Genomic DNA, 277,903 nt, shown 5'->3' on the forward strand with positions numbered 1-277,903 from the left:
TTAAACACATCCAAATCGTAGTCTCTTAAAGTTCTTGTTAATTTGTCCATCTCGCTCCACGATAAAACTTTCACAATCCAATCCCATTTCTCTGGTATTTTTTCTTGCTTCCACAACTGCACATACAATGTCCTAGCAGCTGAGAGCAAATACCTGTCAGCGCAGGGTTCATTGAGTCTTCAACAATGAGAGAACTCTTTTCTTTTGAAAATAAGTTTCACTTATTGATTACAACAATGTTACTCTTGCAGAAGGTCTTTGAGAGTGATAACGTATAGGGAATAAGCACTAGCATTTATGGGGATACATCAAAGCCTGGGGGATTTAAATCATTCTCATAATAGAGTTACATTCTGCCTTCAGAGGTGCTTGATTCACACGCCTGCTATCTCTTCCGTTGGGCCACCCCCACTCCCCCTCCCGGCTGGTGTCCTTGCCGGCGCCTGGGAAGCGGCCACGCTTCTCTGCACTTCAAAACCGTTTATGGCCTCTGGCGCCCAATTCCCTCCCGCCTTCCTCTTCCCCCTCAGGCATGCCTAAAATTCTACGGGGGGATCATCGGGGTTAGTTGCAAGCAAATAAACATTATAGGCAACATGGAACACAAGCTGACAATGGAACACAATGCAACATGGAACACAAGCTGACAATGGAACACAATGGAACACAAGCTGACAATACCAAATTAGAGTTCTATCTTCTTTTGGAATTTTTTCCATTTGTAATCCCAACAGAAAGGTCTCTGCAACTTTCTTAAAGTCGTATCCCAAAATTTTAGACATTTCTTGTTGTATCATCTGCCAAAACTTTTTCGCTTGAAAAAAAGAATCTTCATGATTTTTACATTTCCAACATCTATCCGACATCTTTTTACTCATCTTTGCCAGTTTTTTCGGAGTCATATACCACCTGTACATCATCTTAAAACAGTTCTCTTTAATACTCTGACATGTTGATATTTTCATCGAGTTCTTCCAAAGATACTCCCATGTATCCATTTGAATTTCTCTGTTCACATTAATTGCCCATTTAATCATTTGAGATTTTACTACTTCTTCTTCTGAAGACCATTTCAATAGTAGAGGAAATCGGTATCAAGGGGTTCCTCCAGTGACCAACTCATTGGTTCTTATTTTGTCCATGCAGATCACCAGATCCCAATGGCACATTAACCCTCAGGGGAAGATGGAAGAAAAGCCGACAACCCCACCCTTAGGTTCAGTGTTACTGATCTTCCTCCAGAGTTGGGCCATTTGGAGTAAGCAGTGCATGCACTGTCCGTGGGATAGTCTCGGTCCGTGGTGCTCGTGGACACCCACCAACCCCTCTCCTAGCGCCCGCCAACGGCCTTTAGAAATGGGGAGGAGGGGGGGCTTTCACCCAGCAAGGCTTCTGATTGGCCCTTGAAGATTAGCTTGGCTGTGCAGATTTTTAAAAACGTTCCATTCTGTACTTTCCATAAAACAAAATTAGTTGCAAGATGTTTGCTTTTAACAACGTTTTAAAAAAAGGATGTCAGTCGGGTTGCCAGCTCTGGGTTGGGAAATACCTGGAAATTTGGGGGTGGAGCCTGAGGAAGGGAGGGGCTTCTGTGGAGCGTAATGCCATAGACTCCACCTTGCAAAGCAGCCGTTTTCTCCAGGAGATCACAACAAATTACACCACGAGTAAGGTAAAAAAATCACCTAATACTATGTTGCAAGTTAAGTGTGTAACAAATTGCAAACATGTATTCATATATAGTAGAGTAGGCAATATAGATAGTGTCAAGCACACAAAGTTGCAATACAAGTTCAGCTGGACAGACTATGGAAGGTCCATCCTGCCTCCCCTTTTCCAAAACTCTTCTTCAGATCCAGAGCTGATTTAGATCACTAAATAACACCAAAATATATAAGTGAAATATACTGTCAGCTTGTATGCATTGAAGTTTGCCTTACTATTTGAAATGTTTATTTACTGTTAACTAACCCTACAACTCTACTAACTGCTTCACTAACACCAGTGCCTCAAGAGAATGTGAAGTATGGGCGGCGGGGGGGAGTCAGGTGCCAAAGGTCTTTGAAGTGCAATACATCTAGCTAGTTCTCAGGCGCCTGTCGGAGCCGAGCAAGGCCACAGCAGGGGAGGAGAGACAGACTGTGCATGTGGGAGATAACAGATATGTGAAATGGTTATTTTCAACGGAAAGGCCCCAGCTTTATTATGAGAAGTGATTTAAAACCCCTATGCTTTGATGTGCGTCCATAAATGCCTATGCTTGTACCCATTTCGTTATTAGTATCAATGAACCTGCTTAGAGAGTAGCATTGCTGTAATCAATAAATGGAAACTTAGTTTTTAAACAAAGACGAGTCTGTTCCTTGTTGAAACTTCAATGCCCCTTCGCTGACATATCCCAAAACTCACTACCATTTAAACAATATCAATCAGCTCTGGACCTGAAGAAGAGCGTCAGAATTAAAGTTCCAGAACAGCGGTGATGTCTTGTGGTGAAATGGATCACCCCTTGCAGTTTATTCCGACTTTGCTTCAGAGACTGGAATGTTCAAATCTGGAAATTAATGACCCAAATAATTACTTCCATTAGGGTTGTAACAACACCGACTGTCGGTGGGGGACTTTTTATCTGTCATACGCAATGTGAGCGTTGTGATGACATCACCCAGAAATGACATATTGCGCCAGGCATGTTGCATGGGGGTGATCTAGCAATTTGGGGAAACTCTATGGTTTTGTGCAAAGATGTTCTAACAATTTGGGGGGGAAACTCTATGGCATCATAGAGTTCAAAGCTTCTGCCAGTGGGTCCTCCTTAGCAGACTGGGTTGGTTCTAGAAACTAGTGTGCATTTCTAATGTTTGGGCTGGCACCAGCAGCAGAGTTATTTGAATGCCAATTTTGTCAAAGGAAAGCAGTAGAAATAATGTCTGGGCAGTCTGTATATCTGGGCAGTCCACCCTGCACATAATCTAGGCAAGTTTCTCTCGAACAACATGAATCTGCCTTCTACTGAGGCAAACTCTTGGTCTGTCAAGATCAGCATTGTCTGCTCAGACTGGCAGCATCTCCGCAGGCTTTAGGGAGAAGTCCTACAGGTCACTCAACCGGGAGCCAGTTTGGTGTGGTGGTTAAGTGTGCGGACTCTTATCTGGGAGAACCGGGTTTGATTCCCCACTCCTTCACTTGCAGCTGCTGGAATGGCCTTGGGTCAGCCATAGTGGTTAAGTGTGCGGACTCTTATCTGGAAGGACTGGGTTTGATTCCCCACTCCTCCACTTGCAGCTGCTGGAATGGCCTTGGGTCAGCCATAGCTCTCACTGGAATTGTCCTTGAAAGGGCAGAACTCTCTCAGCCCCACCCACCTCACACAAGGTGACTGTTGTGGGAGTGGGGAGGTAGAGGAGATTGCGACTGCTCTGAGACTCTGAGATTCAGCGTATAGGGCGGGATATAAATCCAAATTATTATTGTTCTTCCTCACTGTCTGATTCTTGTACCTAGAGGTGCCAGGGGCTGAACCTGGATCCTTTTGTGGGCAAAGCGAATGCTCTGTCACTAAGCCATGGCACCTTCTCACAAGCACTCTTTCAGCTTTGGCAAACTTCTGCAAGGTGTCTGTTGATACGGTGTTCTAGAACTGGACCATGATGTGCGGCAGTAGAACTTAGTCAGAGAACCGCCGCTAGCACTAAGCAGCCAATTGGACTCACTCGATGCACAGCAGCCAAGAAGGTCAGAGCGCCTGCTCCGGCTGCAACGCCACTGAGGATGTTCTCTGCAGCTGAGAACGAAACGTCTGGAAGAAAAACTTTCTCCAGTAGAACACGGCACTTGAGCCCGAAAGATTCTACAAACCCTAATTGGATTCCTGTTTGCCAAGCTGACTGCAAAGCGGTGATATCTGTGGACTTCTAGATATCCTCCCAAGCTATTCCATGTTCCAGCTGGGATCCAAAAAGCTAGTCTGGGAATGCTTAACACCCAGCACGGCCACACCCAGTGGGTTTTTTTTAACTTGCTCCCTTTGATGGGTAGGTCCTTCACTCCCACATCACATCACAATCTGCTTTTGGATTTCAGTCCATTTGCAACAGAAAATGGCCTGGCTAAGAGGGAGCACACACACACATATAGAATGAGTTCTGTGGTTCTTTGGATTCAGCTGCTCACGCAGTGTAGCCAGGAGGACTCTTCCCATGGAGGGTGCAAAGGGGATTACTGGGGAAGGTTGCAAATCCAGAGAAAGGACAAAGCAAGCAAGGGAAGCAGGGGTGCTCAGCCAGCCCTGTGAGATCCCAGGGAGTCTGTCAGGGTTTAGGCATACTGAGAATGGAAATAGAATTCCTCATTTCATCAGAAACAAAACAAACAAAAAACTGAGGACTTAGATGTGGAATTCCCTGTACCCCAAAATACCATGCCACCATAGTGTGTCATTCCTTGGGTTTGGTACAGAGGGACATAAATACATCCTTCAGCATCCTTTGTTTTTGTGTTGTGTTTTTGTACATATTGTAATCCTCCTTGAGCTCAGTGTGAAGAAAGGCAGCTAGTGAATGTTCTCAGTAAGTTGAATAAAATGGATTTATGTCAATATTTCATTTATACAAAGACATGACCTCACTTTCAGAGGAATGAGCAGATGGCCCCGTCACTGGCAGAAACCTCCAAAGAAGGTTAAAAGTTCTAGGAAGGGGGCAACAGTTAAAAACAGCAATAGCTGAAGACAGAACTACACGTGTTTATTACAAATTATTTTTTTTAAAAAAAAACCTCGTCGGCTCAAATGAAGCCTCATAAAATCATCAAATGACAAATGCACATGAAAGAACCATCTATGACGTGACGCGTTTCAGCCTGCAGAGGCCTTCTTCAGAGGTCAAATAGTACAAATTACAACCTACAACAGTCCCTGATACACTTGTAAGGTAATAAGTAATTAATATAGGACCCAAAATATACAACAAGAAATCTCCAAAATTTTGGGTTATGACTTCAAGAAAATTGCAGAGACTTTTTTGCTTGGATTACAATTAGAAAAATTTCCAAAGGAAGACAGGACTTTAATTTGGTACTTGCTCTCAGCTGCTAGGACATTGTATGCGCAGCTTTGGAAACAAGGAAAAATACCAGAGAAATGGGATTGGATTGTGAAAGTTCTATCATGGAGTGAAATGGACAAATTAACTAAAACTTTAAAAGACTATGACTTAGATTTGTTTAAAAAGGAATGGAAGAAATTCAAAGGATATATGGAGAAAGAGTGGAACATAAAAAGACATTGGACAATTTTTTAGTATTAATTAAAAGTATTATATTTTGATAGATTAGTGGTACCTTTAGAATTGAATTCAAATTTGTAACTTCGGGGAAGTCAAGATTGGAGGGAGGGGGGGTGAAATATCATATGGTTTAGTGTAGGAAAAAGATAATTAAATATTGTAACCATGTGTTATTAATAAATTGTTAAAACACAATATAGGACCCAAAATGGAATGTTCCAATCTGGAAATTAATGACCCAAACATATTTTTTGGGAGCCCAAAACATACCTGGCCTTATGTCCGCAGCAATTATATATACAGGGAATAGTAATATTGCCAATATGTAGCTTCCAGTTTAGGTCCTAAGAGTACAAGTAAAATTCCCTCGTCAGGGCCAGTGTAACATCAGCACGTATCTGTCATTTGCAGGCGACAATCCCAGCCAGCACCAGTGCCCCAGGCACAGCGCTCCCCCCCCTTGCCCCCAGCGGCAGCACAGCTCCTTCTATGTCTAGCTGCCACAGCTCCACCTCCTGTGCCATGTCTGTGGAAGCACAAATGCGGTGCAGGAGGCGGAGCTACGACAGCCAGGTGGTGGGGCATGTGCCACTGCTGGCCAAGCTCATATATTTCCCTTGCCTGGGGCAAGGGTGGTGGGGAGGGCCAAAACCAGCATCCTCTCTCCTGGGTCGCGCTCCAGGCAGCTGCCGAAGTGCAGAGTGTTCAGACGGTCTCTTCGATTTCTGTTCGCTTGCTGGAGAAGAGGTTTAGAGGAGAGCTGCCAGCTCCAGGCTGGGAAATAGCTGGAAATGTTGAGGGTGCAGCCTGAGGAGGGCAGGGTTCAGGGAGGGAAGGGACCTCAATGCCACAGAGTCCATTTTCCAAAGCAGCCTTTTTAGGGTTGCCAAGTCCAATTCAAGAAATATCTGGAGACTTTGGGGGTGGAGCCAGGAGACATTGGGGGCGGAGCCAGGAACAAGGGTGTGACAAGCATAATTGAACTCCAAGGGAGTTCTGGCCATCACATTTAAAGGGACAGCACGCCTTTTTAAATGCCTTTCTTCCATAGGAAATAATGAAGGATAGGGGCACCTTCTTTTGGGGCTCATAGAATTGGACCCCCTGGACCAATCGTTTTGAAACTTGGGGGTATTTTGGGGAGAGGCACTAGATGCTATACTAAAAATTTGGTGCCTCTACCTCAAAACATAGGGCCCCCCCCAGAACCCCCAATACCCACGGTTCGATTCCCCATTATTCCCTATGGGAATCGTTCTCCATAGGGAATAATAGAGCGCCCAGTAGACATTTCCCTCCCCCCCAACGCTTTCTAAAGGGGGGGGAGGGCCTCCATACCAGGGAATCCCCTGCCCCCTCCCTCTCTCTCACACACAAATACTTACTGGGTCTTGTTCCTGCAAAACTTTACTTGATCTGAAAACGAAAGCAAAGCAAAGGGAGGGGCCTTTCTCCGAAGCCCTTCCTGTTTCCTGCTTCCTGCTCAGCCTTAAAGGCACATATTTTAAAAACGGGCCTGCAGGAGCTCTAAAACTACATGGTGATTGTGGGGGGCGGGGCTTCCTCCGCCGGCCAGCTGGCTGGGGACCGGGAGAAGCCTGTGAAAATGGGGGATCCCCCGCTGGGACCTGGGAATTGGGAAGCCTAAGCCTTTTGCTCCTCTGTTACCTGGAGATCAGTTGTAATAGTGGGAGAGGCTGGCAACCATCGTTTAGGGTAGGGTTGCCAGGTCTATGTTGGAAAATACCTGGAGACTGTGGGGGTGGAGCTGGGAGAAGGCGGGGCTTGGGGAGAGGAGGGGCCTCAGCATGTTACAATGCCATTGAGTCCACCCTCCCAAGTAGCCATTTTCTCCAGAGGAGCTGATCTCTGCCAGCTGGAGGTGACCCATAAAAGCAGGAGATCTCCAGGCTCCACCTGGAAGCTGGCTTAGTAGCTTCCATCAATGGATGTGACTTTGCAATGGTGCTTTCGGGAGTGTTTGCAACCAAAGAGAACGTCCTCCCCCTCTCCCAAAATATTAGAACTCAAAAGCATCTAACAAAGCTGATGGGCGCTGGATTCAGGATGGACATAAAGGAAATACTTCTTTACATGATGGATGATTAAGAAGTGGGATTTGCTGCCAGAGGATGTTGTGAATTGGCTGCTGGCCCTGAGGGCCTTGTTTGTGCAGACGCAGATGTTACCAGTTACAGGGAGGGTCAACTCCCATATCTGTGTCTATATGGAGCCCAGATGTTGGAACCCAGGGTGAGTTCGAGGTCTAGGGCTTCTTTTCTTAAGCCCCCTCCCTCTACCCACACATCTTAGCTGAGGCAAACAACTGTATTTATTGTGACAGGGAAATACAGTCTGCCGCACTGGACAAATACAGATTGCCCCACCCCTTCTCAGACCAAAGTTCCAGAGCCTGGAAAAGAGTGAGGCCCTCTCAAGTCAGAACCTGGCTCACTGCTCAGTCAGAGTGCTGCTCTCAGCTAATGTTCTGGGTTTTGGTTTGGTATATGGTCAGTTCTTTCATTAGGGCTGCCAACCTCCAGGGGGAGTCTGGAGACCTGAAATTATGACGATCTCCAAGCAACAGAGATCAGTTCACCTGGAAGTAGGGTTGCCAAGTCCAATTTAAGAAATATCTGGGGACTTTGGGGGTGGAGCCAGGAGACATTAGGGGTGGAGCCAAGATCAAGGCTGTGACAAGCATAATTGAACTCCAAAGGGAGTTCTGGCCATCACATTTAAAGGGACGGCACACCTTTTCAATGCCTTCCTTCCATAGGAAATAATGGATAGGGGCACCTTCTATCGGGGCTCATAGAATTGGACCCCTTGGTCCAATCTTTTCAAAACTTTAGAGGTATTTTGAGGAGAGGCACTAAATGCTACACTGAAAATTTGGTGACTCCACCTCAAAACACAGCCCCCCCCCCAGAACCCCACGGATCAATTCTCCATTATTTTCTATGGGAATAAATCTCCCTATGGAATAAAAGAGTTCCCAGCAGACATTTCCCTCCCCCCCGCTTTCTGACAACCCTGAAGCGGGGGATCCCCTGCCCCCACCTGGGGATTGGCAACCCTACCTGGAAGAAAGGCTCCATCCCCAAATATCCAGGAGTTTCCCAACCTGGAGCTGGCAATTCTACCTCTGCACCACCCACTGATGGCCGGGGAAGATGTGGCAACTCTAGAGTATCCCCATCCCTTTCCTGACACTTTTCTGGGAAGCCAAGGCCTGCCCCTTTGCCGGGACCACATCTGCCCCATCCCAACTGGTTTTCAGAATGCCTGTTCCCTGCGCTGTGACGGTGGGGGGGGGGGAACAGCTTTAAATGTTTCTGCCACCCCTTCTTTATGGCATTTTTAAGCACAAGGTAGAAGGACTGCTTTATGAAACTATTCTCCTGGCATACACCATGTTCATTTGAGTAGATGACAAGAGAGCCAGTTTGCTGTAGTGGTTAAGAGCACAGACACTTACCTGGGAGAACCGAGTTAAGAGTCCCCAGTGTTCCCTCTAAGCTGAGTTAGTGTGAGCTAGCGCACAGCCTTTTAGCCTCCAGCTCACACATTTTTGTCTTAGCTCAGGAAGGATGACCCCAGAGCACGCTAATTCGTGCAGGAGCTCCCAACTGTAATGCCAGCAGTTCACAAAGCAGAATTTTCGCTCACAAGATTCTGCAGCTTAGAGGGAACATTGAGATTCTCCACTCCTCCACATGCACCTGCTGGTATGACCTTGGGTCAGTCAAAGTCCTTGAAAAAGCCATTCTCTCAAGAATGGCTCTCAAAAGAGTTCTCTCAGCCCCACCTACCTCACAGGTGTCCGTTGTGGGGAAAGGAGAGGAAGGAGATTGTAAGCCGCTCTGAGTGAAGGGCAGAATATAAAACCAGTCTCCTCCTTCTCCTCTTCCTTCTTCTTCTTCCACATGTGGTGTTTTAGGTGTAGACCTGTCAGCCTTTTTTCCTTATGCAGGTTAAAGCAAAACAACTGCACTAGGGAGAACTGCCCATGTAAAACACTGCTTTGATTTTTGATTTTAGGCATCAGGGATATGGAACAGATTTAGCTGGTTTCTGTCTGGGCAGTCCACTGGACCATCTTGCTAAGACTTCTCTCCTCTGGCCGGCAGGGCCTCTCAAGCAGAGAAAGGGCTTCACTGCACCAGTGCCCAGGATCCTTTGACTGGAGATGCCAGAGACTGAACCTGCGGCTATCAGCTTGCGAGGTGTGGGCTCGAAACCTGATCCCCAAGTGACTTCACAGCCAGCGTCATTAGGTATGTCTTCTGCAACTGTACAGAAATTGCTCTTTAAACTATTCACATGTGCTGGCTACATGTGCTGATTTCCAGCTGGGAAAAAGCTGGACATTTTGGAGGTGTCGCTTGGGGAAGGGCAGGGTTGGGGGTTGGGAGGGACTTCGGGAGGGTATCATTCCGTAGACTCCCCCCTGCCCCCCACAAGCAGTCATTTGCTCCAGGGGAACTGACCTTGGTTGCCTGGAGATCAACACTAAAAGCCAGAGATCTCCGGGTGCCACCTGGAGGTTGGCAAGCATGTGTGAACAATCTATACTGAAGCTTTTTCTTTCTGAGTAAAAAATGGGAATTTATTTCCCAGGAACTGAGATTCTTCACCACAATTTAATTCTGGTTAAGAATCCCAGTTACCAGCAAAGAAATTAACCCTCCTTTGTTAAGGTGCCGACAATCTGACATCATGGCTGCTTGGAGTTAATGGAAGTTTCACATCTTCAGCCTCTGCTCCCCATGGGATAGAAGAGTGGGGAGAAAGCACATGGGGCTGCCCGCTCACCAGGTTCAGCCCTGAGTTGGGAAATACCTGGAGATTTGGGGGGGGTGAAGCCTGAGAAGGGTGGGCTTTGGGGAGGGGAGGGGCCTCAGCAGCATATGATGCCATGCAGCCCCCCCTCAGGGCTGGCCCCTAGACCCTTTGGCAACCTAGGCGAACTCCTTGCGCCCCCTGCCTTCTCTGGGGTTGCTGCAGCCAGATGGGCCCATAGGATAGAATGGAGAGTTCCGGCTGCTGCTGTGGTGTGACCTCAGAGGAGGGGTTAAAGTTTAAAACCCCTTCTGTAGCAGAGGGCAGCCTAATCCCTCCATTCTATCCTACGGGCCCATAGGATAGAATGGAGGGGGCCACAGCGACCCCAGAGAAGGGGTTGCCCAGCAGTGGCTGCCTCTCAGAGTCTCCCAAGAGGCATGGGGGGGGGGAATCCTCTCCCTGCATCTGCACCGCAGGGATGCCAAAGCAGAGAGAAAGCCTTCACCATCTGTGCCTCTCAGGAGACTCCCAAGAGGAGTGCAGGGGGGAAGATACTCTCCCTGCTTTTGAATTCCAGGAGAGCAAAAGCAGGGAGAAAGCCCCCACCGCCACAGAGAGCCGCAGGGGGACTCGGAGAGGCAGACACTGGGCAGCTACTTCTCTGAGTCAGCCATTTCCTGCAAGTGAAATGATCTGGAGATCCGTTGTAATAGCAGGAGATCTCCAGGTGCTGCCTGGCAGCTGGCAACCCTAAGACCCCAAGCAGACTCCAGATCATTCACGACATCTGAATAGAGCCAAAACGGTTGCAAGAAACTGCAAAGAGTCCTGATCCACCTGGAGCTTTGATGCTTATCACACAAGGGGTTGTTTGGTAGGGAGGGACAGTGGCTCAGTGGTAGAGCATCTGCTTGGTAAGCAGAAGGTCCCGGGTTCAATCCCCGGCATCTCCAAAAAAGGGTCCAGGCAAATAGGTGTGAAAAACCTCCGCTTGAGACCCTGGAGAGCCGCTGCCAGTCTGAGAAGACAATACTGACTTTGATGGACCCAGGGTCTGATTCAGTAGAAGGCAGCTTCATATGTTCATAGGGTCACACACAGCTCACAGCAACCAAAGAGTAAAGAACAGCAAGAGTAAAAGACATGAAAGCATTTTCCCAGCAGCAACTACAAAGCAAGCCAGCTTCGAGCTTCTGGTTTGTGCAGAATCTTGCTTTGTGTTTTAAGCCAGAGAATGACTTTGGGGGTAGTTCAGCCAAACAATACATCAGAGAGGTGTGATTCTGGGGCATCGATCCCTGAAGCGTCTCTCTGGCTTGAATTAACAATGAACTACAAAGAGTTCTACTCTAGGGTAAAAGGCTGCCACGCCATCCGGTTCAAACCTACCTTGACACTTGCCTCAACTCGTATTACTTCTGAGTAAGCATGCATCATATTGTGCTGTGTAAGTGTTAGGATTCTGATCTAAGTCTAAAGCTATCAATACAATGTACCATGTGTCCTCATAAAACTAATGTACAAAACTTTGTTAGGGTTTGTAGAATCTTTTGGGATCAAGTGCCGTGTTCTACTGGAGAAAGTTTTCCTTCCAGATGTTTCGTTCTCAGCTGCGGAGAACATCCTCAGTGGCGTTGCAGCCGGAGCAGGCGCTCAGACCTTCTTGGCTGCTGTGCTTCTTGGCTCAATGCACAGCAGCCAAGAAGGTCTGACTGCCTGCTCCGGCTGCAACGCCACTGAGGATGTTCTCCGCAGCTGAGAACGAAACATCTGGAAGGAAAACTTTCTCCAGTAGAACACGGCACTTGATCCCAAAAGATTCTACAAACCCTAATGATGTTACCAGCCGTGAAAACCTGAAATCTTTGATACAAAACTTTGGTTAAACAATGTGCACAGATTTGGTATAATGTCTATAATGTACATGTGGATTACAATCTGATCGTAAAGCTTGAATGAAACACACTGGAATACCTTGTTTGCACATCTCTGTTGTTCTTTTTCCCCAGTGCCCAGGATGTTTCTGCTGTTGTATGTCACCACCTTTGCTTTCTATACCAGTGGCCAAGCTCTTCACAGCCAGGTTAAAGGGGAAACCTATTCTTCAAGATACATTTGTAGCATTCCAGGATCGCCGGGCCCTGCCGGCCCCGTTGGTGTCAATGGAGCACCTGGGCCCCATGGCCGGATTGGGATTCCTGGACGGGATGGCAGAGACGGCCGGAAGGGAGAAAAGGGTGAGAAGGGAAATGCAGGTACTGAATATTCTTTCCTTTAAAAAGAAAAAAAAAAAAGCAAACCACAACATCTGTTTCCAAATTCTACCTTCCACCTCTCTCATCCGTGGCTGGCAGAGAGCTGTACCTGAGTTCTGCAGTTACAGTGATGTAGCAGGTCACAGATGGAGCTACAGGTGAGGAAAGGGCTGTTTCAAGTCTTGCTAGGTAGGCTGAGAAAACCTACGTAATCTTTATCTCAAACCTCATTGGCAACACTGGCGTAATATCAGCCTTCCTTAAAGGATCGTTGTAACACTGATGCAACAGTACTGTCTATGAACACTTTAAAATGTGCTAAGTACTAATATATATTACAGATTATAATTGTGACACCCCCTAGAGAGTTTGAGCCAACTGCGGGACCAGACAGGTATAGAATGAGACATTAAAAGTACAAGGAAGGAAAGGAGTTCATAGTAAACTGGAATTCAGAGAGTCATAGAGTTGGAAAGGACCTCCAGGGTCATCTAGTCCAATCCCCTGCACAATGCAGGAAATTCACAAATACCTCCGCCCCCACACACATACATCCCCAGTGACCCCTGCAGGCTCCATGCCCAGAAGATGGCAAAACCCCTCCAGGGGTGCAGTCACACGTACCATTAAAAGCGTATGTGTAGCGCTCAAATCTGAACTGCTGAATATTGAATCGATGCAGGGCAGTTCAGACAAGCATCCAAGAATGCGATTCATTCTGTTGTGTGCGATCAGACATCCTATACTATCACGCTCCTTTCTTGGAGCATGCGTAATCAGATGGTGATTTCTGGGAGGGGACGGGGTCCATTGAACATGCGCCCAACTGTTTGGAGCTGGGAAATCAAAACTTTCTTCAGAGGCAGGGGGGAAGGGCAAAAGTTTCCAGAATTAACGTTGCCGATCCAAACCACGGAACTGCCAGGAATTATTTTCCTAGAAATTGGCAGTGACAATGATATCTTGAAATCCTCCACATTGAAAAAAAGGAATTTTTTCCTGTTCTGAATACTGGGATAACGTCCCCCCCCCCTCCGATCCTGTGTTGATTGGAGAAGCAGAAGCGTCACCTCAGATTCCCGGATGATCTGGCAATGCACATGTCTGCTGGGTCTTTCTTTAAAAAAAAAGGTGAGAGGCAGTATCGCGCTTGAGCTGTCCAAACAACAAAAAGCCGATCTTGTGCCGCTGTTTTGAAAAAGGGCCGGACTTTATGTACTGTCAAATTAATGTGCCATTCATGTGTAGCAAGCCTGGATGAGCCCGGATGACGATCGATTGCCAGATGTGCATGTCTGAACGAACACATTTAATCCGTCAGCCAGACAGAGCTGTGTCATCACTAATGGTACGTGTGACCGCACCCCAGGATCCCAGGCCAAACTGGCCTGGAGAAAAATTGCGTCCTGTCCCCAAAGCGGCGAGCAGCATTTCCCTGGCCATGTAAGAAAAAGCCAAAAGAACTCAGCACTGATACAACCCTTCCTGCCCTCCTTCTCATCATATGCCTAATTCACAGAATCTGCATTGCTGTCAGATGGCCATCTTGCCTCTGCTTGAAAACCTCCAAAGAAGGAGAGCCCACCACCTCCCAAGAAAGCCTGTTCCACTTAGGAATTGCTCTATCAGTCAGGAAGTTCTTGCTAATGTTTAGCCAGAAACTCTTTTGATTTAATTTCAACCCACTGGTTCTGGTCCTACCTTCCAGGGCCACAGAAGGCAATTCTGCACCATCCTCTATATGACAGTCCTTCAAATACTTGAAGATGGTGATCATATCACCTCTCAGCCGCCTCCTCTCCAGGCTAAACATCCCCAGCTCCTTCAACTTTTCCTCATAGGACTTGGTCTCCAGACCCCTCACCATCTTCGTCTCCCTCCTCTGGACCCGTTCCAGCTTGTCTATATCCTTCTTAAACTGTGGAGCCCAAAAGTGAACACAATATTCTAGGTGAGGTCTAACCAGAGCAGAGTAAAGCAATACCATTGCTTCACGCAATATGGGTCAGAAGATGAGGGAACTAGGAGCACAGGTTGTGTTCAATTCATTACATAGAAAATCTAGGATGGTTTGTTTAGCTAACAGATGGAGTATGATTCTATATCATTTAACAAGATGTCTCCCCAAAACATTCAAGTTCTTGTGTTAAAAATAATGGGAAGAAAACAAAAAAAGCAAACCCATTTTCTTAGAGAAAGAAAGCAAACACATCTATATTCATTTCCCAAGAGTGGAATTCAGTTTTTTGCTCTGTACATCTGAGATGAAATAATGTTTTGTTCAAATCACTAATCAAATCTGAGTATTCCGCTTCCTTGACAAATATCCAGCATGGAAGGCCCACCCATTGAGAATAAGCCACAAATGTTTTTAACTACATTTCACTCAATTTCACTTTATTGTGCTTAATTTTGTTAGAGTATTATTGGGAGGTTGTAATGGACTTGGCTCAACTTTGTCGCATGGAACTCCGTCACTCAGCAAATAATGTATTAAAATTACCAGCTTGCAGGACAAAATTAATATAATGCATATGAATATAATGGTTGGCCCCTGTCCCAAAATGCTGGGGAAAGAGCTCAGGGACTCTCAGATGTTTCTCTGTCCCTCCACCACTTTCACCATCCTGTACTCTCTCAAGACTGTTTCTCATTAGGAGCCTCCCAAGAGACCCCCTCCCCATATGATCTGATGTGTGTAGCTGGCTCTTCTCCTGCCATCTCATTATCTCCACATTTCTGTCACATGTTCACCCCACCCTTTCTCCTGGGAACTGAGGGCTCCATGCGTGGTTCTTTGCTCCTCCATTTTATCCTCTCAGCAACCTATGAAGGAAGTCAGGTTAAGTGCCACCAGTCCAAAGTCTCCCAGCCAGCTTCATTGATTGGAACCTGGATCACTCTGTTTCTAACACCGCACACTTGTGCCTCTTTCCCATGCTTTCTTTTCCACCTCATCGGGATAAAAGCAGTAGACAAGAGCACCTTTAAGACCAACTAAGTTTCATTCAGAATGTAAGCTTTCGTATGCTCTAATCAGACAAAAATGGAATGGCAAGCAGTTCTTAATATAAAGTGCTGCTTGCCATTCCATTTTTGTCTGATTAGGGCCGCGGTCACACTCACCATTAAATCCATCCCTAACCCGTCGCTATTATACCCCGCAGCTTTTTTACATCGAATTTCCTGATCAGACATCCCTCCATCCTTCAGTTCTAAGCAGCGTTGTTCCCGTCGCGGGTTGATCAGAGGTCTCAACCGGACCTCATTTTTTGAGATGGCATTCCACACTCGCGCAAGCGCAGTACGTGGGATATTGTGCTTGGCTTTTTTTTTTTAAGGTGCCAGAAAAGGTGGGCAATCTGCCCCCCCCCCCATTTAAACACCCAGAAAGGAAGGGGAAGCCCAGGAGCTCTCTTTGCTGTCTCTCCGCCTGGTGGGGAGACAGCAAAGGTGGGTGATCTTCCTCCCCCCCCCATTTAAACACCCCAACGTGTTGTTTAAATGGGGGGGGGGGAGCACGGCACCTCTCTTTGCTGTCTCTCCGCTTGGCGGGGAGACAGCAAAGGTGAGGGATCTTCCTCCCCCCCATTTAAACACCCCACCGTGGTGTTTAAATGGGGGGGGCACAGCAACTCTCTTTGCTGTCTCTCCACCTGGCGGGGAGATGGCAAAGGTGGGTCATCTTCCTCCCATCCCCATTTAAACACCCCGCCATGGTGTTTAAATGGGGGGGAGCACAGTAACTCTTTTTGCTGTCTCTCTGCCTGGCGGGGATCTGCCTCCCCCCCCCCCCATTTAGGAAAGGTCCCTTGTGCAAGCACCAGTCGTTTTCAACTCTGGGGTGACGTTGCTTTCACAAAGTTTTCATGGCAGACCTTTTACGGGGTGGTTTGCCATTGCCTTCCCCAGTCATCTATACTCCCCCCCCCCCAGCAAGCTGGGTGCATATTTTACCGACCTCGGAAGGTTGGAAGGCTGAGTCAACAATTGCTGGCGGAATGATATCATTTGGAGTGGGCTCTCGCAGGGATGCGGATGTGCGCTTGCGACGTGTCGGCTACAATGGAGCGTTCAAACATAGAAAGTACGCGCGGGAGTCGTCAGAAGCATTCTTATTCCAGATTTAATGTACTATCAAAAAAGTCCGCATCTCAGTCGTGGCAGTTCGGGACACGAATGAGCCAACGACCATTGCCAGATGCTGATGTTTGGACAACCGCATAAAATCCGACATGCATCTGGCTTTCATCCATGCCCATCTCATCAGTTTATGTGCGTCTGACCTCGGCCTAGAGCATACAAAAGCTTCCATTCTGAATAAAACTTAGTTGGTCTTAAAGGTGCTCCTGTCTACTGCTTTTTTCCTATTGCTTCAGAACAACACAGCTGCCCACTTGGATCTTCCTCATTGGGATGTTGCATTGAGGCTCCTTAAAATGAAGGTTTGGCACCGAAACTTTGTCTCCATGACCTTTCCCCCTCAACCCTTCAAGACCCTGCTCTGTCCAGCAAGCCTCTTCTCACACAGCAGACCTCTGCAAGGGTGAAAAGGTGGCAAGGAAGCTGCTGTAGGGTTGCCAGGTCTGGGTTGGGAAATACCTCGAGATTTGGGGTTTGGAGCCTGGGGTGGGTGGGGAAGGGAGAGGAGGGAACTCAGCAAGGACCCATGCCCTGGACTCCAGCCTCCAAGCAGCCCTTCTCACCAGAAGAATGATCTGACTCATCTGAAGATAAATTGTAATAGTGGGGAATCTCTAAATGCCACCTATCAATCAATCCATCAATCAATCACCTTTTATTTGTATCCCGCCCTCCCCGCCGAAGCAGGCTCAGGGCGGCTAACAACAAGAATTCAATATACATTATACAATGGAACATTTTAACTACAATTAATTGAAATCAATTAAAATTCTAAAAACAGTAAAATTAATATTTTTGTGCTATTACCTAGATGGCAAACTTTACTTAGCCGTTCTAATCAGCGAAGGCCATTCGAAACAAGATGGTCTTGCAGGCCCTGCGGAACTGTTCAAAGTCCCGCAGGGCCCGCATTTCTTCTGGAAGTTGATTCCATAATTGTGGAGCCATAACAAAGAAAGCCCGAGTGCGGGTACTTTGGAGTTTTACCTCTTTTGGCCCGGGGATAGTCAGCAGGTTCTTCCCTGCTGACCTCAGTGCTCTCTGGGGTTCGTGCAGGGAGAGACGGTCCCTAAGGTAGGCAGGTCCTCGGCCATATAGGGCTTTAAAGGTAATGACCAGCATTTTGTAACGAATCCGGTAAGTGACTGGTAGCCAGTGCAGTTCACGCAGCCCCGGCTGTATGTGCTCCCGCTTTGGGAGCCCCAGCAGCAATCTTGCAGCCGCCTAGAGGTTGGCAACCCTAAACTGGTTGCAAGTAGTATATATTCCCTGACAGGGTCTCCAGAATTCTTTTTGCTTCTCCGACCTACACCCATAAACCAATTGCCAGGTAGTTTCAAACATTTGTTTTCTTAATGACCACATTTATAGACCACCTTTGTGCCAAGACACTCCAAGACTTTCAGTCTTTTCCTGAAGAGGGGGGAAAGTGGGGAGAGGAAAATATGTAAATTCAGTTGCCAGCTCTTTAAAGCTGATCAGGTAGGGGGGATGATGCTGTAAGCTGGAAATGTAGGTTTGCCTACATGCAAGCGATATCACAAGCAACACAATGTTAGTTGTGTTTCTGGATTTATTACCATAGATACCTGATAGCATCTTCCAGATCATTAAAGTGTCAGACTCTGTTCATTGATACTATTGCTGAATGCTGACTACTAACCAGATTGATTAACTCACATATATGCTCACTAACCTGTGCTAGTAGAATAGGAGAGGGGGGGCCAAGTAGGGAATAGCCAAAGAGTAGCTTCCCAGGGACATCAAAGGTTGTTAGGCATTCTTTGAAGTGGAGAATGCCCAGCAGATTCTCACCTCCTCCCTAGAGGCGGCAAGGACATTGCCGCCGGGAAATGTAACCACCAACTGTAGAAGATAAGGGGGAGCCGTGTGAAAAGTCTCACATGCAAAAGCAGCCTTTGTTTTGGGAATTGGGGGGTAGTTGTAATTGCTTTGATGTAGAATGTTAAATACCAATGACCCGAACTGCTCGCCATCAGTTCCAATGCCTATCATGCTGAAGTAACTTTGGAGTATACAATAAATGCAACTTTGTTTCAAATAATCAAGCTTGCTTATTTTGGGAGCTTCAATGAACCTTCGCTGACATAAAGGACCTTCTGGAACCTCCTGGGGGGTAGAACTGCCAGCCCGCATGAGGGGCCTGAGGAAGTCCCAGAATGGCAACTGGTCTCCAGATGGCAGAGATCAGTCCCCCTGGAGAATGGCTGCCTTGGGGGGGGGGGCTCTCTGGCATTATAATCCGCTGAGGCAACTTCTCCTCCCCAAATCCCACCCTCCCCAGGTTCCACCCCCAAATCGCCAGGAATTTCTCAACCCAGAACTGTCAACTCTAAGGCAAATACCAGGGAGCCCCAGCAAGGACTTGTTATCACTACCTCGTAAGCCAGGTTAAGAACATAAGAGAAGCCATGTTAGATCAGATGCTGTAAGCTGGAAATGTAGGCCAATGGCCCATCCAGTCCAACACTCTGTGTCACATAAGAACATAAGAGAAGCCTTGTTGGATCAGGCCAGTGGCCCATCCAGTCCAACACTCTGCATCACATAAGAGAAGCCATGTTGGATCAGGCCAATGGCCCATGCAGTGCAACACTCTGTGTCGCATAAGAACATAGGAGAAGCCATGTTGGATCAGGCCAATGGCCCATCCAGTCCAACACTGTGTGTCACATAAGAACATAAGAGAAGCCATGTTGGATCAGGCCAATGGCCCATCCAATCCAACACTCTGTGTCACATAAGAACATAAGAGAAGCCATGTTGGATCAGGCCAGTGGCCCATCCAGTCCAACACTGTGTGTCACATAAGAGAAGCCCTGTTGGATCAGGCCAATGGCCCATCCAGTCCAACACGCTGTGTCACATAAGAACATAAGAGAAGCCATGTTGGATCAGGCCAGTGGCCCATCCAGTCCAACACTCTGTGTCACATAAGAACATAAGAGAAGCCATGTTGGATCAGGCCAGTGGCCCATCCAGTCCAACACTGTGTCACATAAGAACATAAGAGAAGCCCTGTTGCATCAGGCCAACGGCCCATCCAGTCCAACACTCTGTGTCACATAAGAACATAAGAGAAGCCCTGTTGGATCAGGCCAATGGCCCCTCCAGTCCAACTCTCTGAGTCACACATAAGAGAAGCCATGTTTGATCAGGCCAGTGGCCCATCCAGTCCAACACTCTGTGTCACATAAGAACATAAGAGAAGCCCTGTTGCATCAGGCCAGTGGCCCATCCAGTCCAACACTCTGTGTCACACAGTGGCAAATTTTTTATATATATACACACACACTGTGGCTAATAGCCACTGATGGACCTCTGCTCCATATTTTTGTCTAAACCCCTCTTGAAGCTGGCTATGCTTGTGGCCGCCACCACCTCTTGTGGCAGTGAATTCCACATGTTAATCACCCTTTGGGTGAAGAAGGACTTCCTTTTATCCGTTTTAACCTGTCTGCTCAGCAATGTCATCGAATGCCCACGAGTTCTTGTATTGTGAGAAAGGGAGAAAAGGACTTCTTCCTCTACTTTCTCCATCCCATGCACAGGTGGGTTGGCCATCTCTACATATTTTTGGTTTGCACATGCCAGAGACCCCCCATTTGGGTTTCAACATTTTCATGGATCCACGAGCACTTACCACCTCCCTCTCCAGTACCTCCCAGTCCCCTTTTGAAGTGGGTGTTAAGCTGTGCTCCTTGCCCCATGAAGGTCTCTGACCTTATCGATCAATCAACATTTTTTACCTGCCCTGCCACTAGGACAACTAGGCACTTGCCCAGGGCACTGGCCTTCTGGGGGGCACCAGATTGGGTGCCCCCATGTGACTCAGTAACATTATCAGTGTGGTGGGGGGGGGGGTGTGCCAAAAGTTAGCCTTACCTAGAGTGCCGGACAGTCTAGGGCTGGCTCTGCTTATTACAATCAACACATCAGTCAACAGCACAGCACAGTTTACATAGAAATGTAAAATTAATATACGGGGATTAAAATTCATCACCTTATTGTGCTGTAATTAATTATACATAAAAATTATTTAAAAGTTTGGAATATCAGCTTTCTTATGGACAGAATCTGGGCATAGAATGGTCTCGTTGGACAATCTACAAGGATAGGTAGAATTTTTCAGACCTTTCTGGACACTTGGATGGAATAGGGTGAGATAAGTGGAACAGATGTCCTTATAAAATGGACAAAATAACAACACATGATCCACTGTTTGGACTGCATTCAGTTGGCAGGATCACAGATGTTAAGAATATGGACTAAGTAACTCCCTTCCAGTAGCTCTGAGGGCAAGCAGTTAAAACAGGGTAGGGTGGAAGCTCTGTAGTATTTGGGGGGGGGATTCTAAAGCATAAAGATAGTTCTCTGGCACAGAGTTTTGGCTGTGATTCCCTACCACTGGATAGAGATGTGTCCAAGGTCTATCATCTTGGAGAGCTGCATCTAAGATTCGTCGAGTATTTCTTTAGTTCCTGAGAACCTGAGATGGCAGATTGCTAAGGGGGAGAAGCTGAGCAGTTGCATTTTATTCTCAGCTGCATCCACCCTACGTGAGTGGTGGCTGTCCGCAAGAATGAAGGGGGTTAATCCAGATGTGTTAAGGCTTTGCTTAAGCCAGGAACATAGAGGTTGATCCCAATTATGAGCTTCAAGGGACATCAGCCCCAATTCTATTCTGAGAATTGCATTTGGTGCTCAACAAGGAACATCAAATATATATCTAGGGGATTTAGACTGAACTACTTCCAAGGGATGAAAGTCTTTGTACCAAAGATTTGTAAACCATAAAGGTCATGAAGTGTCACTTTACCTTTAATTATGTAGAGGATATGTGAGCCTCATTTTGAGTAGAAAAATGTCAGCTGATGCCAGTCTTCAGGCACTGTCAGAAATCTGGGTCATTCTCTTCACAAACCTGTTGACTGAAATGCTACATCTAGAAATTTGAAGATCTTCACCTGTTCTATGCCATGTCCATCAACTTTTATCTATGTTTAAGATATCTTCTGGAGAAGACTAGAATATTCGTTAGGAATGGGCACGAACCAGGAAAATTGTGGTTTGTGTTAGTTCATGGTTAATTTGATTACCCAAACTGCTGGTTCGTGGTCACTTGTGGTTTGTTTGATTTCCCTAACTGGCTCATGGTTCATTTGGTTCAAGAGCTGGTAGAACAGCCCCATTGTGAGTTTGAGATGTCAAACTCACAGAAAATCTTCAGACGGCTCTCCTCCATCAGCCCTCCAAGTTTGGCAAAGATTCGATATGGGATGTCTGTGTCAAGTCTGTCTATAACTCTGGCTCAAGCAAAGAGCATGCTGGGTAGAACCAAAGTATAACCAAATGCTGCTAGCTCATCCTCTCCTATTCCCCCCTCCCATTAGAAAACTGTTCCTGTTTTGAAATGGTAATGTGTGAAACGCCTTATCTGTGCCTTCTCAGCTCAGGCTTGGGGGAGAGGAAGGAGCCTGGGAGTATCAAGGCCAAACGGGCCTCTAATCAACATGATAATGTATTTGTAACATCTATGTGTGAATGTCCTCTGCATAATCCTCCCTCCGTAGGAATCCCTTTGAAGTATACCTTATATGCAATGTATCTACTGTATGTACTTTAGTCTTTTCAAGACCTGGCTTAGGCCACAAGTATCAGTATCAATAAAATAGAGTCTTTGTATCCACACCGACTCATCATTGAATCTGCAGACTTGACATTTTGAAATGTCCCTGTTATAGCCCCTCCCAAACAGGTGCCCCCAGGAAAGCTCAGCTCTAGCCTCCAGTCCAGTTCAGTCCCTGAAACCACAGCAAGGGACACCTTCCCAGCTAAGAAAGGTGTTTAAAAAATTGTAAAAAAAAGGAGTCATTTAACGCCTCCCCTAAATCAGCCACCTAGCAAACAACTACTGAAGTCTTTTTTCTGCAAAGTGAAAACAGCTGAGTCAGGGTATGATATTATACTAGGTATATAATCTGCTCCCGTAGAACAGAATGGGAGCCCATGGTTGGCTCCCAGAGCTGCCAGTCAAGCTATGGACAACTGTGTTGGGTGTCTCTAGGTCTCTCTACAAGTCCACCCCCATAGTTGGAATGGATTCTACAATTGAATCTTCAAGTCCACCCCCATAGTTAGGAATTGATTGAATCAGCACCAGGCTATTTGGAGAATGAGCCACAAAAAGGAAGTAAATGAACCACCATGGAAAAAATGTGGTTCGTTTTCTGGTACAGGAATGGTGCAACAAAATGAAGCAGTTTGAAACAAACCATCAACTAGCCCAGTTCGTGCTTGAACCATAGTTCATTTCTCAATTTGTGCCCATCCCTAGTCTTGGTCTTATGGAACTGTATCATTAGTTCTTCCCTCTTTGTATGGGGGTATATGTCGTATAGGGGTGTGCATTCAGTATTTACGAAGCCAAATAAATACCCCCAAAATACTGATATTTCCTAAGCCAGATTGGATACTCTGATCTGTAATATAGAGAATCCAGAAAAAAAGACGATATTATTCGGCTTGGCATGGCAATACCGAATCATTGCTTCTCCTGGCCTGTGGTTTAAATTGCAGGGCAGGAGAAGCCTAATGCATTTAAAGGGACCATCCCTTTAAATGTGTTTTGCAAGTCATGGCACAAGTGAACCGAGAAGGTTCACCCTTTAAATGCCAAGCTGACAAATTTGGCAATCCCGATTATTTTCTGAATCCCAGTATCATACTGATATTTGGGCCTTTCCGTGTGTTTGGCATATACCTGAACCAGAAAATACAGATTTATTTATTTTTTTGTGCACACCCCTAATGCTGCAGGAGCTCATAGGGTTCTTCTAAGTCCTACTTCAACATAGGACAAAATGACTATGTCATCTGTGTATAATAAGGCAGGTATTGGTCCCTTGGCTGGTAGGTGAAAATCTGGATTTGACAGAGTTTGAGCTATTGGATTGATATAAAAATTAAATAGCAGAGGGGCCAGAATATAGCCTCAATTCACTTTCCTCTTAACAGGGGCCCTGCAAGATAGATGTCACAGTCAAGATATTATTTCCATGCAACACAGAATAAGAGCAAGTAGTCTGCGATCTACTGAGAATGTCTCTAATTTAGCCCATAATCTATCCCAGATGATAAAATCAAAAGCCATTTTGTAATCTACAAAGACCACATAGAGGACAGACTTTAATCTTTGTATCATCGGTACATAGCCTATAAAGGCCAGGCCTCACAGCGTTGCCAATCATGCAGGGCCACAAGTTCTAACCAATCTTACCCTTTGATGGAAAGAAAGTCACTTGGTGTAGGCAGCAATAATAACCTACTTTCATTTTTTTAAAGGTTTAAGAGGAAAGACGGGACCAGTAGGAGCACCTGGAGATAAAGGAGACCAAGGGGAGTCTGGTAAAAAAGGGCCTCCAGGACTGGGAGGCGCGAAAGGTGATGTGGGTTCTGTGGGTCCAGCAGGCCCAAAAGGAGATAAAGGAGAACAAGGAAAACTTGGTGAGCCAGGAGTGTGTAAGTGTGGGAAAATAGTCCTGAAATCTGCCTTTTCTGTTGGGATCACCACAAGTTACCCACAGGAACAACTACCGATTATCTTCAATAAAGTCCTCTTCAACGAAGGGGGCCATTACAACCCTTCAACCGGGAAGTTCATATGTGCCATCCCTGGGATCTATTACTTCTCTTATGACATCACTTTGGCCAATAAACACCTTGCAATTGGCTTGGTTCATAATGGGAAGTTCCGGATAAAGACGTTCGATGCTAACACAGGAAATCATGATGTGGCTTCTGGGTCAACAGTGATGCACCTTCAGCCGGAGGATGAAGTGTGGCTTGAGATTTTCTACACGGATCAAAATGGCCTGTTTGCTGATCCCACATGGGCAGATAGTTTGTTCTCAGGATTCCTCTTGTATGTCGATACCGACTATCACGATGCCCTTTCAGATGACGATGAGCTGTGATAGTTGAGATGTCTTGGGAGCATCTCTAAGCGAACACAAGACAGTGAATGGGATCGGGTCTACAATGTCACCAAGACAAATCAATAAATGACTTGCTTGGGGATTTTGTTTGGGCTGCCGAGGCACCCACAGCTGAAGAGTAATTTTCAAGCATACAGTATGTTGCATTTCCGGGTCTTTTTACCAAACAGGAGATTCAGCCAACTGAAATGTATATAATTGTCCTGTAGAAAATTATAATAATATTTAAACAAAGTTATAATAATAGCATGTAGTTGTATATAAATATACTGAATGAGAATATTGTGCCATGAATAGTGTAGACTTAGTGATATTGCTAGAAGAAGTGCAGATTTATGTTAATACATTTGTACCCAGGGCTTTTTTGTAGAAAAGCCCAGCAGGAATTCATTTGCATATTAGGCCACACCCCTGATGCCAAGTCAGCCGGAATTGCGTTCCTGTGCATTCCTGCTCAAAAAAAGCCCTGTTTGGATCACAGAGTTCTCTTTTAAATAATTGTCCTCAGCTGCAATGCAGAAATGTGTGCAGGAGTTCCCCCCCGCACCACATATAGGCCTGAAACTCACGATGGTTCGCACATTACAAAGAGCTCATCTCCATTCTAAGTCCTGTTGGCTGGACAGACCTCTTGGAGTGCTGTACTTGGCACTGAACTGCCAGGCCCCATTTTGTTTGCCACCGTGGTGTTATGGGGCTTGATACCTCTTGGGTCACCAGTAGGGTGGATACTTGCAACAGGTGGGGCAGGGGCTATGACTCCACTCCCAAGGAAGCAACACACAACTGGGGGTCACAGTTCAGCCTGCACCTTTCCTAGCAACACATGGCTGCAGTTATCTCCACCCAGCCTTTGCTACAGCAATCCCTGCTTCTTCTGCCAGCCATCTTCACGAATGCTGCACTACGGCCTTTAATGCCCACCCCAGTAGTTGCCCCCTCCCCATGAGTCTCATTCCCATGTCCACTTGGGCCAGGCCAGTCCCCTGATTCCTAGGGTCATGCCCTCTCCATTGAGGGCTGCCAATGCCATTATCCATCCTCGCCCTATCATGTGCATGCAGTGCTGGCCCTAGGGGGCATGGCACCCCAGGTAGGCTTCCTGCCCAGTGCCCCCCCCACCTCATGTCCTCCCTCTGCAGTGCCGCACTCTGTCACCTGCCCCCCTGCCCTCCGAAGCGCAATGAGGCTGGGCCCTACTGGCTTCGAGGCAGCCGGCATCTGCACGTTTTTTGAAGCTTCGGGAGGTGGGCAGAGCACGGCGGAAGGGAAGGAAAGGGAGGGGGCTGGTGGTGGCTGGCAGCGGCAAGCTTCAGGGGGTGGGGGCGGGCAGAGTGCGGCAGAAGGGAAGGGCAGAGGCTGTCTGTGGCTGGCAGCGGCAGGGAAGGGGAGAGACAAACTAGGCAGTTGTCTTGGGCATCGGGAGGGGGAGAGCCCAGTTCAGTGCCCCCCTCCCGGTGCCCTAGGTAACCGCTTAGTTTGCCTAGTGGGCGAGCCAGCCCCATCTGGGATGTCCTGTTAACTCTAGTAGGGTCCCCCACTCTCCACATACTAAGGAGGAAATCTGTCCAAAGTCCCCAAGGGCTCTGCCTCAAGTGGTCCCACCCAGTCTTTCTGCCACACGTACCATGTGGAAAGTGGGTGTCAGGACCCCCCTGGTATGCAGTAAATAGGCTTCAAGTTCTTGTAAAGTTTCATTTATTTTAGAATCCAGGTAAGTACACTCAGACAGGCATTCTGGGCCAAATCTGAAGGTATGGAGAGGGACCCAGGGTAATATAGCGTTAGGAATCGCTAAGCACAACCCCACCCCCTTTTCCTAGACATATTTACTTTCCCAGCAATTCTTCCCAAGCACTCTCGGGCTCGGCCCAAGGTTGCCAACTGAGATACATTCTGTTACTGAAAGTGCGCTAGACATAATATAAGCAGGTATGCATGGAAACATACTATGGGAATGAGGGAAGAAGGGAGGGAGGGAGGGAGAACGGCACAGCAGAATGTGAAACAGTTCAGCAGCACTTGGCAAGGCTCATGCAGAAAAATTAACTCGTTCATGGCTAGGTATTTGACATTCTGCCCCCCTTAAGACCACCCCTGGGGCAGTCTGAATTTTTACAGTGTGAACTGGGCTGTTGTGTGCCTGGGAATTAAGTTCTGGCTTGGATCTCCCAGAACACGTCTGAAGAAGAAGAAGCTATTGGATTTATATCCCGCCCTCCACTCCGAAGAGTCTCAGAGCGGCTCACCATCTCCTTTCCCTTCCTCCCCCACAACAGACACCCTGTGAGGTAGATGAAGATAGTGGATTTATATCCCACCCTCCACTCCGAAGAGTCTCAGAGCGGCTCACCATCTCCTTTCCCTTCCTCCCCCACAACAGACACCCTGTGAGGTAGATGAAGATATTGGATTTATATCCCGCCCTCCACTCCGAAGAGTCTCAGAGGGGCTCACAATCTCATTTACCTTCCTCCCCCACAACAGACACCCTGTGAGGAAGATGAAGATATTGGATTTATATCCCGCCCTCCACTCCGAAGAGTCTCAGAGTGGCTCACCATCTCCTTTCCCTTCCTCCCCCACAACAGACACCCTGTGAGGTAGATGAAGATATTGGATTTATATCCCGCCCTCCACTCTGAAGAGTCTCAGAGCGGCTCACAATCTCCTTTACCTTCCTCCCCCACAACAGACACCCTGTGAGGTAGATGAAGATATTGGATTTATATCCCGCCCTCCACTCTGAAGAGTCTCAGAGCGGCTCACAATCTCCTTTCCCTTCCTCCCCCACAACAGACACCCTGCGAGGTGGGTGGGGCTGGAGAGGGCTCTCACAGCAGCTGCCCTTTCAAGAACAGAGTCTCAGAGCGGCCTACAATCTCCTTTCCCTTTCTCCCCCACAACAGACACCCTGTGAGGTAGATGAAGATATTGGATTTATATCCTGCCCTCCACTCCGAAGAGTCTCAGAGCGGCTCACAATCTCCTTTACCTTCCTCCCCCACAACAGACACCCTGTGAGGTGGGAGGGGCTGAGAGGGCTCTCACAGCAGCTGCCCTTTCAAGGACAACCTCTGCCAGAGCTATGGCTGACCCAAGGCCATTCCAGCAGGTGCAAGTGGAGGAGTGGGGAATCAAACCCGGTTCTCCCAGATAAGAGTCCGCACACTTAACCACTACACCAAACTGGCTCTGGTCTGTTGGTCGCGGTGCGGAGTGGAATTGGGACACACACAGAGACTTTGTGATGTGCAACTTCAGTGATGTGCCAGAAGGTGTCAAAAGCAGCTCTTGAGAGCCAATTCGGTGCAGTGGTTAAGTGTGTTGACCAGGGGTCATTTTGTAGGGGAAAAAAGGTGCAGGAGCTCAGTAGCAGAACTCATTTGCTTATGCCACACCCCCTTATATCAGGGGGTGTGGCATAGGCAAACGAGTTATGCTAATGAGAGAATCAGCCCCCATGATGCCCAGTGTCCAGAAAACAACTGTCTCAGCCACCTTGAGCGGGGTGGGGCATGAAACTGGTCCATGATATCAGCAGCGGATGCCAGGGAGAAGGGTCTGGGTGGTGAAGAATGGAAGCGACTGAGTCATCAGGCCCTGCAATACTAGGTGGCCTCATGATGATGGCTTGCTCCCACAGCCCCCGACCCATGACCTTCCTTTCCCACTGCCTGGTGGGCAGGTGGCTGGCTGGGGGCAGACAAGGCACACTGCTGCAGCATGGGGTGGGGTGCAGAGCTGGGGGTGTCTGGAGCACAGCAGCCAGGCTCCCTCTTGCCTCTGGGACTTGGAACTGTCAGACGATGGAGGTTCAAAGTAAACGGACTTCCATTTGTTGCAATGTTAAGACGTTTATTTTATATCTCAAGGTTCTGGACACAGGAGCATTGGAACTGATATCATTTGGCGGGAAAGGCACAGCTTTAAGCCGTTTACATCAAAGGGTTTCTAAACAATACTGCATTCTCACACTCCTGAACTACAAGTAACACCTTCCCTGCCCCTTATCGCTTGTGGTTCCTCTTCTCACGGAGGAGCCCTGCTGGCTCTCTTTGAGGCCTGCTATCTTCAAAGAACTGTTGCTTTTGTTAGTACTATGCAAAGGAATTCACAGCAGGGATTAGTGACATCTCTAGAGCTACTTTGATATGCAAGGTCTCTGTTTCATGGTTAGTAGTAAATGTTCAAAATGGAGTTAGTCAGGTCAAGCTATACATGACATTTCAGTAAATTTTATTCTCACACAATATCAAAATTCTCCAGTATCTGACAGGAACGACCCAAAGCTTTGCAAGCCCCAGACTTGGCAGCAAGGCTCGCCTGGCTGCCCGCGTGCCTTGTCTGCAAGTGAGCCAGGTCTCAGTTTGCCCAGTTTGCCCAGAAGGCAGTGAGGGTGGAGGAGGAGGAGGCAGGATGGGCTGCAGGTGGCGGAAGAGGCACACCCGGCCTGGGCTGCACCAGATGGGCAGGCGGAAGGGCACCAGCCAGAGCAGCTGTGGGGGGTGGGTCTGGGGGGGGGGTCTGCAGCCATCCGTCTCAGCCTCTTCTCCTAGTAGAGTTGCCAATCCCCAGGTGGGGGCAGGGGATCCCCCAGTTTGGAGGCCCTCCCCCCGTTTCAGGCAGAAAGCGGGGGTTGGGGGATGTCCACTGGGCGCTCATTACTCCCTATGGTGACCGATTTTGATAGAGAATAATAGAGTTGATCCACGGGTATCTGGGGCTCGGGGGGGGGCTGTTTTTTGAGTTAGAAGCACCACATTTTCAGCATAGCCTCTCCAGTGCCTCTCCTCAAAAGACCCTCCAAGGCTCAAAAAGATTGGACTGCGAGGTCCAATTCTATGAGCCCCAAAAGAAGGTGCCCCTATTCTTCATTATTTCCAAAGGAGGGAAGGCATTTAAAAGGTGTGAGGTCCCTTTAAATGTGATGGCCAGAACTCTAAAGGCCTGCCCTCACCTCTCTTGCCCCTTGGCTCCACATCTGGGTGCTGCTGAGGTCTGCTGACCTCTGACTCTTCTTGGCATGGCATGATGGGATGGCCAGTGGGGCTCTGGCCACTGTGGCCTTGGTGGACGGTCCCTCCAGAGTGATGATGCTGGCACTAACTTTCTCCTCCCTTGAGTCTGTGGCTGGTTCTTGAATGCCCAGGGCACTGACTGGGCAGCCACCCCCTCGGGCCTGGCAGCTGGCAACCTGGCGAAGCCATCCCCTCCAAGTGAGCAGGTGTGAGCGAGCAACAAGGAGGGAGTTCTTGGATCCCGCCCAGGGGCAAATCCCGGCCAGGACTCCTCACTCCCATTGGACAAAACCTCGATGCTGCAGTCACCCACCACTATGGGCCAATCATCGTGTGCCTGATGTGTCCTCCCATGGCAGGTATGGCAAGATACATGGATGCTGGAGGGAAGAGACCCATCCCCTCTTTATAGTCTGCTTTTGAAATGGCATGAGAGGCTTTTGAACGTTCAAAATAAACAAAATGTTTCATGTAACTTGGAGAAGAAGAAGTCAGGCGGAATCAGAGGCAGGATGTATGAGGTGAACTGAGAATAAAACAGGCAAGGGAAGTGACTGGTTTCACTGTGGTCAGCCTCCCGTGCTCCACCAGGCCTTGTGGGTGGGGCTGCCCCAGTAGGGGGGCCGTTGGCTTTTCACTTTGCCTGGGCACCTACGGGCTACACCCCTTTTTGACAGAGTAACTTTTCGCCCCTGTTCTCACACACACACACACCCACTTAGGACTGCACTGTAAAAATGTAACATTACAAGAAAGGCAATTTAGACTATTTAGCCCATGACCTTTTGACCATGCTCCTTTTGCAGTGAAACAAGAATGAGAAAATATAGAACATTACAGAACAATTGCAATCTCCTCTTATACACTTAAATCATGGAAGAGGGTTTATGGTCAGGATGGAAAGAGTTTTGCTGTGCTCTTCTTACAGCATCCGTCAATTGCACTCTGACAATCCAATTTTTTTAAAAATACCACAATGTTGTGCCCACAGGTGTCATGGCACCCATCAACATCTTCACTGGCACCTGCCAGGGAAATAGGTGGGGCCAGGCGGGGCTTTTGCCCAGCAAGGCTTATGATTGGCCACTGGAGTTTTAATTGGCTGTGCAGGTCTTTTTTAAGTGTTGCTTTTGTCAACTCTGCTGCCGTCTTCAATGAAAACCACTCTCATGTAAGCATTTATTTTGAATGATAGATGACAGACACTTCCAGGGAATTGTCTAAACCAGGGGTAGAATTCTAGCAGGAACTCCTCTGCATATTAGGCCACACCCCCTGATGTAGCTAATCCTCCAAGAGCTTAGAGGGCTCTTAGTACAGGGCCTACTGTAAGCTCCAGAAGGATTGGCTACATCAGGGGTGTATGGTAGGCTTCCCAACCCTCCCACCCTGGCGGGGGACCCCAGGATTTCCAGCCTCTTCCCCCGCTCCCCAAAAAACGGAAGCGGGGGGGGAAACGGCGCCAAGGAGCGTGGCAGCTGCCGCCTCTTCTCCGCTTCACCGTAGCTGCTCCTCCGAGATGGGCTCAGGTTGAGCCCATCTCGGAGGAGCAGCTAAGATGAAGCGGAGAAGAGGCGGCAGCAGCACAGCGGCATCGCCCGCTCCGCTCCGCCTCTGAGGTAAAATCAGAGAAGGGGGGGTGGAGGCAGGCCAGGAGCATGGCGAGCCGTGAATCTGGGTCCTTCTAGGACCCGGACTCGCGGCTCTCCACGCTCCTGGCCTGCCTCCACCCTTCCCTTCTCTGATTTCACCTCAGAGGTGGAGCGGGCAACGCCGCTGCGCTGCCGCCTTTTCTCCGCTTCACCGTAGCTGCTCCTCCGAGATGGGCTCAGGCTGAGCCCATCTCGGAGAAGCAGCTACGGTGAAGCGGAGAAGAGGCGGCAGCTGTGCAGTGGCGTTGCCCGCTCCGCTCCGCCTCTGAGGTGAAATCAGAGAAGGGGAGGGTGGAGGGAAGGAAGGCATTTAAAAAGTTGTGAGGTCCATTTAATTGTGATGGACAGAACTCCCTTTGGAGTTCAAGTGTGCTTGTCACACCCTTGCTCCTAGCTCCACCCCAGTGTCTCCTGGCTCCACCCCCAAAGTCCCCAGATATTTCTGGAATTGGACTTGGCAACCCTAGTGTGTGGCCTAATATGCAAAGGAGTTCCTGCTAGAATTCCACCCCTGGTCTAAACTGAAGAGGGGTAGGGTGCATACAGATTATATCAGAAACTTATCAGAAACTGTTACTATCCCACCAGAATTCAAGCTGCAAAGCGCGCCTCAGTAAGACAATTAGTTCTCACAAGAAAATCAAAGAGAAACAGTTGCACACATCACAAGATATCTATAACCTTGAGAGCCAGCTTGTGCTGACCTAACCATAGGGCCATTTTATCTTAGTTTCAATACAAGGTAGACACAATATCGGCATAGCAAGCAAGTAGCCTAAAATAACATGAATAAAACAACATGGCAAGGGATCTTGACAGCTTTGGCCGCAGCTGCCCCCACAGCACAAAGATCTTAGACAAGCTGCAGTGGTCGTTTTGCAGCAGCCATGTTGCAGCAGCCATTTTGTAGCTGTGCTCACCGCACTTGGCCAGAACTCCAAAGATGCCCACAGGCTCAAAAACATTGGGGAGCCCTGACTTATAGCTTATAGGTGCTCCTACTAAACCTCATGCTAGACCTTTTAAAAGCCCGATTCTTCTAATCTCACACTACCATATGTAACGGTTTCCCTAGTGTCTATTTCTAAACTAACAATCCACGTAATTATATTGTAATAGATTAAAATATTTTTAAGTAACTCTGATTGCAGGCCTGACTTTAAGAGCAGGTGTCCGCTCCCTATATAACACTCACATAAAACTAAATGAAGTGTAAAACAGCACAGTATTTTAACCACACCTATGATTAAAAATACAATCTTGGGCTATATGTAGCTGGAAAGACTTGCCTCTCTCTTTAATTTTTATGTTCTGGGTCATTACAGTAATGGAAAAGTGAGTTCAGCTTCCTTGGATTTCCCCTCATGGGTTATGTATTTATTTCGACTGCTGAATGATCTTGACGCACGTGGCTGAAAACATGGAATATTGTAATCGCTCTTCTTGTAGGTTTTGGCAAGAGCTGGGCAGGACTACATCTCTGGGGCATCAGCCATGCCATTCCAGGCTCAGATCCAGTGGGAAGAAAGAGGACAAAAGAAGGAGAGTGGCGGGCAGCTATTCTGGGGTGGAGGTGGAATAGGGTGCGGACATTCCCCAAAATTGCTGCTGAAGGGGGGGCAGGATAATGTGTTGCTGGGATACAGCAGGAAAAATGAAGAAGAAGAAGGAAGACAGACAGCGTGGGGACAACAATCTGGCACAAGGAAAATGCTAGGATAAAGGGCAACAGCTAAGACCTCCATGTTAAGAGGCAGTAAACCTTTGAATCCCAGTGCCAGGAGGCCTTGTCCTCTTGTTGGCCCTCTGGAGTAACTAGCTGACATAAGAATATAAGAGAAGCCATGTTGGATTGGCCCATCCAATCCAACACTCAGTGTCACACACTGGCCACAACCCAGGCGCCATCAGGAAGTCCACCAATGGGGCCAGAACTCCTCCCACTGTTGCCCCCCAAACATCAAGAATATAGAGCATCACTGCCTCAGACAGAGTGTTCTATCTACACCTTGTGGCGGATAAACACTGACGGACCTCTACTCCATAGGTTTATCCAATCCCCTCATGAAGTTGTTTATACTTATAGCCACTTCCTGCAGCAGTGAATTCCACACGTTAATTACTCTTTGGCTTTGGGGGAAGTACTTTCTTTCATCTGTTTGAAGCCTACTGCTTGTCAATTTCATTGAGTGCCCACAAGTTCTTGTATTGGGAGAAAGGAAGAAAAGTTCTTATTATTAGGGTTTGTAGAATCTTTCGGGATCAAGTACCGTGTTGTACTGGAGAAAGTTTTCCTTCCAGACGTTTCGTTCTCAGCTGCGGAGAACATCCTCAGTGGCGTTGCAGCCGGAGCAGGCGCTCTGACCTTCTTGGCTGCCGGCTGCAACGCCACTGAGGATGTTCTCCGCAGCTGAGAACGAAACGTCTGGAAGGAAAACTTTCTCCAGTAGAACACGGCACTTGATCCCAAAAGATTCTACAAACCCTAATGATGTTACCAGCCGTGAAAACCTGAAATCTTTGATAAAGTACTTATTTCTCTGTGTTCTCTATCCCATGCATAATTTTGTAAACCTCTCTCAAGTCACCCCTCAACTGCTGTTTCTCCAAGCAAAAGAGCCCTAACCTCTTTAAACCTTTCTTCATAGGGAAGGTGTTCTATCTATGTTGGATGGATAGCTGGATGTTGGGACTAGATGGGCCACTGGTCTTATGTTCTTAAGGACAGGACAGGAGACTTCACAGTCATGGGAACATGGCTGACCCATGGGCAAGAGAGAAGGCATTTCTAGCCTTAAGGGCAAGGAAGTCACTGGGAGTGGGACAGCCTCCTGAAGCAGTAGAAGGAGAGACCCTTCCTGTCCTAATGCTGATGTCAGGGTGGCTCAGGCCAAGGTGGCCTCAGGAGTCCTGCAAGACAGTTCCACAGATGCTGAGCTGGAAGGACCAAGTGTGGACAGTACAGAGAAAGAGGGAAAAAGCCTCTCTCGTCTCGCTTTGTTCAGGACAATAGGGCCAGGAGCTCTGTTAAAGATGACCTGTTCCACAGACAATAAAAAGAATCCACCTCAGGCTTTCCTTGAGTGATATTGCCTTGGATGCAAGAAGATGGATGCAACAACCTCCAACCACAGGTAATTATCTTCATAGCAACATGGTTCTTGGAGCCCCACCCTGGCTGGCTAGCCTGAGTGAGGGAACGCCATGGTATCCTTCGCATCAGAGTGCCCTGCACTCACAGCTGCTGAGAGCCAGACGAGATCCCTTTGGAGGCCCTTTCACCTCTCTGAGACTGGACCCAGACATCAGATCACATGACTTGGCCCACTCAGATTCCCCTCCTGTTCTTCCAATCACTCAGAAAGAGAAGAAACTACCAGTGCACTCCTACATGGAGTCACACCCTACTAAGTTGGGAGGTGGTGGTAGGGTTGCCAAGTCCAATTCAAGAAATATCTGGAGACTTTGGGGGTGGAGCCAGGAGACTTTGGGGGTGGAGCCAGGAGACATTAGGGGTGGAGCCAAGATCAAGGCTGTGACAAGCATAATTGAACTCCAAAGGGAGTTCTGGACATCACATTTAAAGGGACTACACACCTTTTTAAATGCCTTCCTTCCATAGGAAATAATGAAGGCTAGGGGCACCTTCTTTTGGGGCTCATAGAATTGGACCCCCCACTCCAATCTTTTTGAAACTTGCAAGGGATTTTGGGGGGAGGCACTAGATGCTATACTGAAAATTTGGTGCCTCTACCCAAAAAAACAGCCCCCCCCCAGGGCCCCAGATACCAGCGGATCAATTCTCCATGATTTTTATGGGAATAAATCTCCATAGGGAATAACAGAGTTCCCAGCAGACATTTCCCTCCCCTCCCCCCGCTTTCTGATGACCCTGAAGCGGGGGGAGGGCCTCCAAACCGGGGGATCCCCTGCCCCCACCTGGGGATTGACAACCCTAGGTGGTGGGCTCTCCTTTTTTGGAGGTATTTAAGCAGAGGCTGGATGGCCATCTGACAGCAATGCTGATTCTGTGAATTAGGCAGATCATGAGGAGGAGGGCAGGATGGGTTGCATCAGTTGCATCTTATGGCCCTTTCTTACATGCCCAGGGAAATATTGATTGCCACTTGGAGGTCAGGAAGCAATTTTTGTCCAGGCCAATTTGGCCAGGGATCCCGGAGGGTTGGGGGTTTTTTTGGCCATCTTTTGGGCATGGTGCAGGTGTCACTGGGGGTGGAGAGGAGGCATTTGTGAATTTCCTGCATTGTGCAGGGGGCTGGACTAGACCACGGAGGTCCTTCCTGCTCCATGATTCTATGCTTCTAAGTCTATCAAAGTCAATGAATATAGAAAGGCCTAATTCTGCTCAGGATTGCACTGGAAGTCCAGAGAATCCATGACCACAATGGACACAAAGCTCCACTAGGAAACTCTACATGGAAAACCACAGCAAGGCTGCTTTTGTGCCATGACAACTAAACAGTAGCCACTGCAGGAAACCATTCTGGGAGGTCATGGAGCCGAATGGCACCCAGTTCAGTAGCAGGCCGATGGAGGGCTCATCACAGTCCCTCCTAGGGTTGCTGGCTCGGTGTGGAGAATTACCAGGAGATCTGGGAGTAAAGCCTGGCAGGGGGAGGTTTGGAGAGGGACTTCAGCTTGGCACAAGGCCACAGAGTCCACCCTCCAAAGCAACCATTTTCTCCAGGAGAATGGTTCTCTGTTGCCTGGGGCTAGGGGGCCTAGGTAGGGTTGCCAATCCCCAGGTGAGGGCAGGGGATCCACCAGTTTAGAGGCCCTCCCCTCACTTCAGGGTCATCAGAAAGCGGGGGAAGGGGAGAGAAATGTCTGCTGGGAACTCTATTATTCCCTATGGAGATTTATTTCCATAGAAAATCATGGAGAATTGATCTGCGGTTATCTGGGGCTCTGGGGGGGCTGTGTTTTGGGGTAGAGGCATCAAATTTTCAGTATAGCATCTAGTACCTCTCCCCAAAATACCCCCTAAGTTTCAAAAAGATTGGACCAGGGGGTCCAATTCTATGAGCCCCAAAAGAAGGTGCCCCTATCCTTCATTATTTCCTATGGAAGGAAGGCATTGAAAAGGTGTGCCGTCCCTTTAAATGTGATGGCCAGAACTCCCTTTGGAGTTCAATTATGCTTGTCACAGCCTTGATCTTGGCTCCACCCCAATGTCTCCTGGCTCCACCCCCAAAGTCTCCTGGCTCCGCCCCCAAAGTATCCAGATATTTCTTGAATTGGCCTAGGTGGTAACACCTAGAGGTTATCAACCACATGGGATGAACACAGTGAGAGACTGGTAATTAGGAGATCCCTGTGCTCCAAAATTTTACTCATGAGGAGTTATTAAAACACTCTTAAAGAATATTCTGAAGGGACTACGACACAATCCTTATACAAACGTAGTGTATCAAATGCACAACAATATTATAAACATAAAGAGAACACTAAAAAGTCCACCAAGCCAAAAAGCCTGTAACAAAGTTCTTGCTTGCTACCTAGAACTCTTGTTCCATCTGTTAATGCTGCTATATAGATAGTTCCCTCAGCAACAGAGTTGCGATGCAGTATTCACAGCTGAAGCAAAATTCAAATGTTCAGCTGAAGCAAAATTCTTTTCACACTGTGTAAGTGCATGAGATAATCCATAAAGTAATATCGACTGAACAAATATTAAGTTTGAAAATAATTTGTTGTGGTGAAGAGTGTTTTAATAACTCCTCGTGAGTAAAATTTGGGAGCACAGGGATCTCCTAATTACCAAACACCTAAAGGCTGGCACCCTCCCTGTGAATGAAGCAGCCAGTTTAGGCCTGTATGTTATGGAACAGGCTCCGGTTCTTTGGATCCAGCCTGCCATTTTGTGTCTTGGCTGTGCAAGCTCTCGGTAAGTAACATGAACCTCAGTCCTTCATTCCCTTCATACCATCCAGTGCTCAAAAGATTTCTGGACAGCAGCAACACCATAACAGGCTGCTCTGAGCTCTACAGACAGACTTTCTCCTTAGTGGAGACAAAGCATTCTGTGGTGGGAGAGGGGAACCGTCTCTTGGAGGTGTTGGCCTTATGATATTGCTTGCTGCTCTCTGCAAAATAAAGCAGACTCATTAATTTGGTCCTAATAGATTTATTGCTTGATACATGTTTAATATGCAGCATGAGTTTATCAATGTTTTACAGAGAAATGTGTGTGAATCCATAGGTGGCGACTGCTGCTTAATGTAGAAGCATCAATTTCATTTTTATAAATCTCTCCCAGATGGTGATAAATCTAGCTCAATAAACCATTTATCTGAGCCCCTGGGTGATAAATATGGCTTGAAAAGCCATCAATCTGAGTCACTGGGTTATATATCACCCACTGAACCACAGCTGCCCTGTCTCCCCTAATAGTTATATCTTTCCATTTGAGTAATTTATATTTCTCAAGTAACAATTTATGGCTTGTGGTTTAGAACGTAGCATGTTGGGACAGTGACTCAAGGAAGCTCACACTTCTCAGTGGCACATACATCACACCTGGCTTTTAGAGGTAACTCAAGGAAGCCCCAGACATTTGTGAGATGCTCTGCACTGTGTCATTATTTCTCCTTGAGACACTCTTAATTTCTGACATTCAATTACAGGAAGGGGAGAGACTCTGCTTGCCTCAGTATTAGGAGTTTTTTTTACAGTCGGAGTCATTCAGCAGCGGAATGGCCGCTGTGTGACACAGAATGTTGGACTGGATGGGCCATTGGCCTGATCTAACATGGCTTCTCTTATGTTCTTATGAGGGAGGTGGTGAGCCCTCGCCCCCCCTCACGGGCAGTCTTCAAGCAGCGGCTGGACGAACACTTGTCAGGGATGCTCCAGGCTGATTCAGTTGGAGGACAGCTCTATCCCAGCTCTATGATTCTAGGACTTCTCATGGTCAAACACAGAAGTAAAGTGGAGCTTAGCTATTCAGTTAAAATCATGGCCTAACCACAAATATAATTTGATATATTTATTACTTTCATTATTAGACTGCTTGACAGTAAGTGTTTCTTCTGCTACAGAGTGCAATCCAGTGCACTATATTAAAGGTGCTTATAAATCTTGGGTTGCCAGCCTCCAGGTGGTGTCAGACTCTGTTCATTGATACTATTGCTGAATGCTGATTACTAACCAGATATATGCTCACTAACATGTGCTAGTAGAATAGGAGAGGGGGGCCAAGTAGGCGATAGCCAGAGAGTAGCTTCCCAGGGACATCAAAGGTTGTTAAGCATTCTTTGAAGTGGAGAATGCCTGGCAGATTCTCACCTCCTCCCTAGAAGCAGCAAGGACATTGCCGCCGGGAAATGTAACCACCAACTGTAGAAGATAAGGGGGAGCCGTGTGAAAAGTCTCACATGCAAAAGCAGCCTTTGTTTTGGGAATTGGGGGGGTAGTTGTAATTGCTTTGATGTAGAATGTTAAATACCGATGACTCGAACTGCTCACCATCAGTTCCAATGCCTATCATGCTGAAGTAACTTTGGAGTATACAATAAATGCAACTTTGTTTTAAATAATCAAGCTTGCTTATTTTGGGAGCTTCAATGAACCTTCGCTGACAGGTGGGGCCTGGAGATCTCCCACTTTTACAGCTGTTCTCCAGCTGGCAGCGACCAGATGCCATGGAGAAAAGGGCTGCTTTGGAGGGTGGATTGTATGGTATTATAGCCTGCTGAGGTCCCTCCACCTCCCAAACCCCGCCCTCTCCTGAATTCACCCCCAAAGTCTCCAGGTATTTTCCAACACAGACCTGGCAACCCTATATCAATCCCACTACCGGATCGGTCCCATTTTTCTGCCCGAATGACTGCAATTAGTGGTGCCTTTGCTTATGGCAGAGGCCACGATTCAGTGCCTTATGCTGATCTATCAAGGTGATTAGAAACAAAATCCCCCTTAAAAAAACCTATTTGAATCGATTTCACTCTTTCTTATTATGCAGTTCTTACCTTATCCTTAAAAATGCACACAGTGGAGCACATTGCCTAAAAGGAGGGAGAAGCCACTTCCCGCAGGGGAATTCTTATACAAGCTGAAGAGCTGCCATCCACACACAGTGGCAAAAATTTAAGCTGGGCAAAACCCGTTCTCTATTTTGGCGGTGGGTGGCTCAGACCCCTGGGGCGTTGGTGAGTAGGCATGGAGTGTGTTCAGAATACCAGAAGATACACTGGAGAAAGTTTGCTCCATGTCTGTCTTGCCCATTGTAATGAATACCATTTAGGGCTGCCAGCCTCTAGGTGGGACTTGGGGATCCCCTGGAATTACATCTCCTCTGCAGACTACAGAGATCCATCCCTCTGGAGAAGATGAAGTCCCTCCCCTCTGCAAACCGCACCCGGCCCAGGCCCTCCCATAGCTCCAGATATTTCCCTACCCAGAGCTGGCAACTGTATTGTCTACACTTCCATCGTTCTGAAACAATGCAGGGTTATGAAGGATTATCTGTTTTAGATGTATTTAATGGTTTAAATGGTTTTAATGGTTTTATGAATGTTTAATGGTTTTATGAATGTTTATTTAATGGTTTAAATGGTTTAAATGGTTTTATGAATGTTTATCCATTTTAGATGTATTTAAATGGTTTTAATGGTTTAAATGGTTTAATGGTTTTAGATGTATTTAAATGGTTTATGAATATGTGTGTTTGATGTGTTGGTATGTTTGTGGAAGAGCACCTCATTTCGTTGCTCTCTTTTTGTTGAGAACAATAACAATAAATTCATCTATCTATCTATCTATCTATCTATCTATCTATCTATCTATCTATCTATCTATCTATCTATCTATCTATCTATCTATCTATCTATCTATCTATCTATCTATCTATCTATCTATCAATGGTGCACACTCCATGGCCCACAAGCAGCCACACTGCAGTTTGCATCAACTGGAAGAACTGGCCGACTACCATGTGCCCTACTCCACACAATAATACAGAACCATTTTAATCCCCAGAGTACTCCTGAGCATGTAGGCTTCCCCCCACTATTGGAAGGTTTGTCTCATGGGCTAGAATTCGATAATGCTCTGCCCTGTTCCGCCACCTCAGTCTGCCCCATGAGTTGACCCAGCCGCATATACAGAATCCCCAGAGCCGGATTAACAATTAGGCAAATTGGTCACTTGCCTAGGGGCCCCGTGTCTCTGGGGGGACCCGGGCCACCTTCCCTCCCCCGCCTCGTTTTCATGGCCAGCATGTTCCTCAAGCATCCCTCTGCTGTCCTCCGTGGCATGACTCTGAGACTTGCTTTCCCAGTAGGCAGCGCTCTTTCCCAGAGTCCCACTGACATCCTGTGCAGACTGGCTGGTGATTGGCGTTGGCACAGGAGGGGGCAGAGCAAGCATGCACAGCGGGCAGCAGCTTTTTTCAAACTGAAGCTGAGAAAGGCCGGCACCGAAAGGACCTCCATGCAACCGGGAGCAGCCATTTCCTTGGCTGGCTCAGTCTGACTGGCTTAGCTGGGAGTCTGTGAGGCTCCGCTCCCCCTCCCTCCCACCCTCCTTCCCTCCCTTTGGTCTTGGGTCTCACTCGCTCTTTCACCCCAGCCCCCACCCATGGAATCCTGTGCAGGAGGGGCGGCTCTGCTGTGCTGAGCGACTTAGCAGTGGAGCAACAGAGAGCATCCTAGGTATTTCATCTGTAAGAATATAAGTAACCATGAGGCTGATCTATGGATAAATGTGCTGTTAATTAACTGTTGGTTCTCCTAGTCTATTGACTGCAGCTCAGCCTCGTAGCCAGAAATATCTGTGTGTGGGGGAGGGGGGTGTCCAGGGCATAAAATTTTGGGTGGGGGCGGCCGTAGAGGTTTGGCTGCTTTTTCCAGTGGCCAGCTGCCCGGCCCCAGCTCGCTTGCTCTCACACTCTTGGGGTGGGAAGAGCCTAGAGGGAGCAGCAGCAGCGAAAATGGGGCTGCGTGGAGAGTGGGGGAGGCAGGGAAGAGTCTAGGGGGAGCGGCAGCAGGGAAAATGGGGCCGCGGAAAGAGCGGGGGAGGCAGGGAAGAGCCCAGGGAGAGCAGCAGCAGGGAAAATGGGGCCAGGGGGAGAGCGGGGGAGGCAGGGAAGAGTCCGGGGAGAGCAGCAGCGGGGAAAATGGGACCACGGGGAGAGCGGGGAGAGCGGGGGAGGCAGGGAAGAGCCCAGGGAGAGCGGCAGCGGGGGAAATGGGGCCGTAAGGAGAGCGGGGGAGGCAGGGAAGAGCCCAGGGAGAGCAGCAGCAGGGAAACGGGGCCGTGGGGAGACCGGGGGAGGCAGGAATGGGGTGGGGAGAGCCTGGGGAGAGAGGTGGCGTGAAAATGGGGGAATGCCTTTTTAGCCACCAGTGTCTGCAGGCTGCAGCAGGGGGTACGGGCAGTGGGGTGGGTGCTCCAACTCAGATAATTTGGGAGAGGGGCCTCAAGATTTCGACAGCCTAGGTGCCTCCACGGGGCTTAATCCGGCCCTGAGAATCCCTGCTTCTGCACAAACATCACGGACAAGTTGTGCTACATTTTAACAAATTAAACAGAGTCATGATTAAATTATTCCAGGCTCTAAAGAAATTGACCACTTTAGTATCACTGGGAGAGATGGTCAGAAGACCTGCAGTTTGCTCTTAAGCCACTGAGCTTCATTGTTGTTGTCGTTTACCGTTGTCGCACACAGCTTACCTTGCAGTCCCAATCCTGTTCCCTCCGCAGCGTCTGTCGGATTTCCCACCACCTGCGCCGGAGTTACAGGAAGTGCCGCGGCTTTTGCGTAGCAAACGTAAACTGGGTTTTAGCGGTTTATGTTTGCTACGCAAAAGCTGCAGCACTTCCTGTAACTTCAACGCAGATGGTGGGAAATCCGACCAGACGCTGCGGAGGGAACAGGATTGGGACTGCGAGGTAAGCTGTGCGCGACAACGGTCGTTCTGTCAAGGTCCTGATACAGATGTCCGAGCAGCAGAAAGTCCCACCTGCATGGCTGGAGAACCGTCTGTTAAGTTTCCACCTGCCATGCTTTTTGGGAACAACAATTAAAAAACAGGGATGGGGAGAAAGACTAAATAATCAGAGAACACCAGATCTCTCCTTTACACAATGGAAACACTGTACTTAATTACACAAACACATGAAAAATGCACAAAACACTAGTAATGCTTGTGGTCAAAAGTCAAAATGTTATATCACGCACACTGTTGCCAATAATTACATTAATCGGAATAACAAAAACCAAACCACCAAGTTCCAATACAATTCCAGGCTTCCAAGAATGTTCAATGCTCAAGAGTAGCCTGCACGTAAATTCTCCAAGTGTGCATAAAGTAGCTCCTCAATGGAATTTCGATCGTTATACTTCCCTAACAGCCCAGCAGGAACTATGTACCACTGAGTCGTGAATGTTAGAGAGGCTGTAGGCTCCAGAGAGAAGCAGCATTAAAATAAATATTGTGAATTTGATACATAGCTTTGAGACCCTCAGTGTAAGGCTTGAGTTGTTTATATGTGCATCTCTTGATAAAGATATTTATCGAAACAGGATGTATAACGATTGAAATTCCATTCTTTCCATACTCCTTGGAAGCGTGGAATTGTATTGGGACTTGGTGGTTTGGTTTTTGTCATTCCGATTAATGTAATTATTGGCAACAGTGTGCGTGTTATAACATTTTGACTTTTCCCCACAAGCATTACTAGTGTTTTGTGTATTTGTCCTGTGTTTGTGTAATTAAGTACAGTGTTGTCATTCTATAAGGGAGATATCTGGTGTTCTCTAAATCAGCGGTCCCCAACCTTTTTTGCACCAGGGACCAGTTTTGTGGAAGACCATTTTTCCGTGGACCGGGGTGAGGGGTGGGGGTCCACGATGGTTTCGAGATGATACAATTGTGCACTTTATTCCTATTAGTTTGGTGTAGTGGTTAAGTGTGTGGACTCGTATCTGGGAGAACCAGGTTTGATTCCCCACTCCTCCACTTGCAGCTGATGGAATGGCCTTGGGTCAGCCACAGCTCTCGCAGAGCTGTTCTTGGAAGGGCAGCTTCTGTCAGAGTTCTTTCAGCCCCACCTACCTCATAGAGTGTCTGTTGTGGGGAAGGAAGATAAAGGAGATTGTAAGCTGCTCTGAGACTCTGAGATTCGGAGTGGAGGGCAGGATATAAATCCAATGTTGTCATCTTCTGAATTGTAATACATAATGAAATAATTATATGACTCACGGCCCAGTTGCTAACAGGCCCCGGACCAGTATCAGTCCACGGCCCAGGGGTTGAGGACCCCTGCTCTAGATGCTTTTTGTGAACGCACACAAGCTGTTCAAGATTAAAAGGAGGCAATTTTATCCATAAGAAATAGGATACTGGTAACTTAGATGTCTTTAAAACAAAGTGAAACAGAAATCAGTTGGCCCCCAACGAATGTAAGAACATCAGAAGGGCCCTGCTGGGTGAGATCAGTGGTCTGTCTAGTGTCTCTGGAGGTCCAAGAACATGGCATAAAGGCTGAGACCCTACCTTTATGCCACCTCCTGGCACTGGCATTCAGACGCTGACTGCCCCCAAACACGGAGGTCCCCTTTAGTCACCATGGCTAATATCCACGGATACGCCTCTCCTCCATGAAGCACTCTAATCCCCTTTAAAACTGCCTACGCCCATGCCATCACTACATCCTCCAGCAGCAAACCACACATTTTAATCACTTGCTGTAAAAAGAAACATTTCCTTTTCTCTGTCCTGAATCTACTGCCCGTCAGCTTCACGCGATGCCCTCCCATTCTACTGTTTTGGGAGAGGGAAGAAAAGCTCTCTGTCGGCTTCCTCCACCCTGCATGATTTTATCAACCTCTGTCTGACCTTAAGATGCAGGAAATGGGATCACAGTTTTCCAACACATGCACACGGTATCCCTGTGTCAGAAAAAGTAAAGGCTGACTCACAAAAGTGTATGTCGATAGATCCAAGTGGGCAGCCGTGTTGTTGTGCGTTGTGTATGTCGAAAGAACAAGTTGCCTAGTCTTCAAATTGCTGCCATACCTTGATTTCTATTTGATGCAATGGATTAACATGACTACTTTTTGAATACGGATTCAGCAGCGATGTGCATGCCCGTGAAAGCTTATACCCCGAATTAAACTTTGTTGGTCTTAAAGGGGCCAAAGAACTCAGACTTTGTTCTAGAAGAAGATGATATTGGATTTATATCCCGCCCTCCACTCCGAAGAGTCTCAGAGCGGCTCACAATCTCCTTTACCTTCCTCCCCCACAACAGACACCCGTGAGGTGGGTGGGGCTGAGAGGGCTCTCCCAGCAGCTGCCCTTTCAAGGACAACCTCTGCCAGAGCTATGGCTGACCCAAGGCCATTCCAGCAGGTGCAAGTGGAGGAGTGGGGAATCAAACCCGGTTCTCCCAGATAAGAGTCCGCACACTTAACCAGTACACCAAACTGGCTCTCCTACTCTTCTACTGTTTGAATGTCTTTCAAACATCTGGCTCAGGTGCTAAGTTGTATGAAATACTCACATATTGAATATGGAGAGAGATAAATGTACATGATATCTTTGTAGTTTTGTTGCTGCAGTTCTGAAGCATTTTTCTAACGTCTTCTGTCTCTTTAAACCGGGCCTCAGTGGCCTCCCATAGCAACTGGTGTTGCTAAGATGTGTGTTTGTTTCAGCAGCATAGTAAACCCAGTTGTACCATTGTACCGCCAGCTTCTTTCTTCTTTGCAAAATACCCTCGTTCTGTTTTTTTAAAACAAGAATCCTGGTCTCTCTAAATGGCTTTCAAAGGATTTTAACAAAGGTTTTTAAATCAACAAGTGAAGGTATGAACAGCAATGTTTATTTTCAGTCTTTGTGACATGCCTGAATCGCAGACTGTTCTATAAAAGGGTGTTCCATTGTCTCCGGAACAATGATGCAACTTTTCCTTTGCTCTCCGTTTCTAATACAGAACAGAAATCAAGTCATATATTCATTTTTAAAAACTCTTCTTGTTTGAAGAAGTATTTTTTTTCCTAAGACTTCTATTGCAAATATGTGGGGGAGGTTAAAAATGCCAAATATACTTGATACTTTTTCTTGCCTAATCTTTTAGTATTTGGATGGGAGACCACCAAGGAAACCCAAGCAATGGCAAACTACCTCGGAACGTCTCTTGCCTTGAAAACCTCACAGGGCTATAGGGTTGCCAAATCCAATTCAAGAAATATCTGGAGACTTTGGGGGTGGAGCCAGTAGCAGGGTTGTGACAAGCATAACTGAACTCCAAAAGGGAGTTCTGGCCATCACATTTAAAGGGACAGCACACCTTTTAAATGCCTTCCCTCCATTGGAAATAATGAAGGATAGGGGCACCTCCTTTGGAGGCTCATGGAATTGGACTGCCTGGATCCAATACTTTTGAAACTTGGAGGGTGTTTTGAAGAGAGGCGCCAGATGCTATGCTGAATATCTGGTGCCTCTGACTAAAAAAAACCAGGCCCCCTGAGCCCCAGATACCCACAGATCAATTCTCCGTTATTCCCTATGGGAATCGGTCTCCGTAGGGAATAATGGAGTGCCCAGCAGACATTTCCCTCCCCGCCCCTGCTTTCTGATGATCAAGGGGGAGAGCCTCCAAACCAGAGGATCCCCTGCTCCCACCTGGGGATTGGCAACTCTACAGAGCTACCATAAGCTGGCTGGGACTTGATGGCTATTTCCACCCCACCACCATATGATATACTTCAGACACCTTCATTTCCCAGGGAAACTCTTAGACTCTTAGAGCACTTGAAATGACCTTTTTCCACTTAATAAAGTTCTGTCGGGATGGAATATCATGACCCCTTTCCTAAGGTTTGCCAACCTCTAGGTGTGGCCTGGAGATTTCCCATAATTATAACATTTCCCAAACCCCATCATCCCTGGGCCAGCCCCCAAATCTCCAGGTATATCCCAATTCAGCGCTGGCAACCTTGCTTCCATGCCATTCTCCCAACTAGAAACAATCATGTGTGATTTCATAACCTGGTGGGATTTTGTCCAATAGAATATATATATTCTATTTTGTCCAATATACAGGGCTTTTTTTGAGCAGGAACACAGTTCCGGCTTGCTTGGCATCAGGGGGTGTGGCCTAATACGCAAATGAGGTACTGCTGGGTACAGCATATCCTAAATATACTTTTTCTGCTGAATGGGTCACCATCTAAGATGCATGGAGAAAGCCGGAACAAACGCCATATCCTTAAGGCTTTGGCAAAATACTCTGCACACTCCATTCATTAATATACATCAAATAGTGTGGGTTTCGTTTTCAGCCTTGATTCAAATTAGAGCTTCCAGGCTCTGAGACCTTGAATGCTGAGGTTCATATTTAGTGACCAACAGGTGTTGCAATTGTCAATATTGCCATTCAACAGAAGTTCACAAGTCATATCTGAACCTCAGCTAAGAAAAGGACAGGTGCAGTTATGATGCTTGGCTAAAAAGCTGGCAACCCTCTTCAATCAAAAATGTGTATTTAATATGTAGAAGAAGAAGAAGATATTGGATTTATATCCCATCCTATACTCTGAATCTCAGAGTCTTAAGAGCGGTCACAATCGCCTTTATCATCCTCCCCCACAACAGACACCCTGTGACGTGGGTGGGGCTGAGAGAGCTCTTCCAAAAGCTGCCCTTTCAAGGACAATCTCTGCGAGAGCTATGGTGGACCCAAGGCCATTCCGGAAGATGTAAGTGGAGTAGTGGGGAATCAAACCCGGTTCTGCCAGATAAGAGTCCACGCACTTAACCGCGATGCCAAACTCGCTCTCTTTAGAAGAAGGGTCAATGCTTGTTTCCCACTTTTTGTTGCCAATAGGAGTATCAAAGCGGGTTACAATCACCTTCCCCTCCTCTCCATTAGAGCTGCCAACACCAGGTTGGGGAATTTCTGGACATTTGTGGATGAAGCCTGGGCACAGTGTGGTTTATGGAGGCCATTTTCCTGTGTAGAGATCAGCTGAAATTCTAGAACTCCAGACCCCACCGGAAAGTTGGCAACCCTACTTCCTAAGAGGTTTCAAAATGTCCTTAGTTGTTCCCTAAGAATCCCTAAGTATCAAGAAGATGCCATTAGGTATCTGTGGTGTTAAATCCAGACACGTTTCTTGTGATCTCTCTTGCAGTGAAAACATGGATGGAAGTGAAAAATCCCAGCTGATTATGATGGAGGTAAATGTCTGAATCTTGAAACTTGCTTTAGCCGAGCCAAAAGTATTATTTATTTGCAACACGTTTAGGACATCTCTTCAGAAACACGCTTGAGGCAGCTGAAGCGCAAACAATTCAATCATAAAATCATAATAAAACATCCAAACATGGTTTTTTTTAAAAAAATCCTCATTAGAAACAACCTGCTAAAGGCATAAAATAGCACAGTATAAAAGCAGCCTCCAGCAGCGGAAAGGGAACATAAAGTAGCGATCATCAAGCCGCCTTTGGGCTAGAAGCAAGCCACAGAGATAGACAGGGGTCATTTTGTAGAAGAATAGGTGGTGGCGCTCATTAGGATACGCCCTCCCCACCCCAGCTAAAAGCAAGCTGATGCGAGAAAGGAGAGCCCTGGACAAGTGAGGCCTGCTTGGGCTGGCTAGAGATCCAGCCTGCCCAAGCAGACCTCACTCACCTGGGACTCTCCTTGGCCACTCTGCGCCCCGCCCCCAGTCAAAGGGCCAGCAAGCCACCCACCACCCAAAATCACAAGAAATGGAGAAAGGGTGGTGCGGGCTTCTCCAGGGGTTAATGAGGGCTGCTGGGGGTGTGGCAAAGCCCCTGGCGGCTGGCTGTCCACTCTCCTAATCCAGGGATTGTTATGCAGCTGCACCTACTATTGAATGGACAAGGTAGGTGGGGAGGAAGAGGGGGAAACCATCAGAAAGGTTCAGGAGATGCGCTCCTGTGAGCTCCTGCTGAATTTGAGGCCTGGAGACAGAAAAATAAAAATAGGACAGGATACAGGCTCACATACCATCTTTTGGCAGCCCCCTTCCGTTTGGAACCTAAGTAATCCACTCTGCTGAATTCATCGGGGAAAGTGTGCCCCCAATAGAACATAAGACTGTTAGCTTGTATTGAAAAGTACTCCACCTCTTCGGGGTCTCCGTCGAAGGTGGCATCCAGCTCGTGGCCTCAGCTGTAATCCCTCGGCAACGGCAGCAACGGCTGAGGTTGCTGGGGTAGTTGCGGCGGTGGTGATTGCCCCTCTCTGCGCTGGAGGTTGCAGTGCCCAGTCTAGTTGCCTTCTCACCTCTTGGGCCATGAACGTGTTGCTAGCTCTCAATTCTTCTCTTAGACCTCTGGCCATCTCTGCCATCTCTAACCTCATCGTTTGGAGGAAGTCCCTTGGGTTGGGGTTTTGTTCTTCCTTCTCCCTGCCGGCCTCCTGGCATCGAGTACAGGCCACGGACGTTGTCTCAGGGCTGTGTCGGGTCCGTGATCCTCACCAATTGTTCATTCTGGATTTCGGGGGCTTCTTCATTATCTGGGGCTTTCTCTGCCATTGTGGTAGAAAGTTTCTAATTTGGTTACATCCCCAAGTGGGATTACTATCAAAATGTCAAGCGCCGATATTTCTCAATAAGCAGTCTTTTGTTTTAAATCAAAGCTGTTTTATTATTAGAAACTCAGGAGCTGTACCAAGGACACAAGCCTTGGGAGTAGGGTTGCCAAATCCAACCCCAGAAATATCTGGGGATTTTGGGGGTGGAGCCAGGAGACTTTGGGGGTGGAGCCAGGAGACACTGGGCTGGAGCTAGGGGGGAAACGGTGCCGGGGAGCGTGGTGAGCCGCCCCGCAGCTGCCGCCTCTTCTCCGCTCGCCGTGGCTGCTGAGATGGGCTCACCCTGAGCCCATCTTGAAGGAACAGCCACGGCGAGCAGAGTAGAGGCGGCAGCGGCGCGGCGGCCTCTTCGCTCACCGTGGCTGCTCCTCCGAGATGGGCTCAGGCTGCGCCCATCTCGGAGGAGCAGCCACAGCGAGCGGAGAAGAGGCCACCGCGCCGCTGCCGCCTCTGGGGTGGAAGCGGAGGGGGGGGATGGAGGCAGGCCAGGAGCGTGGTGAGCTGCAAGTCCGGGTCCTAGAAGGGCCCGGATTCGCGGCTCGCCATGCTCCTGGCCTGCCTCGCCCTCCCCTGTGCTGCTGCCGCCTCTTGGCTGCTCCTCCGAGATGGGCTCTGCCTGGGCCCATCTCGGAGGAGAAACTGCGGTGGGCGGGGAGGGGGCGGCAGCGGCGCGGTGGCCTCACCGGCTCCAGGATCTGGCAGCTCGGCGCCCTTTCCCCCCTCTCCCCCCGCTTCCATTTTTTGGGGGAGCGGGGGAAGAGGGTGGAAATCCTGGGGTCCCCCGCCAGGGCGGGAGGGTTGGGAAGCCTACTTGGGAGTAATGACGTATACAGGGTTACACTGTTGCTATATAGGATATCATCAAAGGTTACCATAGAGATGCATACTTGAGTCATGGGTTCAAAGGCTGCTAAACAACTATCTATTTTATTACTAAGGAATTTAGGCTATTAAAAACATCAACCATTCCCACACTATTCTGGGAGAAGATAAGAGTTGTCTGTGTGAACCCGTGGGAGAGGCGACTTGAAAGTAATGCCAGCCAGGCTGTAGCATAAACATCCTTGGGCCAGATGGATTTATTACTTACCCAATAGTTGTAAATAAGGGGGGGAGCAGAAGACAGCTGTGACCTGCTCTTTCTCTAGAAGAAAAATATGTTATAGAAATAAGCGTGCTTGACAGTTGCTTGGGGGCCTGATAGGAACCTTCCAGGGGCATGATTGGCCCCCGGGCTGCATGTTTGACACCCCTGGCTTAGAGGGAGCATTGCTGGCTATGTTGACTCAAGCAAACCTTCATATGTGGGGAGAGGAGCAGTCAACCTCTCCAAGGCCCTTGGAGTCCCTGGGCGAGACACAAACACTCGGAGGAGTGGAAGACAGCAGGAAGAGCTGGAGACCCCAGAGGAGATGGCCTGGCTCAGATCCATCCACCAAGGGAGCCCCCAGGAGGGCCCTGAGCAAGGCGCTTAAACCAGAGGCCCTTTGGGAGCTCATTTATTCCCAGGGTCGCCATGCAGGGCAGCGTTACGACGTGTCTTTGGAGACCTCTGCTACCGTTACATTTTTATCACTATAATCATATCACAATTACTTTAAATATACCTTTAAATAAGTCTACTTTTTTCTGTTTCAAGCAAAATTTAATAGATCTTCGTGGGCCCTAAAATGTCATTCCCCACCCCCCACCCCCCTGATGTGAGCAAAAAAAAAAATTAAACCGTTTTCTTTTATCCTAAAAGTTCATTTTTCCCCTTCTGATTTTAAAAAGAAATCAAACCATTTCTGAGGCCCCGGGGCCCTGCGCCTCCCTCCTGGACTAGCCCTTTGGCTTCCCCTTGGCACAAAAGCCTCCCCCGCCTTTGCAACCCCCTCTTTGGCCACTGCCAGCCCCCCTCCTCCTCCGGTGGGGGGGGTGTCAGTCGCCCCAGGCGAGAAGCTGAGGAGGAAGCTCTCCCCAAGGCAGCAGTAGAGCTGCCAAGTCCAATGCAAGAAATATCTGGGGACTTTGGGGATGGAGCGAGGAGACACTGGGGTGGAGTCAGGAGACTTTGGGGGTGGAGCCAGGAGCAAGGTTGTGATAAGCACAACTGAACTCCAAAGGGAGTTCTGGCCATCACATTAAAAATGACCACACATCTTTTAAATGCCTTCACTCCACTGGAAATAATGAAGGATAGGGGCAGCTCCTTTGGGAGCTCATAGGATTTCACTCCCTGGTCCAATCCTTTTGAAACTTGGAGGGTATTTAGAGGAGAGACACCGAATGCTATGGTGCACATTTGGTGCCTCCACCTCAAAAAACAGCCCTCCCCCCAGTCCCAGATACCCATGGTTCAATTCTCCATTATATCCTATGAGAATCGGTCTCCATAGGGAATAATGGGAGCGCTCAGTGGACATTTCCCTCCCCCTGTCAGACTCTGTTCATTGATACTCTTCTTGAATACTGATTACTAACCATACTGATTAATAAAAGATATATGCTTACTAACTCATATTAGTATAGTGTCAGCAAAGAGTTCATTGAAGTTTCAAAATGATCAGACTTGTCTTTGTTAAAAACTAAGTTGCATTTATTGATAACTACAATGTTACTTCCGTTCACAGATTCATTGGAACTGATAACAGATAGCTCGAACCATTGGCGTTTATGAGTACACTTCAAAGGATTTGGGCTTTAAACTATTTCCCATAATAAAACTACAGACTGTCCCTGCAAGTAACACTTTCACATGCCCGCTTATCTCTTGCAGTCAATGGTTACATCCTCCTCCTGGTGATGTCCTTGCTTGGCTCCGGAGGCGCCGGGGAGGCTAGCTGGGCATTCTGCACTTCAAAGGCTTCACTGGCCTTTGGAACTTTGGTAACATCCATTCTCACCCCCCCCTTCTTTGCTGCAGGGCACCTGGATTAGTAGCATATTATTTAATTCAGCATTCATGTTAGTAAGCAGTAATTAATAAACTCAGAAAGCAAAGGTAACTTCAATGAAACATAGTCTGACATATATAGTAGAAAGGGGGCCAAGTAGAGGCTAGCCCAAGAGTAGCTTCCCAGGAATATCAAAGGTCTTTGAAGCAGACAGTGCCTGGCCGATTCTCACCTCCCCCCTAGAGGCAGCAAGGACATTGCCGCTGGGAAATGTAACCACCAACTGTAGGAGATAAGGGGGAGCCATGTGAAATGTCTCTCATGCAAAGACAGCCTTTGTTATGGGAATTGGGGGTAGATGTGAACGCTTTGATGTATAAAGTTAAATACCAATGACTCGAACTGCTAGCCATCAGTTCCAATGTCTTTCAAGCTGAAGTAACTTTGGAGAATACAATAAACGCAACTTTGTTTCAAATAACTAAGTCTGCTCATGTTGGGAACTTCAATGAACCTTCGCTGACAACCTTTCTGATAACCCTGAAGCAGGGGGAGGACCTCCAAACCAGGGGATCCCCTGCCCCCACCTGGGGATTAATGGAATAAACAGAACACTGTGTAACTAACACACTTTAAATAAATAAATGCTCTATGCGCTTTTCTTATGCATTGCTCATTATAATTTTTAACAGTCGCCCTTAACAGAATTTATGTGACGCAATGAGAGTTCAATGTCCACAATATTTCAGATGAGATCCAATACTGGGTGCTGCAAAGAATAGGTACCAACTCCTGTCGTCTTCACATCCCTCTTGCTGGCAGACTGCACCGAAATGCTTGAAGAAATCCTGAGGCGGCAGTCCTCCATTCAACAGGTGGGGCTGCACGAGCCCCAGGTTTAATTTGAGCTTTGCTTAGGAGCTCTAATTCGCAAGCAGATGTGAGCAGCTGCCTCGGCACGGGTTCCTGGTTAAGAATTCGCGGCCAGTGGAAGCGGCAAATGAAACACCAATTAAACCTGGGACTCGTGTAGCCGCACCTGTTGAATAGAGGACTGCCACCTCGGGTTGGATCCAAGCATTTCGGTACAACCTGCGTCTGCCAGCAAGAGGGCCGCGAAGGCAGCAGGAGTCGGCACCTATCCTTTGCAGCATCCAGCACTGGAGCTCATCTGAAATATTGTTTCATTTTGTGCACACTGAACTCTCATCGAGTCACATAAATTCTGTTAAGGGCGACTGTTAAGTAGGGTTGCCAATCCCCAGGTGGGGGAGGGATCCCCCCGGTTTGGAGGCCCTCCCCCCACTTCAGGGTCGTCAGAAAGCAGGGGGAGGGGAGGGAAATGTCTGCTGGGAACTCTATTATTCCCTATGGAGACTTATTCCCATAGAAAATAATGGAGAATTGATCCGCGGGTATCTGGGGCTCTGTGGGGGCTGTTTTTTGGGCTAGAGGCACCAAATTTTCAGTATAGCATCTAGTGCCTCTCCCCAAAATACCCCCCCACGTTTCAAAAAGATTGGACCAGGGGGTCCAATTCTATGAGCCCCCAAAGAAGGTGCCCCTCTCCTTCATTATTTCCTATGGAAGGAAGAAATTGAAAAGGTGCGCCGTCCCTTTAAATGTGATGGCCGGAACTCCCTTTGGAGTTCAATGATGCTTGTCCCAGCCTTGATCTTGGCTCCGCCCCTAATGTCTCCTGGCTCCACCCCCAAAGTCCCCAGATATTTCTTGAATTGGACTTGGCAACCCTCCTGTTAAGAATGATCAGCCGTGCATAAGACCAGCGTGCTCGTTACACAGTTTCTGCTACTCTCTACCCTGCGCTTTGCTGCTTGCCAACCCACCTGGGGATTGGGACCCGTCGGCGGCAGCGAGCGGTGAGTTGGCCGGGGAGGGGGGGGCTCTCTTCCTCCCTCCTGGGCTGGCGCAGGCGCAGGCGCGGCGCGAGGGGAGAGCCCTGCTGGCTGGCTGGAGCGCGCGGCCGCGCCTCTCGCTGGGGTTTTCCCGCGGCCGCCAGCAGCAGCAGCGGAGGCCCGGCTCGGCTCGGCTCGGCTCAGCCGCGGGGCGCCCTCGGGCTCGTTGCGCGCGCCGGCCAGCGGGCACGAGCCTGGCGCCCGCGTGGCCGGAGCAGCCGCTTGCTGGGCTGGGGGAAGGTAGGGGCGCGCAGGGGCGGCCTTGGTGGGGCTCCGCGGGGCGCGCTCCCCGGCTCTCGCAGCGCAGCCGGACGCGGAGTCGCTCCCGTCTAAACCGGCTCGGAGCGGAGGGGCTCTCCTCACAGTTGCCCCGCGAGCCTCGCTGAAGTCAAGGGATATCTGGGGGCTTTGGGGGTGGAGCCAGGAGACTTTGGGGGTGGGGCCAGGAGACTTGGGGGGTGGGGCCAGGAGACTTGGGGGGTGGAGCCAGGAGACTTGGGGGTGGGGCCAGGAGACTTTGGGGGGTGGGGCCAGGAGACTTTGGGGGTGGGGCCAGGAGACTTTGGGGGTGGGGCCAGGAGACTTTGGGGGGTGGGGCCAGGAGACTTTGGGGGTGGAGCCAGGAGCGAGGCTGTGACAAGCATCGCTGAACTGCAAACGGAGTTCTGGCCATTGCATTTAAAGAGACCGCACGCTTTTGAAATACTTTCCCTCCATTGGAAATGATGAAGGATAGGGGCACTTTCTTTGGGGGCTGATAACACTGGACCCCTGGTCCAATCTTCCTGAAACTTGGAGGGTTCTTTGAGGAGATGCTCCGGATGCTATGCTGCAGATTTGGGGCCTCGACATAAAAAATAGCTCCCCCCCCCAGAGGTCCCCCTAATAAAGCAAGAGCCCAGTATGGCTGACAACGCTGGGGTGGGAAATTTCTGGAGATCATTTAGGGTGGGAGTGGAGCCTGGGGAGGGTATGGTTGTGGAGGGGGGGGGGGATCTCTGCAAGGTCCAATGCTGTAGACCAGGGGTGGCCAAGTTTGCTTAATGTGAGAGCCACATAGAATAAATGTCAGATTTTTGAGAGCCACAAGACATTAACATAAGATGTTAAAGAGCCGGAAGGAAGGAAAGAGGGGAGATAGATGGGGGTGGGAAGTAGAGGTGGAAAGAAAACAACTTTAAATGCATTCTCCAAGCCCCCGACTGGCTTGTCTTGGAGAAGTGATTTTAATAGTCAAACCCCTTCTCCAAGCCAGCCAATGGGGGTGCCAGGGGCTCTGAGAGCCACACAATATGTGTAAAAGAGCCACATGTCGCTCCTGAGCCACAGTTTGGCCACCCCTGCTGTAGAACTATCCTCCCTAGAAGCCCTGCTGTCTACTGTCTGGAGATCAGCTGTGACTGCAGGCAATCTCCAGGGTGACAATCCCATCTAAGTCTGGGAGATCTCCAGGAGCCACCTGGCGATTTGCAGTCCGAGTTCAGTTCACTGTGACTCTGGGAAGCCCACCTTTAAACTATCATTAAGGAGCCACTGGGGGACGGGGAGTGAGGTTGCCAGATCCAGGTTGAGAAATTCCTGGAGATTCAGGAATGGAGCCTGGGGAGAAGGGCAGGGATGGGAACTCAGTGGGGTATGACACCAGAAAATACACCCTCCAAAACATCTGTTTTCTCCAGGAGAACCACCCTAGTCTGGAGGTGAGCTTTTAACTTTAGGGGCTCCCCAGGTCCCACTTGGAAGCTTTGGTGTCATTTTGCTACAATTCCTAACCTGGCTGTTCCCCTTCCATTTGCAACCCAAGTTCCCCCTGCAAGTTGCATGGCAGAGGGCGGGGAGATTTGAACCCAGAACCAACGCTGCAGGGTAATCAGACTAGGGGTGCCAATCCCCAGGTGGGGGCAGGGGATCCCCCGGTTTGGAGGCCCTCCCCCCACTTCAGGGTCATCAGAAAGCGGGGGCAGGGGGAAGTCTGCTGGGCATTCCATTATACCCTATGTAGACTGATTCCCATAGGGTATAGCGGAGAATTGATCCACTTGAATGATGTGGGAATCTGCCTTCATCATTCCAGCAGTTAATGTGGCCTGTTGTCTTACTTTTTGCTGTCATCTAGCAGTAGAGAAGAGCAAGAGTCCAGTAGCATCTTAAAGACCGACTAAATTTGTGGCAGGGAAGAGGAGATTTTATGAGTCACTGCTCACTTCTGCAGATACCTGTCATTTGTTATCTTCGTTTTAGTATACTGGTTTTATGGATATACCCTCTGATATTTTGGTAGGTTCCATGAGTTCCTGCTGGGCTTTTTCCTTGGAGGTTTTATCATTTTAACGTCTTTACAAACTTCCCTGGTGCCCCTATTGGATAGAAAGGCAGTGGGACAAACTAAACTAAGGCAGCACAGATGCATGCCCAGAATACTTTGTGGAGAGCAGCTGCCATGTTCCATCCCCTTGAGAAGCACTGGATCCCATAAATTTGTTGCTCACTTACTGATCTCACTCCCCCTTTCCTTCCTGATCTGACTTGTAGTTGGCAGAGGCAGGAGGAGTGTCGCCAGCGGAAGAGGAAGCTACGCGAAACCAGCACGCCATGGCAGCAGCTGCTAATACCTGGTTTCCTCGAAGTAAGTTCTGATCAGTGGTAGTGGTGGGGGGGACACCGGCTGCCCTTCTTGGGTTGGATTAACTTCGAAGGCAGGCCGTACATCTAGTTATTCTAGTTACAATGTGGAAAAGGAATTGGTTCCAGATCCTCAGCCCAGACTAGTCAATCACTGTCAACTATATAATCAAAAAATCAGGAGCCAAAAAAAGTGTAATAGAGTATTTTTTCCCATTTTGTCAGCAATTTTTCTTTCTTTCTTTTTTGTGCTCTGTCTTTCTCTTGCTGAGATTCAAGGCAGATTAAAAGATATAAAATGGTACAGTTCGACAGTGTAAAACAACCAATTAATTATGCAGTTGAACTAGGATTACAGAAGTAGAGAAGAATGCAGACAACAAATTAATTAAGGTAAGTTTGAGTCAAGTGGGACATTTAAGACCAATCAAGTTTACTTCTGGGTTTAAGCTTTTTGAAGAAGTGTTTATGCGCACAAAATCTTATACCCAGAATTAATCTTGGTTGGCATTAAAGGTACCACCGGACTCAAACTTTATTCTACTGCTTCAGACCACCTGAATTTATCTAAGGCAAGGTATACTATATGATATTTAAAAGTTTTATTGTTTTAAACTACAATAAAGAAGCATTGCAGAAAATACATAAAAAGAGGGAGAAGGGGCCTTGACAGAATGGGAAAACAGAAACAGAAACCAGTACAAATATATCAATTATAATTCCACCTCCCAATAAAATGCTCAAATCATTCTACCTACAAGTATAAAAATCTCCTTAAATATTACTTTCCTTTCTTCTTTTACCAGAATTTAAAAAATATATATTTTTTAAGAAACTAGTAAAGCAATGTAAATCTAAACAGTTCTTCTTAAACACATATTAAATATAACCAGTTAAGAAATAAGATTTTTTTCTTTCAAGACTGTCTCAACGTCAAATTTATCTAATTTAACTCGCGCCTATAATAAGCACAAAGTAAGTTATTGATTTAGCAAAATCCTTATTAAAAGAAGCACATAAAAATCATTTCATGAGATGGCTGGACAGCATTATTGATGTGACAAACACAAATTTGAGCATACTTCGGAGGATGGTAGAAGACAGGAGGGCCTGGCGTGACTTTGTCCACGGGGTCACAAAGAGTCGGACTCGACTGTGCGACTGAACAACACAACAATGCTATAAACCAGTTGTTCCAAATCTTTTTGGTATGGTGACCCACAAGTCGAAATTGACTTCATACGGTGACCCATCCAGAGCCGGCCCAGAGTTTTTTGTTGCCCTAGACAACCCAGTGATGGTATCGCTTTGCTCTGGTAAGACTTCACCTGGAGTATTGTGTTCAGTTTGGGGCACCACTTTTTAAGAGGGATGTAGACAAGCTGGAACGGGTCCAGAGGAGGGTGACGAAGATGGTGTGGGGTCTGGAGAAAGGTTGAAGGAGCTGGGCATGTTTAGCCTGGAGAGGAGGCGGCTGAGAAGTGATATGAGCACCATCTTCAAGTACTTGAAGGGCTGTCATAGAGAGGATGGCATGGAATTGTTTTATGTGGCCCTGGAAGGTAGGACCAAAACCAAAGGGATGAAATTAAATCAAGAGTTTCCAGCTCAACATTAGGAAGAACTTCCTGACCGTTAGAGCGGTTCCTCAGTGGAACAGGCTTCCTCGGGAGGTGTTGGGCTCTCCTTCCTTGGAGGTTTCTAAACAGAGGCTAGATGGCCATCTGACAGCAATGAAGATCCTGTGAATTTAGGGGGAGATATTTGTGATTTTCCTGCATTGTGCAGGGGGTTGGACTAAATGGCCCTGGAGCAGCAAATATGTTAGGAAAAATGGTATCTAATTCAGAAATTGCAAAACTTTTGGCCACCATTCTCCAACACAACTCTGGCTATGCTTGATTTTATGTCTAACCTAAATTCAATTCTGACTTATCTTGTCTATCCAAATATTTTTCTGTATTTTATGCTATGCCATTAAAGGTTTGAAACTGAAATTGAGATGACCCTGGAGGTCCCTTCCAGTTCTATGATTCTAACCTATGACCTTGGCACCGGTCTGTTCTAACATCCTGTTTTCTACAGAGCCCAACGAGATGTTTTTGAGAAACTAACAAACATCACACAAAGAGGGCAGCTGCCCCCATGGTGAACCCCAACCGAGTGAACCTCATCTCCTCCTCCTCCTCCTCTGCCAGCTGGGCCAGAGCTGAAGTTTGAGGAGGGGCACTTGGGAGATGCACAAAAATGGCAGATAGTGGAGAAGAGGTGGTGCTCAGGGACTGGAGGGAGTCTCTCTTCCACAGCAGGTAGAGCCAGTGGGTGAGAGAGTGGGTTGCTGAAGCTGAGCTCTGAGACAGAGACACATACCCCCCCCCCCACGCACACACCTCTTTCTCTCCTCCTTTGCTTCCCCCCCATAGCCTGCTGAGCCTCTCACCTCCTCTATCATTTCCCCCCTGTTCAGGTACTGCCACAAAGTTCCCGGTTGCCAGATGGCTTCCCCTCCCCATTATTGTCACCAAGAGGGAGGGGGAGATGAGAAGGTGAGAAGTTGTCAAGGAGGCTAGAAAGTGACAGATGCAGAAGGCAAGAGCTGCCATTAATGAGGGCTGGCCTGGGACCCACTTTCAGAGGCTTTGTGACCCACATATGGGTCCTGACCTGTAGGTTGGAAACACTGCTATGAGCGATACAGGAAGGGAGACATGACCACTCCATTGAAGTAGACTAGAACTAAATAGCCACATAAGTTAGAAAGAAGATTGCTAGTGGCAAATGAAATGAGAATTCTTTAATTCCAGTTTGGTGTAGTGGTTAAATGTGTAGACTCTTATCTGGGAGAACTGGATTTGATTCCACACTCCTCCACTTGCAGCTGCTGGAATGGCCTTGGGTCAGCCATAGCTCTGGCAGAGGTTGTCTTTGAAAGAGCAGCTGCTGTGAGAGCCCTCTCAGCCCCACCCACCTCACAAGATGTCTGTTGTGGGGGGAGAAGTTATAGGAGATTGTAAACTGCTCTGAGTGACTGATTCAGGGAGAAGGACGGGGTATAAATTGGCAGTCGTCGTCTTCTTTTTCTTCTTCTTCGCCTTGCTTTGACGGGGAGGGTGGAATATAAATCAAATAAACCTAAAAAAAAAAAAAACCCTAACCATAATTTTTATTTTATTTTTACCCTGGTGTAACTTTGTGACACTTGTATCTGAAAACAGTAACATAAAAATATCTTTGGCATAGCATACTGTATAGCCACATGCCTCATTAAGATCACTGTGGCAACTAAGAGTAAAATAATAATAAGAAGAAGACATTGGATTTGTATCCCGCCCTCCACTCCGAAGAGTCTCAGAGCGGCTCACAATCTCCTTTACCTTCCTCCCCCACAACAGACACCCTGTGAGGTGGGTGGGGCTGGAGAGGGCTCTCACAGCAGCTGCCCTTTCAAGGACAACCTCTGCCAGAGCTCTGGCTGACCTAAGGCCATGCCAGCAGGAGCAAGTGGAGGAGTGGGGAATCAAACCCAATTCTCCCAGATAAGAGTCCGCACACTTAACCACTACACCAAACTGGCAAAGAGTAGATATTCTTATCAAATAAATCAGTACACGGGCATTTATTGGTTGAGATTTTACTAATTTTTGAAACTGCTTGCTGGGCATTTCTTTATGGTGTCAGATAGCAGATGGCATATTCATGATGTCACACGGACTGCATAATGCAATTAGATTTCTCTGAGCCAGGAAGCCCAGGATTTAGTTAAGTATTGCTGAAGCTCAGTGTAGGTTAAGAAGTGCCCTGCTGGGTCAGAGTAAGGTGTCGTCTGTCCTGGAGCTTCACTCTGCTTCCCACAGTGGCCAGCCAGGGGCCTGGGAAAAGCTCACGACTGGGGTCCAAAGGCAGCAGCTGCCCCCTCTTATGATATTTCTGACATTGCCTTTGCAAACTCGGCCTGTGATAGGCCTGAACCAGGGTCACCAGCTCTGGGTTGGGAAATACCTGGAGATTTTGAGGGTGGCGCCTCAGGAAGGAGGACTTTGGGGAGGGGAAGGCTCTCCGCAGGGCACTGCCACAGAGCCTACCCTCCGAAGCAGCCACATTGTCCAGGGGAACAGATCTTGGCTGTCTGGAGATCAGTTGTAATAGCAGGACATCTCCAGGTGCTACTTGGGTCCCCAGCCCTTTTCAGCCTGTGAGCACCGTCGGAATTCTGGCACAAGATGGTGGGCAGAGCCACAAAATCATGGCTGTCACAGCATATCCTTCAGTCTTGTGCTGTAGTGGCAGCCATTGCCAGAACAACTTTTTGAAAATCTGCACAACCCATCAGTTCAGAGAGAATAAGATCAGTCTGTAACTGGCTGTGAGCAAACCCACTACCTTCAGACCAGCCTATCAACTCTCCAGTGGCCAGTCAGAAGGCTTGCTGGGCAAATGCCTCAGCTGGCCTCACATTTTCTAAAACCACTTTATGGGTGAGAGGGAAGGTGTCTGGGCTTCATGCGGGGGACCCCTGAGGGACGGGGGCCTTGTCAGGCCGTCTCTAAGCAAGCCGTTTCTTGCCTGCGACTCGAGAGAAGCAGGTTTTGTATCATCAGCTCACTGAGGACTCCTCATCCCGAATCCCCAGGCCATCCTCTAAGCAGGATTTTCATGTCCATGTCCCTTAGAGCTCTGATGTCCCCGTTATAGGGGCAGAGAAGAGCCCCCGAGGGTTCAAAACCAGCTTGCAGAGCACAAAAGACCAACCTCAGAAAGGAGTATTTGTTCCTTGACACATTCTAAGCGTATGCAAACTGTTTTCATAATGTGTATTTACATACGAGGTGATGTCTCCCTCGGTACTTTTTGATAAGCGTTTTGTGCATTGAGGTTTTTCGTAACAACTGGAGAACCAGTTTGGTGTAGTGGTTAAGTGTGCGGACTCTTATCTGGGAGAACCGGGTTTGATTCCCCACTCCTCCACTTGCAGCTGCTGGAATGGCCTTGGGTCAGCCATAGCTCTGGCAGAGGTTGTCCTTGAAAGGGCAGCTGCTGTGAGAGCCCTCTCCAGCCCCACCCACCTCACAGGGTGTCTGTTGTGGGGGAGGACGGTAAAGGAGATTGTGAGCCGCTCTGAGACTCTTTGGAGTGGAGGGCGGGATATAAATCCAATATCTTCATCTACCTCACAGGGTGTCTGTTGTGGGGGAGGAAGGTAAAGGAGATTGTGAGCCGCTCTGAGACTCTTTGGAGTGGAGGGCGGGATATAAATCCAATATCTTCATCTACCTCACAGGGTGTCTGTTGTGGGGGAGGAAGGTAAAGGAGATTGTGAGCCGCTCTGAGACTCTTCGGAGTGGAGGGCGGGATATAAATCCAATATCTTCATCTACCTCACAGGGTGTCTGTTGTGGGGGAGGAAGGTAAAGGAGATTGTGAGCCGCTCTGAGACTCTTTGGAGTGGAGGGCGGGATATAAATCCAATATCTTCTTCATTTCTGTTTTAATGTATTTGTCAAATGTATACTTTTTGAATTGTTTGGGATTTGGGAATATAAACAGTGTGGTGGCGACACATATCGACACATACTGATATTTTTTGGGTTTGGTATACCTGAACTCCCAAAATACCATTTTTTGTGTGTGCAGACCCCTAGCATGTGGTACAGGCAACTGAGGATGGACAGTGGGAGGACTTGCAAGCAGGAGAAGGATGCACAGGTGGGGGGGGGGCATGCCGGTGTTGGGGTGGGAGGGAGGGCATGAGAGAGCCCCTGGCCACTGTGTGCCCCGTGTCCCCTGAAAACTGGAACTGGCTCTGCTGTGGGGGCTACAGATTATTCCCACCTTGCAAGCTAGGAAGGAGGGAGGGAGGGTCCTAAGAGACCTGAGCTGCATCTTGGGTATTTTATTGATATTAAAACTAGTCTACATACACAGATGAAACCCAATTTGCCTGTAATATTCTCCATGAAGATAACATCGCTGACCTCTTGTGTGCAAGTGCTTTCTTCTGTTCTTGAGATGGCATGTGGGATGAGAAAGTGATCAGCCCATTGGCTAGGATGCAACAGAGAGTTCACCTTAAGGTGGCAATTACTGATCCCTCCCTAAATGCACTTCTAGGACTCTCTCCAGATCCCATTCCTCTACCTTTTAAACAAGCCCTTTCCTTTGGCTTCTATGTTCTGTTAAATAGCTGCAACTTCATCACCACAATGGAGTGGGTGATGTATCCCAAAATAAGTTCTGGAGAGGGTGGGATCCCAACATGTTTGGAGATTACGTCATGTCCCTCAGAACAGCTCAGCATAATATTTTAGTTCGGTATTCTCCTCCCAGTCTGACAATGTGCATTTTCATAGAATGGCTTACAATTGCAACAAAATCTCCTCCTTCTCTTCTGAGGATTGTTCAACAGTTTCCTTATGCATTTATGTGAGGATTTTTCTTCCAAGGACTCTCCCTATTTGCTTGTCTTAGAAGTCCCTTGGCAAAAATCTGCCATTTCCCTTCATTTAATCTTTGCAATGTCTTGGATTCAAAACTCCCCTTTTAACTCCAAGGCTTTGGCAGTATTTAAACCCACTAATCAGACCAGACTGAAAGTAAATAGAAAACAGCTGGAAATAATGAGAAAATGGTGTTTTAAAAAAGATATTTAAGGTTTGACATTTATTCCTGTGGTAAATGTCAAAAGATGAAAACGCTTAACTCTGCTCTGGTAAGACCTCACCAGGAGTATTGTGTTCCGTTTTGGGCACCGCATTTTAAGAAGGATATAGACAAGCTGGAATGGGTCCAGAGGAGGGCAATGAAGATGGTGAGGGGTCTAGAGACTAAGTCCTATGAGGAAAGGTTGAAGGAGCTGAGGATGTTTAGCCTGGAGAGGAGGTGACTGAGAGGTGATAGGATCACCATCTTCAAGTACTTGAAGGGCTGTCCTATAGACGAGGGTGTGGAATTGTTTTCTGTGGCCCCAGAAGGTAGGACCAGAACCAATGGGTTGAAATTAAATCAAAAGAGTTTCCGGCTCAACATTAGGAAGAACTTCCTGACCGTTTGATTCCTCAGTGGAACAAGCTTTCTTGGGAGGTGGTGGGCTCTCCTTCCTTGGAGGTTTTTAAACAGAGGCTAGATGGCCATCTGACAGCAATGAAGATCCTGTGAATTTAGGGGGGAGTGTTTGTGAGTTTCCTGCATTGTGCAGGGGGTTGGACTAGATGACCCTAGAGATCCCTTCCAACTCTATGATTCTATGATTCTGCATTTCAAATTTTATTTTGTATTGGTTGTACCCTTGTTAAGATTTTCCCAGAGGTCTTATCTTCGGAATTTTTTTGGTGAGTTTCAAATACTTTAGCCGTCTATATAACTTCACTCAAATAGAAGTGACTAGCAAAGATACAGAAAAGAGTAAGAGTTCAGTAGCATCTTAAAAACTGACAAAAATTTGTGATATTTGAGCTTCCATGAGTCACTGTTTAATTCAAACTGGCCAATCGGGAGGCAGTATCAGAGGATCCTAGGATCTGCCAATAAGAATGCATATTCTAATGAAGGATCCAAAAAGGGCACAATCACAGGTTGTTTTCTGTTTCTTGGGGCTAAGTTTTCCCTGCCCCAACTGCATATATGGCCACATATTCTGGTACTTAGCAGTAATTTGTAGTCACTTAGTAGAGATGCTGAATCACTAATAAAGAGCTTTAATCACTACGCAAGAGCCTCCTCATGCATCGAACCCAGTATTAATACCCACCATCAGCAGGATGGAAGGTGATTGCCCTCCTCTCTTGGGCATGCACCTGCACAGGAGATCCTGGAGGTTTTTGCCATCTTCTGGGCATGGAGCAGGGATCTCAGGGTGTGTGTGGGGGGAAGGTATTCGTTAATTTTCTGCATTGTGCAGCGGATTGGACTGGATGACCCTGGAGATCCCTTTCAGCCAGGCCTCAGATTCAGCAGGAGCTCACAGGAGCACAGCTCCTGAACCTTTCTGAGGGTTCCCCCTCTTCCTCCCCACCTACCTTGTCCATTGAATAGTAGGTGCAGCTGCATAACAATCCCTGGATTAGGAGAGTGGGCAGCCAGCCAGCCACCAGGGGCTTTGCCATGGCCCCAGCAGCCCTCATTAACCCCTGGAGAAGCCCACACCATCCTTTCTCCACTTCTGATGTGATTTGGGTGGCAGATGGCTTGCTGGCCTTTTGACCCACACATGGATCTCTAGCCAGCCCAAGCAGGCCTCACTCGCCCGGGGCTCTCCTTTCTTGCATTGGGTTGCTTTTGATTGGGGGGGAGCGTATGCTCATGAGTTATGCTATTGAGCTCCACCACCTATTTTTTTTACAAAACGACGACCCCTGCTTTCAACTCTGTGTTTTTATGGTATCCAAGGAAGCCGCTGGAGAAGCTATGTATATCTTGTGGGAAGGGCGGGATATAAATTCTAAATAAATAAATAAATAAATAAAATCTTGCTTGGTGCAAAAAGTGCATGGAACCAGCCCTGTGCTTATGCTCTTGAACTGTTTAGTAGTAGAAATATTTGTGCGGCGTTTAGGTGCATCAGAACACCAGCTTGATTGTAACAATTTTAGGGAAAAGACCTTCTTAAGAACGAATGTCTGAGCTGTTGGGTCAAGTAAAAAAATAAAAGCCGTGCTTTAACAAAATCCCTCCGAGTTTATGCTTTATTAATTTGCCTCTCCGAGTGCTTTAAAGAATTTTGAGCTTGAATATAATTTTGGAGAGCAATATTTTGAAACTGTTCATTACAGGCTTGCCTCCAGTTCCTTCTACTTCCCAAGCAAGCTTTCCGGAGTTTTCCATGAGAGAACGGATGAGAGAGAAGCTCAAGGCTGCACGGGTAAGACTGCCTTTTGAAAATTCATAGATCTGCCGAGTTACCTCCTTAAATATCCCACCTACATGTTTGTTTGGGGGACTCTTTTGCTTTAGGGCGCATTGATTCATCTCATACTTAAACACTGAACAGAGTGGACAGGAGACTGGCTGAGACAAGGAGATCCAGTTCAGATTCTTGCATGGCCGCAAAATTTATCTTGGACCAGTCCCGCTCTGTCTGTCTAACTTACCTTACAGTGTCGTTGTAAGTGTAAACAGGAGAGGGTTAGGTCTGTGTCTGCTACATGGAAGGCTGGGATAGAAGTGCAGCAGGCTCTCTGATAAAGGGTTTAAATTGGCCATTGTATTATTGCTTAGAAGTACCAAGTTTCAAGTCCTGATGTCAGGAGACAACAGCCTGGTACAGACAACACCCCCCCCCCCCCGCATGGTGTGCGGAAGTGGACACACGATTGCTGGCACTGGCCCCTGCCTCTGGGTGATTGCCTGGGCATCTGCAGTGCCCTTTTGTGCCAACTCTCCCTCACTGTGGGGTGTGTGAGCACGCCAGGGCAGGGGTTCCGTACCAGGGCTTCTGTACACTGGAGATCCATCCGGTCTGGGTAGAATTTGGGGTGGGATCCCGGTCTTCTCCAGTAGCAGCTCTGGGTGTCTGGAATCCCACCAAATGCCACTTTCTGGTGGGCACGGACTGCGGAATCAAACAGCAAAAGGCAGATTGCTAAAGAAAAATCAGAGTAGTTGATATCAAGACTAAATTCACGTATGAATTTAATTAATACAAAGTCTGTTCTTTGTGATAATAGAATTTATGAATCTTTGTGGGGTTTTTAAAAAGAAAAGGAATGCATGAATAATGAAAATTAGATTCTTTCTCCCCTCCCCCCGTCTCTGTCTTTTGTGCTGTTCAGTCTAGAGCAGAAAGTGCTTTGCTAGAAGAAGTCTCAAATTCACGATCTCTGAAAAGTTTCAGAGAGAGGAAGTCCCATCTGAGGCTGGTAAATGAGGTGAGTGGCTTCCTGGAACCCCAGCGTGTTTTCCTCCCCTGATTTCATGCTGTTCTGCTAGCCACAGGTGGATCTTCCAGGAGAGGGAAAGTTAATTTGTTTCATTGTGATAACGAAGAGAGTCTATGCCAGGGCTGCCAGACTACACCTTGGGGTGCCACATGTGGCTCTTTAACATATATTGTGGGGCTCTCAAAACCTTCACCACCCTGTCAGCCAGCTTGGAGAAGCATTTGTCTCTTTAAATCACTTCTCCGGGCCAAGCCAGCTGGTGGCTTGGAGAATGCATTTAAAGTTAAAAGATGTTTTCTTTCCACCTCTCTCACCATCTATTCCCTCCCTCTCTCCCTTCCTTCCATCCTTCCTTTGTGGTTCTCAAACATCTGATATTCACGTCTTGTGAATTCACGTCTTGTGAAAATGTCAAGACAGTGTGCGTTTGCAATCAAAAAGGCCAACGCCATGCTGGGAATTATTAGGAAGGGAATTGAAAACAAATCAGCCAGTATCGTAATGCCCCTGCATAAATCGATGGTGCGGTCTCATTTGGAGTACTGTGTGCAGTTCTGGTCGCCGCACCTCAAAAAGGATATTATAGCATTGGAGAAAGTCCAGAAAAAAGCAACTAGAATGATTAAAGGGCTGGAACACTTTCCCTATGAAGAAAGGTTGAAATGCTTGGGACTCTTTAGCTTGGAGAAACGTCGACTGCGGGGTGACATGATAGAGGTTTACAAGATAATGCATGGGATGGAGAAAGTAGAGAAAGAGGTACTTTTCTCCCTTTCTCACAATACAAGAACTCGTGGGCATTCAATGAGATTGCTGAGCAGACAGGTTAAAACGGATAAAAGGAAGTACTTCTTCACCCAAAGGGTGATTAACATGTGGAATTCACTGCCACAGGAGGTGGTGGCAGCCATAAGTATAGCCACCTTCAAGAGGGGTTTAGATAAAAATATGGAGCAGAGGTCCATCAGTGGCTATTAGCCACAGTCTGTGTGTGTGTATATATAAATTTTTTGCCACTGTGTGACACAGGGTGTTGGACTGGATGGGCCATTGGCCTGATCTAACATGGCTTCTCTTATGTTCTTATGGATTGCAAACATCTGACATTTATTCTATGTGGCAAATTTGGCCACTTCTGATCTATGCTTTAGAGTAGCAGAAAAAAGCAATATTCCAGCAGCTCCTTTAAGTCAGTTCCCTTCCCATAATGCAGCAAGAGGAATGTGGCTCCCTGCCGTTTCCTGTGCTCCTCCTCCCTCATCTGCTGAGGGTCTCACAGAAGGAAGAAAGGATGCTATTGAGGCTGTTGCAGCCCACCAGGATCTGGTGTTGACCACCTGTTGAAGACCAGGGTTGAAAAGGAGTGTCTGGCCCCCCTTCTTCATGGCCTTAGCAGCCTGGTTTCCACCAATGGATGGGGGTGGGAAAGGAACTGGGTCTGTGTGTACATCCCTCACGGTTTTATTTAAAGCCAGGGTTGGCTTGCCCAGTAGGCAAATTGGGCTCCCCCCCCTCCGGTGCCCAAGGCAACCTGCTAGTTTGCCCGCCACCATTGTTGCGGCCGCCTCCAGCCTCCTCTGGCCCACCGCCACGCTCTGCTCCCCCCCCACTGCTGTGCTCCACTCACTCGCCTTCTAGCAGCCCGCGCCTATGCCTTTGGTTAAATGTGCAGGCGTGGGCTGTGAGAAGCCTGTAGGGCTGCTTTAGTCATGGCAAGCAGGGGGGCAGGAGAGTGGAGTGCGGCAGCAGGGCAAGCAGAACGCCGCGGTGGGCTGGAGGAGGTGGGGGGCCAGAGGAGAGGGGGGGGAGCGCAGCAGTGGGCTGGAGGTGGCTGGCGGGGGTGGGGGGCGAGTGAAGCACGGTGGAGGGGCACCTGCCTAGGGCACTATTTGCCCATGAGTCGGCGCTCTTAAAGCATTCCTTCTCTCTACATGCCCGGTGCCTCACATAGAAAAAACAGACTTTCCTGTCCGCACGCCCCTTCTCCTGCAAGTCGCAGTTACCCACGTCCATGTGTTGGCGCTGCCAGTGTAAAATGAATTCCTGCTTTAATGGCTATTTCTGTGTGTGCAGGTAGGTGAAGAAGAAGCAAGCGTCATTGAAGAGAATGAGTCCAGGGTATCTGCAAGAGTAAAGCTGCACGATTCTGCCAGAAAGATGAAGCAAAAATCCCAGGTGAGGACTGATCTTGAAATACAACTGCTGTCTCTTGGCTTCCCTCAAGGCTCATTCCTCAAGGACAATTCAGTCAGTCACAAATGGGGTTGCCAACCAACAGGTGGAGCCTGAAGAATTACAGCTGATCTCCAGGTGACTGAAGGATGTTTCCCACCGAGGCCCCTCCCCAGGCTCCACCCCCAAATCTCCAGGAATCTCCCAACCTGGAGCTGGCAATCCCATTTGTGACTGATTGAATTGTCCTTGAGGGATGATGGGATTGTGAATACAGTACAATAAGCCACCTGATGGCTGTGAGCATTTAGAAACTTCAAAGCAAATAAAATGCCATGATTACAATACACCGCAATTTAAAAATATGGAGGTTGTGTGATACCCAGTCTTTTCTTACAAGGGCCCATTTGTGTGTGCACTTGTGAATGTGACACAGTAAGAGGAAGGATGTTTTCACGCTTCAAGCGACGGGAGGAAAGAAATGGAGAAAGTGGCACATGGCTGAATCAGCACTATGCATAGTAAAATAAGCAATTCCATTGAATATTAAGAAATTGGAATGAAATGTATATGTTCAATTGTACACTCAGGTATAATGCCCGTGTGGTATAGTGGTTCGAGTGTTGGACTAGGAGCTGGGAGACCCAGGTTCGAATCCCTCCTCTGCCATAAAAGCTCAGTGGGGTGAACTTGGACCAATCCGGTGCACCTCTTAGGGCTGGGGTGAGGATAAACTGGAGGAGAGGAGAATGATCTGCGCCACTTTGGGAATGCGCTGAGGAGGGGAAAGGCGTGATATGAATGTAGTAAAGTGAAAGAAGAGAAGGAATCCTAGCTGGGCGCCTGTACCCTTTTCCAAGCAGGCCAGGAAACACGTAAAACACAAACTGCAGCGACGACCTTTAAAGAGCAATATTTTGTTGGTTTGCTTGTTTACTTCATTTGTAGGTAGCCTTTCTCATTGCATCTCAAGGCTGGTTGCAGAGTTCAAAAATGATGCACTGTAATGAGTGCAACGAACCACCCAATAAAGTTGGGTTAAAATACTAGAGAACAAAGAAATAAAAAGCAGCATAATATATCCAATAAGTAATGTTTTGGATGTTAAAATTGCCGTCCTGTTCCTTCGGCAAGAATGCCCTCCTGCGCAGTTCCGTGTTCTGTGGAATGATAACGGTGCGGCAGTGTTCCCGAGTTCACCAGGCAGGCCGCTCTGCCCAGTAGGAGCTGCCACTGAAGATGGACCTCTGGGCCATCTGCCTCTGGGCGGTGTGGCCAGGGCTGGCCTTAGACTGTCTAGCACCCTAGGCAAAGCTAACTTCTGGCATACGCCCCCCCCCCCGCCACATTGATAACATCACCAAGTCACCTGGGAGTGCCCGATTTGGAGCCCCCAGAAGGGGGGGCGCCCTAGGCAATCTCCTAGTTTGCCCATTGGTAGTTCTGGCCCTGGGTAATGTCAGGCATAGGTTCATTGAAGCTCACAAGCCAGCAGACTTTGATATTTTAAAACAAAGTTGTCTTTATTGCATACATCAGTGTTACTCCAGCACGGCGACTATTGGAACTGATGGAGATCAGCTCGAACTATTGGCCTTTATCTTTCTACTTCAAAGCAATGGTTTCTAGCCCCTGATTCCCAAAACAAAAGGTTGCTTTGCATGTGAGATCTTTCCCAGCGCTTCCCCCCCCCCCCCTTATCTTGTCCGTTGGTGGTTATAATTCCCAGCGGCAATGTCCTTGGGCCTCCGGAGCGGGGGTGAGAATTTGGCACGTACTGTAGGCTTCAAAGGGATCTTGGCAACCTTTGATATTCATGGGAAGCGGCCTCTACTCTTCCCCCCCCCCGCCCTCCTGGTTGTCCCCAGCTTCTATGTTAGTTAGCATTTTTATGCAGCATTGAATATGGTTAGTAACAGCATTACTTAATATCGTAAATGAACAGAGCCTGACAGGCGTGGCACGTGTTGGAATGAAAGTTTACCTACTCTCTGGACTCAAACTTCACCAAGCCCTTCTTTCAAGGAGAGGGTGATGGAGTGAATACTCTCAAATGCCGCATCTTCATCATCGTAGTATCTGTTGGCTTTGGGAGGAGCAAAGGGCAACTAGAATGATTCAAGGGCTGGAGCACTTTCCCTACGAAGAAAGGTTAAACCGCTTGGGGCTCTTCAGCTTGGAGAAACGTCGACTGCGGGATGACATGATAGAGGTTTACAAGATCATGCATGGAATGGAGAAAGTAGAGAAAGAAGTACTTTTCTCCCTTTCTCACAATACAAGAACTCGTGGGCATTCGATGAAATTGCTGAGCAGACAGGTTAAAACGGATAAAAGGAAGTACTTCTTCACCCAAAGGGTGATTAACATGTGGAATTCACTGCCACAGGAGATGGTGGCAGCTACAAGCATAGCCAGCTTCGAGGGGATTGGATAAAAATATGGAGCAGAGGTCCATTAGGGGCTATTAGTCACAGCATATTATTGGAACTGTCTGGGGCAGTGATGCTCTGTATTCTTGGTGCTTGCCTCCTGATGGCACTTGGGGAGGGGGGGGGGTTGGCCACTGTGTGACACAGAGTGTTGGACTGGAGGGGCCATTGGCCTGATCCAACAGGGCTTCTCTTATGTTCTTATGTGACACAGAGTGTTGGACTGGAGGGGCCACTGGCCTGATCCAACAGGGCTTCTCTTATGTTCTTATGTGACACAGAGTGTTGGACTGGAGGGGCCATTGGCCTGATCCAACAGGGCTTCTCTTATGTTCTTATGTGACACAGAGTGTTGGACTGGAGGGGCCATTGGCCTGATCCAACAGGGCTTCTCTTATGTTCTTATGTGACACAGAGTGTTGGACTGGAGGGGCCACTGGCCTGATCCAACAGGGCTTCTCTTATGTTCTTATGTGACACAGAGTGTTGGGCTGGATGGGCCATTGGCCTGATCCAACAGGGCTTCTCTTATGTTCTTATGTGACACAGAGTGTTGGACTGGAGGGGCCACTGGCCTGATCCAACAGGGCTTCTCTTATGTTCTTATGTGACACAGAGTGTTGGACTAGATGGGCCACTGGCCTGATCCAACAGGGCTTCTCTTATGTTCTTATGTGACACAGAGTGTTGGACTAGATGGGCCACTGGCCTGATCCAACAGGGCTTCTCTTATGTTCTTATGTGACACAGAGTGTTGGGCTGGATGGGCCATTGGCCTGATCCAACATGGCTTCTCTTATGTTCTTATGTTCTTAACAATAAGAGGATCCTTTCTTCGTCATTGCAGGGGAAGAGAGTGTAGCCGTTGTCATTTCACTAGGATTGTTTCAGTTTATTAACTCGGATTTCAGCTACCTGCGATATATTGTCTTCAGAAATAAAATCCAGGCTGGGCGTAGTTCTAGCTCTTTTATTTGTGCGGAAGTATTGCGCAGAAGAACTCGTCTTTAACAGACTTTATCTTTTCTCGTTAGATCCAAACCAGCTATCCTTCTTCTGAAGGAGCCTATAACTTCTTCACTTTCCATTTCAATCCTGAGCCGGAGAACATAGGGGAAGAAACTCGGCAGAAGGGAAAAAATGTCTCTGACGCGGGTGACGAAGAGCAGAAGTCCAGTATCGGACACCAAGAAGAACAAGTGGAGGGCGAAATGGTACCAGTGATAATAACCGAAAGGGCATACCTGTTCAGGCATCTGTTTAGAGTTAGTGTTTTGCACGGGCTGTGGAGAAGGGGGAGCACAACCAACACCAGCTGTGGCCAGCTTTTTCTCCCCCCGCCTGCTGTCCTGCCTGGGTCCTGAGACGAGAGCATGGAAACAGCAGCAAAGGGGGTGGGGGTTATTGGAGAGGAGGGGCCTTTTCCTTCACCCCTGGCATGAGGGAGACTCACACCTTGTCCAGTCTGGACTGTAGTACCTGTTTCCAGATGTGAACCACCTGCCAACCTTAAGCCCTACCAAGCTTTGATCACCTTGATCTTTTCCCAGGAGAATGCAGGTGCCACGTGGGGGAGCAGTGCTCAGGAGAGGCACAGCTGGCCTGTGAAAGAGCCGTTGTGCCTTATCTTTTCAAGGGGAACATAATAGAAGGTTGCCAGCTCCGGGTAGGGAAATACCCGAAGACTGGGGAGGGTGGAGCCTGGGCAGGGTGTGGTTTGGGAAGGGGGAGGGGACCAAAGGAAAGTGTAATGCCATAGAGCCTGCCCTCCAAAGTGGCCGTTTTCTTCAGGGAAACTGATCTTGGTTGCCTGGAGATCAGGGCTTTTTTTGTAGCAGGACCTCCTTTGCATATTAGGCCACACCCCTCTTATGTAGCCAGTCCTCCAAGAGCTTCCAGGGCTCTTAGTCCAGGGCCTACTGTAAGCTCCAAGAGGATTGGCTACATCCGAGGTGTGTGGCCTAATGTGCAAAGGAGCTCCTGTTGCAAAATAAGCCCTGTTGGAGATCAATTGTAATTGCATGTGGAGGCCGGCAACCCTAGATGCTTGATTGACACTTACCTGTGCAGTGTGTGCAGGCCTGAAACCTGTACGTAGAGTTAGACTTTTCACTGAAGGATTTGTCGGTTTTGTTGTTTTTGCTTTAACCTCATCTTTGAAACAGGATAACACAGTCTGAGTCCAGGGGCACGTTTAAGACCAGCAAAGGAGAGCCAGTTTGGTGTCGTGGTGAAGTGTGCGGACTCTTATCTGGGAGAACCGGGTTTGATTCCCCACTCCTCCACTTGCACCTGCTAGCATGGCCTTGGGTCAGCCAGAGCTCTGGCACAGGTTGTCCTTGAAAGGGCAGCTGCTGGGAGAGCCCTCTCCAGCCCCACCCACCTCACAGGGTGTCTGTTGTGGAGGAGGAAGGGAAAGGAGATTGTGAGCCGCTCTGAGACTCTTCGGAGTGGAGGGCAGGATATAAATCCAATATCTTCTTCTTCTTCTGGGTATAAGCTTTCATGCGCATGCACACAAATTAAACTTTGGTGTCTTAACTTTCTTGGACTCAAACTTCATTATGTGGCTTCAACACAACTACCCGCCCATGTTGAAAGAGAGTGTCTGCTAAACAGGAGACCTTTGTCTAAAATGTTTTGTCACGTTTGCATTTAAAATGCAGAGTGAAGAGGAGCATCTAGTTCGCGATAAAGAGGACGATGATTTATTGCTCCTCGAGCAGGCAGCTGCCGACTTCCTCGTGGTGAAACCTGCCGAGTATGAGAGCTACTCTGGACGAGTACAGAAGGAGAGAGAGCTCTTCTTCAATCCCAGCAAGCTGAGAGGTTGTGGTGCATTCTTGTGTGTAGCTTTGTTTTGTGGGGTTTGGATTAGTCATGTCCCAACTGCAATATTTCATGATTATTGTGAGGGAACTAGAGGTATAGTACAACTCCCCCCACTATGATGTAGATAGGAAATAACTGAGGGAATTTATGCATCATGTAAAGCCCCGTGGCACAAAGTGGTAAGTTGCAGTATTGCGGTCCAAGCTCTGCTCACGACCTGAGTTCGATCCCAGCGAAAGCTGGTTCAGGTAGCCGGCTCAAGGTTGACGGAGCCTTCCATCCTTCCGAGGTTAGGAAAATGACTACCCAGCTTGCTGGGGGGAAAGTGTGGATGACTGGGGAAGGCAATGGCAAACCACCTCGTAAAAAAGTCTGCCATGAAAACGTCATGATGCAATGTCACCCCAGAGTTGGAAACGACTGGTACTTGCACAGGGGGACTACCTTTGCCTTTTAAGGAGCCCTGTGGCACAGAGTGGTAAAGCTGCAGTACTGCAGTCCGAGCTCTCTGCTCACGACCTGAGTTCGATCCCAGCGAAAGCTGGATTCAGGTAGCTGGCTCCAGGTTAACTCAGCCTTCCATCCTTCCAAGGTCAGGAAAATGAGGACCCAGCTTGCTGGGGGGAAAGTGTGGATGACTGGGGAAGGCAGTGGCAAACCACCCCGTAAAAAGTCTGCCGTGAAAACGACATGATGCGATGTCACCCCAGAGTTGGAAACGACTGGTACTTGCACAGGGGGACTACCTTTGCCTTTTAAGGAGCCCTGTGGCACAGAGTGCAGCTGCTGTACTGCAGTCCAAGATCTCTGCTCATGACCTGAGTTTGATCCTGGCAGAAGCTGGGTTCAGGTAGCTGGCTCCAGGTTGACTCAGCCTTCCATCCTTCCGAGGTTAGTAAAATGCGGACCCAGCTTGCTGGGGGGAGAGTGTAGATGACTGGGGAAGGCAATGGCAAACCACCCCGTAAAGTCTGCCATGAACATCACGCAGCATCATCCCGTGAACATCTCTGCGACATCACCACAGAGTCGGAAACAACTGGTGCTTGCACAGGGGACTACCTTTACCTTTTAAGGAGCCCCGTGGCACAGAGTGGTAAAGCTGCAGTACTGCAGTCCGAGCTCTCTGCTCAGGACCTGAGTTCAATCCCGGAGGAAGCTGGGTTCAGGTAGCTGGCTCAAGGTTGACTCAGCCTTCCATCCTTCTGAGGTCAGTAAAATGAGTGCCCAGCTTGCTGGGGGAGAAGTGTAGATGGCTGAGGAAGGCAACGGCAAACTACCCTGTAAAAAATCTGCCGTGAAAACATTGTGATGCGACATTACCCCAGAGTCAGAAACGACTGGTACTTGCACAGGGGACTACCTTTTTATATATCGTGTACAATGAAATATTCTGAAATGGAAGCAGGCAGAGAGTTTATCTGTGGCATTGTCACTCAGTGGTACATCATGGAAAGGTGACCCCTATAGAGCATCTTTTATCAGTTTGGTGTAGTGGTTAAGTGTGCAGACTCTTATCTGGGAGAACCGGGTTTGATTCCCCACTCCTCCACTTGCACCTGCTGGAATGGCCTTGGGTCAGCCAGAGCTCTCTTATCTGGTAGAACCGGGTTTGATTCCCCACTCCTCCACTTGCACCTGCTGGAATGGCCTTGGGTCAGCCAGAGCTCTGGCAGAGGTTGTCCTTGAAAGGGCAGCTGCTGGGGGAGCCCTCTCAACCCCACCCACCTCGCAGGGTGTCTGTTGTGGGGGGAGAAGATAAAGGAGATTGTAAGCTGCTCTGAGTCACTGATTCAAAGAAAAGGGCGGGGTATAAATCTGCAATTCTTCTTCTTCTTCTTCCAGATGAGGAAGTCCTTGCCCTGTCTCCAATAAGGTGAAAGGGTTGGAGCCCATCTAAGCCCCCTGCACAAAAGCACAACTACCCTGCCTCCCCGGTCCCAGAGCAGCCCAAAATGCTCCTGAAGTGCTGCTCTTGGGGTTCAGGGGACCTCCCTGATCAATAGGAAAGGGGGGGTGTTGAAAGGCTGCTGTGGGGGAGTTGCCCCTCCTGTTGCAGATATTTGTGATTTCAACCTTAAGTCATTAAGTTCCAGTTAGCTACCATCTTTCAAAGAACACTATAACTAATAGTGAAGTCCAGTGCAGTTGTGTGGAAATAAGCTGCTTCTTGCACCACTAAGATTTGCTTTTAATTGTTTAGAGTTAGATGCGTTGTCGGTGAGGAAACTTGCAAATGTGGATATTGGTATGACGCTATAACTTATACCATACTAGGTATGACATGACAAACATCAGGACTGAAGAGAAGACTGTCAAAGAACCTAAGATCTTTCTGTGCCTGACTCTGTCTAATCTGATTACGTGTGCAGAAGACCACCTCTATTCCATCTGAAGCAGGGGTCCTTGGCCTTTTTGATCCTGCAGGCACCTTTCTATGACAGCCAGTTGGGTGTAGTGATTAAGTGAGCAGGCTCTTCTCTGGGAGAGCCGGGTTTGATTCCCCCTCTCCTCCACTTGCAGCTGCTGGAATGGCCTTGGGTCAGCCAGAGCTCTCTTATCTGGGAGAGCCGGGTTTGATTCTCCACTCCTCCACTTGCAGCTGCTGGAATGGCCTTGGGTCAGCCAGAGCTCTCTTATCTGGGAGAGCCGGGTTTGATTCCCCACTCCTCCACTTGCACCTGCTGGAATGGCCTTGGGTCAGCCATGGCTCTGGCAGAGTTGTCCTTGAAAGGGCAGCTTCTGTCAGAGCTCTCTCAGCCCCACCCACCTCACAGGGTGTCTGTTGTGGGGGGAGAAGATATAAAAGACTGAAAGCCACTCTGAGTCTCTGATTCAGAGAGAAGGGCGGGGTATAAATCTGCAGTCTTCTTCTTTGCCACAGAGTGGTGGGTACAGCCGCAAAATGATTGCTGCGGGAGGCAGAGTCAGCCACAAAATGGTTGATGCGGCTAATCTTTCAGATAAGATCCTTTTGCCATAGTGGCAGCTGCTGCCAGTTTTTCAAAGCCCATCTGGTCCCACCCACTTCCTAAAAACACTTGATGTGCCCAAGCCCTGTGATGTAGGTCAGTCTGAAAGTGTGTGACCAGCCCAAGGTCACCTCCAGGTCCCAGTGGGGGTTCCCCCCGCTTTTGGGGGCTTCAGTCTGCCCCCACCGCCAAACAGAGGCTTTGCTGTGCGGCATCCCCACCATGATGAAGGCACTTCCAAGTGACGTCATTGCACCAGGAGTGTGAAGATGCTCTGGTATTTGGGCTATGGTTTCAAGGGTGAAAAAACCCATAGTTTTGCCCAAATGCCAGAGTGTTCCCGTGCAACATCCCCAACACGACGCCACTTCTGGGTGACAACATCAAGTCGGGGACATTGCTTGACGTCCCTGCCCTCCCTCAGAACACCCCCCTCCAATCTCCCTGCCAGATGGGCAAGAGGATCTTGTGACCCTGCAATGTTGACCCTAGATGATCCTGGAGGTCCCTTCCAACTCTATGATTCTATGATCCTCCATGGTGCCGATGGACACCACACTGGGGGCATTTGGTCTAGAGACTGTCAAAGTTGAGTAAGTTGAAGCTTCCATTACGTTCCACATCATCTTTCCCGCTGCCTTTTGTTTTTGCCATACGTTCTGGGGAACTCAAACGTTTGCACGCTGCTTTGTTGATTTTGGGCTGATAACAGGTGTTGTTCTAGTATTGTTCCTCTTTTCTCGAGGCAATGTTTGCCAAAAGAAAGCATCAACAACAGAAACAAATTAAAACAAAAACAATGGAAAGGAATTACAAGCTCAAAGTACATCAATAACAGCTGTTATAATAAACTGCACATTAATTAATAGAGGTGTCTCAGGTGGCCATAGCTAAATCAGAAATTCTTAGAGAGAAGGAATGAGCCCCAAACTCAAACCAATTTAACCTAAAAGCTTGGATGAACTCGCATTTTTTAACCTGGTGTCTGAGAGCCAGCATGGCATAGGGCAGGGTTGGCCAAACTGTGGCTCGGGAGCCACATGTGGCTCTTTCACACGTATTGTGTGGCTCTTGAAGCCCCCACCACCCTGTTGGCCACCTTGGAGAAGGCATTTGGTAAGGTAAGGTAAGGTAAATTTATTTTTATATCCCGCCCTCCCCCGCCAAAGGCAGGCTCAGGGCGGCTCACAGACATGGAACAAGCATGATTTCAATAAAATACAATCAATACATTAAGACAAGTTAAAATACAATTAAATTACCGTTATAAATTAGGATAAAATTAAATAAAACAGCAGTTAGATGTTAATAATTAAGGTGCTACAATTCACAGTCATTATATAAGATGGCTAGAGGTCAGTTTAGCCGGGTTCTGTCTTGAAAGCGAGCTGAAAGAGGGTGGTTTTGCAAGCCCTGCGGAACTGATTCAGGTCCCGCAGGGCTCGCACCACCTCTGGGAGTTGATTCCACCATCGGGGGGGGGGCATTACTGAGAAGGCTTGCTCCCTTGTTTGTTTCTTTAAATCGCTTCCCCAAGCCACCCTTGGAGACCACCCTAACTAGACATTTTTCATAGCAGGTCGCTGAGACTTAAAATGACTCTTTAAAAGCTACAGACATCTTTTTTTTAACTGATCTAATGCTGCCGCGCTTTTTTGAGTCGCAGTCTGGATGGAGATTCAGAGGCCTCCTTGGGCATTTATTCAGTGGGTGGCCTTGGGCAGTGTGTTGCCCCTTGTCTGTAACAATGGAAATAAGCACAGTTCACCTTTAAAAGGTTTCCGTGAAGATGACCAGAATAATCGTTGCAGAGCAGTCAGTGTGAATGAAGTTGGCTGCACTGCTGGTATCCATGAACTCCTAACGAGCAATTATTAGTAATGAGCAATTATTAACTATGGGTGTCAATGTGATGCTTGGTTTTAGTGCCTGCCTCTCTAAAGGTACTTGGAAATATGCAGCCGAGGTACCTTGAGGACGAAGGTCTGTATACAGGAGAGCGGCCGACCGTGTCTCTGTCAAACCAAAACATTATGGAGAATCGGCTAGTCCAGCAAGAACAGGTATGCGGCTTTAAAATGTATTTATTTTTGCTGAAGCTACAAAATGGAAAACTGGAATAATTCAGTTTGGACAACATCTGACCTGCAGTCCTTGGATGGCTCTCCATATCATACAATACAGAGAAAAAGGCGGCTTCACACAACACCGGAAAAGAAAGGCCCATGTTAAGGTTTATTAAACTTATATCCCACCCTCCCCGCCGAAGCAAGCTCAGGTGCTCTTTAAAGGTGCTCCTGAACTCTTGCTCTTTTCTACTGCTGCAGACCCATCTGGATCCTTTCCGTAGCACAGTGATGGCAGCATTTCGTTGCAGTCTTTCTATGTAGCAGCCTTATTTTCATTTACTTTTATTTAGGACCTGCCTTTCTCTCCAGTGGAGGCCTGAAGTGGCTTATAGTTTTCTCCTCTCCTCCATTTTATCCTCACAGTAGCCCTGTGATGTGAGCCAGGCTGAAAGTGTGCGACCAGCCCAAGGTCACCCAACGAGCTTCCATGGCGTAAGCAAGGATTTGAACCTGGGTTTCCCAGATCCTAATCTGAGACTGATTTTGCACTAGGCTTGTTCCAGGTAGAGAGCCCTTTTGCTTCTGGGGCTTCTCTCCGTTTTCACACAAGTTGCCCCGGAGCTGTGAGTTGCTGACTGTTTTTCCGCAGCAAGCAAGATCCTCTGACAAGCTAAACAGGAAACCTTTGTCTAAAAAGTCTGATTGCTGTGGAAAACCGGCGGGCCAACTCACAGCTCTGGGGCAACATGTGCAAAAACAGAGAGAAGCCCTGGGAGCAAAAGGGCTCTCCATCTGGAACAAGCCCTAGTGCAAAATCGATCTGACGCTTTAACCACACCTATGACTGAAGGGGCAGATGTCTAATGACATCATTTACTTGTTGGTTCCAGCTGGCCCATTTGCTCGAGTTTTGGGTCCTGTTGGACACCCAGATGGATAGTTAATTTAGGGATTTATGAATTCTGTTGATCACCGTCTTGTTGTAGAGCCAGTTTGATGTAGTGGTTAAGTGTGTGGACTCTTATCTGGGAGAACCGGGTTTGATTCCCCACTCCTCCACTTGCACCTGCTAGCATGGCCTTGGGTCAGCCATAGCTCTGGCAGAGGTTGTCCTTGAAAGGGCAGCTGCTGTGAGAGCCCTCTCCAGCCCCACCCACCTCACAGGGTGCCTGTTGTGGGGGAGGAAGGGAAAGGAGATTGTGAGCCGCTCTGAGACTCTTCGGAGTGGAGGGCAGGATATAAATCCAATATCTTCATCTACCTCACAGGGTGTCTGTTGTGGGGGAGGAAGGGAAAGGAGATTGTGAGCCACTCTGAGACTCTTCGGAGTGGAGGGTGGGATATAAATCCAATATCATCATCATCATCATCATCATCATCATCATCATCATCATCTTCTTCTTCTTCTTCTTCTTCTTCTTCTTCTTCTTCTTCTTCTTCTTCTTCTTCTTCTTCTTCTTCTTCTTGTAGTATGTTGAATTAATTGTCCTACTTTTTTATTTCATAATAATTTATTGCATAATAATTCTGTATAATCATTGCTGTAATCCACCCTGAGCCGTCTTGTGCAGGGGAGGGAAGATTAGAAATCCAATCAATCAATAAATGTGCAAATAAAGAGCTGATGCTGGTGCTTTGAAGGCTGATCTGGGGGGCCTGCTTTTCAGTGACATGATTTGAAGAACCACTGATTGCCGTGTGGTCACACTAGTGTGTGAGTCACAATTTTCAATTGTTAGGTTGTCCTTTGATTCTATTCCAAGTTTTTATTTGTAAGGCTAGGGAAGGATGTGGAGTTGTTCTGGTCAGAAAACTTAATTTTGTTATTCTAGAGAAATACTATTTGCATTTAATGTAGCAAATCCAATTAAAGATGTGTATATAAAAGAGCAGTGCTTCAAAGGTTTAAAAACATTATCAGAGTAAAGCTGTGTCTGATAAAAGAGCTGAGTTCCAGTTTCATTAGATTGTCTGTATTCTTATTTAAACAAACACTTGTCCTTTGTAATGTGTCCTTTAAATACACTTTTAAAATATGCACTAATGAGAGACTCCATATGCATTGGACATGCAACCATTGTGGCTGTTGTTAGATCTTGAATTAAACACAGATGAATCTTGTCAAAGACCTTTCTTACATTTGCAGTTCTCTCTTGGATATAAGGCTACATTTTGGAGGCTGCACTGGCACAAGCTGACTCATGTCTTATGTGAAACATCATTTTCAACAACTACAGAAAAGCCTATTTTATATTCCCTTGCTTTAAAAGTATTTTGGGTGGATTACACTCTGTCTGTGTGGATTAGGGGTAGACCTCTCTTGTAGAATAATTGCTGAGTGGAAGTAGGTCCCTGGAGTTGGGCTGTCCTTTTTTTCTTTGAATTATTTAGTTCTGCAAGATAGTTCGCGTAATTGTATGAGCATGTCTTGATTCTGTAATTGTTTGCAGGGGAAAAAATGGTTTGGAGACGATGGCAAGATTTTGGCTTTGCCCAATCCGGTGAAGCAATCTTGCACAAGGCCTCCGATATTCTCCGTGGAGGAAGGTAAAGAGCCAGAACTGGAGACGCTGTATAGAAAGGTGAGTTAATTGCTGCCTCTACTTAGGCAATAGGGTGGCACGGCACTAAATGGTTTTATAATTTTTTTGCAGAAATGATTAAGAGCTGCGGTTTATACTGCTGAGTTTAGCTTATTGTAAACAGGATCCTAGTTTCTGAACCACTTAATGTGTCATGTGAATGCTTAGACTATGCTTCAGAAAAAGCATCACACAGCACATGAAGTCATAAAAGATTACATCGTGGGATCCAACTTACAGCAAACTATGCACAGTTGTGTAGTACAGGAGTCCTCAACATTTTTAAGCCTTCAGGCTTGTCCGGAATTCTGACATGGCACGATGGGCACAGCAACAAATGGCTGCCACAAAACGGCTCCTCAGGAAATGGAGGCGGGCACAAATGATCTTCACAGCATAATTTCAGTCACACAGTGCTGTGGTGACAGCTGCTGCCTAAGCAAAATTTTTAAAAAATCTGCACACCCAATGAGATCTCTGGTAGCAGATCAGAGGCCCTGCTGGGCAAAGGCCCTGCCTGATCCCACCCACTTCCTAAGAGCACTTGGTGAGCACCAGAAAAGGAGCCGTTTGGCCAGTGGGCCTCACATTGGCGACCCCTAGTATGGTACTTGCATTTCTGCAACTTCATGAAAATGTTTCATCAGACAGACTTTTTCACTAGATGTGACAAATAGATCCTTCCAGGTAACTTACAGTTTCCAAACATGTCCATTGCTGTCTGTGGAAATCATGGTGTGTAAGCCATGAAATAGCTCCGGTATTTCTGTGAGGCTAACTTGCTTTCTAGCAGCCCTATGGCACAGAGTGGTAAAGCTGCTGTACTGCAGTCCGAGCTCTCTGCTCACGACCTGAGTTCGATCCTGGGGGAAGCTGGGTTCAGGTAGCCGGCTCGAGGTTGACTCAGCCTTCCATCCTTCCGAGGTTGGTAAAATGAGGACCCAGCTCGCTGGGGGGGAAGTGTAGAGGACTGGGGAAGGCAAGGGCAAACCACCCCGTAAAAAGTCTGCCGTGAAAACATCCTGATGCGACATCATCTCAGAGTTGGAAACGACTGGCGCTTGCACAGGGGACGACTTTTACCTTTTTAAAAAACTTACTTTCTAGCCATAGTTGTGGCACTTAGCACAAAACTCGCCAATCCTATGGCTGGCAGTGATTCATGAAAATACATTGTTTAACCGCTGCAACTTCTCCGTTGTAACAAAACGCTGGAAAGTGACCTGACACCTCTTACAGCTCTAGTTTCCCTCATGCAATTCCATCTTCTCCTTTCTAATATGCTTTTGATTTTTCCTTTCAGGCCATGAAAATGACGCCTGCAAGTCAGTATATCGTGGGCTCAGGGGACCCCGCGGGGCAGTTCCAGTTGGATGTCGATATTTCTGGGTTAATCTTCACCCATCACCCCTGCTTTAGCCGGGAACACGTCTTGGCGGCTAAACTGGCTCAGCTGTATGACCAGTACCTCTCGAGGAGACAGAGAAATCTTTCCAAACTGCTAACAGATAAGGCAAGCGCATTGTTTGTCTTTCGGTGACTTTCTGTGAACTTTACGTATCTTACAGTTCGGTAGAAATCCTGTGCGGAGCCTTGCCCGTGTGTTTCATAAGATGATGCGACGGATAGTAAATGGTTAATGCTGTAATCCCGTTTGAGTACTTTGAGTGACAGGGGGTTCAAATGGAATTTTTCAGTTGAGTCAGTCCGTTAAAGAGTCACATAATTTCATCACAAACATTGCCCAGTTTGTGGCTTGTGAGCCTCAGTTCATGAGTTCATGTCTCCCATGAACTGCCATGTTTTTCACAGAGGTTTGTGCAGGTTGCGGCAGCAACTCATGAGCCAGGCACTCTGGCACCAATGAACTGTCAAAGCAAGGGGCAGGAATGGACTTCTGCAGCCCTGGAAACACCAATAGTGGCATTCCAAAGGTTGACAGACTGCTCTGACTGCCAACAAGAGAGCTCCCATTCTGCTCTATGGGAGCAGAATGGATATATAACCCCAGGTCACATGCACCTGTTTTTACTCCTCCCCCCACAGCTAATCTTCACCAAACTGGAGGGCAGGTAGAGAGGCACAACAGCCTCTAGGTTGCCGGGGGGTCCCTTCAACACGTTACTGAATTTGCCGCTGTGATTTTCCCAGAGCATGCTTTCCTAGGAGCACCTGATTTTGAGGGCTGTTACTGAACTTCTCTAAATCCAATCTTCACCAGACTTGGAGGGCAGGTAGAGGAGAGTCAGCTGGAAACACGCAGCAAGCTTGGCATCTCTAGCGTGCAAGGAGGGGGGGGGGCTGTTCTGCCACATCATAAACCTCATGAACCAGTTTGGTAAATGGGAAGGTTCATGAAGGGATGAACCTCCATTTTTTCTAGTGACAGCTGAGAGTTGATGGTTAGGAACTGACAGTTGACTGGGAAGGAAGGCTAAGAGATCAGGAAGGATCTTGAGTTAGGAAAAGGGGAACTTAACTCATCCCTAACAAGTCTGAGGGAAATAGCACCTAAGAGAAGGAGCTGATCTCTAGCCTGTGGACAAGGAAGGAAATTGGTACTTGAGTGAATGTTCCTGCCTTCACCAACTTTAGTAGCTGTGAGACAAGGAAGCTTATCTTTGTGTATTTAAGGAGAGACTACCAAAAAAATCTTTCTCCTCAAATTTTAGAGACCTGTCTGAATAACAGAAACAGTTACTTGTTTGTGACAAATTATCTGGCATTTTTACACAAAGTTACCTCATTCCAGTTGCCTGTCACCTGATGAGACCTATCCCTGATTCCTACCTGACCATTTCCCCTCAAAGTTAAATAAAACTGTTATTTTTGAACTACCATCAGCCTGTCATGTGCCATTATCAAGGCATAAGAAGGATTTTAGTCTCTCCCCTCAGTTCCCTAGGCTGGGTCAGCATATATCTAAATACATCCAAACAACTGAGCGAGCCAACCATAGAAAAACAAAGAAGCAAAAGGAAAAGAGGCTGCTCAGCCAGAAAGAAGATAAAGGGGGAACCCTCTAAGGGAGGGCAAAATAGTTATATATGATTATTAAACAAAGTGGTAAAAGCTGGAAACTGGCAGTGGTGAACTCTGCTTGTGAGGCACATAAGATTGTTAGTCCTATGTCTGAAAAGTGGAGTCTGGGAAATGTTCTGTTATTTAAGGTGTCAAACCATGAAAACGAGGAACAGGAAAACTAGAGTAGAAACTATTGAATGGCAAATTTGAAGTTGGTCTCCTTATCAGAATGTTTTGAATATGCAGTATTTCTGAGAGCTAAAGTTTTCATTTCAGTTTCTTTACTGTAAGATGGTTTCCGATTTCATGGGCAATTTTTTGTTGAAGAAGCCTTATAACTGCAGTTAATGAAACAATAATGACACAGTCGCTGGCTTGATCGTTCAGATTTATGCGGGGCGTGTTCGAGTGAGTCCACTGTGTGCAGATTAAAATACTTTTTTTCCTTTATTTTATTCCTTAGTTGCATGCCCTGAGAAATGCCCTCCACAGTATCTCGGGTGGCAGTGAAATGGGGGCCCTTCATCCAGTTGCACAACAGACTATTACTGAATATGTGCTTGAAATAAGGTGGGTGAAGATTTGTTGAATCCCTCCTTCATCCCTACTTGTTTTCTAGGCGTGGAACTTGATGTATGAAAGCCTGGATGTATGAAGTAATTGAGGCTATAAGAGTGGGAGGAAACCCCTTTGTGGTTGGGTTGTAATTTTCTTTTTAAAAGTCATCCCACCAGACGTTTTAAATATTTGTACCGTGAGATGCACTTTTGCATTTTGTTAGCTAATATAGAATGGATTGCATGCTTGTCTCCTGTGGTCACCCTGCAGCTTTCAGTGTGCACTTGTATTGTGGACCAGAGCATCCTTCAGACTTCTGTGACGTTGCAATCGTGTTGATGTCTCTAATAATCTTCGCCTACAGGTGAAGAAACCAAATTGCACATTCCTTTGGCCTTTGGTAATATTGCCAGTACTCTGATATAAATAGCCCAGGCAAGCTCAATCTCTTCAGATTTCACAAGTTAAGCAGGGTCAGCCCTAGTTAGCACTCAGGTGGGAAACCTGCCAGCTCTGAGACTATCCTCCATCAAAGAAGGCTTCCGGTGTACTCAGAAAGCTAGCTTTATTGATAGGAGCAATGTGTCATGGGTACTGGGGACCCTGCAGAAGAAGCTGAGCCTGCAGAAGAAACTGTGCCCCTGCCACCTGCACCAGTGCCCCTGCCTCCTGCTGGAGAAGATCCAAGCCCCCCTGCCTCGCCCTCTCGGATGGCTTGTGTGTTTGACCGCCTTCGTCAGGACCTCAGGGATCGGAGGAGGGTGGCACGCTCACGAGCAAGACGCTCCCTGAGCCCTGAGTTTTGAAAGGATTCTGGCCCTTCTAGGAGTGAAGATGCTTGAGACTCAGCAGGATCCTGGCTGCCTCTGTGAGCCAGCAATTAGCCCAAATGGGCAACAGACAGCAGAGGGCTATATAGCTGTGGGCTTTGGGAGGAGGCTTTGTGGAAGCAACTAGTCACTTACCTGACGTTCTAGCATCCACTCCGGCTCTTGACTTTGGTTTCTGGACCCCCTGACCTTGGCTTTGACTTCTGGACCCCCTGACTTCGGCTTCTGAACCTCTGACCTGCGATACCTGGACTGTGATTTGGTTTTGGCGCCTTGGACCCTCTTTGCTCACCGGCTACAGACCTTGGACTGCCCCTGGACTTTGCCTGACCCGGCCCCAGCCCGTGACACAATGCATGTCTGTGTCAGAACTGGCTCATCTTTGGGATGGCCTTGACTTTGTCCTCCCCACCTGGGGCCATGATGCAGCCCGTCAAAACAATGCAAAAAAAGTCTGTGCAAAACGATACAAATTGGTTTCCACCAACACCTTGCTTTCCCCAAGCATTAAGCAGTGTGAGCTGTCTCTGGGATGAGATCAGGTGGTTTTGAGATGGCAACTCCAGTCTCCTCCACTGGGTACAAATGAATACTTGTGATATGTTACAATGGACAGAGCAAAGCTAGAGCAAAGCAGGCACAGTTCATCCTCCCCGATTCTCAAGACACAAAAGTATTTCAGCATATAGTAACATAAAAATGGCAAAGCCCCTTGACAAAACCACCAAGCAAGCCAAGGGTAGCTACACAGTAGCTACAGGGGAAGCCATGGCAAACCACCTCGGTTTGTTTTTTGTCTTCCTTTCCTCCTTTCTCCTGGCCATTCAGTTTTGTTTCCCACTGCTTTGGAGGGAGGAACCGAAGGATTAAACGGCTGGTCAGAAAAACTGAACTGGCCAAAAGTCCAGTAGATGTTTGGGGAAGGTGCTTTCCACAAGCATCGGTTCCCGAGCTCCAACCAGCCTGAGTTTAGCCCGAATTTTGGTTCATGAGCCAGTTTGTGCCCATCCCTGGTCACTTCCCCCACCCAGTTTGGAGTCATCTGCAAATTTACTAAGAAGTCCCTCCACCCCCTCATCTTGATCATTGATAAAAATATTGAAAAGCACGAGGCCCAAAACTGAGCACCCCACTAGATCCCACCCTCCAATCAGGCAAGGAGCCATTAACTACCACCTAACCATCCTAAAATTTCATCTACACCCTTCCAACTTGCCCGTTAGAACACCATGGAGACCTGATTGAATACCTTACTATAATCCAAATATGCAATATCCCCAGAATCCTTACAATCTACCAAATCCTTCCCTCAGTCAAAAAAAAAAATGAAATTAGTCCGACAGGACCTATTGGGGATAAATCCATACTGATTACTTCTTTATCACCAAGTCATCCTTTAGATGTTTACAAACCAGCCTTTTAAAATTCACTCCAAGATTTCCCCTGGGTGTCAGCAAAGGTTCATTGAAGCTCACAAAATAAGCAAGCTTGATTATTTGAAACAAAGTTGCATTTATTGTATACTGCAAAGTTACTTCAGCATGATAGGCATTGGAACTGATGGCAAGCAGTTCGGGTCATTGGTATTTAACATTCTACATCAAAGCAATTACAACTACCCCCCAATTCCCAAAACAAAGGCTGCTTTTGCATGTGAGACTTTTCTCACGGCTCCCCCTTATCTTCCACAGTTGGTGGTTACATTTCCCTGCGGCAATGTCCTTGCTGCCTCTAGGGAGGGAGGTGAGAATCTGCCGGGCATTCTCCACTTCAAAGAATGCCTAACAACCTTTGATGTCCCTGGGAAGCTACTCTTTGGCTATTCCCTACTTGGCCCCCCTCTCCTATTCTACTAGCATAGGTTAGTGAGCATATATGTGAGTTAATCAATCTGGTTAGTAGTCAGCATTCAGCGATAGTATCAATGAACAGAGTCTGACACTGGGACAAAAATGAAACTGACCTGCCTATAGTTTCCTGTTTCCTTACTTTGTAAAAAATTTGGACAACATTTGCCTTCCTTCAGTCATTGGGTACCTCACCTGTCCTTCCAGAGGCCTTGAAGATAATGGGTAGCAGCTCTGCCAACTCATCAGCTTTACTACTCTGTGCCACAGGGCTCCCTGTTTCCACCTGCAAACCCAAATCCTGCACACTACTTGTCCCCAAGCAGGCCTCTGCTCTCAGTCAGAGAGAAGACTTGGGGCAAAACAGGCATTAAGTCTCTCTGCCTTTGCCTTATCCTCTGTCAGGGTTTCTCCATTTTCACCTAATAGTGGATCTGTCAGCTCTTTTACCCTGCATTTACTACTCGTGTAACTAAAATAAATACCTTATTATTGTGTGCTTCCCTGGACAGTTCTTGCTCATTCTGAGCTTTGGCCTCCCTTCCAACCACCCTACAGTATTTATCAGCCTGTAGGTACAGTTTCTTGGTAACTTGCACTTCCTTCCATTTCCTTGGACTTAACCTTTTTCAGTCCTCAATTTATCAGAGCACTTTTCTTCATCTCATCATAGAGCACTTGACATCCATTTCCGTACTCTAAATCCAGTCAAGTTTTAAGGCCAAGTGAGGCACGAGGTTTATTTTTACTTTAATTCAACTTGAAGAGGAATCCATATTTGATTGGAGCAGCCATGGGAGGGGGAGGGGGGCTGGAATGGAGTGCTGCGCTTCCTCCTCTCCTCTCTGAAAGTCCTTTTCCTGTTAAAAGAGCCAACTCCTTCAGTATGCTTTTCTTTCTGACAAAGACACATGGGCCTCCTCCCAATAAAGGAAGAAAACCAGAGAGGCAGCTTTGGGTATGTGCACAAAATGTTGTCCCCTGAGGAAAATGTTCAGTGCCCCCCTCCCAGCCTGCTGTGATCAGAGAGAACACTGGCAGTTGCACTGGAGAAGACAAAAATGAGACATTGGAAGACATCGTGTCAAGCTGGGCCCTTATTTGAAGATGAGAGGATGCGGTTTCTCAGATCTACACTTGCTAATTCGTCACAGATGCTTGCCAATTATCTTTTCTTCCTTAAAACTCTTCAGCTCTCGCAAGGCTCTTTATGGATGTGTGAAAGACAGAGTCTATAAATCCAGCCCTCACTTTATTCCCATGGAAAGTTCGTATCCATAATTACGTGCTGGCTTATAGCTGGCTAGTGCAAACCACCACCATGGTGAATATGAGAAGTATACTTTGGCTATGATGTAATGCCACTGAAGTCATAGCTGTGACAGGATTGGAATGCTAACAAAATTAATAGCATTTTGTGGCTTTTCAAAAAGAGTTCAAATTCGCAATTGTGGCTGTTTCTCTGTCTCAGGATGCTATTTAGGCAATATGGGCGTGTGTGGATGTTGATATAACAAAAGCATCAAGATGTAGTTTCCATGGATACCACCACAGGATCAACCGTCATCAGCACTAGAACAACGTTTGAGTCCCGTGGCACCTTTAAGACCAACAGAGTTTAATTCTGGGTATAAGCTTTTGTGTGCATGAATTAAACTTTACAGAATTCAGCTTTGTTGGTCTTAAAGGTGCCACTGAAGGTCTTAAAGGTGCCACTTTGCTCTCTTGCTTCAGGAAATGTAACCTTTTTGTTTCTCTGGTGGTAATCTGATGCTAACCATTCTAGGGTTGTCAAGTCCCCCTCAGCCTCCAGCGGGAGACTGTTTTCGCATGCCCAGGACTATAGAGTTTTCCCTCCCAAATTGCTAGAGCGTCCGGGAAAACCATAGAGTTTTCCTGGAAGCTCCTAGAGCTGGTGTGATGACAGCACTGCAAGTGACGTCATCATGCCAGCAACATTGGGGGCAGGGGAACCCCCACCCAACCCAGAAACATGGCAGCCCTAACCATTCACATGTTTAAGATGTCTTGAAGCCAGTTCGCAATGGGTTTTCTTGGCAAACACCCTGACACTGGAGTGAGCTTTGGGCTCGCGTGTTCCCATTGTGCACATTTCTGGATATTTCACGTGCTTATCAGTTGTGTCAATGAGCACCGAGCATCTTTTTGGTGTGATGGGAGAAGACTGTGCTGACAATCAATTGTATGTATGCCATGTGCAGGACCCCACTCACAATCTTCTGAAACTTTCACCATTTGGGTTTTAACGCAGTACGTTGTCTGCATGCTATTCCTTCCTTCTAAGGGTGCTGGATTGTGTCTGTTTGTACCCAGGGAAACACGCAAACTTCGTGATGCTGAGCAAGAAAGAGATCGAGTGTTGCTGAAGGCCATTATCAAGGCGTGGAAGGAAATCAAATCCCTGCGTGACTTCCAGAAGTTCACTAACACGCCCCTGAAGCTCTGCTTGAGAAAGTAAGCTCTGGCAGGTATTTCATCTCAGAACATGGCCCCAGCAGAGCTCAGCATGCTCATAGTTGTTCCTGGGGAGAGACTGTGGCTCAGTGGTTGAGTCATCTGCTTGGCACGCAGAAGGTCCAGGTTGAGTCCCTGGCATCTCCAGTTAAAAGGACCAGGCAGGAGGTGATGGGAAAGACCACTGCCTAAGACACTGGAGAGCTGCTGCCAGTCTGAGTAGACAATACTGACCTCGATAGACCAAGGGTCTGATTCAGTCTAAGGCAGGTGCATGGGTTTCTTAGTTGACCATCAGTGGCTCATCTCTAAGGCTTGGTTCACTGTGAAGTGAACGTCAGTGTGCCACTTCAGATCGGAGCTCTCATGATTGAATGCTTCTCCAAATGAAAAGGAAAACCCCTCATGTGGAAAGCTAGTATGTCAAGGAGAAGGCTGAGCTATGACCCTTTCCCCCTGACATTCAGTTTGTGGAAATAAACTTTTGTATGAAGGGAATGTACAAAATATGAAGCCCCTCCTGCAGTTATAAGTTTTTTACTGCACCTAAGGTCCAGATGCATCGGGACTTTTACTGAATCAACTCTGCCTGAACCAGCTTTCCCCTCTTCTTGCTCTTCCCAGTTTATACAGACTTGCTACCAGTGTTCCCTCTAAGCTGAGTTAGTGTGAGCTTGCGCACATATTTTTAGCTTCCAGCTCACACATTTTTTGCCTTAGCTCAGGAAGGACGACCCCAGAGCACACTAATTTAGTAGCTCATAAAGTAGAATTTTTGCTCACAAGACTCTGCAGCTTACAGGGAACATTGCTTGCTACTTGTTGAGGCACTTGAGGCAGAAGGAGGCACCAGGAGATGGGCGTTGGAGAGGTTTGGATCCTCGCCCAGGGTCTCGCCCAGTTCTGCAAGGCCTGTAAGACCACACTCTACTGGCTTGCTTTTAGCTGACCTTTGAGACCTTTCAGGAGGAATCCAGGAAATACTGATGTCATCGTAACTGAATAACACCAAAATGTTATTAGCACCAACTGTTTTAAATTGTTTTTATTAATTCATTGATTTTATTATTATGAGGTACCCATGTGTTAGTCTTTTATTGTTGTTATGACTAATGTTGCAAGCAGTACTGCAGTCTGTACTGTTGTGTATCGTTTGCTGTGGGCTGGATTCTGTTGTGTAATTTTGCATCATTTAATGCAGGGGTGGGGAACCTCTGTCCCGAGGGCCGTATGCGGCCCTCGAGGTCACTTGATGCGGCCCTCAGGGATTGCTGGGCTGAACCGAGCCATGTGGCAGCCTCCCTGGGGCCTGGCTGGCTAGCGATGATCGTGGGGACCAGCCGCGCTGTGCAGCAGCATCCCCAGGGCCAGGCAGGGATCACAGGGCTCAGATGTACTGTGTGGCAGCCTCCCTGGGGCCTGACTGGCTGTTCGGCCAGAATTGCTGCAGGGCCTGGAAAAGTTACTGTCACCGTTCAGTTTGCACTTGATTATCCCAGATGCTGTGGTCTAATATGCTAATGAGTGTATGACCTAATATTAGGGGATGTGGTCCAATATGCTACTGAGTTCCTGCTGTTCTACAAAAAAAACCCAACCCTGGACCTATGCATTTGCCTAGGGCAGTGGGCCATGTGTGTATGTGTGCGCCAGATTAGGCTCTCCCTTCATGACTTCAAATAGAAAAACAATTATTTGTATTAATTTTGCCAGCCTGAATCGTTCTCCCTTGGCGGAGCTCTGTTTTTTTAAGTTGATAATTTTATATGGCCCATGGATGATGTTATAAATATCCATATGGCCCTTGGAAGAAAAAAGGTTCCCCGCCCCTGATTTAATGTGTAATGTTAACACTTCCACTTTGCTTCAGTGCTGTTTTCAGGCTTCTGGTTGGTTCTACAGCCCAAATCTTATTTCATTTTCTATTGAATTCCCAATCTTTGTATTGATTCACTCTGTGTAAGACACCTGGAGTCCAAATGAGGAAGATGGGCCATAAATAACATAAATCAGGGGTGGCCAACGGTAGCTCTCCAGATGTTTTTGCCTACAACTCCCATCAGCCCCAGCCATTGGCCTTGCTGGCTGGGGCTGATGGGAGCTGTAGGCAAAAAATATCTGGAGAGCTACCGTTGGCCACCCCGGACATAAAAAAATCAATGCCGCAGGCAGTTCCATAAAGAAGCCCAGTCTTTCTGCAGCTTTATTGTTCAGGTGCACCAAATACAATGTGGGTTAGGTAGATGACCTCCCCGTTTGAATGCATGCTCAGGTATGCAGCTCATCCACTCACCTGCACTCGTGGTGCTTTCTGTGCCATGGATCAGTGTGTTTGTGTATATTTAGAAGTAGTCCAATGCTTCCGTAAATTTGGGAGACAAAAGTTTTATTTCGTAGAGAACTTGAATGCCCAGGGTGCAGCCTCCTGATGAGCGTCCTGTTGTTAAAGGGAAGAAGTCGACAAGCAGAAGGATGAGAAGGCTTATGAGGAGGAAATCCAGGCTGAAATAGCGGAATTAATGGAAGAATACATGGAGGGATATGAAAAGAAAATGCAAGACTACAAAACTGAACTTCAGGAATGGAAATCTTGGAAGAGAGCTCAGGTTTGGATGAGCAGACTCTCATAGATGAAACTGTGCGTTGACCGAGATGGAGAGTGGCAGTGCAGAGTAGAGGGATCGTGGCAGACCCCTGAGGGTGGGCACTGTGTTTGGGGTCCACTGGAGTCCTTTGTGTTGGGCTGATGCATGTGGTGGTGGTTCTCCAGTCCGTCATCCAGGCTGCTGAGAGTAATGCATGATGGGTATAAAGCTCTATGGGCCTGAGTCACCTTGTGGGCCCTAGAAACTGGGCAAGGAGCCGCAGAAGGACAGTAGCTGTCTCTCTGTTTTAATGAACCATTTTCTCTGTGTGTGCTCTCCTGAAGAAAATTTTGTATGGACTCCTGTGGCGGCCTTCAGCAGTCTTGGGCTTCAAGGGACAGGACAGAGGCTGGGTTCTCAACTCTGGCTTGCCAAATTCCCAGAGGTTTGGGAATGGCAACATTTGAGGAAGGGAGGGAACCTAGCATAAAGCTGCCGTTTCTTCCAGGGGAGCTGATCTCTGTAGTCTGGAGATCAGCTGTGATTCCAGGAGATCTCCAGGCCCCACCTGGAGGGTGGCAACCTTAGCATAAGTTATGGTGGGGTGTGAAGGGGGGAGGAAACCTTGCGTGATCAGGTTGGGGAGTCAGGAAAGGGAGGAAAGCTCTAACTGCCATGGGGGAGGGAGGGGCTTGCTTTCTTCTCTCAAAACTGGCGGTTAGTAGCCCCTTCTGTCGCAAGCAGAATATAAAAAGCTGGCCCCTTCATAAAACTGAAAACGGGCTTTTTTTCTCCTCAGCAGTCTTTAACTGGAGAAGGAGCTGTGAGGAAGAGCCTGTAGTACTATCCTCAGAGTGTGGGTTTGGGTTATGGGGTGAAGGACAGAGGTTTAGAGAATAAGCCACTTTGGTGGAAGCCACCCAGCGAGGCCGTGGCTGAGGAGCTCTTTGGACGGACGGGGGGTGGGAGGGGCTCCTGACTTGGCTCTTTAGCTCCTCAACTGAGGTGTGAGTGACCCCTTTGAGGTCACTTTCCAGAGAATAGTGCAGTGGGGAGGGCAGCCTTTTGTCCCTTTCTCTTTCTTTTTAAGGAGTCATTGAAAGCGAAAGTCAAAAGCAATTATGGAATTTCCAGGGCATGTAATGAATGTAACTCCACTTGGTCCTTGCCTCTGTATTAAAAATAGAGACCTATATCTGGCCTTCATTGAAGACTGTTGCCTTTTGTGTGTTAGGGCTTATGACAGCTTGTGTATATAGAAGAGGGAGGCCAGATGTGAAACGCTAAAGACCAAAAGTCTCCGCGTTTCATTTCTCGTTATATGGTATACATTAAACTCCAAAGCGGTGACGTGCTAGAGCTTTCCTTGGATGCTTAGCATTTTGAATGCCCTGGGGGTCGCTTCCAAGTTTTTTTAGAAATAACTAACACCAAGCTTGCCCTCCCCCCCCCTCCCCCATGACCCTTTCTTCACGTGTGGGGAAACAATGGGTTTGTATATATGCAGAAGTCCAAGAAAAGCAAGAAGAAGAAGAAGAGCTTTGATCCAGGCGCAGAGGATGAAGAAATGGAAGAGCCGGAGGGTCTTGAGGAGCCGGTGAAACCCCTTCCTCCCCGGGTGGTTGACAGGCTTCAGGTGGAACAGCAGGTGCGGGAAAAAGCTGCCAGCATTCGTCGGAGACCAGGGGAACCCGCTTTGATTCCTGAGCTGAGCCTAACAGGGAACATCACCCCAACTGAGCTTTGTCCTAGGTGAGCGATGCCAGTACTCCTGAACACGTGATGCCACCTCGTAGTGAATCAGATGCTTGGTCCATCACAGCCAGCATTGTCTGCTCAGACTAGCAAATGCTCTTCAGGGTCTCAGGCAGAGAGGTCTTTCAGATCACCTCCTGCCTGGTCCTTTTAACTGGAGGTGCCGGTGATGGAACCTGGGACCTTGTGCGTGTCAAAGAGATGCTCCACCACTGAGCTATGCAAAAGGACAATAGAACGATGGCAGCACAATATATGGAATACAAAAATATCAAAACTATTGCGCAAGACACACACTCTTGAATAGTTTATACAAAATTGAGTAAATTATATTGTGTCATATAATGAACAGCCTACAAAAGTAAGCATACATTCATACAATCAGAAATTAAAGCCAAACAAGAGTCTCAAATACAGTGTTTCAGGGAGGACCCCTCACAGTCTCTTAATTTTCCAAATAGAGTACCAAGACTCAATAATAAAGTTCCACAGGAGTCCCTCCGTTGCTTGTTGGCTTCTGAAGGAAAAATTCTTGCCTTCACGCAAACTCCGGCTTTGATTGCGTTCCGCTGCTCCTGCAGCTTCCTCATAAGCCAACTGTAAACAACAGACGTAACCGATAAAAACCGCCCTTACCACAAGCAATATTGACAAAAACATACAAAAACAGTTGATAAAACAACCTGAAAATTCCAGCCAAGTTCTCTCTCAAACGCCCATTTCAGTATCTTAATTGGCGGCTTAGTCTAACTGAGCACACGGAATTTTTTTTAAAGAGACGGTCACAGCTGTTATTAATCAACCATTTAAAAGAGACATAACCCAAAATATAATGACATACTGAGCAATGGCTCCTCCTCCAATTTGTATTTTGTTCGAAGTACCTGAAAATGTTGACCAGTTTCACTAGACCTTTAATCCTGGTTTAAACCTGTTCCAAAATTTATTTATTTATTTTTATTTCTTTATTTTGGTAAATTTATATTCCGCCCTTTCCCAAACGGGCTCAGGCCGGAGTCCGTCCAAGTAAAGCCAGTCAAATACAATAAAACCAATAAAATGCAATTAAAAGTAAAACAACACAACACAGTACTATATAACAAAGGCAGGCGGGTTCATAGTACAGGTTAGAATATAATCAGTGGCCCGGATGTAACAATTCAGAAGATGGAACAATGTAGAACTGACATTCTACACTAGAATAATAGAATCTGAGAAACCAGCTCTATGATTTTATGATTTTATTGTAGAATGTCAGTTTGGGGTAGGATTGCCAAGTCCAATTCAAGAAATATCTGGGGACTTTGGGGGGTGGAGCCAGGAGACATTGGGGCAGAGCCAGGAACAAGGGTGTGACAAGCATAATTGAACGTGGAGGACGGTAAGCAGTGGGGTGCCGCAGGGCTCGGTACTGGGTCCCATGCTCTTTAACTTGTTCATAAATGATTTAGAGTTGGGAGTGAGCAGTGAAGTGGCCAAGTTTGCGGATGACACTAAATTGTTCAGGGTGGTGAGAACCAGAGAGGATTGTGAGGCACTCCAAAGGGATCTGTTGAGGCTGGGTGAGTGGGCGCCAACGTGGCAGATGCGGTTCAATGTGGCCAAGTGCAAAGTAATGCACATTGGGGCCAAGAATCCCAGCTACAAATACAAGTGGATGGGGTGTGAACTGGCAGAGACTGACCATGAGAGAGATCTTGGGGTCGTGGTAGATAACTCACTGAAAATGTCAAGACAGTGTGCGTTTGCAATAAAAAAGGCCAATGCCATGCTGGGAATTATTAGGAAGGGAATTGAAAACAAATCAGCCAGTATCATAATGCCCCTGTATAAATCGATGGTGCGGTCTCATTTGGAGTACTGTGTGCAGTTCTGGTCGCCGCACCTCAAAAAGGATATTATAGCATTGGAGAAAGTCCAGAAAAGGGCAACTAGAATGATTAAAGGGCTGGTACATTTTCCCTATGAAGAAAGGTTGAAACGCTTGGGACTCTTTAGCTTGGAGAAACGTCGACTGCGGGGTGACATGATAGAGGTTTACAAGATAATGCATGGGATGGAGAAAGTAGAGAAAGAAGTACTTTTCTCCCTTTCTCACAATATAAGAACTTGTGGGCATTCAATGAAATTGCTGAGCAGACAGGTTAAAACGGATAAAAGGAAGTTCTTCTTCACCCAAAGGGTGATTAACATGTGGAATTCACTGTCGTGGTGGCCACAAGCATAGCCACCTTCAAGAGGGGGTTAGATAAAAATATGGAGCAGAAGTCCATCAGTGGCTATTAGCCACAGTGTGTATATGTGTGTGTATATATATATATATATATATATATAATTTTTTTGGCCACTGTGTGACACAGAGTGTTGGACTGGATGGGCCATTGGCCTGATCTAACATGGCTTCTCTTATGTTCTTATGAACTCCAAGGGAGTTCTGGCCATCACATTTAAAGAGACAGCACACCTTTTTAAATGTCTTCCTTTCATAGGAAATAATGAAGGATAGGGGCACCTTCTTTTGGGACTCATAAAATTGGACCCCCTGGTCCAATAATTTTGAAACTTGGGGGGTACTTTGGGAAGAGGCACTAGATACTATACTGAAAATTTGGTGCATCTACCTCAAAAAACAGTTCTCCCAGAGCCCCCGAAACCTCCAGATCAATTCCCCATTATACCCTATGAGAATCGATCTCCACATAGGGAATAATGAAGTGCTCAGCAGATGTTTCCCTCTCCCACCCCGTTTCCAGCAACTCTGAAGCGAGGGATCAGCCTCTCTACTCACGAGTTGCTGCCAACTTCTTCAAAGTAACACAGACACACCATCCCAAGAGGAAGCCTTTCAATCGGGGCCTGAAGCCTCCGGAGGTAGAAAGGCACATGGTCCTCTGGGGGCGGGGCTTCCCCCCACCGGCCAGCTGACTGGGGGCGGGAAGGAGCCTGGGAAAGTGGAAGAACCCCCGCTGGGACCTGGGGATTGGCAAGCCTAGCTTGGGGACAGGGCTAAAGCAGTATTAAAGGTCTAGTGAGAAATTGGTCGTTGACTTCTTCATTTATTTAGATTTCATTTATCTTTGGGGGTGTGAAACTCCAATTTAAGTCACATTAAAGGTACTGTTTGGTAACTGTTATCACATGGGGGGTATCATTGGTGTCACTTTCTATAACATCACAAAGAGAGAGAGAGCTATTTCATTTTTCTCCTCTGTGATTTCAGTGCTGATCGGTTGTTTGGAAAATGAATGTTTGGAAGAGATAACTGTACTTATATCCAGGGCTTTTTTTTGTAGTTCCGCAGGGCCTGTAAAACAACCCTCTTCCGGTTGGCATATAATTAACTGTGAGCAGAATGCCTGAATATTAAATCTTAAACATCAGATTACTGAATATTGGAAATTTGAAGGACTGATTTAAGGAATAGTAGCATAGTGTATATCGATGTGAGTTTTATGTATTTTTAGGCTTTTATGTATTTTATTGTATAATTTTAATTGTATTTAAATCGACCTTTGTTAGCTTTTATTGTTGTAAGCCGCCCTGAGCCCACCTCGGTGGGGTAGGGCGGGATATAAATCGAATAAAGTAAAAGTAAAAAGTAAGTAAAAGTAGCAGGAACTCCTTTGCAAATTAGGCCACACACCCCTGCTGTAGCCACTCCCCCAAGAGCTTACAGTTGTAGGTGAGTACACTCATTTTTTAAAGCACATATGAATTTCGACCTGTTTTGCAGGGCTGAAGTTTCAAGACGTGAGGATGTAAAGAAACGGTTTTTGTTTTTGAAAGTCCTTTTTAACTCCAAAGAGGTGTCGAGGACCCTTTCCCGGCAAATAAGCTTAGACTTCCGGATTCACTTTGGACAGATTTTCAACTTGCAAATATTCAACTGGCCGGAGAGTTTGAAATTGCAGGTAGGTTATGTTTCTTTTTCAGGTATGACCAAACATCCTCAAGTTGTGAGCAGACCCAACATCGATGGAACATCTCTCTGCCTCCAGCAGGTGTTACAGATCCTAGGAAGAGGGCTGTCTTTGCCCACAGCTCTGTGGGATATTGTAGCTCTACAGGCAAAATGATCTGGGAGGGAAAGGGTTAAGAAAAGAAGAAAAGATGGATTTATATCCTTCACTCAGAGCAGCTTACAATCTTCTTTCCCTTCTTCTCCCCACAGCAGACACCCTGTAAGGTAGGTGGTGCTGAGAGAGCTCTGAGAAAACTCTGACTGACCCAGGGTTAACCAGCTGCTGCTGGAGAACCGAATTTGTTACAAATTCTCTCACTCAAGTACCCTTGGCAGTTGCTCCCCCCCACCCCCCATATCAGTTAGATGTTGAGCCTCTTTGGCCCTTGCTTGCATTCTGGGTTTCATCTTATATGGGACCTCCCTTCTTTCTCTTACCTGGATTTGGAGCTGTAGCAAGTAATCTGTTCTGTAATCTGTTCACAATAAGTTAAATATACTTACATGAATATGCAGGGGCACAGTCAGAAAGGCAATGGAAAATCCAGGGGAGTGGGAGGGGGGAGAGAAGACGACCTCCCCCCTGCCTCTCTGACTGTCCAAGAGGCAAGGGCTCACTGGGTTTTCTGAGGAAGAAGACCTCCCTGACTGTCCAACAGCAGAGGGCTGGGGCATTCCCCTTTGCCACTGCCATTCCCTGAGTGAATCAGAGAGAGCCTCACTGGGAAAGCAGAGACATTGCTTATGTTTTCCATTCCTCCCCTCACTGCAAGCAATTGAAATGGGAAAAAATGCAAATAAATACTCTTTTCCTGAATGAAAACTTGTGGGACATGGATAGAAAGTCAGGGGACACGGCCCCAAGACGCCTAACCCATAGGCCAGGGCAGAGGGGGGGTGCTTGCCCTGGGCACCAACAGAGAGGGGGGCGCCAAATTGGGTATGCAGTCCATGAATAGGTCATGTAAGCTGTGATTCCATTTTTGTTAGTAAAATGTTTTTCTCTTGTTACTGTTGGAGTCAGATCATCTTTATAATTTGTTTGAACAGCATTTTCTGTCAGCCGGGAAATGTGGAACATCAGGGATACTGTGAAAAGCTTCTGGGCTTCCAAAGCAATTTTTTTCTTTTTTCTTACTTTTTTACATTTCTTTTTTATATTTAACCCAGTAAACTCTTGGCATAGCTGTTGAAGGGTTTCCTGCTAAGTGGCTGTTTCGGTCAGCCATTACACACCTTCTCCTTTTAGTGATAAATAATTCTGGCTTTTGCTAATGCAGAAGCAGATAGCTTTCTTTGTTGTACTGAGCAAAGTAAGCAAGAAATGTTATGTAAATTCACTCGGAGGTTTTTAACACCCTGCAGTGTCTGGAATGATGCTTTTACTTGTCACCACAGATATATGAAACAGTTGGTCATGGCAGCGTGAACTTGTTGGCCGAAGTATTTGTACCAATCCCTGAGACAACAGTTCTGACGGGGGGAGCACCTATAGAAGAAATTGAATTCAGCAGTGACCAGCGTGTGACGTTGGACCACGAAGGCGTGGGGAGTGGTACGGACCTTGTTCTGTTTCTTAATTTGGAAGCCTGTTCTGTTTCTTGGTTTGGAGAAATTGGGGTCGTTCATTACAAGCTGATCTTTTCCATTCAGCTTTAAACTGCTCTTCTCCACAGCTTGATTTAGCCAGGCTCACTCTCTTGTGTTTTAACAATTTATTAATAACACATGGTTACAATATTTAATTATCTTTTTCTTATACTAAACCATATGATATTTCACCCCCCCTCCCTCCAATATTGATTTCCCCGAAGTTATAAATTTAAATTTAATTCTAAAGGTACCACTAATCTGTCAAAATATAATACTTTTGATTAATACTAAAAAATTGTCCAATGTCTTTTTACGTTCCACTCTTTCTCCATATATCCTTTGAATTTCTTCCACTCCTTTTAGAATAAGTCTAAGTCATAGTCTTTTAAAGTTTTAGTTAATTTGTCCATCTCACTCCACGATAAAACTTTCACAATCCAATCCCATTTCCTTGTTTCCAAAGCTGCGCATACAATGTCCTAGCAGCTGAGAGCAAATACCAAATTAAAGTCCTGTCTTCCTTTGGAAATTTTTCTAATTGTAATCCAAGCAAAAAAGTCTCTGCAGTTTTCTTGAAGTCATAACCCAAAATTTTGGAGATTTCTTGTTGTATCATCTTCCAGTACTCTTTCGCTTTTTCACAAGTCCACCACATATGAAAGAAAGAACCTTCATGTTTTTTACATTTCCAACACCTATCCGACATCTTTTTACTCATCCTAGCCAGCTTTTTCGGAGTCATGTACCAACTATACATCATCTTAAAACAATTCTCCTTAATACTCTGACAAGTTGAGATCTTCATCGAGTTCTTCCAAAGGTGCTCCCATGTATCCATTTGTATTTCTCTATTCACATCCAGCCAGGCTCACTCTCAATCTGAGCGTCATTAACTACTGTTTTCAATTCAACTGTCACCAACATTTATCAGCTTCCATTGGCTGCTCTTAGGGAGAAGGCGGAACCTAACCTATTTGTCATGGAGAAACACTCATAGAAAAGGGAAGGAGATGGATCTAAGCGTTTAGAACCTCCTAATATGGATGTAGGAGTGTCTGAGGTGGTGGAGCGGATAGAATTAAGAGGGGCAATGTATGCTCAGATTTTCCCTCAGCCTGGATGTCACAAGTTTTATTCAAGATATAAGTTTCGTTAGTCTTAAAGGTGCCACTGTACGCAAAACTTTGTTCATGGCTGCCCACCTGAATGGTATCAAGTGGGCGACCTTGTTTGTCTCTCAGGTTAAGCTAACAAAGTTGCTACAAAGATTAGGGGCATTGTATATCTCTGGTGAATCCCTTGAAAAGATGGGGAAGGAATGTGTAAGACAGCACAAATAACAGAAACGTTTATTGTTCTTTAAATTGCTTATCCCTGGAGAAGCCCTGGATTTTATGTGGTTTTTCCCACTACAGGCCTGAAAGATGGCAATGTGCTCAGAGTTGCCTAGAGGGGCTCATGAATCAGAGTTGCCTAGAAGGGATCATGACTGAATGGGGATCAGCCTCTCCCATGGTTACATCCAGACCAGCTCCCCAACTAATCTGAGCAGCTGAATTGATGCTTTCTTGGAATTCTGCACCTTTACGATTGGTGCTACAATCTAGCCAGTGGTGTCTTTCATAATCAATTATTTTATTTTCTCCATATTAAAATATAGAAAATGTGGTTTTGCCTACTTTCTAAAGTTATTCTCACCCTTATCATTGATATTTTTAAAGGATAGATAGAATTATAGAATCACAGAGTTAAAAGGGGCCATGAAGGCCATCTAGTCCAGGGGTGTCAAATGTGTGGCCCACAGACTGGATCAGGCCCCCGGAGGGCTCCTATCAGGCCTCTGAGCAACTCACTGTCATCTGCTTCCTTCTCTCTCTCTTGCTTCTTTCTTCATCATGACTTGCTTTGTAGGCTTGCTCAATCGCACAGGAGTGACAGAGCAAAGCCTCTGTTTTCTCCATTGGCTGACCAGCACATGAAACAACTTATGTACAAAACTCACAGTACCTAGCCATTTCGTGTTTTTCCCTGGGTCTTAGTTTCAAAGCACTGACCATGAGATTTCTGTAATGAATGTCAATAAATCAAAAGTAGGTTTGTAACTCACAGATAGTGTCCTGGCCACACTGATGGGCCTCCTGATGGCACCTTTTTCTTTGTGCCACTGTGTGACACAGAGTGTTGGATTGGATGGGCCATTGGCCTGATCCAACATGGCTTCTCTTATGTTCTTAGACACACCCCTGAACAGCATACTCAAGATTGCTACAGCGCAGACATCGTCTCCAGATTTTATGCAGTAATTTGGAGCAAGAGGTGTCAGTTAACAGAAACTGTTAAATGAACAAAATATTGCAAGAATGCTAATCTTTTAATCATATTTTATTTTATATGTTAAAAAAATCCTTAATCGTGTTTGTGTGCTTTATAAAGTTGATATCTCCGCTACCTGGCATGACATTTTTGACACACGTGGCCTGGCCTGACAAGGGCTCATTTATGTCAGATCCGGCCCCCATAACAAATGAGTTTGACATCCGTAATCTAGTCCAACCCTCTGCTCAATGCAGGATCAGCCTAGAGCATCGCTGACAAGAGTTTGTCCAGTCACTACTTAAAGACTGCCACTGAGGGGATGCTCACCACCTCTTACTATAAAAAAGTTTTTTCCTGATATCCAGCCAGTACCTTCCCACCCTTAATTTAAACCCATTATTGGAAGTCCTCTCCTCTTCTGCCAACAGGAGCAGCTCCCTGCCCTCCTATTTATATTTATTTCTATATTTGTTGTATATATTTGTTTTATAGAATCATAGAGTTGGAAGGGACCTCAAGGGTCATCTACTCCAACCCCCTGCACAAAGCAGGAAACCCACGAACACCTCCCCCTAAATGCACAGGATCTGCATTGCTGTCAGATGGCCATCTAGCCTCTGTTGAAAAACCTCCAAGGAAGGAGAGCCCACCACCTCCCGAGGAAGCCTGTTCCACTGAGGAACCGCTCTAACTGTCAGAAAGTTCTTCCTAATGTTGAGCCGGAAACTCTTTTGATTTAATTTCAACCCACTGGTTCTGTTCCTACCTTCCGGGGCCACAGAAAACAATTCCACACCATCCTCTAGAGAACAGCCCTTCAAGTACTTGAAGTTGGTGATCCTATCACCTCTCAGCCGCCTCCTCTCCAGGCTAAACATCCCCAGTTCCCTCAACCTTTCCTGATAGGATGGTCTCCAGACCCCTCACCATCTTCGACACCCTCCTCTGGACCCGTTCCAGCTTGTCTAGATCCTTCTTAAAATGTGGTGCCCAAAACTGAACACAGTACTCCAGGTGAGGTCTTAACAGAGCAGAGTAAAGTATTTATAAAGAACCTTCATTTGGCATTGTACTTTGGTTATCAGATAGGAAGCAGAAATTTTATTTTGCTAAGTTTCTAAAGGTTTAACTTTCCAGTGTATACATGTTGGGAGCTGAGTCTGTAATGAGATGGAGAAATAGGCAAAAATCGCCTCCCTTTCCATCAGCAAAAAAAAAAAAAAAAATCATCTGTGGGAGTCGGACCCAATCCACAGTATCCCACCCTTTGCAGGCATCTGCCACAGTTCTGCTCCATTACAGAACCATGAATTCATTTTATGCAGCATGTTTGGTCTCTTCTTGCAGGTGTTCCATTTTCATTTGAAGCTGATGGCAGCAATAAAGTAACTCTAATGACATCTGGCAAAGTATCCTGCAGTGTTTCCTGGGCGGTTGGAGAAAATGGAGTGCCCTTAATTCCTCCAGTATCACAGAGAAATGTTGGGTTCACCAGGTAATGAATGTTAACACATTTTTAAGAAACACTTTAGCCTCGTGTGGTGCTTCGGTGTAAACGCTATAATGAGACCAGTGGTCTCTTTTGTTCATTTGTGGCTCTTCCTTTTCTGTGTCTACCTTGTTTACAAAAAGCATTTACAAAATGGTCCATCAGTAGTGTAGGTCCGTGGTCCCCAACCTTTTGGGCACCAAAGACCGATTTTGTAGAAGACAATTTTTCCACGGACCGGCGGGAGAGGTGGTTTTGGGATGATACAATTGTGCACTTTATTTTGGTGTGGTGGTTACGTGTGCAGACCCTTATCTGGGAGTACTGGGTTTGATTCCCCAGTCCTCCACTTGCAGCTACTGTAATGGCCTTGGGTCAGCCAGAGCTCTTGCAGAGCTGTCCTTGACAGGGCAGCTTCTCGGAGAGCTCTTTCAACCACACCCACCTCACAGGGTGTCTGTTGTGGGAAAGGAAGATAGAGAGCCACTCTGAGATATGGAGTGGAAGGCAGGATATAAATTCAATGTCGTCTTATTATTATTATTACATTGTAACATAAATGAAATAATTATACAACTTACGGCCTGGTTGCTAACAGGCTACGGATTGGTACCGGTCCACAGCCCGGGGGTTGGGGTTGGGGACCCCTGGTGTAGGTAAGTAGATAAATGCCTCTTCTCTGCATCCTGTGTGAAATGCAAGGCAGATTGGATTGGATAAAGGTGTCAGGCAGACCTTCAGCCTTCCAGTTTGGAAGGACAACAGCAGGGATTTTTTTTTGAGCAGGAACGCAGTTGCGGCTGGCTTGGCATCAGGGGGTGTGGCCTGATATGCAAACGAGTTCTTACTGGGCTTTTTCCACACAAAAAAAGCCCTGGGCAATAGCAGAATCCATGTTTCTGTCATTGAAAACATAAAAAAGTCATTAATCACCTCTCTGAGGCCAAATAGAACATACAGGTCTGTTAAAAGGTTGAGAGAAGAGCAAAATGGGATAGTCATATAGGGACCATATATCTGGAGGAGTGGGGAGAGGCATTTCCCTGATGACAAAAAGGGACAATCATCCAGAATTTTGATGGGACAGGGGCCTCTACATGCATCAGCAGGTTTCTCGTAATTGAGTGCTTTTTGCTTCTGCTCCTAACCCTTCCAGTGCTGTGAAGAATATTGATGCCATCGCATCTGTTGGCACGTCAGGGTTAACAGACATGAAGAAGCTGGCCAAGTGGGCAGCAGAGACCAAGCTGGACCCCAACAACCCCAGCAACGCGGCCCTCATGCATCTGATAATGGTAAGGAGGTTATGGCAAAGTTGGCACTAAAGGCAGGTTGCCAACTCTCCCGCTGGAGAAATTCCTGGAGATTTTGGGGGCAGAGTTTGGGGAGGGAAGGAAACTTAGTGGGAACATGATGCCAAAGAGTCTGCCCTCTGAAGCTGCCATTTCCTGCAGGGAGATTAGCTTTAGTTCTGGGAGAGCTCCAGGCCTCACCTGGAAGGTGGCAACACTGTGACCAAAGTGGTAAGTTGGCAAAGTGTTTTTATTTTGAGAACAACAGAAGTAAATTTTCTGCCCAGTGGGAGCAGAGCCATAGCACTCCTATAACTAGATGACTGTCCACATCTGATGGAATATGCCCCTTGGATATTACCTTAGAATCATAGAGTAGGAAGGGACATCTAGTCCAACCCCCTGCACGATGCAGGAAATTCACAAATACCTTCCCCACAGACATACATCCCCAGGGATCCTGCAGGCTCCATGCCCAGAAGATGGCAAAAATCTCCAGGTTCCTTGGCCAACCTGGCCTGGAGAAAAATTGCTGACTGACCCCAAAGTGTCAATCAGCATTTCCCTGGGGGGTGTAAAAAAGGGCCACGAGAACTAAGCACTTATGCAACCCTTCCTGCCCTCCTCCTCATGATCTGCCTAAGTTCACAGAATCAGCATAGTTGCCGGATGGCCATTTAGCTTCTCTTTAAAAACCTCCGAGGAAGGAGAGCCCACCACCTTCTGAGGAAGCCTGTTCCACTAAGGAACTGCTCTAACTGTCAAGAAGGTTAGCGGGAGACTCTTTTGATTTAATTTCAACCCGTTCATTTTGGTCTGGCTTTCTGGGCAACAGAAAACAATTCTGCACCATCCTGTATATGATAGCCCTTCAAGTTTCACCTCTGTTGTCCCCTCTCCAGGCTAAACATCCCCAGCTCCATCAGCCTTTCTTTGTAGGTCTCCAGACCCCTCGCCATCTTCATTGCCCTCCTCTAGACCTGTTCCTGCTTGTCTATATCCTTCTTAAAATGTAGTGCCCAAAAGTGAACACAATACTCCAGGTGAAGTCTAACCAGAACAGAGTAAAGCAATACCATCACTTCACATGATCTGGACGCTATACGTCTGTTGATACAGCCCAAAATTTAATTTACCTTTGTAGCCACATACACGCATGTTCAGTGTATGGTCCATTAAGACCCCTGGATCCTTTTTGCATATACCACTATCAAGACAAGTGTCAAGATCCTTTGCCATGTTGTTATACTCATGTTACAACAAGTCTCCCCCATCCTATAATTTCGCATTGGATTTTTCCTACTTAAATGGAGAACTTTATGTTTATCCCTTTTAAAATTCATTTTATTGATTTTAGCCCAGTTTTCCAGCCTATCAGGATCAGCCTGTATCCTGTTTCTGTCTTCTGCTGTATTTGCAACCCATCCCAATTTAGTATCATCTGCAAATTTAATAAGCCTTCCCTCTATTTCTTCATCCAAATTATTTATAGACATGTTGAACAAAACAGATCCTTGAGGCATTCCACTTGTCACTCCTCTCCAAGAGGGAGGATGAGGAACCATTCACAAGCATTCACAACCAGTTACAGATCCACCTAACAGTAATAGGATCTTGTTTGTACCTTTTCATTTTGCTTATTAGCTCATTAATGCATCAAGGCATTTTTTTCAAACATGTTTTAAGAGGGCCTAGGAAAACTTCGCCAGCAGGTTGACCCAGTGACCTGTGACCTGAATGAGTTCACACATAGATGAGATCTCTTCCCATTCCCCCTCCTCAGCTGCTTCTAACAGTCGGAGAGCCCTTCAGCACACTGAAGGGAGCCATGTTGGGGGCTGCCCAAGAAATCCCCCCTCCACACACAAAAGTGCATGAGCTTTTTTGCAGCTTGTGGAAGACCCCATCCAAGACATGACAAGGGGGAATAATTTGTGCCCGTTTCCCCCCAGATGTGTGGAGCGAGAGCAGTTTTTTTCTGGAGCCCCAGGGCCCTGACGGGTGAGCCATCCATTCTGAGAATTAATTGCATCTGTGGTTCATTGGCTCCCTTTTGGGGGGGGGATGCAGCAAAAGGCATCCTGTTGGTTTCTGAAGAGCCTGTTGGTATAAAGTCCATAGTGCAAAGCATGATTAGAGCTGGAGCATCTATCCTGACAACGCTTGACAGGTCAGGCTGATGCAACCTTGGCAGAAAACCGGTTGGAGCTGGATTGTGCCTGGAAAGCACCTGCTGTGAGCCAGCACCTTTCATGGACTAATGTAATTGGCTGACCAAATGTATATATGTTGAATAGTGCCAGACGAATTCTCTCTCTCTTAATTCCATGATTTACTGGCGAAGCACTTTGATCCACAGAGCTGTATATTTGCTCCACTACACCACCTCTGTGAATGCCTTTGTATATAGTTGTATAATACACTATTTAACACAAGGTGTTGGTGTGTGGCTCATATTTTTACTCGCGACGACCCGGGGATTCTTCGCTGCTCCCTGCACTCTGCATATGCTCTACTGATAGAGCCAGTGGGAATAACCAAACTGGGCCCTTGTTGTCTCTAATAGACCAGCGCATGAAGCCGTGTGAGCCAGAGGTTAGACTGAGGGTGGGGTTGAGCTGGGGAGTGTCCTGGCTGGTCATTCTCTCTCAGCATAACTGACCTCATGGCTGTTGTGAATAAGGTGCAGGAGGAGAGGTTCAGGTATGCCACTCTCAGCAGCTTGGAGGAAGGGCATGACAGACACACAACAAAGGGAAAACAGCAGAGACAGAGTTTACAGGCTGGGGAAAAGAGGCCTTCTGATATTCTTATGAAGGCCTCGGCCTCTGGGCCTTATTGTTGGCCCTCCAGAGGAACTAGTTGGCCACCAGGTGGGATGGGTGCTGGACTAAATGGACCCTCACTGGTCTGATCCAGCAGGAAACTTCTGAAGTTCTTGGAACTAGGAGACTGAGAACCATTCAATCATATCACTAAACCATAGTTTCCTGTAAACGTCCATGTATCCTTCAGGTGTCCACCAGTGGAGATGCTTCCGTTCCTGATTTCTTCAGGCTGGAGCAACTACAGCAGGAATTTAATTTTGTTTCCGACGCTGAATTTAACCAATCCAAACGATTTCGACTTCTTCAGCTCAGAAGTGGAGAGGTGGCTGAGTTTCGCAGTTATAAACTTGTCCCTTTACTGGAAAGAGAAATCAGTGAAAGAATCTTCCAGGTAAGACCTAACCTAAATTTTTGCCATTATATCATTCAGTACAATGCTTGTTTTCTTTTTGGTTGGATATTCGGTTATGAGACGACTTCACTGCGTTGGAATTGGGGGGGGGGGGAATCCTGCTGAAACTAGGTGTCAGAACTTGTAACTTTCATGTATGCTGTGAGCCACACCGACTCCATATTGCAGGCTCCCCCTAACACATAACGCTTTGCCTCTGCAACTAACACCCAAATGCTTTGCATTTCAAACACCCTGTGATCCTTGGAGGGTGACAGATAACCTCTGGTCAACATCTGCAGATGGCCGTTTGAAGCCAGGCCGAATAGGCCTTCACAGCGGGAATGCATCCTCCCTCCTGATAACGATCCCTGAGAATGAGACACTTGTCTGTACCCCGTGTGAAAGATGGTTTTATTGTTGCTGTCCTGACCACATAAAATGTAACTAGATGCCAGGCCTAGGCATCAGTGTTATCTTGTAGTTCCAGCACTGTAGTTCTCGAATAAACGCCTATACTTTGTAACAAGTTTGGACTCTGTTTGACGTTCTGCCAGTTCTGACACTAGGGATGTGCCACTCAAAAATAATCAGTGTGTTTTTTAAAAAATCCAGGCATCAGGGAAATAAAAAATATCAGAATTCTCAGTTTTCGAGATTCCAAACACTGGTTTGGTATTCAGATGTGGTCCTCCCCCCGAGGATTCTGATATGATTTAACTCCATTATTCCCTAGGGTGACTTTCCGAAGGGCTGGATGGGCTGTTTTCTGAGCAAATCACCCCAAACTCACAGGGGAGCTTCTGCCGCCTGCCCTTTAAGCAACCACCACATTTCAATTGAATTGGACAATGAGGTCCAGTGTTTTAGGCCCTGAAAAAGCTGTCCTCAGCCATCCTCCATTGTTGGTTATGGGTGGGAAGGGGGATTCCATGGTTTCTCCAGGGCAAAGAATAGCCAGATTCATAAGGCAAAGCAAGGCAACTCTGCCCAAAAACCAATTTTGGTGCACTATGGTATATAGGGAGGAGAGTCCTAGATGTCACGCACAATCTTGTACAAGTGGAATTGCACTCATTCCCATCTAGGTTTCCGCTTCCCTGGATCCATGCTATTACTTGCAGAAGAGATGATGAAAAACAATGAAGGTGCCAGAAGTGACAGACAAGCATTTTAACTCCGTATATATTTGGGCATTTTCCTCTTAGGACTATGAGAAAAGGCTACAGGAGAGGGATGTCATTGACACCAAGGACCACCTGGATGCACACAGAGCTGTAGTCGCCAAGTACCTGCAAAAGGTGAGAAAGACATCACACCTTCCTTGTGAGGCCAAACTGTGTATTTTGATAATGCTGGACTAATGCAAAGGGCCAAACCAGGCAATGGGCAGAGCATTTATCTTGATTTTGTTTGTTTTTTAAGCTGGAAAGCAGCGCTGGAGGTTGCAATGGGAGTCGGTTCGAGGGTCTGCTTCACCCTTTCACGCCCTGCTAGTTTGCAGCTCAGAAGTGCTCTCCCCAAGTGGATGTTGCACTTCGAGAGAAAAGATACAGAGTCCCTTACATCTTTTCCCCTGTTAAGAAGAAGATGAAGAAGAAGATATTGGATTTAAATAAAAGTTTATTATTATTATTATTTCTATCCCGCCCTCCACTCCGAAGAGTCTCAGAGCGGCTCACAATCTCCTTTACCTTCCTCCCCCACAACAGACACCCTGTGAGGTGGGTGGGGCTGAGAGGGCTCTCACAGCAGCTGCCCTTTCAAGGACAACCTCTGCCAGAGCTATGGCTGACCCGAGGCCATGCCAGCAGGTGCAAGTGGAGGAGTGGGGAATCAAACCCGGTTCTCCCGGATATGAGTCCGCACACTTAACCACTACACCAAACTGGCTCTCCACACCAAAGAAAAGCAGCTTGTGGGAGATAGCACTGAGTGGACAGAGGGTGAATCATAGAGTCAGAAGGGACATCAGGGGTCATCTAGTCCAACCCCCTGCACAATGTAGGAAAATCACATGTACCTCCCCCTGCTCTCTTCATGATCTGCCCAAGTTCACAGGATCCTCATTGCTGTCAAATGGCCATCTAGCTTCTGTTTAAAAACCTCCCAAAAAGGAGAGCCTGCCACCTTGTGAGGAAGCCTGTTTCATTGAGGAACCTCTCTTAACTGTCAGAAACCAGAAACTCTGGTTGTTGAGCCAGAAACTCTTTTGATTTAATTTAAACATGTTGGTTCTGGTCCAGTCTTCTGGAGGGTTATGGGACTCCGGGGCAAAGAATAGCCAAATTCATAAGACAAAGCAAAGCAACTCCTGCCCCAAAACCGATGTTGGTGCACTATAGTATATAGAGAGGAAAGTCCTAGATGTCACAAACAATTCTGCACCATCCTCTAGGTGAGAGCCCTTCAAATACTTGAAGATGGTGATCCTATCACCTCTCAGCCGCCTCCTCTCCAGGCTAAACATCCCCAGCTCCTTCAATCTCTTCTCATAGGACTTGGTCTCCAGACCCCTCACCATCTTCACTGCCCTCTTCTGGACCTGTTCCTGCTTGTCTGTATCCTTCTTAAAATGTGGTGCCCAAAACTGAACACAATACTCCAGGTGAGGTCTTACCAGAGCAGAGTAAAGCGATACCATCACATCACGTGAGAAGAAGATTAAGTAGCCCTGGTTTCCCCCTCTCTGTTCCCTCTGAAGCCCACAGTCTCCTGAAACTGCCTTTCCATTTTTAAAGTGTTTTTAAAGGTGGGGGATGCATCTTGTGAATGCTGCCTGGCTTGATTCTAACACTAGGCATTTCAAAGAGTCCTTAAACTGAGTGAATAGCTGGCATAACCCACCAGATATTTTTGACAGCCTCGAAGGCTTGAGGTGGAAGGGAAGCATTCACCAGCAGGATTATCATTGAGCTACTAGAGAACTACCGTTGCCAGATTAGAGGAGCAGGGTGGTAATGTGAGTACTTGGCCCTGTTTACAAGAGATGAGACAAAGCAGACTTCTCTGTTGGTTTAAACAATTTTTATTAATAACATATGGTAACAATGTCTATTTAAATCATTACTATCTCTATCCCATATGATATTTTCTAATCCCCTCTCCCTCCGTTTCTAGACTCCTGCCGAAATTATATACTTGAGTTTACTTTTAAAGGTACCCTTAGCCAATCAAAATTCAATTTCTCCCTTTTCTCATATTCATTATTAAAAAATTGTCCAATGTCTTTTTACGTTCCACTCTTTCTCTATATATCCTCTAAATTTCTTCCATTCCCTTTTAAACACTTCCAAATCATAGTCTCTTAAAGTTGTTGTTAGTTTGTCCATCTCACTCCACGATAAAACTTTCACGATCCAATCCCATTTCTCTGGTATTTTTTCTTGCTTCCACAACTGCGCATTCAATGTCCTAGCAGCTGAGAGCAAATACCAAATTAGAGTTCTATCTTCTTTTGGCAATTTTTCCATTTGTAATCCCAACAAAAAAAGTCTCTGCAGCTTTCTTAAAGTCATATCCCAAGATTTTAGATATTTCTTGTTGTATCATCTGCCAAAACTTTTTCGCTTTTTCATAAGTCCACCACATATGATAAAAAGAACCCTCATGCTTCTTACATTTCCAACATCTATCCGACATCTTTTTACTCATTTTTGCAAGTTTTTTCGGAGTCATATACCACCTGTACATCATCTTAAAACAGTTCTCTTTAATACTCTGGCATGTTGATATTTTCATCGAGTTCTTCCATAGATACTCCCATGTATCCATTTGTATACAAAAAGCAGACTCCTCTGTTGATACCCCTTTGATTTCACTGCAGATAGATAAAAGGGGTGAAATCCACCCAGATCATAAGAGTTGGTGAGCCAGGATTCTTGTATCATGATATAAAGTTCATCAAGAAGGAGAAGGTTTAAGGATCAGAAATATTCCTGTTCTGGCTGGCTGTATTCCAGCTGAGAATACTTAACTGTCTGAAGTTTATGCTGGAAGTGACTCTTATCTCAGTCAGTCTAAAAACCCCCAGTGCTTATGACCATTTGGCCAGGAGTGGAAATGTTAGATGCTGGTGCTCCTGGTGAAAGAAGGTCTGGATAAAGTTCTTTGATATGCTCAGAGGAGGAAATTTCCCAGGTAAGTCAAGTGGATCTGTGAAACTGGTTCTCCTCCAAGGAAAGGTCCACAAGTATTTCCTCTTCTGCAAGGAGGAAAATCAGCTGCTGTATCTGTACCTGAAATTACTGGCTTAATTGCAGGGAATATTAAAGAGTTCTGGGGCTTTGACATAACCAGTTGCTGAGGATAAAATGGGCATTAATAATGATACAAATTAGATCTCTGTAAAACTAATGAATCTCCGTAGTGCAGTTCTTGAGTCTTGAAAAGGCAAGTGAGACTTGAAAAGTCAGGTGTTTGTTTCCCATTATGCAGGCAGTTTTTGGATGAAGGGTCCAAGGCGGCTTGCAAGTGAATGCCATGATTTTAGAGTGAGAGGAATTGTGTTTCTTTTCCAGGTGAGGGAGTCTGTAATAAACCGATTCCTGATCGCAAAGCACCATTTTCTCCTTTCTGATATGATCAATGAAGAAGAAATCCTGAGTCTTGGGTAAGAAAGAAGACGTCAACGGTAAACCGAGATCTAAGTGACAGGGCCCTGCTTGAAATCAGTCGTGGTTTTCGCTTTTTTAATTTCCACAAACCCACCCCTCAATTTGCTTTGTTGTTTTAAAGCACAGGATCTTGGCAGCTTTTGCAAATGATATTTGGCAGTTTTGGAAATACGCGGTGTGTTTTAAAGCAACTTAAATTCAGGAGCATCAAACAAAGCTCACGATGAGCGATTCATTCGCTTTGCGTTTGCAGCAATGTAATACTCACTTGACCGCCGAAAGCTGTCTGAGCCAACTCTGCCTTGGGAAATTTCTGGAGATTTGTGGGCGGAGCCTGGGGAGAGCCATGCTGCAATAGAGCCCACCCTCTGAAGTTGCCAGGAGATCAGTTGTAATTCCTGGAGAACTCCAGCTCTCGCCTGGAGGCCAGCAACTCTATAGTGACATCACACAGTCTTCCTGACTTCTAGATTCAGGTGGGTTGGTCTGAAGCAGCAGAACATAGTTCGGGTCCAGGGGCACCTTGAAGGCCAATGAAGTTTTATCCAAGGTATGAGCTTTCGCGTGCATGCACACGTCTTCAGAGACAGGCATCTGAAGTTCTGGGCTTGCACACAAAAGCGTATACCTTAAATAAAACTTCATTGGTCTTCAAGGTGCCCCTGGACTTGAACTTTGTTATTTTGGCTTATGTCCTTGAAGAAGATTGAAGAAGATGATATTGGATTTATATCCCGCTCTCCACTCCGAAGAGTCTCAGAGTAGCCCACAATCTCCTTTCCCTTCCTCCCCCACAACAGACACCCCGTGAGGTGGGTGGGGCTGGAGAGGGCTCTCACAGCAGCTGCCCTTTCAAGGACAACCTCTGCCAGAGCTGTGGCTGACCCAAGGCCATTCCAGCAGGTGCAAGTGGAGGCATGGGGAATCAAACCCGGCTCTCCCAGATAAGAGTCCGCACACTTAACCACTACACCAAACTGGCTCTCCTTGAGAAGCAGAAAAACTTTCCTGGAGCCCCGCAAGAGTGGGGAGGCAAAAGTGGGTGGGCAGGTGTGGGCCAGCTGCAGGAAGAATGAAAACCCTGTGGGGTGCTGCCACCTCCTGAAAGGGACTCCAAAGACAAGATGGGGTACGGGGAGGAGAGATGCATTTGGGACCATTCCTGGGGTGGTGTGGGGCCGGGGAGTAAGCTGCCTGAAAGGAGGTGAGTTTCTGACATGGATTAACTGAACCAAACAGGGAACGGTCTCTTGATGGGGCAGGAGCAGAGGCGGCCAAAAGCCCATCTGCAGATGTCACAGGAAATGTTACTTCTTCAGTAGGAACCGTTGGACGTTCAAGCCCATTCTGTTTCCAAATGCGATGCCGCATGCTGTTTTCCATCGATGAAAAGTCTGTCTTGCATTAATGCAACTTTTGCATGGTGTTTGTTTGAAAAGCGTTGCTGTTGCTTTTGGGTTTATGATGGTGGGCAGGCCTAAAAGGCTCTTGTGTGTGAGGAGCCAGTTTCCCTTGGGCATATACAGTACTCTGAGCATTCCTGCTGGCCCTTTGCAGAGCACCGGCAGAAAGGCAGGACGCTCTTCCAAGATGCTGAAGATCTAAGCATTGAGTACAGCGGATGCAAGAGAAGGAGGAAGGGGAGATGAAAGTGGATAAATGGGAAAGTTTTAGACATGCTATGTTTTTGAAGCTCATTATTCCTAAATCATCTTATTACTCAAGGACCAGATGGATGTTGTGTGGATAACCCACACATCATTAGAATCATAGAGTTGGAAGGGACCTCCAGGATCATCTAGTCCAGGGATGGCCAACGGTAGCTCTCCAGATCTTTTTTGCCTACAACTCCCATCAGCCCCAGCCAGCATGGCTGGCTGGGGCTGATGGGAGTGGTAGACAAAAAACATCTAGAGAGCTACTGTTGGCCACCCCTGATCTAATCCAACCCCCTGCACAATGCAGGAAACTCACGAATACCTCCCCCTAAATTCACATTGCTGTCAGATGGCCATCTAGCCTCTGTTTAAAAGCCTCGAAGGAAGGCGAGCCCACCACCTCCTGAGGAAGCCTGTTCCACTGAGGAACCGCTCTAACGGTCAGGAAGTTCTTCCTGATGTTGAGCCGGAAACGCTTTTGATTTAATTTCAGCCCATTGGTTCTGGTCCTACCTTCCGGGGCCACATAAAACAATTCCACACCATCTTCTAGATGACAGCCCTTCAAGGACTTGAAGATGGTGATCATATTAAGAAGGTTCATCTGGCTGACTCAAACGTCCAGCGCTGTTTCTTCAATATCCCAAGTGTAGAATACCCATTCAGCTGGGGAAAGGAATATGGGTGCAGCGCCCAACCTGGCATTTTGTATAGAGTAGAGGTGACAGTGTCAGACTGGTGTTTGGGAGACCCAGATTCAAATGTGAGGTGGGTGGGGCTGAGAGGGCTCTCACGGAAGCTGCCCTTTCAAGGCCATTCCAGCAGCTGCAAGTGGAGGAGTGGGGAATCAAACCCGGTTCTCCCAGATAAGAGAGCTCTGGCTGACCCAAGGCCATTCCAGCTGGTGCAAGTGGAGGAGTGGGGAATCAAACTCGGATCTCCCAGATAAGAGAGCTATGGCTGACCCAAGGCCATTCCAGCAGCTGCAAGTGGAGGAGTGGGGAATCAAACCCGGTTCTCCCAGATAAGAGAGCTCTGGCTGACTCAAGGCCATTCCAGCAGCTGCAAGTGGAGGAGTGGGGAATCAAACCCGGTTCTCCCAGATAAGAGAGCTCTGGCTGACTCAAGGCCATTCCAACAGGTGCAAGTGGAGGAGTGGGGAATCAAAGCCGGTTCTCCCAGATAAGAGAGCTCTGGCTGACCCAAGGCCATTCCAGCAGCTGCAAGTGGAGGAGTGGGGAATCAAACCCGGTTCTCCCAGATAAGAGAGCTCTGGCTGACTCAAGGCCATTCCAGCAGCTGCAAGTGGAGGAGTGGGGAATCAAAGCCGGTTCTCCCAGATAAGAGAGCTATGGCTGACCCAAGGCCATTCCAGCAGCTGCAAGTGGAGGAGTGGGGAATCAAACCCGGTTCTCCCAGATAAGAGAGCTCTGGCTGACTCAAGGCCATTCCAGCAGCTGCAAGTGGAGGAGTGGGGAATCAAAGCCGGTTCTCCCAGATAAGAGAGCTCTGGCTGACCCAAGGCCATTCCAGCAGCTGCAAGTGGAGGAGTGGGGAATCAAAGCCGGTTCTCCCAGATAAGAGAGCTCTGGCTGACCCAAGACCATTCCAGCAGCTGCAAGTGGAGGAGTGGGGAATCAAACCCGGTTCTCCCAGATAAGAGAGCTCTGGCTGACCCAAGGCCATTCCAGCAGCTGCAAGTGGAGGAGTGGGGAATCAAACCCGGTTCTCCCAGATAAGAGTCCGCACACTTAACCACTATACCAAACTGGCAGCGTCTCAAATAGTCCAGCATACCCATGTTGTCTTCACAGGCATCCTGCCAACTATTTTAGGGATATCCAGGGTCTAGAACATATCTAATGAGATTTTGTCCACATATAATTTCCTCCCAGTGTATTTCGCTGAACAAAGTGTAACAGTCCTTCCGCTGTGTTTAGTTTCATGCTGAAATGTCTTCCAAACCTCATTAGAGAAGTGCATGGTGCATACATTTCCTTTATTTATTTATTTATTTATTTATTACGTTCAACTTATATCCCGCCCTCTCCGCAAGCGGACTCAGGGCGGCTCACAACATCATGTCAATACAGTTAAACCAATAAAACATATAAAGCCATAATTTACATATTTCAATTTAAAAAAACACGTTACAATTTTAAAAACCATTCTGTGGTGCTGCATTCATACAATATAGGCGGCACTGAATTTCCGAACAGTGATCGCCGGCATTCTGTGTGATGTCCGGTGGCAGCCCTCTTTCCGTCAAGCATCGAAGGCCTGCTTGAACAATTCGGTCTTACAGGCCCTGCGGAACGCAGACAGATCCCGTAGGGCCCTTATGGCTTCCGGAAGGATATTCCAAAGCTCTGGTGCTGCCACCGAATAAGCCCTAGATCTTGTCACACATAACCTGGCTTCTTTTGGTCCCGGGGCGGACAGTAAGTTTTTTGCCCTGGACGCAATGCTTTCTGGGGGATATATGGAGAAAGGCGGTCCCGTAGATAGGCAGGTCCCTGACCATAAAGGGCTTTAAAGGTCAATACCAACACCTTGAAGCGAACTCGGAACACAACAGGTAGCCAGTGCAGCTCTTTCAGCACTGGCTGAATGTGCTCCCATCGTGGCAGCCTCATTAACAGCTGTGCCGCAGCATTCTGCACTAGCTGTAGTCCCCGGGTTAGCGTCAAAGGTAGCCCCATGTAGAGAGCATTACAGTGATCTATTCTTGAGGTGACCGTAGCATGGATTCCCTTTGCCATGGCAAACAAGTCCATACAACTTTTTCTGTTTATTGGTACTTTTTAAGCTCACAACTATGTTTCTGTGGTGGTTTTATCCATCAGTCCATCTTCTGCTTATGGGGATGACTGACCTTGATTGTATTTTGATATTTGTGTTTTAATTTGGGGGTGCTGAGCTAGCTTGCTTTGTGCCCACGTTGCTTCTTTTTGCTTGCTTTGCGTGAAGGTTAACATTATTGTCTGGGTCCATGTATCTGTGGTTTACTCTTTGTTTTTCTTTTTGTTCCACGTTGCCTTCTGTTAAGTTCTGGTGGCCAAGGGTATGTCCTAACTTACATGATTGCTCCTTTGCTAGAATGGTCCTTGTTTGGTTATGATGCATGCATCCAGATATGCATGTTTCAGAAAGCATCATCATAACTTAGATGCCGAGTGCTTTTTCTTGCTCATATACTGTGTATTCTTCCCCTTGGTATGTTTTACTTTAAAAAAAAAACACATCTTGAATATGTCTTGTGTTTTGTGGTAACAATAAGCCATGTCTTAACCTGGGCAAACCTCTTGAATTCTGCTTTTATAATTAGCATTTTGGGACTCAGTCTTTTTAAATTGGCGGAGCCAAAACGGCCCTTGAAACCCAGACGAAAAGAGAGGAAAAAAGTCACAGCTCAGAACCTCTCAGACGGGGACATCAGCGTCCTGGTGAATATCGTTAGAGCTTACGACATTCCTATAAGGAAGCCGGAAGGCAGGTATGAAGCTTCCCTCTCCCTCCCCACACGTTTTCTGTTTCTTTTCTCTTTTTAGTAGCATATTTTTAAAGATTCAGGTGGGTTCATGTCTCTTTTCTAACAGGAATTTGGAATATTTCTTGCTACATTACCACACTGAACAACATGGCATGGATCCTATGAACAAATTCTGTAGTCTCTACTGCAGAGTATTCTTCCAGTTGTGCCAGCACTTCCATTCACAGAAGACTTCTTGATCTTCCACCAACGGAAGCGGTAGTGGAAAAGGAAGCGTGATCCATGGAAGAGACCAGTGTTCCCTCTAAGCTGAGTTAGTGAGAGCTAGTTCACAGGCTTTTAGCCTCCAGCTCAGACATTTTTGTCTTAGCTCAAGAATGATGACCTCAGAGCAAACTAATTCATGCAGTACTCACAAAGTAGAGTTTTTGCTCACAAGACTCCACAGCTTAGAGGGAACATTGAGAGACTATCTGGCGTAGACAGAACTTGCTCAAGCTCATGCGAATGATGGAAGAGAAATGAAAATCTGATTCTATGCATTAAATAGAGGAGAGTTTGCATAGCACCTACTTCTTCCTCTGACATTACCAGCGTTCTGTGTTGTTTTGAATGACTCTAGTCAGGCCTGATTCAGATATACCCATCCTCTTAAGAAGCCCTCGGTGTCTAGTTAGCTTTCTCATATCAGATCATTTAACTCCTGGCTGGAAGCACACCTCAGTGATGTTTCCATTCATTAAGAGTATAGTACATCAGTCATATTATTAGAGAATCTCTGCTTCTATTTTAAGCCTCTGTTAAAACACAACTGTTGCATTCTTAACATTTACTAAATTGACAGAAAATTCATAATTCAAGATGAGTAGCCATGTTAGTCGTTTCTTCAGAAGTGAGCAGGGACTCATCCATATTTGTTACATAGATAACTCATTGACTTATCACCTCAAAGACCATATGAGGTTATTTTTCGCTTGAAATGTGTTCTTAGAATATATTTTTGATATGATATGATATGATGATATGATATGATATGATAAATTTATTGTCATTGTTCTCAAAAAGGAAAATGAGAGCAACGAAATGAGGTGCTCTTCCACAAACATACCAACACATCAACACTAAAGAAAAGACATATACATAAACCATTTAAATACATCTAAAACAAATAACCATTCATGACCCTACATTTAGTCTACATCTAAAACAAATAACCATTCATAGCCGTGCATTTAGCCTAACCACAGTACTTGGATAGAAGCTGCCCTTAAATCTATTTGTCTTAGCCTTCAACACTCTATATCGTCTGCCCGACGGTAAGATCTCAAATAGCAAGTTAGTACAGTCTTCTTACTTTTTTATCTTAACAAAGTGTATTTAAAACAGTGATTATATATTTTTTCATGGTTGTGTGGAGGCACGTTGTCATTTTTTTTTGGGGGGGGGGTTGCTTTTCCTTCCTAGCAAACTTCAGCAATCGTCTAGAACATCCCGAAGCTTCAATGAGATGTTTGCTGCCTCTTCAAACCTGCAGAGCCCAACCCACCCAGCACACTGGGCATTCAGTCAGGTAACACCAGGCATTTAATGTCCTTTGAAAAGCAGCAATTCTTTTTCCACTAAAAGTTTTTTTAAAAAAAATCTATTTATGGACTTGGCTAGGGACTTGAGCAGAGCAAATTTCTAAGGGGTTACCCTTTATAGGAACCGGGTTTGATTCCCCACTCCTCCACTTGCACCTGCTAGCATGGCCTTGGGTCAGCCACAGCTCTGGCAGAGGTTGTCCTTGAAAGGGCAGCTGCTGTGAGAGCCCTCTCCAGCTCCACCCACCTCACAGGGTGTCTGTTTTGGGGGAGGAAGGTAAAGGAGATTGTGAGCCGCTCTGAGACTCTTCGGAGTGGAGGGTGGGATATAAATCCAATATCATCTTCTTATCTCCCTGCAGCTTTTAAACTGCAGATTTTTATGCTGGACGTACTACAATGCAATGTAAAATTGACCACTAGAGGGAAAAGAACCCCCCCACACACACTCACACAAACAAGCAATAGGGCCACACAAGTGATGAAAATGAGAATGTGAAAAAGCCCTATGACTTGTAAATTGCCTGTCACAAGATTCAGAAAAATTGGACTCTTATCTTTTTTATTGCAGGTTTTAGTACGACCTTTTGTAGAAGTTTCTTTTCAGCGAACAATTTGCCGGACGACAACTGCTGAAGGGCCAAATCCCAACTGGAATGAGGAGCTTGAATTACCATTTCGGTACGATTGCATCTTTATTTTTTTTTTTTTCGTTTTGTGCATCACAGCACAACTGAATGAGGAACAGGCTTGTGTTGGATTTTTAAGTGGAGGGAGGGGGGTTAAAGGAAGGATACGATAGAATCTCTCCTGAATAATAATTCCCTTAGCGGACTGGTCACTAATCAAATTGTCTCCCATTGGCTGAGTTGCCCGTCACTGCATCGCAGAGGAGAGAAAGAAAACTGACCCTTGATTGGCTGAATGACTTTGGGTGCACCCAGGGAAGAAATTGGGGGGAAGTTAAGTAACAAACTGGGGCTAAGAAATCTACTGGTATCAGTTGGTGCGGGAAAACAGACTTATGACCTGGGGGTGTCATTTTGTTGTCTTCCTGATGGCAGCTCTGTAAACTCTTTTTGTAATACTCCTTGGGAGGCATTAACTTCCATGAAAAGAAGAGAGGGAAACAGCTGGAAGGGTGGTGGAGTTGCATTGAGACGCAGGATGGGAAATTTTGAAATTTAGCCCAGGTTTATTTGTTTTTTAAATCTCCACAGAGCCCCCAGTGGTGACTACAGCACTTCCGGCCTGCAATCAGTGAAAGACGATGTGTTCGTTAACATTTTTGATGAAGTCCTATATGACGTCTTAGAGGTGAGCAAGACATCTGGAAGCTCCTGGCTGGCTTTGTCTGTTTGGGGAGTGATCCTGCTGTGTATGTCCAAAGGGGCAAAGAGCTGGGTGTTGGTTTGCTTGTTTTTGTCCGAGTGGAGCCCCCACTGGCTGGGCAAACAAAGAGCCTCTGGCGCAGCCAGGCTGAGACCCCTGCACCATCCCATGGGGTCTCTGGCTTACCTGCAGTCTGGATTAGATGCTGAGTATTGCGTCCAGGAGGGAGTCAGCTGACAAGAGCTGGGGAGGGGGGGGGCTCAATTTTGCCCCCGTGGGAAGTGTCCCCTCTTTGGTGCCTACTTGGGGGGTTGCTGCAGACAGTGTGAAAATGTTCATCCAGCTGGGAGTGAAGGCAGCAGCAGCAGCAGTGACCATTCTGCTTGTTTTGCATGGCCTTTGCAGTAGCGCTGCAGAACCAAATCAGATGATGCAAGTAGTGTTGTGGCAACAGGCTAACTCCATTATCCCTGATTTTCTGGGAGCAACTGTTCCCTCCAAGGAGAAAATGCTGTGAAAATCCCTGACTCTTGTTCAGTGGCATCGCAAAAGCCATCGATTTTTCACAGCTTATGTATTGGCTTCTTTGCCTGGTGAAGCATCTCCGTGGTTTATGCCCGGGCGCGACTGCTCCACCTTTTGCTCTTCTGCCTTTCGTGTCATTGGCGGCATACAGCAGGCCTATTCAGCAGTCGCAGAGCATGGGACAGAACAGACCAGCCCAGGAGGCAGTAGAGCTGAGCTGTGCCTCTTCAGTTACCGGGATAGAACTGATGTCAGTCTGCTCTGGTGCTGCCACAAAGCCATAATCCTCTCTGGTGCAGATCTGGCCAACGATCCAAGCCAGAGCAGAGCTTGGTGCTGTCCTGCTCACCTTTGTCTTTACATGTCTTTGCCGTTAGAGCGGTTCCTCAGTGGAACAGGCTTCCTTGGGAGGTAGTGGGCTCTCCTTCCTTGGAGGTTTTTCCACAGAGGCTAGACGGCCATCTGACAGCAGTGAGGATCCTGTGAATTTAGGGGGAGGGGTTTGTGCGTTTAGAGCAGTTCCTCAGTGGAACAGGCTTCCTCCTCAGGAGGTGGTGGGCTCTCCTTCCTTGGAGGTTTCTCAACAGAGGCTAGACGGCCATCTGACAGCAGTGAGGATCCTGTGAATTTAGGGGGAGGGGTTTGTGCGTTTAGAGCGGTTCCTCAGTGGAACAGGCTTCCTCCTCAGGAGGTGGTGGGCTCTCCTTCCTTGGAGGTTTCTCAACAGAGGCTAGACGGCCATCTGACAGCAGTGAGGATCCTGTGAATTTAGGGGGAGGGGTTTGTGCGTTTAGAGCGGTTCCTCAGTGGAACAGGCTTCCTCAGGAGGTGGTGGGCTCTCCTTCCTTGGAGGTTTTTCAACAGAGGCTAGACGGCCATCTGACAGCAGTGAGGATCCTGTGAATTTAGGGGGAGGGGTTTGTGCGTTTAGAGCGGTTCCTCAGTGGAACAGGCTTCCTCCTCAGGAGGTGGTGGGCTCTCCTTCCTTGGAGGTTTTTAAACAGAAGCTAGATGGCCACCTGACAGCAGTGAGGATCCTGTGAATTTAGGGGGAGGGGTTTGAGAGTTTCCTGCATTCTGCAGGGCGTTGGACTAGATGACCCTGGAGGTCCCGTCCAACTCTATAATTCTATTATTCTGTGGGAAGCTATTTTATACTGTTGTAAACTAGAACAAAGCAGTAGACAAGTTTCACCTTTAAGACCAACTGAGTTTTATTCAGAATGTAAGCTTTTGTATGCTCTAAGCAGACTTCATCAGACAAAATGAGAATGGCAAGCAGCAATTCTTAATATAAGTGGGCCGTGAGTTGGTATGTAGAATCATGGGAATGTTTTTAGCAGATTAAAAGAATCACAAATTGGAGTCTGTGTTTGTTAGTTAGGGATTTGTTTTAACTAACAAACACAGTTTGGTGTAGTGGTTAAGTGTGCGGACTCTTATTTGGGAGAACAGGGTTTGATTCCCCACTCCTCCACTTGCACCTGCTAGCATGGTCTTGGGTCAGCCAGAGCTCTGGCAGAGGTTGTCCTTGGAAGGGCAGCTGCTGGGAGAGCCTTCTCCAGCCCGCCCCCCACCTCAGAGGGTGTCTGTTGTGGGGGAGGGAAGGGAAAGGAGATTGTGAGCCGCTCTGAGACTCTTTGGAGTGGAGGGTGGGATATAAATCCAATATCTTCTTCACTGCCCACTTATATTAAGAATTGCTGCTTGCCATTCCCATTTTGTCTGATGAAGTCTGCTTAGAGCATACGAAAGCTTACATTCTGAATAAAACTTAGTTGGTCTTAAAGGTGCCACTTGTCTACTCCTTTGTTCTATTGCTTCAGACCAACACGGCTGCCTACTTGGAACTATCTACATGGAGGAAACTAGGAGCAACCACAGTGAATAGCAGCAGTTCTGCTGGTGTAGTGTAGTGGAGGCCTGGGTTCCAATCCCCGCTCTGCTTGGTGGGAGACTTTGGGGCAGTCAGAACACTCTCACCACCTTCCTTACAGCGTTGCTGTGAGGATAAAATGGGGAAGAGGAGAAATGATGCAAGGCACTTTGTATCTCCACTGGGGAGAAGAGAGGGGCATGCAAGAAGTCCATTAAAAGTCAGTCCAGGCGCCTCCATTTCCCTAGAGAGAAGCCTGCTCTCAGGCCAGTGCCCTCTCCCTCTTGGTTCCTGTTCAGCACAAAGATGCTCCAGAGCATCAGTTTGCTCCATCCTGCATAATACCCCATTCTGCTTGAGAAGAAAATTCATTTATTATCCCAGGTTGAGAGTAACAAAAATGCAGAGGCACCAGGGGTCATTTTGTAGAAAAAGAGGACTTTTTCTGAGCAGGAGCACACAGGAATGCAGTTCTGGCTGGCTTGGTGTTAGGGGATGTGGCCTAATATGCAAATGAGTTCCTGCTGGGCTTTTTCTGCATAAAAAGCCCTGGGTACCGGAGCTCATTAGCACATCTCATTTGTATGTGCCATACACACACATCACCATAAGGTGGACTAAATTAGATCAGCTCAGCACCTCCCTTAAAATGCTTCTTGAAATTAGAATTGTCACAATAAAACCTGACTCCCATCATACCTTTTTAAATTACTTTCTCCTATGTGGCCACAGTGGCATGACGAAGATTTCCCTCTGTCTGCTCGATACGTTTTGGTTATTTTCCCATTTTTTGTGTGGTAAAATATTAGAGAGTTTGTCAAACTTTGAGTTCAGCAAAATTCTCACAGGGAGTTTGAATAGTGGTGTCCAGAAGCAAGCATTTGGGGGAAGGGGTGGGGGGGTAAGAAAGAAAGAGCGCAACAAAATTGAGAGGTTCGGCAGCTCTGCTCCTGTGAGCTCCTGCCCAAAACGAGGCCTGAGAGGCACCATTGTGGGAGCGGCAGAAAATATCTTAGCAAATCTTAGGAAGTGTCTTAGCAAATAATTGCCAAAATGTTTGCGACATTTTCCTAGGATGATCGTGAGAGAGAAAGTGGAGGAGTCCACACTCGTGTTGAGAAGCACTGGCTTGGATCGGTGCGGATCCCGTTTACAACTATATATTTTCAAGGAAGAGTAAGTAGACCGGAATCACATGACCACCTGAAGCTGCCTTACACTGAATCAGATGCCTGGTCTATCAGCATCAGTGTTGTTTACTCAGACTGGCAGTGGCTCGCCAAGGTCTCAAGCAGAAGTCTTTCACATGGGTGGCCAAACTGTGGCTCAGGAGCCACACGTGGCTCTTTCACACATATTGTGTGGCTCTTGAAGCCCCTGCTGCCCTGTCAACCAGCTTGGAGAAGGCATTTATCTCTTTGAATCTCTTCTCCAAGCCAAGCCAACTGGCAGCTTAGAGAATGCATTTAAATTTAAAGTTGCTTTCTTTCCACCTCTCCTTCCCTCCCCATCTATTTTTCCTTCCTTCCTACTCCAAACATCTGACGTTCATGTCTTGTGGCTCTCAAACTTCTGACATTTATTTTATGTGGCTCATATGTGAAGCGAGTTTGGCTACCCCTGGTCTTTCACATCACCTGCTACCCGATCCTTTAAATGGAGATGCTGGGAATTAAACCTGCATCCTTCTGGCATATGAAGCAGATGCTACTTAGCCACAGCCCTGTCCCCAGTCATCAGGGAATCCTTCCAGCTCTGGGGCCTGGTGTTGTGTGGAGAGGTCTCAAAATAAAACCTCTTTTTTGAGTGTTGAGAGAATAAGAAAGGGAACTGCACCTGGCTGAGAATGCTTAACAGTAAATTGAAAAATGCAATTCCGTTTTTTCTTCCTGTAGATTGATGGTACGTTTAAGATAGATATCCCCCCAGTTCTTCTTGGGTATATCAAGGGGAAAAATCTAGGAACTGAAAGAGGCTATGATTCCATTCGAAATCTGACTGAAGGCTCCTATATATCACTGTTCATTACTATTGAACCACAGCTCATCCCTGGAGAATCAGTTCGGGAAAAGGTAAACTTCTTCCAGGTCTATTTATGGCTACAGTTTTAAAATCTATGGGGCAGCTTGACGCTTAACGGCTGTAGCTTCATCAAAGATAGTAGGAACAGATTTAGCATACGTGACCTATTTGTTGCTGGTGGACATTCTGTCGTGACTTTTCTCTGATCAAACCTTTCATCCCACTGAAAATAAGTCTAGAAGGACTTGTCACAGAAACATGCAAGAAACCCTGGTGCTGGAGGCGACAGAATATGGTGGAGCAGTGGTTTCTTCTGGTACCCTAATGAGAGCCAGACGGATTGGCACCATTCTGGTCCCCACTGCCTGGTGTGGCATCCTCTAGAATTCCCCCACTGGGAGGAAAAAAGAAGGGGGAAGATAGCTATTTCCAGGATTGCCCAGAAGATGGGCGCTGAGACACATTTTTGGCAACCTCCCTTCAAGAACAACCTCTGGGCCTGTAGCAGATTGAAGTGACAGAACGTGGCAGGCAGCTGTTTTTTCTTATGAGAGCCAGTGACATTGGCTCCATTCTTGTCCACACTATGTGGTTTGATATCCTCTTCCCCTGTGGGCGGAACAGAAAGGGAAGACACCCAGCTCTGATAGTGCCTCAGAAGATCAGTATCAAGACACATTTTTCAGCATCCTCTCTTCAAGAACAACCTTGCATTGGCCCTCTGATGGGTCCCTCAGGAGGGACTGGGCAGGTTACTATTTTAAAAAAAAAAAACTACAGATATTTGAACTAGTACCTAAAACATTACGTTATTGGCCAGTTGGAATTTTTTATGTAGCTATTAAGATTTACTATGTAACTTAAGCTGTGTTTTAGCAAGGGTTAATAGCCTTTAAACATATCTGCTTAGCTGTTGTTCTTTATGCTGTTTATGTAAAAGTAAATTTGCTAGTTAGCTAATTAAGTGTTTAGATAAAAAATTATTTAATGTTTAGCAATTTACATAATAAGGCTCTTTTAGGTTCGTGTGCTAGATAGCTGGTTAATTTAATAGATAAACAATGGAATTATTTATGTGATAGTTATTTAGCTGGTCGATACTGTCTAAAACTGAATGATCTATTACTTAGCTATGCCTGAGAAAAAAGTCAGCAGTATGCCATTTGAACTAGACTACATATTGCTTGTGTCTATAGAAAGTATTAGAGATTTGTTCCCTTTGGAATTTCAAAAATCGGATCAGCATATCTTGCTTGTTTAGATAATTTTAAACTGAAATAGCAAACAAAATTGGTCTTATAGAAAGAAGAATGCCATTATGCAGGGGAAAAAATGCTGATTTAAAAAAAATAATATTCAAGAACAAAAAGATCTGTAGTTAGCCGAATTGATTATAAAAAGGTGGAGTCAATAGAACAGAACATTAAAATGAATAAAATCTCCATCTTGGAGAACACGGTTAAAATACAAGACCTGGAAAAAAAGACTGAGGACCTTAATAACAGAAATAGTAAAAATGGCATTTAAAATTAGAGGCTTGAAAGAAAAAACCCCCCGAAGGAGATCAACTTGACAGACTAGTAAATACTTCTGTTTTTCTTTATACCCAATTGTGAAGCTGGCTGGAAGTTCAGCAGAATCTTACTTTAACTGTACCAACATCACAAATCACTATAAAGCTTTATAGCCCTCTGTGGTTTTTTAAAATTTTGCTGACTGGTTTTACTCGTCCTGCATTAGAAAAAGGGCAAGGGCTGCACTTGCATGAGAAAACAAGAGGGTTTTATGAGTCCTTTTGACTGCGCTGACTTCAGCTGTTCTTTATGTTTACAGAAACAGTTAGCTAGTTTCCCTCAAAGCAAAACTCAAACTTATAAGAATTAGAAAGGGAAGGACATAACATCTGCTGAGAGGAGTAGCAGCAAAAAGCTATATTTGCCACCTGTAAACAATAACAGAAGAGGAATTAGAATTATTGAAACTTGATTTCTACCAAACTGCTAGCTAGACAGTACAGAGTAAATTACTCTGAGAGAAGGGAAGCCGGTCCTCCTAAGGTAAGAACATTGCACAAAATAGTTGCTTACTGTTTCTTAAAATGTGAAGGTTGGGATAGAATTTGTGTGTGTTTGGGGAGAGGGGGAAATGAATGTTAGTTGTTTTTTAGCACTAGTATTTTTATTCTTTCCCGATTTTACTTAAAGGCTCTGAATTACCTCAAACAATTACCTCTTTTAAACCATCAAACAAAAGTTTGTATATTTCTTTAAAATGTTCCTCAAATAATGTTCTGTCAGTTCACAACCAGATAGGTTGTAAAGCAAAGACAATTCGACAGTGAAACAATAATAACTTATAAGCGGCAGGGAACAGCTGGAAAAAAAAATAAAACCAGCAGTGAACCATTCATTACTAATTATTAATAATATTGCATGACATTGTGTGTTATATAGCCTAGAGATAGCTCTTTTACCATTATAAACAACTAGCTAGCAATATTTCTCCAGGCCAGTTTTGCCAGGGATTCTGGAGGGCTTTTGTTTCGTTTTGTTTTTTGCCATCTTGGTGTAGTGGTTAAGTGTGCGAACTCTTATCTGGAAGAACCGGATTTGATTCCCCACTCCTCCACTTGCACCTGCTGGAATGGCCTTGGGTCAGCTATAGCTCTCTTATCTGGGAGAGCCGGGTTGGATTCTCCACTCCTCCACTTACACCTGCTGGAATGGCCTTGGGTCAGCCATAGCTTTCGTAGGAGTTGTCCTTGAGAGGGCAGCTGCTGTAAGAGTTCTCTCAGCCCCACCTACCTCACAGGATGTCTGTTGTGCGGGGGGTGGGGGGTAAAGGAGATTGTGACCACTCTGAGATTCAGAGTGGAGAGCAGGATATAAATCCAATATCATCATCATCTTCTTCTGGGCATGAAGCAGAGGTCACTAGGGGTGTGTGGGGGGGAGGTATTTGAGTTTCCTGCATTGTGCAGGGGACTGGACTAGATGACCCTGGTGGCCCTTCCAACTCCATGGTGGCAAGCTAGACTTATTTTTTGTGCTGAGAGAGCTCATAAAGAGCTGTGACTGACCCAAAGTCACCCAAATGGCTTTATGTGGAAGAGTACAGAATCAAACCTGGCTCTCCAGATTAGAGTCCACTGCTCTTAACCACCGTACCACACAGGCTCTCTCATTCAGCACTAATCAGATGTAAAACTGAATGGCCAAAAGCTTCAGAAAACAACCCTGCCTCCTGATAGGTGACAAATGAATCACTGCAGGGCTGGGGGGGCGGGGGGTGCCCCTGAAGAAGAGGCCTTGTTGAGATTTGCACTGCCTGCCTGCTCAGTAATAAATTTATTTTTTAATTTTATTTTTATTATTATTTTTATTTAAACTATTTATATTCTGCCCTATTCCAGAAAGGGCTCAGGGCAGATAACATTATAAAAACAGCATAAATAACAATTAAAACACATATCAATAAAACAATACAATTTAATCATAAACAATTATAGGTGGAGGCCATATTATATCGATTAAGAATCCGGCACAGGAAAGAGGGTAGTTTCATATTACAGCAGAGATGGTACCGCAGCATAGGGCCAGCCGATGGAATGGAATGCCCAATAGGACGCCCGCTGCCTCAACTACAGGCCTGGTGGAATAGCTCCATTTTACAGGCCCAATGAAAAGGTAGCAGTTCAGTGAGGACCCGGATCTCCAAGGGGAGCTGATTCTACCAGGCTGGGGTCAAGGCCGAAAAGGCCCTAGTTGAGGCAAGATGGACATCCTTCGGGCAGGGACAGTTGGCAGATGTTGTGTGCTGGATTGTAGTGCTCTCTGGGGCACATATGTGGAGATGCAGTCCCATAGATATATTGGTCCCAAGCCGTGTAAGGCTTTAAAAGTCAATACTAAAACCTTGAAACGGATCCAGTACTCAACTGGTAACCAGTGCAGTTGACGTAGCGCTGGCCGGATGTGTGCCCGGATAGGCACTGTTCTCAACAGCCGCGCTGCTGCATTTTGCACCGGCTGAAGTTTCCGAATCAGTCACAAGGGTAAGCCTACTTTGGTACAGAAATCTTCCTTCCAGTAGTTGCAGCTGTGGGAAGGTGATGAGCCTACCCTTTGCATTGTGGAAGAGGCATCACACAGCTGCAGCTAGCACCTGTTCAGGAAACTTCTTCAAGTTGTCCTCCCAAGCATGGTCCCCAAACATGTAACTGCATGGAGATCGTTTAGAAAGAGATAAGGTTGAACATTTGTGATCTTGGGATGGTGAAGCATGGTTTCAAAGAGGGAGGGCAAGTTTTGTGCTCACTTCAGGCACACCCCCATGACTGTGCTTTTCCTGTTTTTCTAACTTCACTTTGAGTTGATTTGAACATACGAACATAAGAGAAGCCATGTTAGATCAGGCCAATGGCCCATCCAGTCCAACACACTGTGGCTAATAGCCACTGATGGACCTCTGCTCCATATTTTTATCTAAACCCCTCTTGAAGGTGGCTATGCTTGTGGCCGCCACCACCTCCTGTGGCAGTGAATTCCACATGTTAATTACCCTTTGGGTGAAGTACTTCCTTTTATCTGTTTTAACCTGGCTGCTCAGCAATTTCATTGAATGCCCACAAGTTCTTGTATTGTGAGAAAGGGAGAAAAGTACTTCTTTCTCTACTTTCTCCACCCCATGCATTATCTTGTAAACCTCTATCATGTCACCCCGCAGTCGACGTTTCTCCAAGCTAAAGAGTCGCAAGTGTTTCAACCTTTCTTCATAGGGAAAGTGTTCCAGCCCTTTAATCATTCTAGTTGCCCTTTTCTGGACTTTCTCCAATGCTAGATTTGGTGTCTACCTGTATTGTCTGTGTTACTTAATATTTTTGTGTTGCTTTATTTCATGTTGTTTTTCATTTGGTAAACATTTTTGTTTCTTTTCCTGCTTACCATGTATAGATGACTGAAATGCTTAAGAAGGTACACACTGTTTCAGCATATTATCACCCCCTACCCATTTTAAGTGTTAACTCTGTCTGTGTTGAGGTTATTGTGTTAACTCTGGCAAAGTGTTAACTCTGTCTGCGTAGAGGTTATTGTGGCATAATGCTGAAAGTTTCCTCGGATTGTTGTTTTAACGATAAGCATCTGTAAGACCTCTCTCAAAATGTAGGTGTCCAAAACAGAGACAAGCGTAGGGGTTCTGAGGGCATGCTCACATTCCCATTCGAGCCCCCCCCCCCCCCACCTGGTGAGCAAGCTTGAAAATCAGTATGGTAGAAGTAGCCCTGTCTCAATTATGCTGCTGGTTTTATCCCCGGCATCCAAAGTCAGAATCCAAACAAGGCCCTGCAGCTCCCTTATAAATTACAGGCACAGCGTATGTTCCTCTTCCTGTACCGCACTGGTGTATAAATCTGGTCCCTTAGATGTGAACCGGAGAGCGTCAGGAGCCCACCTCTGAGATGCTTCCTCTTTTCCAAGTTTGACAGCCAAGAAGATGAGAAGCTCCTCCAAGCAGCTGAGAAGTATCAGGCTGAATGTCTGCTGAAGTTTCCCAGCCGCCAATGCCTGACGACGGTCATTGACATTAATGGGAAAACGGTCTTCGTTACGAGATACATCAAACCTCTGAACCCGCCAGAGGAGCTCCTTCGGGGCCATGCGGACAACCCCCAAGCCACTTCTGTAAGTGTCGCTTTGTTGAGGGGAGGGGGAGAGGATACAGAAGAATGATTCCAGTGATGCCAGGAGAGATTCACCGCTCCAGGACATCCTGTGGTAGTAGTCCTATGACTACAGAAGAGTTCAGGCTTTGAAATGACACCTCCAAGATAAATCTTCTTGATCTAACGGGGCTAAGAATCCTTATCAAAGATGTTGAAATCTGAGCAGTGATTCACTATGAAGTTCTCCGGTGCAATAAAAAGTTTAGCCTAGAGAGGAGGCAGCTGAGAGGTGATATGATCACCATCTTCTAGTACTTGAAGGGCTGTCATATAGAGGATGGTGTGGCCCCAGAACGTAGGTGTCAAGCACGCGGTTTCAATGACGAGTCGAGTTTGATACAAAACTTCATTTATTGATAGACCGATACTTTCCGTGTAACAGATTCTTGAGAGTGATGCTAAAGATACATTGATACAATACTTTTAAGGCATACTTCAAAAGGATTCCAAAAGGTGGGGGCGAGGGATGCGCTCTCACACATAAACTATCATAAATGTCTACATTCTCATGGCGTTATCAGGACTCCGTCCTTGCTTTCCCCAGATGTGTCACGCTCCCTAACAGGAATGTATGGGAAGGTACTGATTACTCTTTCTCAAGTTAGTTTCATTTCTCTCTACTTCTACTTTGCAAGCAATAAAGCAAGAAGGAGGAGGGGGAAAGAATAACAGAGTTAACAGACCTTGGTCCTCCATGATATTTCACAGGCCAGCTTTATGGAGGACCCTAAAACAATCAGTTACCAATGGAATTCTACCATGCTTGACAGTAGGACCAGAACCAATGAGTTGAAATTAAATCAAAAGAGTTTCGGCTCAACATTAGGAAGAACTTCCTGATGGTTAGAGCGGTTCCTCAGTGGAACAGGCTTCCTCGGGAGGTGGTGGGCTCTCCTTCCTTGGAGGTTTTTAAACAGAGGCTAGATGGCCATCTGACGGCAGTGAAGATCCTGTGAATGTAAAGGTAAAGGTAGTCCACTGTGCAAGCACCAGTCGTTTTCGACTCTGGGGTGACATCGCATCACAACGTTTTCACAGTAGACTTTTTTAATGGGGTGGTTTGCCATTGCCTTCCCCAGTCATCTACACTTTCCCCCACAGCAAGCTGGGTACTCAGTTTACCGACCTTGGAAGGATGGAAGGCTGAGTCAACCTTGAGCCGGCTACCTGAACCCAGCTTCCGCCAAAATCGAACAGGTCAGGAGCAGAGCTCAGACTGCAGTACTGCAGCTTTACCACTCCGCACCGCGGGGCTCTCTGTGAATATAGGGGGAGGTATTTGTGAGTTTCCTGCATTGACACTGAAGGTCCCTTCCAACTCTATGATTCTAATATTACCCTTGCTTGATCCCCCCTTGCTTGGAATTACATGGGAGAACTTCCCACTGGATTGCATGCTCTCACCGTCAGTTTCAGTGGGTGTTTTACTGGGAACAAACTTTGCTTCTCAGACATTCCTATAAATATGCTCAACAGGCATCTTCTTTGTTTTACTGCAAACTGAGTCTGCTTTACAAGGTCCTGAGCTGAACCTCAGATGCAGCCTAATTTGAGAAGGCACCCTAAAGACTTGCTGCCTGTTACAGGTCTTGGGGACACTAAGGTAGAACTCAGGAAAGCCCACAAAAGGATGACGTCTTTATACGATTCCCAGAGTAGCTATAATGGTTCAGTGGCCGATGCGTTGAAGCCCATGGGAATTTTGCCATGGGAATTTCTCCATCAGACTGACTGTGTTACTTTCCACTTATTACACACAGGAGATGGTGGCGCGTTATGTAGCCCTGATTCCTTTCTTGCCCGATAGCGTGTCGTTTGCTGGAATTTGCGACTTGTGGAGCACATCAGATGTAAGTTGTAGAATTCTTTTTTTCTTATGCTCACAAATAAACCCTTCCCAGTCACTTCCCAGTTCCCTTCCCAGTTCCCTTCCCAGTGGAGAGCCAGTTTGGTGTAGTGGTTAAGTGTGCAGACTCTTATCTGGGAGAACCGGGTTTGATTCCCCACTCCTCCACTTGCACCTGCTGGAATGGCCTTGGGTCAGCCATAGCTCTGGCAGAGGTTGTCCTTGAAAGGGCAGCTGCTGTGAGAGCCCTCTCCAGCCCCACCCACCTCACAGGGTGTCTGTTGTGGGGGAGGAAGGTAAAGGAGATTGTGAGCCGCTCTGAGACTCTTCGGAGTGGAGGGCGGGATATAAATCCAATATCTTCTTCTTCTTCTTCTTCTTCTTCTTCTTCAGAAGAGTCTTAGAATAGCACGAGTAAATGTGGGTTTGTTGTCATGCACACAGAGACTTGTATTCATGCTTGTGCCAGGGAAGCTCGCAGGGTGATCTCGGGCCAGTCACACTCTCTTAATTTAGCCTACCTCACAGGGGTGTTGTGAAGATGAAGTGGAGGAGAGGAGAGGAGAACAATGGCTCCCCCACTGGGAAGAAAGGCGAAATATAAATTAAATAAATACATTCCAGTGTTTGGGGAGGAGGGCATGACATTTTGAATTATCTGGGTTTATCGGGTCTATATATGGTGGTGGTTCTGAGCTTATTGTAATATTCCCATTCAGTTTGTTGCTTCATGGGACCACCAAACCAGAGGGGCTGCCTCTCCCACTACAATCCCCCACAACATTGCCTGAGTCCTTCATCATGCCCAGCCCTCTAGTGGCTTGCCTCTCCTCTACCAGGGCGAGGGCTCTCGCTGTGGTGGCCCCTTCCTGGAGGAACGTTTTATCAGAGGATAAGGGTGCCCTGAGGGACCTTGTTGGCTTCTGCAGGGCTTGCACAACAGAAATCTCCCCACAAGCTTTTAATTAGTCATTGCATATGTCTTACAATTTCTATATTAGTACCACCAGGTCATTTTACTGTTGGGGTGTAAGACGCAGCCGTGTTCAGTAGGACATTTATATAGTTGGTTTTAACTTACGTTATATATCCAGGCCTCCAATTCAGTGGGAGCTCACAGGATCACAGCTCGTGAACCTTTCTGAGAGTTCCACCTCCTCCTCCTGAGAGTTCCACCTCCTTGTCCACTAAATAGTATTACAGCTGCATAACAATTCCTGGATGAGCTCCACCACCTCTTTTTCTACAAAATGACCTCTGTATATATCTATTATTATTGTTAAGACTGTTTATTGTATTTTACTTTGCTGTAAGCCGCCCTCACTTGTCAAGGCAGCGGTAAGATCTCAAGTTTAGAAATAAGTAAAATAAACACATACACTGACCCCTTTTTTCAGCCTCAGGCACAAGGCTTGGGACTGAGATAAGTTTGCTTTTGTTAGGTTGGCTGAAGGAGAAAATGTGTAGCTTTTTATCTGGGGGCCACTTTATGACATCCAGGTGTAGGATCCCCTAGCTTAAAAAATGAATAGGTTGGCTCTGAAGGACTGCAAATGGATCTTTCCCTACTCCTGCCTCCTGCAAAGATCACTCTTCACCTCCCCTTTGCATGAGCACAAAGTGCACCGTGCTTGTGGAAGAAACTTCAAATGGTTTTCAATAAGTCCAGGCAACTGCCATGATTATGATGAGTAAGTATAAGGGAGGCTTGATGTAATAATTAAAACATGTATACCCCCCTTTCCCTTGTGACTGACAGCAGTTAGCAGTTCTAAGTTAAAATTGCACCATATAGCACCATCCCTCCCCTGCCCCCACCCGAGGAAATGCCAGCAGTTTTAAATCTCAGTAAAAGCCTCAATAAAGAAAACAGCTAAGCCGGTCTTTAAGCTTCCAAATATATGAACAAAGACGTGGAGATTGAAAATGGCTCACCTCGGGTCTGTCAGTTCTGGCACTGTGTTTGCATAGCTCGTGCCAGGCACCACATAGGTGATCTTGTTGTCATCCACAGAAATGTTCCACAGAGTGTGGCAGTAGTGGAAAGTACCCTCAAGTTACAGCCCACCTGTGGCAACCAGAGAATAATAGAATCATAGAGTTGGAAGGGACCTCCAGGGTCATCTAGTCCAACCCCCTGCGCAATGCAGGAAACTCACAAACACCTCCCCCTAAATTCACAGGATCTTCATTGCTGTCAGATGGCCATCTAGCCTCTCTTTAAAAACCTCCAAGGAAGTAGAGCCCACCACCTCCTGAGAAAGCCTGTTCCACTGAGGAATCGCTCTAACGGTCAAGACGTTCTACCTAATGTTGAACCGAAAACTCTTTTGATTTAATTCCAACCCACTGGTTCTGGTCCTACCTTCCAGAGCCACAGAAAACAATTCCACACCATCATCCTCTAGACAACAGCCCTTCAAGTACTTGAAGATGGTGATCATATCACCTCTCGGCCGCCTCCTCTCCAGGCTAAACATCCCCAGCTCCTTCAACCTTTCCTCATAGAACTTGGTCTCCAGACCCCTCACCATCTTCGTCGCCCTCCTCTGGACCCATTCCAGCTTGTCTAGATCCTTCTTAAAATGTGGTGCCCAAAACTAAACACAGTACTCTAGGTGAGGTCTTATCAAAGCAGAGTAAAGCAATAGGTTTTTGTAGGTTTTTCAAGGCTAGATGTGGTTTTGCAATTGCCTGCCTCTGTGTAGCAACCTTTCACTTCCTTGGTGGTCTCCAGGGCCAGCCCTCCCACTAGGCAAACTAGGTATTTGCCTAGGGCGTCGGGCTGGGGAGGGCACCAAATTGGGCCCTCCTGGCGTAGTGCCATAGGCAAATGCCCACGTTTTGCCAATGAGCAGTCTCTGTATCGCTCCCCGAGTGTCCTTCACCTGGAGGGTGCTGAGGGAGCGATACAAAGACTGCACGCCACCAGGAGCCTTTCTCGCCCCTCTCTGGGGTTTCCAAACTTCATAGAGGGGCAGGAGAGGGTTTCTGGTCAGAGCGCAGTCTTGGTATTGCTCCCTGAGTGTCCTCTGGCTGGAGGGTGCTGAGGGAGTGATAGAAGGACTACACGCCACCAGGAGCCTTTCTCGCCCCTCTCTGGGGTTTCCAAACTTCATAGAGGGGCAAGAGAGGGTTTCTGGTCAGAGCGCAGTCTCGATATTGCTCCCTGAGCGTCCTCCGCCTGGAGGATGCTCAGGGAGTGCTACAGGTGGGGGCAGGGGCTGGAGCGCCAAAGATTAAAAAATAGAGGAGGGGGCAGCCCAGGAGGCAGCAGCAGGCAAGGCTGCCTGGGGCGCCGTACACCTTAGGGCCGCCCCGGTGGTCTCCCATCTAAGTACTGACCAGGGCTGACCCTGCTTAGCTTCTGAGATCAGGGCTCCACAGAGCAAGCTAGTATTACTATTCCTGTGTTACACGTGGCTGAGCATGAAACAGCTTGTCAAGGCTGCCTTGGGAATGCTTGGAAGACTCTTGGTCGGACTTCCCGTCAAGCCAATGTTCCTGTCTGGTATCTTAACTGTTTGCAAGCCATGGTTTTTGTCAGTTCAGGCTGTCCTTTGACCTCTTCACATCATCGTTTTTTGTGGTGTCTGAATATAGCAGAAGGGCATTTCCCAACAAATAAAACTACTTCCGGGCAAAGGCTCTTCTGTCGCGGAGATAAAGGAGGACCATGAACCTTACTGGTAACCAACTTGTCTGATTTCATTCATTAGCAGTTCCTTGATCTTTTGGCTGGAGATGAGGAAGAACATGCTGTGCTCTTGTGTAATTATTTTCTGGCTCTTGGCAAAAAGTCCTGGCTTCTAATTGGAAACGCAATTCCTGAGGTAAGCCGCTTCTTGCTTTCCTTGAACCGAACATCTGCAGGCCAGAGAGGACGCTGTGATGAAATCGTATTGCAAACAGCAGCCCACATTTCATTTTGCAGGCAAGCTCTAAAAGAGTGATGCAACAGGAACTCCATCAGGAAGGTCAGGACTCCTGTTAGCATTTCGGCTTTTAAATTAAAGGGCCCTTCTTGGAACAAAGACCAGGTCACATCACACTGTAAGAGGCAGATTTCAGCATGATGCCAAACCAGATTAGCATTTGGATACATATCACCAGCTCCATTATAACCCTCCTTTGTTGAACGGGACTGCAAATAAATGCATAGCTAAGGTTACCAGATGTTTTCTTTTTAGAGGACGTGTCCCCTTGTGTGCGTCTGTCTGTCTGTCCTCTTTGGAGCTCTTTTTAAAAAACTGATGAAAATGTGCTCTTTTTAGGTTGGAAGGTTAGGAATATTCCTAGGCAGTAGCAGTGATTACAGCTTAAATAGTAGGGGTTATTTAAAATGAGTGAGTGATCACTTGTTTGAAGTAGAAGGTCTGGAAATATGTCTTCTTTTTTGCTTTTCAAAATATGCATGTCCCCAATTTTTCCATGGGAGGGAAGGATAATTGTTATTAACCATATGTACACAGTTGTGTACAGCTAGGCTAAAGAGACTGATGTATTAACATACCAAAATTCCAGCCTTCCAGAGATTTTTGAACATGTAACCACAATAAATCATAAGCATTCATAAGCATGGTTCCAGGTCTTCGGAAGCTGCTGAGTCAGCATGTCAGTCTGCCAGGTTTCTTCTCCGCTGCTCTGTCCGGCAGTGTCTCCCCAGGGTGTCTGCCAGACGTTCTCCACAGAGCTTACATCACACTGTAAGAGACAGAGAAGAAACTCTTTTCAACTAGAGGTGCCAGGAATTGCAGTTGGGATCTTCTGCATGCAAATGAAATGCTCTGCCCCACACTGCCCCCCTTCTCATTCTATTATCTTGGAATTGCTGTCAAAAATGTCACCTTTGTATCTCAGAAAGGGCATCACAGAGCTGCGAAAAAGGAGTGCAGCCAAGATGACTGGGAGTTGGAGCACCCTGTGAGTCTCGAACTTTTCAGTTGAGGAAAGAGACTACAAAGGGGGAACATGATAGAGGTTTATAAAATGCTGCGTGGGGTGAAGAGAGTTGACAAAGAGAACTGTTTTTCTCTCTCCCAAAATACTAGAACTGGAGGGCATCCAATGAAGCTGTTGTGCAGGAGGTTGAGGACAGATAAAAGGAAATGCTACTTTACACAGAGAGTGATTAAAATGTGGAATTCGCTGCCAAAGGATGTAGTGATGGCCACAGGAACAGACAGCTTTAAAGGGGGATTAGACAGATTCCTGGATGTTGGTGGCTCCTACCCGTGGTGACTAAAGGAAACCTCCACATTCAGAAGCAGTAAACCTCTAAATAGCAAGGGGATGACCTCAGTTTCTATGCCTTCTAGTTGGACCTCCAGAGGAACTGGTCGGCTGCTGTTTGAGACGAGATGCTGGACTAGATGGACTCTCGCTGGTCTGGTCCAACTGGGCTCCTGTGATGTACCTTACGCTACAACTTTATAGCAACATAACATTTGGCAGATGGCTTGGAGGGGGGAGGGTGGGCTGAGTGCCAATGGCATGTAAAATTAAATGCATTCTGCTTTATGCCTGGTGATTTTTTTAGAGATATTGATTCTTCTTTTTTCTTTTTCTCCTCAGGGAGTAACAGCATATGTGCTCACGTGGGAACAAAACCAGTATGTGATCTGGAATCCCAGGAACGGACACTTTTATGGGCAGTATGATACTTTCTGCCCACTGCAAAATGTAGGCTGTTTAATTTCTGGTGACAATGTAAGCATTTCACATCCATGTTGCTTTCCTCTACCCTGTGAACATACAAAATTGTGGGTGCTTTTACACACTTTCAAGGCACTTTCAGTGCGCTCTGCAACTGGATTTTGCTGTGTGAAATGGTAAAAGCCACTTGCAAACAGTCACTGAAATGGACTGAAACGGCATTATTTAGCATGTGTTAAATGACTGCTGGTCCACCTAGAGGGGGGGGACTTGGGGGGACCAAATCCCTGAACAGTGAGTGGTCTCACAAATGGTGTGAGGGGGACCCAGATGGACTCTCTCAGGCGTGTGTGGCGGGAGGGAAGGTGGCCCAGAATTTTCTGACTAGTAGCTGCTTTGCAGGCTCTCAGGCCTTCCCCAGGACATTGTAACACTGGGGAAAGGTGCAGGAAAGGGCAAAGAAAAATGAGGAAGGGATTGGAGCAAGGAAGCTTTACAAGGAGAAGTTTTGATCGTTGTACTTAAAAGACAATTAAGGAAGATGGTAAAAATGTATAAAAATCTCTCATAAGACTAGAACTCAGCGGCGTCCAATGAGGTTGATGGGCAAAAAATAATTCAAGACAGACAAAAGGTTGCGCTTCTTCGCTCAACAAGTAATTGGTTTGTGAATTTGCTGCCACTTGATGTAGTGATGGTCACCAGCTGAAGCGGCTTGGAAAGGGGATTAGACAAATGCAAGGAAGATACAGGCCACTGGCTATGGGATCAAAATGGAACTTCCATTCATAGGCAGTAAATGCCTACCAGAGATGTGTAGGCAGCAACAGGAGTGTGTTTTGGGGACATGCTTGTAGGTTTTTCCAGGGATAACTGGTTGGCCTGGGCTGCATTGACCATCGCTTGATAATTCATCACAGCTGATCTCTGGTTCTGAATGAACCGAGCAGCCTTACGCAGCCAGGATATATATTATTGATTTGTGGTTATGCTTTAAGGCACTAACAGAGTTCTTCATTCTTAGGTTTGGTTCAATATCCAGCAATATGATTCCCCACTGAGAATAAGTTTTGATGTCAGCAAACCCAAATTTTGGAAACCGTTTTTTTCCAGAAGTTTACCGTTTCCTGGCCTCTCCAGTGTGCAGGTATGAACACATTTATTCCAGCAGTCTTCTGTACAGTACAGAAAGAATATTCCTTGTGTGTTTTAAATTGCTTGACCTTCTTAAGTGAGAGCACATTGGACAGATACCAATGAAATGTATTGAAGTAAAACTTCTTTAACCATCTTAGATAAGCTGTTAATGCCCTTGGTTTAATACAGATACCGTTTGCCCTATTCCTCTGTTTACAATGGCCCTTGTCAAGGAGTCTCAAGATACATTTCCTATTTTTTTAAAAATATATATATAAATAATGGTGAAGGGTGTGTATCTGTAAGCTGCAAACCTACTTTTGATTTATTGACATGCATCACAGAAATCTCATGGTCAGTGCTTTGAGCCTAAAACCTAGGGGAAAACATGAAATGGCTGGCATTGTAAGCTTTTGTACCTAAGTTGCTTCATATGCTGGTCAGCCAATGAAGTATATAGAGGCTTTGCTCTGTAGCTCCTGTGCGATTGAGCAAGCCTGGCAAATTAAGCTGTGATGCAGAAGAAAGCAAGAGAGAGAGAAGGAAGCAGATGATCGTGAATTGCTTGTGGGCCTGATAGGAGCCCTCTGGAGGCCTGATCCATCCCTCGGGCAGCGTGCTTGACAGCCCTGGTCTAGAACATGGACTTTTTATTTCTATAATTCCACTTGGCTACATAGTTTTAATGGATTGGCTTCCTATTACCACATGCAGGAGTTAATACAATGGATCTTCTCCGCTGCAGACACTCCCGAGCAAGGTGGCAGCTGTTCTAGGGAGTTATAGCAGGAAGGAACATAAGAACATAAGAGAAGCCATGTTAGATCAGGCCAGTGGCCCATCCAGTCCAACACTCTGTGTCACACAGTGGCAAAAAAATTATATATATATATACACACACACACACACACACTGTGGCTAATAGCCACTGATGGACCTCTGCTCCATATTTTTATCTAAACCCCTCTTGAAGGTGGCTATGCTTGTGGCCGCCACCACCTCCTGTGGCAGTGAATTCCACATGGTAATCACCCTTTGGGTAAAGAAGTGCCGTACTTCCTTTTATCTGTTTTAACCTGTCTGCTCAGCAATTTCATCGAATTGGGCAATCTTACATGAACCTCTGTCCCATTCCTACAAGGAAGGGAGGGCAGGATTTCATCCACCTGGTTACGGCCTCTATGCAGATTGAATCGGAGGGGTCCACAGAACCTCAGTGGCTGTGTTGGGGGGGCATGTCAAGCAGTTGGGAAGGGAAGTGAAGAGCTACTTCTACATCATGTCAGGTTGGCATTCAGCGCTGTTTAGGCACTTGCTATGGATCCGATTCTTCCGGTTTCAAAAAAACAAGTCATTCTGGATGAGCTTTCTCCCCCCTGTTGGTGCGCCTGTGCTTAGTGAGGGTGGTCTTTAGTGACGCACAGAATGAAGGCTTGCACACAGTAGTGTTAAAACCACTATATACAATTTATTTACACCTCCACTCTCCAATCCGACAGAATGCTCCGCTGCACCTCCACCATACATATCCCACACACAGTAAAGTGTCTTTGTACATTTATACATCAGGTCCAGCCAGGTAACCAGTCAGCTTCCTGCTGAGTCATGCTGACATTGCCCAGGCTGATGCAATCTGGCAACCAGCCACCTTCTGTCGCTTAGATGATCTACCTGGCAGTTCAGTTACTTTCACTTTCCCAGCATGTGCAGAGAAACTGCTAGGCTTTGCATACACACTGACACACACACACACCCCATTTAAGCCACAAATAAAAACCCTCTCTGTTTTGTTGATTTGGTGGGCTTCCCCTCCTCCTTTCCTCATCTCCGATAGTCGAGTTATCTTGTTTGACTCCTTTAACTGCTGCTGCTTCTAAATTGTTTATGATGCTGAGTACTTTATTTAACTGTTCTACGTCTCTAAACGTTTTATACAGAAGTGAGTCTTTTAAGGTCAATAATAGCATGCAAAGATTAGATTACACTTTTTTAATTAAAATTTTTATTAAGGAAATTTAAATAACTTTAAATAACATTTCAATAACCAACAACACGCCCCAACATGGGGTCTACGACATTACCTTGAATGTACTGTCACATTCGATATTGTCAGCAGATTTTAACAAAGAAACAAGGGTCTCTCAGGAAATACATATAGATCAGAATTTCAGGAAGCTATAAATTACATCCGATCAAAATTAATAAATCATAAAATTCACATATTTCGCTGGCAGTTTCCCAAATATCGTATCGGAACTATTTATGTAATCAAGGAAGCCAAACCATTTTTGTAAAAACCAATCTCCTGCTTTGATATTATCAAGCATAGATATAGCCGTAGTTAGCTTGTCCTGGATCAGGACGTCCCATACTTTTGTGCACCATTTCTGAAGTGGGGGGGTATCCAGGTGTTTCCAGTAAGAGGCCAAAGTGATTTTAGCAGCAAGCAAAAGTAAAGCAACCAAGTCCTGTTTTGATGTTGAAAGCGATTGATCAGGCCATAAATTTAACAGAACCACTGCAGGAGTGCAAGGGACATTAACCCCTATCATTCTTGATATTATTTCCAGAATAGACTTCCAGAAATCAGTTACCTTGGGACAGTCCCACCAACAGTGGAAAAATGAACCTGAAAGCCCACACCCTTTCCAACACCGGGGGTCAGCCTTCACTTTTGCCTTAAAAAGATTAAGAGGAGTCATATACCATCTTGCGAATAACTTATAATTTTGAAGACGAAAATAAAGGGATTTGGATTTAAATAAAGGCGATGTCCAAAGCTGGCTCCATTGGTCTTCATTGATTGGGATTGCACAGTCTTTCTGCCAAGTATTTAGATGTGTGGAGGGGCATTTCCATGTTTTTTGGTTTAAAAGACTATAGATCATAGAAATAACCCCTTTTATGGTGCAATTCCCTATTTTAATTAATTTCTCAACCTGATTTAGTGGCCTGTTATGCATTACAATGGGTATTATATGATGTAATGCATGATGTACTTGAAGGTACTGGAACCATGGGATAGTGATCTTAAATTTACTTTCTAGTTGTGAGTGGGAACACAATTTACCATTCAAAGCAATATCAGTTAACTTAAAGATATTGTTCTCCCTCCAAACTCTAAATTGGGTTTTGTCTTTTCCCGGGGGGAACCAAGATTGCCCCAGGAAAGCCATAACTGGGGATGAGGCCGGTGCAATAGTATTCCTCCATTGATCCCAGAGTTGAAGGGTAAATTTTAAAAATGGATTTGAAATTTTAAGCTCCCTTCTGTCTGCTCTTGAGGACCAGATAACTTCGTGTAAAAGTACACTGGGCAGATTTGCCTTCTCAATTTGGACCCACGCAGGGAGGGCGTATGGTGATGCATAAAAAACGATGACTCTCAGTTGTGCAGCTAGAAAGTATTTGTCCACTAATGGGGCTGCCAGTCCTCCCAAATTACATGGTTTGGTTAGTAAGGAAAGGGCAATTCTAGGTTTGCGATGGTTCCACAAAAAGGATGACCACTGTGACTGCCAACGGGCGAGCTCTTTTTTAGGGACATGGATTGGTAGGTTTTGGAATAGAAATAATAAACGTGGTAGCAGGAAGGATTTAAGCAGGTCAATTTTTTCTAAAAGAGAAAAATCAAGTTTGGACCAGGCAGATAGAGAAGAAGTCATGGAGCTGGCCAAAGGACCGTAGTTGACTTGGAATAAGTCCTCAAGCTTCAATGGGATTTGAATTCCTAAATGCCTCCATGATTTAGAAACCCACTTGAACGGTTGGGATGCTTCTATAAGTAATTGAAGATTTCCTGGGATCTTAATAGGGTATATTTCCGATTTAGTAAGGTTTATGGTGAAGCCAGAATGTTTGCCGAATTCTTCCAGATTTGCTTTAAGATGGGTTAACGAAGAAAGAGGATCAGTTAGATAGAACACCATGTCATCTGCGAATAGGCTTATTTTAAATTCAGACTCACCCACACGTATGCCGGATATTTCAGGTGAAGTTCTAGTAATGTGTGCAAAAGGCTCTACTGAGAGAGCAAACAATAATGGGGAAAGGGGACAGCCCTGTCTGGTACCTCTATGTAAATAAAGTTCCTCAGACCTAAATGAGTTCGTGAGAATTTGGGTTGATGGGGCACTATATATCGCCGAAATGGCTTTACGGAAGTTTGGGCCAAAATTCATGAATTGGAGTAGGGTCTTTAGGTAGACCACCTCCACTTTATCAAAAGCCTTCTCGGCGTCTAACGATAGAATCAGAGAGGGGGCAGAAGATTTTTTCGCCATATGGATCAGATTTAAGGATTTACGGATGTTGTCCGTAATGGAACGGCCAGGCATGAAGCCTGCTTGGTCAGGATGGATATAACTTGTGATGATTCTTTTTAAACGTTCCGCCAACATAGGATTACACTTTTTTAAATGCCAAATTGCAACTAACGTGTTCTTATCTTGTTAGCCTGAAGCACTGTTTTACCAACGCGTGGACAAGACAGCTGCACTAGAACTGCAGGGCAGGTAACCTTGTCTAATGTATTGAAAAGATTTGGTTTTTTTTAAACACAGCAAGGCTTGGCTCTAAAACTGTAGCTGAGATAGTAATCCCATCACTACATGGTTCAGCTCTATGTGTACGATTTATTCTTTTTCCCTTATACACAACCATTCCCGGCATCTAGAAAACTAGGTCGGCCAAAATTGTACATTTAAAAATCGTTATGTAGCTTTGTGTGCAAGGAATGTGCGTTACAGGGCTTGAGCGTCTAACCACACACGCCACCTGCAGTTTTATAAACCAGGAAGTTTGTCCCATCTGCAATTTGGAAGTATTGTTACTGAGCAAGAAATTGAGGACTAAGAAGACGCCCTTAGTTCCTGCTGAGAAATAAAAGTATTGGTGTGGAATTCTACTTCTGTTTCCCCCTTAAGAGTTTGTAGTCCTGTTGTACAGATTAAAAAGTCAGTATAAAATCATGGCGTCGGGGCATCCCCCTGCTCTGTGCAGGATCAGCCTTCAGTACCCCTGACCAGTGTTTGTCCAGTCGCTGCTTAAAGACTGCCAGTGAGGGGGAGCTCACCACCTCCCTCAGTAGCTGTTTCCACTGTTGAACATCTCTTATCCTACCAAAGAATTCCGGTTTTCACGGCTGGTAACATCATTAGGGTTTGTAGAATCTTTCGGGATCAAGTGCCGTGTTCTACTGGAGAAAGTTTTCCTTCCAGACGTTTCGTTCTCAGCTGTGGAGAACATCCTCAGTGACGTTTCGTTCTCAGCTGCAACGCCACTGAGGATGTTCTCCGCAGCTGAGAACGAAACGTCTGGAAGGAAAACTTTCTCCAGTAGAACACGGCACTTGATCCCGAAAGATTCTACAAACCCTAATGATCTCTTATCCTGTTCCTAATATCCAGCTAGTAGCTTCCCACTCTTAATTGGAACCCATTATTGCAAATATTCTCCTCTGCTGCCAACAGGGACAGCTCCCTGCCCTCCTCTAAGAGACAGCCCTTCAAAGACTTAGAGAGCGCAAACATGTCCCCCCTCAACCTCCTCTGCTCCAGACTGAACATCCCCTCAGCCTTTCCTTCTAGGCCCCTGATCATCCTCATCACTCTTCTCTGCACCTGCTCCATTCTGTCCACATCCTTCTTGAAGTGAGGCACACAACTCCAGGTGTGGCCTGACCAATGCAGTGTACAGTGGAACTATGCCAGCTTGTGATCTGGAAGTTATACCCCTGTTGGTACACCCCAAAATGCCCTTTCTTGTTGCATCACACTGGCTGCTCATATTTAATTTATGGCCCATCCGTACCTCCAAGATCTTGTGCGCACACACTGCTACCCAGAAGTGTATCCCCTCAGGCAGTATGTTTCTCATTTTTGCTCCCGAGATGTAGAACTCAGCACTTTATCCTTGTCAAACTTCTCAGATATGGGCAAAAAGTCAGCATTGCTACGAACCAACATTTTGAATACAACTTTATACTTTTTTTTTTTTAAAACAAAATGCAGACTCGAGAAGATTTTGAAAGAGAAGGTCATGGAATGGAGACCCAGGAACTTGACACGGTGGAACAGATACTGTACTTCTACTCTTAGGCACTTCTTGCCTCTGCTGGAAGAGAATCAGGGCAAAGATGTAGAAGACGACCATCAGGCAGAATTACAAAAACAGCTGGGAGACTACAGGGTATTGTACCAAGTTTTATAGAGTTTACACAACTGAATTAGCAGGGTGGTTATGGAACAAAGTTCAATTCTGGATATGATGCATCAAAAGAGACTTCAGCAACCATTACACATGGAGGTTAGTTTTGTCTTTGTCAGAAGGGCTAATTGGAGTCAAGATGCTTAAGTAACTGAGTGATAAGTATATCTAAGTCTGGATTAAAGCAGTTGGTAAAGCCTGTAATAGCAGCAGATTAGCAAACCGATGTGAGAATGTTTAGCCATGTAAGAAAAGGAACCATTAAGATGGACCTATAACCACAATTGAGAAACCTGTAGGAGAACATTTCAACCTCCCAGGACACTCAATGGGGGACCTCAAAGTAGCTGTTTTATTGCAAAGGAATTTCAGAAACATGAGGCTGCTGAATTACAAGCTATTACAACACTTGGGACAATGGAGCCCCCAGGGATTAACAGAATTATTGGGTTCTCATCTCACCTGGTAAATCACTCAGTTTCGTCAACTGGTGATTAGGTGGCCAAAATGGCTTTCTTGTGGACCAAGAGGAAGCCGCCTTGCCCCACAAGAAGATACCTCCAAGCCCACTGTCTGGCTGCGACACTCCAGAGACCCAAGTACAACATACCTTTTCATTTGTTGCTAGGTAACAGGCTGGAGAGATGGGAGAACAGTTTTATTGGAAAACAGATGCATCAGGAGATCCCAGGAAAGCAGGAACGGGGCAGTGCAGCAAGAACAAAACAGAATCCCAAAGCTAGTTAAAACTTTCCCCAAACTTTGCTCAGATGACCCTGAAAAAGGCTATCTGGGTTGGATCTTCTGCACCTGCATTTCCTGGACAGTCAGCCCCCCCCCCCCATTGTGGAGATACTCCCCAGTCCCTTTAACATAAGAGAAGCCATGTTAGATCAGGCCAATGGCCCATCCAGTCCAACACTGTGTCACACAGTGGCAAAAAATTTTTTATATATACACACACACACACATTGTGACTAATGGCCACTGATGGACCTGTGCTCCATATTTTTATCTAAACCCCTCTTGAAGGTGGCTATGCTTGTAGCCGCCATCACCTCCTGTGGCAGTGAATTCCACATGTTAATCACCCTTTGGGTGAAGAAGTACTTCCTTTTATCCGTTTTAACCTGTCTGCTCAGCAATTGCATCGAATGCCCACGAGTTCTTGTATTGTGAGAAAGGGAAAAAAGTACTTCTTTCTCTACTTTCTCCATCCCATGCATTGTCTTGTAAACCTCTATCATGTCACCCCGCAGTCGACGTTTCTCCAAGCTAAAGAGTCCCAAGTGTTTCAACCTTTCTTCATAGGGAAAGTGTTCCAGCCCTTTAATCATTCTAGTTGCCCTTTTCTGGACTTTCTCCAATGCTTTACAGCTCTAAAGAATGTGGCAGTGCCACCTTAATTGCTACCTGACAATTTCCTGCTACTAGAAGAACTAAAGGTAAAGATAGTCCCCTGTGCAAGCACCAGTCGTTTCCAACTCAGGGGTGACATCACATCACGTTTTCACTGCAGACTTTTTATGGGGTGGTGTGCCATTGCCTTCCCCAGTCAGCTACACTTTACCCCCAATGGGAAATGCCCATTTTTGGGGGAGCAGGTGGGCGATTTTTTTTCGCTCCCCGTGAACAAAGAACTTTAAGTTAGCACTTCTTTTTTTTGGAGACAAGGATGCTGCCAGACAGCTTATCCCACAAAGGAGGATGAAGTAAGGATAATATGAAAAAACAGAGCAATTGCTTGGAGTGGGATGGAATAAATAACAGTTGCCATCCAGGCAACCTTGCACCACCAGTAAGTTCCATGAGAAGACAATGAGCCATTACGCCATCAGTATGGTTAGTAGCTGTCCGAAAAAGTATTGCAGTACTTTAAAAAAAAAACACTCTAGAAGTGAATTGCAACCATGGAGAAAGCAAAGCACCTACAGGTTTGGGGTTAAGTCTCAAGGGTCCCACCTGAAAATCGAACACTAGAGTGCAGCTGAGTCCGGGGGGAGGGGGCGTTAGGATCTTTTTGACTGAACACAAGACAGCTTTACAGATAAATCCTTACCTTTCCCCCTCTTCCTTCTTCCAGGTTTCAGGATTTCCTATCCACATGCCTTTTTCAGAAGTCAGTCCTTTAATTGAAGCAGTCTACACTACTGGAGTCCATAACATCGATGTTCCAAATACGGAGTTCGCGTTAGCAGTCTATGTTCATGCTTACCCTAGAAACATTCTCTCAGTGTGGGTGTATGTTGCTTCCTTAGTTCGTAACAGATAAAAGCTGAATTAAGTAAACTCTCGTGTGCTTTTGCCTCTTCCCAACGAAGAACTGCACTTGACATTTTTACCTTCTTCGCATTCTTAAGAATTAGAAGGTAACATTCTTTGTACCCCTTTACCATAGGTTCTAATTTTGTATTTTTATATATTAAAGATAAAAGCCACACCTTTTAATTAATGTCTTTAATGTTTGTCTACAAGGGCTGCTGTCCAGCTGTGACTGCCAACAGGTTTCGAACACGATGGAAATGCTGCTGCTTTCAGTTTTTCATAGAGAGGAAGTGCACACTGGCTTGCTTTATTCCACTCCTAAGTTAATGCACAGCAACTCCAGCTTGGAACTAAGCCTTCAAAAGCCATGTGTGTTTAGCAGCACTGCTGCTAGTTTTGTATCAAGCTCAGGTTTTTATTCCAAAAATCTGATGGAGGACAGAAAGCCACGGGACAGCATGTCAGGGAAGAAGATGATGATATTGGATTTATATCCCGCCCTCCACTCCGAAGAGTCTCAGAGCAGCTTACAAATCTCCTTTCCCTTCCTCCCCCACAACAGACACCCTGTGAGGTAGATGAAGATATTGGATTGATATCCCGCCCTCCACTCCGAAGAGTCTCAGAGCGGCTTACAATCTCCTTTCCCTTCCTCCCCCACAACAGACACCCTGTGAGGTAGATGAAGATATTGGATTTATATCCCGCCCTCCACTCCGAAGAGTCTCAGAGCGGCTCACAATCTCCTTTACCTTCCTCCCCCACAACAGACACCCTGTGAGGTAGATGAAGATATTGGATTTATATCCCGCCCTCCACTCCGAAGAGTCTCAGAGCGGCTCACAATCTCCTTTCCCTTCCTCCCCCACAACAGACACCCTGTGAGGTAGATGAAGATATTGGATTTATATCCCACCCTCCACTCCGAATCTCAGAGCGGCTCACAATCTCCTTTATCTTCCCCCCCACAACAGACACCCTGTGAGGTGGGTGGGGCTGAGAGGACTCTCACAGCAGCTGCCCTTTCAAGGACAACTTCTGCCAGAGCTATGGCTGACCCAAGGCCATTCCAGCAGGTGCAAGTGGAGGAGTGGGGAATCAAACCCGGTTCTCTCAGATAAGAGTCCGCACACTTAACCACTACACCAAACTGGCTCTTTACTCATTTCACCTGTTTCCATGAGGCTGTTGTGTGGTGGGTCTACTCACCCCATTAGTTAACATTGCCCCATAGGAAAGAAAATAGGGAATATGTTAAACACTTAGCAAAAAATCCCCCCACACTCTTATCAAAACGACTTTTCTTCGATGGAAGATAATGCCATCTCACGGCTGTTTCTTTGAAGAGGGTTTGGATGGTGCCATTTTGCATATCTGAAATAACTTCCACTGTTTGTCAACCAAGCTCAAATTTTCACGCTGAAAATGATATTAATATGAACTAGGACACATGGAAATAAGTGTGCTTAAAAGCTATCATATCAAAATACTGCTAGTTTGAAATACAACCATTTTCCTAACATTGAAAACAGGATAAATCACCAGCAAGTTCCTTAAAGCTGCATTTATTGATTTATTACAGTTGCTCTTACAGCTGAGAAATTACTTTTGAAAATTCTTTTCAGAATTCAGCATCTTTAATGAGTTTATATAGGAGGAGAGACAGGGGCTGTGGCTGCTACGCCACTTACAGTCAGACAAGCAGAAATCCCATGAAGCCCACAAAGTGAGGTGGCGAACAGTCATTGGCCAAACTGCACAGTCCTTACTGTGTTTTAACATATCAGATGCTAATAAACTCTGATGCAGATGGGAATGTTTCATTTATGGTTTTTCAAGCTCAAAAATACAGAGTCAGTGCTAAACAAACAACAGACAGTATATCTCCCTAATCTTACAGCAGGACAACTCTGGGATCTGAGAAGTTATGGGAGAAGTCACTACTGAAAGGCGAACGTGACCCAGAATTTCAGATTCACTGTAGAATTTATAGTGTAAGCATAAAGAATCTTAACAGAGTTAGCACAAAATAAATCAAGGTATAAGTGCCAAACATTAGGAAAGAGTGTCAAAACAATTTGGGTAAGTTTTCTGCAGCATAAAAATCAAATCCACTGCCTTCCAATTAAAGTGAAATACGACTGCGAGAATAGCATGACACGACACCGTTTGCGTAGAGGGTTCTGAATTACAGGGCAAAAAGGACCTACGACTCGCACTCCAAAAGGGAACTGTTTGTTAACACAAGATGTGGACTGTAAGTAAAGTGCATGAAAGAAAGCCTGCTGAGCTAAATGAAGTAGACTGAAAGGTAAGGAGAGTCAGCTCATTCACCAGAGCGGCAGCAGGCTCGGAAACCACACTGCAAGTTCTGGCATCCGCTGGCGGTTTCGGCATGAGGACCTGCATAAAGACAGAAGACATGTGAAAGGAAGAAACAGGGACCAGCACAAGGGGACATATTCAATGGATATGCACAAGTTCTGACACAAAAGTTTTTTCTTAGCAAAATGGCTGAACGTTACATTAAAAGTACATCGAATATCTCAATTTAGACCGTCTGACGCCACGAAGGCCAGAAACGTTTACTGGTATAGCTATCAATAGAGAGGGAATCTGAGGTCTAGACTTCAGTTAGCAGGTGCAGATCTCCAGTTCTATCTCAAACAAAACCACTGTCCATTCAAAGACAATGAAAACTTGGTCTACTTACCTTCCGTTTCCCAGTATTTTTTTTTTTAAGATTCAGCTATTACATAATAATATCATAACAAACTTTGAGTCCACTGGCACCTTTAAGACCAATAAAGTTTAATTCTGGGTATAAAAGTTTTTGCATGCATGCCCACAAAACCTTATACCCAGAATTAAACTGTGTAGATGCCGCTGGACTCCAACTTTGTTGTATTGCTCCAGGCTACCCGCCTGAATAAATAAAAATCACTGCTCTTCTAGCTTAAACTTTCTATTGATAATATTTGAGCTGTACAAAACTGACTTTCGTGAATTAAGAGCAGATGGAATTGATCAAATCAGCCCTCCTCTTCTGATACAAGGTTCTTATCTGTGGAATTTAAGACAAACTGCTTGCTACAAGCTTAGATGACCACCTTCAGTACCAGAATTACCATATTTTGCGTTTACTTGCACCTTTAAGGCCAACCAAGTTTAATTCTGGGTATAAGCACACACACACACAGAAGCATATACCCATAGAGGCCATAAACCTTGTCTTGCTTTAATCCTTAATCTGGTCACCACCAATCCCCTATCTCCACTGAGACCTTGGGTATGTGTAGACAACTTTGGAGAAAGGCAAGATCTTATGTGTGTCTTGCAATCTGGGTGGAGAAATGTCACCGCTGAACTCAAGCTTTGTTCTATTGCTTCCGACCAACACAGCTACCCACCAGAATTACCATCTGTAAGTCTAGTATAGTCAACAATGGAGATCCAACCCAACTCCAAAGGCTCATTGGCCAACAGTGCTTGAACAGAGAGACTGGAAGACCTCTCACCTGCACCTCTCACCTGCACTGACTACAGCAGCCACTGAAGATGCAAATGCTAATCCTCCCTTCACGCCTGTTCTATGAAGAAATGAAGGTATCACAAGCCTCCAAAGCAAGGACACAGGCTTGAATCCTGAGATTTGTACAGGTGCCAAGCGGTGTGATTTTTCACCAACCCCCCCTCCAAGAAACTTCCAATTCTCTTTCAAGTTAATCCACTGGTGGGGAGGGGCTGTCCCCTAGGACCAGCATTTCGGGGCAAAGAGCCTTAAAATCATTCATGACAGCTTATTTGCCAGCGGATTTTTAAAAAGAAATCTTGCTGGCAAGCTCAGCTGTGCTTCCTTGAGCTCCAGCTTAACTCCATATACTTATTACATACAAGAAATGACTTGGCAGTGTGTTAAAAGAGCCAGTAAGCAAAGCGTTATGATTGAAAAATCTTGTTGAACGTACACGGCAGTGTGCAGTTATACACAGAGGGTTATTTTTTCCCCTCTCTGATCACAAATACACAGAATTGGAAAAGATGGAAATCCACTTTGCAAAACTGAAACTGCAAAGCAAAAACGAAATTAATTGACAAAGGTTATGTTCTGGTCACTAGAGAAACAAGGTAGAGGAGAATGCTCCCATTTTAAAAGGTGCTGGAAAGGTAAAGAAGTGAGAAGGGCAGAAGAGAGACACACATGGACAGACATTTATTAGCACACACAAACTGGGTAAAGGTAGTCCCCACCAGAAAGCAGCCCTGCCTCCCCCCTCCTGCTCCCACTGCCCTATTTGATCAGCTGCTATCTTCCCAGAAACTAGATCTCTCATCATGATTCATCAGTGCCAAGGCAACCTGAAAGCTAAGAACCTCCAGGTCCTTCAACAATGCCAGCAGGATCCCAAACGCCATCTGAAGGGTTCCACAAGCATCCAGACTTCCTGAGCATCTTTGCGTGGTCCAGCATCTTCAGCTAGATGGCCCCATTTAAAATCATGACAATTCCTCACCAAAATAATTAGCTGGATATCTTGAAGTCGCTCAAGGACCAGTAAGCTGAGCAATGCAGAGTCAGCATAAGAGCCTATTAATCACTGCAGATTCCCAGTTCATGTGTTGTCAGCCAAAGGGACGTGTGGTTTTGACACCAAAATGTACAGGAGCAAAGGCCAGGAGCAAAGGCCAAAGGAAACAACCAGCACCCCCCACCCCCCAACAGAGTATTGTGTTAATCCTCAAACCTCGGTATGCCCTACCATAAGACCTCTCACTGACTGACTTCATTTCTCCTCTTAAATAAAGGACACCAAGTACCGAAAGCCCCTCTGGCCTGTAACAGATTTTGGTCAGTAACTAATTCTCCAGTTTAGACAACCACTACTAGTGCCCAGAGCAGGGAGAGCCCCATTCTTACAGTCATCTTTCTCTACAGAGGAGCAAGATACGGCTGCCAGTCTTACAGGCACAAGAAGGTGATGACATTGGATTTATAGCCCACCCTATACTCTGAATCTCAGAGCAGTCACAATCTCCTTTACCTCCCCCCCCCCCCCACTAACAGACACCCTGTGAGGTAGGTGGGGCTGAGAGAGCTCTCACAGCAGCTGCCCTTTCAAGGACAATTCCTACGAAAGCTCTGGCTGACCGAAGGCCATTCCAGCAGGCCAAGTGCAGGAGCGGGGAATCAAACCCAGTTCTCCCAGATAAGAGTCCGCGCACTTCACCACCACGCCAAACAAGAGGGCCTTCAATTAATGCAGTCTCTCAGGAAGACTGAACGGGCCCCACAGACGCATAGCCAAAGGGCAAGTAACATCAAAGTAAGACCTGCATCAAGATTCCATGCATGATCCCATTCTATACTTACATTTTGAGATGCAAGATTATGCAAGGAGCTATCTTTTATGGCAAGACAGCTTTTATCACAACCCACTCTTAACAAAGATGATGCCAGCCAAGCAGTTACAAGTTGTCCAAGCATTAGCCAATGCAGTATTCTTTCCAGTACCTGACATTCTGTCTCTCACACATACATGAAACAGGACTTCCAGATTTATCCCTGAGGCAGGAGGTCTACGCACCACCACCGCCCTCCCCTCCCCTCTTCTCCAGGATTAGAATAACCCAGTGGCAGCAAAGGGCTGCATCCTAATTAAGGCAATCAGGACAGGGATGGGCTAATGCGGGGGGGGGAGGGGTTGCCCAAAGCTTCCTTGTGTGTGTGTGTGGGGGGGGGGTGCTTCAAAAGGGGATTCTTTGGTTTGTTCCAGTGGCCTCCCCAGCACCAAAATCCACAGGTCATCCATGGCAGAGCTGGAGTCAGGACACCGCAAATAGCCAAAGAAGAGACTAAAGTTCCTGTCAACCCTCCAGCCAGCATTTCAGCTTAAGAGCCTCCTTGAAAATCCAAGCCCTTCAAGTGTCCCACTTCTCGACAGACTATTTTATAGGTAAGCTCCTCATCCGTGCAGCAGGCAAATAAGAGGAATACAAAGGATCTTGAAAACATATCCACGTCTGTGTCAAAAGCTCCATGTTCAGATGCCTCACGATGACTACCCCCCTCAGGCAGACTTCCAGGAAACTGCTCATGCATGCAGAACAACGGAGAGGCTATGAAGTTTCCCTTCTGTAAGACGACACATTTCACCAGAATGATCCTTAGGCACAGACCCACAACCCTATCCCAAGATGAACCTCAGCAAATAGGGCTCCTTGCTTAGGGGGTTCGGCTACAGGGCTTGAAGGTTTCTCTCTCAATAGGCTAGCTCTTTTGGACCAAAGACTGCTTTTGACTAGGCTGCCATCCTGAAAGTGAAGGATCTCATCACTTCCACATTCACACTTTCATACATTTTGATATCAACTTCTGTAAATCTTAAGAAAAACGTTACAAGTATCAAGAAATGGGCAGCAGTGCAGCAGGCAAGAAGTGGAACCACTAAAACTAGATTATAGTTCATTCATCACAAGTATGTTACCTGAACCCTTTTTAAAAAAACAAAACCAAAAGCGTACTTGGCTTAGCCACAGTTTTATAAAGCTGTATGCTAACGGACGTGATAAACTTTAGCAATTAAAGGGTCATATTACACATCCAAGAACCCTAAAAGGAAAGTGGATTTGAAGTCCTCCCCAGATTTTTAAAAAATACTTTGTTCAAAAGACATTACCGTTAATGTTGTCACAGTAGTAAAAGTGTTCATCATTCAGAGAAGGACACACTGAGACCAAGTCCTGGAGGCCTGCACCAGTTACAGTAAGACAACCCGAGAGATTGAGGTGTTCTAGATGAGGAAGCCCTCCTCCCCGAGCCAACATCCTGGGAGCAGAAAACAAACACAGGTGAAGGCACCCTCAGGGAACTGCTGCTCTGTTCGCAAGGCTGCCTGCTGCGGGGAGTGGAATGTCAGGCAGCTACCCCTCAATAGCCCATTTGCTCAGGGCCTTGCTAGGCTGCATGTGTTTCTTCAACTCTGAACAGAAAACTGTCTAGCAGCAAGTGTCCAGTGGGCTGTCTCGCCCCCAACATGCACCCCTGATACTACCGATGGCAAGCAGGAGAACTAGGCAGAGAAGAGGAGCGGGCAGTGGGGTGTGTGTCAGGGCAAGCTTCGGTCAATGCAGAACAACACAGAATATCTGTACTGTACAGAATGGAGCACCATCACTAGGATCCAGAACCAACTGACCAGCCACCAACTGACCAGGCAGATAATGCTCACCAGGTCGGGGCCAGTGGTTTAAGGGATGGGAAGGGGGCACCGCAAAGATAGTATGAATTTGAGCTTCGAAGTTTTTTAAAACCCCTGAGTTTGTAGACTTCCACCAGGGTCCCAGAGGGGCTACGTACCTGAGACCACGGTCTGTTATCTGATAACACCCTGACAGACTGAGGAATCGCAGAATCCGTGCCACCTCTTGGTCTGATTTTGCACTCCCCGAGTTTCCCAAGTCTTTCTCCTCTGCCTGCCTACTAGTCCTTGGTGCCTGTTTCGGCAGGGCAGAGGATCCCGGGAGTGCCTGAAGAGTTCTTAGCGCTGTCCCGGCACAACAGAAAGTGTGGCCGCAATAGGTCAAGGCAGCAGAAGTGCAGTGCCGCTGCCAGCAGATTCTAGTCCTTAGTCCAAAAATGTCTTTGCTGCAACATGAGGCAGAGCAAGTGAAGCTGGATGCTGGTTCCACGACACAAACGTTCTCAATGTTTCGGTGCTTCCACTCCGCAGCATCTTCAATATCAGCCAGGTCTTCTGCATCCAGCATCCAGATATAGGCGGAGTTGAAGCCGTCTGCTCTGACAGTTGCACTCCAATGGCTTTCATTCCCTTCTTCCTTAATCACATTCTCATTTGTGATATCGTGCAAGCCACGGTCCTTTTTACCGGCCTGCAAGGCGATGTCTTTGTTTTTCCAGATCGTTTTCCTGTTCCTGTTCCGACAGCTTTTCTGAGACGCTGCTTTGTGGGGTGACAGAATCCCCAGGGCTCTGGAGATCTTTTCTATGGCCACATCCGTAATTCGTTCACACCCAGACAGATCAAGATGCCGGAGAGTCTGGCAACAGCCAACCCAAGACCAACTGAAAATGAAATATTAAGTGTCTGTTAAATGACAGGGAATCGCCCCAAACAGCAGAGAAACAGAGTATTAATAGTCAAATCCATCATTCAACCCTCAAATGTAACTGTTGCAAACACTGAAACACCACTGCTGAGGAAACTGGAACCACATGCCTCATGCCTGGACATGACTCACAAAGTGTGAGTATAGAAGAAAGGGAGATTTGCAAAATACACCAGAGGTTATCAGGCATGTGAAATGAACATACATCCAACTGATTATTATTGCTTGATGTGACAGACTGCTCTCTGCTTATTTATTTACTTATTTATTTTATTCAATTTATAGTGCGCCCTTCCTGTAAAACAGGCTCAGGGTGGATTGCATCATGTGTTGCGATGAAGTGATATTTTATTTCTATAGGCTGATTGCTGAAGTATATAATTTGCCTGCATTGCTATTTTTCATTGTTCAACACCTGCAACATCCATATGTTGGTTTGACATTTTTGTGCTTTCATCAACATTGTGCTATTTGTGCTTGCCAAAACTTTTCACGGTTATCTTTTTATACAGGCTCAGCATCCCAGCCTCCTTGTCCACATTACAGGAAGGAGGGCCAGCTCCCTGCTACTTCTCCATGTTGTGCACAGCAAGCACCCCCTGAAGGAAGACTGTTCAGTAGGTTCATTTATGGTAAAGAAACACAAGTCCAGTAGAGGACCGGACAAATCACAGAATGAACATTGTTTTTTTAAGTATGCAAGAGGGAGAAGTTTTGAATTTGCATGGAGCCCTTTGGTCTCATAAGCACTCAACACTGTTCATTGCAGCTGCTTTCAAGGGATGGCATACAGAGAACTGCACCATCAAAAGTCATAGCCAAAAGTTTCTCCAATGCATACAGCCCACCTTCCAAAGTGGCCATTTTCTCCAAGGGAACTGATCTAATTCCAGGAGATCTCCAGCCATCACCTGGAGGTTTAGCAACCCTAGTTTGAGGGTCCTGCAAAACTTTTCTTAAGCAGATTCCCCACTGCCAGCAACTTATAAATCCTAGAACTATCACCTCTCTGCATATCACACCTAATCCAATCGAGCCTGCTGCTACTGCCATTCGCCATCTGAAATCACCTTTATATCTCCAGTACCTCGTATTACGTTTTACAGCACGCAAGCCTCGGTCCAACAAAGTAACCTTTGTGTCAGATACAGCCCTTGTAACAAATGAGTTCAACACCTCTGACTGAGAGTGTCCATCAGAGGCCATGGGCAAGGTCTGCAGGCGTGCTGCAAAAGTATTTTTTTTAATTTAATTTCTATTCTGCCCTCCCAGCAAGCGGACTCAGGATGGCTCACAACGCAGAGAGTGACAATCATCAATTTAAAATTTCAAAAATATCCAGTCTAATCAAAAACAGTAAAGACCCTAGTCTAAAAAGCATAGTACCCCGGGTCTGTGTCAGAGTTGTAATTCAGATATAATCAGGTCCAAGAGTTCCTGCGTAAACTACCGCCCCCCCCCCCCCTGTTAGTTACAGCCAAATAAACAATTTAGCAGTCAGGCAGGGAGGGCTGAGCAGAAGGGTTCAAACAGTATTGGACGTCCGCTGCCTCAACTAAAAGCCTGATGTCAATTGCACAAAATAAGGAATCTTAGCATTGAAGCTGTCAGACAGAGAACCGCTAAGTAACAATTTTACATTATGCTCAAACAAATTTATATATTTTGCAACATTGTATTAAATCTAAAACCAGCGCATACAATTGCAACATCACTTGTCTGTTTCTTCCCCCCCCAAAAAAATTTGTTACTTAGCAGCCAACTAAAAGCCTGGCAGAGCAGCTCCATTTTACAGGCTCTGTGGAATTGTAAGAGATCCTGCAGGCCCTGATCTCTACTGGGAGCTCATTCCACCAGGCTGGGGCCAACGTGGAAAAAGCCGTGGCCTTGACTGGCCAAACTTAAGGCCCTTCAGGGGACACAAGGGGAGAGGTGGTCCCGCAGGTATGTTGGTCCCTGGCCGCTCAAGTCCTTAAAGGTTAGAACCAACACCTTGAACCGGATCTGGAACTCTTATCGGCAGCCAACGCAGCTCACGTGGCGCTGCCTGACTGTGCACCTGCAGAGGCATGGCAAGCAGCGGGCACGTTGCCACGGTTTGTACTAGCTGCAGCTAGCCGCTGCCCGGCTGCTATTAGGGCTCCCAAGATGGGAGCACATTCGGTCGGGGCTTCAGGATCTGCACTGGCTGCCAATAACATTCCGAGTCCGGTACAAGGTGTTGGTCGTTACCTTTAAAGCCCTATATGGCCTAGGACCTGCCTACCTTAGGGACCGTCTCTCCCCACACGTCCCCCAGAGAGGACTACGATCGGGTTCACAAAACCTGTTAGTGATCCCCGGGCCAAAGGAGGCCCGCCTGAAATCCACCAGGGATCGGGCCTTCCCGGTAACGGCGCCTTACTGGTGGAACCAGCTGCCGGAAGAGGTACGGGCCCTGCGGGACTTAGGGCAGTTCCGCAGGGCCTGTAAGACAGCCCTCTTCCGGCAGGCCTATAACAACTAACTGACATTGAGAACATCTTCTGGATGGAACTAGAAATGCATCTACAGACCGCTGCTTTTTATTCTTATTTCTATGTCTTATTAATTATGGTTTTAACTTTATCATGTAAATGTTTTTAAGCTGAATCTATGTGAATTATAATGTTGTAAGCCACCCTGAGCCACTTCGGTGGGAAGGGCGGGATATAAGTCTAAATATAAATAAATAAATAAATAGCTTCCCAATCGGGAAGGAGGGCAGGCCCGCGTAGAGTGAACAGACTTCCAAGAGTCAACTTCAACCATTTCTCATGAGGAATCCCTGTCCTGTGCAGCTCTTGACATGCCCTCACAAACAATGGTCCCGCCAGTTACTGAACGCGAGGCTTAGCTTTCATGTCAATTAGCAGGAGGGTGCAGCTGTCGACTTCGCAACAGCTGCAATGCTGCTACATAATCCCAGGAAAGTGTTAACGCCCATACGATTATAGCAAATGGCATATTTAGCATCTCCACTGCACCCTTGTATTGCCGGCCTGTTTCAGCCACTTACATTTGTGATGGGGGAGAAACTACAAAATTACCAGAATGGTAGGAGAGCAACCACGCTTCTTAGACACAACTTTAGCCATTACTGTGCCATTCCTACTTATCCAAAGATAATAATAATAATAATAATACATTTTATTTATATCCCGCCCTCCCCGCCGGGGCAGGCTCAGGGCGGCTAACAACATCAGTTATTATAACAAGTTATACAGTAAGTTAGACAATAGATAACAAATTGATTAAAATTCTAAAAACAGTAAAGCAATAAAATTAACATCGTGGTGCTATTCCGGCAGATAATAAGTCATTTAAGCAGACTCTCAGGTTTTAGTCGGTGAAGGCTTCGCCAAAGAGGATGGTCTTGCAGGCCCTGCGGAATCGGTCAAAGTCCCGCAGGGCCCGCACTTCCTCCGGGAGCTGGTTCCATAAGTGTGGAGCTATGACGGAGAAAGCCCGAGTACGGGTACTCTGCAGCTTTGCTTCCTTCGGCCCGGGAATAGTCAGCAGGTCCTTCCCTGCTGACCTCAGTGCTCTCTGGGGTTCATATGGGGAGAGACGGTCCCTCAGGTAGACAGGTTCTCGGCCATATAGGGCTTTAAAGGTAATGACCAGCACTTTGTAACGAATCCGGTATGTAACTGGCAGCCAGTGCAGTCCGCACAGCCCTGGCTGTATGTGCTCCCATTTTGGGAGCCCCAATAACAGCCTAGCCGCCGCGTTCTGCGGATGGAGAAATCTATTTTTCAGAATAGCCCGCCATTAACCAAGTTAACATACTAAAATAGAATTAATGTGCTACTGGTCTGACTTCTAGCTGAGTGGGAAATGCAAGCAAAAGGTTACTAACCTTTCAAACGCAGAGTCAGAAATATCAGTTTGAGTGAGATCAAGGTGCTCCAAGTTGGGACAAAGTTCCAAGATCTGTCTGACCTAGGATTTTGTAAATAAAAAAAGGAAAAGGGATCACTCGGGAAGGCTCCATCGAAGAAAGGACAACAGCTGCACGGAAGCTGAAGCAGCACCGAATACTGTTTGTCAGACTACATATTCACTCATTCCATATACTGTACCATTTTGTTAGATACAGCTGAGCTGTACGACAACACCATCGTTTTCACAGAGGTGCCGACACGCGGGAGGACGTTATGGATCACACCCTGCAGCACAGTCTTCTCCTTCTGGATAATGTTGATAGCCAAAGATTCCTCTGCATTTTCCTCTTCAAACGGAACAGAGAAGACGGATTTATTTTTAATACACTGCAAAAATATACCCTTGTGTGAGCAGCCAATCTATCATGCAATACCTGCGACAGCAGTAACCAGCTGTAATTGGTACCCTAAAGTTTCCAGTATATTTACTACATTTATATTTTCCCCCAAATTGGCTGAAAGGACCAAGTTCCAGAGGTGAGATTTCTACCTCTGTATTGCCAACAGACAAATACCTAAACCATGCTGCAGGGGACAGCTCAGATGCTGAATTCTGTGGATGATCAAAGTCATCTGTGTTGTAAATGAGAGCATGAGGCTCATATCACCTTTGAAATATACATCCACACTGTGGCACCTCCACAACAAAATCAGCCCAAACTGTCACCGGGGTGGGGGGAGTATGTAGAAAGCTCCCTGGGAACCATTCAGAACTTGGAGACAATCAGTCTGGTGGATATTGCTGGAGACCAGATCCATATATTTTCATATCCTGAGTGTGAAGCAGTAAAATGAGCTTAAGGAGGACTCAAGGGGTTTTTGGGAAGATGCTGCCCTGCTGCTTTTGTGTGTGTGTGGCATCAGCTGGAAGCCTTCATCAGTATACACATACCCATCCACTTTGCCCAAGGGGAGAGAGAGATGCCAATGTCAGAGTAACGTCTGTTCTAAGTTTAAACTAGACAAATACCAGCTTTTGTTTTTATTTCAAGAGAAACTCTACACCAACTTTGTAGCTGTGATCGTAGACTCATCAAGGTGTGCTGGGGTAATTTTCTTTAGAAGAAAATAACGCTTTTGCCTAAGGAATTAAGTCTGCATTTGTTTTCCTACCCACGGTCAGACTGCTCTCTGCGTTATCAATTTCTCCTGGTTTGGTGTCCCCTCATCTCTAAACAGGTAGATCAAGATGGGCAGCCAAGTTAGTCTGTCTGTAGAAGGAGAAGAGAGTCCAGTAACACCTGAAAGACTAACATAAATTGTGGCAGGGTGGAAGCTTCCAGGACTCACCGAAGAAGTTCTGAAGCAATGAGCAGTGACTCACGAAGCTACCACAAATTTTGTTAGTCTTTAAGGAGCTCCTGGATTCTTTTCTACTCTAAGCAGGTGTCTGAGTTGAGTAAACGGGAATGACAACAATATCAAACAGGCAGGTAGGATTTATCCTTTCTTATTAGCCCCAATAACATCATGTGGTAACTGCAGTCTAGGTGCTGTAAGAGGACACAAACTTTAAATCAAATCTGTCCACGAACAATAATGAACAGAGCGGGGGGGACGTGTACTTGGAAAGGAGTGTATGAATCTCAGAGCTACAGATGCTGCAGAAGTGGCTTTGTCTGAGCCTGTGAGGGAGAACTGAAGACATTTTCCTCTTCTCCTTGCAGGTTCTGAAGTCCAGGCAAGGCCAAAGGCATGAGCTCTTTGGGAGCAGCATTTTTGGCCTTTGGATCACTGTAAAGTGGGTTATGCTGAAAGTGTGGGATTGTTCTGTTATTTTATTCTGTTCTCTATTATGAGCCAATACGTGTACTTACCTTTCTGACCTTTAGCCAGTATTGCAAGGATAACCTATTACACGTAAATTATGATAAAACCAAGATTATGGTCTTTGCTCGAAGATCTAAATACTATAATTGAAAGATGGATGGGATACCACTTGAACAGGTTCCCTCTTTTAAATACCTAGGTGTCCTGTTCCACCACTCAAGCTCTTTGGCCCCTCATATTGATTCTGCTAACCATAATATTGAAAAGGCGATGATGGGGCTACTGAGATTTAATAGAAGAAGAGGTGGATGCCTGGTTTGCCCAACTGTTGAGATATATCAAAGGAAATTATTACCACAGCTGCTATATGGAGCGCCAGTGTGGGCCCCTGGTAATCTCCACCCTCTTGAAGTTTCCCAGAATAAATTTACGCGTAGGCTTCTTGCGGGTCCCCCTTCAACACCTTCGCCAATGACTAGACTGGAGCTATCTCCACCTCAGACCTCTGAAGACCAATTTAGGTCAAAATGCGTCAGGTCAAGTTGAGTGGGTTCCCATTGAGGTTTTATGATTTTACATAGGATAGAGGCTTATGATGGGCCCTTAAATGGTTTCAGCTTTCAACAATAAAATACATGTAATGTTGATTTATTTTTTTTTTTTACACTTTGTTTTTAATGTATGGCCCTTTAATTGCATATTAACCTTTTAGGTTTCTTACTCTTGCCCCAAGGACACCCAACAAATGTCCCTGGCTGACAGACTGATGATCTGAACCCAGGCCTCCCAGAACGAAGTCTGATACCAGCGGCCACACTGGCTCTCATCTGTAGGTAGCTTTGGGTCCCTTTAGGCAGAAAAGTGGCATTGGAATGCCCAAATAAATACTACCTACTGGAAATAAATAGCATGCCCATCAAATCTGGCCTTAAGCCCAAGCCCTACTGTACTCAACCACACTGATGTACGTCTTGATTTTTCAAAGAGATAGAAGAGTAACACTGCTGAGCCTGCTATCAGCAACTGTAATACTTGGCCAGCAGCCACTGTTCATCTGTCCCAGTGCAAACCTCAAACCATCCCCACCGAGGACAATTCTTTTATTCTACGTGAAGTCATAGCTAGCTTGGACAAGTGCCTCTGGAGACGAAGCCATACAGAGCAGAATTTCTATTCACGAGTCGGCTTACCCGATTCATCTATATCAGCATCTTCATCCCATTCCTGAAAGGCATGGCTTTCATCTTTCCTGGTTTTTACCCAGTCTTCATCAGGTTCTGTATCTAGGTCACTTGGTTGGCCACCATGCCAGTCCCCTAATCAAACAAAGAAAAAAAAAAACTTGTTTATTGCAGGAACTGTGGCATTAACAGCATCCAAGTACAGACAGAGGCTCCTCAGACAGCAAACAGCAGAGCAAGAGAGGCACAGGAAGCAGCGAGGCCTAGAGATCAGAGCAGGTGTGCCTCTCATGGTCTATCACCTCAGGATCTAGTATGACACGCCTGCTTGAGGAACAGCACCACAGCCACCATTACAGATTAGAGATATTTCTTTTAGTAAAGTCTTCTGCAGCTTCAACTGATTTTGGCCCAACGGGTTAGACTCCCAGAAGCCGATCTAGCTCAGCTTCCTTTGGGAAGACTGAGAACAAGAACATGGCTGCACTTCAAGCTGCAAGCAACAGGCTTCCGATTCCTGAACAAAAACTTTTTAACTCCTCGTTCAACAGAAATATTTCCCAGGCTTCATCTGCCCACGTTAGACAGTTTTTCGGGAGAACAAGCTTCATTTCATCTTCACACACGTGTTGGATACTGTGGACTTTAATTGAAATAAAGCCAATTTAAAGTAAGTCGTTTAAATAGCGAAGAAAAGAGAGAAATCAGTAACTGCCATTCAACTTTTCCATTCTGTAAGCAGTACATTTCTTAAACAGCAGCACACCTAATTGTTTACTAACACCAATTAACCATACTGGCAACAAACTTTATACCTAGAAGCAAAATGCAAAGTGGCTGGCCATGCCTACACACGTGCCTTTTGCACTACTTGGAAACAGATTATCAGTTATTTCCTTGCTTAAATAATTGATTTATCTTTGTATAACAGATCCCTGTACTAAAACAAAGATGTAAAACATAATCATTTGTTTGAAGATGAGTCATAATCCAGCAGAGTCAGAAGGTTTTACTGGATTGTGAGGTCCATGCCCAGCATATTACAGAAGCCAGGCTAGCAAGCAATCTTCTCTGGTGGAAACTAAGTGCCCATATACTTTGGTCATTATTTACAATTCATAGCACTACATCACAAAACACTTCACCAGTACAGCAAAATACTGTCACTGCGGCTTCTTCTATTGTGAAAAAGGCATGATAAATCCTGTTTTTTTAAAATCTGAGAATTTCCATCAGTCACTTACCTCTGGCCCAATGGACAGGATAGAAGTGTCTCCAGAGGGATCCTGCTTTAGCCAACTGAGACCACTTGGTGTTGACCTGACTGCACTGGCACAGCTCTCGTGGGTTAAGGTAACTAAAAATAGTCAGCATTACCTCAGAAGGAAGGTGAATAATACTGGTGATTTGCCCTGTTTCTTCCGTTTCTGGGGGAGGAAATAATATAAATGCCTTATGAATACATTCAAGCATTCCAACAGAGGCTGGAAAGGTATTTCCCCTTCTCAGGATGCCGCAATGACCAAACTGGCACTGTTCCACATTTCACTCAAGGTCAACTTTCACTTTGAGAAGGCAGAGTAAAAGCAAGCATAATCTTCGGATGCTGGTTCATATAAACAATAACCAACCAAATCGGCATAATGGTACTCAGTGTTGACTGTGCCCCGATGATTAGGCCCGTAGTCTTTACCTTCTGAAAATCAGGTATCCAGCTAAGTGGCACATAAAATGAGCAGACAGAAACCAGGAAACCCTGTGATGTCATAATAATGCTGAACTTTGAAGCTGGAGAGTGCCCCCCCCCCGCCCCGCAAAAGTGAATCCATGGTTTTAACCCACTGGACTTTAATTTCATGAGCAAATTAATGACTCCTAGCTCTCTCTTTTTGCAACCACATCCCATTTAGTAAAAACAACAAAGAGTCACAAGCGCATCTATGTAGCCCTGGTGATGGGGGCGGGGTGATTAGGCCAAGGGAAGAGAGAGAAGACAAAGAAGAACTGTTGTGGAAAGAGAGGACAACACAAGCTCGTGTGCAGAGGACTAGAAAACTGAATGTTGAGTTGTTAGGCCAGGCTGTGCCAGCCACAGCTAAGGCAGTGTGGGATTTTTTGTTTTTGGTTGACATGATCTCTGAACCTGCCTGAACTGAAAAAGAATGATCAGCACTGGTGAGAGATCTCACTGCCTTTCTGAGAGGTAGAAACCATGACCCCCTTGTTATGTACCTGTGAGCACTAACATTCTGCCTTCCATACAACAGGAACACATGTGATGGCTCTACAGGGGCTTACACTTGAGCAGGTCGGGCTCTGCAACTACTTTAGGGTTCTAACCCTTGGGATGAAGACCATTCCAGCATGTCCTGACTTCCAAGTTTGCTGCACGAGGCTTTTTAAGGAACTTCTTATCCCCCCACCGAAAGACAAAGCAAAAAAAAAAAAATTCACTTTCTGAAACCAGACTGGCTTCCCGATTGTCTCCATCCCATCCCAAGGCCTCCCCTATTGACACCCTAAACGTGTTTATTCCAAAATCCTGCTGTTTTCAAGACAGGTTTAAGAATGACATGCTTGGGATAAGCTAAGAATGTGGCGTCCACGCTACCTGCGCTAAGACTCTCGGAATTTTCCTGGCAGGCTAATTAACTTATTTGCCATGATGCAAAAGGAGATCTTATCGCCACGCCATCAAGAATCAGCCAGGATGAGGAAAGCAGCCAAACCAGGCCACCCACAGACCAGGAAGGAGCTGCTACATGCTGGTGGGACTCTGCAGGAATACTGAACATTATTAGTTCATAAATTTAAAGAACTCTAAAAACAGTCCGAGGAGGACTCAGCATGCTCTCAGTAGTAAGGCCCTTGATGGACAGTTTGAGGAAAAGAAGAAAACAGGAAGATCAGGAGAAAAACATGCAAGCTTGCTGTTACAGTGCATGAATGGGGACCACAGAGGGAAACAAGCCAAGCCCCTTCCACTTCCTACACTACTACAAGCTTAAGTGAGCCAATTTCTCCAATCTTTGGAAAAGCTGCATTCAGACCAATCTTGGTCTGCGCCTGTGATAAGAAAAACCCCGTGGAGTCCTCGGGCGCATTCACTCATCCCCTTCCCCTCACCTACACTATGGGGTTGAAAAGACTTTTTGATGCAGTAGATACTGCAGCTCAGCATGTCAGGTTAGGTGGAGCTACTTCTTGTTTCCTGCCTACAAACAAGACTCTAACCTAAGATTAAACTGCATTTCAGAGCAGGGGTCCCCAACCACCATGCTGCGGACTGGGACCGGTCCATGGAGAGAGGCGGAGGTGCTGCACCGCCCCCAGCCGCCTGGGACTCGGGCAGATGAAAGAGGCCGTGCAGCGTTGCCGCGACCATAGGTTACTCCTCATTTACAGACCCCTGCTGATCAGCGGGGGTCATTAAATGGGAGGGGGAGGCAAACTGGCCTTCTATCACCTGGCCACCTAGTGGGGAGGTGGCAGAAACTGCCCCAGTCTCCCCCCCCCATTTAAAGACCCCCATGGGTGGCAGGGATGGGGTGCAGGTGGAGGGCCACCCCTCACCAGTCCACGGAAAAATTCTCTTCCATTAAGCTGGCCCCTGGTGCCAAAAACATTGGGAGTCACTGCTCTAGAGCAGCAGGAGAGCCGGTTTGGTGTAGTGGTTAAGTGTGCGGACTCTTATCTGGGAGAACCGGGTTTGATTCCCCACTCCTCCACTTGCACCTGCTGGAATGGCCTTGGGTCAGCCATAGCTCTGGCAGAGGTTGCCCTTGAAAGGGCAGCTACTGTGAGAGCCCTCTCAGCCCCACCCACCTCACAGGGTTTGATTCCCCACTCCTCCACTTGCACCTGCTAGCTTGGCCTTGGGTCAGCCATAGCTCTGGCAGAGGTTGTCCTTGAAAGGGCAGCTGCTGGGAGAGCCCTCTCCAGCCCCACCCACCTCACGGGTGTCTGTTGTGGGGGAGGAAGGTAAAGTGAGCCGCTCTGAGACTCTTCGGAGTGGAGGGCGGGATAGAAATCCAATATCTTCTTCAGTTCCCAACCTTTTTGGTAGGGTGACCCACACGCCCAAATTTACTTTGTCTGGTGACCTATCCAGGGATGGGCAAAGGTTTTTGGGCACCCTAGGCGAACTACGACCTTGGCACCCAAAATGTCACTCACCACCTAGGAGTGCTGCCCATAATGCTAAAAAGAGCTAATACTTCAGGCAGCCAGACAATCTTCAGATCTCCTGACTATACCACACACAATGCTGTATGATAATTAATTGACTGAAATTAAATATATACTGGTTGACTGATGCACTAGCATAACTGACAGATATAGGAAATAGGGAAGAGACCAACAGGCATGTCAAAATCTCTTGAAACAAAAAGCGGCATCACTTTCTGCCACTTTGGAACGCTGATGCTGCTATTTCTAAGAACTACAGGCATCCAGAAGGATGGATCCCGATCGATTCTGGGTCCTATACATCCAGGGCTGCTTTTAAGTAAAATAGTTCACCTTCATCTGACTTTTCATCCACAGAATATTTAAAAGCCTTTTGGAGTTCTTCCGCTTGATTCCAGAGACTAAGACCTCTCAGTATCTCCGCTGCCGTCTCCTTTTGGGAGCAGTGCTGAGCAATCACTTTCTTTTTGATATCCTTTAATTCTTCATACGTAAAATATTCCATCAACATAGGCTGGAAAACCTAAAATACACAAAAAAGGTTAATGTTTGGAGAATACCTCACATGTACACACACACGCCCCTTCCAAAACAGAAGCCTGATACCTGCTTTTGACAAGCTAGCTATTCCGATCCCTCCAGCACACACCCACCCCTTACACCTGCAGATTAGTATCAGTTCTGAAAAATCATGAAATCACAGACATATCCAATTTATCTTATTGGCTTCCCCATATCTAAAGACTGTTATATCCACAGTTGTTCTAAAAATGCTCCAAAATATTACAGATGAATTGCGCTTACTAATCCAGTGGTTCTCAATTAGTGGCACCGAAGTAGCCCAGGTGGGGCCACAACAAGGACTAGGAATTCCCTCTCCCTCAATCCCCACGTCCACCTGCAAACAAGACACGCCATCTCCAACCAACCCCACTTGCAACCGCCAATCTACCTGTGACCTTTCAGCATGCTAGCAGTAACCTTGGACATGCAGGATTTCTCCTCACCCTTCTAGCTCCCCTGCTCACCAGAAAGTGTCTTTGCTGTGCTGCTTCCTGCTGACCCCCCCTGCCAAGGGTTATCCGTTATGCATCTGCTATTTTTCTGCCCTTAAAATTTACCACGTTTGATAGCTATAATAACTGAATGCCTATAAGCACATAAATGTCCTTCCTGGAAAAAGTTTATGTGGTGGGACCCAGGATCCCCAATACGCGATTTGTGGGATGCATGAAAGGCTGAGAAACACCATGCTAATGCCTGCAAACACGTTCTTGTAAACTAGTCAACGAAAGTATTTGTCCCCAAAACAAATACCAGGTTTTTGAATACATAAAAACTGAAAGTTCAAAATTTGCAAGGTAAGCCAGTGTTTATCTGTATAATTCTCTGATATCCATAAGAATCCTGGAATGGAACAGATGGGAGGAACTGACGGTAAGAACAAGGAAAGGTAATCTAGTTGTCCGGGCAGTTGTGCTTACTCAGGATAATACTAAGGTGGCCACTTCACTGAAATTTTGAACACACACACACACACACACACACACAAATGAATTCTAAGGACCTCAGCTACCAAATGTGAAGGCTTCCAATAGTCTGAAGATACTATCAGAGCAACGTTCCAGCATTCAAAGCCAGCACCTGCGGATCTGCTTCAGCTACCTTAAGCAAGAGGCAAAAAGGGAAACATGCTGATTCTCAGTCAGACGACACTAAGAGCATACGGTTTCCCCACAAATGGTATTTGAGGCAATTTTCCCCACCCAATATCAGAGCCTAATATCCACAAATAAATACTGTCGTTCAGAAAAGTATGCTGCACAGTTACCACAGCTGCAGCCCAGAGATTTCTAATTATAAATAAGTTGTAACAGAAGGGTCATAGATAATCCTTTTACATTGGAATAAAATTGTACATTCATAGCTTTGTTTGTACAGAATTTTGTACAGAAACCAGTTTACCAGATATCTTCCAAAGAGATCATAGAGTTGGAAGGGACCTCCAGGGTCATCTAGTCCAACCCCCTGCACGATGCAGAAAATTCACAAACGCCTCCCCCCAAACCCCCAGGGATCCTTGCTCCATGCCCAGATGGCAGCAAAAGCCCCCTGCAGGATCCCTGGCCAAACTAGCCTGGATAAAATTGCTTCCTGACCCCTAAGTGACTGTCAGCATTTCCCTGGGCATGTAAGAAAGGGCCACAAGAACTAAGCACTGATAAGAACATAAAAACATAAGAGAAGCCATGTTGGATCAGGCCAACGGCTCCTCCAGTCCAACACTCTGTGTCACACAAGAACATAAGAGAAGCCATGTTGGATCAGGCCAATGGCCCCTCCAGTCCAACACTCTGTGTCACATAAGAACATAAGAGAAGCCATGTTGGATCAGGCCAGTGGCCCATCCAGTCCAACACTCTGTGTCACATAAGAACATAAGAGAAGCCATGTTGGATCAGGCCAACGGCCCATCCAGTCCAACACTCTGTGTCACATGAGAACATAAGAGAAGCCATGTTGGATCAGGCCAGTGGCCCATCCAGCCCAATACTCTGTGTCACATAAGAACATAAGAGAAGCCATGTTGGATCAGGCCAATGGCCCATCCAGTCCAACACTCTGTGTCACATAAGAGAAGCCATGTTGGATCAGGCCAGTGGCCCATCCAGCCCAACACTCTGTGTCACATAAGAAAAGCCATGTTGGATCAGGCCAACGGCCCATCCAATCCAACACTCTGTATCACAGAGTGGCCAATAATTTTTATATTTATATTTATATATCTATATCTATCTATCTATCTATCTACATACATACATACATACATACACACACACACACACACATATATACACACACTGTGGCTAATAGCAACCCTTCCTGCCCTCTGCTTGTGATACTATCATATTTCTACACAAAAAGGTATAATATACTTTCTGTCATTTTAAAAAGACAGACAAAAAACAAAATAGGCTTACCATCAACTGCCTACCATGGAAGATGTCAATGTACTATTTCAATGTAAAGCTCTTAGAAAATCTTTAATTCTGTCATTATTTTCTAGCTTTGCTCACCTCCTCCTCCTCTTTCATGTGAGGAAGGAAATCCCTGGTGAAGGCTTCCAGTCTCTCCTTCAGCTGCTTCGCATAGTTCAACTGCTCATATTCATTCTGGGAACAATAAGAGCCTCATTATAGAACCTTCCCACTATCTGAAGTTATAAATAATTACAAACCAATAATACAATAAAATCCTTATTTTTAAAAAATCCAGATTTAGGCTTTCAATTTATAAAAAGGCGCATGGTAAATGTAAAGCCAACATGGCCGTCCTTTCCAGTTTACAAGTCTTGAAATGGCTGGCCAGAAACAAACATACATATGTAGCTAAGGTGATATAGAGAATACTGTGCAGATGTACATAACTGCCTGATTAAGGCACGAGGGTCTGATTTAATATTTTCATAGTTTACCTTTAAATATGAACTCCATTCTTAAATTTTCCAGGCACATATGATGAATTTTATATTTTGCTCCTACTCTCAGACTGTTCTAACAAAACTACCTTGAAGGCGGTCAAGCCTGCACCCTGGTATGCTCAAGAAAGAAGGAGCTGGTTTTTATTAATTATGTCTGCACTACTGAGATATCTCAGACTTTGCTGTGTGCAGAAGTGCTGATGACTCTCTGCACGTCCATCTCTGCTGATCTGACTGCAACTGATAAAGACTGATTGAAACGTGAATAGACAGAGCCAAGTCAAAACCCTCAACCCCTATTTCACTGCTTGTTCCCTTACAGTAGACACTCCACTCCTTTGGTCAGTCTTTTTTAAAAGGAGGGAGGGGCTACAAGCAAGCCTTCACACATTACCCAACTTCTTTTTAAACTTTTTTTAAACCCAGAGTTACACCCCTTTTAAACTCAGAATTACAAGACCGTGGGCAAGAAGTACTGCCCGTTTTTGTTTTAATCTCATGAAGCCACATAATTCGCGAGATCTGGCTACCTGTCTACGTATGAAGCCAAAGCAAGGACAGCGTCTCCTGGTTTGAGCAGACAGCAAAACTGGCACCCTGGCTGCCGCCACCAGAGCAACAAAACAGTGACTGGTGATCCCTCTGATTCCCCCTCCCTCCACAACTGAGCAGAGCAGATCACCTCCTGAGCAGGTATAACGGCTGCACATTTAAAATGGGCAATGGGAAGCGCAAGACCCTGCAGGGCTCGCTGTGTTAATGGGCAGCACAGCTTTGAGGGAACACTGACTGGGGGGGCACTGCGAAACCCTGGCCGACCCCCACAACTCCATATTGAGCTGAGAAATTCACCTATCAGCTCTCAGTTCAGCCCACTGCTATTGTTGTCAGACGCGCCCCATAGTGATATCTGTAAGCCTTACATTTCATTTTTCAGAAACGATATGATATCTTTGGCTGTTCTGGCAGTGTATATTAAATGAAGTTCTTCATATATTGTAAGCCCTATCAACACTAAACAAACGGGGAAACCGTGTGAAATTTGCTGAACAGCACGAGTGAAGTGACCACTTTTAGATAAAAGCATGAAAAGGTAACTGAAGATTTGTTTCGTTGTGAAGACAGCATGCAATCACTAGAAGATGCTTCTCCATACAATTACTGGTTATCACAGCCCGTCTCAGTTCCTACAATTTGCCTAATAATCCACTTTGCTTCCTGTTTATTAGGATGGTTCAGCTTCTGGCAATATGAGAATTCTGAAAAGGCCAGTTCTTGATGACCTATATATCCACTTCCAGCTCTAGGACAGCAACTAAAAGTCACTGCCAAGGCGGCAACCTGACAAGAAGTAGTAAGATCCCATCTAGAAAAGTCAAGGCTATATCATAAGGTGTCAAATAAAAAACTGAGGCAACAGTCCTACTTTAACCTATGAGGTTGCAAAAGTGTTCTTGATCACTCAACGTCTTGGTAATTTTAACTTCACTTCATACCACGGAAGAATCCAAGTATCCTCATCCTCACCTTCACATTTTTCAATCCTTTTTCAAAGAGGCTAAGCATCTCTGACAGTTTGTTGTCCGAGTGGACATTATACACAGTCTGGCTGCGCTGCTGAAGTAAGCCGATGATGTATTCATTTTCAATCTGCTCATGCATTTTAAATTCCTTAAAAGTGGCATACAAGGATTGGAGTAGAGCCCGGAAGTCATTGTTGTTGGAGAAATTGGTTTTTGAAAGCTGCAAGGAGAAAAAGAAAGGGTCATTTTGTTTTTGAAAGAGTATTCTGTAACCCAAATTATGTTCTGGAAAGATATTCTGGGTCAATCCATGTTCCTGGCCCAATTGTGCTCTCCCCCCTGCAAGCACTTCCAACTCGGTGGGAAACCCCCCCCCCCCCAATGATGAGAGATTAGAATCGCCAACAATAGAAACCTCTTTAACAAACATCTGAGGTTTCTTCAACAAAGAATGTTGCCTTCCAAAATAAGTCAACAGTGAAACTTTCCCTGTCTTAAAGGAGGCAGAGTTGAACCCATGTTAAAATCAGAGAAAAAATAATTCACCCGATGGAAATGCTACATCTGAGATCATTATAGTTTACATTTTATAGTGTCAACAATTTAAACTGTTCACCTTTCTTTTTTAACACAGTTATCTTTACTCTGTTATGAACATGCATCAAATAATTCTGATACTTCAGAAAAGATACAAGCTGTTTTTACACTTACAGTAACCATCACCCAGAGAGCTTTCCTTCTTGATTTTATTCTCCACCTACCAGCCAGCAGTGTACAAACATACTCACTAGTTTGCCACTGATAGCCCCACGTTGGTTCCTATTTGTTTGGAAGGAACATGGGTCTATAAACACTTTAAACACAAATACATTTTTAATTTGGCAAAAGAAGGACAGGCTGTAGCACTGAATCCCAAAGAAGAGCCAAAAGCCACAAAGTGTCTTGCTACTTTCAGTGAGTCTTGAAGGTTCAGCTTGACAGGGATGGGCCACAGCCTCAAAAAACCTGCTTCTCCCCTGTGTAAATGCATGGCTTTTCTGGATTACAGCCAAACGATGCAATACACCTTCATTAAAACCAATTAATGTTTTACCACTGACTCTACAGAAAGGCTGTACCCATCTCCCATATACAGAGAGGCGGCATCAACCTGGAAAACAGGCCTCTTCCAACGAAGAGCCTTTTCTCTAAAAGCATCAATTACACAATGTTTAATCCAGAAGATAAGATGGGTAGAGGCCATAATTAGATATGCTGGAGGAGTATTCACTCCTCGTCCGATACTCTAACCACTGTACCACACTGGCTCCCGTCTGCTAACCGAGAGCCCTCCTGTGGCAGCACAAGGCGCCTCTCTTCAGCAGTGCCACATTCCACCACCAGCAGACCTGTGAGAGCCAAGCCTTTCGTTTTGGGAAGTTGAAAGCTTTATAGTAGCACTGAACACACGCCCTGACTTGCACGGCAAAAGATGCTCTCTCCTCATGACTCAGCAGGGTGTATCAGCCATGTGTAGCTAACCAGCTCTCTTTGCACTCACTATCTGCTACCAGGGATGGATTCATTCAATCTTCGTCTCATGCGAAAGGACAAAAAGGATTATCACTTGCTTAATCTAGATTCAAAACACGTCAAAATCCTATGAAAAATTGGCTGGCAACCTAAGTTTTATTTCTCTGCGCTGCAATTTACCAGTGTTACTAACTCACAATTTATCCATTCACGCATCACTGTATTATAAACTGTTCAAAATCAGTTTATGAATTCGCCTGACTGGCAGTGTGGGTCAAAACAAAGCTAAAATTCTTATATTATTGCACATGATGAAAAAGGATATCGTAACTCTCTATCTGATGCAGAAGGGATGTTGAAATCACTGATCGGGTACAGGAATATAAGTAACAAGTACTGCAAGTAGGTTTGCCAGCCCCAAGTCCCAGTGGGGGATCCTCGGGTTTTGCAAGCACTCCCCACGGTGCAGAGTGTTAAAGCTGCAGTACTGGAGTCCTACGCTCTGCTCACGACCTGAGATCGATCCCCAGTGGAAGCTGGGTTTTCAGGTAGCTGGCTCAAGGTTGATTCTGCCTTCCATCCTTCTGAGGTCAGTAAAATGAGTACCCAGCTTGCTGGGGGAAAAGGGTAGATGACTGGAGAAGGCAATGGCAAACCACCCCGTAAAAAGTCTGCTGTGAAAACACTGTGAAAGCAAAGTCACCCCAGAATCGGAAACGACTGGTGCTTGCACAGGGGACTTTTCCTTTCCCCCACCACCAGCCAGCTGGTCAGCAGGGGAAAGCCCTACCTCAACAGCCACCATGTGCCTTTAAACCTCAGCAGACTAGAAGACATTTGCAACTATGCTTTGGATGTGTGCATGCTTTTAAATCTCAGCAGTAGGGAAGCAGGGGGCAGGGTGAATAGGTAGAGCCACCCATGTTCAAAGCTGTGAGAAAGGCAGTGAGCATAGTCCCTCTGTTTTGCATTCCCTTTAGAAGTAGTTTCTATAAAATGGGCAGGAAAGTTAGCTAGAACCTGATTATGTGATGAAGGAAATCCCCTAGGCGGATCTCCTTTCTTGTTCCTGGTTGAAATACAGCAGATTGTTACATTCAGCAACTCCTGTGAGTAAACTGCCCCAGTGAGATCACAAAAATTTGAGCTTACAAACTGTGATTATTTTGGCTGATGTCTGAGTGTAGGTGTCCATTTAAAAAGCCATGCTTGGAAATGCTTCCAAAGCCTGACCAGGGAACCTGTAGGTGTATGACAAATTTCACTTTCATTTAGTGGAAGCGCAGCTGCCAGGGTAGGCAAAAAAACAGGATGTGGAAATTCAGGAGAACTGCACTGTTGTACTTTTATTTATGTATTTAGGGAATGGGAAAGTCTCCTGGCTCCACCCCCAAAGTCCCCAGATATTTCCTGAGTCAGACTTGGCAACCCTAATTGCAAGTGATAAGGCATACCAGTGTCCTCTGCAAATGAGAATTAAGTTCTGTTGAAGCGAATGACCACATACATGGGATTTCATCACCTCTGAACATATCTTGCCTTGAAAAACCTATGGGGTGGCCCTAAGTCGGCTGTGATTTGAAGGTCCCCCCCCCAAAATTAATATTTCAGCCCAAATATTTGTCACTATAGGGACCCAAAATTAACATAAGAGAACTTATAAAATGAGTTTTATATTAGTCAACGCCAAATCAAATCATCCAATTTTATTTAAAAAAAAAAAAAAAAAACAACCCTTTTTGTAACTGCCTGTGTCAGAAACACCAAAACAATCAAGAAAAGTGAACCACATTTTCTTTTTAGGCTGCTCTCTAACATATGTAGAGATGGATTCATCAACAACATATGAAGCTGCCTTATACTGAATCAGACACTTGGTCCATCAAAGTCAGTATTGTCTTCTCAGACTGGCAGCGGCTTTCCAGGGTCTCAAGCTGAGGTTTTTCACACCTATTTGCCTGGACCCTTTTCTGGAGATGCCAGGGATTGAACCTGGGACCTTCTGCTTCCCAAGCAGATGCTTGGGATTCATTTCAGGGCTCGCAACCAACAAAACATTTCAAGAGATAACAAGAGAAAGCAAAGTCTTAGGGAACTACATCAGATATTAGAAATCACAATATTTTATTGTATTTATTTATTTTAGCATATTTCTATTCCACTTATTCCCCATAGGGCTCAGGGCGGAGTACAACATATGAAAAAACAATAAAATACAATAAAAACATTCAATAAGACAACAACAACAGCACTCAGATTACCAAAATATGAGCAGCTCAAATAAAGCGCCTATTACTTCTAAAGATAGGCACAAACCAGCTCATGAATATAAGTTTGCAATAAGCTTTGACCAGTTTGCAGTTCATGAACTGAAGAGCAGCCACAAACCTGCACAAATTTTAAGGCAGTTTGTGAAAAGCAGAAAGCAGGGGCTTAAATTCTCTGAGCCATTCAAAACCCTGCTTTCTGCTCCCCATCACTTTTCACGGGGGAACCCCCCCCACACACACACACACTTTCTGCTCCCTGTGAAAAGCAGCAAGGAGCTGAAAGCAGGAAGTTAAACAGCTCAGAGCCATTTAACCCCCTGCTTTCTCTTTCCTGATGCTTTTTGTGGGGAGTGGAAAGCAGAGGTCACAAACCACGACGAACCACTTCAGTTAGCAAACCAACCTCCAAGTTTGTATTAATATTTACTTCTTTCAGCTGTTCTGCTTCTGATCTGCACCAGAGAGGCTGCCTAAAGACAACACTTAGATACTTTCCCATCATTGCAATCCAGGGTCTTCCCCACAACATCACAGAACATTTTTTATTTGCCAGTTCCCAAATTCCGGGTTGCTCCACAACAAGCTGTAAAGACTGAAATAAACCTTTTTGTTGTTGTTTTAAAAAAACAGAACACAGAAAAGGTTAAAAGATTATACCTTAGCAAACTGCAAGATAAAGCTTGGCTATAGTTAGTTATTTCTGAGATTATGAAGCATTTCATTGCATAATACCCTTATAAGCACTACAGTGGCACTAATTATAGAGTAAGCCAGGAAGAACAAGAATCCTCCTCCATTCCCATGCCCCAATGCACAGGAGGGAGAGAAACAAGGGAAACTTCAATGTTCACTGGCACAGAAAGATAGGATCCACTGCTTCTGACAGCAGTCAAAGAAAGCAGTGAGGCGTCGGGGTAGCAGCAGCACTACTGAGTGCAGTTGCACCTTTCTGCTATGCAGGATTTGACTATCACTGCAACCATAATGACTCAATTAAAACATCTTCTGAATTTAGAAACCCAGAGACCAATCCCCTGCATTCACAAATTTTCTTCTTCTACACCACTGGTAAAGACCTTGCTGGTTTACCACCCTCACAGACCCTGTCATCTCGCACTATGCACAACTGTGCATTTCTACGAAGCCCAAGCAGCCAAAACGCACAAATCCTTGCAGCAGATTGAACACCTATGCAGAACAGGGGCCCTCAACACGGGCCCCGTGTCATCCCCCAGCACCTTCCCTAGCATCCACCAATTTTTTTCAGGAAGTGGGTGAAGCCATGTAGGGCTCTTGTTCAGATGGAATTCTGATTGGCTAAACAGATTAAAGCAATATTTCAAGGTGATTGCCAGCACAGTGCTGATTACATTCCCTCTCACTCCTCCTTCCCAGCTTATATTTAAAACTACTTCACTTGGGCTTCCTCTGTGTGCACGGCTCCACTGCTGCAGCAGCCATTTTGGGGCTGGCTCCACCTCCTGCAATACCCATTCTGTAGATGTGCCCCCACCCTTGGCCACAAAGCCACAGGTGTCCACAGGCTCAACAGGCTGAGGATCCCTGAAGCACAACAATGTGCCTGAAAGACAGAAAATAGTGAAGCCAGTGGCCAGAATCCTTTCAATCCACATGGAATGCCAATGCCAACAAACAGCACTAGGCCAAAGCTGCTTATACAAACATAAAGCGATTACAACAACCAAGTAAGGCATTACCATGTTATTTTCATTACCATGTTGGAGAGCCAGTTTGGTGTAGTGGTTAAGTGTGCGAACGCTTATCTGGGAGAATCGGGTTTGATTCCCCACTCCTCCACTGGCACCTGCTAGCATGGCCTTGGGTCAGCCATAGCTCTGGCAGAGGTTGTCCTTGAAAGGGCAGCTGCTGTGAGAGCCCTCTCCAGCCCCATCCACCTCACAGGGTGTCTGTTGTGGGGTGGGGGAGGGAGATAAAGGAGATTGTGAGCCGCTCTGAGACTCTTCGGAGTGGAGGGCGGGATATAAATCCAATATCATCTTCTTCATCTTTCTACTCACTTTTTGAACATATGCTAACCTTAAATGTAAATGCTTGGCCAATTCCACAGTATCATACAAATGTAACTGCACAAATGCCTACACTTGTCAATATTTATAATATAAAGTGCAATCCTAAAAACACTTTTCCAGGGATAAGCCCCACTGAATAAACTTCAGAAGAATTTTGAATAGAGCTGCTTAGGATTGCTCTGGCAGACTAGCTATCAAGTTTACCACTTATTTAAATTGCATTTGACTCATAAGAGCCCCGTGGTGCAGAGTGGTAAAGCTGCAGTACTGCAGTAGGAACTCTCTGCTCACGACCTGAGTTCGATTCCAGCAGAAGCTGGATTCTGGTAGCCGGCTCAAGGATGACTCAGCCTTCCATCCTTCCAAGGTTGGTTAAATGAGTACTCAGCTTGCTGGGGGGAAAGTGTAGTGACCGGGGAAGGCAATGGCAAACCAACCCGTAAAATGGTCTGCCGTGAAAATGTTGTGAAAGCAATGTCACCCCAGAGTCGAAAATGACTGGGGGTTGCACAGGGGACCTTTCCTTTCCTTACGCTTAGGCAATCACAAATGTAGCCTGCAAAACAGAGTTTTGGCACGAGAACAAGGAAATAAATACATGCCAGTTAACATGCTGCAGCACAAAGATATAAAAAGATGCAAACAACACAGGGTGAAGGAGGATAAAAGCTAACAGATCATGCAGCAACGAGGGTTAAACTAGAGAATGTTATTAAATAAATTTGGTTCTTTTTCTATTTCCACAAGTATAATAGACCTGAATGAAACCAAAAGTAGCAGACACAGCCAGGCTTACAGAGCTGCAAGACCTGAAAAAGAAAAAGAAAGCCCAATACAAATTCCAACTATTAGTCTCAAAAAAATTGCTTTACACATTCTGTAACAAATCTGCTCAGAAAATGATTTTAAAGCTTCCTGATTTTAGAAACATTCACTACAGCTGCAATCCATAAATTTCAAGGGCACGCAAAGCCAAGGCTGTCACTCTATGATTCCCACAACAAAAACGAGGCTCAATCACCTTGCTCCCCCTCAGCAACAGGTACCAGCCTCCTTGTGTCAGAATTCTTGCTAACTGTGTGGACAAAATCTTGCAGCAGAAGATCCCTTCCCCAAAACCATCAGATGCTGCACGACAGTGGGGCTTGAGAAACTGGAGTAACATATCACATTGCCTTCTCAACAAGACTTACACAAGCTTTTCTCACAATGGTACTTTAACAAAAAGGCGAGCAGCACCACCTGCCTCCTCGGCCACTCTTTTCACCGGAACAAACTTCTCTCTGCCTGAAAGAGAATGTCTCTTGATTTCTCTGTGATTAGATGGTGCCTTACCATCCCAGGTCCCTTAAAGCAGGAAGAGTAGGTTTGTGAGTACAATAAGAAGAATGAAGAACAGGCATTATAGATTTTATTTTACTAAGAGCCATCAAGGGACTGGAAAGGAGAACTTTGGGGAAAGGAAAAAGGTTTAATAAAGTTTAATAAAGGAAAATATTCAAATATTTTTAGCCATCTTTATTCTTCAAGATATGAAAGACAATAAAGAGCAAAGAGAACGGGGGGGGGGGGGGAGGTTGCCACAAATGGCTACGTGGACAAGCAAGCTTGGATATGCTGTAGGCCAGTAAAATCAACATGTGAACCTGAATTAGTACCTCCTAAAATATCTACACTAGGCTTGGAGATGCAAGATACTTCCATCAGGAGCCAGGAAAAACACGCTGTTATTAGACTTAATGTATATTGTTGTCAGGGTTTGTTTTGTATTCTATTTTTTTCCTAATTTAGAAAATTCAAAACATTTCACATAACATTCTCAGTACACGATAGGCCAGGATTATACATGCCAAAACCATAATTGCATACGCACATATCTGGGAGTATGCTCCACTGAACTTAATGAGATTTCCTTCTGACTAAAAAGGAATATAATTGTCGATCTCTTATCCACGACAACAGCAAAACTACAACCCAATTCACTTGGACAAATGAAGTCCTACTAAAAAAAACCCTTACAGATGAAAAGCAAGCATGGCCCCACGGAGGGCTCAGGATCCACATTAGGAAGGGGGTTCAATAGCAGCACATTTCTGTTGTTTAAAAAGAAGAAAAGAAAAGATTTCTATCTCAACCACTCCAATCTACTACTTGCCCCGAAAACCACAGCAAAAATAAAATACCAACTTTATAATTGGAAGGGAAAGGGTAGCAGTGAAAGAAGACTGGGTGCGGGGGGGGGGGGGGGGCTGCTGCTGGGCATGGAGGAGCAGCAAGTGTTCGGCTTGGTACTTCCACCTCATAATTAGCAGGCAGGACACTTCAGAGAGCATCATCCAACTGTAATTTGCATCCTGCCCTTCCTCCACAAAACTCAGGGTGGCATACCTTGTTCTACCCACCTGTTTCATCCTTGCCACAACCCTCTGAGGTAGGTTAAGCTGGCCCAAGGCCACTCAGTGGACTTTAAAGCTCAGCGGAGACAAGAACTTGGCTTTCCTTAGTTCAATAAACAAGGAAAAGGTTACCATCTAAAAGCCAGTATAAGGAAAAGAAAAAGGCAACACTAAGGATGAAGCACGTGTTCAGATCCACTGCAAATACTTAAGTCTTCCTTTCGGCAGGTGAGTGTGGTCTTTAGACCACGGATGAAGGGACCCAGGTGCAAATCCTCCTCCTGCCCTGAAGCTCACCTGCTCACACTCTCAGCCTGATTTGCTTCAAAGGGCTGTTTGTGAGCTGTGCCTTTGACTATCCATAAGGCAAATTTCTCAAAACTGCAGGTTTTATAGATCTTAGCTGTGGTGCAAAGGGTTATTTTACCACAGGAAACTAGAACTCTCGGCTATAAAGCAGCAGATCTGCTGCCACACATCAACCCTCTAGGGTTGCCAATCTCCCAGGTGCCACCCTGTCTTCACGCTGCCAACCCTAACCTAAACATGGACCCTGCAGCCCAGGCTGCCAAACCATCATGGTCTAGGAGAGTGTAAGGCTAAGACGCTGAGGGAGAGGAGGTTCAAACCTTCAGTCCACCATAGGTCCCACGAGCTGCCACTTCTTCTTTGCTTCACCTACTTCTCAGGGATGTTGCCGCGTCAAAATGTGACAGGGGCAACCCAGAAAAACCAGCCCCCAAAGGAGAAAGGGATACCTTGGACCAGGCACACACTGTCAAACTAACCTACCTCACAGGGTTCTTGTGCAGATAACAATGGAGGAGAATGCTGTAAACTGCCTAGGGTCCCCATTGGGGGGAAAAGGGAAAGGTAGTCCCTCTGTGCAAGCACTGGCTGTCACCACCCCATGGGGCGGCCACACATGAGGATTTTTTTTGGCAGACTGTTTACAGGGTGGTTTGCCATTGCCTTCCACCGTCATCTATGCTTTATCCCCAGCAAGCTGGGTACTCATTTTACCGACCTCAGAGGGATGGAAGGCTGAGTCAACCATGAGAAAGGTGGGGTACAAATGAATTAAATAACTATGTGCCATGGGAAGACAGAGATGAATGTGAAGGGAAAGGCACAAATGGTAAGCAAGTCTGGTGGGATTAAGGCAGAGGGTTTGGGAAAGGGGCCACAGGAAAAGGGAGGCAACTTCTTTTTTAACTTACATTCCTTTTCTCTAGTATGGGATTTTGCACTATTTAATACATCATATTTTTACTAATGCTTTGCTTTCCTTCCTAATCCTACAGAACAGGGGTGGCCAAATTGAGGCTCGGGAGCCACATGTGGCTCTTCCACAAATATTGTGTGACTCTCGAAACCCTCACCACCCCCCATCAGCCAGCTTAGAGAAAACATTTCTCTATTTAAATTATTTCAAGCCAAGCCAGCTTGAAAGCATTTAAAGTTGCTTTCTTTCCACCTCTTCCTCCCTTGCTCCCTCATCTATTATCTCTCTCTCTTTCCCAGTCCTTAAACGTCTGATGTTCATATCTTGCAGCTCTCAAACATCTAACGTTTATTGCATGTGGTTCTTATGTTAAGCAAGTTTGGCCACCCCTGCTACAGAACATCCCAACCTGTCGACTGTCCTGACTCACCTGCCTAGATACCCAGGGAAAAAGGCGGGCAACAAGTAACGCGAATAAATAATTTTGCTCCCCACTTGGGGGCCGAAAGCAGCTTTCTCCATTTCCACTTAAATTGCACAACAACCGTCCTGCAAAGTAGACGAGGACGGGACTCTTGTGGGCAGAACTGGGATTCGAACCTGGTGCTTCTGCCCCCCCCCCTCAGCCTGGCACTGCAACGACTCATGGCAGAGGACCGGGATGGGGGGAAGGAGTCCCCACAGTAGGACCCGACCTAGGGTTCCCAGGACCAGTTCAAGAAATATCTGGGGACTCTGGGGGTGGAGCCAGGAGACATTGGGGGTGGAGCCAGGAGCAAGATGGAACTCCACAAGCAAGATGGAACTCCAATGGGAGTCCTGGCCTTCACATTTAAAGGGACCTCAACCCTTTTAAATGCCTTCCCTCCACTGGAAATAACGGGGCATAGGGGCATCTCCTTTTAAGGCTCACAGAATTGGACCCCCTGGTCCGATCCTTTTGAAACTTGGAGGGTGTTTTGAGGAGAGCCATTGGATGATATGCTACAAAACTGGCGCCTCTGCCTCAAAAAAGCCTCTCCCCCAGAACCCCATGGATCAATTCTCCATTATACCCTATGGGAATCGGTCTCCCTAGGGAATAATGGCGTGCCCGGCAGACATTTCCCCCCCCTCCCTCTTTCTGATGCCTCTGAAGGGGGGGAGGTCCTCCAAACCGGGGGATCCCCCGTCCCCACCTGGGGATTGGCAACCGCGGGCCGGCCCCAGCTGCGCGCGCTCCCGCAAGGGGGGGGGCAACCGCCTCTCCGCCGGCCCTGCTCCCCCCTCGCGAGCACCTTGTCGCAGTAGAGGCCGACGAGCTGCTTCATCCGCCAGTGCGGGGCCGTGAAAACGTCCACCTCCTCGGGGAAGGGGGCCATCTTCTCCTCCCCATAGAGAGGGCGGCGGGCGCTCCCTCGACGGCCGCGGTCAAGCGCCTGGCGACACACCGCCGTCTCTCTGCGCACGCGCGCCCGGCTGCCACTCAAGGCCCGACGGCGCCCGGCGCAGGCGCAATCTCTTTTTCCTCCCCGCCCACCTCCGCCGCCGTCGGGTCACGTGAGGGCCGAGAGCTGCGAACGAAGGAAATGGATCGCTCCTCCCCCTCCCCTGGCGGGACGCGCAGGCGCACGAGGCCGGGGAGGAGTCTCGCGCTGGGGGCAGAGGACGGGTTTGGCCGGTGGCCGCGCTGTGAAAAGCGGGTGGCGTTGCGTAGGGCATCTCGTAAGATGAATGACTCTCTTGTTTTGTAAATTAAGCATTCCAAGAAACTTTTGGAACCATTTGCACAGAAAGAGGAAAGCGGGCTATTGAAATAGGAGGAGGAGCGCGTCTGTTTCGTGAATGGCGCACTTGCAATAGGGCAGGAAACGCGGCTGCGCCTATGGGGGGGGGGGGGCAAAAAGGACCTATTTGGGAAAGCAAAAAAGAGGACCTGTTTCCCGACTGACCACGTTAAAGAAGTGATCACTATGACCGATCGCATTTGAAACGTTCCTACCTAAGCTCAAGTGATAATTGCTGACTAGGGATATTCCTAGATCCAGGTGGGCAGCCGTGTTGCTCTGAAGCAGTAGAACACAGCGGGAGTCAAGCAGCACCTCCAAAACCAACAGAGGGTGAGGTCAGACGAAGATAGAAGATAGATATTGGATTTATATCCCGCCCTCCACTCCGAAGAGTCTCAGAGCGGCTCACAATCTCCTTTCCCTTCCTCCCCCACAACAGACACCCTGTGAGGTAGATGAAGACATTGGATTTATATCCCGCCCTCCACTTCGAAGAGTCTCAGAGCGGCTCACAATCTCCTTTCCCTTCCTCCCCCACAACAGACACCCTGTGACGTAGATGAAGATATTGGATTTATATCCCGCCCTCCACTCCGAAGAGTCTCAGAGCGGCTCACAATCTCCTTTCCCTTCCTCCCCCACAACAGACACCCTGTGAGGTAGATGAAGATATTGGATTTATATCCCGCCCTCCACTCCGAAGAGTCTCAGAGCGGCTCACAATCTCCTTTCCCTTCCTCCCCCACAACAGACACCCTGTGAGGTAGATGAAGATATTGGATTTATATCCCGCCCTCCACTCCGAAGAGTCTCAGAGCGGCTCACAATCTCCTTTACCTTCCTCCCCACAACAAACACCCTGTGAGGTAGATGAAGATATTGGATTTATATCCCGCCCTCCACTCCGAAGAGTCTCAGAGCGGCTCACAATCTCCTTTCCCTTCCTCCCCCACAACAGACACCCTGTGAGGTAGATGAAGATATTGGATTTATATCCCGCCCTCCACTCCAAAGAGTCTCAGAGCGGCTCACAATCTCCTTTCCCTTCCTCCCCCACAACAGACACCCTGTGAGGTAGATGAAGATATTGGATTTATATCCCGCCCTCCACTCCGAAGAGTCTCAGAGCGGCTCACAATCTCCTTTCCCTTCCTCCCCCACAACAGACACCCTGTGAGGTAGATGAAGATATTGGATTTATATCCCGCCCTCCACTCCGAAGAGTCTCAGAGCGGCTCACAATCTCCTTTCCCTTCCTCCCCCACAACAGACACCCTGTGAGGTAGATGAAGATATTGGATTTATATCCCGCCCTCCACTCCGAAGAGTCTCAGAGCGGCTCACAATCTCCTTTCCCTTCCTCCCCCACAACAGACACCCTGTGAGGTAGATGAAGATATTGGATTTATATCCCGCCCTCCACTCCGAAGAGTCTCAGAGCGGCTCACAATCTCCTTTCCCTTCCTCCCCCACAACAGACACCCTGTGAGGTGGGCGGGGCTGGAGAGGTCTCTCACAGCAGCTGCCCTTTCAAGGACAACCTCTGCCAGAGTTATGGCTGACCCAAGGCCACTCCAGCGGGTGCAAGTGGAGGAGTGGGGAATCAAACCCTGTTCTCCCAGATAAGAGTCGACACACTTAACCACTACACCAAACTGGCTCTCCAGTTCATTATATCCCGCAACCGGCATTAGTGGAGTCCGGAATCATGTCGGATTTTCCCTGGTCGTTCATACGTCAGCATCTGCAAACGGTGCTTAGCTCGTGCAAGTCCCGCGCTGATGCGTCTTGCTCGCGGATTACTTTGATACTGCTTTAAATCCGGCTTAGAACGCTTACGGCGGTTCCTGAGCGGATTTGCTGCGTTTGAACGTGCCATCGTTGTTGAGTCGTCTGATAAGCAGCAGCGCTTCCCGCCACAAGCAAACACAAAGGCTATCACTGCGCGATCGAATGATCAAACGTTGCCTCACCTCGATAAATCGCTTATTAGCGGCTGTGTACGCAAATAAAAATAAATTTCGAAAATAAATGTGAACTGCATTAACTACGGATGTGAGCAGCTTAGAAATATCTGAACATTTTCCTGCATGTGAAACGATCATTTCCGATAAGTAGTGCAAACGGAGTAACACAACTGTGAGTGAATCGACACATTTAAAAACGATGCGTGCATCACGGTCCTCTAGAACGAGGTCATGGCTGGTGTACGAGGTCTCTCGTGGAGAAGGGAGGAGACGCTGGATTTGCTTGACATCTGAGGCAAGCAAAGGATACAGAAAGCGTTACGGCAGTCGCACAGGACATAGATCTCTAGTTATTCAGAATGTAAGCTTTCGTGTGCTAGAAGCACACTTCGTCAGACAATAGGATGGCATGGGAGTCCTAAATATAGAGAAACCGGGCAGCGAGTTTCCATGACTGCATACTAACACACTGCCCACTTTCTCTAATTTAGGGCTGCTTGCCATTCCATCCTGTTGTCTGATGAAGGGTGCTTCTAGCACACGAAAGCTTACATTCTGAATAAAACCTTGTTGATCTTAAAGGTGCTACTTGACTCCAGTTTTGTTCTAGGAATATTGCTACCCTTCCAACCCCAAAAGAGGACATTTTCATCAGTATTTTAAAAAGAGCTCCCCCTTCTCTAAGCACTAGGCTTCTAAAATGATAGTCCAGGAATCTGGTAACCCTATCTATAGGAATTCTGTCACTAGCTATTTGTTCCCTGGGTTTCTGGGCTTCTGTGTTTTTGATTAACTTTGTTGGAAAGGATGTGGTCATATTGGATCATTTATTCATTGTTGGTGGGAATGTCCTAAAGTTTCGAATTTCTGGAGAAAAATTTTGCCACTCATCGAACTAATAATAAATCATAAGTTACCTTTTTCCCCGGAATCGATTCTACTAAATTTATGGAAAAATGAAGAATTGCCAAAACAAAAAATAGAATTGGCGTCTCTGCTTATATTAGCAGCAAAAATATTAATAGCCCATCAATGGAAATCAATGGTTTCGCCATCTAAAAGACAATGGTTCTTGAAAATCTGGGACATAATAGCTATGGACAAAATAGCAAGCACTATACAGCAATCAGAAATATTAGAAAGAGGAATCGAAAACAATATGTTTGTAGAAAAATGGTTTTATTTCTTTGAATTTGTACAAAAACAGAATGATTTATGTAAACTACCGGAAAAATATCTAAACTTTGTATTTTATTAAGATTCCTACCCCAATACTGTAATCAAAGCAAGATAGCTACAGTTATGGATAATGTTATAGTTGTAAGTTCTCGTTTTTGTTTGATTGTTATATGTTATATATAATATTAATAAAATTGTTTAAAATGGAAAAAAAAAGTGTAACGGTTGGGGGAAAGGTATGAGTGTAGGGCATCTGCTCACCATAATCAGTTTTCGCAAGAACCATCTTGCCCGATGGATGTCAGTATTTCAATAAAGGCATTTCATTGGGAAAAAAAACTTTGCCTAATGTGAGGGGAAAGGCAAAGCTTCATCTGTTGACTTGTGCATTGCCCTGTATCTGTTAAAGTGGCGCTCTGCAGCCTATTGACTCCAGAGCCAAATGTGGCTCAGCATGGAATGAAATGCAGCTTTTAGAAAGAAAATGAAACCGTTTAAGATGTGGCTTTAAGTTTTTGATTTGGAGTTCTTAATTTTTTAAACTGTTCACCAAACATACAGAACAAAGTTCGAGTCCAGTGGCACCCTTAAAACCAACAAAGTTTTATTCAAGGTATCAGCAGGAAGCAGTCAGACAGACTTTGGGGCAATGGGGAGCTGCTCCACAAGCTGCTGAAGTGACTGGTCTCCCCACCCAGCATGGCCCATTTCTTTGCCTCCCACACCCAGCTTGTAGGCTCAGTTTTGAATCTCCCAGCACAGGTGGAGTAAAACTTCTGGAGGCTCCCCAAGCTAGTTTGCAGTAAGCAAGAAACAGCCCTTTCCTCTGCCCTGTGCCTTTTCTGCTTGTTAGATTCACTGGTATGGTATGACCAGGAATCTCTTATTAGTGTGAGGTTTTGCTCCGTATCAGTCAAGGAGCCAGTTTGCTGTAGTGGTTAAATGTGTGGACTCTTATCTGGGAGAACTGGGTTTGATTCCCCACTCCTCCACTTGCACCTGCTGGAATGGCCTTGAGTTAGCCATAGCTCTCACAGAGGTTGTCCTTGGGTTAGCCATAGCTCTCACAGAGGTTGTCCTCTCAGCCCCACCCACCTCACAGGGTGTCTGTTGTGGGGGAGGAAGATAAAGGAGATTGTGAGCTACTCTGAGATTCAGAGTGGAGGGTGGGATATAAATCCAATTTCTTCTTCCCTGATAAATGCAGAAAAAGCTTTTATTGAAAGATCAATAACAAATACTCGTCAAGGTCTTCCTTGCCAGAACTGACACATACCAAACTAAATGAATTTTTATAGATGCCTAGAACGGTTATATTTGTGCCCCTAGCATTTTGCAGGCTTAACACTTTTGAAAAGATTCCCAAATATTACGTTATTTACGTCTACTCCAAGGTTAATTATGAGCAGGTAGTAGTATCTGGTGGAACTGCCTCAGTCCATCTCCTAGGAGACGAGGACCGTTTTCGCACACAGCTTATCTCGCAGTCACAATCTTGTTCCCTCCGCAGCGTCTGTCGGATTTCCCACCATCTGCGCCGGAGTTACAGGAAGTGCCGCGGCTTTTGCGTAGCAAACGTAAACTGGGTTTTAGCAGTTTACGTTTGCTACGCAAAAGCTGCGGCACTTCCTGTAATTTCGGCGCAGATGGTGGGAAATCTGACCAGACGCTGCGGAGGGAACAGGATTGTGACTGCGAGGTGAGCTGTGTGCGAAAACGGTCGAGATAACGGCATTCCATTGAAGTAACATTCGAAGCCCATCATTCCCATCAAACTCCCCCTTTATAACGGTTCTACGAAAAAAGCCCAAAGAAAAAAAACCCCATGGACATCAATGCTCACAGGAAAAAAGCCCACATGGAAAGAAGCTCACATGGAAAAAAGCCCCCATGGAAAAATATGTAAAGCTCCATAGATGTTTATAATTGTGGAATAGGGTTGCCATGGAATAGGGTTGCCAAGTCCAATTCAAGAAATATCTGGGAACTTTGGGGGTGGAGCCAGAAGCAAAGTTGTGACAAGCACAACTCCAAAGGAAGTTCTGGCAATCACTTCTAAAGGGACCACGCTCCTTTTAAATGCCTTCCTTCCATAGGGAATAATGAAGGATAGGAGCACTTTCTTTTGGGGCTCATAGAAGTGTACCCCCTGGTCCAATCCTTTTGAACCTTGGAGGATATTTTGGGGAGTTGCACTGAATGCTATGCTGCAAATTTGGTGCATCTACCCCAAAAAACAGCCCCCCTCAGAGCCTGAGATACCTGTGGATTAATTCTCCATTATACCATTTTTTAAAAATTAATTCCAACTATGTTTATTGATTTCTTCCTTCCAGATACTTGCCAGGGTCAGTCCTGCTTAGCTGCTTAGATCTATGAGGCCTTAACGACTTCTGTTATTTAAGAAAGAAAAACTATCACAGAGCAGGCAGTAATTTGCCTAACCCAAAAACCATACATTTTGACATTCCTGAAAAGTATAGGCAACTGATACTTCACGATTCTGGTGTGGAAAAATCCAGACAGAATTCTGGTTTTAGGTGATAGAGATCTTATGCTTGAATTAAACAAATATACCATCTATGGAGATGGCACCTTTGATAAAGTGCCAAATATGTTTTACCAACTCTACACATGGCATGCCAAGGTGGATAATTCATATCCACTATGTATTTACATTTAACTTTAAAAAAAAAGAACAAGGACATCTATAATAGAATGTTTGAAATAATGAAGCTATTGATTCCAGATAAACTGTTGTGGGGGCACAGTGCTCTTAATTCCTTGTTCCATTTCAGTCATCCCAGGGTGTGGTCTCTATTCGATGGACTGCAGAGGGACCTGGCTTGTCACAAACTAACATTGGCTAATGCACAGACAGGTCGCCTAGAGGTAGAAAAGAGGAAATATGAGGCTCTACATGACATGGTTGCCACTTCTGTGCAACAAGATGAGCAGGTGGGAGATAAACTTAGTAGCTTAAGGAGATTGGCTCATTTGCAATGAAGAATTATATCTGAGTTGTTGTTAAGTAATTGTTGCTTTTACTATTAGGGTTAGATAGTCTTTTGTCATGGCCACTGGGTGTACCACAATGTGTTAACATTAAAAAGTTTGACAAACTGTAAATTAATAAAGTTAAAGTATTTAATATTATTTAAATATATATTTCTATGTAGAGTTTAATTTCTGTTATTATTGTTTTTTCTTCTTAATAAAGTTCATTGATAACAAAATGGTCACTTTTTGTTGCATGTGAATATGACTTATTTTAATCCTAAAATACCAACAAAATATTATTAATGGTTATCCACAATTATAAACATCTATGGCGCTTTACATATTTTTCCATTGGGGGCTTCTTTCCATGGGGGCATGTTTCCACGGGGGCTTTTTTTTCCTGTGAGCATTTATGTCAGTGGGGTTTTTTCTTTGGGATTTTTTCCTTTGGGATTTTTTCTGGTTACCCTTTATAACAGTTGTTAAAGCTATAATTTAAAACTAAAGTTAATTGTTAATTGTAAACAGATTACACAAAATGGAAATAAGATTGCAATAATATGAATGTAACAAACAATCATAAGATATGAATATAATACAAAAGTAGGATAACACCAAAATACATAACAGGTGATCAATGAGCAAAGAAAATAATATGGGAAACTGGGAACTCATGTCAGGAGATCATCCTGACAATTAGGTATCAAGTCCTACGCTTACAGCTTCTCCATACTGCATGTACTAGCAAAGAAACATAGTTACACAAAATGTCTTGTCAGTTTCAAACTAATAGGAGTCCTCCTTTTCTAGACAGTATAGGTAAAAGATAGAGATAGGAACTAGCTAGGACGGATGCAGATGCAAAATGCACGTCCTGCATCCATGGTGCCAAAGATGGAGAGTGTGCCCCTTTCTGTGTGTGTGAGAGAGGGGGGGGAGTGAAGAAGATATTGGATTTATATCCCACCCTATACTCTGAATCTCAGAGTCTCAGAGCGGCTCACAATCTCCTCTACCTTCCTACCCCACAACAGACACCCTGTGAGGTAGGTGAGGCTGAGAGAGCTCTTACAGCAGCTGCTCTTTCAAGGACAACTCCTGTGATAGCTATGGCTGACCCAAGGCCATTCCAGCAGGTGCAAGTGGAGGAGTGGGGAATCAAACCCGGTTCTCCAGATAAGAGTCCGCACACTTCACCACTACACCACACTGGCTCTCTAGTTTAAAGAAGCAGAAGGAAGGAAATCTTGTCCCTAAGAATAGCATTCTGCTTCAAAGTGATAGTATCAGATAGCAGGAAGGAAGGGATGCTCTATGTGTCCTGATGCCTTCTATCTATCCAAGTCTCTGAAACCTGAGGCAGGAGACTGTGTGCAGTCCTCCACATCCAACACTGCTGTCCAGCCACCACTCCTCAAACCCCTTAGCTGCCTCAGCACCAGTGATCATGTGACATCACTTCCAGGATAAACTTGTGCATGATTTGAGTCCACCCTAGGAATTGCTGGAAACAATGGTTTTCTAGATAGATATGACATCACTTTCCAGTCCCCGCCCCGCCCAAAGTTGTGTCACACCATCACTGGCAGCCACTCTCATGCCCCGATCAGTTATTGAGGAACTGTACCACTTTGAACTGCATATGGAAAGGACCAGGGGTGGAATTCTAGCAGGAGCTCCTTTGCATACTAGGCCACACACCCTGATGTAGCCAATCCTCCAAGAGCTTAGAAAACAACAGCCCTGTAAGCTCTTTGAGGATTGGATACATCAGGGGGTGTGGCCTAATAGTCAAAGGAGCTCCTGCTAGAATTCCACCCCTGGAAAGGATCAACTTTCTGAATGACCTGCAGATAAAAGACCCCTGCATAAATAAAACAGCACTTCGGAGAAGAGAATTGGGAACATCAAAGCAGCTGAGACATGGTGGGCTGAGCGTTTGTCCCTCTGCCCCTTGTAGGTGATTTAAAGCCTAGGCACGATAGCCTTGGGAACCCCATTGCTTTGTTCCAGCCATATAGGTCCCATCTTCATGCCGAATTCCAGCGACTAGGCCCAACCCATGTGGGAGCACATAGTGGGAATGTCAGTGTCCACCTGTATTGGTCCTGCCATCCAAGGCCTATTCCCTTTTCACTCTCTCCACCCCTGTTTTCTTTCTCTGCATAAACCGTCTTGGGATCTACTTACTGAACAGGTGTGTATGTTTACTTCCTTCTTACTCTCCTCCGTGTCTCTTGAGAGTAGAAGAAGAAGAAATTGGATTAATATCCCTCCCTCCACTTCAAAGAGTCTCAGAGCGGCTCACAATCTCCTTTACCTTCCTCCCCCCAAAACAGGCAGCCTGTGAGGTGGGTGGGGCTGGAGAGGGCTCTCACAGCAGCTGCCCTTTCAAGGACAACCTCTGTCAGAGCTATGGCTGACCCAAGGCCATTCCAGCAGGTGCAAGTGGAGGAGTGGGGAATCAAACCCTGTTCTCCCAGATAAGAGTCCGCACACTTAACCACTACACCAAACTGGCTCTCCAAATTTGCTTCAGCAAGAATTTATCTAAGTTAGAATTTCTAACCTTGTATTCTGTTAGCCAGTTCCTTAGGCCATTAATTTTCCTAATAAACATTCAACTTTACATGTATCTTACATGTTCATCTTCACAAATCTGCACACGTTATATGAAATGTTGCCTAAATCCTTGACCCCAGTGTACTTCAGGCAAAAGGTTTTACTAGTAATTGTCCTGAGGACACATATGTGAGCTCTTGACATGTCAAAGGGAAACACTCCTCTATAGGGTTGCCAATCCCCAGGTGTGGGCAGGGGATCCCCTGGTTTGGAGGCCCTCCCCCCGCTTCAGGGTCATCAGAAAGCAGGGGGAGGGGAGGGGAATGTCTGCTGGGAACTTTATTATTCCCTGTGGAGATGTATTCCCATAGGAAATAATGGAGAATGGATCCGTAGGTATCTGGAGCTCTGGGGGGGCTGTTTTTTGAGGTAGAGGCCCCAAATTTGCAGCGTAGCATCTGGTGCCTCTCCCCAAAATACCGTCCCAAGTTTCATAAAGATTGGACCAGGGGGTCCAATTCTATGTGCCCCAAAAGAAGGTGCCCCTATCCATTATTTCCTATGGAAGGAAGGCATTTAAAAGGTGTTCAGTCCCTTGAAACGTGATGGCCAGAACTCCCTTGGAGTTCAATTGTGCTCGTCACAACCTTGCTCCTGACTCCACCCCCAATGTCTCCTGGCTCCACCCCCAAAGTCTCCTGGCTCCATCCCCAAAGTCCCCAGATATTTCTTAAATTGGACTTGGCAACCCTACTCCTCTAGCCAAGATATATACAGAATACAGTTACAGGCCACTTGGGTAACAGATTGCCAACTGGGGGCTGGGAACCCCATGCCATGGCTGTGGCCCTGTGTGAGCCATGGTGGTGGATCCAGTGGGTTTAGCGCCCCTGAATCCCATGGCCAGGCGGCAATAACAGAGGAAGGCCTCTATGCCCCGTTGCTTCCTCTGGGATCGAACTCAGGCCATGAGCAGAGCTTGGACTGCAGTACTGGAGCCACGACAGGGCTCCATTTTAAATGAAAAGGTTGCCACAAGTCCTCAGAAATTTGGCAAAAATGGCACAGAAAACATGGGAAACTTTGCAACAGGTTGAGAGGAAACACTAATAACAGACAGTAATAACAGACAGACCCCACAAGCAATACAGCTGGTTGTGTGTGTGGGGTGGGGTGGGATGGGGGGGAGGTCTCATATAAATTGTTTCCATGTTCATTTGACAGCATTTGGTATGGATAAATGGCAATTAGTATCCACTAGATGGTGCCAGAGGAGAAACCAGACGTAACTTGCTAAGAAGGAAGGTGGAGTAGCTGTGTTGGTCTGAAGCAGTAGGAGAAAGTTGGAGAAAGTTGGCATCTTTAGGACCAACAAACTTTTCGTTGGGCAGGGGGTTTTTTGAGCAGGAACGCACAGGAACACAGTTCTGGCTGACTTGGTGTCAGGGAGTGCAGCTTAATATGCAAATATGTTCCTGCTGGGCATTTTCTACAAAAAAGCTCTGCGTGAAACAATGGTGGTGCCAGGGGCGTGGCCTAATATGCAAATAAGTTCCTGTTGGGCTTTTTCTGCAAACAAAAATATTTCTTACTGTGAGCTTTTACTAATAGTGTATTCATCGATTATTAGCATTACCTAGGGCTTTTTTTGTGGGAAAAGCCCAGCAGGAATCATTTGCATATTAGGCCACACCCCTTGGTATCACCAATGACACACACAGGGCTATTTTGTAAAGAAAGCCCAGCAGGAACTCATTTGCTTATTAGGCTGCGCCCCCTGCCTCCAAGCCAGCTGGAACTGTGTTCCTGTGCATTCCTGTTCAAAAAAAAAAAAAGCCCTGGCATTACCTCAGCTAACCAATCCAAGGCCCAGCTGCCATCAGATATAAAGCTATTGTGCTGGAATGTTGAAGGCCGGTGCTCTGGGTCCCAATATGAAGAAACTCTGCCCCTTTTGATATCAGTTTTGTCCAGGAGATGTGGATTGCCAACATTCTCTTTCCTGGATTTTCATTCCCCCAAAAGAGCTTTGAAAGGACCAGTGAGTCATGCCAGAGGGGGCCTGGCTTGTCTAGAATCATAGAGTTGGAAGGGACCTCCAGGGGCATCTAGTCCAACCCCCTGCACAATGCAGGAAACTCACAAACACCTCCCCTCTAAATTCACAGGATCTTCATTGCTGTCCGATGGCCATCTAGCCTCTGTTTAAAAACCTCCAAGGAAGGAGAGCCCTTCTAATATTGTTAGCCCTGTTATCACAGTCTCCTGAAGTTCTTGTTATTCATGAGCTAGCCCTTTTAGTGTAGATTTTTTAGTTTTGTTTTATATACTGTAATATTATTCTCAGTGTATTTACCTTCCCCTTCGTGTTCTCAACCAGCTCAAAACGGGTCTACCTTGGGCCAGATTTTTGATGATATGAAGGGCTGTTTCCATCGTGCCTTTTTTCTTTTGGCAGGTGACTTTAATCCTAGAACGGGGAATTCTGATGCAGTTTTGTTCAGAAAACTATTAGATCCAAACTGTGGAAATTTTCTCAACTCTTTCTGGTTTGATAGATTCTGTAATAAATGCAAATGGACTAGAATTGGATAATTTCCTTATCCAGAAGAATTTGGGCAAAACAAATGGCTACTCTGGAGTGCACTCGGACAGGGATTTCACTTAACTTGCCACCGGTGAGGTAAGTGACATTGATTATTATATTGTCTCAACAAACTTTCTTCCATTGGTTAACCATATGAGGGTGTGCGGTTTGGGTAGTGATAATCTCCCTACTGCTCTCTGTATGCCATTACCGTTCAGATTTCTGTTCTGAAAAATAATCCACTGGTTCAAAGTTCAAGTTCAAGATTTGCTCCTTGAGTCCACTGGAACCCAAAGATAAGAAGATTGATCTTGAATGAAATGAAGACTTCTGAGGTAATAGCTATGAGGAAATAACTCCTGTGTTGTCAATAACAAATGTCAACTCTGCTTTGGCCACATCAAATGCTATCTTCTCTCTTCTACAACCACTTCCTTTAAAGTTCATTCTTGGGTGAAACGTTCTGATTCGAACAAGTGCGCTTCATGATTTGTAAAGAATGCAGAGTGGTTAAACAGCAACTACGATGGAATTACGGGGAATTCAAGACGAACAATGATATTTTAACTCTTGATTTTTTGGCTCTTAAGAAATACTGTAAGGATTTGACCAGGTTAGGGAAAACCCAGGTCGGGGTGGCCAACAGCAGCTCTCCAGATGTTTGGCCATGCTGGCTGGGGCTGATGGGAGTTGTAGGCAAAAAACATCTGGAGAGCTACTGTTGGCTTGTGCATGGAGCCAACTAATAGCAGCTGCCAGTTCTAAGGACAGCTCAACCAGGGCCTTCAGTGTTATCTTCCTTGCATTTCCCCACATATTTGGGAAACATATTCAAAGAGCATGTCTTCCACTAGTAGGAACTGTTTTGTCAACAGACTGTTGGTTATAAAGGATTGTTTACCACAACTGGCCTCCCCTTTCACTGCAATGCCTCCTGTGATTCTTGTGGGGGAGGTGGTGCTAGGAAAAGCTGAAGAAAGATAGACTTCTAGCCAAAGCAGGAGGAGAAGACCACTGCAGCAGTCAAACCCGCCCCCTTTGCTTTACTTGTACAAGGTATATTTTCCTTGCATCTCCAGTTGAAGGAGTGGAGCAGAAGTTCTGGTGGGGTATTTGCTGCCTGAGGCTAAGAATCTATTATTAGCAATATGGAAAGTGTTCCGCAGCTCGTATCACTAGCTTGGATCCTCAGCTTGGGGGAGAGGCTGTGGCTCAGTGGCAGAGCCTCTGCTTGGTATGCAGAAGGCTCAATCCCTGGCATCATCTCTTGTTAAAGGATCTGGCAGCAGGTTATAATGTACCAGTACTGGAGACGTAGGTCAGGCAACATACTTTATTGCAGGTACATTACACGCGAGAGAGTGAACACGCGGGCCGGGTCCTGCTTATATACATCGCCCGGAACATCCCCCAGACTGGCCAGCCCAATCCTGGCCAGTCAACTTCCCACCACTGACGGTGATTGGCGGGTGCTCAGCGCGCTCCGCGGAGTCGCCTGGGTGTCCCCAGTCGCCTCCGCGGCTGTGCGGACTTACGCTATTGCGTTATAACGAAATGGTTGCGTTATAACGAAATGGTTGCGTTATAATGAAATGGTTGTCATAATACACTACACAGGTGATAAGAAGGACCTCTCCCTAAGACCCCAGAGCGCTACCATCAGGTTGAGAGGGCAGGAGTGACATTGATGAGCCAGTGCTCTGATCCAGTAGAAGGCAGTTTCCTGTGTGTCCATCGGGTATCTTTATTGCCTTGTGACTAACGATGTTGCTTATATTAAAAATCCCACTCTCCTCCTCCGTCTCTCTCAAATGTTATAATGGCACTGATGCCGTGAAATAATGGGTGAGTGAAATGACTGCGGAGCACATTCTTCTGTTCTGGCATCCCCTTGTGCAGGGCGTTTTTTGTGGGAAAAGCCCAGCAGGGATCATTTGCATGATAGGCCACACCCCCTGCCATCACCATTGTTTCACACAGGGCTTTCTTAGTAGAAAAAGCCCAGCAGGAACTCATTTGTATATTAGGCCACACACCCCTGACACCAAGTGCGCCAGAACTGCGTTCCTGTGCATTCCTGCTCAAAAAAAAAAAAAAAGCCTTGCCTGAAACTTGCTTTGACCGTCTGCTGTCAGCACAAAGGGCAGCTCTTCATCTGAGAATCAACATTTTTCTTTAGTGGAGCAGCAAGTTCTTCCTGCAAGTGCTGGGGAAGCAGACTCTCTGTGGTAGAAAGCTTGCGGCCCCTTTAACACTCCTGCAGTGCCATCTTTGGCAGAGCCAAAGCCCAGAGCCTTCAAGGGACTTGGGTGGGTGTGACTCTGTTCCAGGATGCTGCTGCTAGTTTACTGACGGGTGTGCAGCTCATCTCCTCCAACTTACTTCATGCATAACATTTTCTTGGTGTAAGCCTGAGACATTTTAAATGAGTAGCTACATGTATCGAGAAGGGATGTGGCAAATGCAGGTGCCCTTACCAGGGAGATGGCATTGACTCTGGTTTCTTACTGAGTTAGGCAAGTTTGGCCTGCTGGAGCATTATGTAGGGTTGCCATGTCCAATTCAAGAAATATCTGGGGACTTCAGGGGTGGAGCCAGGAGACATTGGGAACGGAGCCAAGAGCAAGGGTGTGACAAGCACGATGGAACTCCAACAGGAGTTCTGGCCATCGCATTTAAAGGGACCGCACATCTTTTAAATGCCTTCCCTCCATTGGAAAAACTGAAGGATAGGGGCACCTTTTTGGGGGGGTCATAGAATTGGATCCCCTGGTCCAATCTTTTTGAAACTTGGTGGGTGTTTTGGGGAGAGGCACTTAATGCTATGCTGCTAATTTGATGCCTCTGCCTCAAAAAAACAGCCCCCCAAGCCCTAGATACCCCAGATCAATTCTCCATTGTAACCTATGGGAATTGGTCTCCAGAGGGAATGATGGAGTGCCCAGCAGACATTTCCCTCCCTCCCCTGCTTTCTGATGACCCTGAAACAGGGGGAGGGTCTCCAAACTGTGGAATCCCCTATCCCCACCTGGGGATTTAAACAATACTACAGGAAACCAACTCAGATAGGTTTCAACCAACAAAAACTGTGTGCAAATGATTTTTCACAACACTTAGAATTTGTTATTGATGTATTCTATTAAATTCATAGAACCTATTTGCACATATCTTGACATTTTATCATGTATTCTTACATATCCATAACACATAATACTCAACAATATAAAAAATTGTAACAAGTCTCCCAATTCATGTAGTGATTCAAACGTCAAACTAAGATCTGGGAAACCCAGGTTCAGGTCCCCCCCCCCTTGGCCATGGCAGCTTGCTGGACTAGTTACACATTCGCAGCCTAACCTACCTCACAGGGTTGTTGTGAGGATCCAATGGGCTGGAGGGCAGACTGGGGCTGGAGATGATGCCCTTTTCGAATTCTCAGCTTGTAGGTGTAACCTGGAGTCATGGCTGATCTCAGTTTGCCTGGAGAAAATGGCTGCTTTTGGAGGGTGGACTCGAGACACCAACGAAGTCCTGCCCCTCCCCAAGGCCTACCCTCCCAGCTCCATGTCCAAATCTCCAGGAATTCCCTGTCCTGGAGCTGCAATCCTAGTATGAATACATAAATAAAGTGTCCCCCAGAACTTCCTTCCCAGTAACAGCTAACAACAGATAGATCCAAGTAGTCATCTGTGTTGGTCTGAAGTAGTAGAACAAAACAGGGGTGTCAAGCATGCCATTTCTTTATGTTATTTCTAAGGGTGTTTAGCAGACAAGCCACATACAAAGCAGAAGACTCCTCATGCTCTCCCCCCACCCTTTTCTCCTTCTAACCAAAGGGTGCATAATAAATCCATCTGGACCCAGGATGTTAAGAGTAACCTTGTGTTAACGGTGTAGAGTGCCTCTCCCCCTGATTCATATAGCCAGGTCTTATAGGTTCTCAGAGAATGTGCGAGAAAGGGAGATGTTTTTATTAGCTGACATTCCTTAGTCATAAAGAGATACTAGTGAGTAGCCTTTGAACCCTCAACTCAATTTGCATCTTTATGTTATTCTTTTGAAGCTATCTGTAACCTATCCCTTTGAAACATGCCGATAAGTTACTATGCAATGCTATGTATGTCATTACTTCCAAGGAGACCATCCTTGAACAAGCTATGGAGTTTCAACAATAAAACAACTTTTGATTAAAGAACAAAAGCTTGATTATTGAGAAATATCGATGTTTGACAGGAGTCAAGTTGCACCTTTAAGACCAACTTAGCTTTATTCAGGACGTAAGCTTTTGTGTGCTCTCTAAGCACACTTCATCAGATGAGGAATCCGGTACCGGATTCCTCGTCTGATGAAGTGTGCTTAGAGAGCACACGAAAGCTTACATTCTGAATAAAACTAAGTTGGTCTTAAAGGTGCAACTTGACTCCTATTTTGTTCAGCTAACGACAGAATTTACATCGATTGAATTGGCTGTTACCCGCCATGACTAATACAACTTACTGTTAGATCAAATGGCACCTACCATTGTTGTATATGTTTTTATCTATGATGTATTTAATATTTTTATGTACAGCTTACTAATACAGGTGCCAGTGTTTATTAACGACAGATCTGATTTTATTTGACAAGGGAGTGTAGTCAAAGGCACACGTTAATTGCTCCACCTGCCTATCTTCCCGATTCTCAAAAAGACCTGTTCTAGATACAGATCTGTCATGAATAGACACTGGCACCTGTTGAGTGATGTGCCAGGATGTGAACTTAAACCGTGCATAGGGCTTCGTAGAACCCACAGCTTAAGGGATTTAATTGTACATTCAGATTTTAAAAATGTCAAAGGTAATGAACAAGTTAGCCCAGATGCAGCGGTTGGAAATTTTTCTTGCAGCAGGTGCAAGTTTTGTCCTTTAGCGATTCAAACTAAAGAATTTGTACATCCTACCAGTGATATAAAAATCAAAATAAAACATTTCAGTTCTTGTTTGTCACGCAGTGTCGTATACGTGATCCAGTGTGGCTGTCCAAGAATCTACATTGGTAATACTACCAGACAAGTAAAGGTTCAGATCCTGGAACATCAATCCCGATTTCATTTAAAAAATTTGGGGGCTCCTCTCACAGAACATTTTATGTCCAAAATCATACTGAAAAAGACATGAGGTTTTGTGTTTTGTGTAGATATCAAGAAATGACTAAAACTCAAGATGAAATTCAACAAAATTTACTTAGGGAAGAGGCTGCCCTTATCTTTAAAATGAATGCACTACAACCTTGGGATTTAAATTCTGCTTTAGATTTATCTTGCTATCTATCAATTACAGTGTTTGAGAACAAAGACTCAGGATTTCCAGTTTTCTTTCTTTCTGTTTAGATGGTCACTTTAAAAATTTTCATCAGCTGTTTCTAATTATGCTAATAAAGGTTAGAGTGTGCGGGAGAACCTTTGAGAGTTTTCTCTAGAGCTGGTGCCGTAAGAAGCGTTTCGTCGGATGATGATGAGCTAATATTAGCATTATAACTTTAAACTAGATACACTGTTGTGTATGAAATGTTGTGTGTTTGATTGCTTGTTTGCAGGAATGTGAGAAGAGCCTCTAAGACAAAGGAATCTGAAACAGTATTACAGGCAGCTTTAGTGTTGAGGCTTATTTTGACCCACTATTTTCAACTATTTCACAATTGATGAAAGTTTCAATTTAACATCTTCAAGATTGAAGAAAGAATTTCCAGAACATAAATTGCCTGCATTTGAAATTCGGACCGTGCTAGCACTTTATTCTTCCCGTGGAGTTGGGTGAATGTCTATGAGAGCTTTAAAGTCAAGAAACTGACGCACACAAGCGGAGAGTCTTTTTATGAACTTTAATTCTGTCTTTGCACATCATATTAGTGTTATATGATTTTTTTGTAGAATAGAATGAACTTTTGTAGAAGTGTAATTAATTGTATTGTAACAGTGCTGAATTTCCATTGAATATATATTGTTGAATTGTTAAGTATTTTCAGGATTCTTTCGTTATTTTACCACATTTTTTTGCTGTTATTTCATTTTCTCCAGGGGAGCTGATCTCTGCCAGCTGGAGCTTAGCTGTAAAAGCGGGAGATCTCCAGGCCCCACCTGGAGGCTGGCAACCCTAAAAGGAAGATTTTTTAAAATGGGAAGCTTTCAGAGCTGGGATTCTACATGTTCCTGTCACATTCCTTTAGCATAAGGTCAAAAAAAGGAGTTGTAGGTTTGTGGATCTGGCTTTCCAGAAGATGCAAACTGGGAAAGGAGCGGGGGGGGGGGAATGGGCAGACCGCATTCCTCCCTTTATGGCCCAATCAGTCTTTGTTGCCATTTTGCAAGGTGGTCTCTCTGCATTGCTCAAGAGGGTGGGGGAACAGAGAGCCTCCCTGACAGAAACAGATCCCCAGCAGATGAGAGCAAGCAGCAAGCAGGACGGGCTGGGGGGCTGCCTAGAGAACAGGACCCTCATGGCCCTCCTCCAGCACCCTGTGAGATCTGGGGCGAATCCCCTCCAAGGGCCGGGAGGAGTTTTGTGTGGTCTGGATTCGGGAGGCCATCTCCTCCTGTCTGCCTGAGCCGACTGCAAAGAGTCACTCGGGCTGCTCTAGTCACCTCTAGACCTTTGTGCACAGCCAGCATTGTGCAAAGAAATACAAAGAAAGAGGAAGGAGGTGGCCCAGAGTGAACTTAGAGAGCCACTCGTCTGCCAGGGACCAAAGAAGCCGGTGCAGCAGCTGCGGCTGTTCTTTGGAAACATCCGTCAAGATGCCTTTCCAAAATAGCTCTCCCAGGGCCTGGCGTCCCAAACTGATCATTGCAGGAGTCATGGTTCTGCTGATTGTGGTGGTGGTGGTGGTGGTGGTGCTGGCTGTGATTAATCCGGAAAGGAAAGGGGCCACCGGCACAGAATTATCACAGTGGAAAGGCAAGGGGACGACTGCAAACCTGAAAGAAATCATCCTGGGCAGATGTTATAACTACCTCACGACAGTGAACCCTGGGCTCCGGTGAGTACGCAGGACATTCTTGTGGAGAATAAAAATGGCACAGAGGGCTCCTTAGAACTCTTTCCAGGGAATTGGACTCGCAGCTAAAGACTAAAACCTGTGAGACGACAAGATGAAAACTATTCTAGAGTGAAATAGACTGTGAGTGAAATAGATTGAGAGTCAGTTTGGTGTAGTGCTTAAACGTGCAGACTCTTATCTAGGAGAACCGGATTTGATTCCCCACTCCTCCACTCGCAGCTGCTGGAATAGCCTTGGGTCAGCCAGAGCTCTCTAATCTGGGAGAACCGGATTTGATTCCCCACTCCTCCACTCGCAGCTGCTGGAATAGCCTTGGGTCAGCCAGAGCTCTCTTATCTGGGAGAACCGGATTTGATTCCCCACTCCTCCACTCGCAGCTGCTGGAATAGCCTTGGGTCAGCCAGAGCTCTCTTATCTGGGAGAACCAGATTTGATTCCCCACTCCTCCACTCGCAGCTGCTGGAATGGCCATGGGTCAGCCAGAGCTCTCATCTGGGAGAACCGGGTTTGATTCCCCACTCCTCCAGTCACAGCTGCTGGGATGGCCTTGGGTCAGCCAGAGCTCTTGTAGGAGTTGTCCTGGAAAGGACAGCTGCTGTAAGAGCTCTCTCAGCCCCACCCACCTCACAGGGTGTCTGTTATGGGGGGGGGGAAGGTAAAGGAGATTGTGAGCCACTCTGAGACTCTGAGATTCAGAGTACAGGGTGGGATATAAATCCAATATCTTCATCTTCACTCCACTCTCACTCTCACAGACACTCAGGGTGTCTGTTGTGGGGGAGGAAGGTAAAGGAGATTGTAAGCTGCTCTGAGACTGTGATTCAGAGAGAAGGGCGGGGTAGATATCTACCGTCTTCTTCTTCTTCCTCATCTTTGCTATTTGGAGCTGACCATATTCTGTACACTTTTTATTTAAAAAAAATTAAAGTATTCTGGCCTGTCACCCACATTTTGCACACCAGTTGGAAGAAATGTGACTTTGCCAAGTGTGCAGGGAAAGGCAAAGCCTCATCTGTTGACTTTTGCATCACTGTGTATCTGTCAACACAGTGGCCTGCACTGCTTATGGCTCCAGAGCCAAATGTGGCTTCTAGAAAGCAAATAAAACCTTCAAGTTGTGCCTCTAAGTTAACGCACATCGAAAGGGTTAGGGGGATGCTAGAATAGCCAGCATGTGAAGGGAAGAGCAGGTGGAGATGCTGAGGGGACGAAAGGGCTTCTTAGCAGTGCTTTACCGAAAGGGAAATGGCGAATAGTTGCCATGTGCAGGTTCATGATCCAGTGCACTGAATCAATGCTCTGATGTCTGTTACTCATTATGAGATCTCTTGCAGGGGTGCCAGTCTCCAGGTTGCACCCAGAGATCTCTCACGATTACAGTTGACCTCCAGACAGGGCTGGCATGTGAGAGTCAGTGACCTAGGTGATTGCCTAAGGTGCCAGCTCACAGCAGGGATGAGGGGCAGGAACCCTCTTCCTGCTCGCCCCGCCCCTGAGCCTCCGAGGAGCTGGAGGAGCTTCCTGTCCTTAGTGCCCGTCAAATTCAGAGCGCCGGAGAGGGAAAGTGCCACATGTTCTTTCTGGGCACTGAGGGGTTGGAGGAGCTTCCTGTCCTCAGTGCCCGTCAAATTCAGAGCGCCGGAGAGGGAAAGTGCCACATGTTCTTTCTGGGCACTGAGGGGTTGGAGGAGCTTCCTGTCCTCAGTGCCCGTCAAATTCAGAGTGCCGGAGAGGGAAAGTGCCGCATGTTCTTTCTGGGCACTGAGGGGTTGGAGGAGCTTCCTGTCCTCAGTGCCCGTCAAATTCAGAGTGCCGGAGAGGGAAAGTGCCACATGTTCTTTCTGGGCACTGAGGAGTTGGAGGAGCTCCCTTGGCCCCTCAGCACCCAGAAAGAATGGCACTTCCTGTCCTCAGCAACCTCCAAACCTGGAGAGCGTAGGGAGGGGAAGCACTGAGTGCCCACGCGTGTACACTTTTTATGCATGCAATAACTTTTTCCCCGGGGGGGGGCACGTGTTGGGGTTCTGTCTCAGGTGGCAAAACCCCGCACACCAGGCCTGCCTCCAGACAACCCAGATCAGTTCCCCTGGAGAAAACGGCTGCTTTGGAAGGTGGACTCTAGGGCATTACACCCTGCTGAAGTCCCCAAGCCCTGCCCTTTACAGGCTCCACCCCCAAAATCTCCAGACATTTCCCGATCTGGAGCTTGTGATCCTACTTCTTAATGAAGGGCTTGCAACAGCCAGCATTTGGGCTGCAGAAATTTTCTGCATTATTAAGTAACAATTTCCAGTAATGTTTGGCTGTGTATTTTCAGTTAAGGAAAGGGGCTTTCTTATAGTCGCTCTCTTTCACTTTGAATGTTAAGGTAATTTATGTCAAATTCTGCACAGTCCTCTTGTGAATAGAGTAGTTTATTGCATGATATAAGCAGATACAGTGAGCGTGGCTTCTCCTGTTGAAACTGAGGCTCAGGTCCTCAGTTCCCTTAGTTACAGATTTTGAGTCCATCCATTACACATTCAAAATGCTAAGCGTCAGGGCTTTTCTTGCGCAGGAATGCACAAGAATGCAGTTCTGGTTGGCTTGGTGTCAGGGGGAGTGGCCTAACATGCAAATGAGTTCCTGCTGGGCTTTTTCTACCCCAAAAGCCCTGCTAAGCGCCAAAATCTACACATTGCAAACCCCACCCCCACGCCCCCGTATTACATTCCAAGCAGTGCCTGTGAGAAAGAAACAAAAGTGCATTGTCTGAGAGTCTGATAACACGGAGTGACCTTGGTACCATCTTGCAGGCATTCTCGGGGCTGAAATGGTTGCATCGTAAGGTACAAACATAACAAGCAAGCAAGAATCTTTGAGCAAAGCAACGATATGTGAAGCCTGGACCCTGTATAGTTTCAAATATCACGGCAAGAGGCACTCTTGACAATTTGGCCTTTTCATCATAAAAGGTTTCTGACTGCTGGGTTAAAGGCTCAGGGATCCTGCCAGCAGAAGAGGGACCTTAAAACTGGAAGCAGAAATTTTGGGGAGCCAGGTGCAAAGCATATAAGACATGTCTGGCAGATAGGGTTGCCAATCCCCAGGTGGGGGCAGGGGATCCCCCGGTTTGGAGACCCTCCCCCCGCTTCAGGGTCGTCAGAAAGCGGGTGCCCCTATCCTTCATTATTTCCTAAGGAAGGAAGGAATTGAAAAGGTGTGCTGTCCCTTTAAATGTGATGGCCAGAACTCCCTTTGGAGTTCAATGATGCTTGTCACAGCCCTGATCTTGGCTCCACCCCTAATGTCTCCTGGCTCCACCCCCAAAGCCCCCAGATATTTCTTGAATTGGACTTGGCAACCCTACTTTTGTTACATGCATCAGGCTTGCCAAAATCCATGCCTGACCATCTTGAACACACTTGAATACAGAATCAGCCGCCGTGTCTGGAATCAGACCACTGGCCTGTCAGTGTTGGTCTACTCAGGCTGGCAGCAGTTCTCCAGGGTCTCAGGCTGAGGTCTTTCACGTCGCCTCCAACCTGATCATGTGCTTTAACTGGCGCGACCCAACCTGGGGCCTTCTGCATGCCAAGCAGATGTTTTAACACTGAGCCATGGCCCCTCCCCGTTGACCCGTTGTGTAAATTCTGGTGGGCATTGGGGTGTGGGTAGAAATAGGAGTCAGAAGCTCTGTTGCAGTGTGACCAAAGGCCTTCGCCTGCTGTTGCTATAGCGTCAACCAACACAGTTAAGTGATTTACACTCTACTGATAAATGATAAAGTGGACTTTGTGCTTGGAATGTAAAGCATTTGCTTACAGCCCAGCCCTGTATAGGTTATCCCAGAAGAAAATCCCACTATGTTCAATACAGCTTCCTTCTGGATAAACATGCATCAGATTTAGAAGAAGAGGAGGAGGAGGTTTTTATACCCCCCTTCATCTACCCTAAGAGCCAGTTTGGTGTAGTGGTTAAGTGTGCAGACTCTTATCTGGGAGAACCGGGTTTGATTCCCCACTCCTCCACTTGCACCTGCTGGAATGGCCTTGGGTCAGCCATAGCTCTGGCAGAGGCTGTCCTTGAAAGGGCAGCTGCTGTGAGAGCAGCCCCACTCACCTCACAGGGTGTTTGTTGTGGGGGAGGAAGGGAAAGGAGATTGTGAGCCGCTCTGAGACTCTTCGGAGTGGAGGGTGGGATATAAATCCAATATCTTCATCTACCTCACAGGGTGTCTGTTGTGGGGGAGGAAGGTAAAGGAGATTGTGAGCCACTCTGAGACTCTTCGGAGTGGAGGGCGGGATATAAATCCAATATCTTCATCTACCTCACAGGGTGTCTGTTGTGGGGGAGGAAGGTAAAGGAGTTGTGAGTCGCTCTGAGACTCTTCGGAGTGGAGGGCGGGATATAAATCCAATATCTTCATCTACCTCACAGGGTGTCTGTTGTGGGGGAGGAAGGTAAAGGAGTTGTGAGCCGCTCTGAGACTCTTCGGAGTGGAGGGCGGGATATAAATCCAATATCTTCATCTACCTCACAGGGTGTCTGTTGTGGGGGAGGAAGGTAAAGGAGATTGTGAGCCACTCTGAGACTCTTCGGAGTGGAGGGCGGGATATAAATCCAATATCTTCTTCTTCTTCTTCTAAGACCCAAGGGTCTGTCCTTCCTCTCCCCACAAAGGATACCTTGTGAGGCAGGTGGGGCTGAGAGAGTTCTGAGAGAATTGTGATTGGCCCAGGGCAGGGGTGGCCAAACTGCGGCTGGGGAGCCGCATGTGGCTCTTTCACACATATTGTGCAGCTCTCAAAGCCCCCACCTCCCCGTTGGCCAGCTTGGAGAAGGCATTTCTCTCTTTAAATCCCTTTGCCAAGCCAACCAATATGAGGGGCATGGAGAAGGCATTCAAAGTTAGTTGCTTTCTTTCCACCTCTCTCTTCTTGATCATTTATCTTGATTTCAGAAAGGCTTTTGATAAGGTTCCACATACTATCCTTGTTGACAAGTTGGTAAAATGTGGTTTGGATCCTGTTACCGTTAGGTGGATCTGTAACTGGTTGACAGATCGCACCCCAAGAGTGCTTGTGAATGGTTCCTCATCCTCTTGGAGAGGAGTGGCAAGTGGAGTGCCTCAAGGATCTGTCCTGGGACCTGTTTTGTTCAACATCTTTATCAATGATTTGGATGAAGGAACAGAGGGAATGCTTATTAAAATTGCAGATGATACTAAATTCGGAGGGGTTGCAAACACAGAAGAAGACAGAAATAGGATACAGGCTGGAAAACTGGGCTAAAATCAATAAAATGAATTTTAACAGGGATAAATGTAAAGTTCTGCATTTAGGTAGGAAAAATCCAATGCATGGTTATAGGATGGCAGAGACTTGTTTTAGCAGTAGTACGTGCAAAAAGGATCTAAGGGTCTTAGTGGATCATACGCTGAACATGAGTCAACAGTGTGATGCGGTGGCTAAAAAGGCAAATGCAATCTTGGTCTGTATCAACAGAAGTATAGTGTCCAGATCATGTGATGTGATGGTATCGCTTTACTCTGCTCTGGTAAGACCTCATTTGGAGTACTGTGTTCAGTTTTGGGCACCACAATTTAAGAAGGATATAGACAAGCTGGAATGGGTCCAGAGGAGGGCGATGAAGATGGTGAGGGGTCTGGAGACCAAGTCCTATGAGGAAAGGTTGAAGGAGCTGGGGATGTTTAGCCTGGAGAGGAGGCGGCTGAGAGGTGATATGAGCACCATCTTCAAGTACTTAAAGGGCTGTCATATAGAGCAGGGGTGGCCAACGGTAGCTCTCCAGATGTTTTTTGCCCACAACTCCCATCAGTCCCAGCCAACATGGCCAATGGCTGGGGCTGATGGGAGTTGTAGGCAAAAAACAACCGGAGAACTACAGTTAGCCACCCCTGATATAGAGGATGGGATGGAATTGTTTTCTGTGGCCCTGGAAGGTAGGACCAGTACCAATGGGTTGAAATGAAATCAAAAGAGTTTCTGGCTCAACATTAGGAAGAACTTCCTGACCGTTAGAACGATTCCTCAGTGGAACAGGCTTCCTCGGGAGGTGGGGGGCTCTCCTTCCTTGGAGGTTTTTAAACAGAGGCTAGATGGCCATCTGACAGCAATGAAGATCCTGTGAATTTAGGGGGAGGGGGTTGTGAGTTTAGAGCAATTCCTCAGTGGAACAGGCTTCCTCCTCGGGAGGTGGTGCGCTCTCCTTCCTTGGAGGTTTTTAAACAGAGGCTAGATGGCCCTCTGACAGCAATGAAGATCCTGTGAATTTAGGGGGAGGTGTTTGTGAGTTTAGAGCGGTTCCTCAGTGGAAGAGGCTTCCTCAGGAGGTGGGGGGGGGCTCTCCTTCCTTGGAGGTTTTTCAACAGAGGCAAGATGGCCATCTGACAGCAATGAAGGTCCTGTGAATTTAGGGGGAGGCGTTTGTGAGTTTCCTGCATTGTGCAGGCGGTTGGACTAGATGACCCTAGAGGTCCCTTCCAACTCTATGATTCTCTCCTCCAACTCCTTCCTTCCTTCCATCTCGTGGCTCTAAAACATCTGACAATCATGTCTTATAGCTCTCAAACATATGGCACTTATTCTGTGTGGCTCCTACATCAAGGAAGTTTGGCCACCCCTGGTCCAGGGCCACCCAGCAGGCTTCATGTGGAGGACTGGAGAATCAGACCTGGCCCTCCAGATCACACTGTGCTGGCTCTCATGGGCTGCCCCCCCCCCACCATTTTCCCTCCCTCTACTCCATCGAGCACCAGGGAAACCCAGTGTCCAGGGGTAGCCTGCCAGTAGGGTTGCCAAGTCCAATTTAAGAAATATCTGGGGACTTTGGGGTGGAGCCAAGATCAAGGCTGTGACAAGCATCATTGAACTCCCAAGGGAGTTCTGGCCATCACATTTAAAGGGACAGCACACCTTTTCAATGCCTTCCTTCCATAGGAAATAATGAACGATAGGGACACCTTCTTTTGGGGCTCATAGAATTGGACCCCCTGGTCTAATCTTTTTGAAACTTGGGGGGTATTTTGGGGAGAGGCACTAGATGCTATACTGAAAATTTGGTGCCTCTATCTCAAAAAACAGCCCCCCCCCGAGCCCCAGATACCCGTGGATCGATTCTCCATTATTTTCTATGGGAATAAATCTCCCTAGGGAATAAGAGAGTTCCCAGCAGACATTTCCCTCCCCTCCCCCCGCTTTCTGACGTACCTGAAGCGGGGGGAGGGCCTCCAAACCGGGGGATTCCCTGCCTCCACCTGGGGATTGGCAACGCTAAACAAAAATACAAAACTGAAATCAGGCTTGAGGCTTCATGAGGCATTTTTTCTGTTCATTTGGAAAATGCGTTTTCGCACTAGCGTTTACTCCGGCGTAGCACCCCATTTACCTCCGGATCTTTTCCTGGTTTTCGCACCTGTTGCTCCGGCGCTGCGGTTTGCTCCAGCGCTTCAGGGGTTTCACGCCGGAGTATGTTTTTCAACATGCTTCCGGAGTTTTTGAAAACCTCCGGATCCACACCGGATCCACTCCTCGGAGTTTGCTGTGGGAAATCCATCCACGCCGGATCGACTGCTTTGTGGGCGTCAAATGTCAAACTGCCAAACTCCAGATTGTGGCTGGAGATTTCCTGGGATTACAACCGGTCTCAGGTGGCAGACATCAGTTCCCTTGAAGAAAATAGCTGCTCCACAGGTTAGAGGGAACATAACTGCTAAGTCTCCCCCTGTGGCAGGCTTGATGACTTAAAGCCAAAAGGCCAAATCCCCATTGTATGGCGGTGGTCCTTCTTGGTGGATGTGATGGTATCAAACTTTGTACATTTGATGAGTTTTGCCAAGATCTCTGAATATGAAATTAATTGAAGGAAACTAATGTACTACAACAGTGGAATCAACTACCGGAGGAAGTGCGAGCGCTGCGGGACTTTAATCAGTTCCGCAGGGCTTGCAAAACCACCCTCTTTCTGCAAGCTTATAAGGAACCGTGAAAGCGACATCTAGCCATCGGAATACACCTATTGAATATAGCACCTTAATTTATTGTAGTTTTAAATTTTATGTAACTGTCTTTTAAATGTATTTGTTAACTGTATTTTAAAATTGTTTTATACAAAATCATGGTATATACCATGTCCTGTTAGCCGCCCTGAGCCTGCTTTGGCGGGGAGGGCGGGATACAAATAAAATTTATTATTATTATTATTATTACAACAGGATTTCATGGAATGAGATGGGAAGTTTTACCACAGGATGAAAAGAAGGACTCTTGGTTCTAATGCTTCCTTTTTCATTAAGGACTAAAAGTTATGGTTGTTTTGTAATTTATGACGGTGGAATTTATATGAGTATGCTTATCTTTGTTGACTTTGTATAATTCAATAATAGAAGCTGGTTTTCACGGTGGGTTATGTACCTTTATTTTTCTGGCCTTCAGGTGAAGCCTGGAGATCCTCTTCCTGAATTACAGCTGGTGTCCAGACAACAGAGATCGGGGGGGGGGGGGGGCTCAGTGTGGCATTGTACCCCACTGAGGCCCCCTGCCAGGGTCCCCACCCCCCAACTCTCTGAAATCTCTCAAATGGGAGTGGGCAACCCTAAAGGAAACCCAGAACTGTGCCAGGTCCTGATAAATCCTGCAGCCCAGATATTTGATTGGAAAACATGTCCCTCCTGAACGTGTGCATAAGCAAGCACAAAAACAAAAAATGTTCAGTTGTTCATGTTTTATGTGTCTCTCACCAGCTAAATACCCTTGAGACCTTGGCCCTCCTTTTTTCTCCCTTTGGGGTCTACCATGGATACCTCCAGTCGCCAGCAGCCTTTCAGAAGGAATGCCCTCCAGCCTGACACGGCTGTCTTTATACTTCCTCCTTTGTTTTGTGTTATTTGATCTGGAGTTCCAGGGAACCTTCTTGCCTCCTACCCATGAATGTTTCAGAGATCATGTCTGGAAGGAGGGGGAAAAAGACTCCTTTGTTCCAAGCTTCTAACTTTGCCACAAAGATTAACTATTTCTGAGTCGCAACTTCTCGACCTAATTTCCTTCCTCTCCTGTTCCATCTTCTATGTATCGATGTAACAATCGCCATTGAATTTACAGTATTTCTAGACAGAACTGTTCATTTGGTCTTGATTGTTGTTCTGTTCTTAGGGTTGCCAGGTCCGACTCAAGAAATGTCTGGGGACTTTGGGGGTGAAGCCAGAAGCAAGGGTGTGACAAGTATGATTGAACTCTAAAGGGAGTTCTGGCCATCACATTTAAAGAGACCGCACACCTTTTAAATGCCTTCCCTCCATTGGAAAATAATGAAGAATAGGGGTGCCTTCTTTTGGGGCTCATAGAATTGGACCCCCAGTCCAATATTTTTGAAACTTGGGGTGTGTTTTCAGGAGAGGCATCAGATGCTAGGCTGGAAATTTGGTGTCTCTACCTCAAAAAACACGCTCCCCCCCCCTCAGAGCCCCAGATACCCACAGGTCAATTCTCCATTATATCCTATAGGAATTAGTCTCCATAGGGTACAATGGAGTGCCCAGGAGACATTTCCCTCCCCCCCCTGCTTTCTGATAATCTTGAAGTGGGGGGGAGGGCTTCTAAACTGGGGGGTTCCCTGCCCACAACTGGGGACTGGGAGACCTATCTGTTGTAGAGCTAAGTCATATATCTGACATCATAATCAGCATCACCACTAGCTGGCGCTTGTGGGCCCTATAAAGGGGGTTGCTACAAAAAATTTGGGTTTATGATGGCTGTTGTTTGTCACAACAAAATACCAATATTTGCATTACCGTGGAGTAAATGTGTGTTACATTCAAATGCAAGGAGGCCGGCTCTGGGTTGGGAAACTCGTGGAGATCTGGGGGCGGAGCCTGGGGAGGACAGGGACCTCGGTAGGCGACACCACAATGGAGTCCCCCCACCACCAACAACGCATCCATTCTCTCCAGGGGAACTCATCTCTATAGTCTGGAGATGAGCAGTAACTCAGAAGATTCCCAGGTCCCACCTAGAGGCTGGCAGCCTTCCACACTCCCCTCCCCAATGCTTTTGAAAAAACGTGTTTGTTTTTAACACCCCTGAAAAATCAAATGCTTGTTGAATTCAGAAAAGGGAGGCACTTCCAGGCTTCGTATTTCACTTGCCAGTTTCTGAGTTTTCGAAAAGGGGACTTTTCAATGTCCTTTTGTTTTCCTTTGGCCAGTTAACATGTAAGCTGGGCCCGCAAAGAAAACAAAGCAGAACTTTTCCCTTCAATCACCGGCTACTTCTCATGCAGATGAAATCCTGGTGCTAGCAAATTCCCATACTTGGACAGCCAATATTCACGCAAGTTACTTCTCAGTGTTTCAGTTCTATTAGCAGGGGTCATTTTTTTAGAAAAAGAGGTGCTGGAGCTCATTAGCACAACTCATTTGCAGAAGCCGCACACCCCTTGCGTCACTGGAAGATGTACTAAATTATATCAGCTCAGCATCTACCTTCAAATGCTTCTTGAATTATAATTGTCATCATAAAACCTTACTCCCATCAGACTTTTTATTTTCTCCTGTGCGGCCATGAGGAAGATTTCCAGCAGCCTGCTTGATATGTTTTGTCCCATTTTTTGTGAGGGAAAATATTAGAAAGTTTGTCAAATCTTAGAGTTCAGCAAAATTCTGAACGTTTGAACAATAGAGCCCAGAAGGCGTTTGAACAATAGAGCCCAGAAGCAAGTATTTTCAGGGGATGGGGGGGGTAGTAAGAAAGAAAGAGCACAATAAAATGTAGAGGTTCCGGGACTCTTCTCCTGTGAGATCCTGCCCAAGACGAGGCCTGTGTATTACAGAACATGGACACTGAGGAAAAAGAAAAGGAAAGGTCCCCTGTGCAAGCACCAGTCGTTTCAGACTCTGGGGTGACGTTGCTTTCACAACGTTTTCACGGCAGACTTTTGACAGGGTGGTTTGCCATTGCCTTCCCCAGTCATCTACACTTTTTGCCCAGCAAGCTGGGTACTCATTTTACCGACCTCAGAAGAATGGAAGGCTGAGTCGACCTCGAGCCGGCTACCTGAAAACCCAACTTCCACTGGGGATCGAACTCAGGTCATGAGCAGAGTTTAGGACTGCAGTACTGCAGCTTTTTACGGGGTGGTTTGTCATTGCCTTCCCCAGTCATCTACACTTTTCACCCAGCAAGCTGGGTACTCATTTTAGCGACCTCAGAAGGATGGAAGGCTGAGTCAACTGTTAGCCAAAATGCCCTCCAAACGAGGTTGGGGAATTAGTTAGGTGGGCACTCGGAATCTTTTTACCAGTGTATGCAAGGCTCAACCAGCCAGAGAGTAATGCTCAATAAATGGATTCTAATTTAATAAAACCAATTGTGATTTATTGAGAAAAATACAGTCTTCCACACAAGATAAAAATACAATACAATCACACATCCACACAGTCCTAAGAAATACAGATAGATTGATAGGGGAACATATAAGGATAGACACACAGGGTGATATTTACCTCTCATAGCTTTCAAGGAAGGCTCCGATGGCGACAAGCGAGGGAATGGGAAAGGGACCCAAAACTGATCAGGAATCGGGGATGTATCTATGCAGTGGAAGGTGGGTCACTGATAGAAGCACACCTGTGGGTAGCTAGTCCACAGGTTATAAGGACTCTGTTGAGCCCTCAGGGAATGGGAGGCATCAGGGAGGAGAAAGGGGAGGCTCTGCCATGACCACGAAGGCTGGACATTTGCAGAGCCAATAGCGAGTCCCTTGGTGGCGTCTAATTGGGTGCCTGCTTTTGACCAATGAACTTCGCCTTGGTCCTGTGTACCTGAAAGAATCTTCCTGATTAGAACAGGCCATAGGGTGGCTCCAAGGTGTCAGACTGGGAGAAGAATGGGAATGGCTAGATACTTAAGATTAAATGGGCTTATCTGGGAAGGTGACAATAGGGAATCAAATACTGGCCTAGGTATCACCCGGGTTAGACAAAAGACTTGACTCTGACAGGAGATGATCTTCCTCTTTTCTCATCATCTTCTGGGCAGGAACCATTGTCTAGGGTTTTGCCAGACAATCAGGAACAACAGTTGAGCTGTTAATCCATTCATGGGGCAGATGGGTTGCTTGCGGGCTAAGGGTGACATAGGGTGTGTACGTGAGCCTTCCACTATGAGGGAATGAAGTCCAGCCTGGCAGGAAGATGGCTACAAGTGGTGTTAGCGTTACACGGTGGATTCCATGTTCAGCGCTCCATAACCGGTCGCCTGGATAGCTCCGTGGCGGCGCAGCTTCTTCCGTTCCATGGCTGGCCCATGCAGTGACGGGGAAACGTCCGTGTGTGTGTGTTAGCAAGCACTCTGTACCGGGTTAGAATGCCTGCAAACTTGAGGCTGCTTGTACACATAAGTCCCTTGAGGTTCCTGGATAGTTTTGCCCACACTCTCTGGCCAGACGTGTGCGAGCTCACTTCTTCAGGCGCCCTGGCAACCATGCTGGTGACTACGATGTTCGGAAAAGAGGGGCTTTTCCTCACACAACCTCAAGCCGGCTACCTGAAAACCCAGCTTCCACCGGGGATCGAACTCAGGTCGTGAGCAGAGCTTAGGACTGCAGTACTGCAGCTTTACCACTCTTTGCCACGGGGCTTGAGAGTTTGCCCTAAATTATATATATTTTTAAATGCTGGACCAAATGTATGGAATAGTTAGGTAGTCATACCTGCCATGGAACACTTCACCTGAGCAGGGTGGGGCTCATGTATATGCTGACAAAATGTGCTCTTTTGACCTATATCTCTGAAACAGAGTACTTTCACTGGTACTCTATACAGGATGCTTCTATTTCCCTTTACAAAGCAGAGACATCCTTGTGCAGAGTGCTGAATAAAGCACGTTTCAAGGCAAAGAAGTTGAACATCCACAGCGCCACCCTAAGCAGAGGTGGGGTTTTTGTGTGTGTGTGTGTGTTGTCATGAAGTCTGAACCTGCTTCTGCAGGGAGAGTGGGATATAATTCCAATAAATAGACAAACAAATAAATAAATGTCAAACTCAACCATGTCTCATTTTGGGCAGGAGCTCACAGGAGCAGAGCTCCAGAACCTCTAAATTTTATTGTGCTCTTTCTTACCCGTCCCCCCCCCCCACAAAAAATACTTGCTTTTGGGCTCCATTGTTCAATGCCCCTGTGAGAATTTTGCTGAACTCTAAGTCCCCAGGGGGCTTTCAAGGTCAGAGACGTGCAGAGGTGGTTTGCCATTGCCTGCTTCCACTTCACAACCGTACTATTCCTTGGTGGTCTCCCATCCAAATCCTGACCAGGGGCCAATCCTGCTTAGCTTCTGAGGTCTGACAGAATCAGAGTTACACCCTTAGAAGCCCATTCGCTTCAGTGGGTTCTGAAGGCTGTAATTCTGCTCAGGATGGGACTTCCAGGCTCTCGACTGCAGAAATCTTCCAAGCCTCCCTCACCTCCCAGACTGGCAACGTTACAGAGGATTTAGACTCAGGGATGCCCAGTGGCTCAGAAGAGACAGGTGGCTTTTGGACCTGTGGCTTTTTTCTCCAATGTGAGGACTTCATGTCCCATGAAAGTGGGCAAGGCCATTGCTGGGTAAGTCTTGTTGATGACAGGTGGTGCCTACCTTGAAGCACTGAAAAGACTGGAGGATGGGCAAGCGGAGAACTTCCTCAATGGTGGGAAAGGAAGACAGCAGCACATCCAGCCATCCCCCTTTGCAGTTTTCATACCCAGGAATCACAGAGCTGGAAGGGGTTACAGAGGCCATCTAGTCCAACCCCCTGCTCAATGCAGGATCAGCCTGGAGCATCCCTGACCAGCGTTTGTCCAGCCACTGCATAAAGACTGCTGGTGAGGAGGAGCTCACCACCTCCCTCAGTAGCTGATTCCACTGTTGAACAACTTTCACTCTCAAAAAGGTTTTCCTAATATTCAACTGGTACCTTCCCGCCCTTCAGGGCTTTTTATTTTTTTAGCAGGAACGCAGTTCCGGCTGACTTGGCATCAGGGGGTGTGGCCTAATAGGCAAATGCTCTGCTACCCTTAATTTAGACCAGGGTGGGGAACCTTTTTTCTGCCAAGGACCACTTAGAAACTTGTAACATCATTAGCGGGCCAGCAGAAACTCATTAGGCCACATTCCTGATATTAGCATATTATCAGCCCCACGGGAGGGGTGGGGTGGGGAGCCCAAGCACAGCAGGGCTTGGAGATCCGGAGGTTCCTCACCCCTGATTTAGACCCATTCCTGCAAGTCCTCTCCTCTGCTGCCAACCAGCACTCCCTCTAAGCTGCGGCGTCTTGTGAGCAAAAATCCTACTTTGTGAGCTACTGGCATTAAAGCTGTGAGCTACTGCATAAATTAGTTTGCTCTGGAGCCATCCTTCCTGAACTAAGACAAAAATGTGCCCGTCTGAGGCTAAAAAACTGAGGCAGCTCACACTAACTCAGCTTAGAGGGAACACTACTGCTAACAGGAACAGCTCCCTGCCTTCCTCTAAGTGAAAGCCTTCAAATACTCCAAGAGAGCCATCATGTCCACCCCCCACCCTCCCCTACTCCAGATGAACATCCCCAGGTCCTTCAACCTTTCCTTAGAGGGCTTCCTGGTCTCCAGGCTGCTACAGAGAAAAGAGTATAAAATCAGAGGAGACTGTTGGGGATGTGATTCACACGACTGGCATTCTGCATCACTGTGACATCACTTCTGGCTATGTAACGAGAAGTGATATCATTACAGCAAAAAGCGGCAGAGAGCAGAAAGCAGGGGTCATGTGCTCATACAAGCCGGTTCCGTTTGTGAACCAACCTCTTTGTTCATATAGGTTCATGGTTTGGTTTGTGGTTTTCATGGTACCCGTTTTTTATTCAACAGAGTTTTGATCTAAGAATGACTAGGTAGAATACTGGGCATTTTCCCTCTGTTTGTATCTTCCTGTAGTGGCAAGGACTGCTATCAAATCTGGGAACTCTTGTTAACAGCATTTATGTACAAGCATCCATGCAGCATAAGGGAGGAAGATTACCAGCCTTTAATGGCCTTGGCGAGTCATTCCATTCCATGCAACAAGGTAATGCTATTTTATGTGCTTATTGGCTTCTCGCTACTGGACCCCCCATCCGGAATCACAGCCACGTAGGCCTCCTTGCCACAACTAAGGGATGTTGCTTCGTTGTCCTGCTGCTTCTCCCAACAGACACAGGAGTTTCACAGGCCCTACAACTCAGACTCCTGCACAGTTGAATGCTTTGAGCTTTTGGAAATGAATTGAAAGCTAAAAATAGTTGGGAGAAGTGAATGTGAAAGACAAAGGGCGTTTTCGCACTGACCTTCAAGTGGTGCGACCACCCTCCTCACGCCGGCGGATCTGCAGGGATTTCGCACAGAAGCGCCGGCGCACCCAAAAGAGCCGGCGACTTCCGTCGCGAAACCAGCTCAAACGGAAACCGCCAAGAAGCAGGAAAACGTTTGAGCTGGTTTCGCGACGGAAGTCGCCGGCTCTTTTGGGTGCGCCGGCGCTTCTGGTGCGAAATCCCTGCAGATCCGCCGGCGTGAGGAGGGTGGTCGCACCACTTGAAGGTCAGTGTGAAAACGCCCAAGGAGAAACACGTTTTGGCTTTGGATTGTGGGTTGGGGGAGTTAGTGGGATAGAATGGTGGAAGGAAAGAATAGCGTTTAGAAAATTTGAGAAATAATACGCTATAGAAAAAACAACAGAAAATGAGGGTAAAGAAAGAAAGAGAAAGTAAGTAGAAAAATCCATTTTCGATTGGCTGACAGTGGTATGTAACTTGGAAGGGCTTTGCTTGCATATAAGAGGGAAGTGTGCTGGTTTGGTGTGTAGGGCTCCCGGGTTTCCCCTGGCAACCAGAAGTGGGCAAAGGGATAGGGTTGCCAGCATCAGGTTGGAGCTTTTCTTCCCCCTCGCCACTTCCAGATGCTTTGCAAGTTCCTCCCTTACTCCCCTTCCCCCAAATTACACCCTGGCAGTCCGGAATGCAAAAAAAATATATAGGGCGCCATCTAAGATTTTATATTTTAAATTGATTTATTGTACTGTTGTTTAACTAGTATATTGTTTTAATATATGTTGTACGTTTCCCTGAGCCTGGCACAAGCTGGGATAGGGTGATTAATTAAGTTGAATGAATCATCATTATCAACTCCTGGAGATTTGGGGGCGGAGCCTGGGGAGGACAGGGACGTCAGTGGGGTCCCCCCTCCAAAGCATCCATTTTCTCCAGGGGAACTGATCTCTGTAGTCTGGAGATGAGCTCTACTTCCAGGGGATCTCCAGGCCCCACCTGGAAGATGGCATTGCTATATGAAGCGTGAGGACCAGTTCTGGCAGCTGAGGGAAGTGAGAAGCCTTGGGAAGGTAGCAGTCCACGATAGGGTTGCCAAGTCCAATTCAAGAAATATCTGGGGACTTTGGGGGTGTAGGCAGGAGACTTTGGGGGTGGAGCTAGGAGCAAGGGTGTGGCAAACATAATTGAACTCCAAAGGAAGTTCTGGCCATCACATTTAAAGGGACCCACACACCATTTAAGAGCCCCATGGTGCAGAGTGGTAAAGCTGTAGTACTGCAGTTGGAGCCCTCTGCTCACAATCTAAGTTGGATCCCAGCGGAAGCTGGTTCAGGTAGCCGGCTACAGGTTGACACAGCCTTCCATCCTTCCGAGGTCGGTAAAATGAGTCCCCAGCTTGCTGGGGGGAAAGTGTAGATGACTGGGGAAGGCAGTGGCAAACCACCCCATAAAAAGTCTGCCGTGAAAACATTGTGAAAGCAACGTCACCCCAGAGTCGAAAACGACTGATGCTTGCACAGGGGACTACCTTTACCTTTTTACACACCTTTTCAATGCTTTCCTTCCATAGGAAATAATGAAGGATAGGGGAACCTTCTTTTGGGGCCCATAGAAACCCCTGGTCCAAACTTTTTGAAACTTGGGGAGTATTTTGGGAAAAAGCACTGGATGCTATACTGAAAATTTGGTGCTTCTACTTCAGAAAACAGCACCCCCCCAGAGCCCCAGATACCCATGGATCAATTTTCCATTACTTTCTATGGGAATAAGTCTCCATAGGGAATAAGAGCTCCCAGAAGACATTTGTCTCCCCTCCCCCCGCTTCCTGATGACCCTGAAGCAGGGAGAGGGCCTCCAAACTGGAGGATCCCCTTCCCCCACCTGGAGATTGGCAACCCTAGCCCATGATGAAGTTTAGTATCTCAATCATAATATGGCACTACCCTACTTGGTGTCAGAACTTGTATCTTTACTGCTGGTTCCCTATAATGTGACCAATGCTGTATTGTACTTTTACTGTGGCTTAGAGCTGCTTTGTTACTGAACCAAACCGACTCCATGTTGTAACTCTTGCTTGACCCAAAGTGCTTGAATAGTAATTAACCTTGCCCCACTGGTATCCAAAATATTTGGGGCTGTAGAATGAGTTATGTTATGTCTCTGCACATTCTCACACTGGGACCCTTTGAAGCCGAACAGCATGGCCTTCGGAGTAGGGAGGCATCCTCTCTACTGATAGTGATGGTGAGAAGACAGATGTGCCTGTAACGGTGTGAATTGTGGCTTTGTGAGATGTTTGCTTTACGTGTATAAAATTGAGCTGGTGCTGGCTCTCGCCATCACTGTTATCTTGCCTCTTCCAGTGCTTAGTTCTCTCCAATAAAATCCTAACTTTGTAACCAAGTATGGGATCCGTTTGAAGTTCTTAAGTTCTGACATTATAACAGTGATCCCATTGTTTCGTGGCTTATCTGTACTGGAGGCTTGGCCTGATGGCGGCAAAAGTGCCAGACGACGGAGAGCCCACCACCCCAACGGAGGACCCGCCGCTCGACCCAAAAGTGACAGGGGTTCGGCGCAAAATTAAGGTCCCAGCGCCTTTCTCGGTCGACGTGTTCCCCGCCCCGCGAACCTGGAGTCCGCGGAAGTCCACGGCAGCAATCGACGCCGCGGAGCAACGGTACAGAAGCATGTTGGGCGAAGGGGGAGCCGGAGACGGCGACGACGACCAGGCAGAGGGCCCGGAGCCCCGCGGGGGAGACGACCAGATCCGGACCCTCCGCAACGACTTATTCGACTGGGTGCGGGAGATCCACGACGACGTGCATCGGTCCCGCGTGACGATGGCCGAGGAGATGCAGCAGAACCTGGGCGCGATTTACGACCAGCTCCGCACTTTGCAAACTGCGGTCCTGGGGGTCCCGGTTGGAGGGCTACCACTGGGGCAACCGCCCGTAGCCCCGCCGGCTCCACCGGCCCCAGCCCCGCAGGCTCCGGCCGCCCCGGCCCCGCCGGCTCCGGCCGCCCCGGCGCCGCCGGCTCCGCCTGCCCCGGCGCCACCAGCTCCGCTGGCCCCGGCCCCGCCGGCCCCGGCTGCTCCGGCGCCACCGGCTCTGCCCGTTCCGGGGCCCCCAGCGCCACCTGCCCCGATCCTGCCGGCCCTACCGGGCCCAGCGCCACCACCGGTGGCGCCTCGAGCCCCGGGGGGGGCCGAGGGTCGAGGAAGAGAGTTGAAGATTACTTTCGATGGGAATCCCGAGGACGTGGAGTACTTTACTATACAGTGCGACACGTTCTTCACCCACTGGGGTGCAGATTACCCGACCGAAGCCAGCCGAGTGTACCACATCGCGTCCCGACTGAGAGGCTCGGCCCGCAAGTGGTACGTGGGGCTCTTCATGGGGAGAAAGCCCGAATTAGCTACCGTGGCGGGGTTCCTGCACGCGATGCTCCGCCAGTATGGCGATCCTCTACGGGAGGAGAAGGCTGTCGCCGCCCTTCAGCGCATAGAGCAAGGCAACCGCTCCACTCACGAGTATGCCACCGAGTTTCTGGGGTACTGCGCAGCAGCGAGGGGATGGAACGAGGTCATGAAATATACCGCGTTCATCAATGGTCTGAACCCGAACATCCTCGACCGCTGCTACAGTCAAGGGAGGCCCGACACGTTGGTCGGATGGATCCAACTGGCCGGAGAAGTGGAGACCAACCTCCAACACGTGGGGATGCGGCGACAGCAGCTGGCGAAGAAGGGGGCCAAACACACCCCGACTAAATCCGAAGGGCGGAAGACCCCGGCGACCTTAACCCCGTCTCCCGCCCGCAAGTGCTTCAAATGCGGAGACCCAGATCATCTCGCCGCCAACTGCCCAGGGAAAGCGGGGTCCACCCCACCCACGGCGAAGCCAACCACCCCGGGGCCGAAAAAGAAAAAGAGCAGCCGCTCGAAGGAGCCCAGTCGGGGCTCCGTCGCCACTTCCTTGGCGACTGACGAGGATTTTACCACCGACCTGGCGACAGTGGAAGAATCGACCGAGGAGTCGGACGACACCGAGTCGGCGGGAAACGACAGCGACCTGCTTTAATGGGTGCCGCAAAGCAGGTCCAACAACAGCCGGCACTCCTCACGGTGAGAGCCTCGGGGGGTTTACTATTTATGGCCGTTACCCTCCTTAACCCTAACCTAAAGAGATTCATGCACGCCCGAGCGCTGATCGACTCAGGGTGTAACAGGGACCTGATCACCCCCCGCCTAGTTGAGGCGTTGGGATTAGCCACCTCGCCCCTGCCACAACCGATGCAGTTCCAGCAGATGGACGGGGGTCCCATGAGGGGGGAGCCATGTACTTTAGAGACTCAGGCGGTCCCGGTAGGAACCGAGGAGCATTGGGGGATTGAGACTTTCGTAATTGCCCCCTCTTGCTCTTTTGACGTGGTGGTAGGCTCGGCTTGGCTCGCCCGCCACCAACCAGACATAAGGTGGGAGGAACAAATCGTCCGGTTCCCGGATTGGAGGTGTGAGCACCACCACTGGCGCCCCGAATGGGGGCCGCACGCTCCCCCCCAAAACATGCGGGCTTGCCTCACACTCGAGGAAGTCGCCTCAATCCCCAAGGAGTACCGGGATCTAAGGCTAGCTTTTGGCGAGAAAGAAGCGGACGAGCTACCGCCCCACCGCCCTACGGACTGTGCCATTGTGCTGATCCCAGGGCAGCAGCTTCCCAAGGCGAAACTGTACTCCATGGGTTGGGCGGAGAAAGCTGAACTCCGAAAGTTTTTGGACAAGAATCTTAAGCGCGGCTTCATACGACCGGCCACAGCCCCCCATGCCGCCCCCGTCCTCTTCCGAAAGAAAAAGGACGGGTCTCTTAGACTTTGCACAGATTTTCGTGCGATAAACGGGATTTCCATGTCCAACGCCTACCCGATCCCGTTGATAAAGGATTTGTTGAACACCGTAGCAAAAGGGAAAGTATTTACCAAGCTTGATCTCCGAGACGCGTACTTCCGCGTCCGCATCAAGGAGGGGGACGAGTGGAAGACAGCCTTCAACACCCCTCTGGGACAGTTTGAGTACCTAGTTATGCCCTTCGGACTGCAAGGGGCCCCTGGTGTATTCATGAACTTTATCAATGAAGTGCTACGGGACTTCCTTTTTAAGGGGGTGGTGGTGTACCTTGATGACATCATTATCTATTCACAAGATCTAAAGTCTCATGTGCCCCTGGTCAGAAAAGTGTTAAGCACCCTTTGCAAACACAAACTGTATGCCAAATTGTCGAAATGCGAGTTTCACAAGACCGAACTGGACTACTTGGGTTTCCAGGTGTCGGGGGAGGGATTGTCTATGGACCCCGCAAAGGTCCAAGCGGTACTAGACTGGGAGCCCCCTCGAACCCGCAAACAATTACAAAGTTTTATCGGGTTCGCTAACTTTTACCGCGACTTCATTAAGGGGTTCGCTACAGTCATGCTCCCCCTCACGGAACTCCTCAAAACCAAAGGGAAGGGTGACGAGGCGAAAAAGCCAGGCGCGCGCCTAACGTGGACGCCTGACTGCCAAAAAGCTTTCACTGAACTGAAACGCCTCTTCACATCCGAACCCGTGTTGGCTCATCCCGATGAACTGAAACCCTTCGTGGTCCAATGCGACGCCTCCGACGCCGCAGTGGGAGCCATATTAATGCAGAGAGGGGAAAATGGGGTGCTCCGACCATGTGCCTATATCTCAAGGAAATTTTCCAATGAACAGAGAAATTGGTCGGTCTGGGACAAAGAGGCGTTTGCAGTCATGTTTGCCCTAAAAACCTGGCGCTCCTGGCTTGAGGGAGCGAGAGTCCCCTTTGAAATCTGGACCGATCATAAAAACCTTGAAGCCCTCACCGGGCGCCGCAAAATGACTGCAAAACAAATCCGGTGGGCAGGCTTCTTTGCTAAATTTGACTTTGTGCTGAAACACATCCCAGGCTCAAAGAACTTTTTAGCAGACGCCCTCTCTCGCATGCCACAACACGACAGTCTCCGGGAGGAGGTAGTGGACTCACTAATTTCCCCCTCAGCCATCTCGGGGGGGGGTCACTACCCGCTCCGGCAAGCAGACCAGCCCTCCGGATTCAGACCTGCTGCCTCGATTCCTCTCAGAATATAACCAGGAGGCTGACCGCCCACCTAACTTGGTTAAAGCCGAAAACGGGCTCTGGTTGCACAATGAAAAGATCTATGTGCCCACTCCCCTCAGAAAAGAAGTTTTGGAACGCTGCCACTCGAGTCGCCTGGCCGGCCACTTTGGCTATGTCAAAACCCTCAACTTGCTCACCCGCCAGTTCTGGTGGCCAAAAATTAAAAAAGATGTGTCGGAATTAGTTCTTTCATGTCCCACCTGCCTCATGGCAAAACGAAGGGGGGGTAAACCCCCGGGCCACCTGGTTCCCCTCCCTACAGCCACCCGGCCTTGGTCGGTAGTCTCCATGGACTTCATTGTCGAACTCCCACCTTCACAGGGCAAAACAGTCATCCTGGTCGTAGTCAACACATTTTCAAAACAAGCCCACTTCATCCCGTGCAAAAAGCTACCCACGGCCAAAAAACTCGCCCAGCTCTTTTTCACCCACATTGTACGCCTACACTCATTCCCGGACAAGGTCATTAGCGACCGCGGGACGCAGTTCGTTGCCAACTTCTGGCGGGAGTTCTGCAAACTTGCTGGCATCGAGCAAGGACTAAGCTCTGCCTACCACCCCCAGTCGGACGGACAGACGGAGAGGGTTAATGGTCTTCTGGAACAGTACCTCCGCTGCTTCATTAATTTCCAACAGTCCAACTGGGTGGATCTCCTCCCTTTTGCAGAATATGGCTACAACAATAGCCTCCATAGCTCGACCAAAACCTCCCCTTTTCAAATTATCAATGGTTACGAGGGCAAGCCGTTTCCCACACTCGCCCTCCCTGCCAGCCCGTCCGAACCCACATCCTGCCAACAATGGTGGGAGGGCCTCCGTGAAGGCTGGAAGGGTATTCAGGAAAACCTGGAGGAAGCGAAAAAAGCCTACAAAAAGCAGTTTGACAAAAAACACTCCCCAGAGTGGGACCTAAAGGTGGGGGATACAGTTTTCCTGTCGACAAAAAACCTTCCCCTTCCCCAGTCCTGCCGTAAACTCGCACTGAAGTTTCTTGGGCCTTTCAAAATAAAAAGGGTAATAAACAAAGTAACGGTGGAACTCGAACTACCCAAATCTCTAAGTAAGATCCATCCTGTTTTTCATTGCAGCTTGCTTCGGAAAGACCCTGGTGCTACGTCCTTCCATCCCAGGGCCCCACCGCCCCCTCCGACGACAGTGAGGAGTCAGAGTCACCATGAAGTCCAGGAGATCCTGGACTCCAAAGTCAAACGGGGGAAACTGTATTATCTGATCAGGTGGAAACACTTCCCCCCGAGCTGTGACGAGTGGGTCGAATCTCAGAACGTAGCTGCTCCGCAACTGCTGAAAAAGTTTCACCTACTGTACCCGCACAAGCCCAAGGCTGGCCCCGCGGGAGGGGGCGCTTAGGGGGGGCAGTATGTCAGAACTTGTATCTTTACTGCTGGTTCCCTATAATGTGACCAATGCTGTATTGTACTTTTACTGTGGCTTAGAGCTGCTTTGTTACTGAACCAAACCGACTCCATGTTGTAACTCTTGCTTGACCCAAAGTGCTTGAATAGTAATTAACCTTGCCCCACTGGTATCCAAAATATTTGGGGCTGTAGAATGAGTTATGTTATGTCTCTGCACATTCTCACACTGGGACCCTTTGAAGCCGAACAGCATGGCCTTCGGAGTAGGGAGGCATCCTCTCTACTGATAGTGATGGTGAGAAGACAGATGTGCCTGTAACGGTGTGAATTGTGGCTTTGTGAGATGTTTGCTTTACGTGTATAAAATTGAGCTGGTGCTGGCTCTCGCCATCACTGTTATCTTGCCTCTTCCAGTGCTTAGTTCTCTCCAATAAAATCCTAACTTTGTAACCAAGTATGGGATCCGTTTGAAGTTCTTAAGTTCTGACACTTGGGTGACAAAATACCTTGAACGAGCCCTGAGCAAATGAGACACTTGTCCCAGGAAGTTCTTTGTCTCCCAACCAAGTAACAGCCGAGATCTGAGGAGATTGGGCTAGCCTAGCCAGGCCATAACATTATGTTCCTAGAGTGGCCTAGGTGACAGATTACATGTGTGTATTTGTCATTAAGGTATGAACGATGCCATCAATTCAACATTGCCTTTTGACTTCCAGTCACTGTTTTGGAGCAAGACCAATAACCTTGTACATCGTTACACAAAAGCTAGTCATGATTTCCTTACGCTGGAGGACACCTTGCTGGGCTACATAGCCGACGGGATATCATGGTGTGGAAGCACTGGTTCTGGTAAGAAGAACGTCTTATTCTCTACAAGAAAAAGATGCACAATTTTTTGTTTCTTTTTGGACTGGGCTGCTAGGAGGGCAGGAATTCCATTCCATTCCCAAAGGTTTGAAGTTGAAGGAACTTCAATGGAGAGGACCAAGAAGTCTCAGCTCAGCCACAACCTCATGCAGCAAGTAGTTTCATGGGCTGGCTTTTTCTTCATCATATAAGGATCCCAGCTTTACTCTTATATCGTGTTATTCAGTACTTGAAGGGCTGTCACATGGAGGATGGTGCAGAATTGTTTTCTGTTGCCCCAGAAGGTCGGACCAGAACCAATGGGTTGAAATTAAATCAAAAGACTTTCTGGCTAAACATTAGGAAGAACTTCTTGACACTTAGAGTGGTTCCTCAGTGGAACAGGTTTCCTCGGGAGGTGGTGGGCTCTCCTTCCTTGGAGGGTTTCAAACAGAGGCCAGACGGCCATCTGACAGCAATGCTGATTCTGTGAACTTAGGCAGATAATGAGAAGGAGAGCAAGAAGGGTTGCATCAGTGCTTAATTCTCGTGGCCCTTTCTTCCACGCCCAGGGAAATGCTGATTGTCACTTTGGGGTCAGGAAGCAATTTTTCTCCAGGAGAATTTGACCAGGGATACTGAGGAGGTTTCTTCTTCTTCTTCTTCTCCTTTTCCTCCTCCTCCTCCTTTGCCATCTTCTGGGCTTGAAGCAGGGGTCACTGGGGGTATGTGTGTGGGAGGTATGTGTGAAGTTCCTGCATTGTGCAGGGAGTTGGACTAGATGACCCTGGAGGTCCCTTCCAACTCTATGATTCTAAGTAAAACTTAGAGCCTAAGTGCACCTCTAATTTGGAAAAAGGAAAGAAAAATTGACAATAAAATATATAATGAAAAAAACAACCAGGGGCACTTCTAAGACCACCTATGTTTTATTCCTGGTATAAGCTTACATTGCATTGCAAAGCTGTGCATTTGGCTAGATGTTAAAAAGCAATAACAGCTGCTGGGCTTTGGTTCACTGTGGTTCTTTCTTCCTCCTTCAGTGTCAGGCAAACCACAAGGGGGGGGGAAGGGTTCCAAAGGCAAGGAAAGGCCCAGTCTCCATTCCCCTCCGAAGGTGAAGGTGCAGAGAGTAGGTCTTGAGAGGTGGATATTGCATAGGGTTACCAATCCCCAGGTGGGGGCAGGGGATCCCCCGGTTTGGAGACCCTCCCCCCACTTCAGGGTCATCAGAAAGCGGGGGGAGGGGAGGGAAATGTCTGCTGGGAACTCTGTTATTCCCTATGGAGATTTATTCCCATAGAAAATCATGGAGAATTGATCTGCTGGTATCTGGGCTCTGCGGGGGCTGTTTTTTGGGCTAGAGGCACCAAATTTTCAGTACAGCATCTAGTGCCTCTCCCCAAAATACCCCCCATGTTTCAAAAAGATTGGACCAGGGGGTCCAATTCTATGAGCCCCAAAAGAAGGTGCCCCTATCCATTATTTCCTATGGAAGGAAGGAACTGAAAAGGTGTGCCGTCCCTTTAAATGTGATGGCCAGAACTCCCTTTGGAGTTCAATGATGCTTGTCACAGCCTTGATCTTGGCTCCACCCCTAATGTCTCCTGGCTCCACCCCCAAAGTCCCCAGATATTTCTTAAATTGGACTTGGCAACCCTACTATTGCATTAAAGCTCAGTTCTCACCACCTCCTTTCTCTTAGGATTCCATTTGATTTATTTTTTGTTCAAAATATATTTATTTTAGAAATTGACTACAACTCCTGCCCAAAATGGAATGAGTGCGACAGGAACCCTGGCTCAATATACTGGAAAATGGCTTCCAAGATGGTATGTTCTGCAGCATCCTGCTCAATAATATCCTACTGAATAAATTAAATGGCAAGTTAAAACCTTATAGTCTTAAAGTTCTGACGGAGGTCTGCCAGTTTTGTTTTTGCAAGGACAGATTTGTGCCGTCAGTGGGTGAGAGAGGACTAGGAACTATACCTTGCTTCAGGGCGTTTTTTTGTAGCAGAACCTCCTTTGCATATTAGGCCACACACCCCTGATGTAACCAGTCCTCCTGGAGCTTACAGTAGGCCCTGTCCTAAGAGCCCTGTAAGCTCCAGGAGGATTGGCGACATCAGGGGTGTGTGGCCTAATATGCAAATGAGGTCCTGCTACAAAAAAAGCCCTGCCTTACTTCAAAGGAGTAACACAAAGAAGCCTTAAAAATTAACAGCAACTGCAAAGTGTTTTAACGAAGACAGATTTTCCAGCTACCAACCAGGCGAGAGGTGGTTGAACATAGCCAGGAGGCAACCTCAGCCTCTATGCCCTGTTGTTGGCCCTCCAGAGGAACTGGTTGGCCACTGTGTGAAAGAGGAGACTGGACTGGATGGACCCTCCCTGGTCTGACCCAGCAGGGCTCTTGTGATGTTCTTCTCAGGGGAAGGCCTCAGCCTCTCTGCCCTGTTGTTGGCCCTCCAGAGGAACTGGTTGGCCTCTGTGGGAGACAGGAGGCTGGGCTAGATGGGCCTTCACTGGTCTGACCCAGCAGGGCTCTGATCCAGCCGGTCTGATCCAGCCGGGCTCTTCTGATGTTCTTATGAAGGCCTCAGACTATCTGCCTTGTTGTTGGCCCTCCCGAGGAACTGATTGGCTACTGTGTGAGACAGGAGGCTGGACTAGATGGACCCTCCCTGGTCTGACCCAGCAGGGCTCTTGTGATGTTCTTCTCAGGGGAAGGCCTCAGCCTCTCTGCCCTGTTGTTGGCCCTCCAGAGGAACTGGTTGGCCTCTGTGGGAGACAGGAGGCTGGGCTAGATGGGCCTTCACTGGTCTGACCCAGCAGGGCTCTTTTGATGTTCTTATTTCTAGGTCAACAACTCTAGGAAACTATCATGCAGAAATGAATGCCAATTTTAAACTCTTCAACTATCTATTGTTTTATTCAAAGCTAAGAATGGCATTTGTTTCAGTTTGCAGAGGCAGCATGTGGTACAGTCCAAGTAATGCTCAATGGGTCAATAGAAAATGGTGCATTCAGAAATGACAGGTATGTTCCTACCCCAGTGTTGGACTGGGATTTGGGAGACCTGGGTTCAAATCCTCACTCTACAGTGCAGATCACTGTCTGATCTTGGGCCAGTCATTCTCTCTGAGTCCAACCTACCTTACAAGTTTTTAAAGATAAAATAATGAAGGGAGAACCATGCACATTGCTGTGAGCTCCTCACAGGAAGGGCAAGATAAAAGTGCATAAGACAGAGGGCTCTTCCGCATTCTCATTTCCATCACTTGTGTGTTCCAATTGAATCTGTTTCCCCCCCTTTTCCACACATGGCTTGCTCCCTCTAGGGGTCAGTTTGATATTGCATCTCTTTATATCTGGCTCAGAACCATAAAATAGAATCATAGAGTTGGAAGAGACCATACAGGCCATCTAGTCCAACCCCCTTCTCAATGCAGGATCAGCCTAGAGCACCCCTGACAAGTCTTTGCCCAGCCCTTGCTTAAAAGACTGCCGGGGGAGGGGGGGCTCACCACCTCCCTAGGTAGCTGATTCCACTGCTGAGCAACTCTCATTGTAAAATAAAGTTTTTCCTAATATCCAACTGGAACCATCCCACCCTTAATTTAAACCCATTATTTCCCTGCATTTTAAATCTCTGTGTGTGTGTGGGGGGGGGGGGTTGCAGGACATACAGCGATGTAATATTAACTTGACCACTAGAGGGAGCACAACACATGTGAAAAAGAAAAAAAAATACACCAAAGTAATAGGGACACACAAGCAACAAAAATGATAATGAGGAGGAACCCAGAATGTTAACCATTCCATTGCTATCCATGCAGCTATTCATTTACCACTGCAATTATTATAGTGGCTGAGCTAGAGAATCCTGGTATATATCAGTGGTCCAATAGAGTATCATTCACTGTTTATTTGTGGGCTCAGAAATGAGCCATAATTGTCTTCCAACTTCCATGTAGCCTGTTCTTGTGGCCAGTCATCAGGCATGCCTATGAGGACTCAACAGATAAACAGGACTTTTCCCCTGCCCTGGCTCCTAAGCAGGCCGGTAGCCACAGTGCAGCCCAGGGGGGGTACGGCCCCTCCACCCAACCCCCACTTCCACCTGTGTAGCCCCTCCTTTCCCCACTGCTCTCCCTGCAGCTCTGTTTTTGCCGCCGTCGCTGCTCTCCCCAGGCTCTTCCCACCCTGTTCCTGCCTCCCCTGTTCTCCCCACAGACCTGCTTTTGCTGCCACTGCTCTCCCCGGGCTCTTCCCTGCCTAAGGTTGCCAAGTCCAATTCAAGAAATATCTGGGGACTTTGGGGGTGGAGCCAGGAGACATTGGGGCAGAGCCAGGAACAAGAGTGTGACAAGCATAATTGAACTCCAAGGGAGTTCTGGTCATCACATTTAAAGGGACTGCACACCTTTTTAAATGTCTTCCTTCCATAGGAAATAATGGATAGGGGCACCTTCTTTTGGGGCTCATAGAATGGGACCCCCTGGTGCAATCATTTTGAAACTTGGCGGATACTTTGGGGAGAGTCACTAGATACTATACTGAAAATTTGGTGCCTCTACCTCAAAAAACAGCTCCCCCAGAGCCCCCGAAACCTCCAGATCAATTCCCCATTATACCCTATGAGAATCAATCTCCACATAGAGAATAATGAAGTTCTCAGCAGACGTTTCCCCCCCTCCCCCCCATTTATGGCAACTCTGAAGGGGGATTGGCCTCTCTACTCACAAGTTGGTGCCGACTTCTTCAAAGTAACACAGACACACCATCCCAAGCGGAAGCCTTTCAATCGAGACTGAAGCCTCCGGAGGTAGAAACGCACATGGTCCTCTGGGGGCGGGGCTTCCCCCCCCCCCGCCGGTCAGCTGCCTGGGGGCAGGAAGCAGCCTGGGAAAGTGGAAGAACCCCTGCTGGGACCTGGGGATTGGCAAGCCTATCCCTGCCTCCCCAGCTCTCCCCGCAACCCCATTTTCACTGCTGCTGCTCTCCCCGGGTTCTTCCCTGCCTCCTAAGCTCTCCCTGCAGCCCTGTTTTCTCCACCGCTGCTCTCCCCAGACTCTTCCCTGCCTTCTAAGCTCTCCCCGCAGCCCCGTTTTTGCCGCCGCTGCTCTCCCCAGACTCTTTTTTGCCTCCTAAGCTCTCCCTCAGCCCTGTTTTTGCCACCGCTGCTCCCCTAGGCTCTTCCCTGCCTCCTAAGCTCTCCCCGCAGCCCTGTTTTCGCCACTGCTGCTCTCCCCAGACTCTTCCTTGCCTCCCAAGCTCTCCCCACAGCCCTGTTTTTGCACCGCTGCTCTCCTTGGGCTCTTCTCTGCCTCCTAAGCTCTCCCCGCAGCCCCGTTTTCGCTGCTGCCGTTCTTCCCGGGCTCTTCCCCGCCTCTCCCGCTCTTCCCGCACTGCCCGCAGCCCCGTTTTTGCTACCGCCATTCTCTCCGGGTTCTTCCCTGCCTCCCAAGCTCTCCCTGCAGTCCCGTTTTCGCCGCCACCACTCTTCCCGGGCTCTTCTTCCCACCCCCAAGAGCATGAGAGAGAGAGAGCTGAGGCCCAGAGACTGACTACTGGAAGAAGCAGCCAGACTCCACGGCCCCCCCACCCAAAATGTTATGTCCACCCCAAAATTTCTGGCTATGGAGCTGCTCCTAAGTAAGTGCTGGGGGGGCACAGTGAGGAGGTTCCCATAGCTCTTCAGGGGTTGGGCTGGCTCTCAGCCATCAAGCAGAACAGGAGATGAGTGGCCCTCTGGGACCAGACCAAGGTCTATCTTGTCCAGCATCTTGTTTCACATAATGGCCAACCAGCTGCCTTGAAGAGCCAACACACAAGGCCATGAGGCCAAAGCCTTCCCCTGATGTTGCCTCCCAGCAGAGGTATTTTGCTTTGGAGCTTCTGGACACAGCGTTACCGCAAGGGCTTGACTTGGACCCAGGGCTTTTTTTGTAGCAGGAACTCCTTTGCATATTAGGCCACACAAACCCTGGTGTAGCCAATGCTCCTGGAGCTTGCAGTAGGCCTATGTGCTAAGAGCCCTGTAAGCTCCTGGAGGATTGGCTATATCAGGGTTTGTGACCTAACATGCAAATGAGCTCCTGCTTAAAAAAAAAAGTCCTGCTTAGTGTTGGAATGAACCACACAACACGCGTGTTGAGGAGAGAAAAGCTTAGCTTGCAGGGCAAGTTTCCTTTATTTATACAGGGTTTTTCAGGTGTCCAAAAACATCCCAGCTCAAGGCATAGCAACACAAAGATTCTCCCAAGAATCATCTGATATGTAGCAAAACTGCTTATCCTGCAAGTCAAGTTCTTTATTCACGGTCATCCGACCAGCTTAATACAAAACAAAAACATAAAAACAAAAACAAAACCCATCACAAAATTCCTGACTCCTACTACTACACATATTGTTAAAACTCATAACCAAAATTTACACTCTCAATTTCCCTCCTTTCCAACTGAGCAGCGTAACAGAAACGGGCAATCTTGGATGAAACATCAGAATGAGCGTCAGACAGGAGGAAGGCAATTGGCTCATCCTCCTTCCTGCCCACCAAGGACCCAAGAATCGGAGAGATTAATCTTGCCCTCAAGTCATTGTAATTGGGGCAGTGCAAAACGATGTGGGGAGTTGTTTCAACCTTGTTGCAATTGCAGGGGCACAGTCTTTCCAGATACGGGCGCCCGGCGTAATGTCCCAAAAGTACCAAAGAGAAAAGTGCGTTGAGCCGTGCTTTTGAGAAAGCTATCCGATATTTTGGGATAGTGATGTTGAAAAGATACCTGGCTGGGGATAGGACTTCAGCTTGCTTCCCTAAGAAAATGTGCGCAGAAAGATTAGCTCTAGCAGATCTCAATTCTGCAAGAATTCACAGTAGCTAGCAAATTCCAGAAATATCTCAGTTACACCAGGGAACGGAAACGTGATGGATGTGCGAACGTCTGAGCTTTCTGTATTTCCAGACATTACAGAGTCTGGGTAACTGGGCGCATGATCCTCCCACGCTTTGTGGGGCACAAGCAAGCAGACATCTTTCCAACTGCATGATCCTACAGCTTAGACCCAAGAGGCAATAGTTCAGGCCCATGAAGATGGCAGGTTTGCTTTGCCTGGGGCGACGAAAAGTTTTAGTGTTTGAAACAGAGCTGGCATCGGCAGAGCCCAAGGTGAGGCCCACTGCTTCTGACCCCCGCTCACCCACCTCCCCAACCACCTGTCCGCACCCCTTTCCTTGTATGTTTGCTTGATGCGCTCTGCAACCCATGGTCCCAACTGCCTAACTTCACTGGGGCTTTAAAGGCATGTGGTGTGCAGAGACAATGGTGCTGGCACCGGCCAGGGCTTTTGGGGAAAGGGTGTGCAGGATGTGCTGGCAGTTGAACATGGGCAGTGGAAGGACTAACAAGTGAGAGACTGGGGCCAGAGGTGTGGGGGGGTGGAAAGTGGGGTCTGGTGGGACAGACAGGAGCTTCTGGCACTGTCTGCCATCCCCCCAAAAAAACCCTGAGTCTGGCCTTGGTTTGCGACATGACTTGCCCCATCATGACTAATGGGGTAGGGACAGGAAATGTGCTCTTACTTGAATGGTTAAAAGTCTGAGCCTCGATATAGTTGGATTCAATGCCATATGCTAACTTCCTCACAGTGGGGCTTAGAATCTTGACTGGAGCCTTAGACACTGGAAGACAAGATCATTTGCTCAAATGATCTGCTTCTTTCCCCCTCTAGGTGTTCATAATTGTTTCTTCTTTGAGAAGACAAAGGTGATTTACACCAACTAAGAGCCAAACTAGACATTATGGCTCTTTAGCAAACTATAAGGCTGCAAATCTCCAGATTCCCAGAATTACAACTGTTCTCCAGCCTGCAGAGATCAGTTCCCCTGGAGAAAATAGCGGCCTTGGAAGGAAGGTAGATTCTATATGGCATTATACTCTGCTGAGGCTCCTCCACTCAGTACTCTCCTCAGGTTGTACCCCCAAATCTCCAGGGATTTCCCAACTTGGAGCTGGCAACCCGAGACTGATCGGTGCTTGCGTTTCCCTGACCAAACTTGTATTCCCAGCAGCTGCAGGAAATGCCATTTCAATGAACAGAGGGAGTCCTTCTCTGCTTGGAACTGCAGTTTTTGCCTAACTGTCCCTGCCATTTTGACAAGCTGAAACAGCCCCCATTTGGGAATTACTTAGCGTGCTGCTCCAAAGTTATGCGACTTGCTCCGTGCTGGGGGTGTTTCAGCTTCTGAAGAGGGTGTGGGGGAGGCAGGAAACATGACTTGGGTTGGGGAAACCAAGACACAACTTGCCCAAAAATGTAACATCTAGTTTGGCCCTTAGACTTGTGCTTGTTATCTACTAAATCTATAAGTTATAATTGATTAACATGGGAGTACCCCATCCCACAAAACAATCACCACATTTATTTGTGAAAATCTGTCAGACTGGTGAAGCAGAGAAGAAAAGCTCTTTAGAAACTTCCAAGATACTCATGCCGTATCAGTGTGTGGAATCCCACATCTTGGTATGGATCCCCTCTCACACATTCCATACAGACTGGATTCTGTATAGGGTCCTGATATCACATCCCTGGGGCTACACCCGTGGATTCTTCTTTCCTGAGTGAGACTACTAACTTTAGGCACTTCTTTTCCTTCTTCCCTCTCTGACAGATAATGGGCAGAGTCACACACAAAATATAGATCATTCATTCATTCAGTGTGCACAAATAGATCCTTGCAGAGCCTAATTCTTTGCAAACAAATTTAAGGGTTGGGGCAAATATATCTTCTTTTCTGAAAGTATTTGTGCCTTGTAACATAAAGACCAACAATAAAAATTTCTTCAAATATATTAGAAGCAGGAAACCAGCCAGGGAGGCAGTGGGGCCCTTGGATGACCAAGGGGTCAAAGGATTACTGAAGGAGGATAGGGAAATGGTTGAAAAGCTGAATGCATTTTTTGCCTCCGTCTTCACTGTGGAAGACTAGACCTGTTTGCCCGCTCCAGATCCACTAATTCTGGAAGGGGTGTTGAAAGACCTGAGTCAGATTGAGGTGACAAGAGAGAAGGTCCTACAACTGATTGACGAATTAAAAACTAATAAGTCACCAGGTCCGGATGGCGTACATCCAAGAGTTCTGAAATCTGCCTCCGTTTCTGAGGACTGGAAGGTAGCAAACGTCACCCCCATCTTTAAAAAGTGTTCCAGAGGAGATCCGGGAAATTACAAGCCAGTCAGTCTGACTTCAATACCGGGAAAGTTGGTAGAAACCATTATCAAGGACAGAATGAGTAGGCACATTGATGAACACAAGTTATTGAGGAAGACTCAGCATGGGTTCTGTAAGGGAAGATCTTGCCTCACTAACCTGTTACAGTTCTTTGAGGGGATGGACAAGCATGTGGACAAAGGGGACCCAATAGATGCTGTTTACCTTGACTTCCGGAAAGCTTTTGATAAAGTTCCTCATCAAAGGCTCCTTAGTAAGCTCGAGAGTCATGGAGAAAAAGGACAGGTCCTCTTGTGGATCAAAAACTGGCTAATTAATAGGAAGCAGAGAGTGAGTATAAATGGGCAGTCTTCACAGTGGAGGACGGTAAGCAGTGGGGTGCCGCAGGGCTCAGTACTGGGTCCCATGCTCTTTAACTTGTTCATAAATGATCTGGAGTTGGGAGTGAGCAGTGAAGTGGCCAAGTTTGCGGATGACACTAAATTGTTCAGGGTGGTGAGAACCAGAGAGGATTGTGAGACACTCCAAAGGGATCTGTTGAGGCTGGGTGAGTGGGCGCCAACGTGGCAGATGAGGTTCAATGTGGCCAAGTGCAAAGTAATGCACATTGGGGCCAAGAATCCCAGCTACAAATACAAGTTGATGGGGTGTGAACTGGCAGAGACTGACCAAGAGAGTGATCTTGGGGTCATGGTAGATAACTCATTGAAAATGTCAAGATAGCGTGCGATTGCAATAAAAAAGGCCAATGCCATGCTGGGAATTATTAGGAAGGGAATTGAAAACAAATCAGCCAGTATCATAATGCCCCTGTATAAATCGATGGTGCGGTCTCATTTGGAGTACTGTGTGCAATTCTGGTCACCGCACCTCAAAAAGGATATTATAGCATTGGAAAAAGTGCAGAAAAGGGCAACTAAAATGATTAAAGGTTTGGAACACTTTCCTTATGAAGAAAGGTTAAAATGCTTGGGGCTCTTTAGCTTGGAGAAACGTCGACTGTGGGGTGACATGATAGAGGTTTACAAGATTATGCATGGGATGGAGGAAGTAGAGAAAGAAGTTCTTTTCTCCCTTTTTCACAATACAAGAACTCTTGGGCATTCAATTAAATTGCTGAGCAGTCAGGTTAGAACAGATAAAAGGAAGTCCTTCTTCACCCAAAGGGTGATTAACACATGGAATTCACTGCCACCGGAGGTGGTGGCCGCTACAAGCATAGCCAGCTTCAAGAGGGGATTGGATAAAAATATGGAGCGGAGGTCCATCAGTGGCTATTAGCCACAGTGTTTGTGTGTGTGTTTGTATTTTGGCCACTGTGTGACACAGAGTGTTGGACTGGATAGGCAATTGGCCTGATCCAACATGGCTTCTCTTATGTTCTTATGTAATGACTGAAGATTTTAGTCAGCATCCCAGGTAAAAGCATCCTAGTAAAAGTTTTTTCCTGTTCCTTCTTTCCTGTTCCTGTTCCACCAGCATTTTTGGAAGCATTGAAATAGTTAACTTAAATCCAGATAAAGTCTCCACAGTACAAGTTTGGCTTATGCATGACATTGAAGGAACTCAAAGGTATGATTTGCTATTGCAGAATAGGATATTCTTGATATCTGTGGTTCAATTTAAAATGGACAGGCCTAAAATGGTACCTCTTTGCTAAGAGATGTTTCTTTCTTACCAGTTGTGTTTTGTTTTTTGTAGAACAAATGTTGTTCAGAGAGTAAAACTATTTTTGTCCAATTGACATTGGGCTTTTCCACATTCTTATTTTCCATGCTTGCAAGTTCCTGTTTCTTCAAGTTGTTTTTTCCCCTTGTTCCATACATGACCAAGAGAGAGATCTTGGGGTTGTGGTAAATAACTCACTGAAAATGTTGAGACAGTGTGCAACTGCAATAAAAAAGGCCAACGCCTTTCTGGGAATTATTAGGAAGGGAATTGAAAACAAATCAGCCAGTATCATAATGCCCCTGTATAAAGCGATGGTGCGGTCTCATTTGGAATACTGTGTACAATTCTGGTTACCTCACCTCAAAAAGGATATTATAGCATTGGAAAAAGTCCTGAAAAGGGCAACTAGAATGATTAAAGGGTTGGAACACTTTCCCAAAGAAAAAAGGTTAAAACGCTTGGGGCTCTTTAGCTTTGAGAAACGTCGACTGAGGGGTGACATGATAGAGGTTTATAAGATTATGCATGGGATAGAGAAGGTAGAGAAAGAAGTCCTTTTCTCCCTTTCTCACAATACAAGAACTCGTGGGCATTCAATGATATTGCTGAGCAGTCAGGTTAAAACGGATAAAAGGAAGTCCTTCTTCACCCAAAGGGTGATTAACATGTGGAATTCACTGCCACAGGAGGTGGTGGCAGCTACAAGCATAGACAGCTTCAAGTGGGGATTGGATAAGCATATGGAGCAAAGGTCCATCAGTGGCTATTAGCCAGTTTATCGTTGGAACTCTCTGTCTGGGGCAGTGATGCTCCGTATTCTTGGTGCTTGGGGGGGGGGCACAGTGGGAGGACTTCTAGTCCCACTGATGGACCTCCTGATGTCGCCTGGGTTTTTTGGCCACTGTGGCTTCTCTTGTATCCTTATGCTCCCTCCAGTGGTCAGTTCAATATTACACCATTTTATGTCGGGCATAAAAACCTGCAATTTAAATCTTCATGGAGATACGCTGGACGTAAACTGGTATAATATGGAATTGACCACTAGAGGGAGAAAACACATACAGAAGACAACCTCCCCCCCCCAAAGAAACATGAACTTACAGGCGAAGAAAATGAAAATACAGAAAACCCCGTTAACTAATTATATAATATTATATTTGGCAGATTTATACACAGCAGATGCTGTGGACTGATTGAAAGTTTGCTTTTAATATTATGTGTACTATTCTGTGTTCCATTTCACAGTATAGGACCCAATGACATGTCACATTTCCCTCCCATCCTCCCTGGGCCCTGGTGATCAGATGTCTGTACTCAGAACTCAGGCCAGGATTCAGATCAGGCCTACAGTGCATGGGGAAAGAGGGCATAAGCCTTCCTCCCAACCTGAAATTCCCCACTGGTGCTATTTATCCCTTTGGGGAAGCTACATGTTTTGATGGGAGCTGAATTTTAGGAGTATATGAAGAAGTCACTGAAAATAATCTGCAACAGTTTGTTGCTGGTCCCCAGTTGTGGGTCTCAAAGTGAGGAAGCCTAGGTGCACCCACAAAGAAAGGAGGCAGTGTCTGGGGGTTGCAGAGTTTCAGTCTCATATCACTGTCCTGGTCCAGTTTTTCCTTTTTAAAAAAGTCCTATGAGTGCTGAATCCTCCCCACTATCCCCACCTCCAAATTTGCAAGGTTCCACAAAAAGGAAGAATGGCTCTTAAACCAGTGTAAGTCTATAGAGCTCTGAGCTGGATAGCACAGACTAGATCCTGGAAGCTAAGCAGGGTTGGCCCTGGTGAGTATTTAGAAGGGAGACCACCAAAGAACTCCAGAGTCATGACACAGAGCCAGGTAATGGCAAACCACTTCTGAAATATCTCCTGTCCAGGCCCATAGCCACGGGGAGGGGCCAGGGGCCCCTGGCCGCTCCACTAAACCTCCCCTTCCACCTGTATGGCCCCTCCTGGTGGCCCAGCTCTCCCCGCCGCTCTCACGGCCCCCACTTTCTCCACAGCTGCTGCTCAGTGGCCCCTGATCTCCCCACCACTCTGGCAGCCCCCGCCCCCCTCTGCAGTGCCTCCAGTTTCCCTCCCTCCCAACCATCCACCCACTGACCGAAGTGCTGACTCCCGGGACTTTTTCAAAGCTGCCTCCCCCCCGCCGATCACCTGATCAGTGGGAAAAGCGGCAATCTGGGGAGGAAGTGAGGAGGAGGAGGCAGAGGCTGTGGGTGCTTTTTTAGTGGCTCGGCCTCGGTGCTGCTTTTCCCGCCAATCGGTTGATCGGAGCGGGGGGAGGAGGTGGCCTTGAAAGAATCCGGGAGCTGATGCTTCACCTGGTGGGTGGGTGGGTGGGAGGGAGGAAGAGGTGCCGCGGAGGGTTGCGGGGGCCGCCAGAGCAGGGGGGAGATCAGGGACCACCAGAGCAGCAGCCGTGGAGAGAGAGAGCGGGGGCCACGAGAGCAGCGGGCCTAGGGTTGCCAAGTCCAATTTAAGAAATATCTGGGGACTTTGGGGGTGGAGCCAGGAGTCTTTGGGGGTGGAGCCAGGAGACATTGGGGGCGGAGCCGAGAGCAAGGGTGTGACAAGCATAATTGAACTTCAAGGGAGTTCTGGCCATCACATTTAAAGGGACTGCACAAATTTTGAAATGCCTTCCTTCCATAATAAATAATGAAGGATAGGGGCACCTTCTTTTGGGGCTCATAGTATTGGACCCCCTGGTCCAATCTTTTTGAAACTTTGGAGGTATTTTGGGGAGAGGCACTAGATGCTATACTGAAAATTTGGCGCCTCTACCTCAAAAAACAGCCCCCCCCCAGAACCCCGATACCTGCGGATCAATTCCCCATCATTCCCTATGGGAATCGTTCATGGAGGTGCATGATGGTTGTGGGGGTGGGGCTTCCCCCGCCGGCCAGCTGGCTGGGGGCGGGGGGAAGCCTGTAAAACCGGGGGATCCCCCTCTGGGACCTGGGGATTGGGAAGCCTAAGCGGGCCCCTCCACCTGAAATTTTAGTCCTTGGGCCCACCTAAAACTTTCTGGCTTCAGGCCCGCTCCTGCCTTGAAAACCTGACAGGGTTGCCATAAGCCAGCTGTGACTGGATGACCAAAAGAGCAAAGAACATTCTGTAGGCAATGTTCCCTCTAAGCTGCAAAGTCTGGTGAGCAAAGATTCCACTTTGCAAGCTCCTGGCATTAAAGTTGTGAGCTGCTGCTTTGTGAGCTACTGTGAGCTTTGCGGGCTCCTGGCATTAAAGTTGTGAGCTGCTGCATACATTATTGTGCTCTGGGGCCATCCTTCCTGAGCTAAGACAAGAATGTGTGAGCTGCAGGCTAAAAATCTGCAAGCTAGCTCACACTAATTCAGCTTAGAGGGAGCCGTGTCTATAAGATAGATATGCCCAGATATCTGGAAGCGGTATGATGGGTCAACAGCTGCCCGTATCCATCACGATATCACCTGTTCACATGACTATAATGTTTCAAAAACTCGTTTGTCTACAGACAACAATCTGGCATGAAAAACAAGTGAAAGGAAATCAGCTCTCTCAAAGCCTGTTTTTTGAATCGATGCTTTGCTTGTGGGAATTGGTTTTATTTAGTTGCAGTTTCTGCTTCTTGTCAGTAGGTGATTCTCTAACACAGTATACATCACTTATCCCAGCAATGCCCAAATTTTAGCCACTTAGAGGAACACATCAGACGAGGAGATGTGACTTTCTTTCCTTGGTTTTTAAAACTAAACAGACCTGTTCACAAATTGTAAACGTTATCATCTCAGTGAGCTTAACAACAATGGTGTGTATTTTTCTCCAGTGAATCTTGTGCCGGGCCATCCATAACAATGCTGAAAAGCATCCTAGAAAACCGAAAGATGAGCGTCACTTGCAAAGAGAATTACAGGTGATTCGCTGTCGTGTTTTTTGGTACTCCGTGTTGATTTGTTTCAAGTCAAGTTTATACCTCAGCTGTTCAGACTAATTTACCGTTTTATAACGTGTGGACATTGCAAACGGAATGGGTGCAGCGTAGACCTTCTGTTATAGTTATCAAGGCTACTTTGACAATCTGTCTGAGACTGTAGCCAATATTCAAAGATCCGTGAAGTAGAAGAAGACTGCAGATTTATACCCTTCTCTCAGAGCGGCTTACAATCTCCTTTCCCCCACAACAGACACCCTGTGAAGTGGGTGGGGCTGAGAGGGTTCTCACAACAGCTGCCCTTTCAAGGACGGCTCCTACAGGAGCTAACCCAAGGCCATTCCAGCAGGTGCAAGTAAAGGAGTGGGGAATCAAACCCGATACTCCCAGATAAGAGTCCGTGCATTTAACCACTACACCAAACTGGCTCTCTATTAGAGCTCTGGCTGACCCAAGGCCATTCCAGCAGGTGCAAGTGGAGGAGTGCGGAATCAAACCCGGTTCTCCCAGATAAGAGAGCTCTGGCTGACCCAAGGCCATTCCAGCAGCTGCAAGTGGAGGAGTGCGGAATCAAACCTGGTTCTCCCAGATAAGAGCGCTCTGGCTGACCTAAGGCCATTCCAGCAGCTGCAAGTGGAGGAGTGGGGAATCAAACCCAGTTCTCCCACATAAGAGTTCACACACTTAACCACTACACCAGACCGGCACTCTGGTGCCACTGGAGCTTCATTATCAATTTACAACAGCACACTCTTGTGCACTGTGACAAACTGCTCTTGACACTATGTGGAATTTCAAAAGTAGGTGGGCTGGGATGGGGTGGCCAAGGGTTGGCTGCTGAACAAAAACGAACAAAAAGTTCTCATGAAGTAGCACAATCCCTTTGATCTGCCAAAGCAGCTGATTGGCTCTCACTTGTGTTCAGGGCTTTTTTTTGTAGCAGGAACTCCTTTGCGTATTAGGGCACACACCCCTGATGTAGCCAATCCTCCTGGAGCTTACAGTAGGCCCTGCAAGAAGAGCCTGTAAACTCTTGGAGGATTGGCTACATCAGGGGTGTGTGCCCTAAAATGCAAAGGAGTTCCTGCTACAAAAAAAGCCCTCGTTGTGTTCCTCTCTGGGTCCGTTCAGGTACAGGATACAGAAAGGATCTCAAAAACGATAATTTCTAAACAGAGACAAACTCGGGGCTACATAGGAAAGTCTTGATTCCCCCCTTAACAGGTGAGAGTTGGTCAGCAGCGCTTTGGCTAGTCTGGTCCTATCCGTCTGTTCAGAAGTAAGTCTGTCTCCCAAAGTGAGCATGCAAAGGATTTCAGCCTTATTGCTTTATTTTGCAAACTGTCCTGATCAGGTGTCCCCAACATGGTGCTCTTGGCACCCACTGACACCTTTCCTGGTGTTTGTTAAAGTGGGCGGGGCCTGGCAGGGCTTTTGCCGAGCAAAGCTTTGGCCTGACCACCAGAGAGTTAATTGGCTGTGCAGATTTTTGAAAAATGTTGCTTGGACAGCAGCTGCCACCTCAGCACAAGGATCCTTACTATGCAACTGAAAGTAAGCTGCAGCAGCCATTTTTATGACTGGCTCCACCTCACACAGCAGCCATTTTGTGGCAGCCGCTTTGTTGCTGTGCCCACCGTGCTGTGTCAAAATTCCAAAAGTGTCCACAGGTTCAAAAAGGTTGGCAACCCCTGAACCTGATTTAGGCAGAGTGTGTCTGGAACTTCTGATGCTGCTTTTCACTAAAATAACCCCTACAGATAATGTTTCTGAAGTATTTCTTATTGTTTCACAACAGGCCAGTCCAGTTGCTTCAATGTGCCAGCAATCCTGACCACGCCAACTGCAGACTTTGCAGCTGAAAATGTGAAAATGGTGAAAATGTGGTGCCTTGTGCTGTATATATCATTTATATATCTAAAAGTGCAAGCATATTTGCCCTTTCTGGCTCTTCCATTGGCTGTTGTGTGCACTCCATCAGCCATGGGTCTGTCAACCGCCCTCAAGTTCAATTGCATTCCATTGGTGAAGTCCACTCCTCTCTCCCACCTGCTGTCATCTAGCCACTCTCTGTGGCATTCAGAAGGGAAAGCGGGTGGCTTTCCTCAGAGGCCATGGTGGCTGCCTCTTTCCTGTCACTCCCTCCCTCCCTTCTCCCCTCAGCCTTGCCCCAGGACAGGCAAGGATTGGGCCACTGGGGAAGCTGTTAGGCAGTGGCTGTTGCTAGACAACCAAGCTTGGTTCTGGTAATAAAGGAAGAGGCCTCAACTGGATATAATGCCATAGAGTCCACCCTCCAAAGCAGTTATTTTCCTCAGCAGGGAGAGATCTGTTGTCTGGAGTTCAGTTGTGATACCAGGAGATCTTCAGGCTCCACCTGGAGGTTGGCTACCCTAGGCCTGGCTGCCTGCTACTGTTCAGCAGCTACCCCCCTATGACAGCCATAGTGGCTGCAGAACAGGGTCTATCAAATCCAGGTTCTTGCTGTGGAAGCTGACTGGGTGATTTTGGACCAGTCACAGATTTTCAGCCTAATCTACTTCATAGGGTTGTTGTGCAGATCAAAAGGGGGAGAGAAGAATGATATAAGCTGTTTTGGTCCTCACTGCAGAGAAAGTCTGACCTTTTCCTTGGTAGAAGCTGCAGGGAGGGGAGAGAAGATGGAAGGGTGAAGTCAGAGGGGCAAATAAAGGTAGGCTGATGGTTGACCAAGAAGAAGATAGGGTTGCCAACTCCAGGTTGGGAAATTCCTGGATATTTGAGGGGTGGAGCCTGGAGAGAATGGGGTTTGAAGAGGGGTGGGGGACACACCCAGAGCTTCTTTCTAGAGCACGTTGTATTTTGCTCCTCAATGGGCATTATTCCTAGTTTCGTATAATACTGAATTGAGTTTATATAAATAAGGTAATATAAAGAGCCAAACTAGAAGGGATGGCTGCAGGTTTGGGTCTGTGAAGCCGGATCTCCAGCTAAGGTTGCCATTCTCCAGGTGGGTATTTATTCAAACAATGGCTGCAGTGTGGAAGGTAAAAATTGCACTGCTACAAAGGTGGAAGAATCACCAAATACTACTTAACAAACATTAGGAAACATATGATAAATTGTAATAATGTGTCACAACATAAAGTACACAATAGAAAGTTCATAAGCACACAAGGTTGCCACTTAAATTCAGCATGAAGGACTCCAGGAAGCCGATTTTGTTTCTCCATGTCCAACACTCGACTTCAGGTCCAGAACTGAATAATATAACCAAAATATCTAAACAACACAAGAATACATAATAAAACATATCCAAACTTAACTGATTGTTAAGCCATATAAAAAAAAGAGAGAGACCTACTTTTATATCCTCATACAATGGTCAAACTTGACTGCAACATTCATAGGTTTTACAAATCCTTAAGGCAACTGTGAAAACAGAAAACACCCCTAGAGATGTCACAATACCATACCATAATATAATATATAGAATTTTAAAAAGTAATATGATATAAAGCTCAAAGAGAATATAACAGACCATGTTCTTCTGGAGATACAACTACCTGGGCTATAGAGGTCTGTTTCCTGAAGGAAATGGCAGATTTGGAGTCTGGAATCATATCCCTGCTCAGCTCTCCCCCCTCCCCGAACTCCGCCTTCCCCAGGCTCCTCCCCTAATCTCCAGGAGTTTCCCAGACCAGAGATCATGGGGGGAGGGGGAGGCATCTGAGTCACAAAATCCTCCTGTTGCCTGCGCAGGGCTCAGTTCCCCATAGGGTTGCCAGATCCCCAGCTTCCCGTAGCGGGGGACTTTCACACGTGCTTTGCGTGTGCGTGACGTGATGACATCACCAGGAAGAAACGTCATCAAAATGGAGGCACCCATGCGGGGCCACTCTAGGCGTTTCCGGGAAAACACTATAGTTTTCCCGGACGCTCTAGCCATTTGTGAGGGAAAACTCTATGGATTTCCCACCCGGACCGGGGGCTTGGCAGCCCTAGTTCCCCATATTCTCTTCTCCAGTGTCACTTTCCCACCAGCCGTGTCTGGAAGCAAAGACAAGTGGATGTGAAGCGGAACCACAAGAAAAGTAACAACTGAGTCTCTGTATGTTACTCTTAACAATTAAGAAGGATACTTTTACACACCTGTCTCCTATTTTGACATATTTATTGCTCTACAGTTCCCCCCCCCCCGATTAAATTCAAACAAATGGTGATCCTATGAACTTAGTATGTTATTGCTGTTTGATCTCTGCACATGTCAAAACATCCTAATTAAGTTCTATGCTAATTTGCTGTTTACCTATGTAGAGGTATCTGCCTATATATGTGAACTGTTAACCTCCATTTCAGTGTATCTGAGCAAGTGTTTGTGCACACCAAAGTTCATACCTTGAATAAATCTGCACTCCAACTTTGTTCTACTGCTTCAGATTAGTATGGCTGCCCATCTGGATCTATCCACAAGAAGAGGTTCCTACTTGGCCCCCCACCATTGTGTTTCCTGGCACCCATTTCCCATTTTCCCTAATCAAAAAGGCAATCTGGGCTTCCCCACTGGAGCAGGAAATGCTTCAGAATTTACCTGGCCTCCTGTGTGCAGGTAAATGCGCCCTCAGAAGGGACCTCTTCTTCAGTTGGTGAGCGGGTATCCTTTTGCGCCAAGGAACCATCCCTGGGCAGGGAGAGAGGGGGGGTCTTGGTAGTTGGTGATTCGATCCTTAGGCAAGTAGACAGCTGGATGGCAAAACCGCGTACTGACCGTATGGTGACTTGCCTGCCTGGCGCGAAGGTGGCGGACATTACGCGTGTAGTAGATAGACTGATAGACAGTGTTGGGGAGGAGCCAGTGGTCGTGGTGCATGTTGGCACCAACGATGTGGGGAAATGCAGTCATGAGGTCCTGGAGGAAAAATTTAGGCTGCTAGGCAGTAGACTTAAGGCCATGACCTCCAAGGTAGCCTTCTCAGAAGTGCTACCTGTTCCACATGCAGGGCTGGAGAGACAGACACAAATTAGAAGTCTCAATGTGTGGATGAGACGATGGTGTAGGGAGGAAGGGTTTAAGTTTGTTAGACACTGGGATGCTTTCTGGAACAAGCGGGAGCTGTACAAAAGAGACTGTCTTCACTTATCCCCAGATGGAACCAGGCTGGTGGCGCTTAAAATCAAAAAGGTGGCAGAGCAGTTTTTAAACTAAATCTTGGGGGGAAACCGATGGGAGATGAAATGTCTCTGGTTCGGGGGGACTCATCTCAAAGAGATGAAGGGTTAGCTGTTACTTTTCTACCGGGTAATGCATCAGAGTTGTCCACTGAGATGGTGACAAACAGTATGGACTGTCTGCCAAAGTCTCAAGGCAGCAGGAGGAAGGTTGTGGGCCTAGCTTGCCTGGGAAATTATAGATGTTTTTATACAAATGCTAGAAGTGTTCAAAGTAAAATTGGTGAGTTGGAATGTTTAGTGTTGGGAGAAAACAGACATTGTGGGAATTTCAGAAACTTGGTGGAATGAGGAGAATCAGTGGTACACGGTGATTCCTGGATATAAGTTATATCGGAAGGATAGAGAGGGAAGGGTTGGAGGTGGGGTGGCTCTGTATGTCAGAGAGGGTATACAGTCCAGTAAGACTGAGGTCAGAGAATTAGATTCCCTTCTAGAAATCCTTTGAAATAGAGGGCCCAAAAGGAAATTTAACTATGGGAGTTTGTTATCGCCCACCAAATCAAAAGATAGAGGACAATTATAATATGATGGAAGGATTAAAGATAGCGGCTAAACGTAAAAACTGTGTCGTAATAGGAGATTTTAACTACCTGCAGATTGATTGGGTCAATATGTGTTCAGGTCGAGAGAAAGAGACTGAGCTTTTTTGGTGGACTTGTGAAAAAGCGAAAGAGTACAACATGATACAAGATGATACAACAAGATGATACAACAAGAAATCTCCAAAATTTTGGGTTACGACTTCAAGAAAACTGCAGAGACTTTTTTGCTTGGATTACAATTAGAAAAATTTCCAAAGGAAGACAGGACTTTAATTTGGTACTTGCTCTCAGCTGCTAGGACATTGTATGCGCAGTTGTGGAAACAAGAAAAAATACCAGAGAAATGGGACCAGAGAAATGGATTATGAAAGTTTTATCGTGGAGTGAGATGGACAAACTAACTAGAACTCTAAGAGACTATGGTCGTTTTCGCACTTAGCGTTTGCTCCCCTTATTCCTCGGCGCAATTATGTCCGGATCATTTTCCTCGTTTTCGCACATTGCCTCTTTAGTGGAGTCGCTTTCCATGAAGCCCCGGCTCAAATCGTTTTTGCACTAGCATCGACTTGAGTTCGATGCCCTGTCAATCTTTTTTTTTTAAGCGCAAGTCTAATTGCATAACAACGTAACAACGTAAACCGCATCACGTGTGCCGCTTCTGCTTATGGAGTGGCTGCAGCTGTAGTATCCTCCACAGCCCTTTATGTATTAACAGAAGCATTCACAGTGGAGAATCCCAGCACTAGATTCCCCCCCCAACACAAATTCCAGAGTTGCGTGTGTGTGTGTGTGTATGTGGCAGCTTCTTCCTTTCCCAGCCTCGCTCCCTCCCGGGTGGTGAAGCTGGGATTTCCTCCGCGCTCTTCCCCCTCCCCGGCTGGCGCTTGCAGCCGCAACGGGGACCTGACTGACTCCTGCTGCCAGAGCTCCCCCCCCCCGCCCCATTCTCTCCTTCCCCTTCTGTGGCGTGTGTGAAGAGCGACCTCGCGTCTATTTTCCGGAGTTGCGAAATATCGCAATAACGAAGAGAGAGAAATCGAGGGGTTTGTGTGTGTGTGTGTGTGTGTGTGGCAGCTTCTTCCCTTCCCAGCCTCGATCCCTCTCGGGTGGCGAAGCTGGCATTTCCTCCGCGCTCTTCCCCCTCCCCGGCTGGCGCTTGCAGCTGCAACGGGGACCTGACTGACTCCTGCTGCCAGAGCTCCCCCCCCCTGCCCCATTCTCTCCTTCCCCTTCTGTGGCGCGTGTGAAGAGCGAGCTCGCGTCTGTTTTCTAACCGAGCGGAATGTATCCAGGGAGGAGAATGCAGGACTCCAACTTCCCATTTTATACATGGCGATTTTGTGCAGGTCCAGAAATGCTGGTGGCACAGCTGAGGGAGGCATTGCCTTTTTAAAACACACACACATGAACGCTTTGGCCCACGCCGGCACTAGATTCCCCCCCCCCCAACAATGTATAATGTATAATGCAATTTCGAAGTTGCGAAATAACGCAACAGCGGGAAAGCAACCTCACATACCCGCCGCTTCAGGAGGGGTTTTTTTTCTATTTGTTAATTTCGAAATATCGCTATTACGCAAGAAAGATGAAGTTTTTTTAAAAAAATGGCCGTGCGGGCACTTTTGGGAAGCGCCGCGAACGGCTGATGATTGGCCAAGGGGGTGGATGGGGTGGGAGGACGGAAAGGGAGAGGGTGACGCCCACAAAGCAGTCAATCCGGCGTGGATGGATTTCCCACAGCAAACTCCGAGGAGTGGATCCGGTGTGGATCCGGAGGTTTTCAAAAACTCCGGAAGGAGGTGGATCTAGATACTCCGGCGTGAAACCCCTGCAGCACCGGAGCAAGACGCAGCGCCGGAGCAACAGGTGCGAAAACCAGGAAAAGATCCGGAGGTAAATGGGGTGCTACGCCGGAGTAAACGCTAGTGCGAAAACGGCCTATAATTTAGACATATTCAAAAAAGAGTGGAAGAAATTTAAAGGATATATGGAGAAAGAGTGGAATGTAAAAAGACATTGGACAATTTTTTAGCATTAATGAGAAAAAAATATTGAATTTTGATCGGTTAGTAGTACCTTTAGTATTGAACTTAAATCTATAACTTCGGGGAAGTCAACATTGGAGGGAAGGGGGATTGAATTACCATATGGGTTAGTATAGAAAATTGTATAATTAAGTTTTGTAACCATATGTTATCAATAAATTGTTAAAACACAGAGAGAAAGAGATGGAGTTTCTAGATGCTCTCAATGAATGTGCTATGGAGCAGATGGTCTCAGAACCTACTAGGGGTGGGGCGATCCTGGATTTGGTCCTAAGTAAAGCCCAAGACTTGGTGAGAGATGTAAAAGTGATCGCACCACTTGGGAGCAGGGACCATAACGTTATTGATTTCACCATTTGTATAAATAGAGAGTTGCCCCAAAAGGCCAGCACAACCACATTTAACTTTAAAAGGTGTAAATTCTCTGAGATGAAGAGGCATGTGAAGAGGAAACTGAAAGAAAAAGTAAATACAGTCAAAACCCTTGGGGAAGCTTGGAGGCTAATTAAAACTACAATCCTAGAAGCTCAGATAAAATATATACCACAAGTTAGGAAAGGCACAAACAGGTATAAGAAAAGGCCTGCATGGTTAACAAACAAAGTAATGAAAGCTGTAAAAGGTAAGAAGGACTCCTTTAAGTGGTGGAAAGCTAGTCCAAGTGAGATTAATAAACGGGAACACAGGCTGTGGCAAATCAAATGCAAGACTGTGATCAGGCAGGCAAAAAGAGACTATGAGGAGCATATTGCAAAAAACATAAAGACCAACAATAATTTTTTTTTCAAGTATATTAGAAGCAGGAAACCAGCCAGAGAGGCAGTGGGGCCCTTGGATGACCAAGGGGTCAAAGGATTACTGAAGGAGGATAGGGAAATGGCTGAGAAGCTGAACGCATTTTTTGCCTCCGTCTTCACTGTGGAAGATGAGAAGTGTTTGCCCGCTCCAGAACCACTTATTTTGGAAGGGGTGTTGAAAGACCTGAGTCAGATTGAGGTGACAAGAGAGGAGGTCCTACAACTGATAGACGAATTAAAATCTAATAAGTCACCAGGTCCGGATGGCATACATCCAAGAGTTCTGAAAGAACTCAAAGTTAAACTTGTGGATCTGACAAAAACATGTAATCTTTCATTGAAATCTGCCTCCGTTCCTGAGGACTGGAAAGTAGCAAATGTCACCCCCATCTTTAAAAAGGGTTCCAGAGGAGATCCAGGAAATTACAGGCCAGTCAGTCTGACTTCAATACCGGGAAAGTTGGTAGAAACCATTATCAAGGACAGAATGAGTAGGCACATTGATAAACACGAGTTATTGAGAAAGACTCAGCATGGGTTCTGCAAGGGAAGATCTTGCCTCACTAACCTGTTACAGTTCTTTGAGGGGGTGAACAAACATGTGGACAAAGGAGACCCAATAGATGTTGTATACCTTGACTTCCAGAAAGCTTTTGATAAAGTTCTCCATCAAAGGCTCCTTAGTAAGCTCGAGAGTCATGGAATAAAACGACAGGTCCTCTTGTGGATCAAAAACTGGCTAATTAAAAGGAAGCAGAGAGTGAGTATAAATGGGCAGTCTTCGTAGCGGAGGACGGTAAGCAGTGGGGTGCTGCAGGGCTCAGTACTGGGTCCCATGCTCTTTAACTTGTTCATGAATGATTTGGAGTTGGGAGTGAGCAGTGAAGTGGCCAAGTTTGCAGATAACACTAAATTGTTCAGGGTGGCGAGAACCAGAGAGGATTATGAGGCACTCCAAAGGGATCTGTTGAGGCTGGGTGAGTGGGCGTCAACGTGGCAGATGAGGTTCAATGTGGCCAAGTGCAAAGTAATGCACATTGGGGCCAAGAATCCCAGCTACAAATACAAGTTGATGGGATGTGAACTGGAAGACTGACCAAGAGAGAGATCTTGGGGTCGTGGTAGATAACTCACTGAAAATGTCAAGACAGTGTGCGATTGCAATAATAAAGGCCAACGCCATGCTGGGAATTATTAGAAAGGGACTTAAAAACGAATCAGCCAGTATCATATTGCCCCTGTATAAATCGATGGTGCGGTCTCATTTGGAGTACTGTGTGCAATTCTGGTCACTGCGCCTCAAAAAGGATATTATAGCATTGGAAAAAGTGCAGAAAAGGGCAACTTGAGTGATTAAAGGTTTGGAACACTTTCCCTATGAAGAAAGGTTAAAACGCTTGGGGCTCTTTAGCTTGGAGAAACGTCGACTGCGGGGTGACATGATAGAGGTTTACAAGATTATGCATGGGATAGAGAAAGTAGAGAAAGAAGTCCTTTTCTCCCTTTCTCACAATACAAGAACTCTTGGGCATTCAATTAAATTGCTGAGCAGTCAGGTTAAAACGGATAAAAGGAAGTCCTTCTTCACCCAAAGGGTGATTAACACATGGAATTCACTGCCACCGGAGGTGGTGGCGGCTACAAGCATAGCCAGCTTCAAGAGGGGGTTAGATAAAAATATGGAGCAGAGGTCCATCAGTTGCTATTAGCCACAGTGTGTGTGTGTGTGTGTGTGTGTATTTGGCTACTGTATGACACAGAGTGTTGGACTGGATGGGCCATTGGCCTGATCCAACATGGCTTCTCTTATGTTCATATGTAGTATTTGTGGGTGGGAGTGTGGGGGGAAGTTAATGCCTTCACTTGGGTGGGTGGAAAGACAGCAGGGGCCCTGAGCCTTTTTCTAGAGCCCGTTGTATTTTTTCTCACAATGGGTCTTATTTCTGGTAATTAATAAAGCTGGAGGTTGGGAAGGCAGATAAGAGTGGTTGGTAAATGGGAAGAAGAGAAAGAAGTAGGGAAAGGAGAGAGATTATGGGAGGAGGAAGGAAAAGGAAAATAGTGTGGTGAAGGGGTTACAGGGGGAAATGAAGCAACCACCTAAGTCCTACTTTTCCTAATCATATTAGACTACTTATTGATGGCTCATTCTATTGATTGTATTGATTGTCTCATTCTATAGATTCTATTGTATTCGATTGATTCTATTGTATTGATTGTCTCATTCTATTGATTCTATTGATTGTCTCAATGAGAAAGGTGGACTATACATAAATACATACATTGAGAAAACTATTCATATTTCCTTCAAATGCCATAAAACGCTGCCATTTTGCGCTGAATCATCTGACTGTATTTTTGTTTCATTTAAAGTAACGAGGGAACATTTTTCTTCCAAAGTATCAAACACCATCATTTCTTCAACTCACAAGCAAACCTTTAACCATTCCAAAGACATGCTGTACAGAGTGCTTTGCTACTACTGATAGGTATGGTACAAAATGTATACTTTTCGAGTTTTGAAAAGTTTTATTAGTTTCATGAAAAATAGGGGCAGGGAATAGAAAACAAAATACATATTAACCTTATTCTGCATAAAGATACTTTCAAAGAATACAAGTCTACATCTGCAATACTTTCTTAAAATACATAAATTGTCACATATTATCTCTAAGTTAAACAACATCAACATTTTAATATATTATATTATGAATCTTTTGGTTGATATCTATTAGTTTTGACAATTCCAGTAAAGGCAATTTTGTAATATAAAATACAGGAAACGAGAAGAAATACGTTCACACCAAAGAATCTTAAAGGTCTTGAGTGTCTAACCAGGCGTAGCATTTCATCCAGTATTTTCTTGCTTCTTCCTTAGATTTCCCAGCCAACAGCTGGGATAAAAAGTCCAGCTCTGCTGTTTCCAGAATTTTTCCCACCGTTTTCGTGGGAATTTCCTGAGATTTCCATCTCTGTGCCAAGAGAATCCTGGCTGCTGTGTTGAAATGTGCCAACAAATGTCTTATTTCTTTGGAATAGTCCTCAGGAAATATATTCAATAAAAATAGTTCTGGTTTGAATTGAATCTGTGTCGTCATAATTTTCTGTAGTATTTCATGAACCATTTTTCAACAGCCCTTCACCATCTCACATGTCCACCACATATGATAAAAAGAACCAACCTGTTTAGTACGTTTCCAACATTTGTTAGACATATTAGTATAGATCTTGCACAATTTCTGGGGAGTCAAGTACCATCTATAAAACATCTTATACACGTTTTCTTTAAAAGTTACTGACCTAGTTAATTAACATTGAACTTCCACAATCTTTCTCATTCTTCTAATGTGATGTTGTGACCAAAATTTCCCCTCCATTGAACCGTACAATCTTTTACAACTTCATCTTGTGTCTTCATCTGAAGTAGATACGCATATAATTTGGAGATTAGCTTTTCCTGTGGACCTAAAAGTATTTTATCAAATGGGTATTGTTCTGTATTGAAACCTGTCATCTTGTCTTTGACATACCTAGATTCAACTTGCATTCTCAACCACCAATTCATTTTAATATTCATATTTTCCAACTCCTCTCTGGTTTTCAGCTGATTATCTTTTCCCAACAAGTCATCATATCTATAACTCCGATTTGGTTTTAAAAGATTTGGATGGGTAAATGCTTCCACTGGAGAGACCCATCTTGGAATTTTTTGATAAATTCTGATTTTTAACCATGACCACGTATGATACAAGGATTTCCAAAACCAATGGTTCTTAAATAGGAATGGCCTTCAAGTCTTTGATACCATAGATACTCATGCCACCCCATAGTGATCATGTCCCTCTAACAACAATTATCTCTTATCATTCAGTAGTATCCAGTCTCTTACCCACAAAAGCACGGAAGCTTTGTAATACAATTGCCAGTCTGGAAGGCCCATATCTGCTCTTAATTTGGAATTTTGCAGTGTCTTTAGTTTGATTCTAGGTTTTTTGCCTTGCCAAACATATTTGAAGACCATCTTGTTCAATTCTTGAAAAAATCCACTATTTAAAAATACTGGAATAGTTTGAAACAAAGATAATAGCCTTGGAAGGATATTCATCTTTATTAAGGCTATTCTTCGCATTAAAGATAGGTTCAAGTCATGCCATTTTTCCAAGTCTTTTTTAAATTTCTTTAAGTAGTTTATCATAATTGTCTGTTTTTAAATTGCTACACTTATTTGAAATAAGAACACCTAGATATTTGATTCTTTTCTCCCAAAATGTATACTTTTCTTTCCACAAAGAGAAATAAATCCACTGTTAGTACCAGCACTGAGAATCCAGACATTATGATGTATTGGCACTACTGAGTACCTGCCAAAAGAGATTTCTTGATTCAGTGACCTTTCCTGAAGAACAGAAATAAGAGCAAAATGCTCAATAGGGCACACACTCTTCCTTTGTTATGCCAGCCATTTTGTAGAGGAAGGGGTCGCGTGGCAAAACTCTAAGTGACAACAAATTTAACCTGCCAGGGTTGCCAGTTGACTCCCACCGCATCCCAGCAATGAACCTGTGAGAAACATTTGGAGAAGGGATTTAAAGAGAAATGCCTTCTCCAAGCCAGCTGATGGGGCAGTGGGGGCTTTGAGAGCCACACAATATGTGTGGAAGAGCCACACGTGGCTCCTGAGCCATAGTTTGGCCTCCTCTGAACTAAACCAACTCACACAAATATTAGAAGGGGGGAGTAGATGGTGAAATTGCGAGGTAAATACATCACAGTTCGTACCGGTGTTTTCGTTATTCGTGCTGTGGTCCCTGTGAGTCTCTTTGGGTGACAATTTTGACTAAAAAGTGAGCTAAAATTTTCTATTTTAAAAACCTAGGATGGCACAAACAGTTGATAAAGGAGACTTAAATTTTTTCAGGAGCCACAAGATGGCATCACAGTCTTTTAAAAAAAGCATTATCTCTTGAGGTTCTGTGTTAAAATTTATCAGGTAGTTTATGATAAAAGTCCCAAACTCACCAGGCCCCACAATCTTTCTGTGTTCTCCACTCTAACCGGCAGGAGCTCCCCAAAGCCTCCAGCTGAGGCCAGATCCTCCACTCAAGAAGACCCTCACACGGGTCGAATGCGGGACCCTCGGCATGGAAAGCAGTGGAGGAAGGGAAGGGAGCGTCTTCCTGGCAGCAGAAGGAGAGGTGTGCTGGCTCTGAGCTGCCTTCCATTCCTCCTCCCTTTGCAGGTATGTGGCCTGGACGTGGCTGGAGACATGAGCCAACGGGCAAAAGCCAAAGGGCTCTGGGCTTGTGGCCTCCCTAGGATATGGTGTAATAGGGTTGCCAACCCCCAGGTGGGGTCTCCCAGAATTACAGCTGCTCCACAGGTGACATCAATCAGTTCCTCTGGGGAAATGGCTGCTTTGGAAGGTGGTCTCTATGGTGTTCTACTCCCTCGGGGCTAGGGTTGCCAAGTCCAATTCAAGAAATATCTGGGGACTTTGGGGGTGGAGCCAGGAGACATTGGGGCGGAGCCAGGAACAAGGGTATGACAAGCATCATTGAACTCCAAGGGAGTTCTGGCCATCACATTTAAAGAGACCGCACACCTTTTTAAATGTCTTCCTTCCATAGGAAATAATGAAGGATAGGGGCACCATCTTTTGGGGCTCATAGAATTGGACCCCATGGTCCAATCGTTTTGAAACTTGGGAGATACCTTGGGGAGAGTCACTAAATACTATACTGAAAATTTGGTGCCTCTACCTCAAAAAACAGCTCCCCCAGAGCCCCCAAAACCTCCAGATCAATTTCCCATTATACCCTATGAGAATTAATCTCCACATAGAGAATAATGAAGTGCTCAGCAGACTCCCCCCCCCCCCCCCCAATTTCTGGCGACTCTGAAGGGGGATTGGCCTCTCTACTCACGAGTTGCTGCCAACTTCTTCAAAGTAACACAGACACACCATCCCAAGAGGAAGCCTTTCAATCAGCGATTCAATCACAATTTTTTAATAACATATCCCCCAGAGGACCATGTGCGTTTCTACCTCTGGAGATGCCACCCAGCAGCCGGAGAGGACGCAAGGACTATGAGTCCCAGCATGCACCTCACGAAGGGAGGCTGGACTGGAGCGAATAGCAGGCCGGTGGTAGGTGGGTCTTTGTGACCCGGAGGAGGGGAGGAGCCTGAAGCCTGTGAGGGAGGCAGGCAGGGAAAGAGACACGGCACCATTCCCCCCCCCCGCTTCCAGATTTTTGGAGAGCGGGGGAGGAGGCTGCTAATATGGGGGTCCCCCGGCAGGGCAGGGGGCTTGGGAAGCCTACTGGGGGCCCTCACCTCTCCATGCCTTGCCTCCTCAGACTCTACCCCAAGGATCCAGGAATTTCCCAAACCATAGTTGGCAATGCTGCCCTGCAGGGCCGGATTAACAATTAGGCCAAGTAGGGACTGGCCTATGGGCCCCCATGACTTTAGGGCCCCCATGCTGGCTTCCTCCTCCCCCCCCCGGTTTCTCCTGCTTGCAGCCCTCCCAGCATGCACACTCAGCCAGCAACTGAACCGCTCTTTGCCCGACCTGCCTGGTGCAGCTGATGCTGGTGTTGTTGCCAAGTTTGCCTCTCTCTATCTCTCCCCTGCAGCTTAGTAAAAGGGCCTTTTAAGAAGGTGCCTGCAGGCTGCAGTAGAGCCACGGGTGGCAGGGCGGGCAGTCCAACTCTGAGATAATTTGCGAGGGGCCCCCCAAGATTTTGACTGCCGTAGGGTTTAATCCAGCACTGCTGCCCTGGCCTGGATAGCTCAGGTGGGCCTCAGGACAGGAGCCCCCGGTCTCTGCTGTCAGCCAGCTCAGGCCCCAGGATCCCTTTGGGGAATGGGAAGGGAGAGGAAAATATTGGTGACTACAGAGCTGGTTCTCTGGCCACACCATGCAAGCAACTGCTTGGGATACCAAAACAAGGAGGGTGGCAATGCCCCTATGGCTACCAGCCAAAAGCTGGCACCTGGCAGGAGACTGGTGGAGGCCAGAGCGTTGCCTCAGCAGCATGGTGTCATTTCCTGGCTGAACACCGAAGTTACATCACAGGGTTGGCACAACAGCATTTTTTTCTTCCGTTTTTCCCCAGCCTGCCTCCTAAGCAGCATCAGGGGTTGCGACTAGGAGCTCTCCCACTATAGCCGCAGATGTGGCAGCCCTAAATGCACCTCAGAGGCTTGTATGCCTCCTGCCCATCATCTGTGGTGTCATCAGAACTGGTATCATTTTTAGACCTTCTGTCCTGTGGTTGGTGGGCGGAGCTTGTAATGCCCCCTTTGGCTGCGGGTTCCCAGGTCAGGGCCGGATCTAGGGGGGCTTGCCCCAGGTGCCGACGGAGGGGGGGGTGCCAAATTGGGTACGGAGTCCATTGTATTCTATGGGATCATAAGACAGAATGGCCCAAAAGGGGGCGTCATTTTTTAATTTTGCCCCCCCCCCTCAAAAAACATGTCGATCCAGTCCTGTCCCAGGTTGGAGTACTCACTCCTGCACCTGTTCTCAGGTCCATTCAGCAGAGACAAGCTGGCTCAAAGCATCAACTGTTTATTTGCAAGGAGACAACTCCAACCACTAGGCTTCCCAATCCCCAGGTCCCAGAGGGGGATCCCCCGGTTGTATAGGCTTCCCCCCTCCCCCAGCCAGCTGGCCGGTGGGGGAAGCCCCGCCCCCACAGCTATCATGCACCTCCATGAACGATTCCCATAGGGAATGATGGAGAATTGATCCGCGGGTATCGGGGGCTCGGGGGGGGGGGTCTGTTTTTTGAGATAGAGGCACCACATTTTCAGTATAGCATCTAGTGCCTCTCGGCAAAATACCCCCCAAGTTTCAAAAAGATTGGACCAAGGGGTCCAATTCTATGAGCCCCAAAATAAGGTGCCCCTAGCCTTCATTATTTCCTGTGGAAGGAAGGCATTTAAAAAGGTGTGTAGTCCCTTTAAATGTGATGGCCAGAACTCCCTTTGGAGTTCAATGATGCTTGTCATACCCTTGTTCCTAGCTCCACCCCCAATGTCTCCTGGCTCCACCCCCAAAGTCTCCTGGCTCCACCCCCAAAGTCCCCAGATATTTCTTGAATTGGACTTGGCAACCCTACCAACCACCAATGTCTTCAGCTAACATACAAAACCAGAAACTGAAACAAGAACTCCACCCAAGAGGACCAAACTAAATCATACAGATATTAGGGGAGGAACAGACTGTTCCATTACATACATACATACAATAAATATACCACAGACCTTGCTTATGGCAACAAAATATCTTGAACCCCCACCCCTGGGTGGTTATTACATTGAGTGAAAAGAAGAATTTTTGTTTGTTTTTTTAACCCTACTTTTCTCTACCCTATGATGTCTCAAAGCAGCTTACAATCACCTCCCCTTCCTCTCCTCACAACAAGTACCATGGGAGGTAGGTGAGGCTGAGAGAGTTCTGAGAGAACTGTGACTAACCCAAGGCCACCCAGCAGGCTTAATGTGGAAGAGGAGTGGGGAATGAAACCCGGTTCTCCAGATTAGAGTCCACCATTTTTAACCACTATGCCATGCTAACAGGCTTAAACAAGAGCTCATCCTGTGATAAAACAGGGAGGTATTCATTGTTTACAAAACTCTCTGGATGCCCGTCCCAATCAGGAGAGCTTATACTTCTCTAACTCTCCTTATAGCAAATCCGTTGAAGAAAGCATAGCTTGAGAAGACCTATTTTAGGCCTTGCTGTTCTCCGGCCCTCTGCCTCTAGAACAGCCCATCTTAAATTGAACTCCTGGCTCCCAGTCACAAGCTTTTTTTTGCTAAAGCTCCCATGCATTTGTCTCAAAGAAATATTACACAGGGTATTTACAAGCTGAGATGTACAGTAGCGCGGAGCAGACCACACAGGCTTAATCTCATTGTCAAAGGACAAGGGATTATCTGTCTAGTACATTTAATCGCTTCCTTCTTCCAAGTGGCTCAGTTTTTCTTTTTATTCTCACAGCAACCCTTCAAAGAACCTGGTCAAGAATGACTAGCCCAAGGTGAGCTTCATGCCTGATGGGAATTTGAACCTGAGTCCCGAAGTCCCTCGGCCAAAACTATTGGGTCAGGTGCAAAAAAACCCAACACATCATCATTTGACTAGGAAGCACAGAAGCTTTACGCAAGGGATGTCAAACATGTAGCCCGGGAGCCAAATCAGGCCCCCAGAGGGCTCCTATCAGGCCCCCGAGCAACTGACTGTAATCTGCTTCCTTCTCCCTCTCTCTTGCTTCCTTCTGCATCACAGCTTGCTTTGTCAGGCTTGGTCAATCGCATAGGAGCTACAGAGCAAAGGCTCTCTTTTCTCCATTAGCTGAGGCTCCTCCCTTGGGGAGGAAGGAGGGAGGGAGAGCTTGCTTTGCCAGGCTCTCTCAATCACACAGCAGAGCTATTGAGCCAAGCCTCTAATCCTTCTATTGGCTGCGGAAAATTTGCCCAGTTCCCTGGATCACATGGGAGACATAACATTAAGCACCTTTAAGACCAACAAGTGCTAACTTTTAAAGCATATTTTAAGTTTTTTTTTTTAATTTTTGTTTTCGTGTCCTTTATAAGCAGGGCTTTTTTGGTAGAAAAAGCTCAGCAGGAACTCATTTGCATATTAGGCCACAACCCCTGACATCACCAGTGTTTCACACAGGGCTTTTTTTGAAGAAAACCCCCAGCAGAACTCATTTGCATATTAGGCCACACCTCCTGATGCCAAGCCAGCCATCTGTGTTCCTGTGCTCAAAAAAAGGCCTGTTTAGAGGTTTCTATCTCTGCTACCTGGCATTACATTTGGTAACACATATGGCCCGCCCAACAAGTTCCCATTTATTTCAGATCCGGCCCTCGTAACAAATGCTTTACACAATATCCCCAGTCCTCCACATTTCCTGGTTAAGGGGGAACTGTTGTTCAAATTACAAAGATGATCTGACTCCAATGGTAATAAGAGAAAGAATTTTAACTTACAAAAGTAGAACTCTCCCTAGAACCTGAAATGACGACACTGAGACTATCATACTTTTGTTACCTCAGGTAAAGACAAGAGTCCCTGGAAAAGACAATCATGCTAGGAAAAGAGGAAGGCCACACAGGCAATGGAGTGACTCAGTCAAGGACCCTCAGTTTGCAAGACTTGAGAAGAAGAAGAAGAAGAAGATATTGGATTTATATCCCGCCCTCCACTCCAAAGAGTCTCAGAGCGGCTCACAATCTCCTTTACCTTCCTCCCCCACAACAGACATCCTGTGAGGTGGGTGGGGCTGGAGAGGGCTCTCCCAGAAGCTGCCCTTTCAAGGACAACCTCTGCAAGAGCTATGGCTGACCCAAGGCCATGCCAGCAGGTGCAAGTGGAGGAGTGGGGAATCAAACCCGGTTCTCCCAGATAAGAGTCCGCACACTTAACCACTACACCAAAATGGCTCATTAATCGGTGGGGTCACCATGGGTCTGAAGTAGGGTTGCCAATCCCCAGGTGGGGGCAGGGGATCCCCCGGTTTGGAGGCCCTCCCCCTGCTTCAGGGTCATCAGAAAGCAGGGGGAGGGGAGGGATATGTCTGCTGGGAATCCATTATTCCCTATAGAGACTTATTCCCATAGGAAATAATGAAAAATTGATCCGCAGGTATCTGGGACTCTGGGAGGGCTGTTTTTTTAGGTAGAGGCACCAAATTTTCAATATAGCATCCAGTGCCTCTCCCCAAAATACCCTCCAAATTTCAAAAGGATTGGACCAGGGGGCCCGATTTTATGAGCCCCCAAAGAAGGTACCCCTATCCATTATTTTCTATGGAAGGAAGGTATTTTAAAAGGTGTGCAGTCCCTTTAAATGTGATGACCAGAACTCCCTTTGGAGTTCAATTATGCTTGTCACACCCTTGTTCCTGACTCCACCCCCAATGTCACCTGGCTCCACCCCAAAGTCCCCAGGCTCCACCCCCAAAGTCCCCAGATATTTCTTGAATTGGACTTGGCAACCCTAGTCTGAAGCAACTTGACAGTGCTTCGCACACACAAACACACACACACGCAGGGTTGCCAGGCCTCCTGTTATAGCAAGGAAATGAGGGGGGAAGGATGAGGGCACATGCCAGTATCACTTCTGGTGAAAAGTGTGATAGTCATGGGATTTTCTATGATAACCATAGAGTTTTGCAAATCCTAGAGCATCCAGTGACTTTACTTTTCACCAGCAGCGGTGTCTGTGCCCATCCCCTAAATGCTCCTGGGGCTTTCTGGCTGGGGGCCAGCGGCAGCCCCTATCCTCAAGAAAGCAGGCAAGGACATTCAGCCTCCTGCTGAAGATGCCTCGTCTCTCAAGCACAGGAAGATTTGTATTGAAAATACTGAGGCAGCTACCGCCAGTCCATAGAGGTCTCCACTACAGGTCAAATGAAAAGTCACAAATCTAGTGTCTCAGTTCTCCCATCCTGACTTTGAGGAAGACCGTCAGCTGTCAGGGGTGAGCAACCCATTTCCCAGGCACGTGAAGGCCCTGATTCCAACTGGGACTATCCTAGGCTTCCCAATCCCCAGGTCCCAGAGGGGGATCTCCCGGTTTTACAGGCTTCCCCCCTCCCCCAGCCAGCTGGCCGGCGGGGGAAGCTCCGCCCCCACAACCATCATGCACTTCCATGAACGATTCCCATAGGGAATGATGGGAAATTGATCCGCGGGTATCGGGGGCTCTGGGGGGGCTTGTTTTTTGAGATAGAGGCACCAAATTTTCAGTATAGCATCTAGTGCCTCTCCCCAAAATACCTCCCAAGTTTCAAAAAGTTTGGACCAGGGGGTCCAATTCTCTGAACCCCAAAAGAAGGTGCCCCTATCCTTCATTATTTCCTATGGAAGGAAGGCATTTAAAAAGATGTGCAGTCTCTTTAAATGTGATGGCCAGAACTTCCTTGGCGTTCAATTATGCTTGTCACACCCTTGCTTTTGGCTCCGCCCCCAATGTCTCCTGGCTCCACCCCCAAAGTCCCCAGATATTTCCTGAATTGGACTTGGCAACCCTAGGCTATCCTGTGAGGTGATGCTTCCGTCTTGCCCTGGTGCCACTTTCCCAGCCACAAATGCCTCGTTGTACTATTTGCCTCACGGGGGGAAATTTATGGGTACTTAAAGAATACCATGGACCAGAGCATTTTTTGCAGAAAAGGCCCAGCAGGAACTCATTTGCATATTAGGCCACACCCTCTGACATCACCATTGTCCCACACAGGGTTTTTTGTAGAAAAGGCCCAGCAGGAACTCATTTGCATATTAGGCCACACCCTCTGACATCACCATTGTCCCACACAGGGTTTTTTTTTAAGAAAAGGCCCAGCAGGAACTCATTTGCATATTAGGCCACACCATCTGACATCACCATTGTCCCACACAGGGTTTTTTTTGTAGAAAAAGCCCAGCAGGAACTCATTTGCCTATTAGGCCACACCCTCTGATGCCAAGCCAGCTGGAACTGTGTTCCTGTGTGTTCCTGCTCAAAAAAAGACCCTGCCCTGGACTAGGGTTACCAAACTCCTTGTGGCAGCTGGAGATCTCCAGGAATTACAACTGATCGTGAGACGACATAAATTGCTTGCTTATTTATTTAAAACATTTATTTCACTTTTGCTGGAGAAAAGGGTTGCTTTGAAAAGTAGACTGCAGGGCACCAGACTGCATCGAGATCCCTTCCCCCCACCCTCAAATCTTCAGGTAGTTTTGAACATAGAGGTGGAAACCCTACCCTGGGCACATGTACAAAGGCTACATGTGTCAAATTAATTTGTGCACACACTGTTGTGAAAGCTATGTGGCATGTGCAAACAGTGGATTCTGGGCCTGCACAGGTGATCTTGCTTCTCCTTTCTTCCCCCCATACATGTCGATTGAACCAAGTTTGAGTCCCGTGGCACCTTTAAGACCAACAAAGTTTTATTTAAGCTATAAGCCTGGGCTGGCCAAACTTGATTAACATAAGAGCCACACAGAATAACTGTCAGATGTTTGAGAGTCGTAAGACATTGATTTCAGATGTTTGAGAGCCACAAGGCAGGCAGGCAGGCAAATACATGGGGGAGGGAGGGAAGGAGCAGAGGGGGAAAGAAAGCAACTTTAACTTAAATGTATTCTCCAAGCTGCCAGCTGGCATGGCTTAGCGAAGTGATTTAAAGAGACAAATGCCTTCTCCAAGCCGGCCAGTGGGGCAGGGGGGGCTTTGAGAAGAAGACTTCTAGCACCATCTCACCAGTGCTTGCCAAGATCCACAGTACAATGAGGCGACCGACTTTTGAGTACAGTAAAATGAATGGCAAAATTCAAGTCCAATAGATTTGAGTCCAGATTTGAGATTCATAGCTGATCACATGAGCTTTAACTCACAAGAGCTATGCCTTGTTTGTCTCTCAGGTGCTCCTGGACTCAAACTGACCTGTTCTACTGCAAGCCAACATCGCCACCCTCCAAAAATAAAACAAAATGCAGTTCTGAAGGCCTCACTTCAAAAAGAAGAAGACTGCAGATTAATACCCCGCCCTTCTCTCTGAATCAGAGACTCAGAGTGGCTCACAATCTCCTTTATCTCCTTCCCCCACAACAGACACCCCGTGAGGTGAGTGGGACTGAGAGAGCTCTCCCAGAAGCTGCCCTTTCAAAGACAACCTCTATGAGAGCTATGGCTAACCCAAGGCCACTCCAGCAGATGCAAGTGGAGGAGTGGGGAATCAAACCCGGTTCTCCCAGATAAGAGTCCGCGCACTTCACCGCTACACCAAGCTGGCTCTCTGGAAAACCACACAATATGTGTGAAAGAGCCAGGTGGCTTCTGAGTCGCAGTTTGGACACCCCTGCTATAAGCTTTCATGTGCATGCCTGGTATGTGAAGAAGTGTGCGTGCACATCAAAGCTTATACCTTGAATAAAACAGATGCCACTGGATTCAAACTTTGTTCTGCTGCTTCAGACCACACGGCTTTCCACCCTGTATATGTGCATAGATGCACAATTCTCTAGTGTTGCCGGAACAGCATACCGTTATGCGCTTCAAGCCGATGCAGTTACCACAGATCCCGGGATGCTTTGCTTGGTGAATTGTTATCACGCCAGGAGACATACGAAAGCCCATGGCTTAATGTAATTAAAAGTAGTAGCAGTAAATGGGCAGTTTAGTTGGCAAGATAAAGACTGGCGTAAGCTCTTTTGGACAGTAATTCAAACTGGTGTCGTTACTTCAGTGGGGCTGATGCATTTTCTGCAGTCTGCCCGGTTAAATGCATCGCACACAAAATGTTTTTATTTACATTGCTAAAGTCATAAATCAAAATGTAAAAAGGCAAGAACAAATCAGGAACGGCCTTGCCAAGCTGACTACATCAAGCTACTTTTAAGCAATTGCTTTGCTGGATCAGGTGAAAGCTTCACGCTTACAAACCCAAACAAAAACATGATGGCCACCCTTGCGTTTCCCCTGAATTCCTGGGACACCGAACAAAGTGCTAGGCGGGATTGTTGCTAATGCCAGTTGATAGAACTATCCTCTCTGAATTTGTTGGCTCCTAGGAAAAGGCAAATGCAATTTTGGGCTGTATCAACAGAAGTATCAACAGAAGTCCAGATTATATGAAGTGATGGTATCGCTTTACTCTGCTCTGGTAAGACCTTACCTGGAGTATTGTGTTCAATTTTGGGCACCACATTTTAAGAAGGATATAGACAAGCTGGAACGGGTCCAGAGGAGAGCAACAAAGATGGTGAGGGGTCTGGAGACCAAGGCCTATGAGGAAGGGTTGAAGGAGCTGGGGATGTTTAGCCTGGAGAGGAGGCAGCTGAGAGGTGATATGATCACCATCTTCAAGTACTTGAAGGGCTGTCATATAGAGGATGGTGTGGAATTGTTTTCTGTGGCCCCAGAAGATCAGACCAAAACCAACAGGTTGAAATTAAATCAAGAGAGTTTCCGCCTCAACATTAGGAAGAACTTCCTGACCGTTAGAGCGATTCCTCAGTGGAACAGGCTTCCTCGGGAGGTGGTGGGCTCTCCTTCCTTGGAGGTTTTTAAACAGAGGCTAGATGGCCATCTGACAGTAATGAAGATCCTGTGAATTTAGGGGGAGGTGTTTGTGAGTTTCCTGCATTGTGCAGGGGGTTGGACAAGATGACCCTAGAGGTACCTTCCAATTCTATGATTCTATGCTGAAACATTGGGACCAGCCTACAGCATTTGAGTTCCTGAGATTAAAAAAAAAAAAAAAAATCCAAAGAGCAGGTCACCTCCTATGATTTTTTTTTTTTTTAGAGTAACCACCAATTTTTAAGGGAACCTAAATATTTCAAAGTAACCAGCAATTGGAGGGGGGACTTAAATCAGTCATGCAACATAAATGTCGGGTTGCCATCTCTGGGATGAGAAATACCTGGAGATTGGGGGTTTGAACTTGGGGGAGGGGAAGGACAAAGCAGAATTTAATAACGTAGAGTCCACACTCTGAAGCAGCCATCTTCTCTAGGGGGAACTGATCTTGGTCATCTGGGAATCAATTATAACAGCAGGAGATCTCCAGGTTCTACTTGGAGGTTAGCAACCTGAGGTAAATGTGATGCTGACCAATGGCTTTGCCCAAAGGGGAAGTCCCTCAGTAATTGGGAGAAGTTTAGCTCTTAGAGGAGACTTTTTTCCTAGCAAGAAGGGTAACAGTGAGATTTCTCCACCAACATTTGTGGCGATTTTTCCCTTACAGAAACTTCAGAAATAAACCAGGCAATGTCTTAAGCAGATAGGTTATAGAATAGAAAACATAAACAGATAAATTATTTCAATCTTATTGTCTATTGCCAAGACACTTTTGGCTATAACTGGGAAAATGCTAAGATTCCATCAACAGATGACTAGAGGAGAAAAATTTGGGATTATTTCATTCTTAGCAAACTTGCATACTCCACATTTAATGTTTCACCCTTTCTATATGAAAAAAAGTTATAGAACTATGGTATCCTGTGATTACATATTTGACAGAACAAGAAATCATACCTACTAATCCAGTGTATAACAATCTACTTGTGAAACAATGTGGATGGATTTATTACATTGTTTATATGGAGGATAATATATGATGATGTACTCATATATATATATATACATACACACACACAATAAAATTTAAATTTTAAAAAAGAAGAAATTATGACAAAACAATGCACACATACAGAGTTAAGTGCACACTGTAAAACACACACACACTAACTAGCTTAACAGAGCTATAGGAGGGAGCGGGGAATATAGGAGGGTTTTTCAGGAAATTATAGTTACCAATCCAGATCAGAGGTCCCTGGAGAAGAGATGGGGAAACAAGCTAGCACTTCATGCAGCTGAGACAGAAGAACCCAAATGAATAATTGTGGTGGTGTCCAGTGTTGACTGCCAGTGTTAAATGTTCCTCCAATGAACTGATTGAGTGAAACTAAAGGTGTTACATGTTTCTCTCGACGACCCTTAGGCACAGGCTAGCAGGTTCTTTGAACAGCCTATTGATAGACCAAGAAAGGCATGGCCAGCTGCGATGTGGGGATTGTCTTTCCTGATATGCACCATGCTTGAGATAAAGGATCTCTTTTTTTCAGGTGCAGAGAGAGTAGGCTTCCCAACCACCCCGCTTTGGCGGGAGACTTCTGGTTTTGCAGCTTCATCCCCCGGTCTCCAGAAATCGGGAAGCGGGGGGGGGTGGAGGGGGGGGAGAACATACCTGTAGGGTATTGAGCTCCTGAGCAGTTTGTAAAACGGCTGCCCCTTTAAGGCTGGGCAGGAAGGAGGAAACAGGAAGGGCTTCGGAGAACGGCCCCTCCCTTTCTTTGCTTTCGTTTTCAAAGCAAGAGTGGAAGAAGATCTGGTAAGTATTTGTGTGTGTGAGAGAGGGAGGGGGGATTCCCTGGTATGGAGGCCCTCCCCCCCTTTAGAAAGCGTGTGTGGGGGGGAGGGAAATGTCTACTAGGCACTCTATTATTCCCTATGGAGAACAATTCCCATAGGGAATAATAAGGAATTGTTCCGTGGGTATTGGGGGCTCTGGGGGGCTATTTTTTGAGGTAGAGGCACCAAATTTTTAGTATAGCATCTAGTGCCTCTCCCCAAAATACCCCCCAAGTTTCAAAACGATTGGACCAGAGGGTCCAATTCTATGAGCCCCAAAAGATGGTGCCCCTATCCTTAATTATTTCCTATGGAAGAAAGGCATTTAAAAAGGTGAGCTGTCCCTTTAAATGTGATGGCCAGAACTCCCTTGGAGTTCAATTATGCTTGTCACATCCTTGTTCCTGGTTCCACCCCCAATGTCTCCTGGCTCCACCCCCAAAGTCTCCTGGCTCCGCCCCCAAAGTCCCCAGATTTTTCTTTAATTGGACTTGGCAACCCTAAGAGAGAGCCATTAGTGAACAAATGCCCTAGACTGAGTCACCTTCCTAAAATAGTGTTTTCAGGCTTGTCCTGCACTAGCATCCATTTTGTTTGCTTTTGCTTCATCTTGGTTCTATTTCATGTGTCTCAGCTATAGGGTTGCCAATCCCCAGGTGGGGGCAGGGGATCCCCCGGTTTGGAGACCCTCCCCCCCTGCTTCAGGATCGTCAGAAAGCGGGGGGAGGGGAGGGAAATGTCTGCTGGGAACTCTGTTATTCCCTAGGGAGATTTATTCCCATAGAAAATCATGGAGAATTGATCCGTGGATATCTGGGGCTCTGGGGGGGTAGTTTTTTTGGGTAGAGGCACCAAATTTTCAGTATAGCATCTAGTGCCTCTCCCCAAAATACCCCCCAAGTTTCAAAATGATTGGACCAGGGGGTCCAATTCTATGAGCCCCAAAAGAAGCTGCCCCTATCCTTCATTATTTCCTATGGAAGGAAGGCATTGAAAAGGTGTGCCGTCCCTTTCAATGTGATGGCCAGAACTCCCTTTGGAGTTCAATTCTGCTTGTCACAGCCTTGATCTTGGCTCCACCCCTAATGTCTCCTGGCTCCACCCCCAAAGTCTCCTGGCTCCACCCCCAAAGTCCCCAGATATTTCTTGAATTGGACTTGGCAACCCTACTCAGCTACATCCTGGCTCCACTTCCAGGCCAGGCTGTGCAGTAAACGTGCATGATCTTGGGGGTGAAACATGATGAGGGGCATCCTTTATAAATGACCCTTATACAAGGGGTGATCTGGGGGCTAACAGCTTTGCATATGTTTCATCTGTCATTTAAACTGTGCCGGTCCTTGTGCAATCTTGCTGCGCACATAATGTCAGCACACCAAAGCAAAGATCTATCAGGCCACGAATCTCTAGCATGCCATTGTTCAGCGGCAAAAGACCAAGTTTAAAGAAGATATTGCAGGCACACAATGAGGCACGTGGAAGTTTTTGCAATCCTGGAGCGTCACGTTTAAATCAAGTCTGCAGCATGCAAAGCGAAGTGTCAAAGTGCTGAAGGGACCCAATGGACTGAGTTATTTCCAGCTGCAGGCCGGAGTGTCATATCTTTTGTGCCTCCACCTTGGAAACAAAACAGCAAGGGAATTGCTGGGCTGGAAACTTTCTCCCCAATAACTTGTGGGATCCTGGCTGCTCTTAAAAAGACACAAGAACATTTTTTAAAAAATGACATCTCTTGCCTACAGTCTGATCTGATACAGTTAGAACCACCGAATCATAAACTCATAGAATCATAGAGCTGGAAGGATCCAGAGAGGCCATCTAGGCCAACCCCTGCTCAATAATGTCAAGTAGACGGATTCAATGCCGAGTCAAAGTTGCTACAAAGACTACGTTTATTGATAGACCGTTACTCTGGCTCAAGCCTTGGCTTGAGAAGAATGAAACCAATATATTGATACATAAGTTTTAAGGTACACTTCAAAAGGATTCCTACGGGGAGGTAGGGTTGCCAATCCCCAGGTGGGGGCAGGGGATCCCCCGGTTTGGAGGCCCTCCCCCCGCTTCAGGGTCGTCAGAAAGCGGGGGGAGGGGAGGGAAATGTCTGCTGGGAACTCTGTTATTCCCTAGGGAGATTTATTCCCATAGAAAATCATGGAGAATTGATCTGCGGGTATCTGGGACTCTGGGGGGGGGCTGTTTTTTGAGGTAGAGGCACCAAATTTTCATTACAGCATCTAGTGCCTCTCCCCAAAATATCCCCCAAGTTTCAAAACGATTGGACCAGGGGGTCCAATTCTATGAGCCCCAAAAGAAGGTGCCCCTATCCTTCATTATTTCCTATGGAAGAAAGGCATTGAAAAAGTGTGCCGTCCCTTTAAATGTGAAGACCAGAACTCCCTTTGGAGTTCAGTTATGCTTGTCACAGCCTTGATCGTGGCTCCACCCCTAATGTCTCCTGGCTCCACCCCCCAAAGTCTCCTGGCTCCACCCCCAAAGTCTCCTGGCTCCACCCCCAAAGTCTCCTGGCTCTACCCCCAAAGTCCCCAGATATTTCTTAAATCGGACTTGGCAACCCTACGGGGAGGGGAAGCAGAGGAGCATTCACACATAGCCACAAAGATACATTCCCAGGGTGTTTATCAGACATTTTGGCCTTGTATTCACCAGATGGTACTATCTCCCTCATAAGGATCTCTGGGAAGGTGCTGATTGCTTTGCTCTCAGTAATTACCAGTCATAAAGCAGAGAGGGGCCAGGGAAGGGTAATAAACTAGCAGCATTTGGTTCAGTATGATTTTACTCAGGCCTGCTTGTGACAGGCCAGGAACCCATCAATCCTTGGTCAGAATCAGTCGAGCTTGACAAATACAGGATCAGCCTAGAGCAGGGGTGTCAAACTCATTTGTTATGAGGGCTGGATCTGACATAAATGAGGCCTGGTTGGGCCGGGCCATGTTGGGTTGGGCCGGACCATGCCAGGCTGGGCCACGTGTGTACCTATTTAAGATTAGGTAGCAGAGATATAAACTTGATAAAGAACACAGACAAACCCAAATACATATTTTTAAAAACTTAAAACTTGCTTAAAACATTAGCACCCACTGATTTTAAAGATACTTTCTTTGTATCTCTCCCATGGGACACAGGGAACTGGGCAAAGGAAGCTCTGGCTTTTTCCTTCCTTCCCCAGGGAACCAGGAGGGGAAGGAGTGTCAAGCATGATATTTCTGTGTATTAAAATCAATATAAGTATTGGAAACCATTCCTCTCTGCCCTAAAATCATTCTCTTTCTTAGCTGCATTTCAAAGCTTATTCCCCCCCCCCCTTCTCCTTCCTTTCTCACCCCTGGGTAGAAGAGTTAGAATATACAAGTAACCTTGGTGATAGAAGAGATGTGCCTCCCCCAAACAGTTCCCATTCAAACATCTTATTAGGAAAGCAGGAATGTTTGGGAACCGGGAGAAGTTATAACAGCATAATGGTAGTTGGTAGTACCCTTTGAACATCTGTTGCAATTTACATCTGTGTGTTATGGCTTGAAGCTATCTATCCTGTTGCCTTTGATGTAGCCTTTAAGAATCTATACCGTGTGAAATTTTATATAACTTCCAAGATATCGTACCTTGGGCGAGTACCAGATTATCAATAAACGAGACTAGGAGTGGGGTGGTTGGCGAAGCACGAACCAGACATTAAATGGGGAGACCAAACCATAGATTTTACAGATAAGAAATGCGAACGCCACAAATGGGACAAAACTTGGGGCCCTGAGCCACCCCCTAGGAACTAAAGACTATGTTTAATGGTAGAAGAAGTGCGCTCCATCCCCAAGGAGTATAAAGACTTTAAAAGGGTGTTTAGCAAAGAGGAAGCGACCAAACTTCCTCCCTACCGGGACACCGACTACACTATAGAATTGATCCTGGGGCAAGAGCTCCCTAAAGCTAAACTGTACTCTATGGGATGGGTGGAAAAGGCAGAATTATGAAATTTTTTAGACAAAAACCTAAAAAGAGGATTCATCAGACCGGCCACCGCCCCCCATGCAGCCTCCATATTATTTAGAAAAAAGAAGGACAGGGGTCTTAGGCTTTGCATGGATTTTCGAGGGATCAGTGGGATTGCTACCTCAAATGCCTATCCTATACCCCTAATCAAAGAGCTATTGAGCACGGTATCAGAAGGGAAAATCTTTACCAAACTAGATTTGCGAGACACTAACTTTAGAGTGCGCATAAAAGAGGGAGATGAATGGAAAACTGCCTTCAATACTCCCATGGGTCAGTTTGAGTACTTAGTCATGCCGTTTGGATTACAAGGGGCACCCGGAGTTTTTATTAATTTTATAAATGAAGAACTGCGTAAATACTTGTATAAAGGGGTCGTAGTGTACCTGGATGATATAATTATTTACTTCAAAGATTTACCATCTCATGTAAAGTTGGTGAGGGAAGTACTCAACACCCTGTACAAACATAAGCTGTATGCCAAATTGTCCAAGTGTGAATTTCACAAAATGGAACTGGATTACCTAGGATACAGGGTATCCGGGAAGGGATTAGCCATGGACCCTGCCAAAATCCAAGCAGTATTAGATTGGGAACCCCCGAGGACACGTAGACAGCTCCAATCTTTCCTTGGTTTCGCAAATTTTTACCGTAATTTCATTCAGGGATTTGCACACACCATGCTACCATTAACAGACCTCCTCAAAACAAAAGGGAAGGGACTGGAAGCAAAGAGACCAGGGGCAAAATTGGAATGGACAGCCAAATGTCAGGAGGCATTTAATAAAATGAAAAGACTATTTACTAGCGAACCCATTCTTAGTCACCCAAATGAGTTACGGCCCTTTGTGGTTCAATGTGACGCCTCCGAAGTTGCTGTAGGAGCCATTCTGATGCAACCAGATGATGAAGGGAGACTAAGACCCTGTGCATACATCTCCAAGAAATTCTCCCCGGAACAGCAAAATTGGTCCATATGGGACAAGGAGGCATTTGCCGTAACGTTTGCCTTAAAAACCTGGAGGTCTTGGTTAGAGGGAGCCAGGGTCCCTTTTGAGATTTGGACAGATCATAAAAATTTAGAGGCACTCATGGGACGTCGAAAACTGACTGAGAAACAAATTCAGTGGGCACGATTTTTTGCCAAATTTGATTTTACTCTCAAATACATTCTGGGCTCCAAAAACTTTTTAGCGGATGCTTTGTCTCGACTTCCCCAACACATTAGCCAAAGGGAAGAGGTCATTGACTCTATTATATCACCACATCACCTAGTGGGAGCCGTAACCACTAGGTCTAAAGCTAAAAAGGAAAACATCTAAGGAAAATGGGGAGGGAAAAAACTGATTGCTGGAGTGGAAAAGGAGGGGGACCAGAAACCAGATGGAGTTGTAAAGGGAGAGGGAGGATTCTGGTACCAAGAAGGGAAACTGTATGTACCAGAAAGCCTCCGGAAGGAAGTATTACAATTTTGCCACAGTAGTAAACTTTCGGGCACTTCAGCTATGTAAAAACATTACATCTGGTAAATTGCCAATTTTGGTGGCTGTCTATGAAAAAAGACATTTTGAATTATGTGGCCACCTGCCCAGTGTGCATAATGGCTAAGAAAAGGGGAGGAAAACCCCTGGCACTGTTACAACCCTTAGAAACAGCTGACAGGCCATGGTCAGTGGTTTCGGTGGATTTTATAGTGCAGCTCCCAGTATCACATGGAAAAACCGTAATCTTAGTCGTGGTGGATACCTTCTCGAAACAAGTGCAATTCATTCTGTGTACCCAATTACCCACTGCAAAAAAGCTAGCCTATCTCTTTTTCCAACACGTGGTCAAATTACACTATTTCCCAGACAAAGTCATTAGTGACAGAGGGCTGCAGTTCGTTGCCAACTTCTGGCGGGAGTTTTGTAAATTAACAGGCATGGAGCAAGGTCTGAGTTCCGCGTACCATCCTCAGACTGACGGACAAACGGAAAGAGTGAATGCCCTCCTAGAACAATATTTACGGTGCTACATAAATTACCAACAATCCAATTGGGTAGATCTGTTGACTTCTGCGGAGTATGGATATAACAACAGTGTCCATAGTTCCACTAAAACTTCTCCTTTCAGAGTAGTGAATGGTTATGAAGGGAAACCTTTTCCACTGTTGCTGGGAGGAACTGTTCCAGAATTACCCTCCTCCTTTGAACATTGGTGGAGGAACTTGGGAAAGGTATGGAAAGTAATCCAAGAAAACGTAGAAATGGCTAAAGACACTTACAAAAAACACTATGACAAAAATCACGCTCCAGTGTGGGACTTTAAAGTGGGGGAAACCGTTTCCTTGTCAACTAAGAACTTGCCTATATCTCAACCTTCGAGCTTGGATTTAAAGATGAGCTTGAAGGTAATTCCAGGGTCCCACCTGGAGTCTGACATCATTGTTTCTAATGCTCCTCACATCAAAGCCAGAGCTTCAACTTTTCTTCCTGGCGTCCTGCATTCAGGGAGTGGTACTTGCACGTGTCTCCTCAAGATGCTGTTGCATTCAATGCACAACAACCCATCAGCAGCCTCAAGCCACACAGGCCAGAGTTGCACCATCCCAGCAGCCATAAATCAGTTGGAGCAAAAGCTGGCTAGAAACCCTGTGTGAAAATGCCGCGAGTCTCTTCACCTTCCCCCTCGAAGTGCCTCAGCTCACCTGGATTTTGCAAGGAGTCCAACTCTGTAGAAGATTGTAGAAGATATTGGATTTATACCCCGCCCTCCACTCCAAAGAGTCTCAGAGCGGCTCACAATCTCCTTTCCCTTCCTCCCCCACAACAGACACCCTGTGCGGTAGATGAAGATATTGGATTTATATCCTGCCCTCCACTCCGAAGAGTCTCAGAGCGGCTCACAATCTCCTTTCCCTTCCTCCCCCACAACAGACACCCTGTGAGGTAGATGAAGATATTGGATTTAAATCCCGCCCTCCACTCCGAAGAGTCTCAGAGCGGCTCACAATCTCCTTTACCTTCCTCCCCCACAACAGACACCCTGTGAGGTAGATGAAGATATTGGATTTATATCCCGCCCTCCACTCCGAAGAGTCTCAGAGCAGCTCACAATCTCCTTTCCCTTCCTCCCCCACAACAGACACCCTGTGAGGTAGATGAAGATATTAGATTTATATCCCGCCCTCCACTCCGAAGAGTCTCAGAGCAGCTCACAATCTCCTTTCCCTTCCTCCGCCACAACAGACACCCTGTGAGGTAGATGAAGATATTGGATTTAAATCCCGCCCTCCACTCCGAAGAGTCTCAGAGCGGCTCACAATCTCCTTTACCTTCCTCCCCCACAACAGACACCCTGTGAGGTGGGTGGGGCTGGAGAGGGCTCTCACAGCGGCTGCAGGGACGTGTCTTCTGCCATTGTCCGTGGAATGGAGTAGAAAAGGCACTGCCGCCGTGGATAAAATGTTCACACAATTCTCTTAAAGTGCTGTAATGGCTATTAGTAACTTGAAACAAGTCTGATAATATTTTGAAAATACAGAACTGCAAGACACAGGATACAAGACGAAAGGCAGAACATCGCAACAGGAGCAGTTACAGTTCAAAAATATTAATATCACAAATTTCTTCCTCTTCCTTAGGTGAAGGTCCGCAGCTCCTGCAGTACAGCAAAAAGACTTCCAAAAGGACACTAGGCCTGATCTGCTCTCAGATAATGCAGTTCAACTTTTTTTCCCTTCATGTAGCTAATAGCTAAACAGGCATTTCCAGAACATTTCCAACTGCGTTTTTGCCAAAAGCTTCCTCTAAGCGAAACAATAAAATTGTTATTAGAAATTGCTGCAATTGAAGGCCTTCGTGTTCCAGTTACAAGAACCTTAATGTTGGATATGTGCATTGGCAGTTTTCGATGTGGACGCCCAAGGGCATGGAGGAATTGTCTGAACACACTCCAGCTCTCATCCTTTCCCCTTTTCACATGAGAACTGAAAGCAAACTGCATCCATTTCAGGGTCGCCAGAAAGCGGGGGGAGGGGAGAGAAATGTCTGCTGGGAACTCTGTTATTCCCTAGGGAGATTTATTCCCATAGAAAATCATGGAGAATTGATCTGCGGGTATCTGGGGCTCTGGGGGGGGCTGTTTTGGGGGGTAGAGGCACCAAATTTTCAGTATAGTATCTAGTGCCTCTCCCCAAAATACCCCCCAAGTTTCAAAAAGATTGGACCAGAGGGTCCAATTCTATGAGCCCCAAAAGAAGGTGCCCCTATCCTTCCTTATTTCCTATGGAAGGAAGGCATTGAAAAGGTGTGCCGTCCCTTTAAATGTGATGGCCCAAACTCCCTTTGGAGTTCAATGATGCTTGTCACAGCCTTGATCTTGGCTCCACCCCTAATGTCTCCTGGCTCCACCCCCAAAGTCTCCTGGCTCCACCCCCGAAGTCCCCAGATATTTCTTGAATTGGACTTGGCAACCCTACCTCTGTGGGGTACAAGGCCGCAGAGTCCACCCTTCAAAGCATTCACTTTCTCATGGGGAACTTATCTCTGTAGTCTGAAGATGAGCTGCAATTCTAGGGGATCCCACCTGGAGGCTGGTCCCCAACAGAAGCAGCCTCTTCAGTCCCTCAAAAGTGGAACAAGCCAAAAGCTGCACCTGGCAGAATGTGAGGAAAGCAACGGAGAGAGGAAGAGCCTGCAGTCAGCTGGATCTAAGAGTCTGATGGGCTGAAAGGAGGCCAGTAGGCTGCGTCAAAATGGGTCTGACTGGCGCCTGAATGGGAGACCTTTGTTAGAAGAACAGACTGGTGGTGGTTCTTACTCATTCCTCCAAGACTACAAACACCATAGAGCTAGAAAGATAGATGGGTTCATATCAGTCTCCTTCCTATCTACTGTCACTCACCCTCTTTGAGTGACAGTAGAATGTAATTCAGAGAACTCCCTTCCTGTTTGTTCTCCTCTTCCTTCTTCTCTCCTGCATGTATCAGGAGGAACAGCACGGTGTCTCTCCTCCTGAACTGAACTAGGCAGATGGCCTACTGCAATACAAGGCCATCCAGTTAGCTAGAATAGTTTAGTCACTCTTTCTCTCCACTAGAGTTGTATGTTAAAAGGTAAAAGTAGTCCCCTGTTCAAGCAACAGTTGTTTCTGACTCTGGAAATCCACCAGTATTGGTTTCTTAACGTAAACCAAAGGCTCTCTGTGCAGTTTGTTAGAGAGTGTGGTAACCATTAGACTAGGCCACGCTGCTGCGTTGAAGCTCAGAAGGAGCACTCGGCTAAATGAAGATAAGGACCAGTCCAGCTATCCTAAACCAGACTCAACCATCTTCTCTCTGTGTCCCACACTGTGAGTTCTGACAAGAGGGCAGGCATAAATGGATTCGCCCACTCTGAGGATACTTTCAATCTTGAAATGGTTTGAGAGGGAACTTAAGCCCAGAGGAGGCATGTCCTGATGATGCGCAGCCTTTGAGCTCCCCGTCCCCTTCAAATGCCTCATGCATGTATAAATAGCATTGCCTGGCTGGATCTCAATGCCCTTCTGATGTGTCTGCCTTCTGAATCCATCCCTGTGTGTCACTTCAGAGAGGTCTAGGAACCAGAGATAGGGAGTGATCAAAGGCTGTGTGATTACAATGTCCAAGGTGACGTGTGTCCCGAAGACTCTGCACATGTGGCAATTTCCCTGGGTCCTTCGCACCTCCTTATCACCTTCTGCCATTCAAGGGCAATCATAATACTAAAACCGAGCCTGGGAAAGTAATCGCAATATTTACCACTGGCAGCTGAACTTGACACCCAATCTCTGGGGCTGGGCAAAATGGCACCCGCAGGAGGATTTGGGAGGAGGGACATTGGCCCCTTGTGTCAAGATCGACTAATTCTGACTAAAGACTGGGGGATCATGGCCTAAGCAATAGGCCTGGTTAAAATCATAATGGATCCACTGCTGCTAATGTTCTACCCTGGTTACTTCTCTTCCCCCCCTTTCTTATTTTGATTTGCAACTGGTGTGAAGGAAATAGTCGGCGCCTTCTCAGGGCCTGAGGTGGGAGGAAGCCTTGCATGATAATACAAGGACACTGGCTAGCTATTGCCAGAGAAAGTATCTAGTAGTTATGTGTGAATGTTTCCTCCTGTAACCCCCCCCCCATAGGAATGCTTTTGAAGTGTATCTTAAAACCCATGTATCAATATATTGGTTTCATTCTTAGCAAGCTAGAGGCTTGCGTGAGAGTACCGGTTATCAATAAATGTAGTCTTAGTATCAACTTTGGCGCATTCTTGAATCCGTCGACCTGACACCTTGCAGACAGCCTGTGTCACCTGTTTTAATAGCAGGCTGCTAACTGAGGGTTTTGTGACAGTCAACTTCAGACACAACCATTTTACCAGTTGGCTGCTAACAGATTTTATTTGCCTGTGCATACAAAGCCATTTGCATCATGTTGGCAAAGCGGTTTTGGCTGAGCAGTAAATGGCTTTCATCCCTTTTCACCTCTTCGCTGCATTTCTGAATCACTGTGATGTGCCGTTTGAAATGTCCCTAGCACTTCTTACAATGCTGCTTCCCCCCTGCCCCTTTTCACTGTGCAATCTTCCTTGCCCTTTCTCCAAAAAATGTTCTAAGCTGAGCACTATAGCACCAAACCAATATAGCACTTCAGAGTGACAGTTGCATCACTGAGATGCCTCGACTCCATTTAGAGACTATTTTGCTTTAGTGTTATAGCGCTCAACTTAGAACGTTTTGGGGGGAAGGGGGAGGAAGATCATGTGGCAAAAAAGGGGGGAAGCGATGTAGTTTGAAATAGCCATGCTACCGCAGAGATGGCTCATTAATGGCCCCAGAAATGCACCCACACCCTCAGTCCACCCCTGGGCTCACAAACCTGATGGGGAGGGGGGGAATGGAAGGAGGAAGGCAACACCCTGACCTCACCCCACTTAAGTGGTGAGGGGGAATGGAAGGAGCAAGCTTGTTGTAGCTCCAGCTGGCTCAGGGGCACCTGCACTCTATGGAGCAGGGGCTGCCAGCTCACAACTGTGGTAATTTCTGCCCGTCTCCTGGGGGGCCACCACCTCACAGCCATAGTGGGTCTCTCCCATATTATGCAGGATGGCTCTGGTAAGAGGGTGGTTCCCCCACAAGATTGCCAGGGCTAGGAAATTCCTGGAGATTTGGGGGGGACAATCTGGGGAGGAGAGGGTTTGGGGAGGGGGATCTTCAGGAATCCACAAGGACAAGGCTTGCTGGGCCTGGAGGAGACGGGTGAATTTAATTATGAGTGCAGCAGAAGTATATTTGAAACCGTGCAAGAAGACATACAGTAAGACACAGAAGGAGCATTTACAAGAGAACCACCATTATTATAGTATCAGTAGCACCAGACTCATCAGCGATTCCTGCCAGGGGATACAGTAACGATACCCATCATGTTTACGTACATTAATTTTGTGAATGTGCATTCTTGAATATATATACGAAAGTTCATTTTCTTTCAGTCTTTCTCAGCCCCTCTGATGAACTAGAGCTCAGTAACCCTCACAGGGCATGAGTGGATTCCTTCAGGACATTTCCAGTTGGGCCGTTCAGCTAGGCTTGCCAATCCCCAGATCCCAGTGGGGGTTCTTCTGCTTTCCCAGGCTCCTTCCCGCCCCAGTCAGCTGGCCAGCAGGGGAAGCCCCGCCCCCAGAGGACCATGTGCCTTTCCACCTCCGGAGGCTTCAGTCTCCGATTGGAAAGGCTTCCTCTTCGGATGGTGTGTCTGTGTTACTTTGAAGAAGTTGGCAGCAACTCGTGAGTAGAGAGGCCAATCCCTCACTTCAGAGTTGCCAGAAACGGGGGGGGGGGGAGAAACGTCTGCTGAGCACTTCATTATTCCCTATGTGGAGATCGATTCTCATAGGGTATAATGGGGAATTGATCTGGAGGTTTCAGGGGCTCTGGGGGAACTGTTTCTGAGGTAGAGGCACCAAGTTTTCAGTATAGTATCTAGTGCCTCTCCCCAAAGTACCCCCCAAGTTTCAAAACGTTTGGACCAGGGGGTCCAATTCTATGAGCCCCAAAAGAA

The 277,903-nt window shown here is 46.6% G+C and overlaps 4 protein-coding genes across 4 annotated transcripts; 3 read left to right on the plus strand and 1 right to left on the minus strand.

Annotated features, from left to right (window-relative positions):
* Window positions 1–9,462: 9,462 nt before the first annotated feature.
* Window positions 9,463–24,792, plus strand: C1QTNF7 (C1q and TNF related 7). The gene is made up of 3 exons (XM_060246189.1): window positions 9,463–9,565; window positions 12,083–12,328; window positions 23,837–24,792. Exons 1-3 carry the CDS (start codon window positions 9,478–9,480, stop codon window positions 24,466–24,468), a joined length of 966 nt encoding a protein of 321 aa, XP_060102172.1. The 5' UTR covers window positions 9,463–9,477; the 3' UTR covers window positions 24,469–24,792.
* Window positions 24,793–56,067: 31,275 nt separating this feature from the next.
* On the plus strand, window positions 56,068–148,169 carry CC2D2A (coiled-coil and C2 domain containing 2A). The gene is made up of 35 exons (XM_060247273.1): window positions 56,068–56,178; window positions 64,940–65,028; window positions 65,939–66,034; window positions 68,120–68,221; window positions 71,685–71,864; window positions 73,317–73,479; window positions 78,381–78,517; window positions 80,974–81,105; window positions 82,409–82,618; window positions 84,593–84,699; window positions 89,699–89,839; window positions 92,289–92,445; window positions 93,932–94,176; window positions 97,913–98,090; window positions 99,539–99,695; window positions 103,397–103,544; window positions 104,695–104,833; window positions 107,846–108,049; window positions 109,258–109,350; window positions 112,570–112,661; window positions 117,652–117,819; window positions 119,281–119,386; window positions 119,971–120,080; window positions 120,620–120,716; window positions 124,207–124,308; window positions 125,028–125,204; window positions 130,107–130,127; window positions 130,632–130,835; window positions 132,637–132,726; window positions 136,442–136,555; window positions 138,297–138,431; window positions 139,402–139,524; window positions 143,970–144,028; window positions 145,526–145,703; window positions 147,805–148,169. Exons 1-35 carry the CDS (start codon window positions 56,145–56,147, stop codon window positions 147,991–147,993), a joined length of 4,677 nt encoding a protein of 1,558 aa, XP_060103256.1. The 5' UTR covers window positions 56,068–56,144; the 3' UTR covers window positions 147,994–148,169.
* Window positions 148,170–149,535: 1,366 nt separating this feature from the next.
* Window positions 149,536–183,211, minus strand: FBXL5 (F-box and leucine rich repeat protein 5). Its single transcript, XM_060246182.1, has 11 exons — window positions 182,953–183,211; window positions 172,226–172,441; window positions 170,295–170,390; window positions 167,551–167,740; window positions 164,274–164,456; window positions 163,039–163,164; window positions 160,217–160,365; window positions 159,994–160,076; window positions 155,344–156,069; window positions 154,664–154,812; window positions 149,536–150,389 (listed from the first exon to the last, which is right to left on the minus strand). The coding sequence occupies exons 1-11, from the start codon at window positions 183,034–183,036 to the stop codon at window positions 150,313–150,315; spliced, it is 2,079 nt and encodes a 692-aa protein (XP_060102165.1). The 5' UTR covers window positions 183,037–183,211; the 3' UTR covers window positions 149,536–150,312.
* An 18,285-nt stretch (window positions 183,212–201,496) lies between these two features.
* Window positions 201,497–242,176, plus strand: CD38 (CD38 molecule). The gene is made up of 8 exons (XM_060247274.1): window positions 201,497–201,753; window positions 216,724–216,853; window positions 225,363–225,495; window positions 227,242–227,324; window positions 228,457–228,533; window positions 236,209–236,301; window positions 240,210–240,296; window positions 242,113–242,176. The coding sequence occupies exons 1-8, from the start codon at window positions 201,512–201,514 to the stop codon at window positions 242,174–242,176; spliced, it is 909 nt and encodes a 302-aa protein (XP_060103257.1). The 5' UTR covers window positions 201,497–201,511.
* The last annotated feature ends 35,727 nt before the right edge of the window (window positions 242,177–277,903 follow it).

This window comes from Heteronotia binoei, chromosome 9 (genome assembly GCF_032191835.1).
Source record: "Heteronotia binoei isolate CCM8104 ecotype False Entrance Well chromosome 9, APGP_CSIRO_Hbin_v1, whole genome shotgun sequence".
NCBI classification, from domain to species: Eukaryota; Metazoa; Chordata; class Lepidosauria; order Squamata; family Gekkonidae; genus Heteronotia; species Heteronotia binoei.

Coding starts and splice junctions, on each gene's coding strand:
- C1QTNF7 (XM_060246189.1), top strand. CDS start 9,478: ATGCCAGAGACTGAACCTGCGGCTATCAGCTTGCGAGGTGTGGGCTCG. Junction 9,566..12,082: donor TTCACAGCCAGCGTCATTAG/GTATGTCTTCTG, acceptor CTTTTTCCCCAG/TGCCCAGGATGTTTCTGCTG. Junction 12,329..23,836: donor GGGTGAGAAGGGAAATGCAG/GTACTGAATATT, acceptor ATTTTTTTAAAG/GTTTAAGAGGAAAGACGGGA.
- CD38 (XM_060247274.1), top strand. CDS start 201,512: ATGCCTTTCCAAAATAGCTCTCCCAGGGCCTGGCGTCCCAAACTGATC. Junction 225,496..227,241: donor GTGTGGAAGCACTGGTTCTG/GTAAGAAGAACG, acceptor TATTTATTTTAG/AAATTGACTACAACTCCTGC. Junction 236,302..240,209: donor GACATTGAAGGAACTCAAAG/GTATGATTTGCT, acceptor ATTTTTCTCCAG/TGAATCTTGTGCCGGGCCAT.
- CC2D2A (XM_060247273.1), top strand. CDS start 56,145: ATGGCAGCAGCTGCTAATACCTGGTTTCCTCGAA. Junction 65,029..65,938: donor AGAAGCTCAAGGCTGCACGG/GTAAGACTGCCT, acceptor TGTGCTGTTCAG/TCTAGAGCAGAAAGTGCTTT. Junction 109,351..112,569: donor TCGCCAAGTACCTGCAAAAG/GTGAGAAAGACA, acceptor TTTCTTTTCCAG/GTGAGGGAGTCTGTAATAAA.
- FBXL5 (XM_060246182.1), bottom strand. CDS start 183,036: ATGGCCCCCTTCCCCGAGGAGGTGGACGTTTTCACGGCCCCGCACTGG. Junction 167,741..170,294: donor ACATGAAAGAGGAGGAGGAG/GTGAGCAAAGCT, acceptor TGTGTATTTTAG/GTTTTCCAGCCTATGTTGAT. Junction 150,390..154,663: donor CTACTGTGACAACATTAACG/GTAATGTCTTTT, acceptor GTCTTTATGCAG/GTCCTCATGCCGAAACCGCC.